The sequence below is a fragment of the Maylandia zebra genome, linkage group LG16 (genome assembly GCF_041146795.1).
Source record: "Maylandia zebra isolate NMK-2024a linkage group LG16, Mzebra_GT3a, whole genome shotgun sequence".
NCBI classification, from domain to species: domain Eukaryota; kingdom Metazoa; phylum Chordata; class Actinopteri; order Cichliformes; family Cichlidae; genus Maylandia; species Maylandia zebra.
In genome coordinates this window covers 36,371,481-36,627,399 of record NC_135182.1, presented here as the reverse complement: position 1 = coordinate 36,627,399, position 255,919 = coordinate 36,371,481, and the positions used below count along the sequence as shown (strand labels likewise).

The 255,919-nt window shown below is 45.3% G+C and overlaps 11 protein-coding genes and 1 non-coding gene across 20 annotated transcripts in view; 1 reads left to right on the top strand and 11 right to left on the bottom strand.

Moving 5' to 3' along the window:
- Window positions 1-11,966: 11,966 nt before the first annotated feature.
- On the bottom strand, window positions 11,967-15,422 carry LOC101478864 (neuronal cell adhesion molecule). The gene is made up of 5 exons (XM_004575566.5): window positions 15,391-15,422; window positions 13,993-14,034; window positions 13,635-13,919; window positions 13,305-13,547; window positions 11,967-13,216 (listed from the first exon to the last, which is right to left on the bottom strand). Exons 1-5 carry the CDS (start codon window positions 15,419-15,421, stop codon window positions 13,134-13,136), a joined length of 684 nt encoding a protein of 227 aa, XP_004575623.3. The 5' UTR covers window position 15,422; the 3' UTR covers window positions 11,967-13,133.
- Window positions 15,423-25,030: 9,608 nt separating this feature from the next.
- LOC101479148 (uncharacterized) lies at window positions 25,031-29,171 on the bottom strand. Its single transcript, XM_004575567.4, has 6 exons — window positions 29,117-29,171; window positions 28,291-28,383; window positions 28,032-28,073; window positions 27,674-27,961; window positions 27,319-27,576; window positions 25,031-27,223 (listed from the first exon to the last, which is right to left on the bottom strand). The coding sequence occupies exons 2-6, from the start codon at window positions 28,343-28,345 to the stop codon at window positions 26,937-26,939; spliced, it is 930 nt and encodes a 309-aa protein (XP_004575624.2). The 5' UTR covers window positions 28,346-28,383; window positions 29,117-29,171; the 3' UTR covers window positions 25,031-26,936.
- A 13,323-nt stretch (window positions 29,172-42,494) lies between these two features.
- On the bottom strand, window positions 42,495-56,806 carry LOC105940561 (uncharacterized). Of its 2 annotated transcripts, none has more exons than XR_013093683.1 (7): window positions 56,725-56,806; window positions 55,826-55,931; window positions 48,855-49,039; window positions 48,579-48,727; window positions 47,787-47,928; window positions 47,505-47,644; window positions 42,495-43,651 (listed from the first exon to the last, which is right to left on the bottom strand). It is a non-coding gene; the product is annotated as an uncharacterized LOC105940561 (transcript). The 2 variants fall into 2 exon arrangements; XR_013093684.1 differs by having other exon boundaries at window positions 47,518-47,644.
- An 8,786-nt stretch (window positions 56,807-65,592) lies between these two features.
- On the bottom strand, window positions 65,593-81,947 carry LOC101479442 (interferon alpha/beta receptor 1b). The gene is made up of 8 exons (XM_004575568.5): window positions 81,754-81,947; window positions 71,846-71,984; window positions 71,129-71,319; window positions 69,285-69,445; window positions 68,315-68,459; window positions 66,997-67,154; window positions 66,670-66,842; window positions 65,593-66,587 (listed from the first exon to the last, which is right to left on the bottom strand). Exons 1-8 carry the CDS (start codon window positions 81,824-81,826, stop codon window positions 66,344-66,346), a joined length of 1,284 nt encoding a protein of 427 aa, XP_004575625.2. The 5' UTR covers window positions 81,827-81,947; the 3' UTR covers window positions 65,593-66,343.
- Window positions 81,948-105,216: 23,269 nt separating this feature from the next.
- LOC112431432 (interferon alpha/beta receptor 2-like) lies at window positions 105,217-113,822 on the top strand. The gene is made up of 6 exons (XM_076875417.1): window positions 105,217-105,341; window positions 107,296-107,486; window positions 107,639-107,799; window positions 110,208-110,358; window positions 111,649-111,707; window positions 113,752-113,822. The coding sequence occupies exons 2-6, from the start codon at window positions 107,372-107,374 to the stop codon at window positions 113,788-113,790; spliced, it is 525 nt and encodes a 174-aa protein (XP_076731532.1). The 5' UTR covers window positions 105,217-105,341; window positions 107,296-107,371; the 3' UTR covers window positions 113,791-113,822.
- Window positions 113,823-118,712: 4,890 nt separating this feature from the next.
- On the bottom strand, window positions 118,713-143,381 carry LOC101479722 (interferon alpha/beta receptor 1a). The gene is made up of 8 exons (XM_024800026.2): window positions 143,092-143,381; window positions 137,184-137,322; window positions 126,181-126,365; window positions 124,447-124,601; window positions 120,806-120,956; window positions 119,912-120,722; window positions 119,285-119,355; window positions 118,713-119,164 (listed from the first exon to the last, which is right to left on the bottom strand). The coding sequence occupies exons 1-6, from the start codon at window positions 143,150-143,152 to the stop codon at window positions 120,430-120,432; spliced, it is 984 nt and encodes a 327-aa protein (XP_024655794.2). The 5' UTR covers window positions 143,153-143,381; the 3' UTR covers window positions 118,713-119,164; window positions 119,285-119,355; window positions 119,912-120,429.
- A 2,060-nt stretch (window positions 143,382-145,441) lies between these two features.
- On the bottom strand, window positions 145,442-161,551 carry LOC106676855 (interleukin-10 receptor subunit beta). Its single transcript, XM_014414295.4, has 7 exons — window positions 160,526-161,551; window positions 160,150-160,273; window positions 148,608-148,780; window positions 147,406-147,560; window positions 146,561-146,711; window positions 146,332-146,477; window positions 145,442-146,217 (listed from the first exon to the last, which is right to left on the bottom strand). The coding sequence occupies exons 1-7, from the start codon at window positions 160,581-160,583 to the stop codon at window positions 146,071-146,073; spliced, it is 954 nt and encodes a 317-aa protein (XP_014269781.2). The 5' UTR covers window positions 160,584-161,551; the 3' UTR covers window positions 145,442-146,070.
- Window positions 161,552-164,563: 3,012 nt separating this feature from the next.
- LOC101481269 (interferon alpha/beta receptor 2) lies at window positions 164,564-178,704 on the bottom strand. Of its 5 annotated transcripts, none has more exons than XM_004575577.5 (7): window positions 178,550-178,704; window positions 173,407-173,539; window positions 171,704-171,879; window positions 171,028-171,179; window positions 166,593-166,749; window positions 165,673-165,794; window positions 164,564-165,493 (listed from the first exon to the last, which is right to left on the bottom strand). In XM_004575577.5, the coding sequence occupies exons 1-7, from the start codon at window positions 178,608-178,610 to the stop codon at window positions 165,479-165,481; spliced, it is 816 nt and encodes a 271-aa protein (XP_004575634.1). In that variant the 5' UTR covers window positions 178,611-178,704; the 3' UTR covers window positions 164,564-165,478. The 5 variants fall into 5 exon arrangements, with proteins under 5 accessions (XP_004575634.1, XP_004575632.1, XP_004575633.1 ...); XM_004575575.5 differs by having other exon boundaries at window positions 164,564-165,440; XM_004575576.5 differs by having other exon boundaries at window positions 164,564-165,440; window positions 178,571-178,704.
- Window positions 178,705-178,818: 114 nt separating this feature from the next.
- Window positions 178,819-194,044, bottom strand: LOC112429800 (interferon alpha/beta receptor 2). The gene is made up of 8 exons (XM_076875420.1): window positions 193,774-194,044; window positions 193,464-193,581; window positions 192,473-192,602; window positions 192,118-192,293; window positions 191,873-192,018; window positions 191,025-191,181; window positions 190,314-190,429; window positions 178,819-180,936 (listed from the first exon to the last, which is right to left on the bottom strand). The coding sequence occupies exons 2-8, from the start codon at window positions 193,510-193,512 to the stop codon at window positions 180,388-180,390; spliced, it is 1,323 nt and encodes a 440-aa protein (XP_076731535.1). The 5' UTR covers window positions 193,513-193,581; window positions 193,774-194,044; the 3' UTR covers window positions 178,819-180,387.
- A 1,683-nt stretch (window positions 194,045-195,727) lies between these two features.
- On the bottom strand, window positions 195,728-234,156 carry LOC105940562 (uncharacterized). 3 transcript variants are annotated; one of them, XM_024805350.2, is made up of 9 exons: window positions 209,159-209,245; window positions 205,450-205,593; window positions 204,822-204,942; window positions 202,965-203,088; window positions 199,711-199,901; window positions 199,392-199,558; window positions 197,707-197,860; window positions 197,304-197,431; window positions 195,728-196,728 (listed from the first exon to the last, which is right to left on the bottom strand). In XM_024805350.2, the coding sequence occupies exons 3-9, from the start codon at window positions 204,868-204,870 to the stop codon at window positions 196,018-196,020; spliced, it is 1,524 nt and encodes a 507-aa protein (XP_024661118.2). In that variant the 5' UTR covers window positions 204,871-204,942; window positions 205,450-205,593; window positions 209,159-209,245; the 3' UTR covers window positions 195,728-196,017. The 3 variants fall into 3 exon arrangements, with proteins under 3 accessions (XP_024661118.2, XP_076731534.1, XP_024661117.2); XM_076875419.1 differs by lacking the exons at window positions 205,450-205,593; window positions 209,159-209,245 and adding an exon at window positions 234,064-234,156; XM_024805349.2 differs by lacking the exon at window positions 205,450-205,593 and having other exon boundaries at window positions 209,159-209,290.
- Window positions 234,157-238,909: 4,753 nt separating this feature from the next.
- Window positions 238,910-251,551, bottom strand: LOC105940716 (uncharacterized). Its single transcript, XM_024805348.2, has 8 exons — window positions 251,416-251,551; window positions 246,048-246,168; window positions 245,785-245,908; window positions 242,545-242,735; window positions 242,232-242,392; window positions 240,889-241,039; window positions 240,486-240,613; window positions 238,910-239,910 (listed from the first exon to the last, which is right to left on the bottom strand). The coding sequence occupies exons 1-8, from the start codon at window positions 251,521-251,523 to the stop codon at window positions 239,200-239,202; spliced, it is 1,695 nt and encodes a 564-aa protein (XP_024661116.2). The 5' UTR covers window positions 251,524-251,551; the 3' UTR covers window positions 238,910-239,199.
- Window positions 251,552-255,556: 4,005 nt separating this feature from the next.
- Window positions 255,557-255,919, bottom strand: part of LOC101484739 (exosomal polycystin-1-interacting protein) — a 27,869-nt gene continuing 27,506 nt past the window's right edge. For both annotated transcript variants that reach the window (XM_076875416.1, XM_024805494.2), the window contains exon 3: window positions 255,557-255,919. This exon is cut by the window's right edge and continues 5,139 nt beyond it. The gene's annotated coding sequence lies outside the window, so the exon portion shown is untranslated.

Below are 255,919 nucleotides of genomic sequence, written 5' to 3'. Positions count from 1 at the left end.
GTGACCCCGCTGTTTCCAGACAGCTGACAACAATAACAGCTGGTTAAAAGTTAACAATTTACCAACTAATGTCAGGCTATACTTTCCCCTGATAAACAGTTTGGTTACATTTTCATTAAGGCCATTTCTCAATTCGCGAGTACTCGAGTCCGTACTCGCGTTCTCGGCAACACGGCGCGATTTCTGTACACCAGCGTACTTGATGACACCACAGCTCTGGAGTTTGATTTAACTGTGATTAATATCTGCACTGGAAATTACACATGACATGAAAAAAATTATACATGATGTAGTTGATTTCTTTAACGAAAAAAAGATAATTAAAAAATGATCTTAAGCACTTTGGTAAAATGCACTACACGTCGCTTACATGTCATCTGTTTGATAATGTCTAATAAGCTTCATACAGTTAAGCACAATCACTAAATGAACGAAACACAAGCTTAATCTCTCTATTAATAAAAATAGTACACATGTATGCCTGATTAAAAATTATAACAGGTGAGATGTTATAACGCTTTTATTTTTATTTTAGTAAACATTTAAAAATTACAACTGACAGCTGCTGGGTTTGGAAGAGAACTGAACAAATACTTAAAATCTAATCTGATCACTTTTGGAGCCTTCAGGATCTCCACGTATTAACCTGCTGTTTTTGTTCCCGGTGAAAATGTTTCCTCCTGAATTGAAATATTTTTAATGTCAGATTTAATTCAGAGTCAGCTAATTTCAGCCGGCTCTAGTGAGCCTCGAGCTCCCTGCTAGCTATTGAGCGGGTGGGTAACAGACGTCTCCGAAAACATCGGAGCACTTTTGCAAATATGCGATATCTTGATAAACCCAGCAGATCTTTGAAGTTTACACAGATTCTCGCCTGAAAATATGTTATATATTCTGGGATATAGTGGACCACGAAGGACACACCCGACCCATCCTTCAAATCTGCGGAAAAGGAGGATCCATGTGTGGGTGTCACTACCCGATCTGTACTGGAAACCTGATCGGTACCACGCATGGTCAAATCTTACATCACGTCCTCTCTTTGCCAACATTGCGACAGTTAATGTATTTGAATGACACTGGCTGCGTCCAAATTCATGGGCTGCATCCTCCTGAGGACCCGGCCTTTGCGGTCTACGTGGGCCGGGTCCACAGAAGGTCAGGTAGGCTGGAAGTAAACGGCTGTGGAATTGGACGGTCTAGCCTTCAGATCTGCGTCACTGCTGTCTCGGTGGAGTTTAATAAACTCGGCCGTCTGCTCCTTGCTGTCAAAAATATAACAGGACACTGGCGTAAATTCTCGACCGTCTCACACGTCTGTTTAATCAGTTTTCTGTTTGACGTTTAGTCAGCTGTGTGAAAACCAAGGAGGAACCCACCTGGGGGATTAATAAAGTTTTATTTTATCTAATCTAATAACTTTAATCTCAGCCAAACCGATTTACTCACGAACAAATAAAACACTGAAAAAGCCAAACAATAGCATTTTTAGGTTGTCTAAGTGACTTATATATTACTTTTAACCCAAGTAGCAAAAGTCCGCGGTGATCTGAAAATGATGTGCCGGGAGTTGTGCCGTTCTCGGCGGCTTCAGTGACCCCAAGCTCTCGGCTAGCTATCGAGCTGGTGGGTAACAGATGTCTCCAAAAACGTCGAAGCACTTTTGCAAATATGCGATATCTTGATAAACTGAGCAGATATTTGAAGTTTACACACGCACATTTAAAAATATGTTAAAAGTTTATTTTGTGACCCAGAAAGATTAGTAAGAGTAATTTTAAAACTTAGTAGCGGCCGCCATTGCCGGAAACTTGAGTTTGGCTGGTTTGAATTCTGGGATATGGTAGGCCACGAAGGACACACCCGACCCATCCTTCAAATTCGGGGAAAAGGAGGACGCATTTGTCGGCCGCATTCGGAGGAGTCTACGAATTTGGACAGCCTTCGGTGCGTCACTGTGACGTAATCGGTCTACAAATGCTGCCTCAGGAGGATGCAGCCCATGAATTTGGACACAGCTACTGTCACTACCCGATCCGTACCGGAAACACGATCCGTACCGCGCATGCGCAAATCTTACGTCACTTCCTCTATTTGTCAACATTGCGACAGTTAATATATTTGAATGATGCGGTTAGCGCCCAGTTAGCTCCTAGCATTTCTCAACAGCTCTGCCTCCTTTTCGACTGCCCGGGACATTTAAACAATGGATAATCCGTATACAAACAAATTCATGCTTTTCTCCTCAACAGAGAGCGTCCCCCGATTGAGCAACAGCGCCGTAAAATAAGAAGAATGGCGCCTAATTACAGAGTTAATAATACAGACTTTGTAATATCTCACGTGAAGATTCATCAGCCAGATGAAGTGTTTACTGACAACTGACAGTGATAGCACACATCATCATCACTATTCCAACAATCCTCTCCACACAGACGAGCATAAACACACTCGACTATCACTAAATCAAATTTAACACACGTTTGTAATGACGCTAATTCAGTTTACAATAGGGTTCATTCGCTCGGTCAGCAGGTGGCGGTATCCTCGTACACTGGGGAGTAAACTGCCATTAAACGAACAGAAGAAGAAGAAAACATCTGCACATGCGCAGTACGGATCAGGGAGTCCTGATCCGTAACTATCTTTTTATTTTTCGTTTTTGTCTACATTATATTCTTCATTATTGCAAACATTTTAAGATATACATATTATCCTTAACATCTTAACAGATACTCTGACCTGTAACTATCGTAAAATGCTTCGACCGGAAGTAGACACCGTTCGCACATGCATGGTATGGATCGGGTATCTGGTATGGATCCGGTAGTGACAGACACAATGACTGTAGAAAACATGGACGATGCGACAGCTCCCAAAAAATGAAGCCAAAAACGTAAACATCTCTATCGCCCCCTGGTGTCTGGCTGCAGTATAGGTCATAAATCCTGCCTCCTCAGATAATTTTTTTCCCAAAGATTCTGTCTTTTGTTTTCAATAGTTCTCATCACGCTGATTTATGTCCAAGGGGTCTCCTTTCCCATAAGTTTGATTCTAATTCCTACCGCGGTGATGTTAAATTGGGGTGTAACGCTATCATAGCTTTGACTGGCAGCTGCAGTCACGGAGAAACTTGCGTATCTCTGTTCAGGAATAGCAGATAGAGCGTAGGCTCTGAGAGGAGGGCCAGCGTTTACAATACGAAAACACGATCGTTTTAACCTGACAGCCTGAGGTGTTCTTCAGTAAACTGGACTACCCGACAGAAGGACCCGAGGCCCTGCTGCACTTTTTCGGTACCTCTGTATACAAACAAATTCATGCTTTTATCCTCAACGGAGAGCTTCCCCCGATTGAATAACAGCGCTGTAAAATAAGATAGAGCGTATTACAGACTTATTAATACAGGGGCAAAACAATGGCATGAGTGCTGCTGTTTGACTGAGGAAGAATAAAGTAGTCGTGGTCAATCACATGACCACTTAAAGACAAAGCAACAAGGTGATATATACCGTTTTTTAAATTGTGCTGATAGGCCAGTAAAACCAGAGTCATGATAAACAAGATATACGCAGCATTTTTTCCTCAATAGTTTCGTCACGTTTACTGTCTAAGGACAGCAGCGAGACCTCTCTGCTTATGAGCAAAAAAAACCACAACAAAAAACAGCCCATTGGTGTTGGTGGAAAAATGCACCATGTCGACCAATCAAAAAATGATATGGCAACATGACGTTTGGTTGTTTAGGAAGAGGGGGAAGATTTAGGAGTGACAGAGAGAGAGAGAGAGAGAGAGACATTTGTGACGTTTAGCGTGTTTGCAGTGTGTAGTTAATGTGTTGTCTTGTGTAGTTAATGTGTTGTCTTGTGTAGTTAATGTGTTGTCTTGTGTAGTTAATGTGCTGTCTTGTGTAGTTAATGTGTTGTCTTGTGTAGTTAATGTGCTGTCTTGTGTAGTTAATGTGCTGTCTTGTGTAGTTAATGTGTTGTCTTGTGTAGTTAATGTGTTGTCTTGTGTAGTTAATGTGCTGTCTTGTGTAGTTAATGTGTTGTCTTGTGTAGTTAATGTGCTGTCTTGTGTAGTTAATGTGCTGTCTTGTGTAGTTAATGTGCTGTCTTGTGTAGTTAATGTGTTGTCTTGTGTAGTTAGTGTGTTGTCTTGTGTAGTTAATGTGTTGTCTTGTGTAGTTAATGTGTTGTCTTGTGTAGTTAATGTGTTGTCTTGTGTAGTTAATGTGCTGTCTTGTGTAGTTAATGTGTTGTCTTGTGTAGTTAATGTGCTGTCTTGTGTAGTTAATGTGCTGTCTTGTGTAGTTAATGTGTTGTCTTGTGTAGTTAATGTGCTGTCTTGTGTAGTTAATGTGTTGTCTTGTGTAGTTAATGTGCTGTCTTGTGTAGTTAATGTGCTGTCTTGTGTAGTTAGTGTGTTGTCTTGTGTAGTTAGTGTGTTGTCTTGTGTAGTTAATGTGCTGTCTTGTGTAGTTAATGTGTTGTCTTGTGTAGTTAATGTGCTGTCTTGTGTAGTTAATGTGCTGTCTTGTGTAGTTAGTGTGTTGTCTTGTGTAGTTAGTGTGTTGTCTTGTGTAGTTAATGTGCTGTCTTGTGTAGTTAATGTGTTGTCTTGTGTAGTTAATGTGCTGTCTTGTGTAGTTAATGTGTTGTCTTGTGTAGTTAATGTGCTGTCTTGTGTAGTTAGTGTGTTGTCTTGTGTAGTTAGTGTGTTGTCTTGTGTAGTTAATGTGCTGTCTTGTGTAGTTAATGTGCTGTCTTGTGTAGTTAGTGTGTTGTCTTGTGTAGTTAATGTGCTGTCTTGTGTAGTTAGTGTGTTGTCTTGTGTAGTTAATGTGTTGTCTTGTGTAGTTAATGTGTTGTCTTGTGTAGTTAATGTGTTGTCTTGTGTAGTTAATGTGCTGTCTTGTGTAGTTAATGTGTTGTCTTGTGTAGTTAATGTGTTGTCTTGTGTAGTTAGTGTGCTGTCTTGTGTAGTTAGTGTGTTGTCTTGTGTAGTTAATGTGTTGTCTTGTGTAGTTAATGTGTTGTCTTGTGTAGTTAATGTGCTGTCTTGTGTAGTTAGTGTGTTGTCTTGTGTAGTTAATGTGTTGTCTTGTGTAGTTAATGTGCTGTCTTGTGTAGTTAATGTGCTGTCTTGTGTAGTTAGTGTGTTGTCTTGTGTAGTTAATGTGCTGTCTTGTGTAGTTAGTGTGTTGTCTTGTGTAGTTAATGTGTTGTCTTGTGTAGTTAATGTGTTGTCTTGTGTAGTTAGTGTGTTGTCTTGTGTAGTTAATGTGCTGTCTTGTGTAGTTAATGTGTTGTCTTGTGTAGTTAATGTGTTGTCTTGTGTAGTTAGTGTGTTGTCTTGTGTAGTTAATGTGCTGTCTTGTGTAGTTAGTGTGTTGTCTTGTGTAGTTAGTGTGTTGTCTTGTGTAGTTAATGTGCTGTCTTGTGTAGTTAGTGTGTTGTCTTGTGTAGTTAGTGTGTTGTCTTGTGTAGTTAATGTGTTGTCTTGTGTAGTTAATGTGTTGTCTTGTGTAGTTAGTGTGCTGTCTTGTGTAGTTAGTGTGCTGTCTTGTGTAGTTAGTGTGTTGTGGATAGTTTTGTGTTGTGTGTCAGAACAATGAGTCGGCTGCTGTCTCCAGGTAGAAACAGCAGTGATACACCTGCTGCTGTCAGACCTGCAGGTATCAGGCTGTGATGTTTCCTTTATAGTGGACAGAAATATTTGCAGTGGCACAAATAATTTGTGGCATCTTATTGAAGAACAGCTGATTGTTGTGTAAACAGTTTGAAATGGTTATTAAAAAAGGGTAAAAGGTAAATTGATGCAAATAACTTTGTTGTTTGCAAAACTTGTGCATATAAATTACAATTGACGATTTATATTTGCATTTAAAGTTATGAAATATGATCATTAAACATGTTTGTGGTTGTTACAGTAAAAATATATAACTTTTTACTCAAATTTTATGTTTGTTGTCTGATTTTAGATCAATTGTGTTAATACAGTATGTCAAAAGGAAAACATAACTGTAAATTCAGACACGTGAGGTTGTGCTGAAAAGAATGATACCAAACAAAGCAAATAAACAGTTTTTAAAGGTGAAATGTAGAGGAAACATCAAAAGTAGTTAAAAATGGACAATAATACCCTGGACCCCAGAGGGTTAAACATTGTAGCAACCCCCCCAATGAAGGATGCCACTTTACTGATGAAGTTTTGAAGGTTTAATGGCAGTAAACCATCAATCTCAGAGATGGGGATATATACACAGAAGCAGCGTGTAAGCAAAATTCCACACTCTTACAATTGTAAACCTTATAACATAAAGTAAGCTTCAACATAAAATGTAACAAATGTAGCCTCTGTCACACAAAACATGTAAACGTGTCCTTATTTATGTCATAAACATACCTTGTGCCTCCCGCGACTGCTGCAAAAACTGCAAACATTTTTACAGGAAATCGTCCCATCAAAATAAAAGCTTCTAAACCCAAACAGGAAGCTGGTAAGTGAAAACAGCGATGAGTGCCAAAATAAGGTGCAAGGAATTGAGTAAAAGCATTTAGGGTTATTTACAAACATTTTTTTTAAAGTAACGCAATAATTACTTTTCAAGTAATTAATTACTTTTAGAGTCTTGTAACTCAGTTACTAACTCAGTTACTTTTTTGAAGAAGTAACTAGTAACTATAATTAATTACTTTTTCACAGTAACTTGCCTAACACTGAACACAAGTACACATATTGTGACATGGCTTAAGTGTCTGAGTCTAACAACTCTAAACCCACTTCAAGTTTCACCAACAGCGGCTAACAACAACTAGCAGAGACCAACAGCAGCAAAAACAGCAGCGCTTACCAACAGATCTCACAAATCCACCTTAGTATGGCTGACATGGAAAAGTGAGCCTCTCTCACTCATCAACTGGTGTCCAACTTTCACAAAGTTTTACAGCCTCTTTCAAATGAAATAAAGGACACTTATCACACAGCATTGACAGCTGATGTCAACCACTGACTGGGAATGAGCCATTCCAATCCATTTTCACTTAAGCCTTTCCATCATGTCCAGAGATGGGCAGTAACGCATTACTTGTAACGCGTTACTGTAATCTGATTACTTTTTTCAAGTAACGAGTAAAGTAAGGGATTACTATTGCAAAAATGGTAATTAGATTACAGTTACTTTCCCGTAGGAACGCTGCGTTACTGCGTTACTAAAACCGTGATTTTTTTGCGAGAATGTCTCACGACAGTGACATAAGCGAGTGCGCCGTTAGTGACAACAGCTGTGTGCAGATCAACAATGGATCACATATGGAGTGTGGGAGAGAGTATGAGCGTGCAGCGTTTAAAGCGTGGAAGTACTGACCTTACTTTGAGTTTGATTCCATAAAAAGTGACAAAAACATTAGTGTCCGCTGTGCGTGGGAAGAAAACTTCTTTTTACAGCGAAAAAACCCCTAAACTTCCAACAAGCACCGAGTAGCTACGACGTAATGGGAAACTCACAGAGAAACTCGCGGATTCTTCCACTGACCGCGGCACACCTGCACCAGGGTAACCCTCTGCCTACCCCACTCCTGCTTTACAGGTGAAAATAGAGCAACAGGACCGCTGAGTCTTTGACTTTATTTATTTTCTGCTGTGTTTTACTTGCATCTATTTGAAAGACTGAGTGTAAACACAAAAAATATTTTATTTTATGTGCTGGAATGTGCAGAAAATAGGTTTAAATGTTAAACTAATTTCTTCCAGTCAGAGAATGTTGCATATAATTAAATTTTTGCTTGATGCATAAAGTTAAAAGATTAAAACCAATAAAACAAGTTAAAAAAGAGACTTTTCCATTTGATTACATTTTGTATGATGGATTATGCAGAAAAAGTAGAATTGGGCTGAAAGATCTATCGCTTTATCACCTCTTTAGGTTGTAAATCGTGTTTTTAAAAAGTAACTAAGTAACTAAGTAATTAATTACTTTTGAAAATAAGTAATCAGTAAAGTAACGGGATTACTTTTTTGGGGAAGTAATCAGTAATTAGTTACTGATTACTTTTTTCAAGTAACTTGACCAACACTGATCATGTCTCATACATTCCTATTGGTTCATCCTTCTTCCTTGTTCTTTATTATCAGCACGTATACACCACCACAAAAAGAGAAATCGTGTGCGTAAGGCCTAGAAACCTGTAACTCCCTCCAAGTTCAATAACTGACACAAGGTGCTCTTGAGTCTTACGGGCATTTGTTTGACACAGGTGCACCAACGACGCCGTGAGATCTGCACAAAGCAACATAAAATAATCATTTTTCACAGTAAGGTGTTCTAATCGAGAATAAACAATAAAGTGTATTATATGACAACATAAAACATTCACAAAAATGTTGTATGCTGTTGATTTAACCTTTACAAAATGTCGACACATTCGGTATGACACGTGACTAATATGAACTCGACAGCTCTGTCACCAGCCTTAGCTGAGATATGCAGAGCTGTCTGGAAGTCCGACCCCAGCATCGGTCAGGCTGCGGTCTGGACTCTGGACCACTGCAGCAGCTCCATTCTTTCCTTTTTCAGCCGTTCCGTTGGAGATCTGCTGCTGTGCTTGGATCATTGTCCTGTTGATGACCCAGTTTAGCCGTGGGACAGACAGCCTCACACTGACTCCTTTGGTATACAGTTCATGTTCCACAGAGATCATCGTCCTTCCACTGCTGTGCTGACAGCTGCTGACAGCTGTTTCCTCCAAATGTGCTGCTGTGCGTTTAGACAAACATCTTGTTATGGAAAATTCTAGTTTATCCTCACATTAGATTTATGTGTTTAGAATCTTGTATAACCTTTGCCTGCTTAAGATGAAGCAAGTATGTGTCAGCATGACCTTGTGAAAACTGCTTAGCTAGGCCTAACGATGTTTCACTATGTTATCTGCAAACTGTTTTGCTCAGAGGGATGAAGCTCAGGGTCAGCGGCAGGTGCTGGCCTGGGAAAGGATGGTGGGAGTCTTCTGTGTACAGCAACAGCCCGGGTTGGACAAAAGACTGTTGTAACTGAAAAGATACACAGAGTTTGTGCGATGGTATGAAAGGGCGCTGCGATGCCCCGAGGTTAGACGTTCGTTACTATGAACCTGCTATGTTTTGATGTGTATGTGTGTTCTCCTGCGCACAGTAATAAATAGCATGACCACAGACTTTATTTACAAAATTCCACGACAATTTCCACTTTGGTCTCGTTTGTTCCTGAAGTCTTTGCAAACCTAAGCTATGCTAACATGTTCTTTTAGAGAGAAGAGGCGTTCTCCTGCAGCACGTCTAACAGCCACACTTCTTTATCTTCACGGTGTGACTGTGTGGCCGACCACAGGCCACGATTTGAATACACATTAGAATGAGAGTTTGGATTTTCTTCATGTGACTGTAAAACAGGCGCTGCTCTGTCACACTGTGCTTCGTCAGCCTGCATCAGTTTTTATAACCAGCTGACATTAGATTGAGTTGTTCTGGAGCACTTTGTTGGCAGAGCTTCCACAGAAACACAAACGCAGTGATTGTAGGAAACTGTGCTCCGCTCTGGTCCTCGCATGTGTGTCCCTGAAAGCTTCATGTTAACGTTGGACATTTATTAAAAGTCACAGAGCCTCAAACTGGCTGCGAGACACAGAGAAACAAACTGCACACCAGCCTAACACTGCTGATGGAGCTTCACCTGAAATCCACTCTGAAGCTGCTCCTTAGTCATGTCAAACTCACCGGGGCCCTCTGCTGGACAAAGACGCTCTCTGCAGAATTCAGTTCACTCACCTGCTGCTGCTACTTGAACTCTGTGAGGCATTAAAGTGGGCTCTGAGCTGAGCTATGCTACTATTATACTGCTCTCTGTGAGAAGCAGAGCAGGAGGATGCAGCTTTCCTGATTCAGTGTTCATAAAAAGGAAATCAGAAGAAATTAGAGACCAAGAACTAAAGTTACACAGGGGGTAAAACAAGTACTGAACACCAATATATTTCTAAAGTTGCTACTGACATCAAATTCTCACCAGATGTTGGTAACAGCTCATCCAGTCCACATTCAAAGAAATCAAAGCACAGACGTCCATAAAAGTAGTTATGTGTAATAATGAGAAATAACACAGAGGAAAGAAAGGAGTCGCACAAAGACACAACAAATTTTGGTCTTCCATCATCATCCTCGATGAAGCTGATTCGATGCAACTGTTGTCATGCGTTCTCATTTTAGCTGGTTTGCTTTTGCATAACTCGATGAATAAATGTTTGTCCTCTGTGCTAATTAGCTCAACCCCAGATGATGCACATGTGTTTACTGCCATGACGTGTTTTCATAGACAACCAGTCAATGGCTCGTGGACCCGCGGGGGTCTGGGGACCCCAGTTTGAGGGCCGCTGCTATAAAGCATCTATGATGCTGCACAGCTTACATTCTGTATGTGTACATCAGCGGGAAACAAGAACTGAGACTGAGGTATGGAAATAAAACACGGCAGTAAACTAGGACATGTTTCTGACTCCTCAGTTCAGAAGATGAGTCTGACTTGGCATTGACTCAGTGGCGCTGTTTGTTCAATACTCTGTTTACTTGTAGTTAAGACGTATTACTTCTACACAACAGCCTTGAGCTGTGCCAGGATAACTGTCATTTAAACATAAATTTAATGATCTTCTGTGTTATGAGCCAACAGATTCTCCAGTGTCTGAATTATGCAGCTGAGATATTGAGAAGTCTCCTCAATTCTGCTTCAAACAGCTGAACTGTATAAATATAGAAGGTGTTTCCAGTGCAGCTGCTTAAAGCACACACACATCCAAACAGCAGCTGTCTTCTTTTTAGTTTGTATTTTGTGTTTAATCGCTTCATATTTTTATACTATGATAGTTTCATCCTCCGCTCTGGTGTTGGTGGAGTCTTATCCATGTTTGTGATTGGTCAGATGCTCCCAGCACCAGCTCTGTCACGTGAACGTGCAGTGAAAACCCCGGATTACCTGAGTGAGTTGATAACCATCTGATGGCGACTGCTTACACAGACTGATGATGTCAGGCTGAATCCAGACAGATCCCGACGTACTGTACACGGTGCAGGGAGGAGGAACAACAGAAAGTCACTGTTTCATTGGATGAAATAAGAAGGTCACTGTTGTGATATTTTGATACCATGGTAGCATTTACAGGATATTGTTTTATAGTGATATTATACAGGAAAACTGTTACTCAATAAGGCCCATTTACTAGTTGTTTTTCTCTTTCTCTGTGACCCAAGAATTAATGTGTAAGAATCACAGGATGGTACCTCAAGGTTGAAAACACCACAGAGATCACTTCCTTACTCCCATCCTCCCTTCTTTATCTCCTAGAAAAGAGCTTGTTAAAGGCCAGGTGGTTTGTTTCAGAATTCACTAATGAAAGAACTCTGTATTCTATGTCTAGGAGTGTATTTTGCTGGGATGATCATAAATTGTAACTGAAGAGATAAACTACACAAAGGATACTTCTTTGCTCAGGAGGCAGGAAGACGTTTCCTTATTTGGTCTGTACCGGTTTGAACTGAGAACCTGCTGACACACGAACCTTTTTCCTCTATATAAGCTGTTGTATACTTAATAAACCTTAGAGTTGATTTTGGAAGAGCAACCTGAAGCAGTTTCTGTGTCATTTTGTTCTCCCAAGCTACTCCCGGCGCTGTAACTAACCTGCTGAACGGCATACTTGAGTGTTACTTTGAATAATTAGGAATCTTATAAGGAAAGGACAAAACTCTGCTTATCGGTGATCACGCCTCGGAGGAAACCCGATCCACGGATGAACCCGGGACGGAGATTTCTTTCAGTCACCATGAGGAATGAGCACAACTCCCAAAGCTTGCAAATAAATCAGGAGAAACATGAAACACACTGAGGAACAAACACAGAAACTATGATGATCTGATGACAGGACAATTATTAATCCTTTATTTATCCAGGTAAAAAAATCTCATTTCCAAAGAGAGACCTGGTATCATGGCAACAAAAGTCAAAATACACTTACCACATGTGAGTGTATTCAAATTAAGAGCAACACTAAAAACAATCACACTGAGTTATTCTCTCGTTGCTTTAAGACAGACTTCCTTTCCAGTCGCCTTCTTCACTCACTATGTGTTAACAGACCTCTCTGCACTGAATCATATCTGTTATTAACCTCTGTCTCTCTTCCACAGCATGTCTTTATCCTGTCTTCCTTCTCTCACCCCAACCAATCACAGCAGATGGCCCCGCCCCTCCCTGAGCCTGGTTCTGTCAGAGGTTTCTTCCTGTTAAAAGGGAGTTTTTCCTTCCCACTGTTGCCAAAGTGCGACAGTGGGAAGGTCATATGATTGTTGGGTTTTTCTCTGTATCTATTAATGTACGATCTACTGTACAATATAAAGCACCTTGAGGTGACTGTTGTTGTGATTTGGTGCTGTATAAATAAATTGAATTGAACTTAAACTCCCCCGAGGTAACAAATTCTGATCATTTCAGTTCCTTCTGCAGATTATTCCAGGAAGCAGGGGCAGCGTATTGAAAAGCCTTTTTCCTCAGTTCTGTCCTAATTTTTGGGACAATCAATTGTATGATATTGTGAGAACGAAGGCTGTATTGGTTGCGTTTTTTACACATATAAACACATAAATAAGAGGGAACCAGCCCAAGCAGAGATTATAGATAAAGATCAACCGATGGGAAAGTCTGTGAATATGAAAAAAAGAAAGACATTTAGCAGAAGCATACAAAGGACAATGATGTACACGATTTCCATAGCCAGTAATAAAACATAAAGTGTTTTCTCACTTGGAGGGAGAAACAGGATTGATTTCCAAAAAAAACCCCCAAAAACTGTTTATACTCAGAGGAGGCTGAACATCATCAGTACAGGAGCAGATAATAAACACATCATGAAGACATCTTGGGCTTGTATAAAGCATATCAGCAAACATGCATTCATAGTCTCCATCCAAACCCTGACATCCTCCATCGTGCCGGGTCATCTCCATGGAGATGGCTGATTTCTTTGCCGTCTTCCTTCTGCATCAGATGGACAGCAGCACACCAGCAGAGATGCAATATGGACAAAAGACCACTAGATGGCAGGATAGTCTCAGTACAGACAAAAAGTGAGGAGGAGGAGGAAGGGAGGAAGAAAAGGGGGACGAGGGGAGGAAGAAGGGGTGACAGCAGGCTCTGCAGGAGAGATGATGAAGGTGGGTCTGTCAGCGATCAGTTTAGTTAGGTCACGTCTTTAAACAGGAAGTGATGTCAGTGTCCTCACCTCTGACCCTCAGAAAGCTCTTAAGAGATTCTTCATCTACGCCGACAGAACACGAGTAGACGCCTTCATCAGACTTCTGCACATTAGTGATGATGAGCTCTGACTTGTGTTCAGCTCCAACATGACTCCCATTAATGAAGAAATAAGCTTCAACCTTTGAACCCTTGTGGTTTCTGCAGCGCAGCGTGACATTACTTCCTGCCCTCACAGGAAGTGCAGGGATCTCCAGGATCACACTTCTATCTGACCAACAGAGACACAAAAGGGTGATACAGAGACAAAGATCCACCAGCAGAGCAGAGTCGCACAAAGACAGCTCACTTCCTGTACCTGAAATGCTGATGGAGACTTCATCGCTCTGCTGTCCAGACGAGTTTTCACAGAAGTAAAGAGGATCAGAGGAGAAGAATGAATCCAGAATACAGAAAGAGTAATATCCCACACCATATCCATGCAAGCTTAGACTGTCAGCACAGTCATAACTGTAGTCATCTGTTGTTATCATCACCTTCCACCCATCAGCTGTCTCTCCTTCATCATCAACACAACTCAGAGACACAGAAGAAGCGTAATTTTTGAAGATCTGCTGGAGGTTTGGACTGACCTGCAGAGAGACTGAGCACAGACACACAGTAAATGTATTTGTGATCTTTAGGAGTCTCTGATTGTTTTCACTTCATCAACTCACCTGCAGAAACAGCCAGTGCAGACAGCAGCAGCACACACACACCTGCAACAGGACACAGGTCAGTAAAGGTCAGAGGTCACTGAAGGTCAGGTGGATCAGCTGCTTCTGCTTCACGCTCATTTAAAGAAACCAAAAACTCCCAGCATTCATTCATCAACTGTCCTTCAACTGGACCTGGACTCACTCTGGTTCCTCAGTCAGTGGATGGATGTATGGATGGATGGATGGATGGATGGATGGATGGATGGATGGATGGAGGGTGGATGGATGGGTGGATGGGTGGAAGAATGGATGGATGGATGGATGGATGGATGATGGATGGAGGGTGGATGGATGGATGGATGGATGGATGGATGGATGGATGGGTGCATGCATGGATGGACGGATGATGGATGGATGGATGGGTGGATGCATGGATGGATGGATGATGGATGGATGGATGGGTGGATGCATGGATGGATGGATGGATGGATGGGTGGATGGATGGATGGATGGATGGATGGATGGATGGATGGATGGATGGATGGATGGGTGCATGCATGGATGGATGGAGGATAGATGGATGGGTGGATGGAAGGATGGATGGATTGATGGATGGAGGGTGGATGGATGGGTGGATGGATGGATGGAGGGTGGATGGATGGATGGATGGGTGCATGCATGGATGGATAGAGGATAGATGGATGGGTGCATGCATGGATGGATGGATGGTGGATGGGTGGATAGATGGATGGATGGAGGGTGGATGGATGGATGGAGGGTGGATGGATGGATGGATGGATGGATGGATGGGTGCATGCATGGATGGATGGATGATGGATGGATGGATGGATGGATGGATGGATGGATGGGTGGATGCATGGATGGATGGATGATGGATGGATGGATGGATGGATGGATGGGTGGATGCATGGATGGATGGATGATGGATGGATGGATGGATGGATGGATGGGTGGATGCATGGATGGATGGATGGATGGGTGCATGCATGGATGGATGGATGGATGGATGGATGGGTGGATGGATGAATGGGTGCATGCATGGATGGATGGAGGATAGATGGATGGGTGGATGGATGGATGGATGGATGGATGGTGGATGGGTGGATGATGGATAGAGGGTGGATGGAGGGTGGATGGATGGATGGATGGATGGGTGCATGCATGGATGGATAGAGGATAGATGGATGGGTGGATGGATGGATGGATGGATGATGGATGGAGGGTGGATGGATGGATGATGCATGGATGGATGGATGGATGATGGATGGGTGGATGGATGGATGGATGGATGGATGGATGATGCATGCATGGATGGATGGATGGATGGATGGATGCATGGATGGATGCATGGATGGATGGATGCATGGATGGATGGAGGAGCTGTGTTTGACTCACCGAGGAGCAGAGAGACAGCTGGAGTCTTCATGTCGTCCGGATGCCGACTGAATGTCAGTCGGAGCAGTGAGACGCGTTCAGCTTCACCACTTCCTTGTTTACACGGAAGCGAAATGCAGACGCGAGTTTGACATAAATAAGACGCCCACCTCCTTCACTCGTTTTATGGACTCTGACATTTTGACTGTTTCAGTACATAATTAGACTCTATGGAGCTCAACAGTAAGACTCCACACAGATCTAGATTGTGAGCCATGACGTTGTAACCTTCCACAGCACACTGACTGCCACACGGTGGCATGTGCGCTTGAAGAAACCACACGTCTGTAAGATCCGTCTGATTTTAACAAAAAAAACATTTTATGACATGACACTGTGGAAAAGAGTCTCCTCATGGTCCCCAACAACATTGTCTCTTACTGGTGGAGCTCACCGTTACCAGAGAAACCAGTTCAGTTTTTTTCGTATTTATTTATTCATCGTTGTTTATTGAAAGTGTGAAAGTTGCGGTCACGACTGAGGCGCCGTACCATATCAAGAACTAGGCTGTGCTTCACTACACACACAACATAAACTACACAATCTATACACAAGACACAAAAAGGATGAACTCTGTGAAGGCTGGAAGTCATCAAAGCTTTGCGGGGAATTTTAGGTTTAACTGTTTTTTACCCAGATCTGATCTTTTCATGGCTCACTTTATGGGTAAGGGTTAAAACCCCTTATGAGGGTTTTATTAAAATAAACAGAAACAGAGACACTGCTGAGCTTGATTTGCTTCCCTGTAAATATAAATGACACCACAAAACATTTAGTAGGATTTACTGTATACCCTCTATTTTTCTGAGCATCTCTTTAGAACTTTCACATTTACAGTGATCATTATGCAAAACCTGAAACAATCCCTGTAAAATATCTGCAAGTGCTGCAGGTATCAGAGAGAGAGTAACCACATCCTTCCCACAGATGTTCCACTGAGCGCAGAAACACATGTAAGAGCAGATCTTTCTCACGCTGCGCACACACTGTAAGCTAAATGTCATCAATAATATCATCTGTCTGTAACATCAGCATCACTCATGTTCACCATTTTACTTTGACCCAAGTTCACTTCTACAAGAGCTGTTTCATCAGACCTCATCAGCTCTCCTTCCTCTCATCACATTTACCATCTTCATCAAAGAAATGTGATTTTGAACGGACGGAGGAGAGACTTATATTCTGATTGTTCACCTGACACTCCAGTCCTTCCAGTCAGATTCACTGCAATGTTCAAAAACATATGAACAACTGTGGTAACAACACGAGGATACAGCTGATGAGCCACTACATGAAACTGTGAGAAAGAGCTGTTGGAGCTAGATTAAGATGAGAGGTGACGATGAGTGAGCAGCAGGGGGCTTCATGCTGAGAAAGAGCTCCTCAGATGTGAGGTTTGATTTGAGAGTGCTGATGGAGACGTTTAGAGGAGGTCAGAAGGGTCTTCACTCTGTCTCTGTGGATCAGGGGAAGCAGATGATTGGCTGCTGACCGAGGGACTGTGCTGGACATGCAGGACATGTATGAGGACAGTTTAGACACTGATTGTTCTCTCCGACTTCATTCTGGTTTAGAAAAGAGTTGTGTGAGTCTTGGACAGCAGTTTAGAAAGCTGTGTGCTCACTATATTCAGGTGATATTTTCCTGCTGTATTCTAAATAAAAATGTTTTTATGCTGATAGATGAGTTTTCATAGCTTAAAGCCATTTCAACATCGTTCATGAGGTCCCAGACTTTCTCTTGATTTTCGTGTTACACTAATACAATTCTCATCAGGAGACTGTCTTGCTGACAGCCTCTTACACGGTTTTAAACAGAAAGAAACCTTGGCCAGTTTAACTAATTGGTGTGTATTATCTGGCTTCATGGACAGATAGAGCTGGGTGTCATCTGCATAGCAGTGTAAATGTATGCTATGTCTTCTAATGATGCTGCCTAAGGGAAGCATGTATAATGTAAACAGAATTGGTCCTAGCACTGAACCCTGTGGAACTCCATAATTAACCTCAGTGTGTGAAGAGGACTCTCCATTTACATGCACAAACTGGAGTCTATTAGATAGATATGATGCAATCCACTGCAACACAGTACCTGTAAATGGCCTGCATTTGTATAGCGCTTTTCTAGTCCCAAAGCGCTTCACACTACATTCAGTCATCCACCCATTCACACACACATTCACACACTGGCGATGGCAAGCTACATTGTAGCCACAGCTGCCCTGGGGCGCACTGACAGAGGCGAGGCTGCCGGACACTGGCGCCACCGGGCCCGCTGACCACCACAAGTAGGCAACGGGTGAAGTGTCTTGCCCAAGGACACAACGACTGAGACTGTTCAAGCCGGAGCTCGAACCGGCAACCTTCCGATTACAAGGCAAACTCCCAACTCTTGAGCCACGATCGCCCTAGCCAGCTCCCCCGCTGACCCCAGTAGGCACCCCCATACTCCGCAACCCGCCAGGGCAAGGGGGCCCAGGCCCATCCGGACCAGGGCTCAGAACAGCAGCGCCGCCCAGCCCCGCAGAGCCCAGGACAGCCCACTTGACCCCACCACAGAGAAAACTGCACCCACCCCGTCATCCACTTATCTTGCAGACTACACAAGACAATAGACGCTCAGGCTGAGATCTTCCTCCACCTCTCCTGTATCTCTCCCTCCTGCAGAGTGAGTTCTTGAAGAGAGGAAAGCTCCTGCAAGGTGTAACAACCTCCCCCACCAGTCGAAGAGCCCCCAGGTGGCTCGATGCACTGGCGGCACCCTGCGCCAGGGCTGGGCCCCCATACACCCACCCGCCCACAACCCCAGCAACATACCAACCAGGACCCAAGCCCCCGAGGCCCGGCCAGGGCCCCAGCCCAGAGACGGAGCACCCCCAGAACCTCACGCCCGTCCCGGACCCACCCAGGGGCAGCCAGGCTACCAGGTCAGTAACCCACGTCCATCAGTACAGACCCTCCCCTAGCCCCACTGCACGCAGCCACGAGGAAACCGTCACCTAAGAGCCAACAGAGCCCTTAATAGGCCATGACCGCTACCCCGGGTTGAGCCCCCCAAGGAAGATGCTCCTGGGGAACCCCCTGACGCCCTAAGCCTGTCCCTACCCCCACACTAATCACAACAGTGAAGGCGGGACAAAACTATGACCACCCACCCCCACTAGGTGATGGAGGTAATCAAAGGAGCCCAGAGCAATTGATCTGATGTGGTGGCAGAGGCTGTATCAAGACTAATGTAATCTAATAGATAATTTCTATATTGGTTAGAATTAAGATTATTTTTATTTTTCCAGTTCATGAGGACTGTTTTCTTGGCTATGCATAGGGCAGTGAAAACCATATGGGCTATATTCTTTTCTGAAGTGACATTATCTAAGCTACCCAACAAACACACTAAGGGGGAAGTTGGAATGTTACATTTCAGACACTTCGATAAGTCTTCACATATCTCGCGCCAAAACTTCTGCACTGGTGGATGAAGGAAACGGTTTCCAAGGCCTAATCCGTGGATCGACTTCCTCCGAGGCGTGGACGTCTATCAGCAGAGAATGTACTTTCACCTATCAGCAGAGAATGTCCCTTAGTCTGTAACACAGTCAAATATATTCTCAAGTAATATTCAAGCATGCCATTCAGCGTGTTAGTACGAGCTCGGGAGCAGCTTGGGAGAACAAGAAAACAGAGACTGCTTCAGATTGTCTTCCCAAATTGACTCAACTTTATTCACAAGTACAACAGTTTATATAGAGGGTAAAATTCATGAGACAGCAGATTATCAGTTTAAACCAGTACAGACCAAGATAAGGCAGCGTCTTCCTGCCCATGGGTGAAGAAGCATCCTTTGTGTAGTTTATCAGTTCAGCTACAATTGTGATTATCTCAGCGACATATTTTCAAGGCACAAAACAAAGAGTTCTTACATTAGTGAAATCTGAAACAAACCATTTGGCCTTCAACAGGCGTCTAAAAGATTAAGAAACTAATGTAGCTGAGGGAGTGATCTCTGTGGTATTTCAACCTTGTACCAGCCTGTGATTCTCACACATCAATTCTTGGGTCAAAGAGAAAAATAACTAAAACAAAGGGGCCTTATTGAATGACAGAGTTTTCCTGTATAATGTCACTATAAAACAATATCCAGTAAATGCTAACCGTAGTGCTAAAATACCTAACAGTGGACAGTACCAAAGAGCGTGGATGTAATTGTCTGGTGAATTGGTTTGGCAGTGTGAGCAGTTGTTGGTAGACGTAAAGCCCATCTTGAACATCCGATGACCTGTATAGTGCACTCTATGTAATATTTTGTATTGAATTAATTGAAGACTGGGATTTCTAATTAGATGAAAGGTTTTTAAGCAAATCTGAGACCAGAAGTTTTGGTCTAAGTTAACTGATAAATCCGCTTCCCATTTTGCAATAGGAAGTGATATTGATTCATCTGTTTTAGAAAGCATTCTGTATATTTTGGATAGTAATTTGGGGGTTTTAAGAGTAAGAAATTGAACCACACTTGGTGGTGTTTGTAGTTCAACTTGACCCGGTTTAAATTTCTTTTTTACTTTTTACTTTTTTACTGTTGATATTCTAAAAATCTTTTCTTGTTGATCCCATATTGTGTAACTAGTCCGTCAAATGAAATAAATTCTGTTCCTTCTAGTATATGTTCTAAATATTTGATTCCTTTACCACTCCAATCTGGAAAGTTTATCATATTATTGTTTTGTAATATGTCAGGGTGTTCCAGATAGGTGTACGTTTGCATGGGATTAATGAAGACTCCGTCAATTTTAGAAACTCCCACCATGCTGTCAGAGAAGAGCTGATGCTGATGCGTTTGAGGCCTTAGTTTTCACCGGAGCTACAGTATCCAGAGTCGTACGTAGTGAGGAGGTGAAATTATTAACAAGATGATCGACCTCTGTTGGGGTAGCGTTCAGATAGCTGCTCTGCTCTGTGTTGGTACAGGGCATTGGAGATGATAACAGTGGGTGGATTATATTCTTAAACTTAGTTACAGCGCTTTCAGAAAGACATCTACTGTGATAAAGTCTACTCTCCACTGCTGTGTAATCAATTATTGTAAATGTAAATGTTATCAGGAAATGATCAGACAGGAGAGGGTTTTCAGGAAACACTGTTAAATGTTCAGTTTCTATGCCATATGTTAAAACAAGATCTAGAGTGTGATTAAAGTGGTGGGTGGGTTCTTTTACATTTTGAGAGAAGTCAATTGAGTCTAATAACAGACTAAATGCCATGTTGAGGCTGTCATTTTTAGCATCTACATGGATGTTAAAATCACCCACAATAATTATTTTATCTGAGCTCAGGACTAAACCAGATAAAAAGTCTGAGCAATCAGACAGAAACTCTGTGTAAGGCCCAGGTGGACGATAGATGATAACAAGTAAGACTGGTTTCTGAGTTTCACAGCTGGGGTGGACAATGTTAAGCATCAGACTTTCAAATGAATTAAAAGTCTTTCTGGGTCTTTGGTTGATTAATAGGCTGGTGTGAAAAATTGCTGCCACACCTCCCCCTCGGCCTGTGCTTCGAGATTTCTGGTAGTTAGAATGATTCGGGGGTGTTGATTCATTTAAACTAACATAATCATCCTGCTGCAACCAGGTTTCTGTAAGGCAGAGTAAATCGATTTGTTGATCAATTATTAAGTCATGTACTGACAGGGACTTGGAGGAGAGAGACCTAATAGAATAGAATTCAACTTTATTGTCATTGCACATGCACAGGTACAGGGCAACGAAATGCAGTTTGCATCCATCCAGAAGTGCTTTAGTGATATAGATATATTACAATATATATTAGCAATAATATAGATATGTGAGTATATTACAGAAATGGGTCTATTATGGTATGTTATAATGTACACGGTATGAAGTATGTTGTGAATATTCTATAACTATAAGTATGTACAGGCTGTAGTGAGTACAAGCTATGTACAGGATATGAACAGGATATAAATATGAAAAACTATACAGAATATGAAATAAATAACTTTACAGAATCTGGGATATACAGCTATACAGAAATGGGAACTATGCAAGTTGTAAACAGTTGTAGGATTAAAAATTATCGAATGTACAGAATGATTATTTACACAGAGCTATACAGTAGTGCAGTTAAGATAAGTGAGGGTGTAGATAGTTTCTACAGAGGCTATATAAAGTGCTAGTGGTTGTGAGTGGTGGTTCAGTCCATGTTATTATTGTGTTTGAGGGTACAGTTGTCCATTGTGGGTGTGTGTATGTTCAGTCCATGAGTTTAACGTGGGTCAGATGTCAGGAGGCAGAGTTCAGGAGTCTGACAGCTGTGGGGAAGAAGCTGTTCCGGTACCTGGTGGTCTTAGTCCGGAGGCTCCTGTGGCGCCTCCCAGAGGGCAGGAGGGTGAAGAGTCCATGTGATGGGTGACTGGGGTCTTTGATGATTTTCCCAGCCCTTTTCAGACACCGCTTCCTGTAGATGTCTTTTATGGCAGGAAGTGGTGCTCCGGCGATGCGCTGGGCAGTTTTCATGACCCTCTGCAACGCCTTCCGGTCCGAGGCAGAGCAGTTCCCGTACCAGACTGTTATACAGTTGGTCAGGATGCTCTCGATGGTGCAGCGATAGAAGTTCACCAGGATGTCTGAGGACAGGTGGTTCTTCCTCAGAGTCCTCAAGAAGAAGAGGCGCTGGTGAGCCTTCTTGACCAGCTTGGAGCAGTTGGTCGTCCAGGTGAGATCCTCGGAGATGTGGACTCCCAGGAACTTGAAGCTGCTCACACGCTCCACAGCCGTCCCCTTAATGTGGATGGGTGGATGTGGGTCAGCATTCCTCCTGTAGTCCACGATGAGCTCCTTGGTCTTCTCGGTGTTAAGCAGCAGGTTGTTTCTGTCGCACCACTCAGCCAGACGATCCACCTCCTCCTTGTAGGCGGCCTCATCGTTGTCACTGATGAGGCCAATCACCGTGGTGTCATCTGCAAACTTAATGATGGTGTTGGAACCATCAGCAGGTCTGCAGTCGTGGGTGAAGAGGGAGTAGAGGAAAGGGCTCATCACACAGCCTTGTGGTACACCGGTGTTCATTGTGATGGTAGATGAGCAGCGGTTATCCAGCCGGACATGTTGGGGGCGGTTGGTCAGGAAGTCCAGTAACCATTTGCAGATGAGGGAACTGATACCCAGGTCTGTCAGTTTCCTGATGAGTTGTGAGGGGTGGATTGTATTGAATGCTGAACTGAAGTCTATAAACAGCATTCTGGCGTAGGTGTTGTTGTTGTCCAGGTGTGAGAGGACAGAGTGCATTGCGATGGAGACTGCATCGTCTGTGCTCCTGTTCCGGCGGTATGCGAATTGGTGGGGGTCCAGGGTGGGGGGGAGACAGGATTTGAAGTGTGCTAGGACCAGTCGCTCTAAGCACTTAGTGATGATGGGGGTGAGTGCTACTGGGCGGTAATCATTGAGGCAAGATGGGTTGGAGTTTTTGGGTATCGGGACGATGGAGGTGGATTTGAAGCAGGCCGGTACCACAGCGTGGGCCAAGGACAGATTGAATATGTCTGTGAGCACTCCTGCAAGCTCCCCAGAACACGCTCTGAGAACACGCCCGGGGATGCCATCAGGGCCTGCAGCCTTGTGGACATTGATCCTGCTCAGCACCGCTCCTACATCGGTGGGGGAGAGAGTCATAGGTTGGTGGTCTGGCATCATGTCTGCTTTGGTTGTGGTTGTGGGGTTCCCTCACTCAAAACGAGCATAAAAGTTGTTGAGCTCGTTGAGGAAGGAGACATCAGAGGATGCGGGGGAGGGTTTGGTGGTCCTGTAGTCTGTGATGGTCTGGAGTCCTTGCCACATGCGTCGGGGGTTGGAGTTGGAGAAGTGTTCTTCTACCTTCTTTTTGTAATGGTGTTTGGCTTTTTTGATGCCCTTCTTTAGATTAGCCCTGGCTGTACTGTAGGCGTGTGCATCTCCTGACCTAAAGGCGGTGTTGCGGGCCTTCAGGAGGAGACGAACATCCCGGTTCATCCAAGGCTTCTGGTTGGGGTACATGGTGATCCGTTTCTGGGTGGTGACACTGTCTGTGGTTTTGGAGATGTAATCCAGTACAGATGAGGCGTACTGGTCCAGGTCTGTGTGGGTGAACATATTCCAGTCTGTGTTTTTAAATCTGTCCTGGAGCACTGCGTCTGTCCCCTCTGGCCACACTTTAATTGTCCTCACAGCAGGTTTCACACGTTGGATGAGTGGTGAATACCGAGGTGTGAGGAACAGGGAGAGATGGTCCGATTGTCCAATGTGGGGGAGGGGTGTGGCTTTGTAGGCTCCAGCCAGGTTGGAATACACATGGTCTAAAGTCTTGTCTCCTCTGGTGTGGCAGGAGACATGTTGGTGGAATCTGGGGAGGACTGTCTTTAAGTTGGTGTGGTTGAAGTCGCCAGCAACAATAAAAGCAGCCTCGGGGTGTTTATTCTGGTGTTTGTTAATGGCTGCAGAAAGTTCTTTCATGGCCAACCTAGCATTAGCGTCGGGGGGTATATACACGGCAGTGAGTATGATCGAAGTGAATTCTCTGGGGAGATAATAAGGTCTGCATTTGACCATTAAAAACTCCGCATTAGGTGAGCAGTGACTCTCAGTAGTAGTGGAGTTCATGCACCAAGCATTGTTAATATAAATGCACAAACCTCCACCTCTGGTCTTGCCGGAGTCATCTGCTAGCCTGTCGGCTCGGTGTGTGTGGCGTCCTGCTAACTCGATAGCATTGTCCGGGCAGCTGTTGTTCAGCCATGTTTCGGTGAAAAACATGACATTTGAGTCCATAATCCGTCTGTTGTTAGTGATGGAGAGCCGTATCTCATCCATTTTGTTTGCCAGAGAATGGACATTGGCGAGAAAAATACTGGGTAAAGGCAGCCGGTGTGGTGTTAGCTTTAGCTTAGCCCGTAGCCCTCCGCGCCTACCTCGCCTTTGTTTACGATCTCGGCGCCGTCTGTGTGCACTTCCGCCCAGCCGGGGAGAGTGGGCAGCCTCCGGTGTTCTGGAGATCTCTGGGATGAGTCGGAGATCGGCGATAAAACTGTTGGAGTTGTGAGTCCAGATGTCCAGAAGCTCTTGTCTGCTGTAGGTCAGCAACGCACAGCAATTCTGGACGAATAATCCGGTTAAAAGTAGATAAAAAACCGCTAAATAGCAGATTCTGGAGAGACACTGAGCCTCGCGTTGTTCACGCGCCGCCATCTTGGATCTAACTATTTAATAATCCACATTTCACTGTTTTACTCTTTAGATCAGATGTGGATACTGTATTGTTCTTTCTTTGTGATTTTTTTATGTTTAAAAAATGATGGTCTTTAGTTTTAGTTTGTGTTTTGTCTGTTTGGGAGCTGACACAGTCGCTAAGCAGGGCTCTAACTAACTTTTTGCCACGGTTTGCACTGGTGTGCCTAATGTTTTCTTCTTAGGTGCACCAGTTCAAAAGTTAGGTGAACCCAAATTTTTCAACCACATTGCTTAACACCGCAGCTTTACACGTTCACTTTTTTTTATTGCTGTCCATACAGACAATATTGATTTGTAAATGATTAACTAACAGTCTTGTCAACACAAAGTTCTTTATTTGGAGCACATTTCTACAAGAAAGATAAGTTACCGTAAGCAAAACCAAACAGTCAAATAAGTCAGACTTTACTCAACTCATTCTTCTTGCTTCCTCCACTTCCGTACCATTGATTCAGTAATGTTGAATTCTTTGGCAGCTGCTCCATTCCCATGTTCTACTGAGTGACTGATAAATGTGCTTCGTAAGCATGTCTCTTAACTGGAGCCATTTTCGGGTCCTTATACACACACAATACGTTAATATTACGTTGAAGCACGGTATGTATTACTCCGTGAGGCTCCTGACTACAGTAGCCGTAATGCTCCAACAATCCATCAAGCGGTGCAGCTTCATAGCTTAGCAAAGTCATACTAAAACATTTTTGACAGATTTTAGAGCGCCGTGTAGCACATAAAACCGGTTCGAGGTCAGTAAGCACAACCATAATTCATACATAAGACACACTTTTGAGGAAATGAAAGGATTTTAAGTGCATCTTATAGGCCTAAAAATACGGTACTGAAAAAGTTCTTGTGCTTAAAGTGCTTCACTGAACTCAAATTTACATTTAAAATATCTCAAGATATATAAAATAAAAAGAAAGTGTAAATTAAAAATGGCTCAAAGGCTTCGAACTGAACATCTCAATATCTGAACATCTTACCTTGGGCGTCTCAGAGGTCCCGCCCTCTCTGCTGTTGGCCACACAGAGACTTTCAGAGTTGCTGAGACCTTTTTTTGTCTACTCGAATAGCTGGTCGCACCTATGCGGTATGTTTTTTAGTCGCACCATTGAGAAATTGGTCACACTCTAGAGCCCTGCTCTAAGCGGATGGGTTTTTGGGGGGTAGCAGGAGGAGAGAAGCTGCAGAGAGGCGTGTAAGACTGCAACTCTGCTTCCTGGTCCCAACTCTGGATAATCATATTTTGGGGGGTTTAATAAAATTGTCCATATTTCTAGAAATGAGAGCTGCTCCATCCAAAGTGGGATGGATGCCATCTCTCCTAACAAGACCAGGTTTCCTCCAGAAGGTTTGCCAATTATCTATGAAGCCCACATCGTTTCTGGGACACCACTCAGACAGCCAGCAATTTAAGGAGAACATGCGGCTAAACATGTTACTCCTGGTCTGATTGGGGAGGGGACCAGAGAAAACTACAGAGTCCGACATTGTTTTAGCAAAGTTGCACACCAATTCAATATTGATTTTAGTGACCTCCGATTGGCGTAACCGGGTGTCATTTCTGCCGACGTGAATTATGATCTTACTGAATTTACGTTTACCCTTAGCCAGCAGTTTTAAATTTCCTTCAATGTCGCCTGCTCTGGCCCCTGGAAGACAATTGACTATGGTTGCCGGTGTCTCTAGCTTCACATGTCTGAGAACAGAATCGCCAATTACCAGAGTTTGACCCCCGGCGGGTGTGTCGCCGAGTGGGGAAAAACGGTTAGACACATAAACGGGTTGGTGGTGTACCTGGGGCTTCTGTTTAGGACTATGCTTCCTCCTCACCGTCACCCAGCCACCCTGTTTCCGTGGCTGCTTGGGACCTACGCCTGAGTAGGAACGTGCAGGAGGGACAGGTGAAAAGGCCATGCTGCTAGCTAGTTGGCTACAATCTAAGCTAGCAAATCCCTAAAGACACAGTGAGTGAATACTGTGAATATAAATTAGCGAGTACACAGATACACAGAGCATGTGCTTTGGACAAAGAACATGAAGATTACATTATAAGTTGTTATGTAAAGTTTGTAATTAACTGGCTACACTGATAAGCTACACAAAACACCGCTATGCGTGTTACATTACTGCACTAAGATCCAACACCAAGTGAAAGCCCCACTTCTACAACCCTGAAGAACACATGAATCCATGAACACTCAGGATCATCCACTATTCAAACAAAAGCTCAGACATAACGCTCGGTGGTGACATCATCACTGATGACCTCCCACTCTTCATCCAGTTTGTCACCGCCTCCATTGTTCTGGGTCATCTCCATGGTGATGGCTGGCTTGTTTTCCAACTTCCTGCTGCAGCAGATGTACATCAGCAGACCAGCAGAGATACAGTATGGACAGAAGGCCAGTAGATAACACAAGAATTTGAACTGAGTATGACTGAGAGAAAGTGGAGGAGGAGGAGTGGAAGAGGCAGTCGGAGGAGGAGAAGGGAGAGCTGTACTGGGATCAGACTCTGCAGGAGAGAGAATTGTGGTTTAGTTAGTGATTAGTCTTTTATCAGGTCTGTAGTTCATGTCTTTAAATAGGAAGTGCTGTCAGTGTGCTGACCTCTGACCCTCAAAAAGCTCTGAGGAGATCTCCAATGTTGATCAACCAAACATGAGTAGAAACCTTCATCAGATTTCTGGACATTAGTGATGAGGAGCTCTGATTGATGTTCAGAAACAACACGACTTCCTTTAAAGTAGAATTCAGCTGAATATCTGTGATTATATTCACGACTCAGGAATTTATGTCTGCATCGAAGAGTGACATTACTTCCTGCCCTCACAGGAAGTGCAGGGATCTCCAGGATTGTACCAAACCCTGATCAACAGAGACACACACAGAGTGATGTAGAGACAAAGGTACACCAACAGATCAGAGTCATACAGACATATAGAGACAGGTGGGAGCAGCTTACAGCTTGTTACTGTTACATTGATGGAGACTTCATCGCTCTGCTGTCCAGATGAGTTTTCACAGAAGAAAATCCCATTAAAGGAATCAGACATGTCGAGAACACAGAAAGAATCAAACTTCCTCCAAAAGGCTGAAGCATCTGCTCTGCAGTCCACAGTGTATCCTCTTCCACTCCTCTTCACCAGCCATCCATCAGCTGTCTCTCCTTCATCATCAACACAACTCAGAGACACAGAAGAAGCGTAATTTTTGAAGATCTGCTGGAGGTTTGGACTGACCTGCAGAGAGACTGAGCACAGACACACAGTAAATGTATTTGTGATCTTTTGGAGTCTCTGATTGTTTTCACTTCAACTCACCTGCAGAAACAGCCAGTGCAGACAGCAGCAGCACACACACACCTGCAACAGGACACAGGTCAGTAAAGGTCAGAGGTCACTGAAGGTCAGGTGGATCAGCTGCTTCACGCTCATTTAAAGAAACCAAAAACTCCCAGCATTCATTCATCAACTGTCCTTCAACTGGACCTGGACTCACTCTGGTTCCTCAGTCAGTGGATGGATGGATGATGGGTGGATGATGATGGATGGGTGGATGTAGGAGCTGTGTTTGACTCACCGAGGAGCAGAGAGACAGCTGGAGTCTTCATGTCGTCCGGATGCTGACTGAACATCAGTTTGAGCAGTGAGACACCTTCAGCTTCACCACTTCCTGTTAGCAAGGAAGTAAAATACCATATGTGGCACAAGTCCTTGCATTCTGCATTTAAGTAGAATTACAGATACTTTTGTTAGAAAATACTCCTTAAAGTACTTATGATTCTTCTTTACTCAAGTACAGGGTCAGAAATGTACTCAAGGTATAGAATAGAATAGAATAGAATAGAATAAACCTTTATTATCCCACAGATGAGAAATTTCGGTGTTCCAGAGCTCTTACAGCACAGGAAAATAAAATATAAAAGGAAGACACAAGGTCCTATAAATATAGGCAGCCAAAGTTCATATATACAGGTACAGAATATGTATAGAAAAATTGAGAAAATCTACAGAGCTATCTATAAAATGTACAGTAAACAAACAGGCTGGTGAGTAAGATGACCAAAAGAATTTTTTAAACTGCATTATAGAGTCTGACAGCTGCTGTAAGCACTCCTTCCTACACTGTGGGTGTAAAAGTCCACTGCTGAACGAGCTGCTCAGGACTCAGGACAAACAAGTTTGAGTCTGAAAAACTGAATATGAAACAAGCAAAGCTCAATACTAAACAATATATAACTTATATAAACGTATATATAACTTAATATTGCACATATGCAAAATCGAAATTCCAATTAAAAAACACATCAGTGGAATTCATTTCTTAAATAAAAATTGTATTTGCAGCCTTCTGAATTAAATTTTATCATTTTATCATTTATCAAATTTTCATCATATTCTCCCACCTGTCCAGAAAGCTCCTGTTTTCTGCCTTTCTTTCTGCCATTTTGGGATAGGTAGCATGGCAATATTTGCATGGTTGCTATGACTATGGTCAACAGAGGAGAGGGTGCTAATGGGTCCTGTCGTGACTGACGTGCCAAAACACCAACAGAACATTCTGGGAATTGTAGTATTAGCAGTACATGAACTGTATAATACCAGCAGACCAGCTCTAATAGTAATTTTGTATGGCTTCGCGGGCCAAATGTAATTAGGCTACGGGCCAAATTTGGCCCGCGGGCCAGAGTTTGACACCTATGCACTAGCAGATCCATAACTATGAGAGCAAAACTAATCAGTGTGCACATTTCACACAGTTTGCATAATTTTTCTTGCACTCTTTCTCTTTGTGCAGAGTGAGACTATTTCTGGGCACATACACATTAGTAAATGAAGTGAATGAGCGAGTGAGTGTAGGAGCTCGGTTTGACTCAGAGACCGATGGAAACATCAGTCTGAGCCGCCGACAGGACTGCATAGTGAAGTAGTTCTGTCCCCCACCCCGAACACGACAGGGCAATAGATGCTGCAGCTCCTCCTGGTGGATGGTAGAGGAGCTGTCTGTCCCCAAAATTAAAGGTTTCATTTACTTTTAGTCTTTCACTCAGTTGTCATTTTTTACTACATGATTTATTTTCCAGCAGAAAAACAGCAGATCTTAGTTTCCTCAGGTTCAGTCACATCTATCATCACACTGATAAGCACTAAACTGTCTCTGTGTGACTCTGTCTGTCTCTGTTGGTCTCTTACCCTTCCTGTGAAGGTGGGAGTGCTGTCCTCAGCTGCAACTGATTTCTTCTGATTTCTTCATTAATAGAAGTCTTCTTCTATCTGCTTTTTTAATCCAAATCAGAGCTTATCATCACTAATGTGGTGAATGTCTGTACTCGCGTTCTTCAAATTTTCTTTGAAGTTTCGAGGGCCAGAGGCGAGGACACTGACATCACTTCCTGTTTACATCCATGAATTAACCTGTTGACCTGATAATAAAGTGATCATTGACTGAGCTATCTTCCTCATCTCTCCTGCAGAGCTGCCTCATACCTCCTCTTCCTCCCCTCCTATCATCCCCGTGTCTGTCTATTCTGCCATCTAGTGGCCTTCTATGTGTACTGAACACAGACTGTTCTGCTAGTGCCCATCTGCTGCAGCAAGAAGACAGAAAACAATGGGCAACTTTAAACCCTTTTAGAGGATGCTTATCAGAGGATTTTTAAAAATTACTCTAGTAAGAGTAACAATAATCATGTATTTTAATAATCATGCCGAGTGAGATCTCGAGGGAGAACAAAGGGAAGCGGCGGCGGCCTAGAGGGAAGCGAGCCGGCGTCAGGAACAGGCTGAGAGCTCGTGCACACCGCACACCTCTGCCTAGCATCCTGCTCGCCAACGTCCAGTCACTGGAGAACAAGCTTGACGACCTCAGGGCCAGGATAAAGTTCCAGAGAGACATTCGGGACTGCAATCTCCTCTGCTTCACCGAGACATGGCTGAACCCAGCGGTGCCGGACCACGCCATCCAGCCGGCCGAGTTCTTCTCGGTTCACCGCATGGACAGGACACGGGACTCGGGGAAGTCAAGGGGAGGCGGCGTGTGTTTAATGGTGAACAACAACTGGTGCAACAGTGCGAACGTTGTTCCTCTCACACGCTCCTGCACACCAAATCTGGAACTACTGTCCATCATGCGTCGTCCTTTTTATCTACCTCGGGAATTTACATCGGTCATTGTAAGTGCCGTTTATATTCCACCACAAGCGGACACGGTCACCGCCTTATGCGAGCTGCATGAGGCACTCACACAGCACCAGACACAACACCGGGACGCTGCGCTTATTGTGACGGGGGACTTTAATAGCGCCAACCTCAAACGCGCAGCGCCGAACTTTTATCAACACATCACCTGCCCCACCAGGGGTGAAAGGACACTGGACCACTGCTACACTACGGTCAAGGACGGCTACAAGGCACAATCCCGCCCCCCGTTTGGCAAATCTGATCACGCCGCCATCTTCCTCATGCCAAAATATAAACAAAGGCTGAAACAGGAAGTTCCGGTTCAGAGGAAGGTCGCGCGCTGGACGGATCAATCGGTGGCCGCGTTACAGGACGCACTCGATGACGCAGACTGGGGCATGTTCAGAAACAGCTCCGACGATGACGTCAACGTGTTTACGGAAGCGGTTGTGGGATTCATCGGGAAACTAGCGGATGATACCGTGGAGACAAAGAATATCACAACGTTTCCCAACCAGAAGCCGTGGGTGGATAAAACCATCCGCAACGCTCTGAGATCCCGCACCGCTGCCTACAACACGGGACTCACGACGGGGGACATGGACCCGTACAAAGCCGCGTCCTATAACGTGCGGAGGGCGGTGAAAGAGGCGAAGCAGCGCTACGGGAGGAAACTAGAGTCACAACTCCAACAGAGTGACTCTAGGAGCCTGTGGCGGGGACTAAGGACAATAACGGACTATAAAGCACCAACAACCGGTATGACGAACGCGGCCGTGACTCTGGCAGACGAGCTGAACACTTTCTATGCTCGCTTCGAGGCTGCAGCTAAGGTCTCCAACAATGCTAGTGTTAGCGGCGCTAACGGCTGCAGACAGGAAGATACTGCCAGCACCGGAAACGTGCTCGTCATCTCCGAGCATGAAGTAAGGAGAGCCTTCAAGAGAGTGAACACCAGGAAAGCAGCAGGACCAGACGGCATCCCAGGTCGTATCCTAAGAGACTGCGCATACCAGCTAGCTCCTGTGTTCACTGAGATATTCAACATCTCTTTACCTCAGTCGGTGATCCCCACATGCTTCAAAGAGTCCATCATTGTTCCTGTCCCGAAGAAACCCCACCCTGCTTCTCTCAATGACTATCGCCCTGTAGCCCTCACCTCAGTAGTGATGAAGTGCTTTGAACGCCTGGTCAGAGACTTCATCATTTCTTCACTACCAGACACACTGGACCCACTACAGTTCGCTTACCGTCCAAATCGTTCCACAGACGATGCCATCTCTCATCTCCTCCACACATCACTCACTCACTTGGACACTAGAAGGGGGAATTATGTTAAAATGCTCTTCATAGACTACAGCTCTGCATTTAACACCATAATTCCCTCCACACTCACCACCAAGCTGGAGCATCTGGGACTCAGCTCATGTGTCAGTGGATCTCCAACTTCCTAACTGGCAGACCACAGGCAGTAAGGATGGGCGGACATGTCTCAGCCTCCACCACTCTCAGCACTGGAGCCCCCCAGGGGTGTGTTCTGAGCCCCCTGCTGTACTCTTTGTACACATATGACTGTGTGGCCACTACCAGCTCCACCACCATCATCAAGTTTGCTGACGACACCGTCGTGGTGGGCCTGATCTCTGATAACAACGAGACGGCCTACCTGAAGGAGATTAGGAATCTGGAGAACTGGTGCCAGAGGAACAACCTCCTTCTAAACTTCAGTAAGACAAAGGAGCTGATAGTGGACTTCAGCACTAAGCAGGAGAGGAACTACCAGACCCCCGTCATCAACGAGTGCCCAGTGGAGAGAGTGGACAGCTTCAAATACCTCGGAGTTCACATCACGCAGGACCTGTCATGGTCCTGTCACATCAACACCGTGGTGAAAAAGGCCCGTCAGCGTCTCTACCACCTCAGACGCTTGAGAGACTTCCAACTGCCCTCCAAGGTGCTCAGGAACTTTTACTCGTGCACCATAGAGAGCATCCTGGCGGGAAACATCTTAACCTGGTTCGGGAACAGCACCATGCAGGACAGACGAGCTCTACAGAGGGTTGTGCGGTCAGCTGAGCGCACCATCCGCTCCGTGCTCCCTGACCTGCACTCAATCTACAGCAGGCGGTGCTGGACCAAGGCCAGGAAGATGGTGAAGGACCTCAGCCATCCCAACAACAGACTGTTCTCTCTGTTGAGGTCAGGAAAGCGATTCCGCTCCCTGAAGACCAACACAGAGAGACTGAGGAGGAGCTTCTTCCCGCAGGCGATACGGTCTCTCAATCACACCACCACACAGTACTGACCCACACATATGGTTCTTACACACACACTGGACTTTCTGGACTTTGGTTTTGCACAACACTGGTCACTATATTCTTCATTTCCGGTTAATACTTGTACAGCTGCTGTTATTGTGTATATATTTATTTATATTTAGATTTCTTCATACATTCTTATATAGTTCTATATTGTGTATTTTGTTGTACAGTTATTTTATTTTCAACTTTAATTTATATATTTTATCTTATTCTTCCCAGTTAAATTTACCCTTCATTCTAATTTGTGTTGTACAGTTATTTCATTTTTAACCTTAATTTATATTTTATTCCTTCTTAGTTAAATTTACCCTTTTTAATTTTTCATATTTATTTCCTATCTTATTCATAGCCTTTTCCTTTTTTGTTTTCTTTAGGTCACGAGCAGTTGTCCAAGCATTTCACTACATATCGTACTGTGTATGACTGTGTACGTGACAAATAAAATTTGAATTTGATTTTGATTTGATTTTAGTATTATTTTCCTAAGTTTTCTTCTAATGTGCACCTGCAGCAACTCTGAAAATGGATTAGAGGAAAAGGATGGATAGATGGATGGATGGAGGGATGTGTAACGGAGTTACAAATACATCTGGAAAAACATGCACTTACCTGTTCTTAATTATTATTTTAAGTGTAAATTTTATCTTTTTTTTAATTGTATTTTATTTTGAAAACCAAGAAACCGGATCTCACCCTAGTGTTTAGAAGCTGCTAAGGCTTCCGCTCCTCACAGCGCGCGTTTGCACTGTGAGGGTAAGTTCTGTAATGAAAGGCTCTGGCATTTTTATGGTTTCTGGTGTGAATGTTGGTACATAAGTTGTACATGTCGATGCATATAGGTTCATATTGATGTTAGAAAGTTTCTGTGTAACCGAAACAAAGGCTGGTTGCTGTTAAACAGTGTTTCTGCCGTATTTATGCTCTTTGGCAGTAAGCTTTTGTCAGCCCCCTAGTGATTGCTGCGCATAGCAGGAAATGTGTTTGGATTTACTGTTTTTCTGTGCTTTTTGTGATGTTGTTTTACATTGTATGAGATACAATTGCTGGTACCATCAGAAGACACCTGTTGAGTGTGTTTTATGTCTTCTGCAGGTACGTGAGCTTGTTAACAGTCATTTTGTCTGTAAAGCACAAGCAAGTGAAGATGTAATGCGCTATTGTTAATTTGTCCACTAGAGGGCAATGATTAGCCGGTGATACTGTTTACTGAGACTTCTGTAACCTGTTATTTTGTTTTATACGGTTATGAAATGGATTTTTATTAGTCATAAGATTTTTTTTTTTGTATACAAGTTCAGTGTGACAGACTGTAAAATGGGAGAAATTATTATTTTCCAATTTTTCTTTATTAAAAAGTTAATTGTAAGTCTGTCAAGACAGCGCGCGTTTGCACTGTGAGGGAGATACAATTGCTGGTACCATCAGAAGACACCTGTTGAGTGGGGTCAGCGGGGGAGCTGGCCCCAGGGAGGGGTCACTTGCCCCTCCCTTCCTTCCCTCCCCATCTCCAGCTGCCTCCCTCTTCCCGCTCCACCACAACCACCCACACATGCAGGGCCTTGAAGTAGGGGTATGTCACCAGGGTGCAGAGGAGGCTACCCCCCCCCCCCCCCCCCCCCCCCCCCCCCCCGTCCCCTTCTGGCTGCCTCTGCCTCAATTTTATCCCACAACTTAGACATTCACATTACTCACACTCTCATTACACATACATATAGGATCTTGGGGGTGGGCACGATACACGGAGTCCAAAGTACCATCAGGGTGTACACCCCACCCCTGGCGTCGTTGCCCACCTCTCAATTTTAAATACACGTAGACATTGAGGGCTAGCAGGAGGGACCATGCGCTTACCTGCTGCTCTCTGGCAGGTAGCTCCATGCCCTCCTGGGTTTTAAATGCACCTTAGAACACACATGCATCAACATTACAATGAGCGGGTGGAGGGAGGTTTGGAGTCTTCTCTCACCCCCATTCTCTGCGACCTGCTGGAGCAGGGGGGCTAGGACTAGGAGGAGGAGTTGGCCGTCCGACTGCGGTCTGGAGTGTGGAGCCTTCCTGCTGCTGCGGAGTCGGGGCGGTCTGCCTCCCCCCACCGCAGGGAAAAGGGAAACACCACCTGGGTCTGGGTGCAGTTCCCCCCTCCAGGGGCGGGGGCACCTAGACCCGGTTTGTAGAGTACGCTTGGGGAGTGTGATCGTGTGTACAACGTCTCTTTATGTCTGTCTCCACGTTGGTTGAGTGTGGAGTAAGTGCATATGAGAGCATGAGGGTGGGAATGGATGTTTGTGTCTGTGTGTGCCTGTATGTCTGTGTCTATATGTCAGGTTGGGTGTCAGGCGCCACCTCTCTGGGGACATCTCAGGCCCTCCAAGGTTTGGAGGCCTATCTCCCCCTACCACCACTCCCCCTGCCAGTGGCGGACTCCCTCAGACATCGGTGCGTTGGTGGTTCTTTGTGTCCGGGGATGGGCGTCCAGGTACACACCGGCTCACTCCTTGGCGGCCGCTTATCGGGGCCTGGAGCCTGGGGCTCGCTCGGGCCACTTCGGAGGTGGGGTGCCCTCGGCCTCTCGGCCTGGGGCTCGGTCACTCAGGCGCAGCTGGCTGCCGGCGGAGCTCACGGGCGCGTCACTGCAACTCCCCCTGGCTTCTGCTCCGCGGCTGCTGAGTGAGCCCTCATCTGGGACTCTCCTCAGCTCTTACTGGGACAGTGGCGCGGCTGCCCCTCTGTTGGTCTTCCTTGGTCTCTTGTGTTCTGGGGGCCTCTGGATGTCTGGAGTTTTGATCTCCTCCATACCTGCTTCACGCCCTGGAGGACGGGGCTGTGGCCCCCCCCCACACCCTCTAGCAGATTATTACATGAAGGAACCTTTTAAAAAAACAAGCGCGTCCATGCTCACAGGTGTACACACGGGTGATCACAAACTACACCCTTTTTGGCTCCTACCTCAAAGCACACTGTGTTCTGTTGATCTTATGTGCTGCACAATAATGTTTAACATTTAGTATTTACTGTCATATTCCCATATATCATTGTGATGTTGTTTATTCTATTACTCTTGTTCTCTTCTGCTTGTTTTCTTTTTTCTTTCTCAGCAGGTGATCCAGGTGATTGATAGATGCATTTTTTTTTCTCTGCCCGTTCTGTTGGTTTTTGTCTTTTGCCCTTCTCCCCCGTCCCTCTTCTCAGCTGTTTCTCTTTCCCTCTTTCTTTCTCCCCTTCTTTCCCCCAGTCAAGTCTGTCCCGTATTCAGTAAGTGAAAATAAAATAAACAATAAAAGGTGAATCAAATGGACCATTACGGCAAGGCTGGGATGGTCAGTTTGGTAAAGTAAATCTGTTGGGCATCTTTCTTTGCCTTTAGACAACAATTCTGATGGCAAAAGAGCCAAACGGGACAGGCCAAAAAAACAAAAAAACAAAACAAAAAAAAAAACAGTCATTTTGTCTGTAAAGCACAAGCAAGTGAAGATGTAATGCGCTATTGTTAATTTGTCCACTAGAGGGCAATGATTAGCCGGTGATACTGTTTACTGAGACTTCTGTAACCTGTTATTTTGTTTTATACGGTTGTGAAATGGATTTTTATTAGTCATAAGATTTTTTTTTTGTATACAAGTTCAGTGTGACAGACTGTAAAATGGGAGAAATTATTATTTTCCAATTTTTCTTTATTAAAAAGTTAATTGTAAGTCTGTCAAGACAGCGCGCGTTTGCACTGTGAGGGAGATACAATTGCTGGTACCATCAGAAGACACCTGTTGAGTGTGTTTTATGTCTTCTGCAGGAATAAACTGTGAAAAGCTAACCTTTCTGAGCGTCTGTGATTTTTGAAGAGCTGGAAGTGTTACAGATGGACGATGGATAATGGATGGATGGATGATGGATGGATTTTGCCAACGCAGGTTTAAATGTCCAGTGTTGTTGATATCATGATGTTACGGTACAGAGCAATGTTGCTGCCTCACACACATGTTTGTCATTAATAATTAAGACGTGTGTTGCAGCAGATAAAGAGATGTTTCATGATGCTAATCATAACAGATTTAAACACTCTTTACCTGCAACACAGCAAGTTGGAAATTGTTCTGATAATGAGGGATAATTTCAGTGTCTGTTAATTTATATTTTATTCTCTAAAGCTTATCAAAGCCATTAGTTAGTGTAGTTTAATCACCAGAAATTATGAGCTGAAGTTAACTCTCTGAGTAAGTGAGAGAGAATTCCTAACAAACACAATGTGATGAAAGTGGAGCAGAGAAGAAGAAATAGAAAGGTTCGCCTTGTTTTCACTGTGGACAGTCTCGGTCGTTAGAGGAAGATTTGAGAAGTTTTGTTTCTCCTCAGAAAGGATTTCATCCAGCGTGGCTAAGGCCAGAACTCATTTACAGCTGAGGTGTTCTCTCTCTCCTGACTAAAAACTCATCAAAGCTGGCAGTAGATATTTAGCAACAGTTTAGATTACATTACTTTAATTTTTTAGTTTTACTTTTTTTATTTTAAATTGTAAAACGATCTGACTGATTTGTGATTATGATCGTCTCTTCTGATTCCATACAGGGCAGCTGTGGCTACAACTGTAGCCTTCACCAGTGTGTGAATGTGAGAGTGAATGAATAGTGGTATTGTAAAGCGCTTTGAGGGGTCCCGAAAAGCGCTATATAAATGCAATCTATTATTATTATTATTATTATTATTATTATTATTATTATTATTATTATTAACTGTTTGAGCTCTTTGCTTAAATAAAATATTGTATCTGCCATTAAAGTCAGTTTTGAGGAGGTTCTTATTGAACTCTGCTATTGCCGGTCCCAAGCCCGGATGAGAAAGGAGGAGGGTTGGGCGTGGGGCTAGCAACCCCACCCTGTAAAAACTCCAACTGCTACGGAAACAGCAAGTGAATTTCATTATCGACTATGGAATATGGAATGTACGGACTCTGTACCAAACAGGTAAATTGGCCCAGCTTCTATATGAATTTGACTCGTACCATATGGACATCTTGGGCATCTCAGAAATGCGATGGGCAGGAAGCGGGAAGATGGTTAGTGATGGAAAGATGGTGCTCTACTCTGGCCATGCCCAAGACCATGCACGTGGCGTGGGCTTCATCCTCTCGCAACGTGCAACAACATTATTGCTGGCCTGGAAGCCCATTTCAGACCGCCTAATCTTGGCTCGTTTCCAAGCTAGGCATGTGAAAGTCACAATTCTTCAAGTATACGCTCCAACAGAAGAGGCTGACGATACTGACAAGATGGTTTCTATGCGATGCTCCAGGATCCATGATTTGCTGATCGTGGGCGGAGATTTCAACGCGTAAATAAGCAGTAACCGGGACGGCCTGGAATCAGCTATCGGCCCGTTTGGAATTGCAGCAATGACAAATGAAAACGGTGGGCGGCTGATCTCGTTCTGTGTGGCAAACCGGCTGACCATCAAGAACACCTTCTTCGGCCACAATCGGATACACAAGGCGACGTGGAAGGCCCCCGGTGGCGGATATACAAGCGAGATCGACTACATCTGCATATCATCCCGCTGGGCATCCACCATTAGTGATGTTAGAGTGTGGCGTGGAGCCGACATTGACTCTGATCACTACCTGCTAATTGCCAAATGTAAACTTCACCTGAAGAGCCTCCAACCACGACTGCAGCGGCCAAGTCCTTTTAACGTTCAACGCCTAAAAGACGCAAATACGGCAGCGGAATTTCAACTCGAATTGAGAAACCGCTTCCAGCTCCTTGCTGCGGAAGGAAATAACAACAAAAATCCAGATACACTCTGGGATGAGCTAAAAGAGGCTGTGGTCGGTGCAGCAGAATTGAAGATTGGTCACCGACGGGGAGGCTTTAAGGAGCGCTGGATCTCCGACCGTTCATGGGAACTTACAGATCAACGTCGCTTGGCAAAGTCAGTTCGGGACCAGGTGGCCTTTGACTCACCAGCGTGAGAGGGCCATGGCCACCTACCAAGACCTTGCCCGACAGGTCAAACGCAGCTGCCGGCGTGAAAAGCATGAATGGATCGAAGCTAAAGGCATCGAAGCCCAAGAAGCAGCCGATCGGAACGATACCCGAACCTTATATCGCATTGTACGAGATCTAACTGGGGCTCGTGGTGGCCGCGGTGTTCCAATCCAAGACAAAAATGGACATGTCCTCCTTACTGCAGCTGAACAAGACCAACGATGGGTCGAACACTTCCGCGATACTCTGAACCAACCTGAGCCACCCCAACGGTTCGAGGCCGAAGACCTGGCACCTTCCATGGATCTTCTTCCTGTCGATATTGGACAAATCACCATCACCATCACCATCACATCCGACTCCTCAAGAGTGGAAAGGCCGCAGGCCTGGACGAAATCCTCGCCGAAATGCTGAAGCATGATGGACCCCATCTTGAAGCCGCCCTTACAAGACTCCTAAACGCCTGCTGGTCAACATCACATGTACCCGATGATTGGACAAAAGGCACCATCATCAAACTTCCAAAAAAAGGTGATTTGGGTGACTGTAACAACTGGCGGGGCATCACGTTGCTGTCAGTACCCGGGAAAGTGTTTTGCCTCGCTCTTTTGAATCGGCTACGACACGCAGTGAACGAACGATTGCGAGAAGAGCAGGCTGGGTTTCAGAGTGGCCGGTCATGCGTCGAGCAAATCTTCACCCTCCGCATGATCATTGAACAAACATTGGAATACCAAAGGAAGATTTCTATTAATTTCATTGACTTCGAGAAGGCTTTTGACAGCGTCCACCGGCCGACTCTATGGGCTATCCTACGCCACTATGGAGTCCCTCAGCAGTTTGTAGATGCCTTTCGTTGTCTCTACTCCAACTCCCGTTGCTGCGTCCGGACAGATGACGGCTGCACATATTTCTTCAAGACAAGTCCGACAAGGATGCATGCTATCCCCTTTCCTCTTCCTGTTGGTAATTGACTTCATCATGCGACGATCAGTTGACCAAGCTGGCATCGGTGTGCCCTGGCACGAAGCACGTAATCTCACTGACTTGGACTTCGCAGATGACATCGCCCTGCTGGGCTCGACTCAGGAAGACCTCCAAAAGTTGACCGCGGCCCTGCAGAGGGAGGCAACGAAAGTTGGATTATGACTCACCGCCAAAAAAACCAAGGTACTCCGAGTTGGCTATGCACATGCCCGCATTCCTGTCATGATCAGCCAACAACGTGCTGAAGAGGTGGAGAATTTTACATATCTTGGCAGCATCATCTCGAATGACGGGGTCTCTGATCGGGATGTCGACGCCAGAGTAGGGAAGGCAGTTGGTGTCCTGCGACATCTCCAACCTATTTGGAACTCGACCTCCCTGAATGTAAGGGTCAAGATCAGACTACTAAACTCTATCGTCTTCCCTACTGCACTTTACGCTAGTGAAACCTGGTGCTCAACAAGTGCAATTATTCAACACCTGAACGTGCTTCAACAACGTGGCCTGTGGCGAATCCTGAGAATTTCCTACCGGGACCGAATAACAAATGAGGAGGTCCTACGAAGAGCAGGCACCCGCCCATTAGCCGATGTTGTTGCAGAAAGGCGCTTCCGCTTTGCGGGCCATATTTTACGCCTACCCCCTCATCGCCCAGCTAAGATTGCCATGACATGGCGTCCACGCACTGGCAAGCGAAAGCAAGGCCGACCAAAGACCACATGGGGTCGAACATTCATGGACGATCTGAGAACTGTCGACATTGCCTGGGACGAAGCTGAAGCAGTTGCTGCTGACCGACATCGATGGAGATCACTAGCTGCCCGATGCGCTGCCCGGCGTAGGAGGAACTAAGTCTAAGTCTTATTGAGTATTCTAGTCTTTAAAAATGAACAGATCCCTGGCGCCTACTTTTCAGGTCATCCATCCATCCGTGTTCTTCCACTTATCCTAGGCCGGGTCGCAGGGGCAGCAGCCTAAGCAGAGAAGCTCAGACCTCCCTGTCCATGGCCTTCTCTTCCAGCATGTGGGACATGCCCAGAAAGATCGACCGGTAAATTGAGAGCTTTGGTTTTGGACTCAGCTCTCTCTTCACCACGACAGACTGGTATCCACATCACTTCAGCTGCAGCACCAGTCGATCTCCTGCTCCCCTCTCGCCTCACTCCTGAAGGTCTGGAGACACTTAAACTCCTCCATTTAAGGCTGGAACTCTTCCCAACTCCCAAGGAGTTTTTTAACTGCCTCAGTGACTTCGCCCCCAGTGATGGACGAGTCCAGAGACTCTGCTTCCTCTACAGAAGACATGTCACTAAACTTAAGGCGGTCCTCGAAGAATTTCTTCCACCACCCAACAATATCCTGAGTTGAAACCAGCAGTGCTTCACCTGTACTACACACAGTGAGGGAAAGCACCCTCCTGAGTTCCCTGAAAGTTGGCCAGAAAGCTTCGAGGGAGTCTTTTTCCATGGCCTTCTCCGGCCACTGACGTGAATCCTAGCAAAGTTCCACGTGCCATAGATCATTAGAGGAGCGCTACCGTTAATAACTGTGGCTGTTGATTGAACTTTACTGAGGGTTGCTAGTGGGGTGCATCATCTAGCAGACAGCATGGGCATGAAGATGGAGGTAGTCAGTTCCTGCATGAATCCCCCCACCACCTGCTTAACTTAGTTTCTTTTGACCTATTACAGTAACGAGTCTGGCGAGCAGAGCCTTCACAGTAACATGTTCCAGCCTGAACAGTGAAAAAGCCAGATACTGTGGCACTGAGGTCCGGCCATGTCTCTGTGAAGCACAACACAGTGAACTTCCAATCCTCCCTCTGATGTCTGACCAGCGCCCACAGCTTGTCCATCTCATTAGCCAGAGACCCTCAAGTTCCCTGTGATGGCCGAAGGAAGGCAGGGTTTATATTTCCTGCTCCTCACTTTCCTCACACTGAGACACTCTGCTCAGTGTCCCCCCGCAGGGCTGGACTGGGACAAAAAATCAGCCTGGGCATTTTGACTAGAGACCGGCCCACCAGGTATTACAGGAAAAACCAAATAGCCTTTGAATGAAAACAAATGTCGTTGTCACAGTGATGTACACTGTCTTGTTGGTACATATGTATCAGTCTAATAAACTTAAACCTCCACCATCCCCCCTATTCTGGTATTCTAAACAGTACTTAGCCGAAACCCAAAGACTGCTTGGTCGAGTTAACCTCCTGAACTATCTACAACACATGGTGGAAACCTGAAATTAAGACAGAGAAGACTAGAGGTGAGACATGACCATTACTGAATATTAAAAATAATAAATGACAGTTTATAATTTTCATAAACTATTTATTTACCACATCAATAAACAGCATGCCAGGGCAAAATATTTTTTCTAACATGGCAACCTTTTATAAGTGAAAGGAGACAGAAAGACAGGTGAGAAAGAATAAAACTTAACTGAGTTTTTGATGGCATTTTACACAAAGTACTTGTACAGTATCTGGAAAATGTGGGAAAATACTGGCATCATGTACAGTACTTTTTTCTAAAGAAATTATGGTGGGACCCTGAAAAAAACGTACTACGTACAATAATGGATTTCTATAAATTTGACATCAGATGAAAACTTTGGTTGTAAGATTCGGATAATTATTTGTTAAAAGCGAGACATTTTAAATGAGAATAAGAAAGAAAAGTATATCTTTGTGCCCCCCCCTTCCCTGTTAATGCCCTGCCTGGGCCCCTGGCAACACTTTTCTAGATCCGCCCCTGCACAGTTACCAGCTGTCAGCTACTTAGAAAAGGATCCTGGTGTTATTAGTCTCTCAGAAACAGTTCAATCTGACAGCGTAAAGACAGAATAACTCCAGCTTTTTGTCTTTTTTTTTTATTGTAGCTGAAGACAAATCACGTTTATTTTCAGCTCAATACGAAACGGTAATATTAATTCTGAATACCAGAGGATTCCGTTTTTTAGGGGACGGTTGGCAACTCTACTAAGTAACCATATGAATAAAATAAAGTTCACCAGTAACATCATAGCACCCACCCAACTGTATAGAAACTCCGTCATGCTAGCTAGTACACAGTACAAGTTACTGTAAGAGTCAGAATCCTCTAAACTGCTTCTCAGGAGACGTCCTCCTCCTGCAGTTGAGCAGACTCCAGTATCAGCTTTTTTAACCTATCCTATTACGTCACTTCAGAAATCTTGTTTTCCCCTCATCACGGTCCACACGCATACATCCCAGCAGCCCACGAAAATAATCCGAAAACTCATTCATCTGATAGTCCAGTTTGTAGGAAACACACAAGCTCTGCCATAATAAAGTCCTCCATCAGACTCTGTTTTGAGAAGTTTGTGTGTTTAGGTTTAAGAAGTAAGACGTCGTCTTGGACAGCAGCACAGCTTCTTGAATGTCCTCTACCTGCTGCCTGCTGAAGGCTTCTGGATGTCACCATTAGCAGCCTGGGAAACACGACTCTCACTGCATCTGTAATCACACAAGCAGAAAACATCAGTTTATAGTGTTAATGTGACCAGCAGCCTTTAGTGTGTCTGGTGTACGCTGCTCAGAAAATGTTACAAAATAGAGGAGCAGTTCAACATCAAGTCAGTGAAACTTTGGGATATTGATCTGATTAGTTCAGTATCAGAGGTGTTAATCAGGTTCAGCTGCTTTGGTGTTAATGAAACTAACAACAGGTGCAACAAGGACACATCCCCCAAAACAGTTTCACAGGCGGAGGACGCTCACGTCTCCCGCCTCTTATGTCTTAGTCTTACAATATCAGAGCCTTGAGACGAGCGCTGTTGTCACAAATAACTGAACTGAACACTGTGTGTCTATCACAGCCATTTCCATAGAACAAGATTTAATGTGATGTTAATTTATTTTGTTTAGGTTTTTACCTTTTTTTTACTCATTTTCACTTTTAGCTGTGATTGTTTTTTTGTTCAGTCATTTGTGTGTTTCTTGTCTTATTTCCCAGTGGTAAAGCACCTTACCTTCTTTCGGTTCCCAATTTTGAATTGTTCCATATCTGAGGCGTGATCCCAGGTTTTCTGGTTTTCTTTTCCTCTTGACCATCTTCAGCGCTGACAAACTCATGGGCTTTAAAACCTTTAATGGTCAGCTTGTAAAAACTGCTCCTTCTTTAAGGAGGAACACATAAACTACTATGTGAAACACAATTTCTTGTGAATGTCAAACTGAGAAGCAGAGAACCAATCAGAGTGTTTTTAGCTGTGATGTTGGTGCTGCACTGCTGGTTAGCTCAGCTTGATAGTGCCTTTGAACCCAGAGGATGCTGAAAGGTTCCCGGTTCAGTATGCTCTCTGTTTTAGTTTCATGTTAGAATTTTAGCCTGTTATTAACTTTGTCAATTCTAAAAGTGTGGAAGAGTTTGTGGCTCAGTGTTTTCCTTTCTTTGTTTTTCTTTGTTGTGGGGTTTTGTGGATTTGGGGGAAGGCATGTTAGCAGGCAGTGAGAGAGAAGGAAAGACAGAAGTGTGGACATGAGAGCAGGAAGTTAAAGCATGTAGGGACTATGAGTTGTACAGATAGAGGGGAAGTAAGAGCAGGATCATTGGAGGTGGATTCAAACTGTTGTGCCGCGGTGTCAACAGGAAGACCAGTGGAGGATGGGCAATCGTTTGTGTTTGTGAGCAGTGGAGGTGAAGAGAAGGTCAGACGGGATCATGAGTTTGAAATCAAATAGTTGATGCTGAATGTTGTCAGTGGCCCACAGGTTGGGTGTCAGTTAGAAGACAAAGAGGAAGTGATAGAGAGAGTTCCCAGGAGGCAAGAGTGATGACTGGAGCCGATTTACCAGAAGTTAACTAGTGTTGTAAATATGGTTCTGTTTGTGTGTTTCACTTCACTCTGTGTCAGTTTCAGTGTGAGTGAAACACCGATCTTATGTCTAAGTGTCACTCTGGGAGATTTCAGCCGCTCACGTTCTGTTGGTTAAATGTGAAATGTCACGTGTTTGTTGGTAAATACTAGGGGTGCAACGATACTCGTATCGATATTGAACCGTTCGATACAGTGCTTTCGGTTCGGTACGCATATGTATCGAACAATACAATTTTTTTCAAAATTTTTTTTTTTTTCAATTTTTTTATTTTTATTTTTATTTTTTTTTGTGTCCCGTTTGGATCTATAGCCATCAGAATTGTTGTCTTGAGGCCAAGAAAGATGCCAAGAGGATTTATTTTAAGTGGATCATCATATTGGTCCATTTGATTGACCTTTATTATAATTATGAATTTATTTTATTTTCAGTTGCAAACGGGACAGACATGACTGTGGGATAGGACAGGGGGAAAGAATGAAAGAAAGAGGGGGAGAGAAAGAAAGAAAACCAAAGGGGAGAAAAAAAAAAGAACAATACAAAATTTGTAATTTATTTTATCAACTTTCCTTCTGACGATGCTGTCTGTGTTGAGCGCTCAGTGAATCTGCATTTGACTACTCCGCCTAGGCTCGACAGTGCAGCCTAGGCGGAGTAGTCGAACGCAGATTCACTGAGCGCTCAACACAGACAGGATGGTCAGAAGGAAGAGCGCAGGGCAAGCTAGCGAGACAGAAGTGGACCTCCCCACCCTCATTCAGATCTGGCGTTTGGAATTATTTTGGTTTTCATGTGACGTATGACCCTGAAGGTAAGCGAGTCATGGACTAAAGTAAAACAGTATGTTGGATGTGCCATGCAATGCTCAATTACATGGGTGGGAGCTAGTGTGTTAGCGCAGTTAGCTCGTTAACGTGTTGGCCGTCTAGCCCCTCTGTATAGGGTAGCTCGTTAACGGAGATTTGCCGTGTTGTGGCATTAAGGTTATTTCAACGAGATTAACCTGAAAGCACTAGTGGGAACACAACGAATATGACTGCACATTTACACCGACATCATCCTAGTGCAAAGACAAAAACAAGCATGCATGCTACAAACTTTAGCCGAGTCATTTAGACAGCTGTTAGCACAGGATTCTCCTTATGGGGACCTGATATGTTTAATATGCTGCTGAGAATATAGCCCAGAAGAAGCGGATAGTATAGCTTTTATTTTGGAAAGAGACATTTCTCTGTAATAAACTCTCTTTTCCAAAGATGAGTGATTCCTCAATCAGATACAGGGCTCGCAATATCGCTAGCCCGACGTCCCGGGGCTATCTCTCCCCTGCCTGTCGGGCTATTGTAGGAAGGAAAAATATATGTCAATGCTTTTGCATTCTTTCAGAAATGTAGCTGGGTAATTATGTCATTGGGTGAGCCACTGTCAATATGTGACATATTGAAATCGTGTTTGAATTTGCGCTTTTTTTTTTGCTTTCACTTTGCAATCGCGCGAACTGTGTATAGAGAGCGACAGCACTGATCTGTGAGTGATGATAATTTGTGCACCAATTCCTCTGACATCGTCTTATTAATCGTTAGCTTACTATGCAAACATGACAAGTGAAATCTCCCGCAGCTTAAACATGTGAGAGGTTGATCGCGCAGAGAATCGCTGAGCTTATGTGAGTGCGGCAGGATATATATTTGACTACGATGACCTGGATGATTGAGAACCTTCACAGACAGATATATATTTTAGTTCTGCTGAGCCAAATAAGACAGGTCAGGGTGAAGAAGTGACAGCCAAAGAAAAGCTTACCACAAAACGGAGAAGTTATGACAAATCAGACTATAAGGCAAAAAGAAAGTGCAGCTTTATGGTTTCATGGACAAAAGAATTTCTGTGGCTGCAATATGACGAGCTAAAAAACAACACGCACAAGGGTTAGGGTTAAATTTAAAAACTGTACTTTTGTGTTAAAATATATATTTATAATTTTAATAAATGACAAATTAAAAAGGCATGAACATTTTTTTTTTGTATCGAAAAAATATCGAACCGTGACACCAAAGTATCGAACCGAACCGAACCGTGAATTTTGTGTATCGTTGCACCCCTAGTAAATACAAAGATGTGAGACTCGCTGTCTGATAGGAAGACAAACCAAAAGCCGAGCAAACTGGCGTGACGACCAGAGCTGGTTGTAACACTCCCACCAGTTATGTGGCAGGAAATTCAAGGTCAAACAAGTTTTTCTACCACAGAAAATGACTTTTCTTTCTCGAGTAAACTCTGGTACTCTCCAGTGTTTAACACCATTGGACATTTCATTGACTCACCAGTCACCAAGAAGAATCACATCAGTCTTACACACTGAGTAATCGTGAGTAGAAGGCTTTCAAACTGTCGAATCAGCTCTTTTACGTGCCCCGCTGACACGCTCGGAGTGGATACAGCACCCACTGGTGTCTGTGTGGTGAGTGTGTGCAGCAGTGTTGCTTCTTACCGGTGAGGCATACCATGGTTAGTGTAGGCAGCGTTTGATTTTCTCAGTTTGGAAAAACCCGAGGTATCCCAATGCAAGAATGGCGAGGACCACGATGCCGACGAGCAGCCCCACGATCATCGGCGTCCTGTTCACGTGTTCTGAGAAAACAGACGCAGTGAGTTTACTGCTGCAGCTTTAAAACCTTCAGCTGATTCAAAAGCAGCGGAGTCGTTTACATCTGTGTCTCTGGTTGGAGTCGGAGCGCGTTAAAGGAACGTTACACCAAGAAGAGCAGCTTACCTGATGCAGGGATGACCTCACACTGGATGCAGCTGCGTGGTTCCACGAGGTCCCCGTGGACCGTATAGGCCACCTGAACACAGTACCGCTGCCCCTCCTCCAGGTCTTCAATGGTCATGGAGGCTATGGTGTCTTCATACTCCTGACAATATGAAATTAGAAGATATTTACTTGATATTTACTTTGCTTGGGCTCCTGTTGTAATTTTAAAATGTGGACTCTCTGAGCGATTCCAGTTGTTAAACATGCAGGTTTAGTTTTTGCTGCTGATGTCTGAAATAATAATTTAACCAAAACAATTAAAAGTAAGTGGACAAACTAACTGAATTTTATATATGTGTATATATATATATATATATATATATATATATATATATATATATATATATATATATATATATATATATATATAGTTTTTAATGTGGCTGAAAATCTCTTGCAGTCAGTAACAGCCTGAAGTGGCGGACACATGACTCTCTGGCTTCAGTTTAGTTCTAAAAATGAAGGCGCAGGATTCATCTGGACACGAAACTGCTTCTCAGTCACTTTGAGTCTCTGAAAATGGGAACTGTGTAAAAATAGCTGTAATTCTGAAACAGTTTGTGCAGACTGTCTGTTGGTGCAGAGGCAAACTGTCCAAATATGCTTGGACCTGCCTGCACACACTGACAGACACATGTGCACATCTTTCTTTAAAAAAATAATAAAAATATCAGATATATTCTGAGCAGTGACACGTGCTGTAACATCAGGTGAGCATAAACACCTGGAGGAATCACTCCGTGTTCTCACCTGCAGAGGACTCTCTCCCTCTCTGCCAAAGTAAATCATGTGCTTGGCATTGCTGTCGTGTTCCTTCGCCAGCTCGTGGTCATCGTTAAGGAATACGGTGAGTGATCCAGGCCGGGTCAAAATGCTTAACGGAGGCGTGCAGACGTCACCTGGAAGAGCAGAGCGAGCGTCAGCACAGCAGCAGCTCGTGGTTCACACTGTGGTCAGGATGGTTAACACCTCGAGTCTCACAGCTTCACCCACAGACAGCGCTGACACATATCTGAGGGTTCTCACCGTATCTGCTGCAGGCGTTAACACCCTCAGATCTCAGCCCCCGTCTCTCGGCCCGCACACGCAGCGTCACGCAGCTGTTCTCGGGCGAGTCGTTAGTGTCGCGCGGCCCAACCGCTGATATGTTGCAGGAATGGAAAGGCGTCTGGATGCAGGCTGGAAGAGCTTCCCATTTATCAGAGTTAAATCTGAGGATGAGGAACAGAAACGAGTCAGAGAAAACATCTGCTCAGCGTTCTCTCCATGAAATCCCTGCAGCGGGTGGAGAACTGCAGCACAGCAGACAACTGTCCATCAGCAACATATTTAATAATAAGAACAGTGCAGTAAAGTTGCTGCTGGTACATGTGCTAGTAATTTATCAATATATTAATTTGCTCTGTGTTACAGAAACATGGTTACAGCGGGATGAACACAATGCACCTCAAAGGTCTTGACAACACTTCACTTGTTCTACAATTTTTCATGTTACAGCTTTATTCCAAAATTCATTTTTCATCCTTGCGACAGGAATGACAGATCACATAGTTCGCTCACTCGGTCGCAGCTTTCCAGCTGCAGCCCCACACACAACCACAACCTCAGGTGCCGGCACGCTCTTATTCATTGAAGGCGTTATGAGCTAATGGAGGTCCGGTGTGTCTCAGCCTCCCCTGCAGCCGTGCCCAGGCCACACCCAACCTAGGTCGGGCAGCCATCCAGCCTAGCCCAATCGGCCATGGCCATGTGCATCCGTGGCCCATGGACTAGCGGCAGGGATGAGTTGTGTCCGGGGCCGACCGAGTGTGTCCAGCGACGGCGCAGCAGTCGAGGAGGTAAGCCGCGTCTCACATGCAGCTTGGCAGGCCGCCGGCAGGCTAGACCACAAACGCTGACCTCTGGTGTAAACAATCCAGGTTCAGACGGTGCTGGCCTCTGCCGAGGACGCCGCTTGGACCAGACAGCACGGTGACCTCTGACATGAATGTGGCAGGTTCAGATGGCGCGCAGACCTCCAACTCAGCCTGGGCAGGTCCCTGTTCTGGGCGACCTCTGGCTCAGCATGAGCTGGTCCAGATAGCATGCAGACCGCTGGCTTGCAAAACAGGTCCCTCTCGTGCATGGACATCTGCAACACCATGGGGGTCGTCTCCCTCCCCAATGCGGTCTAGGAACGCCGGTCAGGCTGGCGGCGGTGTCCGTCAGGAACCAACCAAGCTTCCAGACTCAATATCAGTTGCATCTGGAGCTCGGAACGGTCCTGCAGCCGTTCCAACTGGCGGCGAGACACCACCACCTGCTCCCTTCACGTAGCTGCAAGCTCAACCACCATTCGGGCCAGCGTGTCCATTGGCTGGCCCGGTCGAGGTTCCGCCATGCCACCTCCCGGGTTTCAGCACCACTGTGACGGACCCGACCATGTAGTTCGCTCTTTACACACTTTTCTTTATTCAGGTGCTCCTTCTTACACACAACCACAACCTCAGGTCCCAGCACACTCTTTTACTCACGGGAGGCGTGACGAGCTAATGGAGTTCCGGTGTGTCTTAGCCTCCCCTGCAGCCGCGCCCAAGCCACACCCCTCCACAATCCTACGACAACTTTGGATCTTTTACGGAAGAGTGACTTCTGTCTGATCACTCCACCATGCAGATCTGATTGGTGGGATGCTGCACAAATTGTAGTCCTTTCTCCACAAAGCAACACTGGAGCGATATCAGAGTGACCAACATTCTTGGTCATCTACCTAAATAAGGCTCTTCTACCCCAATTGCTCAGATTGACTGGGGACAGACCTACATGGAACTCCAGTCACCCCAGTGTGTGAAGAGGATTCTCCATTAACATGAACGAATCGATTCAACTCAATTCAATTTTGTTTATATAGCAACAAATGACAACAACATTTGCCTCAAGGTGCTTTATATTGTAAAGTAAAGACCCTACAATAATACCCTGCGCTTTGGCATCAGTGGGAAGGAAAAACTCCCCTTTAACAGGAAGAAACCTCCAGCAGAGCCAGGGTCATTGTCAGGACTTCCTGATAATAATGACTTACAGTCGTCCAGCCTGGAAGTAATAAATGCATGAACTAGTTTTTCAGCGTCACTCTGAGACAGGATATTTCTAATTTTAGAGATCGTGAATGACCACGGCAGACCTGGTGACATTAACATGCTTTGCAGCATGCTTTATTAGCACACACACGATGCCGTTCACAATACACACAGAGATGCAGCTCTCCCACTGCCAGCCCAACAACAACCAACCACAGGACCCAGTACAATATTTAAGTCAGCAGGGCGTGAAGTGCTTCGAGAAACTGGTCCGACATCACATCATGTCCTGCATGCCACCCACACTCAACCTGCTCCAGTTTGCACACAGAGCTAACAGATCTACTGAAGATGCCATTGTTACAACGCTCCACACCACCATCTCTCACCTGGAACAACAGCGATGTGACACCAGGCTGCTCTTTGTTGACTTTGGCTCTGGTTTTAATACCATACTGCCGGTGAGACTAACAGTAAAACTGCTGGATATCGGACTTCCTTCTACCACCTCCTGCTAGATCAGAGACTTCCTGTCAGACCGTGTACAGAGTTAGAGTGGGGCCTCATCTTCCCTCAGCCCTCAGCCTTAACATCGGCTCTCCACAAGACTGTGTACTGAGTCCCCTACTGTAAACTCTGTACACACATGACTGTGTTAGTTCCCACCCAGACAACGCAGTCATCAAGTTTGCAGATGATACCACCGTGGTGGGGCTCATCTCTGGGGAGACGGCGTACAGAGCTGAGGTTCAGAGGCTGTCAGATTGGTGTGCCGACAACAACCTGGACCTCAAAACCACCAAGACAACAGAGCTGGTAGTCGACTTCAGAAGGAGGAAGTCTGAGCTGCAGCCTGTCAGCATCAATGGGGAGTGCGTGGAAAGGGTATCCAGTTTCAAGTTCCTGGGTGTGCACATAGACACAGACCTCCAATGGTGCTCAAACACCTCGGCTGTTGTAAAGAAGACCCAACAGTGTCTCCACTTTCTGACAATCCTCAGAAAAATGGACCTGAAGAAGGAGCTTCTACTGCTGCTCCATTGAAAGTGTGCTGACATCCTGCATCTGTACAGTAGTGACACCTGAGAATGCTGTTTGTTTCAGCTCCGCCTTCAATACAGTCCAACCCCACAAACTGGTTAATAAACTAAGCAACTTAGGACTCAGCAGCTCACTGTGCAGCTGGATATTGGACTTCCTGAGCGTTAGACCCCATAACGTCAGGATGGGAGAGCACACCTCCTCCACCCTCATTCTGAACGTAGGCGTCCCACAGGGGTGTGTCCTCAGCCCCCTCTTATACACACTTTTCTATCTGTGTGTGGTTCTCCAGCTGCACCATAGCACACAGAAAGACAAAAAAAAATCACTGGACTTCCTCCCTGACCTGTACAGCACTCGCTGTCTCAAGAGGGCATGCAGCATCCTACGGGACTGCACACACCCAGGACACCGGGCGTTCAAGCTGCTGCCATCTGGCAGGAGAGTCAGGCTGCTGAGGGTCCAGACAAACTGACTCAAGGACAGCTTTTACAACAGGGCACCAGCTTTTTCGTCATCATCAGGTGACGTCTTCAGTCTCAGCTGACTGCAGGTTTCAATCTTATAAACAGGACATTTGCATAATGACTGAAACCAGCCCACTGAAGGAACAATGGGCTGGGAGGTCAGTTCCTTAATCTTAATTATGCAAATTCTCAAGATTATTGATCAACAAACACTGATCAATGGCCATGAGTCCCATTCACAGAGAGTTGGGGAATGGCTGCAATCACAGCATTGTAAGATGGTGACAGATGTACCCTTGTCCCCTTTTCGAGGTTGTGCTCAGCCGGGCCCCATGGACTAAGGTTCGGTCACCAGATGCTTGCCCTCGGGCACCCTCCCCTGGCCTGGCTCCAGGGCGGGGCCCCGGTAACCCTATCCTGGGCAGGGTAAACTGTTCCCTTGGTGATATTCTCATACGGGTCTTCTGAATCACTCTTTGGCCCTTTCTCAACTCTCAAGTAAGCAAGTCCACGCTCCCGTGCGTTCCCGGCGAGTCTGGACTTGTCGAGAACGCACTGGAGAATGGACTCACGATTTGTACAATTGTACAATTTATTTTTTGAAGATGCAACACTCAGGAACAAATAAAACACTGAAATAAACCAAACATTAACATTTCGAAGTGATCTAAGTGACTTATATATCATGTTTAACCTCAATAGCGAAATCTCTATTTATAAAAATAAGGTACATGTATGCCTTAATAAAAACAAACAGGTGAGATTTTAGAACGCGTTTATTTTTGTTTTTGTTTTAGTGGACACTCAAAAGTTGCAATAGACAGCTGCTGGGGTTTGAAAGAGAACTGAACAAATATTTCTGGAGCTTCATCAGGTGATGGCCTCCAGCTCGCACTGCAACAGTTTGCAGCACAGTGCGAAACGCTGGGAATGAGAATCAGCACCTTTAAATCTGAGGCCATGGTTCTCAGCCGGAAAAGGGTGGAGTGCTCACTCCGGGTCAGGGATAAGTTCCTGCCCCAAGCGGAGGAGTTTAAGTATCTCGGGGTCTTGTTCACGAGTGATGGGAGAAGGGAGCGGGAGATCGACAGACGGATTGGTGCTGTGGGAGAGCTGAGTGTAAAAGCGAAGTTCTCAATTTACCAGTCGATCTAGGCCCCTGCCCTTGCCTACGGCCACGAGCTGTGGGTAGTGACTGAAAGAACAAGATCGCTGATACAAGCGGCGGAAATGAGCTTCCTCCGAAGGGTGGCTGGCCTCTCCCTTAGAGATAGGGTGAGGAGTTCGGCCATTCGGGAGGGGCTCAGAGTAGAGCCGCTGCTGCTCCACATCGAAAGGAGCCAGTTGAGGTGGTTCGGGCAGCTGACAAGGATGCCCCCTGGGCGCCTCCTGGGTGAAGTGTTCTGGGCATGTCCCACCAGGAGGAGGCCCCGGAGCAGACCCAGGACACGCTGGAGAGATTATATCTCTCGGCTGGACAGCATTGAATTCATACAGTAAACGTGCTTCCTGTAGGCCGGGGATTTCCAACTCAGTTTACACTTCGATCCTTGCAGGCCTGACAAGTGAAACAACCCTTTCAGTCAGTGTGAAGTGCAGTTTCAAAGTACATCTCAATTGTTCCACATGATAAAGAATTGCTGCTGTATCTAATGAAAGAAATCTATCAGCACGACTACACAGTGGAACCCCGAGTTACGAATACCCCGTTTCACGAAAAATTTAAGTTACGAAGGCACTGAACGGCAATATTTCTGCCCGTGTTACGGCAAAATGCCCAAGTAACAAAATGCCATCCGAATCATGTGACAACCCCTTGGCTTCCGTACTTGCGCTTCGCTGTTCCACTTGAATGACGTATTGTTGTTCTAGTTAGCAATTAGCCTGTAGCCTATATCGTTCAGCATCGCCTCACTCAAAACGCGCAATGGGTGCTTTGACTTACGAAAGCTTTCGACTTACGAAAGACCCTCGGGAACGGATTAATTTCCTAAGTCGGGGTTCCACTGTATTGGTTTAAATAGTAAGAAAGAAATGTGTCAGGCTAAAGTACAAGTTGTGGTAGCTGGTCTGCTAGATTAGATTAGATTAGATAGAACTTTATTAATCCCTCGGGTGGGTTCCTCTGGGAAATTCGATTTCCAAAAAAGCACAGCACCGACAGAAGTTACAGAGTTACAGAATATTATATATATATATATACACACACACACACACACACATATATATAAATACAGAGACAATATAAATCAGAATCAGAATCAGAATCAGAAAGGGTTTTATTGCCAAATGTTGAGCAGGTTTACAACATTAGGAAATTGCTGCGGTGCTTCAGTGCAAACATACTGTCATAAAAATATAAAAATAAGAATAAGAATTAAAAGTGCTAAGTGGATAGATAAATAAAATATACGAAGGGGATAAATAGAATAAATAGGAATAAAAAATAAAAATACAAGTGAATTGCACATTTCAAGTATTGAGTCTATTGCTAGTAATCAGACCTGGTTACTGGCCTTGTTTGAACCTGAATCTGACTGAGATGCTGTGGCATCAAAGAGGCAGTTCATTCTCGAAAACCCTCGAATGTGGCTGAATGACATCAACTGTCCAAAGATGAGTGGGTCAGCGCTGCTTGATTGCAGCAGTTGCTGCAAAGGGTGGCCCAACCAGTTACTAGGTTTTAGCAACAATCCCTTTTTCACACAGGGCCATGTAGGGTTGGAGTTTTTCCCTTAATAATAAACACCTTCATTTAGAAACTGCATTTTGTCTTATCTTTGCCTGATATTTAAATTTGTTTAATGATCTGAAAAACACAGCTGTATGCCCTCCTTCACATTTCCAAAGCTGCCTGCTGGGCAGGATCGTACTTTTTCTGTTCTAATTTGAAGCTATATAAATAAAACCGCATTGAATAACAGCTGCAGACTCATTCTCAGTCAATGATCTGATTTATCGATAAACCGATGAACCTCTGAAACTGTTCAAAAACAGAAGTGGTTATGTGGCACAGTCGGCCTTCCGCTTTCTGTTTGAATGGATTTTATTCTCAGTTTTACTTTTATTTCTTGTTATTAGCTTTCTTTTTCTTTTTCTTTTTTTAACCTATGTTTATCTTTACTGTAGTTTATTTAATTCAAATTATTATTCAAATGGTACGTTCTGGGCTCCTTTTATTTTAAAAATATTTCTATTTAATTTCTTTCTGTAGTTTTTAGCTTATTAAAATGTTTTATTTAACCCATCCAGTTTGTTTGTTTGTTTGTTGTTTTGTCTTCTGTAAAAGTGATGACCTAAATCCAGAAAATGATATCTTCAGTATAGTTTGGAGCATGAGATGAAATTCTTTCGTTCATTTTAATTATCACTAAAGGAAAAGGAAGCTCCACCTTAAAACAGAGCACCTTCCCTGGCTGTGAGGTCTCACCTGCGGTAATTCACAGTGTAGGTAACGTCCGGCTCCCCTGGAGTCCACGTCAGCTGACCCTTCTCCACCTGGACGTTCTGTGGAGGCGGCGGCGCCTGAGACGCGACTGCAAAGGTGAAGAAAGCAAACCAGAGAAATCCCTGCATAATCCAGATTATTGTTATTCATGTGATCACGGCCTCAGATGATTTATTAAAGAGACAGCAGGAACCATCGACGCCACGACGCCTGAGCTCAGAGGGACAAAGATTCAAAAACGAGGAATAACATCTGTCTGCTGCACACGGCACGTTTTTAAAAACTGAACAGATGTGAACCTGATGTTTGTGGTGACGTCATTTATTCACTTTCATGTCTGTTTTCTGATTGGACAGATCAGTTATTTATTGCCTGAGAGTGTCAGAGTCAAAAGTGTTTACAGTGAACAGATGAATGAACATTTATTGCATCAGTAATAATGAAGGTTAAACATGTTTACAGGCTGATTTAAACAAACACAGAAGTGATGATTATAACCTGAAATAAACTCTTTGAAAGCCTCACAGATCCTTTCCTGTCATGTCAGGAGCTTTGGACATTTATAGCCCACTTCCATGTTTCACAGGAACCTTTAACCCTCCAGCAGCTGCGACTGTTTCACCTTTTTAACCTGAAACAGTCGCAGCAAACAGAAAAAGGACATTTTCTCATGTTAGACGCGCTGAACTGACCTATCAGGAATAACCTACTGCTGACTCTGTTATACCATTAAATGAGTCACCGTCAGCTGAAGAAATGAAAGTAAGCTTTAAAGTGTGACTCAGGAGCAAAAATAATCAATTTACATAATTAAAGGACAAAATCACACACAGGATGTTGCTTCATCTGTGGTTAGTGTGCCGTTGGCGGCGGCTCCTTACCCCAGGTGAAGGTGTGGAAGCAGAGCAGGATCAGCAGCATGGTGACGGCGAGAATGAGAAGCTGAGCACTGTTTCAGCTGTGTGTGTGTGTGTGTGTGTGTGTGTGTGCGCGCTCAGGAAGCACAGACAGCTCAGATGTCATGTGACCCGACTGAGGTTTTGGGATGTTTGACCACAGTTTCCACAGGAGGTGGAGCTTGCTAAGCTAGAAATTACAAAAAGAAAGAACTTAAATTAAAAATTTTAAAATATTAAATGACAGAGCTTAAAAAGTACAGATCTAAGTTAAATAAAATAATTAGTTAAAGCATTTAAATAAACATTCCTAAGCATTCACAGACATTACTGCAGTTTAACTAATTAGTGTTTGTTATGAGGCTTCAGGGATCGAAAGACTGCATCTGCATGGCAATGAATATATCTAAGCTGCCTTCTGAACAGTCTCACAGATGTAATATTATCTACAGCTACTCTTAGTACCATTGATGTTAAGTTAGACTCTTTTTCTCCAATTGATCTTTCTGAGTTAACTTCAATAATTACTTCCTCCAAACCATCAACGTGTCTTTTAGACCCCATTCCTACAAAACTGCTCAAAGAAGTCCTGCCATTAATTAATTCTTCGATCATAAATATGATCAACCTATCTCTAATAATCAGCTATGTACCACAGGCCTTCAAGCTGGCTGTAGTTAAACCTTTACTCAAAAAGCATCTCTAGACCCAGCAGTCTTAGCTAATTATAGGCCAATCTCCAACCTTCCTTTATATCAAACATCCTTGAAAGAGTAGTTGTCAAACAGCTAACAGATCATCTGCAGAGGCTTATTGAAGAGTTTCAGTCAGGTTTCAGAGCTCATCACAGCACAGAAACAGCTTTAGTGAAGGTTACAAATGATCTTCTTATGGCCTCTGACAGTGGACTCATCTCTGTGCTTGTCCTGCTAGACCTCAGTGCAGCGTTCGATACTGTCGACCATAATATCCTATTAGAGCGATTAGAACATGCTGTAGGTATTACAGGTACTGTGCTGCAGTGGTTTGTATCATATCTATCTAATAGACTCCAGTTTGTGCATGTAAATGGAGAGTCCTCTTCACACACTGAGGTTAATTATGGAGTTCCACAGGGTGAACATGATTTATTGATGTACAGAGTCATGTTTGACCCCCTGGAGTCTAGACTCTGCTGGTGGAGATAGAGACGGAGGCTTGAATGGAGCCTGAGTGAGCAGGGAGAGGCCATGATGGGAGGAGGTGGGTTGCACAAAGGAGTCTGTGAGACAGAGTGAACGTTGACTGGCCTGAATAAGGCCGGCAGATAATTGGACTAAAAAAAAAAAGCGCAAAGGCCACGAGATGAAGGATGTATTTGGTCATACATGATGAGCACAGCAGGAGACGGAGCTTTCTGGAGCATTTTGATAACAGAGCCGATCCATATCCCAGATCCAGAAGGCTGGGAATGAATCCTGGGAAAGCTCACTAACATTTGTGCTTCCTTCATCGTTGTGATCGCCTCACTCTTCCCAGGGTTAACCCAGGGCATTTGTGCTGTGTGCATCTATTTGAGCAGTGTATGGATCAGCATGTTACAGACCCCAGAGAGAAGCCTCCTTTACCATCAGCACCTTAAATGTTGACGGGACCTTAATTCCCACAGGAGCATCAGGACAATCACACTTAATCTGAGGCATCCCAGCACATCTGAGGGCCTTTTTGCATTTGCTTCTTTCACTGAGCAGCTCATCATATAAAGCTCCATAACTGCGGTACCATTAGCTGGACAGGGAGGATCACGAAAGACATAAAGAAGAACCAATAATCAAACTGGAACAAGGCGGTGGATCCCGCTGACGTGATGGAAACCTTCTTCCTTGAGTTAAAGTCAGGATTCTCAGTGCCATGACTCATATTTCATCAAATCTCTGCTTAAAGTTTAACTCTGATACAGACTTTATAAATCAGGTTATTTTTTGCATCAATAAATCATTGGGCTGAAACATTTTCACTGCAAGATGGCACTAAGAGACAAACAGTCTGCCCAGCTCCCTCCATCAGAGGGCGCCATTGATCTGTACACTTCCCTCCGACTGGTAGTTGTTACATGCGCTGTGTTCAGAGCCATGGTGGCTTAAGTATTCTTCATAACAGCACCGAGCAGTTACACATCAATCAATCAACTAATCAAAGCTTTATTTGTCACAAGCAGGTTGCCCTGCCGTGAAATGGGACCACCCCCGACCTTACACACATAACACAGACATCACATGGGGTTACAAGTCGGAGATCGGTAGCGTTGCACTGAAAACACTGAAATGTACATAACAACGGGAAGGTACAAGAGGAAAAAAAGAGACCTCCACTCATGCTGTGCTTCCATGGTAGGACAGCACGAGAGCAGGAAACAAAAAAAGTCCTCTGCACAAAAAAGCACATGAATGTCCACAGCACAACATTGTGAAGACATGACAAGCCACAGGGTTGGGTAGGGGATGAGGAGTAATCCCAGGCAACACAGCAGCCATCCTGCAACGGCGCCGTCTCTAGCGCGGGCCCAGACCCGCCTCGTGTTCCCAGGAGGCAACAAGCATCGAAGGCGTTGGAAAGGGAGGGGGGATGAGTGAGTGCTTATCAGTGTAAGTGTGTGTGTGTCCATAGTTCAGCTGAGACAGTGTCCTTCACCCTATCAGGCTAAGTAAACAGTCCTCCAGCCAACCCAGGTGGCCTTGCATGGGATGGGAAGAATAGTCATCACACAGTCGTTATCAGCGAGTGATTGTTCGGCTGGCGCCGTGGTGGTGTCTGCATTACGATGTTGATTTTGTTGATTTTTCATGCGAGCAGCCCAGGAGAACGTCAAGCTGCTCTTTAACACTCTGATGCTGGCCTCTCAATCTCCCGTCGGAGAGCCGCGAGCCTCCCCATGATGGTATCAAACTTCTGTTCCATGGTGTTATCGTTCTTTTGATTCTGAGACCTCACAACTGCAGTGATCCGTTCCGCGATGTTTTCCAACTGTCGCTCAAGGGTCTCATTCTGAGCAGGCCTCTCTCTGATGTATCCCCCCATACGCTCAATGTTGTTGTTTTGAGTCTTCACGGCAGCTGCAAGCATCTCCAAGGTGTTACCCATGCTGCGTTCGTTGTGAGAGCCAGGGCCAAGCCAGCTCCGATCAGCAAGAACCCTGTTATCATGGTTCCAAATAGGTAGATATCTTCAGCGTCCTCGATCGACAGTCCCGCCAGGCACACAACCCTCCATTCCTGCCACCTGTCCATCGTGTATCTGGCAGGGAAAGTACCTCCAGGGCACTCAGGCTCTCCCAAGCCCAGACTTCTCATTGAGAAAAGGGTGTCAATAACATTCAGAGACCAGTTGATCAAATCCATAATTCTCTTTTAGGTTTTAGAGAACGACAGTGAGAGACTGTTCGAGGGAAAGTAACACACACAAGACAAGACAAGGACACAAGAGGCTAAGCAGGGAAGATAAGGGTGAGGAGGAGAGGAGAAAAAGTGCGACCGCCTTTGCTGAGAGCCAAAACGAGATGTCCAACATGACCAACGACCTGTGTGAACCTCTGAGCTGCTCACTCTGAAAGACCAGAGGAAGCTTAGACGTTCTGCTTCACAAACTCAAGGCTGAGAGAGAAGCTACCTCAACAAGACCCAACAAAGAGATGCATGAATCCCTGTAATAATTCACAGTCACATCCCTTAAACCACATGAGTCATACGCTAGAAACAAAATGGTATTCTAAGGTCTAAGACTTTCCAAAAAAGAAGCAAAGTTAGGACAACTTACTGTCCTCTGAGGAAAACAGGAACAAACCCAGGTTTCCTTTCAGCTCTGAAGCCAGACAGGCAAGCAGAGTCCTTACCACTGTCCTCCCAACCTGTCCATGAATAACAGTTTTCCACAATAACTGGGCATTGTGATGTGATCGTACAGTCACACATTCAGGTGGCTTAAACACATGGAGAGGAGATTCAAAAATCCCTCCTTCAGTCATATCTGAGTTTTTACTTCTATGTTCTAAAACCGTGCCAGCCTGTGCAGAAAGTATAATCCACAATGTAGATGCTTCCCTTTGGTACTATTACTAGAAAACCTGATACTGATTGCTACGCAGAGGATACTCAATTACAGTTATGTGTGAAATCACATGACACATAGATGGCTACCCCTCCCTGAGCAGGACAGAGTTTTCTTGTTGGAGGTCAGGTTTAGGGTTCCTGCCAATTATGTACCTGGTATTTAAGAAGCAAACTCAGTCTGATGGAGAAGTCTGGGTTCAATAGTCAACAGTACTTGTCTGACCGCACTGTGCCATGGTGTGGGGGTGTTTTGCAGTAGCTGGGCTCAGCCTCTCAGATCCAGTGAAAGGAACTCTCAATGCTTCAGCATAAGAAGACTTTATGGACAATTTCATGCTCCCAAATTTGTGGGAACAGTTTGGGGATGTCCTCTTCCTGTTCCAACATGACTGCACACCAGCACAGAGTCCTGACAGAACGGATGGATGGATGATGGGTATATGGGATGATGAATGGATGGATGGATGCCTAGGTTGATGGATGGACCTTTGGAATGAATTAGCCAGGCCTTCTCGTCCAACATCAGGGTGACCAATCCTGTACCTGTGGAAAGACTTCCTAGAAGATTTGCAGCTGTTATCGCTGCAAGAGGGGGGCTGACATCATATTAAACCTATGGATGGATTAAGAATGGGAATGCCACTCAAGCTGATATCCGTGTGAAGCCAGCTGAGCCAATCCTTTTGTCAATATACTGAACAAAAGCACAGAAGCTAAACTAGTGATATCAGGTAACGTTGCTAAGCAGGAGAGGACGGCAAAACAAACAGAGGCGTTGACTGACTCAAGCCCAGAAGCCCTAAACAAACACCAAAAGCATCAAAGCCTGAGACCATAAGCACGCAAACAAAGGAGCTAAATCCATACTTCAAAGAATGACCGGAGAACTACAGGCACAGGTTCATAATCAGAAAGACTGGAGGTGACAGCAAGGCACACAGGAAAACCAGAAAATGAAGAAAAACAGGATAAAACTACAAAAATCTGACAAAAAGTCAAAAACATCAAAGACAATTAAAACCTGAACCACATTTAAATCTGGTTCTTTCAATGACTACCGCCCAGTAGCACTCACCCCCATCATCACTAAGTGCTTAGAGCGACTGGTCCTAGCACACTTCAAATCCTGTCTCCCCCCCACCCTGGACCCCCACCAATTCGCATACCGCCAGAACAGGAGCACAGAGGATGCAGTCTCCATCGCACTGCACTCTGTCCTCTCACACCTGGACAACAACAACACCTACACCAGAATGCTGTTTATAGACTTCAGTTCAGCATTCAATACAATCCACCCCTCACAACTCATCAGGAAACTGACAGACCTGGGCATCAGTTCCCTCATCTGCAAATGGTTACTGGACTTCCTGACCAACCGCCCCCAACATGTCCGGCTGGATAACCGCTGCTCATCTACAATCACAATGAACACCGGTGTACCACAAGGCTGTGTGATGAGCCCTTTCCTCTACTCCCTCTTCACCCACGACTGCAGACCTGCTGATGGTTCCAACACCATCATTAAGTTTGCAGATGACACCACGGTGATTGGCCTCATCAGTGACAACGATGAGGCCGCCTACAGGGAGGAGGTGGATCGTCTGGCTGAGTGGTGCGACACAAACAACCTGCTGCTTAACACCGAGAAGACCAAGGAGCTCATCGTGGACTACAGGAGGAATGCTGACCCACATCCACCCATCCACATTAAGGGGACGGCTGTGGAGCGTGTGAGCAGCTTCAAGTTCCTGGGAGTCCACATCTCCGAGGATCTCACCTGGACGACCAACTGCTCCAAGCTGGTCAAGAAGGCTCACCAGCGCCTCTTCTTCTTGAGGACCCTGAGGAAGAACCACCTGTCCTCAGACATCCTGGTGAACTTCTATCGCTGCACCATCGAGAGCATCCTGACCAACTGTATAACAGTCTGGTACGGGAACTGCTCTGCCTCGGACCGGAAGGCGTTGCAGAGGGTCGTGAAAACTGCCCAGCGCATCGCCGGAGCACCACTTCCTGCCATAAAAGACATCTACAGGAAGCGGTGTCTGAAAAGGGCTGGGAAAATCATCAAAGACCCCAGTCACCCATCACATGGACTCTTCACCCTCCTGCCCTCTGGGAGGCGCCACAGGAGCCTCCGGACTAAGACCACCAGGTACCGGAACAGCTTCTTCCCCACAGCTGTCAGACTCCTGAACTCTGCCTCCTGACATCTGACCCACGTTAAACTCATGGACTGAACATACACACACCCACAATGGACAACTGTACCCTCAAACACACAATAATAACATGGAGTGAACCACCACTCACAACCACCAGCACTTTATATAGCCTCTGTAGAAACTATCTACACCCTCACTTATCTTAACTGCACTACTGTATAGCTCTGTGTAAATAATCATTCTGTACATTCGATAATCTTTAATCCTACAACTGTTTACAACTTGCATAGTTCCCATTTCTGTATAGCTGTATATCTCAGATTCTGTAAAGTTATTTATTTCATATTCTGTATAGTTTTTCATATTTATATCCTGTTCATATCCTGTACATAGCTTGTACTCACTACAGCCTGTACATACTTATAGTTATAGAATATTCACAACATACTTCATACCGTGTACATTATAACATACCATAATAGACCCATTTCTGTAGTATACTTACATATCTATACTATTGCTAATATATATTGTAATATATCTACATCACTAAAGCACTTCTGGATGGATGCAAACTGCATTTCGTTGCCCTGTACCTGTGCATGTGCAATGACAATAAAGTTGAATTCTATTCTATTCTATTCTAAAATCAGCAGGTTTTCAACCCAATCACTTCCTGTATGAGGAGTAACAGGACCCCAGGTCAAAAAGATATCTGGAATATTTGGAAATGAGAAACAGGGAGAAGAAAGCTTCAGGCGGGAGAACAGAGGACTGATTAAGAGAATAAACAGAAATCAAATATCAGCTGTTTATCAGCTGATCAGACTCCCACCACATGTTTGGAACTGTTTTGGTTCTTGGCCCCGCTGCGACCCTTTGTTGGTCGTGCTCGGAGCGATTTCATTTTCTGTCTGACTCGGGGAAGTGACGGGGAATACCAGCTGAGAGCAGGGAGAGGGAGCAGCTGTGAATCACGAGGCTCGACCGCCGCTCTCCGCTGGGCGCCACGGAGCGCACTCACAGCACAGTGACTGTCTCACCTGTCTGTGCACGGCAACATCACAGAACATCTCTCAGCTTATATGTAAGTACGACAGATTATTGAAACCTCAGTCTCTCTCCACCACCATCACAAGTACATAAAAGATGGCCCTCGCTCCCGTCTCATCTCCCATTAGCTTGTTTTATTTGGATGAAAGCTCAGAGCTGAGGAGGCATCAGCCAATGCTAGTGCTGGTCACGGGCACGCCTCTAATATTTGGTAAACGTTCCTCAGAAAGGCACGCCTCAGCGTCGTCAGCAGGCTTCTGGCATAATTCTGGTTCAATTCACCTCAGGCTGCACGGACTACTTTTTCAGGTCTGTCCCATGTACTCCATACATTCCTGACAGAACAAGAGCAGTTCAAACACATATCACATCAAACACAGAGAAAGACTCAGCTCAGACTTGTTGGACGGTCTGTTAACCAAACGTAGAGTCTGTGGGGACTGACACACTGCTGGAGCCTCTGCTGGACATCAGAGGAACTGCAGGTTGCAGCTCCATGTTCGCCGAAAGTGTCGTCCAGTCTCCTTCAGGCAACCTTTGGCACTGACTCAGGGAGAATAGGAAACTCAGGCGCACAGCAGCATTTGTCAGTAACTGAGAGAAAATTAGCCCAGATTATTCCCAGATATGTCTGCTGTCTGAAATCATCACAGTCAACTTTCAGCCGTTAAATCTGTAGAGCACGCCACCATTTCTGCAGATGTAGACCTCTCTGCATTGAATCATATCTGTTATTAACCTCTGTCTCTCTTCCACAGCATGTCTTTAGCCTGTCTTCCTTCTCTCAAACAATCACAGCAGATGGCCCCGCCCCTGCCTGGTCCTGCTGGAGGTTTCTTCCTGTTAAAAGGGAGTTTTTCTTTCCCACTGTCGCCAAAGTGCTCATAGGGGGTCATATGATTGTTGGGTTTTTGTCTGTATGTATTATTGTACGATCTACTGTATGATATAAAGCACCTTGAGACGACTGTTGTTGCAATTTGGCGCTGTATAAAACTAATTGAACTCCCCAAGGTCATTGTTGGGAAAGCTACAAGATCAACCATCCTTTTTCCATGTGACAGTGTGAGCAAATAAACACAGAATTAGAAGTGGTTCATCTTGGAGGGATTTAGTAGCTGAACTTTACATGAATCATGTTTCCTGTTCTCAGGTCATTTCACCCGAGGAAAGTGCAGCTTTGGTCGAGCTTTCACGTACCTGTCCAACATTTCTGCCACGGGAACAGAACCGGCTGCAGTTTATCAGCGACACTCAAGCTTTTCTTCATGACGTGGAAAAAACCAAAGAAAAGCTCTGCAGCAGAGCAAACGCCTGTCACGTGAAAAATCACTCGTTTCATGTTTTTGCACTGTTGGGCAACAGTGTACCATAGAAACGCAGGGGCGTGAGTTTGAGACCGCACAGAGGCTCTTTGCTGCTGTAAACATGGGAGTTTATGGGGACTGACTCACTGCTGCCTCTGCTGGACGTCACAGGAACTGCGTCATCAAACATGTGAAACGAGGGTTTGGAACGAGAAGATGTTGCGCACAGTAACATGAAGCGAGTTTGGTTTTTTCAGGAGTTTATTTAGTTTCTGATTGTAAACACAGCTGCACAACAAGCTTATATACAAAGGTTAACAGAGGTCAGCAGATGGGCGGGGCGATTCAGAGCAGGAAGTCAAACCACACGACTGATGCTTCTTTGATTACAATTACTGTTTGATTTGTCCTGCTGATACATGCCAAAGATTCGGTTTCTACATCACCATGTGGGCGGAGCATAAGCTGCAGATGGAGGTGAGACAGACCCATAAAGAAAGCAAGAGTTACCAGAACAGAGATTCTATAAGAACCATAAATGGAAGAATAAAACGTGCTGTTACGGTAAAACGGAGATTAAATGAAAGCGACACAGAGGCCGCCGCCCGCAGAGATGTCATGCTTGTAGCCAGGTGCGCTCACGTAATGAACTGCTTCCTCTTTGATTAATGCTAGCACCTGCAAGCTACCTGTGAAAGTTAAAGTGATGCATGATGGCGCGCAGAGTCGAGCTGTATGGCGAGGGTTAAGACGACAGTAGCGGCTGAAGGAGGAATGTTTCTGTCAGCACCAGCAGGACTTCCTGTCTGCCTGAACCAGGATCAGCAGCTGCAAACGGCGACGCTCCAGCACGACTCATTCCTTCTGCGTGAGGGGCGTGGCTCAGCAGTTCAGTCTTTTTCAGTGTTTGTGTTTAAAAAGAGACGCTCGTTTCACAGTGACTGGCGGAAAAAAGGCACGCCACACATTTCCCACGGACCCGTCTCCTCTTCGCTCAGACGCACACGTCCACGACGCCCTCGTCTGCGACCTCGGGCTGGCTCTTGAGGTGGGCCGTCATCTCCCGCAGGTTCACCCACTCAGGGTCCAACAAACCCTTAAAGATGTCATCGCTCCCCATGTGGTTGTGGCGAACGGCGCTGAGATGCTTCAGGGCAGAGCTGCTTGAGGAGCCGCCGCCAGAGGAGTAGACGCCGGAGTCGCCGCTGCTGCTGCTGTCCTGCCGGCTGTGCCTGACACTGCAAACACAGAGACACGGTTTAGCTGGCGTTGCCGGATCTGCCATCATGAACGCTCTCTAATGAACACGCCAACACTGACCTGCTGTTCGGCTCCAGGCCCGAGGGGGGTGCTGCCAGCTCCTCGGCAGGAGGGATGTGGATTTCCAGGACGGTGGGCGGTGGACAGATGGTCACACCTTCACACAGCAGCTCAGACTCAGAGTCCGGGGTGAGGAGGCGAGGGATGTCGGAGCCCGGAGAGCTGCAGAGGTACTGCAGGAGGACAGAGGAGAGAAGAAGAGCTGCTGATGATGCGCACATCACAGAGAAACGCCCCGATCACACCTCATCATAAGTGTTCCAGTTCATGGTTTAAATAAAACAGATCAATCAGGTGAACACCACCCGCTCATCAACTGCAAGCTACCTTCTTCAGGTGGGAGGGCATCTGGTCGGACGGGTTCAGAACATCCTTCATGGTCTTGCAGCACCTGAATAAACCGTAAATGGTTCCCAGCACGATCAGGAAGAAGAACAGCAGCGAGCCCAGGAAGTACAGGAAGATGTTCCACCAGGGGATCGAACCTGGAAACAAACCGACGCCGTTAGATGGAGGCGCTCCGCCTTCAGAGTCACAGCTGTCACCATGAAGATGGTGGCAGACCATGTGACCACCCTCTCAGACCCTCAGAGAACTTCACTTATCTCCTCTGCAGGCTATGATTGGACGAGTTTACATTCTGACACCTGATTGGTTCTCCTCTGATGTGTCCCTGCGTGGAGGCTGTGCTGGTATCGGTTTTAATTTCTACAATCAGTTCGATTCAATTTTGACTCAGAAAGAAGCTGGTCTCTGAGAGAGAGAGGGAGAGAGGGCGAGAGAGAGAGGGCGAGAGAGAGAGAGAGGGCGAGAGAGAGAGAGAGGGCGAGAGAGAGGGCGAGAGAGAGAGAGAGGGCGAGAGAGAGAGAGAGGGCGAGAGAGAGGGCGAGAGAGAGAGAGAGGGCGAGAGAGAGGGCGGGAGAGAGAGAGGGCGGGAGAGAGAGAGAGGGCGGGCGAGAGAGAGAGAGAGAGGGCGAGAGAGAGGGCGAGAGAGAGAGAGAGGGCGGGCGAGAGAGAGAGGGCGGGCGAGAGAGAGAGGGCGGGCGAGAGAGAGAGGGCGGGCGAGAGAGAGAGGGCGAGAGAGAGAGGGCGAGAGAGAGGGCGAGAGAGAGGGCGAGAGAGAGAGAGAGGGCGAGAGAGAGAGAGAGGGCGAGAGAGAGAGAGAGGGCGAGAGAGAGAGAGGGCGAGAGAGAGAGGGGGGGCGAGAGGGCGAGAGAGAGAGGGGGGGCGAGAGGGCGAGAGAGAGGGGGGGGCGAGAGGGCGAGAGAGAGGGGGGGGCGAGAGAGAGCGAGGGCGAGAGAGAGAGAGAGGGGGGGGGCGAGAGAGAGAGAGAGGGGGGGCGAGAGAGAGAGAGAGGGGCGAGAGAGAGAGTGGGGCGAGAGAGAGAGTGGGGCGAGAGAGAGAGTGGGGCGAGAGAGAGAGTGGGGCGAGAGAGAGGGGGCGAGAGAGAGGGCGCGCGAGAGAGGGCGCGCGAGAGAGGGCGCGCGAGAGAGAGAGGGCGCGCGAGAGAGAGGGCGAGGGAGAGAGAGAGGGGGCGAGAGAGAGAGAGAGGGCGAGAGAGAGAGAGAGGGCGAGAGAGAGAGAGGCTGTGCTGTCACAGCTGCAGGAAGCAGAGCGCCAAGCTTAGTGAGAGTGACGGCGTTACCTTCGGTCTGCATGCAGTGCGGCACCGTGAAGTCGCTGGTCTTCGAGTAGAAGTCGTCGCGAGACTGCACCCTCACACAGTACCAGGTCCACGCCTTCAAGCCCGGCAGCGTCACCATGGTGGTGTTGATCCTCAGCCGCTTTGCCTGAGGGGGAGGGGCAAAGGTCAGAGGGGTAACGGCAGAGAGCATCACTCTGAGCGGACCGCCACGCACCAGCATCAACATGCAGTCAGACATCATCATCATCAGTCCTGTAATAGTCAGCCTGACTGCAGCCAATCAGGACAGACTGCAAACAGGACTGTGTGCGTGTCTGTGTGTGATTGTGTGTCTCATCCTAACTTAAACTCCACCACGAGTGTAAACGTGACGTCTGTGTGGTTTCCTGTGCGTTTGGGGGTTTGGTGCTGAACACGTTTGCTCCCACCGTCACCGACATGATCACTGAGGCTGCACCTCTGCAGCTGGACCACGTCTTCATCATCACCTTTATCACACACACAGGCCTGAGACGCTCACGTGTCCCGTCTACTCACTCGACCACCTTTGTACAGTCTGAGTCAGTCAGCTGACCCGAGGGGGCGGGTCCTTCTGCAGATGTGGTGGGCTCTGATAGGTTCCCGTGTTTCTGTGTGAGGCGCTGAGCTGTCCGATTCCTCCGTGCATGTCGTGTTTGTGTGGCGTTAACCCTCATCATCGACTCGCTCGTCACGCGCTCGGCTTATTTTGGGACGTGCTGCGGTGACCTGTTTCTTCCTCATCAAACCAGTTTTCAGCTCGCTGCTCAACTGCAGCCAGCTGGCAGGAAGTACGGCAGGAAGTACGGCGAGATTCACACAGGAAATACATCTGTTCTCCACCGAAACGTCTTGGGGAGGCGAGAACAAACACACACACACACACACACACACACACACACACACACACACGAGGAGAAAAGGTAATACTGAAGTGGGAGGGGCTTCCTACCTGCCCATCAGCCTGGCGCTCCCAGTACTGGACGTGGTAGTACAGGTTGGGGACGTGCTCCCTCATGGAGGTGTTGTTGCTGGTCAGCGGGTCGGTGACGACCACGTCCAGGTCGCTTCCAGCAGGAGCGAGGGTCACGTTGCTGGGAGGCCCCAGAGCCGCTAGACGGGACAGAGAGGAGATCACATTTATTCACCTGATGAGCAGGTGTTTCACCTGCTCTGACACCTGTGAGGCGGTCCTTAAACACCATGTGACCGTCTACTGAAGGAGCCCAGGCAGACTGCTGTCTCACTGCACAGGGCCTGAAACCTCTGCAGCTGGACTTTAGCTCAGGCCGCCAACGCTGAAATAACAAGTGACAGCTGTCCTGGTTTCTCCCCGTCGGCTGCTTCCTTCCTCTTTCTTTCTGCTTGTCTGACGCCAGCAGCAGATTTAAGCAACACCTGACTGCAATCTTACAAAAACAACTGAAATCGTCTACAGAGATGAAGACACGAGGAAAAGAACAGAAAATATTAATAGTAACATTCAAAGGCTGAACAGAGAAGAACAAGAGCAGGAACATTTTCTACTATCACACACTCAGCAGGCGTTACATAAACCTTGCCATTTTATGCAGACAGCCTGGATTCAAACCCAGGACCTTGTTACTGTGAGGCGACAGACCACAATCGATGAAATACTCGATTACTCAAATCAATGCGACGCGTTCGCGGTGTCGGTCGTCTACATGCAGGCAGCACACAGTGCAGGCTCAGCTAGGCAAATACAGCCAAGCCCATAATTATAACACACTGTCACGAGGCCACATCTCACGCTTTCCAAAGTTCCAGTGGCTGCAGTTTCCACGGATGCATCTCAAGGAGGACGCCACCTCTCCAGAGGAGGCGCACAAATACCCGCTTGGCCTTTGCAAATGCTCATCTGGACAAAGAAGAGGACGTCTGGTCTTCTGTGTTTTGGTCGGAGGAAGAAAAAATTTAGTTGTTTAGTAACGATGACGTTTCTTTAATTGATCCCAAAGAACACCATCCCCACTGTCGAACATGAACGCCACCATGAACGAAGATTCTCAACAACAACATCAGGCAGTCTGCAGAGAGACTTGGCCTCAGGCACCAGTGGACATTTCACAGCAAAACCAACAGTTAGCAGACAAAACCATTAACACTGTGCAGCAGCCCGGCCAGAGTCCTGACTCCAACCCAACTGAGACTCTGTGGACGAGCTAAAGACCAGGGCGAGGAGACCCTCCAACCTGAGCTCACTGCTAAAGACGGAGGAGCAGATCAGTGCGAAACACTGATCCGAGGTTGCCAATAAAGGCTTTTCTAAGAAGACTATGAATCATTTTGGATGTGACACTTTTTGCTGAAATGTAAATAAAAGCTGAGAAACCTCTTGGACATCGACTTAGAGAGACTCCCGCGTCACTTAGGGTAAAAACAAAACAAAATAAAAAAACTCGCTGGTTGAATAAAAGTTGGGTCAGAACTGTGGGCTTGAGGGCATCTACACTAATGGTTCAGACAACAGGTGAGCTCAGGTCCCAGGATGTGTAGTGAACACCTGCACAGACTTTCTGTGACTGCTTGGCTGATTCTGGTTCATTTACTGCAGCGATGAGAGCCTCACACATGGACGCACGATTCACAGTCACATATTTGAAGCTGGAGATCTTTATCCCTGCTGAGCGCAGCTCTCGGCTGTTGCACCGATACTGTGCGAAGGCTGTTCACCTCTGAGTCATAACACCTTGTTTTTCATGGTTTGTGGTGAGCTCACACGCTGCTGCAGCATGTGCACATCGCAGTTCCTGGAAAGCCGAGCACTCGTCTTACCCTCCTTATCGGGGCAGAACTCCGTCTGCGCCCACTCCGAGTGCTGCCCGTCCACGGTGGCTCGCACCTGGAGCACGAAGATGCCCAGGTAGTGCAGGTTGAACCGTGTGAGGTCACATGACCGGTGTGACGTCTGGTTGCACGCCGTGATCCAGTTTGTCTTCTTCTTCTTAAACTTCAGCTGGTACCTCCTGAGGATACGAGAACATGAAAACACATTAGTGGAGGGAGAGCTTTCATTGAATCAAATCTAATTACAACAGCAACACACCAGCCGTGTTTCAGTAAACGTGTCTGTTTCATAGGTCGGGGCTGGGAGGTTAACGCCTGTGGAAGCAGGATGATGGGGACGAGGGAGGAAAACTGCGAAGAGGAAGGCTGCTCCACGGCTCTCTGAGGCATGGAGCACACTCTGACTTACACTTAAACTCGTATTAAAATACCAGCGAGGAGTTAAAAGGTCTTTATGTGATCACATGATGGCAGGCCAGGTGGTTAATAAACGTCTCAAATGAATTCCAGTGAAACCAGAGAGGAGAAACACGAGCCGGGCTCAGGCTCTGCTTCAAGTATGAGGAAGAGATGGCTGAGCCTGAGCCCGTTTCCAGTAAGCCTCTCTGACAGCTTCCTGTCGCTGGTTTGGTGAGGTGGACCACGCCCCCTGTGTCCACCGTCTGACAGGTAAATAAGCCCCGCCCTCGTGATTCTCAGACTTACGGCACATATTGCGTGGTGAAGGTGACGGCGTGGGTCCCTGCAGCGCCCGGCGGCCAGTCCCAGCTCAGCGTGTAGTTGGTGTTCAAGGTCTTCGTGATGACGTTCTGAGGAGGCGGCACCTCGGATCCATCGGCTCCACCTGCAGGACAGAAACAGAGGATTGGCTGGAGTGGGGTTAACAGTTTGCATACTATGCGTTCTATATCGCTATCTCTCTGAGAAAGTCAACATGTGTGTGCGAAGAGAAAAACAGAAATCTTTCCAGCTCAGTGTCGTCAGCACGACCTCACAGGAAGTAGTCCCGAGACATCGGCCTTTCAGGCAGCAGCAAACAGGTCGTCAGAGGACGCCGACATGAGGTTTAACATTGCCTACGATATTCCCAAAGAAGATGTTCCGTTCAAAGTTCAAATGGCTTGAAAATAAACCCCACCTCCAGTAATGATGTCACGTGCACCCAGGTTACAGGTGTCATCGCAGACACATGGGGAAAAGGACAAGTTACAGAAGTAAACGTTAGTCTATAGCCCTGCTGTGTGTGTGTGTGTGTGTGTGTGTGTGTGTGTGTGTGTGTCTGAGGGTTTGTAACACGTGCACACGCAGCAGATCAGCTGCCGCCATCTTGCCTCTAGTCTCGGTCTTCAGATGTCCACAGGTGGTCATTGTGACCTCAGTCTGGGGCATGAACCCCGTGTTTGATTCCCTCCCCAATTATCCATCCCTAGGTCCTAGAACTAAGTGAGGCTTTTATTTTGAAAAATAGCCATCAACTTGTCACATGACCCTTATGTTGTTCCTTCGTCCTCAGCTGCTGGCCCCGCAGCTGTAAATCAGGTCCACGTGGCTGTGATCAGAATAGAGCTGTGCGATATGACCAAAATCTCACATCCCGATATCAGAATTCTATCGTCCTGACAACGATATAAATCACAAAAATGTAACAATTTCTGTAAATTCTGTGAATCTCGGGCAGCTCGACTTGCGTGAAGTGTTTCCAGCTGCGCGTCCTTTACCCGGAGTCGAGTGTTTTAACGATGCATGAAACGATACATTTTTTTCTTTGTGAGTATTTATCACACGGCGTGCTGCGGGGAAAAGCCTGTTCTGATGTTTGAGTCTAAGGTTGATTTTTTAGCACCTGGCGGCTCTTTTTTTTTTTTTTTTTATTTTATAACTTTTTATTTTATTTATTTGAAGAACTCACCTGTCCATTACGCATACAGTTTCTTCAGAATAACAGAATACAAAGAGAGTCACAAACTCAAGACAGTGAAATTAGAAAGAAAAAGAAACAAACAAATATATATGTATAAAAATATAGATACATATAGAATAATAATTAGAAAAATAAGATAAAGTAAAACAAAAGAAAAAAAAGGAAACATGCCTGTGGTGTCAAACATTTCCATCGTTCATTTCACTTTTTTCTTCTTCTTGTATGCTCATCTTCATTCAGTTCAGTCTTTTTTCCCCTTCCGTTGTACGTCAACCATTTTCCCCAGTCCTTCAAAAAGCGTTCTTCCTTTACTTTCAGTTTATATGTAAGGTTCTCCATCTCCATAATGTCCTCCACAATTGCTACCCACTGCTGCTTTCCTGGTGTTTCTGTCTTAAGCCAGTTTTTGGTGATGGCCTTCTTTGCTGCCAAAAGGAGAATCTTAGCCAGGTAACGATCCTTTACATCTACAGTACCTTCCAAGTACCCTAGATACAAAACAAGGCAGGTTCTGGGAATAATATAACCTAATATATCACAGAGAGCTGAGTGAATTTTAACCCAGAAAGTGTGAATTTTTCTGCATTTCCAGAAAATGTGTGTATGGTCTGGTTCATCCCATCCACACAGCCTCCAACATTGTTGTTGTGTATTGGTTTGTTTATTTTTAATCTGAGGTGTAATAAAATAGCGAATTTGATTTTTCCAGATGAATTCTCTCCACCTCAATGAGTGAGTTGTATTCTTATGTTCTTTCCATGTTTCATACCACACCCTCTCTGTGATTTCTTCACTCAGCTCTCTTTCCCATTTTACTTTAACATATACAGCTGAGTCCTGTCTTGATTCCATCAAACATTTGTAGACACTGTTTTTGGAATAACACTTTTATATGCCAGTATAATTATTTTTATAATAGGATGGATTTTGTCTTCCTCTATTTTTATGTTTTTATTAAAGTAATCTCTCACCTGTAAGTATCTGAAAAAATCCTTGTTTTTTAAGTTGTATTCCCGTTTTAATTCTTCAAAACTTTTAATTTCTCCTTTTTTGATTAATAAACAAATTGCTGTGATTCCCTTTTCATTCCAATTTTTAAAACCAAGATCCAATTTTCCTGGTCTAAATTCTTCATCGAAGGCTATCCATTTTAGCAAACCAAGCTCTTTGCCAATCCTGAACTCCCTTACTGTATCATACCATACATTTAATGTAAAGGATATTATCGGGTTCCTATCTTGGTCTTTAGTTACGTATTCAGGGGTCTTCTTCATACCCATGTTTGTTTGGATTGGGACATTGAGTGTGGAGAGCTCCACATCCTTCCAGCGAGCCCCGTCATCATCACTACACCAATATGTTATCTGGCGTATCTGCAGCACGAAAATATTCTTTTAAATTAGGAAGCGACATTCCTCCTTTCTCCTTAGTAAGCTGTAAAGTAGTGTATCGTACCCTTGGCCGCTTGCCTTCCCAGACAAATCTAGATATATACTTATCCCATTCTGAGAATTGGGTTTGAGGTATGCTTATCGGAAGAGAGAGGAATAAATATAGCAATCGTGGTAAGATATTCATCTTTATCACATTTATCCTGTCACTAAATCCTAACGGATATGTATTCCATCTTTCCATATCCTGCCTTATCCTGTTATTTATATGTCCATAGTTACTTTGATATAGTTTGGCATAGTTTTTGGTTATATTTATACCTAAATATTTAAGGGTTTTTGCCTCCCACTTTATTTCCCATTCCTTAAGATTTTGAGTTGGTATACAATTAAACATTAGAACTTGAGTTTTAAGTATATTTACTTTGTAGCCAGAAAGCGTACCAAATTTTCCTAACATTTCTGTAAGCTGCATAAAAGAGTTTGTGGGGTTTTTGAGGGCTATCAACACGTCATCAGCAAATAGACTAATTACATGCTCTTGTCTATTGATTTCTATTCCTGTTATTAGGGCGTCTTGTCTAATCATTTGTGCCAATGGCTCAATATACAAGGCGAATAAGGTTGGACTTAAACAGCAACCCTGTCTAGTTCCTCTCTCTACTTGGAATGTCTTTGTCAATGAGCCGTTAACTTTTAGTCTTGCAGTCGGTTTGTCATAGAGAGATTTAATACATTGGATTGATTTCGTAGTGAACCCGAACTTTGCCATGGTTAGGTACAGGAAGTCCCAGCTGACTCGATCGAAGGCTTTTTCTGCGTCTAAACTTATCAATGCAGCCGGTATCTTGTCTTTATGTATTTGGTGTATGATGTGTAGGGTCCTTCTAATATTGTCTTGTGCCTGTCTATTTTTGACAAAACCTGCTTGGTCCTCATCTATCAGGTCTGGTATAAACGACTGGAGCCTATTTGATAGGATTGTAGTATAGATTTTATAATCAACATTCAACACCGATATAGGCCTGTAATTTTGGCAGTATTCTCTTTGTTTTTGTGGTTTTGGCAGCACCGTGATAATTGCCTCCCTCCAAGAGGAGAGAATCACATGTTTAGTGTGAGTCCAATTAAGAGTCTGGTGGAGTAAGGGTATCAATTCTTTTCCACATTTCTTGTACCATTCGGCAGGAAACCCATCACTGCCTGGTGCCTTGTTTGTACGTAATTTTCCAATCGCTTTCTGAATCTCCTCTATCGTTATTGGCGGCTCTTTTTTACTTCTCATCGTAAATAATCTGCTCTTTCACGTGATTCAGTTTATTTTGAAAAGTCTCAACAGGATCTTGAGCTTTATTGTGAAAGGTTTATGTGGAACATAAACAAGCGGACACGCGATGCTGTTACCGTCGTTGTTGCTAACGAGAACGCATAAAAACAGGCGCTTGTCCGTCCGTAGTGTGGTTATATTAAATATAAGAGAAAGAGAACTTTAATAAATGAATACAGCCACTACAGTGACATCAGAACCATGAACAAATATTGCTGTAAACAGTTTATTTCCGACACCACGAAACAAACGATAGCGTGAAATGAAACGACGTTTTTATATTGTCATCCATAGTTACAGTTACAGAATATTATATATATACACACACACACACACACACATATAAATAAAATATACGAAGGGGATAAATAGAATAAATAGGAATAAAAATAAAAATACAAGTGAAATTGCACATTTCAAGTATTGAGGTCTATTGCACCATTGACTATTTACAAAAGTATTGCACAGTGAGGTGAAGAGGCACTCCAGCTTAGTTGTCCCCCCTCCTTTGTCCTCCTGTCAGGGAGGAGTTAAACAGTCTGATGGCGTGTGGGACAAAGGAGTTTTTAAGTCTGTTAGTTCTTGTCTTGGGGAGAAGCAACCTGTCACTGAACAGACTCTTCTGGTTGTTAGTGGCCGTGTGCAGAGGATGCCCAGCATTGTTCATAATGTCCATCAGCTTCTTTAGTGTCCTTTTCTCTGCCACTGTCACCAGAGTGTCCAGCTTCATGCCGACCACAGAACCAGCCCTCCTGATCAGTTTCTCCAGCCTGCATGAGTCCTTCTTTGCTGCGCTGCTCCCCCAGCACACCACAGCATAGAAAAGTACTCCAGCAACCAATATATATGGTTATATCAAACAGCCCTAGATCAGAATAACAATAATCGTATCAGCCACGAAAACGAGCGTCTGCACATCGAGTAAAAACACCAGCACAGCGTCTGCCGAGGAACAGGAAGTGCTGCGACTAACCTGACCGCACTGGGAGTGAGAGTGATTATTTACCCAGCAGCCCCAGGGACAAAAATAAAGCACAGGTGTTTCCGAGCAGAATAAAAATATGAGCGAGAAAGCATTTGTGAGAGTGAAGGAGGAACTGTGGATAAAGACCGAGCTTCCCCCACACCTGGATCCAGATGTGCTGGCCACAGCAACAAAACAATAATCCCCCAGAATCACAGCCACTCTGAGATTATTCAGCGGTGAGGAGTATCTGCCTGACGACGCTCCGAGCAGACAAAGAGCCTCAAAGTTTACCCACAATGCACTTTGAGAAGGTACCAGCGCTGGGTTGTGCGCCTCTCTGAACACAGCGGCCCAGCCTGAGCGCTCCTGGGAAGTAGAGCTGGGCGATATGAGATTTTTTCATATCACGATATGTTTTTTTCATTTCAGGCGATAACGATATCTATCACGATATCAGCCAAATAACTATATTTGTAAGATTTAAATGTGCCGTTGCTCACAAGTAAAATGTGAAATAATCAGCAGCTTGTTTTTATTTAAATATTTATTTCCCATAATAAGTTCAACAGGGTAGATGTACTTAAGGAACATGAGACTTTTTCAGATAAATAAAGGCAAATATTGCAAACTACACAAAAGGCAGCCGCTAAAGCGTTTAAGTTTCAAAATAGAACAAACGAAACAGACTAAATTGTCAATTCCACTTAGAAACAAAATATTAATTCTAAAAATAAATCTTTGTTCTTCTGTAAAACAAACTGACAAAACTGACTAACTTTTGTCAATATCAAATAAACTGAGAACTAAAAGGAAATTCTCAATCTCTCCTTGTTGTATAGCTGAGCTTTTCAAACAGTTTAACAGTTACTTTAGTCTGACAAAAGCCGAATGACGAATTAGCGCTTCCAGTCAGAGACTGAGGCTACGTCCACACGTACACGGGTGTTTTTGAAAACTGAGATTTTCCGTTTTCGTTTTAAAAAATAATCCCGTCCACACATAAAGGCAGAAATGAAGGAAAACGCTGCTATGAACATGCCAAAGCAGCAGGTGGCGCTAGATTCCTAACCGTGCAGAAATGTTGGCCAATCAGAAGTCTAGAAGCCTCGGTGGGAAAAAGTAAACAAAGCTGGGGCATAGAAGCAGAACCGAGTCGTATGTGTGGACGGACAGTAACTGTGTGTATATGTAAGCATTTAAACACTGCAGAGAGTAGAATTAACAGTATTGTAGAAATTCATTTCACCGAAACAATAACGTGGCGCACAGTGTGACGCATGCACCAGTTTATTGTATTTCCAGACTTGCTTTCGGCACAATTTACAGTGCACGCTACTCTGTTTTTTGTCAGACTTGAAATAGCCGAAATACCTTCACACTACGGAACTTCTATGGCTCTTCCGTTCGACAATCTCTCCGGCGTTGGAACCATCATCTGTTTTCTCTTCGGTCACGCTCGGTTGATTTTTCTAGTCGGCACACTCATTTCCTCCATTACCCGCTGGCTGCTTCCCAAACAAACACACGTGCGGCTTGGCACTTGTGCTGTACGCAACAAGTCACGCGACGTGACGCTGCGGCTGTGATTGGTTCGGCTCTGCGCTACTTAATTTGGATTGGCTGACCTTTTTTTTTTTTTTTTTTTAAGAGGACAAGAGATGCGAGGTCTATCGCGATAGCTTAATTTCTCTATCGAGTAAAAGTTATATCGCGATACATATCGTTATCGTTCTATCGCCCAGCTCTACTGGGAAGTCACCAACATTCAGGAACGGCATTTATTTCATGTTTCAACGCGCTGCCGCTGTGAAATCACTGACTGTGTGGGACAGAACTGACTGATTTGATTTTCTCACCACTTTTACTCTTTTATACACAGCAGAGCTATTTGTACGCAGCAGAAGGAATCTAAAGGAAGCATCACACAGCTGCTCACAGCTGCTTTAACAAACACAGGCCGAGTCTTCAGACCGGGACTCCTGCAGTGGCTTTAAAGCTGACTCGATGTTTCCTCAGAGCTGACGTTTTTCAGCCCTGCAGGTGGAGATCTGCTGAACTTTTGAAGGACCAGAAACACGGGAAAATTCATTGCAAGCATCAAACGTACTCGAAGCGAGTGTAGCGTGGACATGTTGATGGTGTATATGAGTTAAATGCAGTGCAGTGACAGCGAGCTGAGTGGGGGGGGTCTGTGTGCCAAACGTGTTACTGATGCGAATCCAAAGCAGAACAACTTCAAGGTGAAACTGTTGCTCAACAAAGGGTGTCGGCTCACCGCCCTGAGTAACGACGTGCCAGCCTTCACCACCGCAAGCACACAACTACAGGAAACGGTGTCTGTGCGATCTGTGCCTGAGGAGGGGAGGGGAAGTGTCCTTCAGCCTGCAGAGACACGCCACTGACACAGGCGTGGCCTCAGACTCACAGTGAAACTCAAGTCATGAATCAGAGAGAAACACACCGAGGCAAAGTGAAATGAAAGTGAATCCACACAACAATCAGCAGCTCACACAGCACCAGAGTCTGCACACAAATACTAGAGACACACTGACGGGGAGAGCTGTGCGTTACAGCAGCAGCCACCTGAAACAGATCAGTACTAAACCCATGTGACCACTGGGAACCTGTCATGACAGTCATGAGTCCTGCAGGTTCATCCAGGCTGACCGACTCTAAATGACTCCCTGTAAAACTATTATGGCCACCGTTAAACCATAAAGCACCACCAAGCCTCACACTGGCCGACTGTTAACCAGTTATCGACCAGTTATCGACCAGTTATCGACCAGTTATCGACCAGTTATCGACCAGTTATCGACCAGTTATCGACCAGTCATCCTACACTGCACGAGCCGACCCTCACACACCAGTAGAAGCTGTGATCACTAAAGGGAAACACACCAAATGAAGACTTTGTTGACATGATGTACTCACACATTTTGATACGACACACACACACACACACACACACACACACACACACACACACACACAGGACAAAGGCTGAGGTGTGCACACTAAACTATGCCTCACACTGAGAGTGGGAGAACCTGTGGGGCTGGATGACGCCGGCATAAAAACAGAATTGTTTGAAGCTCGGATCCATTTTACTGATTCAGGTCAATTTATTGACCCCAATAAAAGGTGTGTGTCGCTCGCACACAGCAGTCACACAACAGATACATGACAACAAACAGAAAACAGACAAGACAGAAGAAGCTCTGTCAGAGTGGCGTGCTCTCACAGCGTCTGTGTGCTCTGCGCTCACAGCGAGATCAGGGCGGTTAATAAAGTTTTTTCCTTCTTTATCGCCTGATTTCTCAGAGTGGACACACATCGGACTCCTGTGGTTCTAGTTTCTGTCACATAAAGGGTGAAGGAAGAATAACTGCTGTGAAGAGGACTTTCCACTCGATCATTTCCCTCCTTTCTGACAGCTTCAGGTCAAACAAGCTCAGACGCCTGGCAGCTGAACGAGGACCTGCTGAACTCTGATTAAAATGGATTCAGTGTGAGCTGACGATCCACAGTGTTCCAGCTCCAGAGGTGTGAGCGGTGTGGAACAACTGCTTCATCTGAAGTTCCTGTTTGTGACATGATGGTGGGCGTCCAGCAGATCATGGGGTTTGTCCACCATCGACACACCTGCGAAAGGTGAGCGCAATAACGCAGAGGAGCGGCAGCCCTCCTGACCGTCACCGTTTACACCAGAGCACGCTGACCCCACTGCCTGTTTCAGAGCCGCTCTGATGCTTCAAACGTAGGAACAGGAACAGCCTTCGGTTTTTGCAAACACAGAGCTTTTTCCTCCATGTTTGGTTTCACAGTCATGCAGGTTTATTTTCATTCTGTGGGTGCTGTTCGACAATCTTTATCCTGAGTGTGAACACAGCCTCAGTCTTTCACAGAAAAGCAGAAGAGAGCGGCGAGAGAGGAAGTGGAACAAGACGTTTTTATGCTGTTTGTCAAATCGTTTTGTCCCTGAGTAAATCTCTGACCTCTTCCCATTTATGTTTACCAGGAACAGATGATTTCTGCAGAAACTTTAACACCACGAGTTCATTCTCCTGTCAGCTATTTACATCATCCAGCAGCTATGAGGAACAGACAATCAGGAACTGCAGTGAGCTCAGATCAGTTTCCCGAAAACACAGACGCCATCAAAGCTCACGGACACGGCCGCGGGCAACAAACTGAAAACACCGCGCACACAAAGTACAACTTTAATGCAATACTTGGAGTATATTTACTGTAATACTGTATTTAGGAGCACAACTCTGAATAAAAACTCTTATTTTATCTCCGTTATCTCCCGTTTAAAGAATCCTGAAAGACAAAGTGAAAGGTGAGTCAGTCCAGCAGCCCGAGGCGCATCTTCGTGTCTCTGTGCACAATCATAACATGAGACGAAGCGCACATCCCAAACCTGCTCTGGGAAATATTATCATACATTTCGTCCGGTAAATACACTGTAAAACCCCCCCGTGGGACGCCTGTACAGAGGGAATCCCCCCCACTGTGAAACATGATCGACTTCATGTCCCGAACACCCAGGCTTCTCTGATCATGTGTCACCGCACAGAAATATTATAATTACAGCTTTCACTCCAATAACAGCCACCGCTGATTTATGACACACACACACACACACACACACACACACACACACACACACACACACTCTCATTTTATCCACTTTAACACACTCTGTCTGCTTCGTAGAGCCTTCAGCCCCACCAACCTGGCATTCCTGACTGTGACACCGAGCCAGTCCGTGCCAGTTTAACCCGTTTGCTTCCCGTTTGTGCGCACGCACACGCACACACACAAACAGCTGCGGACTAAAACGATCATTTAATCTCAAATATAAACCCCACCGCGGGCAGGTGAGAGACCCGCGCGGCACACAGGTGAGCCTCGCTCTGTAGTTTCGGAGAAAATTAAGTAAATAAGCAGCACGGACCGAGGCTAGCATGCTATGCTAACGCAGCCAGTTGTGGGACTTACCACAGAAGAAGAAGAAGAGGAGGAGGAGGAGGCCGTGAAGAAGAGCGAGGCCGTGGCGGGGGGCGGCGGACATCGCGCCGCTGACAGGACCCACGGACCGAGAAACTTCCACACTGACAGACTCACCGACTCACGGATCGGACTGACTCGGCACGTATCTCTCTCTCTGTAATTCACAGAGTTCTGTTCCGGCGTGGTTTTCAAAATAAAAGAATGGGCGGGGCCTCAATCAACGTCCGGTCTGAGACGGTCTACGCCGTTGTTGTTGTCTTGGTCTGGGACGGTGTCACTGTGGCATCACTGAGAGTTAAAAACTGTCTAAATTCTTTAATCTTTAATAAAATGATCAGTGTTGCTGCTTTACCAGGTGTAAAAATTAAGTTTAACATCCAGGCATCCATGAAAACAGGATTTATTACATAACATGAAGCTAGCAGGAAGTTAGCTCGCTAGTTTCCACCTAAACATGATATAGCATGTTCTGACTGAGAGATTTCTGAAAAATTCAAACGTACAGCTCTGCTATCACTTCCAACATAGATGAAGACAGAAAACTAAACAGCAGTGACGTTTGTAGGGTTACTAAAGTTGGGCTAGCTGCTATATAATGATGTGCTACGTCAGTGGTTCCCAAACTTTTTTGCTAGCCACCCCCCTCTCCGACTAGGGTTGCCAACCGTCCCTTAAAATACGGAATCGTCCCGTATTTAGAAACAAAAGTACACGTCCCGTATTGAGCTAATAAGGGACGCACTTTGTCCCGTAATATAGTGAGAATCAAAAGTAGTCTATAAATGTTAATGGAATTAACGCTTTGTTTGAAAACATAATTCCCAGCCCCTCTCCTGCTTTGTGACCAATGAGCTGACAGCACACTTATGACAATTCGAGTATGACAATTCAGATTATCTCATTGGTCGAGGAAAGGTCGCTTACAGAGAAAATACCGGAAGACAACAGATGACCACAACAACAAGCATGGCCAACAGGGAAACAAACGCCGACACTGCGGTGCAAGTCTCGGATGACAGTACACCTAAAGCTGGGCAAACACTGTGCGATTTTCAAACTGCACGATTGACTCGCAGGGGTTAGAAGTTGGTAGGTCACGATGCAGGTCTCACACTATACCGCCCGATGCTCTGATGCGACCTGAGAGCTCACACTGTGCCTCCATAAAATGAAGGTTATAACAGACAATCTGTCGCTCGCTCTCTCTGTCTTTCACTCACACAGACACACCACCACCATCAACTTTGCTAAATTGCTAATGAAAAACATTGATCAGGCAGCTGTGATTAAGCAGCAGTGTAAATCCAACTGTTTTCACGGTTGTTGTGGTCGTGATAATTTTGTGATGCCACATCGAAAAGGCTCGGATGAGCTTTCTAAAGTTCTACAAGTTGTGCCTCCATCGCTTGTGTCCAGATCACACGCTGCACAGCCATGCTGCTCCGTCTTTTTCACCGACGTTTACGTGTTTGCGCGTGCGCAGTGTGAGCGGCTGCGGTGACACCCTCACGAGCGATTGATGATCGGGAGCTGGTCGTGAGGTGTTAATCGCTTCTCGTTACCCAACGTATACTACATGACGCACGATGAAGGCCAAAATCGGTCTGATCACCAAATCCGTCGCACGACTCAGAAATCGTCTCAAAATGGGCCAAAAATCGCACAGTGTGAGCCCAGCATTAGAGCAGCAATGTTTGTTCGCTCAGAGAAAGAAAAATAGGCTGCAAAAGCACAGGGAGGAATGGGAAAAGGAAAACACCTGGCTGGAAAAAGTTAATATGGGCATGTGCAGTGAATATCAGCGCTATGTGGCCAGAAGTGTGATAATATAACTTATTTTGTGTAATAAACATCTGTAAGGATAGATGATTACAACAAATTGATGACTAATACATAAAAGTAATACATAGATGAATAATGATGATGAGTTATGATGCGTAATCATGGGAACAAGCGGGTTTACAAACAGGAGCAGCTGATTAGCTTTAGAAAAGCTGAAATAATACCTCAACTGAAGCCAATTGTACTAAATGCACTATATGTGCACTGTTACAAGAATATTTTTCTTTCTATTGTTTTCTATTAATTTATATAATTTTAAGTTAAGCAGGACAGAGTTCTTTTAAAGAAAGATTTACTTATATTCTCAAAAGTTAAGCATGACAGGCTTCTGTTTAAGAAAGAGACCTGTTTTACTGTGTTAATGTTGTCATTTTGAGCTAAAAATAAATGGCTAAATGATCATTTGTTTCACATGTGTTCATATCACAAAGAATATGCATCTGCTTAAATCAACTTCAAGTCAAATGGTTAAAAAAATAATTTCACACACAAAAAAAGAGCTACCACACTGGGAAGCATAGCTGGACTGGCCATCGGGCATACCGGGCATTTGCCCGGTGGGCCGCTGGCGATTTTTTGTTTTTATGGGCCGATGGATTTTTTTTTTTTTTTTTTTTTTTTTTTTAGGAAGGGTATATATAATGAAAGGTGTTGGATTGGCCAATTGGTCATGATCGACTCTGGGCTGGACCAATTACAGCCGAGGAGGCTGGATGCACCCTCCCCCTTGTTTAGCAATCACGTGATTTTCGCGCATTGCATGCCGGGAACTCGTGGCAAAACAATCCAAATACCGCATCAAATGCAAGCATTTGCAGCACCGCAAAACGTTCATTCTCCGGTTCCAATACCTTCTTTTTTTTCTTTGCCGCACAAAAAAGGAATGTACAAAACAAAAGGAGAACAATGCCGGTCCGTACAAAGACAGACTCGACGAAAAGACAAAGAAAAGATACGAGGAAAAAATCAAAGGAGTGAAAGAGTGGACAAAAGACGTCAGCGTGCTGCCCAACTTTCACCACGCTCAGATTTATAATTATACGCTTCTTGGAGTGAGTGCATACACTCATGAAGTTTAGTAACTTCAGGTCACTGCAACAAGCAGTTTACCGACGGACAGGACCTTGAAACGCACCGTGTAGAACGAAAGACTATTGTACATATCATAAGTTTACCGGTCTCACAAATCGTCTTCATAAATACACATTCATTAACAGTTTATTAATAGGACCTTTGAGCTCAACGGTAATTAATTAGTAGTGGAAATAATTTCTGGTAGTGTAACAGTGTTTATGTGGTATTATTCCACTTGCCACAAATATCAGTGTAATGGGGAAACAGCGCCCCCCCCTCTCGGTGTGGCTGGCTGCAGTAATCGCTGCCAGTCTGCCGTAGCCATACGAGAGGTGAGTTGTATTGTTCCGCACACAATATAGCTAAGTAGTACAGACACATAAAACATGTTTGATTAGCTGACGAGCACCGAGTGTAATAAGTGCTTAGTGGACACATGTCCAACACCAGTTTTATGTATTTTTCATTTGTTTATTAATGTGTGAAACTGCATGCTAAAGCGGAATGCTAATGAGATGTTCTGCCGTAGTGTGCTGTGCGGAGTGGTGTGTGGCGAGCCTGTGCACTGATAATACACCGTTGTTTCCATTCAGGAAATAAAGTGGCAACGATCGATCAGAAACTCCTTGTCTTTTTAAAAACACAACACAACGCAGAGTCGAGGAGTCTGGGCCGAACTGTTGCAGCGGGATGAAGCAGAAACCGGTTACAGTAGCATTACAGAAATGTAGCAGTGACAATAATATTGTATGTTGTAATCGCAATGGACAATTAGTGATACAAAACAACTGTTTTATCTTGTGAATAAAAGTATATGGTTTTGTCAGTGTACCATGGTTATAACAGAAGCGAAACGCAATATTGTGTCAGGACAATTCACTATTTATGCACAATAAACAAAGGAGCATAGCGCGACAATTTCTGTTCAGCGCCAGACTTGCTTGTAACCTATATCACCAATTATGTTAAGAAAAATGACGCATTAACTACTACAAAACTCTGACCTTTGTGGGAATGCTTGGAGCAGACTAACCTGTGAGCTTGGAGGGTTCTGAGATGTTATATTTGGTATATCCAGACTTCGGAAACATGGCTTAAAAATTTTCTCTTCAACGACGTAATCCGATAAAAACACTCTCTTTACCCGTCGGCTTCCTGTGGCTGTCATGCGACCGGCTATTGCAGTTAATAATACAACAGCTTCTTGCCATTTTTTGGGTTTCTTTTTATCGCTGTGTGACTGAGTTCAATTGAAAGCCTGCGTGCGCTAGTACCTCTTGCCACAAGTTCCCAGAATCCTTTGCGGTTTTACCCCTGAATGACGTCACATTTCAATCTTTATCCTGGTGGGCCGGTCTCTAGTCAAAATGCCCGGGCCGATTTTTTGTCCCAGTCCAGCCTTGCTGGGAAGGGTGAAGACAACTGGGTTGCCCGGCCCTGGCCACGAGGTGTCCCTTATTTATTTTTCAGGGAGTTGGCAACCCTATCTCCGACCCCCCTTTGTTTTACAAGAAAAATTTTCGCGCCCCCCACCCCCGCGCGTGCACATGCACTAACACATCCTCCAACCACACACACATATTTTGCTCCATTGCAGTTTATTTCACACTTCAAACCTTTAGTAAACAATTAAGCAAATACAAGTAATCTGCAATAAATTACAGGTAGTAATAAAATAAACTACTAACTCGTTTACGCTGCGTCCGCACCTACACGGGTATTTTTGAACACGCAGCTGTTTCGTCCACGTAGACGGCGTTTCGAATCACCGAAAACTGAGATTTTTTAAACTCCTTTTATGCGTTTAGGTGTGGTTCATTGCAACATCAAAGGTATGTGCCTTTTTCACGTCACGCTGTGCGCCACGTTATTGTTTACATGAGATGAATTGCAGAATGGCAGATAGAGACGAAATACTGTTAATCTGACTGTCTGCAGGTTTTACACGCAGTTACTGTCTCTCCATTTACAAAGGCAGAGGAATCACGCTGTGATTATTTTACTGTAGTTGTTTTTTCCTGTGTAATAATATTCAACATTGCATCAATACATTTTTTTTTAAAAATGCCTCTCTGTGCAAAATGTGTTCAAAAACATAAACAGCTGTGGGATTCTGTTTGTCTGTGATTTGAACCGGGGGAACAAATCGTGGCAGGATCAGCCTGATGTTATTTGTATCCTGCTGTAACTTTACTGTATAAAGAGCAAACATCTCCAACATGTCAGGAGCAGTTAGTCATTACAACAAGTGTTTGTGAACTAAAAATCAAGAATGTGGGATCCTGTTTGTCCGTGATTTGAACAGCCCAGCGCTGCTCCCAACGGAGGGGAAACTAATCCTGCAGGGAGACCTACCTCAGCACCTGTGCAGGTGAAGCCAAAGGGAAGATTTGCTTCACCATATTTTCTAGTCTTTGGCTTAGAATGAAGTTGGTTTGGAAACATATTCAGTGATGCTTCATGTCCTGCTTTGCGTTTCTATGGCCGCCCGTGCTAGCAGTGTCCAAGCGTTTTGTTTTTTCCCCCCCTTTTCATCCCCCCCCACACACACACTTTGGGAAGGTCTGTACTACGTGATCGCTAGCGACACAGCTATGTTAACCTAGCATAAACACAGTGAAGCTGGAGGATGAACACTAACTTTTTTTCCCACACGATAAGTTAACGTGAGGGTTCCTGATGGTTAGAGACAAATGCAATCGCATGGCAGGATGCTGTAAACGGACCAAACTTGAGCCAGGAGAACAACTGAGATAATCCATCCACAATACGAGGTTAGTCATTCATATACTGCAGCAGGGGCTGGAGTTACATCGTAAGGGTTTAAAAACTGAGCTTTAAAATGAACAGTGGTGGTAAAAAAAGAGAGAGGCCGACAGGGATCACTGACTGTTTTAGGGGCTTGTTCAGATTAAATAGAACAAAATACAAAACATGTTTAAAAACACGAGTACGTGATGACTTAACAACTGCATCTGTGCTTCTGACCTTTGACCTGCACTCTTAAAAAACACAAACTTTTAGATCTGTTGTCTAAAGAATTCAGAACTGAAAAGCAGCACATGCGCAGTTGGATTTAATATTTACCTGTCATAAAGGTGCACCGTTTGATGCGTCACAATAAGTTATCTGTGATTTCCATGCTGGACTAAAGGATTTCGTGGTCGGTCAGTCTGAGAGTGGTGCTTCAGAAATATGGAGCTTTATAAATGTGTGCTTCTTTTCTTACAAACCGCTGCTGCAGGATTTATGTAAATATTCCCACAAAATTAAACAGAGGACTAAAGAATTTCAGTGTCTTGTGCTATCAACAGGAAGCGTTTGAATTCATTATAATCAAATGAAGACAGATATCAGGTTTCATGATCCAGACTCATAGTTTAGATTGTGAAATAAATCTAAGTCCACATTTCTGCAGGCTGGTTACAGACCGAGGGTCTGATATAGAAACCCTTCAACTAAATACGGAGAACCTTCCAGAACTGTGTCTGTGAAGGTTCTGGATTATAAATGGCAGACAGTTGGTGTCATAAGCCACCGCCTCTGTTCTCCGACCCTCTTTGAACAGAGACACCGGTTTTCACACCTCGGCTCATGTGATTAGGTAGAGGAGCAACGGGGGTCCATGACCCTCTGGGGGGACACTTAGGGCTTAAATCTGGGACCAAGTACCAAGTAGACACAGTGTGTAAACTTTGCTACGGTGTCGTAGCTGCACCAGAGCAACACTGCAAAGTTCACTAAACATAGATGTTTACATTTTTCATTTGTTTCTTATATTGCAAACATTTGCACTGTTATCAGTATTTGCACTATTTATTATTATTTTTTAAAGTCATTATTCAACACATTGTAATTGTTAACCCTTTAAAGCCGGGCAGAGGCACGCTCCGTTTTGCATAACTATTTTTAAATCCCTGTAGAACCGGAACCGTGTAAGCTAGCACAATAATTTGTTTTGCATAGGAAACCGGAGGAGTTGTACTTACATCTTATGCCATCAGCTTGTCCTCGGTCACAGTTTCCTTCCACATAAAGTTTTGCAAAAATTGCATAAAAAGCGCTTGCAGGAACAAAAACATAATATTCCAGAAACACACTTTGCAGATCCGATCAGCTGTTCGTAACACTTCCCACAATGAAAAAGACGTCAACGCGAACCATCACATGTACGTCATTTCCTGCCCGAAACCGGAAGTGACGTCATTTTCGTGGAAAATGTAGTTTTTTACTTGTAGGCCTTAAAAGCCTATACTGGTGTTTTTATAAGTCAAGTTTGACTCTATACTTTTCTGAATAGTTTCTGGGATGCTTAGAACTCGAATTGCACTGCTGGAAATAGTTTATTTTGATGCACCTGCTGTTTTCTTTGCAAATTTGCATCATAGGATTTGTTTTGTTTTTCCTGCAGTATATAAAAATTGCTGTATCTCCAAAATAAAACTATGAAGACACTCAAGATAAATTTCCTGTTGTTGTAAACTATTTTTTGCAACTTTTTTGTATTTAAAGTTTTGAGGGATAAGCCTCTTAAATTTCTCCAACCAGATATCTAAGGCTTCTTCTCCAGCTGGGATGGGACTGACCTCGGAAAATGTCCTTAGACGTCTATATGGGTGGCTCTCAGGCTGTTTGTTTGCTCTGACCATTAACTCACCTACTGCATGGATGATGGCTTCAGAATTACCATCCACTTCCCCTTTGGGGGAGCGTAACCCTTGGATGTCCTCTAAGGTTTTCTTTTCATTCTGCAGAAAAGTGAAACTTTTCCTCAAAGTCATCTGGCTGAGGTTCAATGTAGTACACTGCTTTCCAGCCACTTCCACCACTTATTGGCGTTATCTCTCTCTCTCTCTCACACACACACACACACACACACACACACACACACACACACACACACACACACACACACACACACACACACACACACACACACACACACTACATAGTGTGTGTAATAAGAGGGAAACACCTCCGACATGCACACATGTGACCCACAGCAGCTCATTTGAATAAGAGCAGAGCCAATGAGAATCAATGAGTGAGACTGTTCGGACGTTTGTTCAGGTCCGATTATTGCGGCTCAGCAGGTGGAGTGTTTTGGCTGGGTGTTTAGCTTGTGTTCGGGAGGACGGCTGGGGACAGATGTAGCTTTGAGTATGAGCTGATGACTCTGCTGAGCTTCCAGGCTTTCAGACACAGATTAAAGATGCTGTCCTTTAAATAAGGCCACACAGTCTGCAGCGGTGAGCCTTCTGCCTGGACTCAGCGTCACTGCAACTCTGGACACGCCTTCAGCTGTCTGAGTCCTGAAATCTGTGTTTGAAGCAGATTTCCATCAGATGTTTGGGTCCGTCTGTGGCCGCGAGCTGCTTCTGTAACCAACTTTAGCTATGTAAAGGTGAATTACAGCACAATAACTACTTGGGCTCGTAATAAGACCCTAGCCAGAATCAGAAGACACCAAATTCATACGGAGCCAAAGTATTGAGCAGCAATAATGACTCGGAGGCAGTTTTAACTTTTGAGTAGCCACTCTTGTATTGTTACAAAGTGTAAAAGATTAGTGTCCAATTTGTACAGGAAAAAAAAAGTATGAAAGAAAAATAAATAGTGTGCACATCCATCCATCCATCCATTCCATATACTCCTCCCCCTTTGTGAGTGTGGACGCTTCATCTCTTTGCTCTCTAAATGCTTTGCTTCTTTTATGCTGATTTTTTCCCTTTTTTCCATATGAGCTTACCTGCGATAGCTTCTGGACACTTATAGATCATTAGGACTAAAGTGTTCTTAACAGAAACAGCAACATTTTTATAGTTACCTTATCCTCAGCGCTCCGTGTGTCTGTGGCCTAGACACAGCTGAAGCCTGATTACAGCGTCTGGGCACCGAGCAGCCTCGATAGCCTAGAAAGGTGCTAACCGCTAGGCTAACTAGCAACAAGATGCCTTCCCTCTCCACAGATGACTACCACAGCCTCCTGCAGAAGATTGCAGCACTGGAGACAAAAATTCATCGCTTAGAAGTAAACGTGGAGGCAAATGGACTGTGTGGAAATGAAACAACCTTGCCTTTGACTCAAAACAATGGCTATGAGCAAGCTAGCACACAGCTAAGGAGCACAGATAACATGACCAAGAAAGTAGACTTTGTGCACTATTATAAATCCTCAAGCGATAATCCCCCCTTGGACTGTCTTGGTGCAAAACCAAGACATAAATCATGTCTCCTGGAAGGGGGAGGACATACCACAGGCAGGGCACAGCGAGCTGAAATCTCTGAAACCGACTGGCCTTCACTTCCTACGAGACAGAGAAGCTCTTCTACCCCTGTACACGAGAGGAAACAGGACTGGACAACCGTGAATAGGAAGGTTAACAACAAACCTTCAAAACAACTGAATGTGAAACTGTAGAACAGATTTGCTCCACTATCAAAGGACCCTGGATCTATATCGGACAACCATCCATCTAAAAGTAGCGAAGTAAGGCCTGAAAATCCACGGGGAAAGCTAAAGGCTAGGCCTGAAACGCTGATTGTGGGTGACTCTGCCGTAAAGGATGTACAAAGCATGTGCGGTAAGAACACTAAAGTCCTCTGCTTTCCTAACAATATGGTCAACATCCTGAAGGAGAGAATTCTTCAAATTGCAGATGAATATCCAACTGTGACAAACATTGTCCTGCATACAGGGTCAAACGATGTGTCCAAACAACAATCGGAGGTTCTGAAACGGGACTTTATTGGATTATTAAACACTGTAAACTCTCTGAATGCAGCTGTATTCATCAGTGAGCCTGTACCGCCGGTCAGAGGAGGAGACGAGAGATTCAGCAGGCTGTTTACACTGAATAAATGGCTTATATCAGCATGTGCTGACCACTCAGTGCATTTTATCAACAACTTTAATATCTTTTGGGAACGCAGGCATCTGTTTAAAGCAAATGGATTTAATTTTAACAAGTCAGGGGTGAAACTGTTCACCTCCAACTTGTTTTATTCCATACGTCATCCATCTGTGCTTGGAGCCAAGGCTGAGATAAACAAGGAGTTATCTCATAAAGAGGAACAAACAGTACTCCAAGAACAGACAAAGCCCAGCAGAAACCTTGAGGAGGAGCTCCATCTGCCCCCACCCGGGAAGAGCCTCAGAAAGGAGAGACATCTGAGGCAAGAAGAGGCAAGAAGAGGGGTCCCTATTTGCCTCCAACTCTCTCAACAACACCAACGACCAGGACCAGGATCTTCCCCAGTCCCCCAAACCCCTGACAGGCCATCACCCCCATCACCCTCCTCTCCCTCCCTTTCTCCCTCCTCCCCACACCTGAAATTCACTGAAGAGATGATGGAGCGGGTCAATGCTGGGCTCAGATCTACCCCCCGGCCCAATCCCTCTTTGTCCCCCATAAACCCCCCACCAAAGCAGCCAAAGGTTCGCCACCGAGCCCCACCCTCAACAGAGCAATCGAAGTCACATTGCCCAGCCTCGCCCCCCTTAGTTCCTCCTTACCACCTTCATGCTTTGTCTCCGCAGTCTGATGTGTGATGTGTGGAGGGTCCGGGCTGCGAGGATTATGGCAGTGGTGACTTTTCCCAGGAGAAGCTGGAACCCTGTTTACTAGAAGGTTTTAAAATTTCTGTACTTTTAGGTGACAGAAGGAGACATGTGGCCTGGTCAAAACACAGAGAGCTGCACTCTAAAAGATCTTTAAACATAGTAAACATACCTTGTGTGCCACAGACTGCTCCCAAACACGAGGGGACAAGTAATGCCTCTAAAACACTTAAGTTGGCTTTATTAAACGTTAGATCTTTAGCTGGGAAAACATTTTTAATTAATGATTTAATCACTGAGCACAGCCTTGATTTTATGTTTTTAACTGAAACTTGGTTGGACCAAAGTAACAGTGGAGCTGTTCTCATCGAGACGACCTCACTGATAAAACCCCAGTTTTATCAGTGAGGCCAGGGTGAGCAGGAGAGGAGGGGTTGCTGTCTTATTTAATGAATCATTTCAATGTAAGCAGCTATCTCCTGGAAGTTTTCAGTCTTTTGAATATGTGGCTTTACAGCTGAAGGCCCCATCCAAAGTTGTGTTTCTTAATGTTTACAGGCCTCCCAAATACTGCACAGACTTTTTTAATGACCTCAGTGAACTGCTGTCTGTGATCTGTGTTGATTTCGACTGTGTAATTATTGTTGGGGATTTTAACATCCATGTGGACAACCCTCAGGACAAAGGGACTAAAGACCTGAGTAACACTCTGGGCAACTTTGGCTGACTCAGCATGTAACAGAGGCCACACATAATAGAGGACACACTCTTGACCTACTGATCTCCAAAGGCCTGAGCATTTCAAAGGTTACTGTGTCTGATGTGGGCTTATCTGATCATTACTGTGTTTTCTTTGAAAGTAAAATCTCAGCCCACACAAATATATCAACAGCAGTGATCACAAAACGGTGTATAACTGAAAACAGTAGTGAGATCTTTAACCAGGTCTTCCCATTAACACCTGACCTGTCCAAAGGTTCAGTCAATGAGCTCGTCAATAGCTTCAATGCTAACATGTTAAATGTAATGGACACTATTGCCCCCATTAAGGTGAAGGTTATCTCTGGAAGGAAGAAGTCTCCATGGAGAAACTCCACACTGGTGAAAAATGAAAAAAGAGAGTGTAGGAAAGCTGAGCGCAGATGGAGAAAAACAAACCTCCAGGTTCATTATGACATTTATAAAGAGAAACTTCACAATTATAATTTACAACTGAGGAGTGCAAGGAGGTCCTACTTCTCTGACATCATCACTAAAAACAGCCATAATGCTCGGGTCTTATTTTCTACAGTTGACAGGCTAACAAACCCTCCTGTGTCAGTGGCAGCTGAACTTCATTCAACCATGGCCTGCAATGACTTTGCCAAATTCTTCACAGACAAAATCCAAAAGATTAGACAAGCAGTTAGTACATCAACAGCAGATCCAGGATATGTACTGTGTCCACCGAAAAACTGTTTAAACACCATCAAACAGTTTCACCCGATTAACAGCAAAGACCTGGAGGACATCTTAGGTCAACTGAACTCCTCCTCTTGCTGTTTAGATGTCCTGCCAACAAGTTTTTTCAAAAAGGTCTCAAAGACTTTAGAGTCAGACCTGTTACAGATCGTCAACTTTTCCTTAATGTCAGGTGTGTTTCCAGAATCACTAAAAACTGCTGTAATCAAACCTATACTGAAAAAGGACAATCTTGACAAGACACAAATGAAAAACTACAGGCCGATCTCAAATCTCCCATTTTTAAGTAAGATCATTGAAAAAGCAGTTTCTCAACAGCTCAATTACTTCTTAAAACAGAATAATTGCTACGATGCCTTCCAGTCAGGTTTTAGACAGAACCACAGCACTGAAACCGTTCTGACAAAAGTGTTTAATGACATATGTCTGAATACAGACAGTGGAAAAATGTCAGTCCTAGTTTTACTGGATCTCAGTGCAGCATTTGATACAGTTGACCACAACATATTACTCAAACGACTGGAGAACTGGACAGGTCTTTCAGGAACTGTACTAAACTGGTTCAAAACATACTTAGAAAACAGGAAATACTTTGTATCAATAGGTAACTTCACATCTGAGCAGACAAGTATCACATGTGGAGTTCCCCAAGGTTCCATCTTGGGACCCCTTCTGTTTAACATCTACATGCTCCCACTGGCGCAGATTATAAAGAACAACAAAATAAACTACCACAGCTATGCAGATGACACACAAATATATATCACAATGTCACCAGGAGACCGAGGCCCTGTACAGGCTCTTGGTAAATGCATTGAGGAAATTAATGACTGGTTGTGCCACAATTTTCTCCAGCTAAACAAAAACAAAACTGAGGTAATAGTCTTTGGCGCCAAAGAAAAACGATTACAGGTCACCAGAGAACTTCAATCTATACATCTAAAAACCACAAACCAGGCGAGAAATTTGGGTGTAGTGATGGATGCAGACCTAAACTTTGAAAAACACATTAAGACAATAACAAAATCAGCTTACTATCACCTCAAGAATATTTCAAGGATTAAAGATCTGATGTCTCAACAGGACCTGGAAAAACTAGTCCATGCATTCATTTTTAGTAGGCTTGATTACTGTAACAGCATCTTTACAGGTCTACCTAAAAAATCAGTCAGACAACTACAGCTCATTCAGAACTCTGCTGCTCGAGTCCTCACTAAGACCAAAAAAGTGGACCACATCAGTCCAGCTCTGAGGTCTTTATACTGGCTGCCTGTCCGTCAGAGGATAGACTTTAAAGTCCTGATGCTGGTCTATAAAGCTCTGAATGGTTTAGGACCAAAATACATCAGTGACCTCCTGACCCAGTATGAACCTTCCAGATCCCTCAGGTCATCTGGATCCGGTCTTTTATCAGTTCCCAGAGTCAGAACCAGACACGGAGAAGCTGCATTCAGCTTTTATGCTCCTTATATCTGGAACAAACTCCCAGAAAGCCTCAGATCAGCTGAAACACTCAGTTTATTTAAATCCAGGTTGAAGACTCACCTATTCTCAGCTGCATTTGAATAAAGCACCAAATCCACACTTTTAAGCTTAAATTTCAAAACTTACACTAACTACTGATCTTATCTATTTCTGATTTTATCTGTTTTGATTTTATATACTGTTTTGTTTGTTTGTTAAGCTTAAATTTCAAAACTTACATTAACTACTGATTTTATCTACTGTTCTGATTTTATCTGTTTTGATTTTATATACTGTTTTGTTTGTTTGTTTGTTTGTTTGTTTGTTTGTTTGTTTGTTTGTTTGTTTGTTTGTTTGTTAAGTGGGTTTAGAGCTCTGGGTAGCTCCCCAGCTGGGTCTAGACTGGGTCTAGAGAGTATTTTAAATTCAGGGAATTTAAAATAGAAAGTAGCTCGTCCACAGAAGGACTGGTAGCTCCCCTTACGATAAGGGTTCAGATCGCGCGAACAGGTGTGGGATTAGAGCTCTGGGTAGCTCCCCAACTGGGTCTAGACTGGGTCTAGAGAGTATTTTAAATTCAGGGAATTTAAAATAGAAAGTAGCTCGTCCACAGAAGGACTGGTAGCTCCCCTTACGATAAGGGTTCAGATTGCGCGAACAGGTGTGGGATTAGAGCTCTGGGTAGCTCCCCAACTGGGTCTAGACTGGGTCTAGAGATTTTAAATTCAGGGAATTTAAAATAGAAAGTAGCTCGTCCACAGAAGGACTGGTAGCTCCCCTTACGATAAGGGTTCAGATCGCGCGAACAGGTGTGAAATGTGTGTGTTTAGTTAGTTTGTTTGTTTGTTTTAATCAATTTTAAATCATGCTTTTTATTTGTTTTTGTTTCTAATGTCTCTGTAAAGCACTTTGAATCACCTTGTTGTTGAATTGTGCTATACAAATAAATTTGCCTTGCCTTGCCTTGCCATTCGCTTCCGCTTATCCTTTTCAGGGTCGCGGGGGGCGCTGGAGCCTATCCCAGCTGTCATAGGGCGAGAGGCAGGGTACACCCTGGACAGGTCGCCAGTCTGTCGCAGGGCTAACACTAATAGTGTGCACACTTAAACAAAATAAAGTGCTCGTTGGGGCCCTTTAAGAATTCAAGTTATGTTGACAACAGCAACTTCAAAGGTCCTTCTGAGTGTAATTGGAACGTATAAGTGTGTGGGTGTGTATCTTCTTTGGGGTGAATTGTCCTTAAAGTGGTTGGCTCGCCATCGATCACGAATCTCGTCCTGGCCCTCGGACATTGCAGCAGCTCTCCAGATGAAAGGTGAGAGGTTAACCTGTGAGAGACCGAGCTAGCATTAGTGTGATCACGACGGTAAGTCTCTACAAGTTTTTTCTTCAGAATAACACTCGTCTTACCAACGTTGCTTCTCTCCTTCATCCAGCCACTCGACACCAGACTTCCAGCAGGTAAGTATGCTGGCTTTCCTTCCTCTCAATTCTGAGTTTTTCCTCTCTTTTGTCCCTGGATTTCTCAGTTTAAGCAGCAGATGCCTCCACTCCTGTTGCTGAGATGAGAAAACCCAGGAGAACCAAGTGCCTTCACCTCTCTTCCTGCCTGACAGGGTCAATGCGGCCTGCGCTGAACTAGGTGTCCTCACGTGGGGTGAACTGAGAGGCGCATTCAATGGTCATAGGAAATATGACACTTTGTTGATGTGGACAGTTAAAATAAAGAGAATAAATACTCTCTCTTCCTTATCATTGGTGTAAATATGTTTTTTTCATCTGTGCCACACTTCCATATAAATACAGTTGAATTGAAAAGTTTGTTCTAGCAGCGCTCTCAAACATTTTGACTGTTTCACACGTGAAGACGAGTTCGCTCATTGAATCGTCACTGTGGACTTTCTTCATCACGCGTGGTCATGACATCCTCCGCCAGGCCTGGAAGTGATGTCATCAGAAACAAACAGCATTGAGACAACAAACGGGAAGCCTGAACTAACAGATGAATGTAAGGCAGGCGTTAATTAACACGCTGTTAATTGAAAACAAGGTTTGTAATGGCGACATTAGCAGCATAAATAGCTCTTCTTCCTCCTGCCGATGAATAATGCACCATCAGTTGTTCCTATTAGTGATTCTTCTCATCTGGAGTTAATTTCATTATGTAAATGAGCTGCAGGCCTCGTCGAACCTCCACTTTGATCTGTCCTAATTGTCCTGATCATCAAAGAGTGAGTCGCCGCTCGCTGGGAATAAATCTACACTCCTCCTCCTCCTCTTCTTCTTCTTCTGCTCTCCTGGAATCAAATGCAAATACTGCGAGGTGATTAAAATTTGATGTGTCTCGGTATGTTCAGCTGGATGCATATTCATCTCCGAGAGCAAGGGAAGAGGGAATTAACGGAGCTGAGATGAAAGAGGCAGAGAGGCTGATCTCAGATCTGTGTTTGAGCACGACTTTTTCTGCTCAGCAGCTGTTTCCAGGTTCTATGAAAGAGCGGTAAAGGAGTCTCTGTGCAGTTCCTATGTTTGATTCAGCTGCTTCCAGGTGTTTGCAGGTGAGTTCACACTCTCAGCGAGAGCACTGGCATAACGTCAGTCAGATGTTGGCCCTCTGAAACATCTGCATTGTATTTTTATTGAACTCTAACAACACAAAGGAACAGAGGAGTCTGTGCAGGCTGCTGTCTTTGGTTCCAGTGGTGTCAGGTATCTTTTCCAGGTGTTTCCAGGTGTTTTGCTGAATCCTAACAACAAACAGTAAATGAGGCTCCGCGCTCACTGTGTTTGTTTCTCGTGGTGTCAGATGTCTTTTCTAGCTGAACGTCAGACTCTCCGGGGGGAACGTTGCCCCAATTTCCTAATCTGATTTTGATGCAGCGCGTCTGTCTGAAAGCCCTCGCTTTAATTTCACCATTTGTGGCTGAACTGACGCAGAAAGATGGGGAAACAGCAGAAGAAAAGAAGGTGTTTCATTGGGGGAACAGAGTGGAAACCCCCACAGACACGTTTCATGTTTATTTACACATTTCAATTTCAGGATGTGTTTGTCTCCGAGTGGAAACCTTGTATCTGCTCAGTGTAAAAACAACAAGAACTGCCTTTTTCCTGGATGGCAGTAAGGTTGGAAAACCTCAGCGGAGTCATGAAGCATGAAATGCATGTTGTTGTTGTTTTTAACTGCGTGAAACAAATATTGAAAATAAACACAAACAGAGAGGACTCTTTATGAAGAGCAGAAGTGAAGATAAGAAAGAGTAGAAGACGAGAGAAGTATTATGATGTCACATATAAGTACAGGCGATGTGGGGGAGGGGCTCTGAGGCACGTGAATAGAAATATGCTTCTTTGTCAAAGGTTTGTGGACAGCTGGCTATTACTTGCATGTTAATAATATAGGATTTGCTCACACAGTGTCCGCATATTTTCTCCGTTTAGACATTAACAGTCATTCCCCCAAAAGTTGATCCTGTTCATCTGGACTAAGAAACGTTTCTTCAGTCTCAGCTGACCGCAGGTTTCCAAACTTATAAACGGCACATTTGTACAATAACTGAAACTAGCACCACTGAATGAACCATGGGTTGGGAGCTCAGTTTATGATCGTTAATATACAAATTGTCACGATTATTGATCGATGGTCGAGAGTACCACAGTTCACAGAGAGTTGGGGAATGGCTCCCATTGGGAGCTGTTACAGACATGGGAGTGATTATTCTCAGCTGCCTTACTTATTGCTCATCGAGTAAGTTCTGCTTCACCGCGGAGTCAATCAGTGCTTTAAGAGAGAGGCCATCTGTACTGAAATGTAGCGGGAGCTGTGTCCTAGGGAGGGTTTCAAAACCTGGGAAAATACTCAACAATAAGAAATAGACAGGCTAAGCAACAGACTTGCCCTCACCATGACAACAACACATTATAATACCTGAAAGAAATGAAGAAGTCTACATCCTCACATATTTCTGATCATATGAACAAACGTATGTAGACACTAGCATCTTGTCTCCGCATGTTAATTTCAGTGTTAAATGCTGACCGAGGTCAGCAGCATCTTTCTCCCTCACATAATCAGATTTTCCCATCATGCCCCGTTTGTTTTGTCTCTTGATGACATCATCAGGTGAACGGAGGCAGCAGATTGTTTTTTTTACCTTTTAAGTCGGGCATTAGTATAAAAATGAAAGCCTCTTACAGCCTGAAATGAAAATCCTCTGAGTGTTTAAGCTGCGGCCAACAGACTGTGTTCAGGTATCAGTTCAGTTTCAGCCCCATGGGCCAACATGATGATGATGATGATGATGATGAAACATCCCCTCCTCCTCCTCCTGTTTGGACACACAGCTTCTTGGCAGGCTCACTAATTAATTAAAGAGATGAATATTTGTGTGGTGAGGGGGTGGAGCGGGCGCCACAGGCGTGCGGATGTGTGGACGCAGATAAACACGATTCTTTATCCACTCGGACAAATAGATGAAATGTATCAGAGAACAGGTCTGTGGATGCAGAGGTGAGCTCACGTAGAGCAGCTTAAAGCATGAAATCCGCTCTGAGTGGGAGCACTCTGTGGCATGTGGAGGTATAAATAGTGCTCGCAGTGGAAGTGGACCGCGGGGCGGCGCGGCAGCGGAATTAGAAGCGTATTAAGTGCAGTGGAAGCAGATAAGCTCCAACAGATGTGTTTGGGTGTTGACATTGTTTGTATTGCAATCTGATAGATCAAAATGTTTCACTCCACTAATAGGCTTTTATTTTGTACATTTTGGATTTACGAGCCGCCCCCCGATGTAAAGCTGCTGTTAAAGGACAGGGCCAACACGTCCAGCTTGGACGTCACGATAAAAGGTTGTTTTTAGCTTTCTCCAGAATCACGCTTCAACCTTCACGTCCAAATTAGGAGTCCAGAGGAAACATGAAACTACTGAAAACTGCTCCTCACAACCGTCTGCCTCCTCCTGCAGGAAAAGATAAATGAACGTGGAGCACCTCCTCCTCGTCCTCCTCACCGAACACGACAGCAGCACATCCGGCCTCACTCACGCGTTGCTTATCTCGCAGAAATGACACCCTGTACGACACCGTTATCTCCCTCAGAGCGCTAACAGACCCAAACCACAGAAACCATCTGTCCACATGGGAGCTTCTTCTCCATACAAACTACAACTCCCAGCAGACCTCCACTGGGCCAAACAAGGAGAGGAGAGCACAGGCCTCCAGACCAGCTATGGCACTCAGCAGTCCATCACTCCATCATTTAATGCATCAATCAGCAGCTGCCTTTGTGTCTAACATGCCCACTTATGGTGATAAATTTGTCTCATCAGCTGATGTCTCAGCTCTCATTTTGCTCTGCAAAACTTCAGCATCAACACGTCATCCTCAGCTGACACATTCATTCTTCTTCAAGTGTTTCAGCATCAGCTGACTGGCTCGTCTACGCCTTCACCTTTCATCACATAAATGATCTTTCTCCAAAAGCTTCTACTGAGACTTCAGCTGTCATGGTGCGTGCTGTGTGGCAGGCAGGACCCAAATGCACGACTCTCAGACAGAAAAATTAAACTCACAGCGCAGCTTTATTTGCTGGAAAAACTCAAACATGAACTACAAGAAAAGTCAAACTAGAAACTCAAAGGACAAAGCTCAAACTAGAAAACAAAACCAGGAACAGAGAAGTAGAGTGTTACCATAAGCACGGAGAAGAAAACAGCACAGTGAGAGTACGACACAACGACTGACAGACAGAAGCACAGGACTTAAATACACAAGCAGGACAACAAGACGATGGGGAACAGGTGGGAACACAGCTGGGACAAATCAGACCTAACGAGACGAGGGGAAGCAAAACCAGACACACCACACATAGGACAGGGACTATCAAAATAAAACAGGAAATGCACAACAGAGACAGAACAAAGCGCACAAGACACAGAGACTAAAAGAGGAGAATAAGAAAACAGAACTACCATATTTTCTGCACCATAATGCACACTTAAAATCCTTTAATTTTCTAAAAAATTGACAGTGCACCTTATAATCCGGTGCGCCTTATGCATGAATTCTGGTTGTGCTTACTGACCTTAATAAAAAAATAATAATAATAGTACATTTTATTTAAGAAAGCGCCTTTTGAAACACTCAAGGACACTGTACACAAGCAATAACAAAAACAACTAATCTCCAAAAAGTTGATTCTGTTCATCTGGACATAGCGTTTTGTGGGAGAAACGTTTCGTCATCATCCAGGTGATGTCTTCAGTCTCAGCTGACTGCAGGTTTCAATCTTATAAACAGTGCATTTGCATAATGACTGAAACCAGCCCACTGAAGGAACAATGGGCTGGGAGGTCAGTTCCTTAATCTTAATTATGCAAATTGACCATTGATCAACAACCAAATGGCCTCCTTGACTCCGCCCTGAAACCAGCGTTCCTCCCTGTCCAGGATGTTACATCCTCATCATTGAAAGAGTGTCCACTGACCTGTAGGTGTAAATAGACTGCAGAGTCCTGGCCAGACGAGGTAGCTCCAACGCTTCCGTGACTGGGATGCAAGTGAAGAGAGATGTAACGTCGTACGAGATGTGGTTTTCAGAGCTGCCCACCAGCGGGTTGAGGATCAAAGCCAGAAACTTGGAGATGTTATAGGTAACGGAGTTGATCATGCAGACAATCGGTCTTAAAGGTGCACCCTGTTTATGTATTTTTGGTAAACCATACAGACTTGGTGTAGACTCCCCTGGGTACAGCCTGTGGTATGAGGTCCGGTCAATAGCCTTGTCTTGTTCTAACTGCTTCAGACAGTCTGTCACCCTCTTCTTGTAGCCACTTCCTGGGTCTCGTTTCAGGGGCTCAGAAGTATTTTCATCACTGAATAGTGACTAAATTTTCTCATGATAGTCTTTCTGGTTTAGCAAAACTGTGCACCTACCCTTGTCTGCCTTCCTCTCCTCCATGGTGATGTTGGATGCTGGGGGCTTTGCATTGCTGAGACAGGCCGAAACCTTTGTCCGTAGTTGCTCTGCTTCCACTTCTGCAATATTGTTGTTACGAATTGCTGTTTCTGTGGCTGTGATCAGCTCCACTAGCGGGATTTGTCTCGGTGTGACAGCAAAATTCAGCCCTTTAACAAGGATTTCTTCACTGACAAGGTCCAGATGGATCCAGATGAAACCATGGTGTCCTTTGATGTAGTCTCTCTCTTCACTTGCATACCCACCATGGAGGCCGTGGAGACTGTCAGAAAACGACTACAACAAGACAGCTCCTTGGAAGACAGGACCAACTTCACACCTGATCAGACCTGCACACTGTTAGACCTCTGCCTCACCACAACATACTTCAAATATAACGAAGGCTTCTACACACAAAAACATGGCTGTGCCATGGGCTCCCCCGTGTCACCTATTGTAGCCAACCTTTACATGGAGGAAGTGGAGAGAAAGGCTCTTGGCTCTTTCAAAGGAAGAGTACCCAGCCACTGGTACAGATATGTAGACGACACCTGGGTCAAAATCAAGACACAAGAAGTGGAATCCTTCACTGCGCACATTAACGCTGTGGATAAAAACATCAAGTTCACCAGGGAAGACACAAAGGACGACTGTTTGCCTTTCCTGGATTGCGCCGTGCACATTGAAGAGAACGGCAACCTCAACATCGAAGTTTACCGGAAGCCCACACACACGGACCAGTACCTCCTCTTTGACTCCCATCACCCTCTGGAGCACAACCTTGGAGTAATTAGGACCCTACACCACCGGGCAGAACATGTTCCCTCTAAGCCTGAAGGAAAAAAGAAGGAATACGCATATGTAAAGGAAACACTCAAAACGTGCGGCTATCCTAAATGGGCGTTCATAAAGTCAGCAAAGAGGCACAGAAAAGAAGACCAGACACCAGCGAGGGAGGATAAGAAGGACAGACGCAACAACATTGTCATCCCCTATGTAGCCGGTGTATCAGAGAAACTCAGGAGAGTTTTCTCCAAGCACAACATCCCGGTGTATTTCAGACCCAGCAACACGCTCAGACAGAAACTGGTTCACCCGAAAGACAAAACCCCAAAACACAAACTTAACAATGTGGTGTATGCTGTACAGTGCAGCGAGGAATGCCCAGACCTCTACATCGGAGAGACCAAACAACCACTTCACAAGCGCATGGCACAACACAGAAGAGCCACCTCCACAGGACCAGACTCAGCAGTCCATCTGCATCTAAAGGTCAAAGGTCACTCTTTCGAGGATGCCAATGTTCACATTTTGGACAGAGAGGACAGATGGTTTGAAAGAGGAGTGAAAGAAGCTTCTATGTCCACTGTGAGCGACCATCTTTGAACAGAGGCGGGGTTTACGACACCAACTCTCTGCCATCTATAATCCAGTTTTGAGATCCCTCCCCAGATGCCTTAACGCCCACTCACATCCTGGGCCATCTGACCTCAGGAAATCACATGATAAGGTGGGGCCAGGTTTCACAATGAGCTCACCCGAAACTCTGGCTGATTGGGACCCACACCCAGTTACACACCTTGGCTCAGGCGATTAGAGGATCATCAGGGGGTCCTTTTGTCCCTCTGTGGGGGGAAACTCCCACTAGGTTTATATCTGGGACTCTCCACCATTTGACCTTAGAACTGAAGAAGCTTCTCGGATGAGAGGTGAAACGTCTTCAAGTAACTTAAAGAAGTCCAGACGCTTTTCTTTGCAAGCTCCTTTGACTACGATGACCTAGATGACTGAGATCTCTGGGTTTCTGGACTCTGAGGTGCTGGTCTCAGTACTGACGTTACTGGTCTTATTATTGGAGGAAACAATCAGGAGTAGTGATCATCACAGGTCAACACTTCTGCTTTGGTGTGTGTTTCTGTGTGTGTGCGTGTTTGTGTAACTGAGTGGGAGGGTGTGTGTATTAACCTGCCTCACATTTGGAAGGTGGAGCTCCTGAACGATGTTAATCTCTTCCTCTAATTAAGTGAAGCAGCCGAGCGCACAGACTGCGGCTGGATGGAAACGAGCTGCTCCTCCTCCTCCTCCTCTTCGGCACCCTAATGAGCTTCATTTCATCAAATCTGTTCCAGTTGTTTCCTGTTTGTGTACCTGTCAGTGTTCCTTCACCAACACTGATCATGATGATGAAGAGGATCAAGCAACAGCTGTCAGAGCAGCGTTCATCCACGTCACACTCTTCATCAGAATGAAGATATCGTTCCTTCCTGTCATCGTGGCGTTTCACCGCCTCCTTCTGCATCAGAGCGTCTGTCCGGCAGCTGCACCACTTCCTGTTTCCTGTACTAACCATCAAACCACAGCAGAGTCTGTAAGGACGGCAAGGTTTATCTACACAGAGCTGTTACAAAACACACACACACTGTGTGTACACACACACACACAGAAACACACACACACTAACACACACACACACACACACACACACACAGAAACACACACACACACACACTGTGTGTACACACACACACAGAAACACACACACACACACACAGAAACACACACACACACTAACACACACACACACACACACACACACACACACACACACACACACACACATACACAAACACACTCTGACACAGTGTGTGTGCTGGTTTCTGCACACATGTTCACCTCACACACGCATGCGTGACCTAAAGTAGACTAAAATAGAATAGAAAGTCTGTGTGAAGATGAGTGGAGCAGAGGGATGAAATGAGAGTCCAGATGTTGGTCTCACAGATGTGCTTTAGGTGCACAGTGACATGAAGATGGAACATGATGATTGGCTGATTGCTGTCACACGGTGCTGAGGTTGGTGTGAGTCCAGCTGATAAAGACTAATAAAGACTTTACAAAGGCGATAAATAGCTCCATGACTCAGCTGATCAGTAACATCCAATCACATTTAAACTGAGGCCCGCTTGTCTCCGTGGAAACCTCCCGCAGCAGGCCGATGGAGCTCCTCAGCTGTGGAGGATTGATCCTCCCACTCTGACCCTCTGGCTCTGCAAGGAACACCTTAGCCTGTGACAGCTGCTAATCTGTGGCTGCTCCACCCACACAGACCTCCACCCAGCTGGATTCACCTGCTCATGCTTCCCTACACTTTATCTGCAGGAAACAGACTCCTCCACCTCCACCCACAGCCTGCTGCAGGACTTCTCACGGGCTCCAGACCTGCAGGTGAGATCATTATTTCATTATTTCAGAGATAACACAGAGTTCATCTCACTCCACCTGCAGCACAGCAGCTGCTCCGTCACCTCCACCTTCACTCTTCTGCTCTGAATTAAACTCGTTCTGGATGTGACCCGGGTTACCTGTTCGTCCCAATATCAGGTAAGTGTGGTACAATTCAAAAAGTCCTCCAAAAGACACAAACACAAAGCAGTGAACAACCCGCTGGACTCGTCTGCATGCAGGAGGTGTTGATGCAGCAGACACAGCCTGAGACACACTCACGAGTTTACCCAGTGTAAACGGTCCTAACCAAGTTACAGCGACAGCACTCCACAGCCTGCTAACATGGACACTAGGGCTGCCACGATTAGTCGACTAGTCACGATTACGTCGACTATCAAAATCGTCGACGACTGATTTAATAGTCGACGCGTCGTTTGAAGCTTTGTAAGATCCCAAAAGACGCAGGAATAAGTAGCAGGATTTAAGAGTGTAATAACGGACTGAAACAGAAGATGGCAGCACTGCATGTACAAGGATGCCAGCTGCTGTTAAACCCCGAAGAAGAAGAAGCTGTGTCCCAGAATTCATAGCGCGGCCCAGCTCAGTTTCCAACAATGGCGGCAGCTAGTTAGTTTTAATGTTACTCTTATTATTCTTTCTGGGTCACAAAATAAACGTTTAACATATTTTCAGGCGAGAATGTTGCTGTGTAAACCTCAAATATCTGCTCAGTTTATCAAGACACCGCATATTTTCAAAAGCGCTCCGACGTTTTCGGAGACGTCTGTTACCCACTAGCTCGATAGCTAGGCGGGGGCTAGGTCACTAGAGCCGTGAGAACACCGGACTCCCGGCAAATCGTTTTCAAACCCACCGCCGTCTTTCGCTACTCAGGTTAAACATGATATATGAGTCACTTAGATAACTTAAACATGTTATTATTTGGCTTTTTTCAGTATTTTATTTGTTCCTGAGTAAATCGGTTTGGCTGAGATTAAAGTTATAGTTTTTACACAGCTGAATAAACGTCAAGCAGACAGCTGATTATCAGAAGTGTGAGATGCTCGAGAATTTACTCCGGTGTCCTGTTATATTTTAGATAGCAAGGAGTTTATTAAACTTCACCGAAACAATCTGCAAATGTCATTAAAATTTGATAAACTATCATCTTGTCTTTATTTTTAGTTAGCACCTGAAACACTTAAAGCTGTAAGCTAATGATCGTTATATAAGAGCAGATGCTGCTGGTGCAATAAGCTGTTCGTTTTACTCCAATGGATGACGATCTGATTAGTCGACTAATCGCAAAAATAATCGGTGACTAGTCGACTATCAAAATAATTGTTTGTGGCAGCCCTAATTGTCTTACAGCTAAAACGCAGCAGCATCCGGCTGCCTTCCTGCATGTCTTAGAAATGATTTTCAGGTTTCACTGAGTCTTCAGAGCCGGTGTGCTGGCCTCAGGTGAGCCAGCTTCAGGCCTCAGATGGGTTTCCATCAGGATCTGAACGAGCTATCAGAGGGGATAAAACCTGTGATACGTGGTGCGTTCACTTGTCCTGTTTTAGCTCTGAAATATTGGCGTTGTGTCATATTCCCGTCTTAAGCACCCTGAATGCATCATCTTTTATCTGGAAACACGTCTACAGGCCTCAGCAAGGTTAAAGGTCACAGCCTCGACAGCACGGCTTAGGTTTGAAAAGCTGCGTCTGAGCAAAGCAGCAGACTTCCGAGCTTTTTAATTAACATCTAAACTCCTCTCTTATTCATGAATGGTAACCTGACAGTAAACGTCCAATCAGAAATCAGCTTTCGTTTGAATCTAGGACCAGCTGGATTCGAGACATGAACAGCTCATCGTCGCTGTTTGAGCAAACAGTCGTAACACAAAGCAAATGTTTCTTTTACTGTTTTTGTCCTTCTGATCTAAAATGTTCTGTTTGTCGTTGTTCAGTGATAATAGAAAGAAGTGGAAACAGCAATGCAACATACCAACGCAGCCCCAATGCAACCAAACATCTGGAACATCGATGCCGCTGATGCTACCAGAGTGGAACTTTCATTATTACCTGCATGTCAAAGCGTTCTTCAACCAAACCTGGTCTCCGAGGTCCAAAATAATTGTGTTTGTCCCTTACAAAGAAAGTACGTCAGCATGAGCGTCTTCTGGGTTTCACACTGGTGCATTTGGATTTAAGTGTGTCCCATAATCCAGATCAGGCTTTGATTGAACTAAAATCTCTGGACTGGTTGAATCTTTACCAAAAGGTGACCGCGTGTTTTCTTCTGTTTACAAGCTAAATTAGGTCCTCCAGAGGTCTCACTGGTCGGATATGAAAACTACATCCAGATCAACATTTCACTGCCTTGGCCCGATGACCTGCCAAACTTTCCCAGTATCCAGCATTATAACGGCTTCAGAGTCTCATTTCGGATCGGAACCGATGGAGAAATCCAGGTAAGACATCCATTTCATCCCAACATCAGCGTGCAGATTTAGACCTCAGCTGGTATCTTCATTCTAGAGTTCCTTTAAACCTGTTTGAGGCTTCAGTCACACAGGCCTACAGACCATCCTGTCTCTGAGCCAGCGGTCGCTGACTGGTGTCCAGGCGCGGCTGTAAAACACATATAGTACATATACGATATAAAAATGGAAATGCAGCCAATCACACAAAGGTGCAGATTTGGCTTAAAATAACCTGGTTGCACAAATATGCACACCCTTAAACTAATACCTTGTTGCAGCACCTTTGCCTTTTATCACTCTAATCAGTCTTTTTGGGTAGGAACCTATCAGCATGGCACATCTTGTGTACAGCGTCTCTTTATGTCTGTCTCCACGTTGGTTGAGTGTGGAGTGAGTGCATATGAGAGCATGAGGGTGGGAATGGATGTTTGTGTCTGTGTGTGCCTGTATGTCTGTGTCTATATGTCAGGTTGGGTATCAGACGCCACCTCTCTGGGGACACCTCAGGCCCTCCAAGGTTTGGAGGCCTATCTCCACCCACCACCACTTCCCCTGCCGGTGGCGGACTCCCTCAGGTGTCGGTGTGTTGGTGGTTCTTTGTGTCTGGGGGTGGGCGTCCGGGTACACACCGGCTCACTCCTTGGCGGCCGCTTGTCGGGGCCTGGGGCCTGGGGCTCGCTCGGGCCCCTTTGGAGGTGGGGTGCCCCCGGCCTCTCGGCCTAGGGCTCGGTCACTCAGGCGCAGCTGGGGGCCGGCGGAGCTCACGGGCGCGTCACTGCAACTCCCCCTGACTTCTGCTCCGCGGCTGCTGGGCGAGCCCTCATCTGGGACTCTCCTCAGCTCTTACTGGGACAGTGGCGCGGCTGCCCCTCTGTTGGTCTTCCATGGTCTCTTGTGTTCTGGGGGCCTCTGGATGTCTGGAGTTTTGATCTCCTCCATACCCGCTTCACACCCTGGAGGACGGGGCTGTGGCCCCCCCACACTCCCTAGCAGATCATTACATGGAGAAACCTTTGGAATGCAAGCATGCTGATCCACACAGGTATGCACACATGGGTATTCACAGACGCGGACTAAAGCTTTCTTGGCTGCTGCCTCAAAGCACACTGTGCGCTGTCTATCTTGCGTGCTGCACAATATCGTTTATTACTTAGTAAATACTGATATCTATGACTAGCTAGTTTATTGTGATGGTATGGTGCTTTGTTTTCTCTATTATTATGTTGCTCTTTGTTGTTTGCTGTCTCCTCTGTTTGTTTTTGTTTGTTTGTTTGTTTGTTTTTTTTCTCCATACAGGTGACCCAGGAGTTTTTTTTTTTTTTTTTTTTTCTCTCTCTTCCCCCCCCTTCTCACCGTCTCTTCTCCCCTTTGGTTTTCTTTCTTTCTCTCCCCCTCTCTCTCTCATTCATTCCCCCTGTCCTATTTATTAAAAAAAAAAAAAAAAAAATGACAAAGGATGAACTGAAGCTCTGCCATCACGTAATGTCGCATACTGCTGTTTCTGATGTCATTTAGAAAAAAAAAAAAAAAAAAAAAAAAAAAAAAGCATGGCACATCTTGATGTGGAAATATTTGCTCACTCTTCTTTGCAAAAAAAACGTCCAAATCGGACAGATTGCGAGGACATCTCCTGTGCACAGCCCTCTTCAGATCAGCCGACAGATGTTGGAATTCAGGTCTGGACTCTGTCCGGTCTCTTCCAAAGCCTCAGCCTTATTCCGGTGAATCCATTCTGTTGTTGTTCTGGATGTGTGCTTTGGGTCATTGCTGTGCTGAAAGATGAAGTTCCTCTTTATCTTCCGCTTTCTAACAGAAGGACGAAGGTTTTGTGCCAACACCAACTGGTAACAGTAGTTCATGTTTAGAAGAAAAGATCCCAGCTCACTGATTTGATCGGGGCAATAGTGCCTAAAATGTTGCAGAATTTTGCTGAGAGATCTTTTACTCTGTGGTCATCTTTCGTGAGTAGTTTTATGGACAAAACCCAGCAGGTCATTCAGTGTTCCCTTAGTGCTGATGTAAAGAGATAGCTTATGTAGGCAAGTATATTTCTCCTTTTATCAAGAAGCAAAGACAAAAAGGGGGGAAAAAGAAACAGGGCAGGGGTCGGTGGTTGAATCATCCGTCCCCACCAATGCCACAACCAAATCTACGCCCTTGCAATCACAGCAGGCTTCTGCCTAAAAGCAGGTGTCGGGTTGATTGACATGAGGAGACTTTGACTTTGAGAGTCACCTGTCAGAGCAGGTGTTGTACACCTGGTCAGGCCTCCAAAGGTGTCTTCATGGCCGCGTAGAGGTCAGAGGAGAAAACGATGCTGAGGATCACACCAGTGGGTCGTGGACAAATCCCAGATGTGATTTTAATGACACGTTTCCTCCTTCTTTGACTTGCAGACGCTGGAAACAGAAAATAAAAGTTTTATCCTTGAAAACGTAAAGAAAGGGGCGGAGTACTGCATAGAGGTGAAGCTCAACACCAGAGAACTAAACCATGAGCCGTCTGCCTGGAAGTGCACCTTCACCACGGCGGTGGACCAGCAGAGAGGTGAGCTGATGTGCAGCCGGTAAGGCGGGCGTTGTTGCTGAATCAGAGCATAATGAGCTGCCACAATTCATCTGCCTCCTTATCTGTGTAAATATGCAGAGGGAGTAATTACTAACACATGCCAGGGCTGCCCCTCTCGCCAGTGGGACTCCTCCCCCAGCCACCTGCTCCACCCATCCCTCCCACAGCACAGCCACAAACCACACCCCTCCGCTGTACTTCGGCTGTACATTTAACGGAGTTAGAAGTTAGCAGGAAGTTAGCTCGCTAGCTTCTATCTAAATACAATATAGCATGTCCTGACTGCGGGGTTTTGGAAACAAATTAAAACGTACAGCTCTGCTATCACTTCCAACATAAATGAAGACAGAAAACTAAACAGCAGTGACGTTTGTAGGGTTACTGAAGTTGGGCTAGCTGGTATATAATGATGTGCTACGTGACCGCTAGCGACACAGCTATGTTAGCATAATATAAACAAGCTAACTTTTTTTCCACTCGATAAAAGTTAACGTGAGTGTTCTCGGTGGTCAGGAACAAATGTAATCGCATGGCAGGATGCTGTAAAAGGACCAAACTTCAGCCAGGAGAACAACTGAGATAATCCATCCACAATATGAGGTTAGTCATTCATATACTGCTGCATGGGCTGGGCTGTAGTTACATCCTAAGGTTTTAAAAACTGAGCTTAAATAAATGATTAGTGGTAATAAAAGCCGAGGGAGGTCAACAGGGATCACTGACTGTTTTAGGAGCTTTTTGAGATTAAATAGAAGGAAATACAAAATATTAAACATGTTAACAACACAAAAGCCATATTAAACACAGACTACTTTAGACCCGGAAGTAGGATTCGTCGCGTCATCACTGAACAACCGGATAGCAGCGAGACAGGAAGCGGAAGAACTTCAACGTAAGAGCACTGGGTCCTCCTGGCCCACTTAAGAAGAGGGTTGCACACGTTAAGGAGCTGAAACTCCTAAACCCTTCACCCAGTCTGAACGTGGTTACCCTCGATCGAAAGCTGAGAGTCTAACCATCATATCCACGTCTATTATATAACTATAACTGGAATATGACTCAGTAAACAGGTCACAACAAAACTTGTCAGTGTCCATATATATATGGACCTATCTGAACAGATACTGATGCAGGACGACTCCTTCACTCTCCTCCTGAGGAGGTTCATCCGTGAACATTCAACACTGAACAGCTACACACAGAGCAGTAAACTCACCCCGATCACTTTCCAGCTCCTAATCTTTGTGTGGATGGTTTTCTTCTTTTTAGGCAGCCAGATGTTCAGAGTCCAGCTGTGGGTGTCGGTGAAGGTTCAGACGTGTCAGCAGGTGAGATAGCAGATGGAAACGTCATTAAAGCGATGATAAGAGGCGATATGGTAGGCTCTGAGTCTGCTTTTGTTCATATCTGCAGACTCACTGATAGATCACTCTGAGGTGTTAGAGTCTACGGAGAGAGATTCAGTTTTCCTTCAACATAACACAAGATAAGCTAAGATTCTTTTTCAGCAGCTGAAACTAAAACACAACCTAAAGCTGTATAAAGTTCAAATGTCTGACTCAGGCACACAGAGCTCTGTGATGGATCGAAACCTGTACAGGTGTACCCATCTCTCACCCTATGAGACTTGTGATAGGCTCCGCCCACACCATGACCCTGGACTGTAATGAAAATGAACAGACTCTGCTCACCCAGCAGGAGAGGATGCCATCCCATAATAACCACCAGCCTGCTGACATGTTTGAAGCTTCAGCGTCTGTGAAGCCAAAATAAATCCCTCTGTATGAAAATGTGATCCTTAAACAAACTGATCAGAGATCACAGATTTATTCACGTCACTTTTATTTACATCACAACCACAGGCTGAATCGTATCCATCCACTGGATCCTGATCACTGATTCATTGATCTCATTCAATGATTTTAATGACAGCTTCACCTGTAAACGATGAATCAAATCTACAGTATGACAGAGTGGAGTACACAGGAAGCAACAGAACACAGAAACAGCAGCGGTTTTAGATACGGGCGACACGGGCGGTTTGCCCGGGGCGGCATCACGGGCATCGGCAAAAAAAGAAAAAATGCTCCGATAAAAAAAAGCTATGATACCGGACACAGCTACTTCTTCTTCTTCTTCTACGGGGTTTAACGGCAGCTGGCATCCTTGTACATGCAGTGCTGCCATCTTCTGTTTCAGTCCGTTATTACACTCTTAAATCCTGCTACTTATTCCTTTATCCTACTACTAGCTCACAAAAGATTAGATCTTTTGTGATCTTACAAAGCTTCAAACGACGCGTCGACTATTAAATCAGTCGTCGACCATTTTGATAGTCGACTAATCGTGACTAGTCGACTAGTCGACTAATCGTGACTAGTCGACTAATCGTGACTAGTCGTGGCAGCCCTAGTATGCACGCTGTCCTCAACAGCCATACTGAAACTGTCACAGTTCCAACGTCAGTAGGAAACACAGCCAGATAAACTTTTCAGGACAAACGAGACACAAAAGCAATTTTACTGGAAAGCAAAGATTGTTTCAGGACCTACAAGTTTAAAAGATTAAACCAGCAGCTCCAGGGAAGGTGACACAGATGCCTGTGAGAAGAACACCACTAAACCACTTCATACTGGGAGCTGAGGGATCAGGAGCTCATACCCAGGAAAATATGATTTTAACCCCATCCTGCAACAACACAAGTAACAGTGAAGAAAAGAAAACTTTGCATTTTCATCTCATGTTCCAATTACAACTTAGATGTGACAAAATAGGTTTTAAGATCAGGTGTAGAGGTCAGTTTGTTTTATAAATGATTTAGATCATTTCATTACAGATCATGAAACTAAAATAGACTTTGTTTAAGAGAGTGAAGAAGAAACACCCAGTGCATCATGGGAATCCCCCGGCAGCCTACGTCTATTGCAGCATAACTAAGGGAGGATTCAGGGTCACCTGGTCCAGCCCTAACTATATGCTTTAGCAAAGAGGAAAGTTTGAAGCCTAATCTTGAAAGTAGAGATAGTGTCTGTCTCCTGGATCCAAACTGGAAGCTGGTTCCACAGAAGAGGGGCCTGAAAACTGAAGGCTCTGCCTCCATCTTAAAGGAACGAGAGAACAACTCTTTTACTCAGTGTGATTGTTTTTAATGTCGCTCTTAAGGATCTGTTATTGTATATTTTTCAGATGTTTGTATGAAATATTGTATTTGTTTTAAATGTTATGTGTTTATGTGGTACGTGTGTATTTGACGTGATGCCAGGTGTTGTAAAGACTCACCTTTCAGCACACTCACTTCATCACATGCACCTTGTTTCTTTTCCTCACCTTTGATTGGGTGTGGTGTTTGCCCTTGATTGCACTCACCTACAGCTCACTCTTCGCTCACACATGGGGCAGCAGCTGAGGTGAGTTTCTGAGGGGCACCACAGGGGACTGTCCTCTCCCCCTTCCTCTTCACCCTCTACACCACAGACTTCAGCCACTGCACAGAGACCTGCCATCTTCAGAAGTTTTCTGATGACTCTGCGGTGGTTGGATGCATCAGCAGGGATGATGAGACAGAGTACCGGGCTGTGGTCGACTCCTTTGTCACGTGGTGTGAGCAGAATCATCTGCAGCTCAACGTGGCAAAGACCAAGGAACTGATCGTGGACTTCAGGAAGACCAGGAAACACTTGACCCCTGTTTCAATCCAGGGGGTCAGTGTTGACATTGTGGAGGACTATAAATACCTTGGAGTACACATTGACAATAAACTGGACTGGGCTAAAAACACCACAGCACTTTACAGGAAGGGCCAGAGTCGTCTCTATTTTTTGAGGCGACTGAGGTCCTTCAACATCTGCCAGAAAATGCTGAGGATTTTCTATGAGTCTGTGGTGGCCAGTGCGATCCTCTATGCTGTTGCATGCTGGGGGAGCAGGCTGAGGGTCGCAGATGCCAACAGACTTAATAAACTGATCCGTAAGGCCAGCAATGTTGTGGGGATGGAGGTGGACTCCCTCAAGGTGGTGTCGGAGAGGCGGATGCTGTCCAAGATAAAGACAATGTTGGATAACACCTCCCACCCACTCCATGACATGTTGGTCAGTCACAGGAGCACGTTCAGTGAGAGACTGAGATTACCGAAAAGCACCACTGAACGACACAGGAAATCATTCCTGCCTGTGGCCATCTCCCTGTACAACGCATCCACTTAACACACTGTTTGCTGCTACAACTACACATGTTTCTTTTCCAGCTATTTATCTATGAGTGACTTATGTATGTATGTATGTATATATATATATGTATATATTGTACTATTCTTAGTTAGCGTATTGTCTGTTTTGTCTTAATGTTGGTTTAAAATGGAGCACTGTAACAAAAAATAATTTCCCCCAGGGATCAATAAAGTATTCTGATTCTGATTCTGTTGGAGTCTCCTGAGTTCATGTGTTATTTTGAGTTATTGAGTGACTTAAATCACACTTTATTTCCTTTCAGCGTTAGCACTCCATGTGTGTCTTTGCTTACTGATTCTGAGAATAAAAGGAGAACCCTATAAAGGATTGATGACTGCTTATTCTCATTCTAATCAGATGAGCCCGTGATGGCAACGACTTAAAACTCTGAGCCTTTCTTCCTTCATAACACCAGGGCCCTATTTCAGAAAGCCGGTTTAGAAAACTCAGAGTGAAAAACGATACGCAGGGTTGAGTAACCCCGAACTGTCCAACTCGGAATATTCTGTTTCAGAAAGGCTGATAACAAGTAGTTCAGTCAACGCGGAGTTGCTTTAACCCCAAGTTAAGCGCGCGCACGAGGATACATAAAGCCCTGATAAGTGGAGCACAGATTAAGTGAGTCACCATGGAGACGGAGGGAAAGAAGGCGCGGTCAATGTATTTTACAGCGCTTGAGGCCGAAATTCTGATGGCAGCATATGCCGATAACATGCAAATTGCGCGGAAAAAAAGTAACACAGGCTCAGCTGCAAAAGAAAGTGAGCATGCATGGCAAAACATAGCCGACAGAGTCAATGCGTGAGTGTTAATTTAAACATTGATCGAGGGATTTCCACCCATTTAACACGTTATTTTATTATATTTTATTTTTTATTTTATACATTTTATTTTGTGATGTGATGTGAGCGCAGGTGCAACCCAACAGGCCCCAAACGTTCCTGGCAGCAAGTAAAAATGAAATATAAAAATATAGTCCAAACAGGTAAGGTGTAATTGTATTATGAGCCATAGTGCTTGGTCTGTTTGTCCGATGTAAATCAATTGCAGTTAGAGGCTACATTAATTTCCCCTCTGTAAGCACTTATTGAAATTATCTGAGCACATTACAAGTACATATTTGCTTACTCTGTATGCTCAAATGTGGCCCGTTATAGCCAACAGAAAAAAAGCGGAGGCCCGAAAAACAGGTGGGGGTCCTCCACCACCACCACTCACAGAGGCTGAGCAGTTGGCTTCCACATTTGTGATAATGTTGGCAGCATCACATATGATCTTCACAGTGCAGAGAACACAAATTAGCATCCATTACTATAATGAGATAATTTGTTAGTTTGAAATGCTACAGGGAACCATGTACCTGTACATTAATGCTGTGGAAAGACTTCCTGTTCACATAGTCTCCTTCATTTACTGAAGGAGCAATGATTGGAATGGAGGCCTATCTCCACCCACCACCACCTCCCCTGCCGGTGGCGGACTCCCTCAGGTGTCGGTGTGTTGGTGGTTCTTTGTGTCTGGGGGTGGGCGTCCGGGTACACACCGGCTCACTCCTTGGCGGCCGCTTGTCGGGGCCTGGGGCCTGGGGCTCGCTCGGGCCCCTTTGGAGGTGGGGTGCCCCCGGCCTCTCGGCCTAGGGCTCGGTCACTCAGGCGCAGCTGGGGGCCGGCGGAGCTCACGGGCGCGTCACTGCAACTCCCCCTGACTTCTGCTCCGCGGCTGCTGGGCGAGCCCTCATCTGGGACTCTCCTCAGCTCTTACTGGGACAGTGGCGCGGCTGCCCCTCTGTTGGTCTTCCATGGTCTCTTGTGTTCTGGGGGCCTCTGGATGTCTGGAGTTTTGATCTCCTCCATACCCGCTTCACACCCTGGAGGACGGGGCTGTGGCCCCCCCCCACACTCCCTAGCAGATCATTACATGGAGAAACCTTTGGAATGCAAGCATGCTGATCCACACAGGTATGCACACATGGGTATTCACAGACGCGGACTAAAGCTTTCTTGGCTGCTGCCTCAAAGCACACTGTGCGCTGTCTATCTTGCGTGCTGCACAATATCGTTTATTACTTAGTAAATACTGATATCTATGACTAGCTAGTTTATTGTGATGGTGCTTTGTTTTCTCTATTATTATGTTGCTCTTTGTTGTTTGCTGTCTCCTCTGTTTGTTTTTGTTTGTTTGTTTGTTTGTTTTTTTTTTCTCCATACAGGTGACCCAGGAGTTTTTTGTTTTTTTTTTCTCTCTCTTCCCCCCCCTTCTCACCGTCTCTTCTCCCCTTTGGTTTTCTTTCTTTCTCTCCCCCTCTCTCTCTCATTCATTCCCCCTGTCCTATTTATTAAAAAAAAAAAAAAAAAAAAAAAATGACAAAGGATGAACTGAAGCTCTGCCATCACGTAATGTCGCATACTGCTGTTTCTGATGTCATTTAGAAAAAAAAAAAAAAAAGAAAAAAAAAAAAAAAAAAAAAAAATGGAATGTGAGTGCCATCTGTACAGCCAATCACGCCTGGGAACCGTGAACATAAATGTAAAATTTAAGTAGTAGTTCAAGTATCACCACATCATGAATTAAGTTTCGTTCATCCTGATACCTGCAATTTTGTGGCATCCCTCTTTGATAAATCTTGTGGGTCTGTGACCGGGGAACACCACAAACGAGTGCAGGAGACGTTTCAGTGCAACTGTAACATTCCTGACTGCCCGACAGACGGTAGCCTTGGAAACGTGCTCAGCGTCACCAATATTATACAGAAAGCTCCCGTTTGCAAAAAACCGAAGTGCAATACAAATAATATGCACAGAACTGAGAGCATGTCCGCGATGTGTCACATGAGCAATATTAGGCCTGAGGATGTTATTCAAATAAATTATAGATTGTGCTGAGAAACGGTAACGTTCACACAGGAAATCATCAGGAAATGATAAAATGTCCAAACACGCTCTAATCACTCTCTCCCGGCGGAGAGCTCTGCGGAGAATTTGGGCTTCAACATCTACTGGCTCTTCAAGGAAGGGGCACGCCATCTCTGACACTTCCTACAGTCAGGTTTCTGACAAAGAGGTGGAGAACATCAGGGTTAGTTGAAGTAAACCTGCTAGGGGGCAGGTTAGCTTCACGGAGTGTGTTGTCATAGTAACTCGCTCAGAATTAATCTAAACTCGCTTTGTGAAACCGAAAACCCAGAGTTTTCGTTAACTCAGGGTATACTTACTCAGAGTTTGCACTGAAGCGGCTTCCTGAAACAGGGCCCAGGACTCTGTTGGAAATGAGATTTTTTTACCTGGATAAATAAACGACTAAAAAAAACTTCCTGTGCTGCTGAAGTTCTGCATTTCTGTGTTTTCAGCGAGGATGTGGTTAAAAGTGTTTGTTTTTTTGTCAGTAGCCTGTAAAAAAACATGTGATGTGATGTGACAGCTGACCTTTAGTCTGAGAGCCGGACCAAAAGAACAGCCCAGCAGAACAAAACATCATCGAGATGCACAAAATAAATAAAGGAGGGTTCAAATGATTCATAAATGCAGCTGAAGTGTGCGTCCACGCAGTGACTGATGGGAAAACAAGTTCAACTGGAGCGCCTCCTGCTGGCCTCAACGGCCCGTGTACAGGTAGCACTGGGGCCTCAGGGTGGCGCTACAGGGCTTTGAAATGAGGCCTGGCTGAGGAGTCGTCTTTGTATTCGAGCCATATGAACAGCTGAGCCCCCTCCTCATTACATATTATATCAGCGGTCCCCAACCCCTGGGCCTCGGACCGGTACCAGGCCGCGAGAATTGAGGCTCAGGTGTGAAATGTCTGGTTTTCGGCCTTTTTATCGGTTTTCAGCATTATTTTGTTATCGTTTTTATCGTTTACTCGGTTTTCCTGGGGCTTTTCATGTGTGTTATGAATAAATCTTCTTTTTTTCGGTACTAGTTTTATTTTGTTGTATTTATCCGCGACACCTTAAAGGCCGGTCCGTGAAAATATTGTCGGGCATAAACCGGTCCGTGGCGTAAAAAAGGTTGGAGACCGCTGTGTTATATAATGCTTGATATTCTGCTGTGTCAGCTGTTGTTGGATGATCAGACTGTGGTTTGTTGTAGTTTCATGGAACTCTGCTGAGCGTAAAGATTAGATTAGATGAAAGTTTATTAATCCCTCAGGTGGGTGGAAATGTAGTTTCCAGCAGCACAGCACCGACAGAAGTTGCATGTTACAGATGCAATAAAGGGGAATGAGAGTAAGGATTTAAGCATAAATATACCATATATACATATAACACATATATAAATGCAGAATATATAATATGGATAAATGGGAATACCAGTGGATTCCACATTTGAGTGAGTCGCAGTGAAAAGGCACTACAGCTCAGTTGTTCCCGCCCTGTATCCCCTCGCTTTCCCCTCCAGAGAGGAGTTCAACAGTTTGATGATGTGGGATAAAGGAGTTTTTCAACCACCAACTGGTCAAACATCCTCAGGAGCTTCCTGCAGATGTTAAAAGACCTCAGCCTCTGTTGGAGGTTGAAGACTCGTAGCGGCTCTCCAAGTTCAGCAGCACACGCCTTTAGCATCCTAGGACACACCACGCGAAAAATAAAAACTCATATTCTGTTGAGTGAATACTATTAGTCAACATTTTAAACATGATTAGCAAGTAATGATACTAAGACTTATGTGTTTCTTTTGTTTTACCATTTCAATCATGCTGCGGTCAGCGTCAGCATCTAACATGGAGCAAACAGCGCAGTAGTCCTCAGCGTTCCCTGAAACACATTCATAGTTAGGTTTTAATCAAACATTATTTATTGAATAATTAAAAAATAACACTTCATGGAAAATTAGGCTCCTGAATTTTTTAGACTTTGAGAAGGGTCTTATCTGAAAGTGTTTGAAGAGCACTATTTAAATTGGAAGTGCGCACTCTAACGTGATAAGGACTTTACTGAACTTACCTCCATTTTCAAGTAGGGTGCACTGTTAAAAAAACCTGTAATATTCCGGCAGCCGGGGCGCCAAAATACAACCGTAAAATAACAGAAAATAACTCCCGCATAAAAATACGGTTCGTGATGTTATTTTACCTTTGACATGTAAAATCAGTCTACTTATGTAAATTTAATGATATTTTAGAACGACAGTACAAAACTGTAAAATATACAATCAGAATACTTTACTCAGTGTGAACGCACTGTGTTTTCCCTCTAACAGCCTCCACGTGTTCTCACTCTACTTTCCCCTCATGAATGAATTTATGCTGCACTACTTTGAATGTTCGGGGAAATCAAACGCATTTCACTCGCAGTACTCGAGCTGACTTACCTTTGTTTGAATGACGGCGTATTGACAACGTGGAGTCTAATAATTGCCAAATCTTGTACCCGATCCTTGGTGGATGTGCGCCTCCAGAGATTTATAATGGCAAAATTGGTTCGCCGTGTACGCGGTGACTCCACAGACAAGGAACGAGAATAGATCAGGCTAAGCTAAGTCAATAGCGGTTCAGGGTTTCAGCTGTGTTTCATACGGGTCCACACTTCCAATGCAATCTTCCTCCATAACGTCCTTTTTCTTTTGAGCTGCTTTGAAGTATGGTTCATAGCAATCTTCCTTCCAACACAGTGTGTTTGTTTTGATTCGCTACCTGCTAAAACGGTGGCGTGCTCCCACAATGCATTGCAGCGTGACCTGGGCCAGCTTCACCTGTTCTTGCTCGTCTTCATCACTTCACTGCTGCAGAGTTCACAGCTCTAAAACCTCACAGTCAGAGGCCGATTCTCAGAGTCTTTAAAGTGCATCCCACCTCCTCCTGCTCCTCCTAGCCCCCATCCTGTGAGGTATCAGGTTGTGCTGCACCCTCCTTCCTCCTCCTCCTCAGTCCTGTGGTCTGCTACGATGCTGACCTGGTCACAGTGCTCAGAGGGCAGCGAGACTGGGTAGATGAAGGGGTTGAAAGGCAGCAGAGACGGAGGGGGCAGGCCACACACCTCTTCAAAGTGTGGCGGCAGCACGACTTCTGGGCACAGGAACTTGGAGATTTGTTTCCAGTAGACCACCAGAGTCACCACCAGAGTCACCACCGTGGCCATGACCACAAACGTCACCACGGCCGCCACCCACGGAGCTGCATCCACTGTAAGAAAACCACACAGCAGCAGGTGAGCCCATCAGCGACACCTTGAGCGATTGTGACGGCTGTGTGACGGCGGTGCCTACCGTCACCGGTGTGCTCACAGACGACGTCGCTGTACTCGCCCGGTCTGGGGTTCCTGTTATAGATGATCTGGACTTGGACGCAGTATTCGCTCATCGGGTCCAGGTCACTAAGAACCACTCGGTCCTGCCTCGTTTCAAGGATCTTTTTTACCTGTAGGAGGCAGCAGAGAGGAGGTCAGAGGTCTTCAGTATCTGTTTTTATTCTTTGACCCAATACAGATCAAAAGTTTAAAACCAGTTTAAAATGAGCAAAAATCATATTTTGCATGCTGGAGCTTAAGAAGGTTCCAAGTAGAGCTTCAACATGCAACAAGAAGAAATGTGACACAAAACAACGCTTAAACTGAAACAGGCTGTTTTACAGCTCATCAAAAGTTTAGGACCACACCTCAAAAAAGGTAAACCCAAATATGAAGTCAGTAATGAGGAGCTCCACTCTTATTGTTGATCACTTCAAAGACTCGTTGCAGCATGCTTTATGCCAGCGTTTCCATGAGGTGAGTGGGAACATTTCTCCAAGTGGTGAAGACGGCCGCATGAAGGACATCTACTGTCTGAAGCTGTTCTCCATTTCTGTAAACTTCCCTTGCCATCCATCCCCAAAGGTTTTCAGTTGGATTTAGATCAGGGAAACACGCAGAATGGTCCAGAAGAGTGATGTTTTTCTCCTGGAAGAAGTCCTTTGTCCTGCATTGTGTACTGAAACGTTATCCTACTGAAAAACCCAGTGGTTACCACACAGACGAGGGCTCTCAGCAATGAGGGATGTTCTCTGCAACATCTGCACACAGCCATCGGCCGTTTATCTCCTGAAGCTCCGTTGTTCCACTAAAGCAGGGGTGTCCAAACTTTTTTCACTGAGGGCCACATACATAAAAATATAGGAGGGGCGGGGCCACTTACTAGAAATTAGGAATATAACCTTAACTTTAGTGTATTAAAGTTAGAAAAATCACTTAGAAGTGGTCGAATATGTTATATTGTTGAATATAATTAAAGACAAAACTGCCTTCATCACAGCTTTCCATAAATGGATCTTTATTGATTTATTCAGACAAAGCTTTGGTAGCTCGTTCTCACAACAGCCTCGGATTTATTCTTAGAAGATTTACAGCACAGAGAAAAAACAAAGATGTGACGGGTACATTTCAAGCTTGTTATTTAAGTTATTAGGCTCAGCAACACAGCTGTTAACATCTGTTTGAAACCTTTATCAACATTAACAGACTGAACTGGGCTTAATAACAGGAGTGCATCATTTTAGTAAATTATTCTGGTGATGTCACTTGATCAAGGAGCAGATCTGCGTCAGATGAGATCAGCTGACTGCATGTGCGTGCGCCGTGCACAGCGGTGTGCTCTGTGTGTTAACAAGAAAAACGCACATAAGAAAGTGGTGCTCAAAAGCAGGGTAGTGACAGAAAGATGCGCATTATTGATATTTGAAGCATGTGCACATTAACACACGGGTACTGTGGGATATATTTTTAAAGCGCTCGTGCTCTCATCCACTCCCCGCAAAAAAAATTAGATTAGCAGCTGTGCGGCGTCTGTGGCGTCGGTGCTCTCATCGCCTGCGATGGAGTCAAAATCAAAAGCACAGCTTTATCAGACAGGTGCAGTTTAATGTTGGCTGACGAGTCTTCAGTGCGTCGCACGACTGGATTTCTGGACACGCTGACGTTGTTGAAGTTCTGCACTTTTTCCACATTATTTCAGTGACTTTAACGAGGCCGTGTTTTATGAGGTCTCCATCTGAAAAAGGCTCGCCATGTCTCGCGATGAGTTGGGCGACTTCATAGCTGGCTATCGGAGCCTTTTCCTGGACCTTTTGAGCACGAAATAAACATAGTTGCTGACCCTGCAGGAGAGCTACCCTTTGCTTTACTTCCTGCTCTGGCTCAGCACCAGTGTCGGCTGCACAGGCCTGATGTTTGGTTTCATAATGACGTCGTACATTATCTTCTTTCATAACTGCCACAGTCTCAGTGCAGATCAAACAGACACTTCTCCTTGAATTCTTTGAAGAATTCACTCTCCCACCATGTCTGAAATTTTCTGCACTCACTTTCTACTTTTCGCTTCTTTGGTTCTGCCATGTTTAGTAACTTGGGGTAAATTTCTTCTGTGATTGTCCTTTTTGGTGGAGCAACTGCCTTGATCAACAGCAGCTCCCCCTGGTGTTAAAAATAAGAAGTGCAATACACTCAGGCAAAAGTTGAAGTGCGGCCATATTCTATTCTATTTATAAAATTACTTGCGGGCCAATTAAAAGTGGATCGCAGGCCGCAGTTGGCCTGCGGGCCAGAGTTTGGACACCCCTGCACTAAAGGAAAAAGACCCCAGAGCATTATGGTGCCCCCTCCACTGTGGGGCGTAGAAAACATCTCAGGTGGGATCTACTTGTCATGGCAGTAATGTTGGAAACCATCAAGGTTACATTTGTTCTCATCAGAGAATAAAACTTTCTTCCACTTTTCAACGTCCCATGTTTGGTCCAAACGGTCAGTTCTGTTGTGTCCAAGGCGACGAGGCCTTTGAAGACGTGTTTTGTTTTTGAAGCCCTTCAGTCTCAGATGCCGTCTGGTGGTTATGGGGCTGCAGTCGCCACCAGTAACAGCCTTAATTTGGGTCGAGGATCGTCCAGTGTGTTGATGGACAGCCAAGTGGATCCTGCAGCTCAGTGCTGGAGACGTTTCTTTGGGTCTTCCACTTGACTTTTTTGTTCCATAACCCTCAGGATCATTTAAGAATTTATTTAAGATTTAAGAAATTCCAAATGACTTTCTTACTGCGTCCCACCTCAGCAGCGATGGCGTGCTGCGAGAGACTCTGCCTATGCATTTCAACAACCCGACCACGTTCAACAAGGGAAAGTCTTTTTGCCCATCAGAACATCATGGCAGTGACCACCTGACAGAAAATGAAATGAATCCACATTTTTGCACAGATTTGGCTTTTTAAAGGCATGTGGTCCTAAACTGGTGTAAAACAGCCTGTTTCAGTTCAAGTGTTGTTTTGTGTCACATTTCTTCTTGTTGCATGCTGAAGCTCTACTTGGAACCTTGTTAAGATACCCCTCACACTTTAAGTGCGTAGCTCTAACTACGGTGGCTGCTGTAGGACAAACATGCTTCTATGAGAGATCAAACACATGAAATTTGGACTGTACATCATAACGGTTGTGGCCGTATTCCTGCTACTGTTTGGACCGCGTCCACCTCCAAGCCTGTGGAAGGCTGTCAGTGCTGTTTACCTCAGCTGTCTCTGGCCACGAATGTAAAACATGATGTCTTTCCCAGCCATTGTATTCAAATATGGTGGGTAAACAGCTTCTACAAACCACAAAGCCGCTCCTGCCTATTTTTAACAGATTAATGATAAGTTTAAGAAAATTGTTCAAAGATGTAATTACACATGTAGTTATTACTGAGTGAATCTTCAGTGTTTAGTTTTTATGCTTTTTTATTGTTATCTTTGATTTGTTTTAATGTTGAGTTTTCATTTCACTGCTAACGTGGTTGAAATCATGAGTGAACTGCAGCTGCCTGGCTCTCAGTCCCGGCCCATAACATCACTAACTTCCTGTGTTTGACTGTTTCTACACGTTCAAGGTCCAAACTACAAACCGGCGTTCCCACCTCTTCCTTCGAGCTGCTCTTCCAGTAGGTGATGTGATAGGTGGCCGAGGTGTACGTCTCCCTCAGTTCTGAATGCTTGAACACTGGGTCTTTAATGCTGACTTCCAAAGATGTCCCAGTGACATGAAGAGTCACATCAGGTGGACCGATGAAGGCTGAGGGGGACAGATGTGGAGAGACGTTTTTATTGGACAAAATCAAAGCTGCAGCTTCTCTAACAGTCCACTCCATCTGCTACAGCTCTGTCATGCCAGTGTGCTTGGAGCTGGGGAGGTTCCCACCATGACGGCAGACGGTTTCACTGAGGACACAGACAGAAACACAGAAACCAGGATTTCACTCTGACTGGACTGAAGTCAGCGACGGCGAGAGCTCTGACGAGCGAGACGCTGAAAAGCTCGCTCACGGTTTCATTTCTGATCGTCTTCAGCTCAGCGAGGCTCTTCAGACGTCCCCTGCTGAAGCAGTCATTGCATAACTGCAGACTCCCCACACAGCTGCTGCCACAGTCTGAACCGGAGCTGAAGGGGACCATCCTGATCTCAGGAAGCTTCTCTGAGAGCCACCAATCCTCAACATGCCGTCAGGCGTACGTTGTATTGGTCTACCTGCAGAGAGCTCTGCTGCACGGTTTGCATATTTGCAGATGTGAGGAAGAACAAACTGACGGCTCAGGTAAGCAAATACCTGCAGTAATGATTCAGACACAGGCGGTTCAGATAAGAGGTGAGCTCAGGTCCCAGGATGTGTAATGAACACTACTGATGGTGAGATGAAGCCTCGTGATGAACTGAAGCTTCCATCCAACTGGTCGACTCATGGTTCGAAGCATTGCGATGATTCATTTGCTCTACTGCGCCATCAAGTGGACAATTCAAGTGAAACAGGCTCTGTGATTATAATGATGTGATGTGTAAACCTCTAAATGGAATAAATAAATTGTTTTCATGGTTATTTATCCCGAATATTGTCTCAGGATGTCTGATACAAAAGAGAAAGTGGAAACTATGAGGACAGAGTTTTGGTATGATTGTGTAACTGTGTAATCATGCTTATGTACATCTGGACAATGACACAAACTAGTGTGTGGCACTTCACTTTTTAATGAACTGAAAGACAGAAATCAGATTATAGGATCTGTAGTGTTGTTTACTTATATTATGGTGCTTATCATGATATTTATTACTGTGTGCATACTTTATCAGGAGAGATGAGATTAAAAAAAATCTCTTGCTGGTTCCATCGAAGAAGAAATGCTCAAGTAGCTATGTAGCACGTACGTAATCCAATTCCACAACACAGTGATGGTGGAAATCAGCTGTGTTTTGCTGCCCATTTTATTTCGAATCTGGCGCAAACCGGCGAGCCAGTTCCTGAATCAGTCACGTGGTACGGACTGCCCGCGAGGCCTCGAACGTCACTGCATACGTAATCAAAGCAAGCCTCGATACACGCTTACCAAAACTCCCCCGACATTACCGACACGCAGGACACATCACTAGTGAACACCTGCACAGACTTTCTGTGACTGCTTGGCTGATTCTGGTTCATTTACTGCAGCGATGAGAGCCTCACACATGGACGCACGATTCACAGTCACATATTTGAAGCTGGAGATCTTTATCTCTGCTGAGCGCAGCTCTCGGCTGTTGCACCGATACAGTGCGAAGGCTGTGAGCTCACACGCTGCTGCAGCATGTGCACGTCACACTTCCTGGAAAGCCGAGTACTTACCCTCCTCATAGGGGCAGAACGTCTTCTGCGCCCACTCCGAGTGCCGCCCGTCCACGGTGGCTCGCACCCGGAGCATGAAGTCGCCGATGAATAACAGCTTGAAGCGTGTGAGGTCACATGACCGGTGTGACGTCTGGTTGCACGCCGTGATCCAGTTTGGAGTATTCCTCTTCAGCTGGTGCTTCCTGAGGAGACATGAACATGAAAACACATTAAACCCTTCTGCTCTTTCTTTGTGTTCTGTCTTCGCTCGCTCCTCCCCGAATACTCGGCGGGTCTGGAGGGAGAGCTTTCATTCAAATAAAATCTAATTACAACAGCAACACACCAGCCGTGTTTCAGTAAACGTGTCTAAACAGGCGTCATCTGTGTTTCATAGGTCGGGGCTGGGAGGTTAACGCCTGTGGAAGCAGGATGATGGGGACGAGGGAGGAAGACTATGAAGAGGAAGGCTGCTCCACGGCTCTCTGAGGCATGGAGCACACTCTGACTTACACTTAAACTTGTATTAAAATACCAGCGAGGAGTTAAAAGGTCTTTATGTGATCACATGATGGCAGGCCAGGTGGTTAATAAACGTCTCAAATGAATTCCAGTGAAACCAGAGAGGAGAAACACGAGCCGGGACACGAGCTGTAATAATAATAATACATTTTATTTAAAAGCGCCTTTCAAGACACACAAGAATACAATAAAATGACAAAATGAAGAGTGACTACCCCATAGACAAAAAGAGAAGAAGAAACAAAACACAAAGACAAAAACAGAAGGGAAGACTGACAGCGCACTTTGTTAGTGTAAGCAGCACAGTAGAAAGGTATGGAAAAGAAACAAGCAAAAACAAACAAATAAAAATAGTAGCAAACACACCCCAGAAAAAAAGAAAGGAAGAAAAAAGGAGAAAAAGTCAGTCCCCCAAATATTGTTCTTTTAATATGTTGTCATTACTAAATTTGGTTCAGTGCTTACATATATGTGTAAAAAGCAAATGTAGGAGCTGTGATAACTGTGTCTGATAGAATGAAGAGTAGACTGATATATGAAATATTCCTTTATTGGGTGAGAAAATCAGACCATGTCATAACTGCTGTAAGTCACACAGAATAGATATCAGAGCCTTAAACAGGCTGTTAAGCTGACTCGATGTTTCCTCAGAGCTGACGTTTTTCAGCCCTGCAGGTGGAGATCTGCTGAACTTTTGAAGGACCAGAAACACGGGAAAATTCATTGCAAGCATCAAACGTACTCGAAGCGAGTGTAGCGTGGACATGTTGATGGTGTATATGAGTTAAATGCAGTGCAGTGACAGCGAGCTGAGTGGGGGGGTCTGTGTGCCAAACGTGTTACTGATGCGAATCCAAAGCAGAACAACTTCAAGGTGAAACTGTTGCTCAACAAAGGGTGTCGGCTCACCGCCCTGAGTAACGACGTGCCAGCCTTCACCACCGCAAGCACACAACTACAGGAAACGGTGTCTGTGCGATCTGTGCCTGAGGAGGGGAGGGGAAGTGTCCTTCAGCCTGCAGAGACACGCCACTGACACAGGCCCACAACTGTTTAAGGCTCTGACACAACTGTTTAACTCCTCTCTGGAGGGGAAACGGGAGGACAAAGGAGGGGGGAACAACTAAGCTGTAGTGCCTCTTCACCTCACTGTACAATACCTTGTGCAATACTTTTTGTAAATAGTCAACAGTGCAATAGACTCAATACTTGAAATGTGCAATTCACTTGTATTTTTATTTTTTATTCCTATTTATTCTATTTATCCCCTTCGTATATTTTATTTATATTGTCTCTGTATTTATATATATATATGTGTGTGTGTGTGTGTGTGTGTGTGTGTGTGTGTGTGTGTGTGTGTGTGTGTGTGTGTGTGTGTATATATATATATATATATATATATATATATATATATATATATATATATATATATATATATATATATATATATATATATATATATATATATATATATCTATCTATCTATCTCAATTCTGGTAGTTCTGGTAGTTTGATTGAACTACCAGAAGGCAACATTGCAGACATAGAGGACAGTTACAAGTACCTGGGGATCCCGCAGGCAAATGGGAACCATGAAGAGGCCGCTAGAAAGGCTGCAACCACCAAGTACCTGCAGAGGGTCAGGCAAGTCCTGAGGAGTCAGCTGAATGGTAAGAACAAGATCCGGGCCATCAACACATACGCCCTGCCCGTGATCAGGTACCCTGCTGGGGTAATAAGCTGGCCAAAGGAGGAGATAGAAGCCACTGACATAAAGACAAGAAAGCTCCTGACCATGCATGGAGGGTTTCACCCCAAGTCCAGCACCCTGAGGCTGTACGCTAAGCGGAAGGAAGGGGGCCGGGGACTGGTGAGTGTCAGCACCACAGTCCAGGATGAGACAACGAACATCCAAGAATACATTGGGAAGATGGCCCCAACTGACCGAGTGCTCAGTGAATACCTCAGGCAGCAGAAACCCAAGAAAGAGGAGGGAGACGAGGAACCATCATGGAAGGACAGGCCCCTGCACGGTATGTACCACCGGCAGATAGAGGAGGTGGCTGATATCCAGAAATCCTACCAGTGGCTGGACAAAGCTGGACTGAAAGACAGCACAGAGGCACTAATCATGGCAGCACAAGAACAAGCTCTGAGTACAAGATCCATAGAGGCTGGGGTCTATCACACCAGGCAAGACCCCAGGTGCAGGCTGTGTAAAGATGCCCCAGAGACAATCCAGCACATAACAGCAGGGTGCAAGATGCTAGCAGGCAAGGCATACATGGAACGCCATAACCAAGTGGCCGGCATAGTGTACAGGAACATCTGTGCCGAGTATAACCTGGAAGTCCCGAGGTCAAAATGGGAGATGCCCCCAAGGGTGGTGGAGAATGACCGAGCTAAGATCCTGTGGGACTTCCAGATACAGACGGACAAAATGGTGGTGGCTAACCAACCGGACATAGTGGTGGTAGACAAACAGAAGAAGACAGCCGTAGTGATCGATGTAGCGGTTCCCAATGACAGCAATATCAGGAAGAAGGAACACGAGAAGCTGGAGAAATACCAAGGGCTCAGAGAAGAGCTCGAGAGGATGTGGAGGGTGAAGGTAACGGTGGTCCCCGTGGTAATCGGAGCACTAGGTGCGGTGACTCCCAAGCTAGGCGAGTGGCTCCAGCAGATCCCGGGAAAAACATCGGAGATCTCTGTCCAGAAGAGCGCAGTCCTGGGAACAGCTAAGATACTGCGCAGGACCCTCAAGCTCCCAGGCCTCTGGTAGAGGACCCGAGCTTGAAGGATAAACCGCCCGCAGGGGCGTGCTGGGTGTTTTTTTTTAACAATTCTGTAACTGTAACTTCGGTCGTTGCTGTGCTTTTTGGAAGTCGAATTTCCCAGAGGAACCCACCCGAGGGTTTAATAAAGTTCTATCTTATCTTATCTTATACTTTTATTCCACAATCAGAGAGAAAGAAACAGAGAGAGAGTGCAGGACAGACAGGTGACAGTCTCAGGTGTACACACTGCTACACAACAGCAGGATTTAGTGTTTGTGTTATTACGAGTGTAAACAAGAAGAGTTCCAGATGGTGCAGTGGACACATGTGTGACTGCTGTGATTAAAGCATCTTTCTTTCAGCTTAACGAGTGAACCGTCAGCTCGTTCAAACACACGTTAAAGTCCGTTTGGCTCGACACCACCGAACAGAGGCAGCAATGTAACACAGCTCACATTAACAGTGCAGTGAATCCTGCTTGTGCCGTGATGTTCAGGACTGCAAACCGAGCAGCATCACTGACTTTCAGCTTGTTGTGTTTGTGGATATATGACTGACTTTAATTATCCACAGAATCATCACATTCTCTGTAAGATTAAGGTCGACTATCGAACGGCGTATAAAGTAAAGGCTTTAAAACCAAGTTAGTACAAACGTCACTAATGTCACATAACTTTGCCGACATGTGGCCAACAGCAATGTTTTAATGTTCTTCGTTATTAAACAACATAAATAAGTGACATAATATTCAGTACTTACTTTTAAAAGTTTACTCTTCGGCCGCTCCGCTTCAGCCGTCTGCCACTTTTTTCCGAAAAAAATATCCACACCCACCACCACGCTATGAATTGTGGGATAGATTGGGTCACGAAGGCTACACTGGACCCAGCCTTCAAATCTGGGGAAATGAAGGGCGCATTTGTCAACCGCATTTTGAGGACTCTTCGAATTGGGACACCCTTCGTCGCGTCGCTGTGACACAATCGGTCTACAAATGCCCACTCCGAAGCATGCGGTCCCTGAATTGGACACAGCTAAAGTGTCATAAGAAAGTGCGTTGCTAGGAGTGATTGGAGGCAGATTTCATTTCAAAAGACTACCAAGCAGAAGCCTTGATAAAAGCGTGGTTTTGTACAAACTGTGCAAAAAGGAGTTTGGATACCACCGAAGCACTTCCACCTTATGGTACCATCTAAATGCAAAACCTGTTGCAGCGGGCACAGAAACTGTGGGAGCTGTTAGCGCTACCAGTCGAGTACCAACAAAAGGTGTCGGCAGCCCAAACTTGATGAGATGACTGGCTTCAGGACCAAAACTAGTAAGTCAACATTGGACAAACTTACACAATGGATTGCTCTGGGCTGTAGACCACTATCAGTGGGAGAAGATGGGGGGTTAGAACATGTGCTACAGTTAGCGTCAGGTGGTCCAACTTTCCAACTGCCTGAAAGACTATTTCAAGTAAAATTCAACAGCTTTATGACACTGAAAAGCAAGATTACAGACAGCACCTGCTAATATGGAGGAACTACACCAGGAGCAAACAAGTCTGGGGCAACAGAAAGAGCCACTCACAGAGGATGTTTCCACACGGTGGAGTTCAACACTGGATGTGGTTTCTCTCTACTAAAGAATCAAGAGGCTGTTTTTGCTGCTGTAGACAAACAAAAGCACGAGCTGGTCATTTTAACTCCATCAGAGCTGGTAAACCTCCAAAAGCTGGCAGCTGTACTTGAGCCATGCAGGTAAAGAAAACTATTCAACTTATTGTTACGGTTTCTTCAAAAAGGTCTATAGTTGACAGTTACTGTGGAGATGAATAATGCCCGCTGCAGTGCTGGTCCAGTCGAGCAGGGACCCACCCACAGCTGTCTGTTCAAAGCGTTTGTTGTCATGTGTGCAAAGAAAAGCATTTTCTTTCTCTGCTGTCCACACACAGATGCTGGTTAATGTGTACAAATAGATAAAATACAAATAGCATGGATAAATGACCTGATGTGCAAAAATTATTATTACTGCTAAAATAGGTCAGCTGTTCAGGAGTCTGATAGCAGTGGAGAAGGAGTCTGTTGAGTCGAGATGTTCTGGATTTCACACTTGTGAACTTTCGTCTCGAGGGCAGAAGAGTGAACAGTCTGGGGGTGTGTGGGGTCTTTGAGGATGGAGGCAGCTCTGGACTCTGCGATGGTAGATGCTTATGGTAAATAACACACCACTGGCAAAAAACAGTGAAAGGATCCCAGACGACAAGTTTTTAGTTCAACATACAAGTGACGACCTTTGACCTTCATCGGGTTTTATTTAATTGTGTCAGAGAAAACATCATGTTCTCTTCATGCAGCTGAGTACAGTCAGTGTTTAACTTTATCAATAAACAGCTGCAGCTTTCACTGACAGCACATGTGGTGCTTTAACCTTGTTGTCATTAGTTTTGCAGTCAACATGTGAACATGATGGATGATCTGTCTGCTGTCACTGGGTGGTGTTGAGGTCTGAATCTGAGGACGGCTCCTGCAATCACAAAGAGAACAGAACCGCCACAAACTGAAATATAAGGTTTATCCCTCAGATCTGAAATACAGCTGAGCCTCTCTGTCCTCACACACTCAGGATCTGAAGCTCTTCTCTTACATTTATTCAGTTCTACAGTTCTGCTGACAGAGAGCTGTTTATTAAAATAAGCCTTATATACTAACAGATTTTCCAATATAATGTTCACCTTTGAGTTGTCGGTGCTGTATAAATGGAGATCTGCAAAGATGAGATGATGGAGCAGGTTTGAGTCCTGGTTCAGTCTGCTGCTGCATCCTGGTCACAACACACGGAGGTGTTATCAGCAGTGTGTGACCTGCTGCCTGAGAACTGAGAAACAAACATTAATGCTTTCAATTATTTCTCCTCAAGGATTTAAGCTGTACAGAATACTGCACGTGACTGTGAACATACCTCACTAACAATAATTCAGACTGTTTTTTTAACCTGAATATTTTAAACAAAAGTCATAAGTGGAAAAATTAAACATACATTTTAACTTAAGCTGTTAAGTGGCCGTAGTTGGTATCAGCACATAAATATTGGGCTTTGGTACAGTTATATGATTAATTAATAATTAATGGGGGTTACTGAAGTGCAAGCTTTTTTTTATAAGTTGGTCTTCCTGTCCTTACAGATGTGACAGGAGACAGAAAACATGCTGCTGTTTGCACATATTTAATAATCAGCTCTGCACAGGAGCTGAAGCAGAGTCCTGTTGCTCTTACAGTCTAAAAGTACAGTAACGGTAGTTAGTTAGTAACTGAGCGGCCCGGGGCGTTTCTCTTCATTTCCTTAGTCAGGGTAAATTCATTCACCTGCTCGGATTAGCTAAACGCACTTTAAAAAACGAGTTTCTGCTAGCTAGCTAGCTAAGGACGTTAGTTACGGATTAGCTTACAAACACATTTAACTTACCTCTGTTCTGTCGGGTAGTCCAGTTTACTGAAGAACACGTCAGGCTGTCTGTTTGAAACAGTCGGGACGCTGGAGCTCCTCTCGGCATCCACGCTCTATCTGCTACTCCCAAACAGAGAGACGCAAGTTTATCCGTGACTGCGAGTCAGAAGTGTTGTGATGATTTTTAACAGCATTATAAGTTTAATTAGAATCAAACTTAATAGAAAGGAGACCAACTGAACACAAATCAGTGCGATGAGAACTACTGATAATGTAAGAAAGAATTTTTGGAAAAAATTATCTGAGGAGAACTGTTTTATATCAGCCTGACCCCAGTCCCATCCGCTAACATGGAGGAGGCGGGGTTTAGGACCTATACTCCAGCCAGACACCAGGGGGCGATAGAGACTTTGAAGCCGATCAAAGTTCACCCAGGCCCGAGTCCATGAAAGCGAGCCCGATACCATGGCTCACCATGGCAACGGCGGGATAAGGAGCAGAGCCTCCATTTGGAGGAAGGCTACGTTTAATGTTAAGAGCAGCAGAGTTACCACAGCGGCCCGTCGCCATGGTGAATCCCGGTGCCACAGCTCCATTGATGATGTCATTCTTTACTCAGGGCTGGTTTCCCTCTCAGCAGCACTCTGTGTTACCATGGTAACTGACTTTAAAGCTGGCTCACAGTTAGTTTCTCTCAGCTCAAACCTGTTTGAACCTGAATCTTCTTTAAGATGGCGCCGGTGAGGTCGGCTGCCGTCACGACTGCTCCGACCACTTTTTCTTTGTCTTTGTTTTTTAAGTTAGTTTTCAGCGTTTCTAAATCGGCAAAATCATCACCATTGGGTACATTAGGTATGACAGTGACACTCTTGTTTCTATTGGTTTACAATGTACTCACAATTCGAAGTTTTTAACTCCGGATCCGAGCTGGCCGAGTGAGATCTCGAGGGAGAACAAAGGGAAGCGGCGGCGGCCTAGAGGGAAGCGAGCCGGCGTCAGGAACAGGCTGAGAGCTCGTGCACACCGCACACCTCTGCCTAGCATCCTGCTCGCCAACGTCCAGTCACTGGAGAACAAGCTTGACGACCTCAGGGCCAGGATAAAGTTCCAGAGAGACATTCGGGACTGCAATCTCCTCTGCTTCACCGAGACATGGCTGAACCCAGCGGTGCCGGACCACGCCATCCAGCCGGCCGAGTTCTTCTCGGTTCACCGCATGGACAGGACACGGGACTCGGGGAAGTCAAGGGGAGGCGGCGTGTGTTTAATGGTGAACAACAACTGGTGCAACAGTGCGAACGTTGTTCCTCTCACACGCTCCTGCACACCAAATCTGGAACTACTGTCCATCATGCGTCGTCCTTTTTATCTACCTCGGGAATTTACATCGGTCATTGTAAGTGCCGTTTATATTCCACCACAAGCGGACACGGTCACCGCCTTATGCGAGCTGCATGAGGCACTCACACAGCACCAGACACAACACCGGGACGCTGCGCTTATTGTGACGGGGGACTTTAATAGCGCCAACCTCAAACGCGCAGCGCCGAACTTTTATCAACACATCACCTGCCCCACCAGGGGTGAAAGGACACTGGACCACTGCTACACTACGGTCAAGGATGGCTACAAGGCACAATCCCGCCCCCCGTTTGGCAAATCTGATCACGCCGCCATCTTCCTCATGCCAAAATACAAACAAAGGCTGAAACAGGAAGTTCCGGTTCAGAGGAAGGTCGCGCGCTGGACGGATCAATCGGTGGCCGCGTTACAGGACGCACTCGATGACGCAGACTGGGGCATGTTCAGAAACAGCTCCGACGATGACGTCAACGTGTTTACGGAAGCGGTTGTGGGATTCATCGGGAAACTAGCGGATGATACTGTGGAGACAAAGACTATCACAACGTTTCCCAACCAGAAGCCGTGGGTGGATAAAACCATCCGCGACGCTCTGAGATCCCGCACCGCTGCCTACAACACGGGACTCATGACGGGGGACATGGACCCGTACAAAGCCGCGTCATATAACGTGCGGAGGGCGGTGAAAGAGGCGAAGCAGCGCTACGGGAGGAAACTAGAGTCACAACTCCAACAGAGTGACTCTAGGAGCCTGTGGCGGGGACTAAGGACAATAACGGACTATAAAGCACCAACAACCGGTATGACGAACGCGGCCGTGACTCTGGCAGACGAGCTGAACACTTTCTATGCTCGCTTCGAGGCTGCAGCTAAGGTCTCCAACAATGCTAGTGTTAGCGGCGCTAACGGCTGCAGACAGGAAGATACTGCCAGCACCGGAAACGTGCTCGTCATCTCCGAGCATGAAGTAAGGAGAGCCTTCAAGAGAGTGAACACCAGGAAAGCAGCAGGACCAGACGGCATCCCAGGTCGTATCCTAAGAGACTGCGCATACCAGCTAGCTCCTGTGTTCACTGAGATATTCAACATCTCTTTACCTCAGTCGGTGATCCCCACATGCTTCAAAGAGTCCATCATTGTTCCTGTCCCGAAGAAACCCCACCCTGCTTCTCTCAATGACTATCGCCCTGTAGCCCTCACCTCAGTAGTGATGAAGTGCTTTGAATGCCTGGTCAGAGACTTCATCATTTCTTCACTACCAGACACACTGGACCCACTACAGTTCGCTTACCGTCCAAATTGTTCCACAGACGATGCCATCTCTCATCTCCTCCACACATCACTCACTCACTTGGACACTAGAAGGGGGAATTATGTTAAAATGCTCTTCATAGACTACAGCTCTGCATTTAACACCATAATTCCCTCCACACTCACCACCAAGCTGGAGCATCTGGGACTCAGCTCATCTATGTGTCAGTGGATCTCCAACTTCCTAACTGGCAGACCACAGGCAGTAAGGATGGGCGGACATGTCTCAGCCTCCACCACTCTCAGCACTGGAGCCCCCCAGGGGTGTGTTCTGAGCCCCCTGCTGTACTCTTTGTACACATATGACTGTGTGGCCACTACCAGCTCCACCACCATCATCAAGTTTGCTGACGACACCGTCGTGGTGGGCCTGATCTCTGATAACAACGAGACGGCCTACCTGAAGGAGATTAGGAATCTGGAGAACTGGTGCCAGAGGAACAACCTCCTTCTAAACGTCAGTAAGACAAAGGAGCTGATAGTGGACTTCAGCACTAAGCAGGAGAGGAACTACCAGACCCCCGTCATCAACGAGTGCCCAGTGGAGAGAGTGGACAGCTTCAAATACCTCGGAGTTCACATCACGCAGGACCTGTCATGGTCCTGTCACATCAACACCGTGGTGAAAAAGGCCCGACAGCGTCTCTACCACCTCAGACGCTTGAGAGACTTCCAACTGCCCTCCAAGGTGCTCAGGAACTTTTACTCGTGCACCATAGAGAGCATCCTGGCGGGAAACATCTTAACCTGGTTCGGGAACAGCACCATGCAGGACAGACGAGCTCTACAGAGGGTTGTGCGGTCAGCTGAGCGCACCATCCGCTCCGAGCTCCCTGACCTGCACTCAGTCTACAGCAGGCGGTGCTGGACCAAGGCCAGGAAGATCGTGAAGGACCTCAGCCATCCCAACAACAGACTGTTCTCTCTGCTGAGGTCAGGAAAGCGATTCCGCTCCCTGAAGACCAACACAGAGAGACTGAGGAGGAGCTTCTTCCCGCAGGCGATACGGTCTCTCAATCACACCACCACACAGTACTGACCCACACATATGGTTCTTACACACACACTGGACTTTCTGGACTTTGGTTTTGCACAACACTGGTCACTATATTCTTCATTTCCAGTTAATACTTGTACAGCTGCTGTTATTGTGTATATATTTATTTAGATTTCTTCATACATTCTTATATAGTTCTATATTGTGTATTTTGTTGTACAGTTATTTTATTTTCAACTTTAATTTATATATTTTATCTTATTCTTCCCAGTTAAATTTACCCTTCATTCTAATTTGTGTTGTACAGTTATTTCATTTTTAACCTTAATTTATATTTTATTCCTTCCTAGTTAAATTTACCCTTTTTAATTTTTCATATTTATTTCCTTTCTTATTCATAGCCTTTTCCTTTTTTGTTTTCTTTAGGTCACGAGCAGTTGTCCAAGCATTTCACTACATATCGTACTGTGTATGACTGTGTACGTCACAAATAAAATTTGAATTTGAATTTGAATTTGATTTGAATTTGAATCAAGAAAACATGTTTCAGGTGGACCACGCCCCCTGTGTCCACCGTCTGACAGGTAAATAAGCCCCGCCCTCGTGATTCTCAGACTTACGGCACATATTGCGTGGTGAAGGTGACGGCGTGGGTCCCTGCAGCGCCCGGCGGCCAGTCCCAGCTCAGCGTGTAGTTGGTGTTCAAGGTCTTCGTGATGACGTTCTGAGGAGGCGGCACCTCGGATCCATCGGCTCCACCTGCAGGACAAAAACAGAGTGACACACATTCATCTTCTGTTTGTATAGAGATTGGCAGACCACGTGATTTTCGCGCATTGCATGCCGGTAACTCGTGGCAAAACAATCCAAGTACCGCATCAAATGCAAGCATTTGCAGCACCGCAAAACGTTCATTCTTCGGTTCCAATAAATTCTTGCTTTTTCTTTGTCCCCTAAAAAAGTTCTGTACAAAACGAAGGAGAACAATGCCGGTCCGTACAAAGACAGACTTGATGAAAAGTCAAAGAAAAGATACGAGGAAAAAAAATCAAACCAGTGAAAGTGTTAGATCCTTACGAGCACACAGAGGGACAAAATACGTTAGCGTGCTGCCCAACTTTCACCACGCTCATATTTATAATCATACAGTTCTTGGAGTGAGTGCATACACTCATGAAGTTTAGTAACTTCAGGTCACTGCAACAAGCCCAGGTACAGTTTACTGACGGATGGGTGCAGGACCTTGAAATGCACCGTGTAGAACGAAAGACCATCGTACGAACAAAGGTAAGTTTACCAGTCTCACAAATCGTCGTCATAAATACACATTCGTTAACAGTTTATTAATAGGACCTTTGAGCTCAACGGTAATTAATTAGTAGTGGAAATAATTTCTGGTTCATCACAGAAATGTAGCAGTGACAATAATATTGTATGCTGTAATCGTACTGGACAATTAGTGATACAAAACAACTGTTTTATCCTGTGAATAAAAGTACATGTTTTTGTCAATGTACCATAATAACAGAAGCGAAACGCAATATTGTGTCAGGACAATTCACTATTTATGCACAATAAATAAAGGAGCATAGCGCGACAATTTCTGTTCAGCGCCAGACTTGCTTGTAACCTATTTCACCAATTATGTTAAGAAAAATGACGTATTAACTACTACAAAACTCTGACCTTTGTGGGAATGCTTGGAGCAGACTAACCTGTGAGCTGGAGGGTTCTGAGACGTTATATTTGCTCTTTGAATGGCTGCAATCCAGGCCACCCGTCGCGTCTTTGTTACTTCGGAAACATGGCTCGAACAATTTCTCTTCAACGACGTAATCCGATAAAAACACTCTCTTTACCCGTCGGCTTCCTGTGGCTGTCATGTGACCGGCTATTGCAGTTAAGAATACAACAGCTTCTTGCCATTTTTTGGGTTTCTTATTATCGCTGTGTAACTGAGTTCAATTGAAAGCCTGCGTGCGCTAGTACCTCTTGCCACAAGTTCCCAGAATTCTTTGCGGTTTTACCCCTGAGTGACGTCACGTTTTCAATCTCTATTATAAGAGCCATCCAACCCCAGCTGTTAGAGGGCGGGGTCCAAATAAAAAGAGATATCAGACAGGACCGATCAATGAGGATTCCTCAGGCCTGATGCTAATTATTGGTAATCAATCAATCAGTAATCAAATCAGGCTGATGTTTCAGGACTGATTCCTGTGAGGCCGCGCTGACGACACACTGAGCTGAAAAGATTTCTGTTTCTGTCTTTGAGAAAGTAAACATGTGTGTGCAAGGCTCTAGACATGTGACCTACTTCCTCAAAGGTGCGACTGAAAAAAAATCGTAGGTCACAAGACCGCGACCAGCTGAAAGAAGAGAAAGTCTCTGTGTGGTCAACAACAGACACACGTTGTGCTCATATCGTGGTCTGAACCAATCAGAGATATTCACTCTGTTTGCCAGGTGTGCCTGCTGCTTGTTGCACAGGGAGGAGAGGGGCGGGGCAGGGAGGAGAGGGCGGGGCAGGGAGGAGAGGGCGGGGCAGGGAGGAGAGGGCGGGGCAGCGGGGGATTGGCTGGAGTGGGGTTAACAGTTTGCATACTATGCGTTCTATATCGCTCTCTCTCGCACTCTGAGAAAGTCAACATGTGTGTGCGAAGAGAAAAACAGAAATCTTTCCAGCTCAGTGTCGTCAGCGCGACCTCACAGGAAGTAGTCCCGAGTCATCGGCCTTTCAGGCAGCAGCAAACAGGTCGTCAGAGGACGCCGACATGAGGTTTAACATTGCCTACGATATTCCCAAAGAAGATGTTCCGTTCAAAGTTCAAATGGCTTGAAAATAAACCCCACCTCCAGTAATGATGTCACGTGCACCCAGGTTACAGGTGTCATCGCAGACACATGGGGAAAAGGACAAGTTACAGAAGTAAACGTTAGTCTATAGCCCTGCTGTGTGTGTGTGTGTGTCTGAGGGTTTGTAACACGTGCACACGCAGCAGATCAGCTGCCGCCATCTTGCCTCTAGTCTCGGTCTTCAGGTGTCCACAGGTGGTCATTGTGACCTCAGTCTGGGACATGAACCCCGTGTTTGATTCCCTCCCCAATTATCCATCCCTAGGTCCTATAACTAACTGAGGCTTTTATTTTGAAAAATAGCCATCAACTTGTCACATGACCCTTATGTTGTTCCTTCGTCCTCAGCTGCTGGCCCCGCAGCTGTAAATCAGGTCCACGTGGCTGTGATCAGAATAGAGCTGTGCGATATGACCAAAATCTCACATCCCGATATCAGAATTCTATCGTCCTGACAACGATATAAATCACAAAAATGTAACAATTTCTGTAAATTCTGTGAATCTCGGGCAGCTCGACTTGCGTGAAGTGTTTCCAGCTGCGCGTCCTTTACCCGGAGTCGAGTGTTTTAACGATGCATGAAACGATACATTTTTTTCTTTGTGAGTATTTATCACACGGCGTGCTGCGGGGAAAAGCCTGTTCTGATGTTTGAGTCTAAGGTTGATTTTTTAGCACCTGGCGGCTCTTTTTTACTTCTCATCGTAAATAATCTGCATCTTTCACGTGATTCAGTTTATTTTGAAAAGTCTCAACAGGATCTTGAGCTTTATTGTGAAAGGTTTATGTGGAACATAAACAAGCGGACACGCGATGCTGTTACTGTCGTTGTTGCTAACGACAACGCATAAAAACAGGCGCTTGTCCGTCCGTAGTGTGGTGATATTACATATAAGAGAAAGAGAACTTTAATAAATGAATATAGCCACTACAGTGACATCAGAACCATGAACACATATTGCTGTAAACAGTTTATTTTGCGACACCACGAAACAAACGATAGCGTAAAATGAAACGATCGACGTTTTTATATCGCCATCCGATATATATGGTTATATCAAACAGCCCTAGATCAGAATAACAATAATCGTATCAGCCACAAAAACAAGCGTCTGCACATCGAGTAAAAACACCAGCACAGCGTCTGCCGAGGAACAGGAAGTGCTGCGACTAACCTGACCGCACTGGGAGTGAGAGTGATTATTTACCCAGCAGCCCCAGGGACAAAAATAAAGCACAGGTGTTTCTGAGCAGAATAAAAATATGAGCGAGAAAGCATTTGTGAGAGTGAAGGAGGAACTGTGGATAAAGACCGAGCTTCCTATGGGCTCAAAATGTGGTCATAAATATTTTGTACTTGTAAATCAGTTTCGTATGTGTAAAAAAGATTTGTGTGTGGACTTAGCCAAAAAAACCCTGCACGTTACAAATACGAATTTTGACCCTATTTTTCTTCCTTTCATCTGATTTGTGATTGACATGACATTGACCAATGTAACTATCCAATCAGAGAACAGATGGGTTTGGCTGTCGGAGGGACACTTTTTTGAACTGCAGGTCCTTGAAGGGTGATACAGTTTGAAGCTGGAGGATCTCTATATAAAAATCCGATAGCAGCTAGGTCCCCTAACTTTCAGCAGCTGTTGAAAGGATAAAGTTGTGGTATATCAGTGGTTAGAAACACCATCATTACTTTAGGATTAGTTTAACACAACGTCAGGGCTGACCCGGGACCATTGCTGTGAGTCACAGTGCGCAGCATAAAGGTCCTTTCACATCGGACGCAGGATGTGCTGCTAATGCTAACTGCTAACTAAAAGCCAAGGATCCAGAATTTGTTGCTGGCTGCTGGGCTCTGTGTGCAGCAGCTCTACCTGTACTAGATGCACCTGCTCCTTGTCTTTTCTATCTCTGACTTTATGTCCTCTACAAGAGTTTGTTTTTTTTGCTGGTTCTTCAAATGTTCAATAAAAACATGTATGCTAATTCATAACGAAGAAAGCTTTGTGATGAAGACTGTCATTTCCAAAACACTGCCCCCCCTCACCCCGCGGTCCGCAGCTCTGTTGAAGTCCCTGTATTAAACACGTAGTCCTGTGACACAAAAATCACCAAACTCAGACAACCAGACTGTTTTCCTTCGTGGTGATGAAGGAAAACGCTGGGTTGGCATGTAAAAGGGCATTTATTCCCTTCAAAGACCTGCAATTCAAAAAGCGCCCCTCGACAGCCAAACCCATCTGTTCTCTGATTGGATTGTTACATTTGTGATTGACATGACATTGACCAATCAGATGAAGGGAAGAAAAATAGGGTCAAAAATCCGTACTTGTAACTTGCAGGGTTTTTTTTCTAAGTCCACACACAAATCTTTTTTACAAGTACAAAATATTTATGACCACATTTTGAGCCCATATTCATGTTTCAACACGCTGCCGCTGTGAAATCACTGACTGTGTGGGACAGAACTGACTGATTTGATTTTCTCACCACTTTTACTCTTTTATACACAGCAGAGCTATTTGTACGCAGCAGAAGGAATCTAAAGGAAGCATCACACAGCTGCTCACAGCTGCTTTAACAAACACAGGCCGAGTCTTCAGACCGGGACTCCTGCAGTGGCTTTAAAGCTGACTCGATGTTTCCTCAGAGCTGACGTTTTTCAGCCCTGCAGGTGGAGATCTGCTGAACTTTTGAAGGACCAGAAACACGGGAAAATTCATTGCAAGCATCAAACGTACTCGAAGCGAGTGTAGCGTGGACATGTTGATGGTGTATATGAGTTAAATGCAGTGCAGTGACAGCGAGCTGAGTGGGGGGGTCTGTGTGCCAAACGTGTTACTGATGCGAATCCAAAGCAGAACAACTTCAAGGTGAAACTGTTGCTCAACAAAGGGTGTCGGCTCACCGCCCTGAGTAACGACGTGCCAGCCTTCACCACCGCAAGCACACAACTACAGGAAACGGTGTCTGTGCGATCTGTGCCTGAGGAGGGGAGGGGAAGTGTCCTTCAGCCTGCAGAGACACGCCACTGACACAGGCGTGGCCTCAGACTCACAGTGAAACTCAAGTCATGAATCAGAGAGAAACACACCGAGGCAAAGTGAAATGAAAGTGAATCCACACAACAATCAGCAGCTCACACAGCACCAGAGTCTGCACACAAATACTAGAGACACACTGACGGGGAGAGCTGTGCGTTACAGCAGCAGCCACCTGAAACAGATCAGTACTAAACCCATGTGACCACTGGGAACCTGTCATGACAGTCATGAGTCCTGCAGGTTCATCCAGGCTGACCGACTCTAAATGACTCCCTGTAAAACTATTATGGCCACCGTTAAACCATAAAGCACCACCAAGCCTCACACTGGCCGACTGTTAACCAGTTATCGACCAGTTATCGACCAGTTATCGACCAGTTATCGACCAGTCACCCTACACTGCACGAGCCGACCCTCACACACCAGTAGAAGCTGTGATCACTAAAGGGAAACACACCAAATGAAGACTTTGTTGACATGATGTACTCACACGTGTACGCGCGCGCACAGCTGCGGGCTGAGACGAAGCTCCTTTAATCTCAAATATATTTGATTTGATTTATATGAAGTAAAGCAGCAGCACGGACCGAGGCTAGGATGCTACGCAAACGCAACCAGGTGTGGGACTTACCGCAGAAGAAGAAGAGGAAGCCGTGAAGGAGAGCCACTCTGTGGCGGGGGGCGGCGGACATCGCGCTGTTGAGAGGACCCACGGACCGAGAAACTTCCACACCGGCAGACACGGGACGTCTGTAATTCGTGGAGCTCTGTTCCTGCGTTGTTTTCAAAATAAAAGCACGGGCGGGGCCTCCACCACTCGTTACCGTTCCCCTCGCACGTTTTATTTCTCCGGTTTCAGCGTTTTTGCTTCACAACTACAGCGGGCAGTTTACTTTGTGCACTAACATGGACTCCAGTCAACCAGCGCCACCTCTGGCCGAGTGCCAGATCAACCTGTGACACACATCTGCAGCACGTTTGAATTCGTTTCATGCACATTTGTACCTTTCAATTGTGTCTGTCTGTGCGTCATGGGAATAAACCTTTGAAAAGAATGAAATGATATCATGTATTTATTATCAGCCCACATTTGTACAAAATGCCAAATTATATACACAAAGTCATAAGAATCACCACCCTTCTTCATCATGATATCAATACTTTTGCCCATAAGAAAAATGTCGTGAACAAATATATGACACACTAATATTTCACCAGTGTTGTAACATCACATCCTACTACTTATTCCTGCGTCTTTCAGGATCTTACAAAGCTTCAAACGACGCGTCGACTATTAAATCAGTCGTCGACCATTTTGATAGTCGACTAGTCACGACTAGTCGACTAATCGTGACTAGTCGTGGCAGCCCTAGTATGCACGCTGTCCTCAACAGCCATACTGAAACTGTCACAGTTCCAACGTCAGTAGGAAACACAGCCAGATAAACTTTTCAGGACAAACGAGACACAAAAGCAATTTTACTGGAAAGCAAAGATTGTTTCAGGACCTACAAGTTTAAAAGATTAAACCAGCAGCTCCAGGGAAGGTGACACAGATGCCTGTGAGAAGAACACCACTAAACCACTTCATACTGGGAGCTGAGGGATCAGGAGCTCATACCCAGGAAAATATGATTTTAACCCCATCCTGCAACAACACAAGTAACAGTGAAGAAAAGAAAACTTTGCATTTTCATCTCATGTTCCAATTACAACTTAGATGTGACAAAATAGGTTTTAAGATCAGGTGTAGAGGTCAGTTTGTTTTATAAATGATTTAGATCATTTCATTACAGATCATGAAACTAAAATAGACTTTGTTTAAGAGAGTGAAGAAGAAACACCCAGTGCATCATGGGAATCCCTGGCAGCCTACATCTATTGCAGCATAACTAAGGGAGGATTCAGGGTCACCTGGTCCAGCCCTAACTATATGCTTTAGCAAAAAGGAAAGTTTGAAGCCTGATCTTGAAAGTAGAGATAGTGTCTGTCTCCTGGATCCAAACTGGAAGCTGGTTCCACAGAAGAGGGGCCTGAGAACTGAAGGCTCTGCCTCACGTCTCAAAATAAAGTTTTTCTGGTTCTGAGTAAAACCCTGAAACTTCCTGTTTTGCTGAAGTTCTGCATTTCTGTGTTTTCAGCGAGGATGTGGTTAAAAGTGTTTGTTTTTTTGTCAGTAGCCTGTAAAAAAACATGTATGTGACAGCTGACCTTTAGTCTGAGAGCCGGACCAAAAGAACAGCCCAGCAGAACAAAACATCATCGAGATGCACAAAATAAATAAAGGAGGGTTCAAATGATTCATAAATGCAGCTGAAGTGTGCGTCCACGCAGTGACTGATGGGAAAACAAGTTCAACTGGAGCGCCTCCTGCTGGCCTCAACGGCCCGTGTACAGGTAGCACTGGGGCCTCAGGGTGGCGCTACAGGGCTTTGAAATGAGGCCTGGCTGAGGAGTCGTCTTTGTCAGAGGCAAAATCAACTTGGTTGGCAACAGTTGCTCGAACAGATGTGTGGTAGACTTGCTTTTCAGGAGCTGCTACCGACAAACCAGCAAATAAACATCAAATATTTCCTCCCTGACATTTGTGAGCTTCCCTCAAACACACTCCGTCAGTCTTGTTGCTGCTGAACAATAAAATATTCAAAAAGTTTACCTGGTGATGTTCTCTCGCACGATCGCAGAAACACCAAACGACTGACACCACGCCGATGCAGTTCACAGGACAGAGCAAACGATCTGGAGAATCTTGTCGTTGTTATCGTTCCCCTCGCACGTGTTATTACTGCGATTTCAGCGTTTTGGCTTCACAACTAAAGCGTGCAGTTTACTTTGTGAGCACTCAAATGGAGTCCTGAAAAGCAAGTCTACCACACATCTGTTTGACCAACGCCACTTGATCTGGAACACCAGCAGCCAAGTTTGAGTCTGATTTAAAACGATGTTTCACGTGTTTCTGTAGCGAAGAACAATCAGAAGCATTTCATCCGTCACAAAGACTTTTATTAGAAATAAATCAGAGTATTTACAGTGTTCACACTTCTTCATCATAAGTTCTGCTGGACGGCCCGAATCCTGCCTGATGGAGATCCAAGGTGAACCCGCTGGAAACAGCAGAGGACGGCGAGGTCTCACAGCAGCTGGTGGCAAACCCAAGCCAACCTCATCCCCACATCAGTTATTACTACACCCAAACACACAGCCTGCAGGGCTACACCTTCACATGTAGTTATGTTGTAATCCAGTTACTGAACACGTAATTAAACTGGGCTACGAAGACAGAGCAGTAAAAGACCCAGACTGTCTCAGTACAGCCCAGCATCGGGTCACCTAGTTCCTACGAGCAGGAGCAGCAGAGGCTTCGGTTAACCTCCGACCATTAAAACCATTAAAAAACCAGTAGAAAGCAAAACATTTACATTGACATGAATAAACTATTAAAGTATAAACAGCAGCCTGTGACAGTGGGAACAGCTTCACCTGGGCCAGCTTCACCTGTTCTTGCTCGTCTTCATCACTTCACTGCTGCAGAGTTCACAGCTCTAAAACCTCACAGTCAGAGGCCGATTCTCAGAGTCTTTAAAGTGCATCCCACCCCCTCCTGCGCCTCCTAGCCCCCATCCTGTGAGGTATCAGGCTGAGTGCTGCACCCTCCTTCCTCCTCAGTCCTGTGGTCTGCTACGATGCTGACGTGGTCGCAGTGCTCAGAGGGCAGCGAGACTGGGTAGATGGAGTTGGGATCATTCAGCAGCAGAGACTGAGGGGGCGGGGCAGAAAGGTCAGTGTTAGATTAAAGAACACACTCACACACACACACACACACACACACACACACACACACACACACACACACACACACACACACACACACCTCTTTAAAGTGTGGCGGCAGCACGACTTCTGGGCACAGGAACTTGGAGATTTGTTTCCAGTAGACCACCAGAGTCACCACCAGAGCCACCACCGTGGCCATGACCACAAACGCCACCACGGCCGCCACCCACGGAGCTGCATCCACTGTAAGAAAACCACACAGCAGCAGGTGAGCCCATCAGCGACACCTTGAGCGATTGTGACGGCTGTGTGACGGCGGTGCCTACCGTCACCGGTGCGCTCACAGACGACGTCGCTGTACTCGCTCGGTCTGGGGTTCATGTTGGTGATGATTTGGACCTGGACGCAGTATTCGCTCAGCGGGTCCAGGTCACTAAGAACCACTCGGTCCTGCATCATGTCACTCATTGTTTCTACCTGTAGGAGGCAGCAGAGGAGCTCAGCTGATTTCACTGTTTTCACTCTTTGAATTTTTAAAAGTTACAGTTAGGGATGCACCGATACTGGTATCGGTGCATCCCTAGTTACAGTGTGTAAAACATCATCACTAGCTGTCAGCAGTTTCTTACCCCTCACACTTTAAGTGCGTAGCTCTAACTACGGTGGCTGCTGTAGGACAAACATGCTTCTATGAGAGATCAAACACATGAAATTTGGACTGTACATCATAACGGTTGTGGCCGTATTCCTGCTACTGTTTGGACCGCGTCCACCTCCAAGCCTGTGGAAGGCTGTCAGTGCTGTTTACCTCAGCTGTCACTGGTGGGCGAGACGCCGCCACCTTTATTTAATCTGAAAGAGGCTGTGAAGCTCTGTGACAGGAGGCCAGTGCAAGTCAGGGAAGCTCAGCCATGAGTTGTTGAGCTTATGCTTAAGTGTCCTTAGCAATGCTGTTTCTGCTGCTTTTAGCTGGTTTAATGAAACTTTATTGTGCATCTAACATTGTTGCACCCAGACGCTTTGTGAACAAACTCTCGTGTGATATGAGAACGTAATCAAACTGTTTATCAGAGGGAAAGTGTGATTTTAGGACACTGGAGCCTGATATTAGCTGGCATAATGTTAGCTTCTAATAATATTAGAAGCTAAAACTACAAACCGGCGTTCCCACCTCTTCCTTCGAGCTGCTCTTCCAGTAGGTGATGTTATAGGTGGCCGAGGTGTACGTCTCCCTCAGTTCTGACTGCTTGAACACTGGGTCTTTAATGCTGACTTCCAAAGATGTCCCAGTGACATGAAGAGTCACATCAGGTGGACCGATGAAGGCTGAGGGGGACAGATGTGGAGAGACGTTTTTATTGGACAAAATCAAAGCTGCAGCTTCTCTAACAGTCCACTCCATCTGCTACAGCTCTGTCATGCCAGTGTGCTTGGAGCTGGGGAGGTTCCCACCATGACGGCAGATGGTTTCACTGAGGACACAGACAGAAACACAGAAACCAGGATTTCACTCTGACTGGACTGAAGTCAGCGACGGCGAGAGCTCTGACGAGCGAGACGCTGAAAAGCTCGCTCACGGTTTCATTTCTGATCGTCTTCAGCTCAGCGAGGCTCTTCAGACGTCCCCTGCTGAAGCAGTCATTGCATAACTGCAGACTCCCCACACAGCTGCTGCCACAGTCTGAACCGGAGCTGAAGGGGACCATCCTGATCTCAGGAAGCTTCTCTGAGAGCCACCAAATGGTCTCATTCACCAATCTTTCATTTTACCTCCCAAAACTTGTTCTGTTAGATCAATGATGACATTACACGAGGGAAAATAACCTTAATCATCTACAAGTCAGCTGTGAGGGTTATTATCTGCTGCCTTATAATTGTCAGCTGGCTTTTTAGCTTTTATTAGCCTTTCTCCTCTTCCTTTGTAAATACCAGACGACAGAGGGGAAAGTCTTGGCCTGGAAATCCACTAACATGGAAGCTTGGAACAAAACTGAGCAGCCGATGGGAGTTAGAGCAACATTTCCCACTGTGGAGCACATGTGGCACAACTGGAAAAGCTTCAGCTCTGTCCAGTAGAAGTGGCCAACGAGAGGATACCAAAAGCTCCCAGAAGCAGAGGTCTTGCTTTGTGCCTGCAGATTTCATAGTTTCAAATGCAGATAACTGCAGGGGTTAGATCCCCTCTCCAATCACTATGGGCTGGTTTTTTAGCACAGAGCTAAAATTTCCACCCGAGTGCCAAACGGGCAAAAGTTTCAGTGGGATAAACGACACCCATCAGCTCGTCATCGGCTAATACTCGGTTTTCCTCTCTGTGTCACGCTACTGGATCAGAGACAAACGAGCTCGGCACATATGACGAGATTCACTTACTGTGTCTGTCCATGACAATGACGTTACTCTCCACCCAGCTGGAGCTCTCGGCCCCCCGATGCGCCCGCACTCTGCCCGTGTAATTCCCGTGCACGGTGATGGAGGAGGAGGTGAACTCACATTTGAGGGCTGATGTGTTTGTGCAGCCATTGTTGTATCCAGTTGCTAAGCTTCTGTAACAGAGAAACACAGCGATGGCGTCACAGGTGTGACTTCAGACAGATGTTCTCCTCTCGGGAACACGACCGCTGTTCAAGAAGATCTCACGACTTTATCCTGCAGGACGTGTGACGGCACGAAGCAAAGAAACTAACGCTCACACGAGCTGGCGGTGCTGGTTACATCAAAGCTGGAACGCCACGTTCACCGTTTGTGCATCGGGACAGAAAAGCGTGCGTTTGCTTTCTAACGAGTCAGTCGAGTGGAGGCGTTTCCCAGAACAGAGACGCTGCAGATAAGAGGACGTTTCTGTTGTGTGAACACCTGGACCGCAACAATAACAGCTTCGATTTCACCACGGTCCTCACAAACCACACCACACATATTAAAATGGCTTCAGTGGGCCGGAGAGCAGGAGAAAGGCAGGTGCTGTGTAACCAACTTTAAGGTATAAAGGTGAATTACAGCGCAATAATTACTTGGGCTCGTAATAAGACCCTGGCCAGAATCAGAAGACACCAAATTCGTATGGAGCCAAAGTATTGAGCAGCAATAATGACCTGGACACAATGTTAACTTTTGAGTAGCCACTCTTGTATTGTTACAAAGTATAACAGGTATTTGTCCAATTTGTACAGATAAAGTATAAAATAAAATAAATAGTGTGCACACTCAACAAAATAAAAGTACTCGTTGGGGCCCTTTAAGAATTTAGAGTTAAGCTGGCGATAGCCAACTTCAAAGGTCCTTGTGAATGTAACTGGAATGTATGAGTGTGTGGTGTGTATCTTCTTTGGGGTAGATCGTCCTCAAAGTGGTTGGCTCGCCATCTATCACAACCAGAATATCGTCCTGGTCCTTGGACTTTTCCGTCCTCTCCAAAAAACCTGACCGTTGCTCTGTTTCACAAAAGCCCAACACACACTGGCGTTGGAATTGCAGCAGCTCTCCGGATGAAAGGTGAGTGGTTAGCCGACGTTGCCTCTCTCCTTCATCCAGCCACTCGACTCCGGACTTCCAGCAGGTAAGTAGGCTGGCTTCCCTTCCTCTCAATCCTGAGTTTTCCTCTCTTTTGTCCGTGGATTTCTCGGTTTGAGTAGCAGATGCCTCCACTCCTCTTGCTGAGATGAGAAAAACCCGGGAGCACCATGCACCTCCACTTCACTTCCTGGCTGACAGGGTCAATGCGGCCTGGGTAGGCTCTGATTGGTTGCTGAGCTAGGTGCCCTCACGTGGGGTGAACTGAGAGGTGCATTCAATGGTCATAGGAAATACGACGCTTGTTGATGTGGACAGTTAATATAAAGAGAATAAGTATGATATTTTTCATCTGGGCTACACCCTCCCCTCCTGAACTCATGCACGTCCCTGTGCATTGTAGACAGTTAAATGATGATTATTTGACGGGTCAAGGAAGAGGGCGAAGCAGGCTCTTCACCATCACTGATGACATCGGCCCAAGCTGAAGACAGTCCTTGCAAGAATGATTTTGCTGCAGTGATCAGAGGATTGCCTAGCTCCGTATAGTCAAGCCGTCGTGGCGGACGACGGTTTCTCTCAGATCTCCTTACAGAATCATTTGTATCCATGTTTTCCCTTGTATCCACTGGGACTATCTCCTCCTCTCTCTCCTCAGAATTCGCACCTCTGGTGCCAGCCTCCTGAAATGGAAGTTGCCTTTCTTGGACGTCTGGGTCATCAACAGGTGAGTCAGTTTCAGTTAAGGTTATTTCATCCACTTGTTCGGTCGGTGTGACTCCATTGGTAGATAAGTACTCAGTATCATCTGTAGTACTGTTAGGCATATCAGGTATGTTGCCAAAATCAGATTGGCTGTCAAAAACAGGTGGGTTGTCAATATCAGGAACATTTACAGGACTCTCACTCACTGTGTGGACAGGGGAACTCAACCAAACAGGAATGAGCAAATCATCTTCTTCGTCTGAGGAGTTCTCTTCCTCTAGCGCTGGATTTGCACGGGTTCTTGGCCTGCGTGACACTGGCTTCTGTACATGCTCACTGCTTTCCTCCACAGGTAGGTAGCCACATGGTAGCAACAGATCCCGGTGTAGTGTTCTTAGGGGACCATCTTTGTTTTCAGGCTTAACTGTATATACTGGGAGGTTGCCTGCCCTTCTCACCACTACATGCACAGTGTGTTCCCACTTGTCTGAAATCTTATGTTTGCCCCGGATACGGACATTCCTGACCAATACCCGATCTCCAGCTTCCAAGTCTGATGCAGTTACATGTCTGTCAAACCTCATTTTGTTCTTGTGAGCCATCTTTGCAGCCTTGTCCATAGCTAACTTGTAGCTTTCTTTGAGACGTGACTTGAGTTTTTGCACATATTCAGAGTGAGATGAGTGTTGTTCCTCTTGCACTGGCAGGTTGAATGCAAGGTCAACTGGCAACCGAGGTTGGCGTCCGAACATCAGTTCGTACGGGGAGAAACCAGTCACTTCATTCCTGGTGCAGTTATAAGCGTGGACCAGGGGTCTTACATGGTCACGCCAACAGGACTTATCTTGATCACGGAGAGTTCCCAACATATCAAGCAAGGTACGATTAAATCGTTCCACAGGATTGCCCCTAGGATGGTATGGGGTTGTCCTCACCTTGTGGATACCAGCCACCTGACAGAGCTCCTTGATTGTGCGGGACTCGAAATCTGGACCCTGGTCACTATGCAATTTTTCTGGGATGCCATAGTGTACCATAAAGTTCTCCCACAGACACCTTGCCACTGTGCGGGCCTTTTGATTAGGTGTTGGGATAGCAACTGCAAATTTAGTGAAGTGGTCCGTGATCACCAATATATCTTTGGTTCCACTCCTGTCAGCTTCCAGGGACAAGAAGTCCATGCACAAGAGTTCAAGAGGTCGTGTCGTATTAATGTTGACCAAGGGGGCCGCTCTTTCAGGCCGTGCCTTCCTCCGCACGCACCTGCCACACGTCTTCACTTTCCTTTCCACGTCCAAAGCCATCCTTGGCCAATAAAATCTCGACCTTACAAGGTCCAGTGTACGGTCGACTCCCATGTGACCCATATGGTCATGCAGGCTGGTGAGAACTGTGTTGCGAAGCTCAGCTGGAAGTACAAGCTGGTAGGTTTTCTGGGACCTCTCTTGGCGTCGCCGGTACAAGACATTGTTGCGGAGCTCAAGACGGTTAAGCTCTCGGAGGAGCAGTGGAAGCTCAGGGAACTGTGTGCGCACGGTTGGAGGTGGTGTGTCCCCATATTCGATCTGAGAAATAACATGCTTTATACACTGATCGGCTCTTTGCTCGTCTGCCAGCTCTGCCTCAGTTAGATGGGGAATGGTTGGCAGACCTCCAAACTGTTCCTCTTGCCCATAGCTATCAGGTACAGCACTAGGAGACACAGCAAGCACCTCCACCAAGGCAACACAATCTGCATCTGCCTCTCTTTCATTGTCAGGACTGACGCTGTAGGTGAACTGCCTCTCACAGATTGCTTTCACCACAGACTGATTTACAGCATTGATGTTGTCTGGATCACAAAGGTGATCTTGAGTGAACTGTTGTATGCGTTCAATCTCTTTTTGTGATTTCAGGTCGTCCGCTAGCCCTCCGTGTGGTCTGCGTGATAATCCATCCGCATCTCCATTCTGCTTCCCTGGACGATAGAGGAGTTTGAAAGAGAATGTGGACAGTGCTGCTAGCCACCTATAGCTAGTTGCGTCAAGTTTTGCGGAAGTCAGAATGTAAGTCAGCGGATTACTATCCGTTACAACAGTGAAGTGGTTGCCGTAGAGATAGTCGCTGAACTTTTCTGTAACTGACCACTTGAGCGCCAGAAACTCCAACTTGTGCGCTGGATAGCGATTTTCGCTCCGTGACAGCCCTCTACTTGCATAGCCTATGACTCTAAGTTGTCCCTCTTGCTCCTGATACAATACAGCACCAAGCCCGGTGGTACTGGCGTCGGTGTGCAGTATATAGGGTTTCTGGGGGTCAGCGAAGGCAAGTACAGGGGCAGTGGTGAGACTTTGGATGACTGACTCGAAGGCTTCCTGGCAAGCTGGCGTCCAGCGACCTCCGAAAGGGTCTTTTGGGTCATGGTACTGATGTGCACTTTGTCTTGCGTTTACTTTTGATTTCTTGTGGCTAGGTGGGTACCCTGAAGTTAAGTTGTGGAGAGGTTTCACAATGCTGGAATACCCCTTAACGAACCTTCTATAATACCCAGCAAAACCAAGGAACGACTTTAACTCTCGCAGGGTCTGTGGGACAGGCCATGTTTTAAGGGCCGAAATCTTCTCAGGGTCAGTCCGAACTCCATTTCTGGAGACCACATGTCCCAGATAACGGACTGAAGTCTGGAAGAAGACACATTTCTCTGGTGACAGCTTTAACCCAAACTCTTTTAGACGAGTGAGCACTTTCATGAGTCTTTCTTCGTGTTCCTCAAGGGTTCGGGAGAATACTATCACGTCATCAAGAAAGACCAATGCATCCTTCAAATGCATATCCCCCATGCACCGCTCCATTAACCGCTGGAACGTGCTGGGGGCGTTCGTTACACCCTGAGGCATTCTGTTGAACTCCCAGAAGCCGAGAGGGCACACAAAGGCCGTCTTCGGTTTGTCTGCTTCTTCGACCTCGATCTGGTAGTACCCTGATTTTAGATCAAGAACAGAGAACCACTGTGAACCATTGAGGGCCGAGAATGTGTCCTCTAGCTTCGGAAGGCTGTACGCATCTTTTATAGTCTGAAGGTTTAGACGCCTATAATCGATGCACAACCGGACTTGGCCGTTCTTTTTCCGGACTACCACTATGGGTGACGCAAATGGGGACTCTGACTCTCTAATAACTCCTGCATCAAGGAGTTCCTGAATGTGCTTCCGGACAGCCTCAATGTCCCGTGGGTGGATTGGCCGGGCACGTAGTTTGAAAGGCGTGCCATCCGAAAGTTTTATATGATGTCGCACCTGGTCCGTCCGGCCAAAATCCAGGTCATGCTGTGCAAACACCTCAGGCATGCCGCTGAGCTGCTGAGTGATGCGCTGTTTCCATTCCAATGGAACTGGGGAGTCACCAAAATTGAAGGTTATGGTGGGCTCTTGGAAAGACGGAGTCTCTGGAGTTCTCTGGGATAGTTCTGACCGTTTGGTCTTGTTGTGTTCCTTTAATAGGATGGTCTGATAAGCACTAACCTCTGCAATAGTACACTTGGCAGGGATGACAATGTCGTGGTCAGACTCGTTGCTTATAACAACTGGCAACTTGTGGGGCCGCCGCTGGGGAAAGTCCACCAGACCGGCTTTAAGTAGCAGGCCACCGGGCAAGGGGGACGATGATGGGTACTCAATTACAACTGATTTTTCATCCTGAAGGCCCTCGCCAAGGGCGACTCCCTCCACCACTACAGTTGAACCAGCTGGAATGACTTGAGGCATCTTGCCAAGTAGCTTCACTACCCCCTGATGGGTGTCACTTGTCTGCTTCCGTCTCAACGCAATGATTTTGAAGACTACTTTGTAGCCATGTGAGAGGGGTTGACGATTGGCTAAGTCAGTCTCTGAGTAGATGTCGAACAGTACATCTAGGGTGTTTGTGCCTATGAGCATGAGGGATTGTGAAGTGTCAGGGACGATTAAAGCAAGTGTGTTTACATCTACTGGAACACCTATAAAGTCCTTTGGAAAAGTTATGGTCATTTCTATATAGCCAAAGTAAGGCACTAGCTGGCCATTAGCACCTTCCACTTCTAAGAGGTCATGTAGTGGCTTGATCTTTTGCTCTGAAAGGTGCTGCTGGTAAAATGACTCAGGAACAGTGGTAACTTGGGAGCCTGAGTCAAGAAGACAGTTGACTTCTTCACCTCTCACAGTCACTTGAGCTGTACTTCTGGTACCAATCAACTGTTTAGGGAGTTGGAAAGATTGGTTCTGCTCTGAATGGTTTAAGCCAGAACATGTTTGTGCTTTGACAGTCTTTGCTGGGGTACTTACTTTGTTAACCTCAGCTGTGATTTTGTCACCATTGTTTACGTCTGAGGGACGTTGTTGACTCTCCTCAGCTCCTGTTTGTCCCACAACAGGAACTGTTAGATGTTTAAAGGTGAATCTGTACAATCTCGCGCTTCCCACTGGCGTTGTTTCTCCTCCAACTGCTTCTTTTTTTCTGCTACTAGGTTGGGGTTAGCGGGGTCAACACAGCATGGAGCGATATGTCCATCTTCACCGCAGTTGAAACAATACCAGGGCTTGGGTCTGCCCCTTTGCCTCTTTGAAGTCTGTCTTTGCATACGTCCATCTACACCATGTGGCTTTGACATCTTACTCTGCGGCTTCCCTGCAGGGTCCTTGCTGTTTGCAAACTTTGTTTTTTTCTGTGACATGAATGTAGTTAGTTGACTTTGCAGACTCGCCACCTGCTTTCGCAGATCCTCAATAGCAGCAATGCTACTCCCATGTTTCTCCTCTGGTTCACAAACATGTGCACCCTGGAACTGTAACTGAGTTCTCTGCTTTGTGGTGCCAATGTGTTTTCTCATACGGTTAGTTTTTGCTTGCTGTCGATCTTCCTCAGAGCGAATCATTAACAACAGGTCTGAGAATTGGGGTGGGCTGCTCTTCTTTTGCTCAAGTTGCAGGGCGCTGAGTAGGTCGTTGTCCCAACATCCCCTGCAGAACTGTTTAAGTAGATGTTTGTCCACTTCTTCACATGCGACTCCCCCCCTCCTCGTGGCTCTGTTTAATGCTAGCTGTAGCCGGTGAAGGTAAGTGGATGACTTCTCACCTGGATCTTGAAGGGTGTTCAGGAATTGAGCGAAAAGTTCCTCACCATCTTCTACAGTGCCAAAGGCTGAATCTAGAAGCTGCAAATAAGTCACAGGTGGTGACTCAGGCCGCAAACTCTTAACTATATCAGCTGCTGGTGGGAGCAGGCTCTCATGGATCTTTCTGGATATTTGCAGGGGGGACATGCTGGGATCATTTTGGAGCAGTTCAATTTGTGTGCGCCATGTGTCATAATCAGTTTCATTGTTAGGTCTGGGAACCTTACCGGAGAAGGAACGGAGTCTCACCTGGGACTGGATGTGTGGGACAACATCTTGCCTTCGTACGATATGCTCTACCACAACCTTCTGAATGTCAGGTGGGTTCAAGTCACTTACTGAGAGGGACGCTGCTCTCCTTCCATTAGTGAGGGGAACATCATCAGTGGCACCAGTATCACTTGGTGTAACATCTGAATGTGAGGTGTGACACTGTCGCTCTTTAGAAGCGGGCGGAGATACAACAGTGGTCTCGACATACGTGGGAGAAGGTTCTTCAGTGGTAGGTCGCATGGCTTCAACATCCTCCCCAATCTGACACATCATCTCCTTCAGCACCTCGCCGTAGTCTTTGCCACTCAGCTTGGCTAGTTCCTTGAGTTCCGCCAAGTAGGTTTTTGTAACATTACTCCCAACCGTGGTAGTGTACATGCTACTGAGTGTTTTAATTTCATAGACAACGCTGGGATCAGCTTGTGCTGTGTATGTGTATGGTAAACGAGGTTCTAAACCTTCTAAGGCTGAACTGCTAGAGTATTCTACGATCAGGTTTTGGTAGAAGTTGGACAGTGAATCATCAACAAAAAGGACTCTTGTGATTTTACCATACTGTTTCAGAAAGTCAATGACCTGTTCATCTTTCTCAGATACCTGTGTTATCCCAGCGACAACAACCGCATTAGGTATTTTGACACCAGACTTTTGTATGAAATCCATGCTGGTCATTGCCTCAATATTGATGCTCAAATCAATTGGCTCCTGGCTGGCTCGCCACTTCTGTAACCAACTTTAAGGTATAAAGGTGAATTACAGCGCAATAATTACTTGGGCTCGTAATAAGACCCTGGCCAGAATCAGAAGACACCAAATTCGTATGGAGCCAAAGTATTGAGCAGCAATAATGACCTGGACACAATGTTAACTTTTGAGTAGCCACTCTTGTATTGTTACAAAGTATAACAGGTATTTGTCCAATTTGTACAGATAAAGTATAAAATAAAATAAATAGTGTGCACACTCAACAAAATAAAAGTACTCGTTGGGGCCCTTTAAGAATTTAGAGTTAAGCTGGCGATAGCCAACTTCAAAGGTCCTTGTGAATGTAACTGGAATGTATGAGTGTGTGGTGTGTATCTTCTTTGGGGTAGATCGTCCTCAAAGTGGTTGGCTCGCCATCTATCACAACCAGAATATCGTCCTGGTCCTTGGACTTTTCCGTCCTCTCCAAAAAACCTGACCGTTGCTCTGTTTCACAAAAGCCCAACACACACTGGCGTTGGAATTGCAGCAGCTCTCCGGATGAAAGGTGAGTGGTTAGCCGACGTTGCCTCTCTCCTTCATCCAGCCACTCGACTCCGGACTTCCAGCAGGTAAGTAGGCTGGCTTCCCTTCCTCTCAATCCTGAGTTTTCCTCTCTTTTGTCCGTGGATTTCTCGGTTTGAGTAGCAGATGCCTCCACTCCTCTTGCTGAGATGAGAAAAACCCGGGAGCACCATGCACCTCCACTTCACTTCCTGGCTGACAGGGTCAATGCGGCCTGGGTAGGCTCTGATTGGTTGCTGAGCTAGGTGCCCTCACGTGGGGTGAACTGAGAGGTGCATTCAATGGTCATAGGAAATACGACGCTTGTTGATGTGGACAGTTAATATAAAGAGAATAAGTATGATATTTTTCATCTGGGCTACACCTGTTCTTCCTGTAAGTGATCTGATTGCAGCTTTTCAGAAATGTGGAACAGCAGGACTGATGGTGCAGATATCACAGATTCATATGCAAAGCAGGACTAAACCGGTCTGCAGTCACTGCGCTGTCCTCACCGTTTCAGAGCACGTGCATACTGTTTTTAAATAATCATTAAGGATCATCTGAAAACGCACAAAGGGAGCACATCGAGTGCTGACACTGACACCGCTTTAGAATCGTTTTTCAGAAAAGTTGGACGAGCTGCAACAAAAGGCTGGAGAAGAGTGTAAACCTCGACGTCTGCCAACTAAAGAGGAGGCCGGGTGTTTCCAGAGCGCACACAGCTGGATGGACACATCTGCATGGGCTCAGGATCATCACTGCGTCCACGCAAAGAAGACCCGGGAACGCCGCCGGCTTGCCTGAGCCGGGCACAGATGGAAGGCTGTGCCCTGACCAATCAGATGCTGAGATTATGTTTGGACATGACGGCGGTTGTGTCGGTTCCACAAACGCACCGCAGTTTAATCTGTTCATCTGAACACGACTCCGCCTCCTGACTTCTGCCTGAACGCACGTCTTCATCAGATCGACCTCATAAAGCCGCGTCAGTTTGCAGATAATGAGCTTTTTGCAGGAGCCCATCGGACACAGACATGGTGGGAAGAGCTGAATAGGGTGGCGTTTCATAATCTGACGGTAATGGGCTTGTGGGGGTCAGGTTTGCTCGCACGCGTGAGTACATCAAGGTAGGCGGGTCTTCTCAGGGGCGGTCTGTGGCCACATCGGATTTCATTAGTTCACATTCTGCATGGATTATCTTACTGACAGTTTATCCAACTTCCTCTATGTGGCCTGAACAGAGTACATCCTGCGCTCACAGGCTTTATTGCAGTCACTGTTCCTTCAGTCCATGCAGACCCTGGGAAAAGGCTCGCGCCTTACTTGGGACAAATCCCAGCAGGACCTGAAGCTCTGCAGCATCGCTGAACCGAAGGGTTTCATAGGAGAAAGCATCAGTGGATGTTTTATTGCTGCAGCCTTTCATTTTTTATTTTGGCAGGAGTGAGCAAACGTGCACTCATTCTGTATGATGTCAGTAGTTTATAAAGATCTAGGAATATTTTAACTTTCCACGTATTCCCAAGCCAGTGTCCTGCAGGTAAAACTTCTTCATAATACTTTATGAACTGTCCAGAATGGAGCCTCTGGTGGGCCGGTGCTGGTCCCCAGGCCTCATGTTTGGCATCCCTGATTCAGAGAGCAACTAAAAATATGACAAAGCGAAGTGTGACCTGCTCCCAAACACTGAGGTGATCGGACTCTTCGGAGGAAGAATAACGTCCATTTCTGAGCCCAGCTGCTCTGGAATCTTTGATTTTCCACTGACAGCGACGAGTAAGACCCAAAGATTAAGTTTCCTTTTCTAGCTCGCAGTGTGATTAGGGGTGGGTTTTTATAATCGATTCATCGATTAAAATCGATTCTGGCTTGGATAACGTAAAATCGATTCATTAAAATCCTGAATCGATTTTTTTATATAAATTTATTTTGCCCGAAATGCCAGAATCTCAGGTGAAATCTCACAAAATTTCAAGAACCACCAAACAGCTAAGACAGTAAATGAGAGCAGGAACACGGATTCTGCACAAAGACTTAAACACACAGCGCGAACCCACGGATCAGAATCAGTGAGATGTGACTTTCTCACGGTCGGGGCTGAAAGCCGACAGCTCGCTGATTCTGATTCGGCGGGTCCGTGTGTTCACGCCCTTTATGCGCTGATTCTAAAGCTGTTAGTTTGATGTCTCTCCAAACAATATTGACCGAACCAGCAGCAAAAGAAGATCCAAACTATGCTTCACATAAACATCGTCATGAATTCACTCTGACTTTTACTGTTTTGCTTCGACCACGATGCACAGCTCTCTCTCTCTCTCCCTCTCTCTCTCAGTATACTTCAAGAACAGTTTCCCGTCTAAAAATCTGTTTTCTTCATTATTCGCTTACTTGTTACGCACAAGACTACCGTTGTTTACAGCGCTGTCGGCCGACTTTCTTTTTTTTTCGTTTTATATACTTCCGAAAAGAAAACCTAATTTCTGCCGTTCAATACTGAACAAATTAAAACTTTTTGAAATTATGCAAAATGCAAAATGCTGTGTCTCTAATAAAACCGCTGTAACTTCAGATTACAATCATGTGTTGATTAATGGTTTTCTTTCGTTTTTGATGTACTGCAGAATATTTTTATAAAATCCAGGCCAGGAAAATCACCTTCATGTTTTTCTGTGTTTTATCCTCAGCTACTTTGACACAAAGGCCTCTGCTGTGATGCTCACACCTTTGATAAAGTCTTGCGTGTGTCAGCTTCCTTTTTATAGATACAAAAATATGTAAATGTACTGATCTGAATTATAATATTTCTGACTGTCAAAATTTCCCATATTCAAATTGAATAGAATCGAATTAAATCGAATCGTGGATCGAATCGATTCGGGACCTTGTGAATCGGAATTGAATCGATTCTAGAAATCAGTGACGATACCCAGCCCTAAGTGTGATGATCGCACTCGCCCTCCTGAAGGTAAACATTCAAACTGAAAGTGACTCAGTTCTCTGACACTAAACTGCGATCACCTGAAGATGTCACACCCGCCGGTGACTCACCTGTACTCGGCCGTGTAGGTCAGAACATCGGTCGTCCCTTCAGGTGGATCCCACCTGAGCACCAGGTCCATGTTGTAGGACGTCAGTCGGACGTGGGTGGGTGCGCTGAGCCCTCCTGAGCCGGCTGAGCACAAACACAAAGACATGAGCGCTGTTCGCTGACACTAAAACACACTGCTGTCTCTTGTGCTGGGGTCAAAGTTCACCTGTCTGACTGAGTAAACAGCAGACTGTGCTCTGGGTTTCAGCTCACAGCTTTAGTTTAAACACTCGTCACTAGCTGAGCTTTCTTTTTGAGCTCCAGACGCTCTGCGCTGCCTTTCCCTCCGTCAGACCGCCTCCTCCTCACCTGCCCTCAAAGTAAAGGTGTGCTTACCTGCGGAGCCGCACAGTGCGTAAAGCGCCAGGATGAAGGCGCACACAGAGGCTGCCATGTCCCCGGCAGGTTCGCCGCTGTCAGTGTGCTGTGATCCGGCTCCGAGTGTGTTTCCTGGTAGCTTTCACGGCAGCAAGAGGCGGGGAAGTACGCGGAAGCGAAACTGGCGTGTGCGCAGAAACGAGTCCGGCTTCAAGGAATCAGAGCGCGCTGGAAAAAGTGTGGGTTCACCCAGAGCACGCGCACACAGGGTGTCACGTGCCTTTATTTATACGTGGGTTTATTTATGTGACAGCGCGCATGTCTGCTGCTTAGTCACAGGCAGACGAACCAACAGCACCGAGTTATTCCGAAACGGAACCGTAACACTTCTCAACGTTTTCACCGACACTTACTTTTTACAGTGTGCAGTCACGTGGGCAGGTGGCAGCTTTAGGGGGCAGGGGGGTTCGGACTCGCGGTGTGTTCAAGCTGAGGCTCGGGTCAGTCTGTGGTTGAAGTCATTATGACAGTGGGCCTCATAAGGAAGGAAGGCAGGAGTGTGTGTGTGATGCTGTGAGGACCTGTTCACACACTCGTGGTGACGGAAACACACTGAAGCACAAAACATGCAGTTCCTCTGACGTCCAGTAGGGGAAGCAGCGAGCCCGTCCCCGTAGACTCCCATGTTAAAGCTTCCCAGCAGATAAGCATGTTTGCAGCACTGTTTGGTCCCTGTATTTAACTGATAACACAGCGAGCGATGACGAGTGATGGCTAAGGCCTGCTTAGAGACGTAGAAGCTACACGGGTGCATGAGGCTCACCCACAGTGCTTTGCAGCTCTGGCTGCATGTCTCTACAACGCTGCATGAGCGGGATGGTGTTTGACTCTTCAAGAAACAAGGCCTCCAATTCAGGAGGAACAAAGCAGTCTCCACTCGACACTGGACTCCATGACTCGTGTGTGTGTTCCTGTGTGCTTTCACTGCTCTCTCAGTGTGTTTGGGATCATCGGCGTGCTGAAAAATGAAGCTGCTGCCAGTCAGATGTTTCCAGATGTTCCTGCGTGGTGGATCAGACTCTGTAATTCATCAGTTTAAGATCTCCAACAGCACTGACTGACCTGAAACCATGACACAGCCTCCACCGTGCTTCACAGATGGCTGCAGACGCTCACTGCTGGACCTCCTCGTTCACACTGACCAGGATGTGGATCCATCTCTCCATCACACCTGTTCCTCTGACCTTCAGTCCAGTTCTGGTGTCATTTTCAGCCTCAGTCTGTCCTCCTGTTTCCCTTCATTAAGAATGTCTTCATGACAGCATTTCTGAGGAGGTTTCAGTGAACTGTGGACCGTCGCTCAGGTGCTGTGTCAGGTCTGTGATGGATTTGACCAGTAAGTGTTTAAAGTTACTGGTTTTAGAGCATGTGCAGCGCCATCTTGTGCCAGTGCATTGTGTGACGTCACCCTCTGCCTAGTTTGGATGTTGAACTGGACAGAGAGTCAGAGAGAGGCGGCCTCATGGAGGAAGCTCATGTTGAGCCTGACGAAGAGTTTTGGGAGAGTGGCGCTGAGAGCGATGATGCAGATGTAGAAGTAACTGTCTCTCAGGATCAAAACAGCATCGCGTCTGTTCAAGAGCTGGGGAAGCTGTTTCATGAGCGCTGCGAGGAAGGTTGTGGCAAATGTGTAGTCCAGCCATCGACCACTGAGACAGCTGAAGAAGGACTTGGCCGGGTCCAAATACATCGATGGCCATGACCTCACCTGGAACTCTCTGGTTCGGTCGCCATGGAGTGCAACACCTCCATCCACGCACGTCTCACCACTGCTACGAGTGCACTCCATTTTTGCATTTTTGGTACACCGCTGGTCTGGAACATCTGTTTACAAGAGTGGGGGAGTATTCAGAGAGCATATTCCATCCCTGATACACTCAGTCTCACACACACACACACACACACACACACACACACACACACACAGCATGAGCTGTAAGATAGGAGCCACGCTCAAGACCTGAATGAGGTCCTGCAGAGGAAGCACCACCAGGCTGAAGGAGACCGCCATCCTTCACCACATCACCACTCTGCACCTGTGGTGACCTGACGATGAGGTGTGAGCATCCTCCCCTGTAGAAGACAGCAGTCAGCCCCTGCTTCATTAAAACTCTGCTGTTTGAGCTCCTGTGAAATTCGACCTTGACAAAGTGCTCCTACAAAAGTGTGAAACCTCAAAAGTTAAACATACAGGACGACCAAGAGGGAAAAGTCCCTGTAGGTGAGCTTCATCAATTTATCGCAGCACCAGAAGCAGAGAGGAAACCAGAGGATGCTGAAAGTGGCACAAACAGCTGTGCTGGAAAGGAGGTCAGCAATCTGTCATCACACCATGATGTCAGACGAGGCTTCAGAGCTTTGGAGAGGACGTGTCTGCCACGCTCAAACACCGGCTCAGCATAAAGGTGAAACCTGACAGAGCTCTCTGCGACGGGACGGCCGTGCAGATGTTCAAATTCAGAAAACCCCAGAGAGCACAAACGAACAGAGCACAGCAGGTCTAACGGTGTTTGTACTGTTCATACTGCAGCACATTACTGAAGAGCTGCACTCTAAATGATTCCTACATTTGTATGGATGTGTGCATGTACATGTCTATACTGTTAGATAGCTATTACTTGCATATTTCCACAGCCCTTTATCCATAACACATACTGTGCATGCGTGTACATAGAACCTCAGCTACTGCTGTATAGAGCAGGGCTCTAGAGTGCAGCCAGTTTGGTTGCAAATGCGACCTAATTCCTCAATAATGTCACTAAAAAAATGGAGCAGCTGTTCGAGTAAAAAAAAGTCTCTGTGTGGCCGACAACAGACGACACTATGCTCATATCGTGGTCTAAGCCAATCAGAGACAGTCAAGGGCGGGACCTCTGAGACGCCCACGGTAGGATGTTCAGACACTGAGATGTTCAGTTCGAAGCCTTTGAGCCATTTTTAATTTAGACTTTCTGTTTATTTTATATATCTTGAGATATGTTAAGTTTAAATTTGAGCTCAGTGAAGCTCGTTAGGCACAAGAACTTTTTCAGTAACTGGGCTTTCTGGTAGAAATGTGCTCCAAATAAAGAACTTTGTGTCGAGAGGATTGATAGTTAATCATTTACAAATCAATACTGTCTGTATGGACAGCTATTATGGGTTAGTTTGTAAGGTTAGGCGCACAAAAAGTTAGTCTAGAGCCGGATATTGTGTATTATCTTATTTACTTTGTATTTCTTGACTTTCTATTCTTGGTATACTCTTTGTGTTCTTCTGCTATCTGTACCTGAGCTGTGGCAATGCACAAACTTCTCCTCCATGGGATCAATAAAGTCGTATCGTATTTCCTTTAAAATGCAAACCTACAAAAATACAAATACAACAATAAATACAAACAACATACACCTTAAAGATAGGGTGAGGAGTTCGGCCATCCGGGAGGGGCTCAGAGCAGAGCCGCTGCTCCTCCACATTGAAAGGAGTCAGCTGAGGTGGTTCGGGCATCTGACCAGGATGCCTCCTGGGCGCCTCCTGGGTGAGGTTTTCTGGGCATGTCCCACCGGGCGGAGGCCCCGGGCCTTGGTGTTCCCCCGGATAAGCTGGAGGAGGTGGCTGGGGAGAGGGAGGTCTGGGCTTCTGTGCTTGGGCTGCTGCCCCCGAGACCCGGCCCCGGATAAAGCGGAAGAAGATGGATGATGGATGGATGGCAAACATACATTCAGGAAATATCTGTTCCTTTCGTCTAGTCTTTTTTCAGACTGTGCAAATGTCCAAAGAGGAGCTCCAGAAAGCTGAAGAACTGTTGCTCAAGAGCACTTTAAAAGATACAGGCAGCCTCCCATTAGATGCACCGGAGGTATAAATGTGATGATTCTAGGTTATGTTCACAAAGGTTGACCTGTGACCTCGAGGGATTTGATCTCAGTGTGTGGAAGCTCGTCCTCACCTGCTTTAAACAGGTGAGTCCAAAGTGTGATTAATACAGCATCATCCACAAACCTTCACATCAGACTCTCAGAGTTCAGTTTGCTTTATTTAAAAATGAAAGAAAGACAAGTCAAGAAAACAATCAAAGAAAAATCATCGCATTCAAAGTTCACTCCAAATATGGGTGGAGATGGCTGCACAGGCATCCACCCTTCACTCCCCTGCAAACCAGATAAACTTGACTTTAAATGAAAAGCATGGGTCTGCTTATTTAGCACAGAAAGCAGGAAATACAGGAACACTTCACAATAACGCTTCACATATAAACTCACAGTAACGACACCGAGATTTTATGAAAATTTCACTTCCTGTCTCGATTAATGGGATGAAGAAGAGCTCCAGGTTATAAAAATATAGACACAGACGTTATTCAGATTCACAGGAGACGCTATTGTCAGGATTACATCGTCACAGGTCCGACAAAGATGGGAACGACCTGTTGTGGGACGTGTCCCTGTGGGAAACCGTGTCAGCTCAGCGACGATGACCATCTGAACTCAATCAGTCCAGGTGAGACTGAAGGACCGCATCAGCTGTTCAGGAGTTTGACATTTTTATACACGCGCCCCATTTTCAGGCTCAGAGCAAACAGAGCAGGACTTTTATACAAATATTAAGAATAGGTGGCAGAGTTAAAATGATCTGAGCTTGTTCAGCCCACTGAACCAAAGTTTGTTTGATCCAGAATCCACTGCGGTGGTGTAACAGATGCCAACCGACATCATCCATAAAATACTTGTTACACATCATTACACCTGAAGCCCCACACCCGCTCCGCCGGCTCCACCTAAACAGACTTCTCCGAGTGGCTCCTCTTCAGGCGGTCAGACGAGCCGTCGTCATGTGAGCTCTGAGGCGAGAGTCCGGGTGGAGCGCTTCCTCGCCGGTAGAGGATGACGTACGACTGGAAGAGAGGGCGGGACCGTTTACTCTGACCTCTGCTCAGTCACAGCAGCTCTGACCACGAGTACATGCAGACACCAGCATTTAAATAAAAACACCGTTAACAACAGCAGCAGAGGCGAAACACTGATCCCACACTGTGTCATGTGACTTCCTGTGGACTGCATCAAACGTAGTTTGTGTCATCAGATGATTGATAAACTGGTTAAATCTGATCGATTAGTCGCTGTTACCAGAGATTTGGGAAGTCTCGTTTTCAGCACACTGAAGGTCAGCCGGCTGCCGTAGGCGACCAACGCCATGAGGAGGAACACCAGCGCGCAGAAGGCCCCCAGCAGCACCACCAGCATGTACACTGAGGAAGAGACCAGGGTGCAGGTGTTAGACTTCCACCTGCACATTTACATGCCTGAGAGGAAGTGCTCGCTCTGAAACCAGGTTCCTCTTTCAGTCTTCGAACACGGTCCATGTGCCTTCATCAGGGCGTGAGGTCTGTGAACACGCATGTGTCCATACACGGTAATAAAACCGAGCTCCCATTGGCTGTGCCGGACGCACGAATGTGACATCATGTGAAAAGAAGAGCTAGGCTAATCACAGAGGTGCGTCTTACATTCACTACATTCAATTCAAAACTGACACTCTGGAGTTTCCTCGTGTCTCTGAGCAGTGAGAACATTGACATTCAATAAATATTCTAACTTATCAAACATGATTTTGTGGCACAAACAGGATTTCTTTATCACCAGACTCCAAATAAGCTACAGCAGCGTGTGGACAGAGTCTTCCTGTCACACCGTGGACAATCAGGTCAGCTTTAGCGCCATCATAAACTTGTAATAAGCATCGGCTCGTGTCTGGACTTCTGGACTCCTCCTTCATCTTATACCAGACCCTGAAACTAGCTGTCCTAACTCCTCCCCTCTTTAATCCAACTTTCTTTCCAATTGGGTCTCATGCTCTGGTGGGCGGGGCTTTGACCCCCTCTGTGACGTACTACAGAAGCAAGAGAAGAAGAACTCTGTGATAAACAGTAAAGTGGGTTAATTCAGCTGTTTATACATCAAAACAAGATAAAATTAGAGCTGTCGTCTTTTAGCTCACTAAACTGAAATGACATTAAGCAGGAGAGCAAGTCTGCAGCCACACATACGTGAGTTTCTGGGTGGGGGGCTGGTGAAGGCACACTGAGCTTCACTCGGGATGGCTTTGGAGAAGTGCGGCTTGACGGAGGCGGTCACACAGTACTCCACACCTGTCTGCAGGTAGCTGATCACAGTCTCCTCAGAGTAGGGCATATGCAGCGTGAACTGAAACACACAAACAGACAAAGTTCATACTGACGGTCCGACAGGCGCAAACAAACGTCATCATGTGACAGGAAGAAGATGCTGAAAATGGACCACGCTTCAGCCAACCCTGAGATCCCCCATCAAAGGTTGGTCATGGATCTGCTGCTGTGTGGTGTGGATGATTCACTGTGAAAAGTCCTGATGCTCAGCTTCACGGCCACCAAAATCAGAGTGTTCTCCAACGTGTCCACAAACTGTTTGTGGACCTGAGCTTAAACACGTGCACATGAACACAGCTGGTGAAAAGCTGGACAAGGTGAAGACTGAATGTTCTGGTTTGTGGGCTTTTTAAAAACACATGCAGAGGCAAAGAAGCGCAGCACGTTAGAAAAGGAGAGCCTGATCCAACACAGAAGGCGGAAACTGACAATACGGGAAAACCTGCAGGTCAGGAAGCTTTTAAACCTTCGACCAAACCTTCACAGATTTCTGATTCTCTGCAGGCAGGTTTATGTTATGTAGTTACCTGACCTGTAGCTTCTCCACTAGTTCCTCCAGGTGGCGCTCTTTCCTCCATTTCTTGTCATTCCAAACAAACTGGTGCAGATGCACTGTACTTTGTACTTTGTACAGTGCATCACTTCCTGTGTTACAACCGTGATTTTATTTTTCCAAAGACAGGAAGAGCTGCAGCTCAGCAGCTGATCAGAACAGGAAGTAAAGCAGAACGACGCACTGAGCCGCTAACATGAGGAGCTACAGAGCGCAGAAACATCTGGGCCAGAGGTGGCCCTGTGTGGACTCATATATGTCTGGGATCAGAGACAGAAAGCTGTGAGGAAGCCCACATCCACAGGTCTGTGCTTATATCTCTGAGGTGTTTGATCAACCTACCAGCTGAGAAACGGTGTGCAAGTGTGCCTAGAAGAAGGCAAAGGGGTCCCACCAAACACCGATGGGGTTTAGATTTCTCTTTTGTTCATTCACTGACTGATAAAAATAAATGATTAACTCTTTGATTTTTGAAAGCATTCTTTGTTTACAGCAGTTTCTCTCACCTGCCTAAAACCTTTGCACAGTACTGTATATGTGTGTGCGTCACATAAAAGTCCACACAGGTGAGACGTGGATTTGCTGGACAAACTGTGTTCACACCTGAACATTTTAGAGAGTTCAGGGTCACTGAGGATGGACTCACTACTCATAATGTGAAAGTGTGACACGACTCCATCCTGGACTCATGATGTCGACTTCAGCAGAAAATGTTCATTTTGTGTACTCGGACATAAATGCGATGAAAGTCGTGTGGCTCGTGATCGATTCATAAAGTTCCATCACAGGGATATTTTCAGTAAGCTGCTGTTGCAGCTCGTTAAGTCGCTCGTATTCTGTGTTTGTGCAGTTATTGCCAGCTGTCAAAGCTGAGCATTAGTGAGTATCGAGGTTAAGGAGGTCGTGTCCCGCCTTCGCCCAGCCGCTGGTGGGCTGATCATCTCGGTGACGGCACCATCTCCTCCTGGTTTAATGAGCTTTAAACCTTTAAGTACCCATGAAGACAGCAACAACAAATCACTATAATTTTATAAACGTAACCACATACGACTTCTTGATTAAACATAACCAAGAAGTTTTTCCACAAAAGGGACACAGAGAACGAGAGGACTCACATCCAGCAGCAACAATCAGAAGATAATGAGCCGACTGAGACTGTGGTGGAAAAAGTTGTTTTTTCACCAAAACCCTCAAAATAACTGTTTTTCTTTAATGTTTGTTATGTATTTACTGTGTTTTTGCTACAACTGCTTTGAACTGCTTTTATTTTTCTTGTGAAGAAGACATTAAGTGTTGTTTTAGTGGATTTTAGCTCAATATGTGAATTATTTTCATCCTAGTTTTACAGGAAATACTGTGAAGTCGTACATTAAAGTTTTATTTGTAATAAGTATTTGATCAAAGCCAGAATAGTTGTTAGTTTGTTGCTCTGCTACAATCTGCAGGATACGACACATTTTCCAACATACTGAAGAGTTTATTGTTTTTCTCATAAACGTTTCACATTTGTACTGAAAATTTGCCATTTTTGTTGTAAATGTCTTATTTTCCCCATAAATATAAGATGGTTTGGAAAGCTATGTGTGAAAGCGGAGCTTTTGAAAGCTGCTTGTCGTGCCTCGTGCGCACCTTTACTTCCTTTTTTGACACCAGACCGTGCGCCATGTTTTTGATGTAGGCTTCTGATTGGCCAACACTTCTGCGTTTCCACGTGGACGAGGACAATTAGACAGTAAGTGGTTGCACTTAAAGCACCCAGAGTATTAATCACATGTGTGGGCGTGGCCACAGATGTGCTGTCCAGCTTGACTCTTATTGATTGTGCAGAAACATCACTATTACTGCTACAAATAGGAATATATTCATCTTCATAATAACGTTTTGTTTAGGTTTTTGTTTATTATGCTTATTTTGGTCACAGATGTATTTTGGGGCGTGTGAACGTGCTCTTTGTGTTAGCGCCTCCTGTGTAAATGTGATACAGGCTATAAATCAGCTCTACACCTGCAGCCCAAACCTCCAGACGCTGTCTCACCTGCTTAACTCCTGACCCCGATCAGGGGGTATCAGCTGACCTCCACAAAGTGAATGAATCCTGCCTACCAGGACATGTAAGCGGGGGATTTTTCTGTAACTTTCAATGGGACTTTCAGGTCCTGCTTATTGAGGAAGACTCTGTCAATCATGTGTGTTTAATCTCCTCCAGCCGACATGTTCCAGCTCGCAGAGATGACTGACCCTCTTCTCTTGAAGCTCAGCGTTTCCTCGAACACAGGCAGATGTGAGCTGGGGAGAGGAAGACGCTGCCAAAAACCACAGAGTGAAAAACGTCAGCGGCGCCTCTCCAAGCCGCGAGGTGCTTAATAATCGTAGCGAGCTTTCAGACGAGCTGCTGTGTGGGTTTGCCGTTGTGATTTCTTGGTATTCCACACGGCTCAGAGTTTCACAGCATGTAAACGGCCTCCGTTACAACACGCAGGTGTGCGTGACGCGGGAGGATCCGAGGCTCTGCGGCTGGTTCGTCTCAGCATCAAAAAGTTCAAATTTTCCACAAAACACAGAAGTGCTGCTAAAGGAGCGTGGATGAGGTCAGCTCCTGTTTAAGGTGGAAGAGTAAATGTTGAGCCTCACCGTTTATTAACAGCAGGGCTGAAATGTAGGAAAGTTTGCTCTCCATGGAAAACTGTGTCGTCTTACATGATGATGACCAAGAACAAAAACCTACATTTGAATGAACCATGAGAACTTCACAAGATCATAAAACATTTCCTTGTAATAAGTCAAAGCGAGAGAAGTACTAATAAAAATCTGGAAATGTAGTCCTTCACAGACGTGTGCAGGAACTTTGTACTGTCGAGTACACCAAAAACACAACCACATGCAAACCCCTGTGGGTGTAGCCACAGGAGGAAGACAGGAAGTACCGTTTAAACGCACGCATGTTTGCAGAACTCAGATTACCAGTGTGACGGCGCCGAGACAACCGAAGCGCTCCGAAAGTTTAGTCGTAAAATTATTGTGTTGGTAAAATATTTGTTGTATTTTCAGCGGCACAAGTAAAGACTGTAATCTGAATAAATGTTGCTTCAAAACTCAAATCCTGATGAAAAGACGTGTTTGACATGTTCATTCATTTGTTTTCATTTATCGTTGAACGAGTCACAAAATTATTTTAGATTTCAATTTGTGTTTTAAACACTTTTAGTTTCTGAACACTGCGATGATTTACAAAACTTAAATATCCCTGAATTCTCTTTAATCAGAAAAGTTATTTTATACCAACAAAAAAAACAAGATTTACTTATAAAATAAAAGCCAAGATTCACTCATTAAAGAAAAGCTTGTATAACTGGATCAACATGTAAGGAACTTTCTGAGGGACACCTTTGTGTCCACACACACAAAATCTACAAGATAATCTAAAACAACAGGCAGAGTTTGTAGGTTGTTTTAGAAAAGTCTCAGTCTTTGTGTGTTTGGCCTTTTGTCCACATGTAAATGGGGTCCTGGGTTACAGAAAAACTGAAAGAAGACAAACAAGTGTACATTTATCTGGTTTTATGATGGTGGGGCAGCTTCTGGTTTGTCTGCATTCTTGTACCGTTAGGTTTAAATATCCACCTGACTTTTCTCGTATTTTGTGTTTTCATGTTTAAAGCAGTTCTTGGGGGTAACGGGGGAAACCCCCTTTTCAAAAAACACCCGAGTGCTGGTGGGCGTAGCCTGAGTGTACGGCCGACATACCTCCGCTCCGTCGCGGGTTCGTCGTACGTGGAAGACTAAGTCTGTGTGGCTGTCCTTCAGGTGCTCGCTCGCCAAGACTTCAGGAAGTGTGAGGTGCAGGATTAAACAGTTCCCACATCCAGACACCGCAATGTCAGGAGGTCCAATCACAGCTACAGAAAAAAGAAGAAATTCAGTCAGCTGGAAGGAGACTGGACACAAATCAGTACAGCGACACAAACACAGGCGATGATTTTAGTTTCTGTCAGCAGAAAAACCCTGAAGAGATTTCTAACCAGGGAAACTGTTCTCAAAGGAAAACGTCATGGGACCGTGTAACATCTGTTTAACGAAGCTGTGAGCAGGATTAGAAGAAGATGAAGGTAAATCATTAGGAATGTACAGGTGATGGCACGAACAGTCACATGACGTGGATACGGCGACGTATCCTGGCTCAGGGCGAGCTTTGATAAAACAACCACAAAACCAGAAAAATATGATGTTTGTGGTGTTAAATGCAAGATGGTGGGTGGAGTTACTGATGTAACCTGTGTTAATAGGAGTTATCGTTTTACACTGCTGTAAGGTTACAACAAATATGACATAATAATAGGTACAAGTGTGCTGTGTTGGCTCTCCATCACACGCTCATGCTTTCATCATAAAACTGGTAATGAAACGTGTTAAAGTGCCTCACTGTCTGACAGCGGCAGGAAGCTGTCCGATACCGTCCAGCTGGACCTCTGGGTGGCCGTGAAGGCCTGGACACGAGCTACGTAGTGGTCGAACGGGTCCTTGAAGGCTCTGGTCAGGTCACATGTTTGTCCCGCCCTCAGTGCCACGCAAGCCGGCACCGGCTTCCACAACTGCTTTCTTCATGTCGAAGAAAACAAAACACAAAGACAGACAGATTACTGTGTCATCCTGTGAAATAAACCTTTCACAGATGAATGAAGCTGTGGGCGTGTGCGTCATCCACAATAAATAACCTCACATCTGCCTTCAAATAAATATGAAAGTTTACATTTACTCAGAAAGGAAAGTGCTGACTCTGTATTTAGAGGTGCCTCAGAAACAGAAATGAAACATGAAACTTACTGAACAAAGGAGCTAAATAAGCAACAAACACAGGAGATATCATTCAGGATCAAACGAGGCTGAAATTAACTTTACTGACATTATTGTGACCTGACGTTATAGTAAGAAGCACCTTCAGCCCAGGAGGTGCCAAACCTCAGGGACTGAGAAACCAAGAGTACAGTGAAGAATTCATGTTATAACACAGAAACTGCTTCTGTTTCTGGGACATCATCACTAGAATATCGACTTGAGTCATTCCCAGGCGCCGTTTTTACATTTCTGACTACAAAGCTAACCACACAGTCTCTGATGTACTGTATTTTCCGCACCATAAGGCGCACTTAAAATCCTTTAAATTTCTCAAAAATCATCAGTGCTCCTTATGTATGAACTCTGGTTGTGCTTACTGACCTGGAACCGATTTCATGACGTTAAAAATGTTTTACAACAACTTTGGTACAAGATGAAGCCGCACCGCTTGATGAACTATCAGGGGGTTACGGCAACTGTAGTCAAGGGGCCTCACGGAGTAATCTGGGTCCTAAACTCCGCTTCAGGTCCCAAAGTCAAACGAACACTGCGGCATCACCGAGAGTTACAAACTGTCTAAAATCTTTCATCTTTAAATAAAATTATCAGTGTTGCTGCTTTACCAGGTGTAACAATTAAGTTTAACATCCATGAAAACAGGATTTATTACGTTTAACAGAGTTAGAAGTTACCAGGAAGTTCGCTCGCTAGCTTCCACCTAAACATGATATAGCATGTTCTGACTGAGAGATTTATGAAAAATTCAAACGTACAGCTCTGTTATCACTTCCAACATAAATGAAGACAGAAAACTAAACAGCAGTGACGTTTGCAGGGTTACTGAAGTTGGGCTAGCTGCTATATAATGATGTGCTACGTGATCGCTAGCAACACAGCTATGTTAGCCTAGCATAAACACAGTGAAGCTGGAGGATGAACGCTAACTTTTTTCCACTCGATAAAAGGTAACGTGAGGGTTCCTGATGGTTAGAGACAAATGCAATCGCATGGCAGGATGCTGTAAACGGACCAAACTTCAGTCAGGAGAACAACTGAGATAATCCATCCACAATACGAGGTTAGTCAGGAGACACTGGCTGGTTTTAACCTTTGTGCTGTGATAGTACTAATCACTAATCACTGCTCTGCCGTGTCAAACAAGACCAAGCGATCTGTCCAAGCTGCTCTATTAAAAAGACCAGTGAAAGCCTTTAAATTTAGCCTGACACTCTGAATCTGAATCGGTTTTGTTTGAGACAGCTTAAATTTCTGATCAGATTTTCTGAATACCTGGAGCGGACGACTTCTACCATGAATTGGGCGTCAGAGGGGGTCTGAGGGCCCGGCTGGAAGCTGAGTGTGTGTTCCAAGTTGATGGAAGAGATGGAAACGCTGGAGGGTGCAGAAAGGGAAATGCCCGTCGCTACAGAAAGGAAGAGGATATAAAAAAGTTTTAAAATAATCCTCCTGTATGCTTAGACAGGAAGTGTTTGTACTCACACAGTTTCGGCTCTGCAGATTTAAAATGAACCTCTCAAAACGCATTTGAAGTACAAACTCTCAGCTTTACTTCACGGAGTGGAATAATCCACTATTTTATAACAGGATAATGTACTTAACACTGTTTCTTACACAGGAGTGGATATATCTTTGTTTCTTCAAAAACAAAACTCATCCATCCAATAGTGCGAGGGACCATTTGCTGAGGACTCATTAACAGTTTGGTCCACAGAGAGAACAAAGACAAGATCGTGGACATCCACAGGAGACAGAGGGGGATGATCCCAGGATCCTTTCCATGGTGAAGAAAACCCCCCTTACAACATCCAGTCAAGTGAGGAAGACTCAACGTGAGGAAGACTCCTGTTATCGTAGGCCTTTACACACAGACTGACTCAAAATTCAGAATTTTTCAGATGTGAACTTGTCTGTAATGTTTTTTTTTTTTTTTGGAAGTGTCTGTAATGTTAGCATGAAACAATGAGCTCGTCCTGATGTTCCTGAACACAAAAAGGAAGAAACAGAGATTCTGGTTTGTCCAATGCTCGGGAGCAGGCGGCAGCAGGGAGGATTTCCTATTCTGATCCCCGAGTCGAAGCCTTGGGATGGGTTTCAGGATTGAGCTCCTGTTTATTAGAGTTGTGACCACATCTGAGGAGGCAGAGTACTGATTCAGAGAGCCGACTGACCCGCAGCAGCAGCTAGCTGTGAATCTGAGGGATGCAGGATTATTTACTGTTTATAACTTTGTGTGACTTGAGCTACGAGAGCAAGTGTGGCCAAACGCAGTGACCTGAATGGTCAGATATTTATTCACATGTGAAAGCTGGAATAACCCAGCGTGATCGGAGAAATTAATGCTTTAAAGCTGTTCGCTATCACCATCCTGACACTTTGGAGCTGAAATCATAAATGTGGGTGAGAAATGTAGGGAAGCTGAATCTGCAGGAACTTTTCACAAAACTAGTTTAGAAGTCGGAAATAGAAAAGCTTAAAGCTCTAATGTCCAGCAGGGGCCGACTCCTCTGGCTGTGAAATGAAGTCTGATTGCATAGAGGTCTGTGAGACATAAGCCTCCAACTCAAAAAAGATGGTCTCATTGGAGTAAGAAGGGACCTGAAAACAGGGAGGGTTTAGGGCGGAGCTACATTTGATTGACAACTGCATCGTCCCTCTGTCCTCGCAGGTCTCACATCAAATCAAATCAAAATGTATTTCTATAGCACTTAATAATACAACTAAGTTGACCAAAGTGCTTCACAGTCGGTCAGAGCAATAGCATAAGACAGAATAAAAACAGTTAGAAGGAGGACAAGAAACAATAAGGTAAACAGCATAACTAGCCGTCTGTGAAGGTTCTCAGTCATCCAGGTCATCGTAGTCAAAGGAGCTTGCCAGACGCTTTTCTTTGCAAGCTCCTTTGACAGCATAACTAGCCACGAAACTAGTTTGAATCAAAAGCCAAACTACAATAACACGTTTTAAGACGCAATTTAAAGACTGGATGGACTCGGAGGAACGAATATAGGGAGGGATGTTATTCCAGAGGCTGGGAGCTACGACAGCAAAGGCCTGACCTCCTCTGGACTTCAGACGAGACCTTGGTTGGGTCAGGAGCATTTGATTGGAAGATCTACAAATGGAGGCGATCGGATAGATACCTGGGAGCCGATTGAAAATTTTAAAAGTAAGCAAGAGAATTTTGAAATTGATACGGTAGAGCAGATCTACCTGCTCGTTTGTCACATCTGGGTTCAAAGCATCAAGATGATGATGAGGAAACATCTTCATGATGGGAATACATCACAGTGTGTCTGTGAGGTGTCTGTATGATGTGCTTGGATCATGACAGTGTTCTTTAGTTCTTTAAAGACATCCACAGGAGACGACGGATGTTTCACTCAGAGCTGCTCTGACCTGCCTTTTGGCCTACTTTGGACAAGTGGACTCTGTCACTCACCTTCAGCCTTTATTCAAAATGATCACGATTAAACCTCCAGGTTTGGGAAGGGTGGGTTTACAAAAAGAGCTTCCAAATGGGAATGTGGACAGTTGGATCACCTCCAGACCTTTCACCCGCTTCATTTACAGAGAAACAGCAGCTCCATTTGATCTCCTGAAAATCAGAAACTGTGCAAAGAAATGTCTGTAGTCTCTCAACTAAGTGAGTAATATTCCTGTTCAATCCCGTGAAGTAAAGCTGAGATTCTGCACTTCAATCACAGAGTCACCGCTATAAAAGGCTGTGACTGTTCAGAGACCTACAGCAAAGAGCACTTCAGTACAGACTGAGAGGGAAATGAAACTTACCTGAGCCACAGACAAGTGGCTACTACATAAATGCAGTGCAGGCTGTTGGAAGAAAGACATACACATGACAGCAGAGTCAGCGTTTCGTCACAGGTAGTGACGTTCCAGGTGACTAATTCAGGGATCACTTACACCGAGCCAGACTAAAAGTAAGGAAAAGGACGAGTCTGCCGTTTATGTTCAGGAGTAAATCAGATGGGTGGCTCTTTGCGTGCCGATTAGCAGTGCGTAGCTAACCTCCTGCTGTTCAGAGACTGTTTGCTTTATCTGGATCATGGACCTTTTCTTTATGGTTTGCGGTTCTGTGACAGCGGTTAGCAGTAAGTTGACTGCTGTTACTGACCCAGTGGGCGTGTCCCAGAGATAAACTTTCCCCCTTGGACCAAAGAACAGTGACTAACATGAAGGTATGTTCAGTAGTTTAGATGGTTACCTAGGCAACCAGAGCTTGCAACGTCCGCTAGTGGCCAATCATCAGCTACAAAGTGCGATGACTTCCTGTGTGGCCAGTATCCGCTCTTTGAGTCTGACATCATTAGCTGTTTCCGGGTCCAAACTCCACTTCAGGTCCCAAAGTCAAACGAACACTGCAGCATCACTGAGAGTTACAAACTATCTAAATTCTTTCATCTTTAAATAAAATGATCAGCGTTGCTGCTTTACCAGGTGTAACAATTAAGTTTAACATCCATAAAAACAGGATTTATTATGTTTAACAGAGTTAGAAGTTAGCAGGAAGTTAGCTCGCTAGCTTCCACCTAAACTGATCTACGTCCCTACCCTCACCTATGGCCACGAGCTGTGGGTAGTGACCGAAAGAACGAGATCGCGGATACAAGCGGCAGAAATGAGCTTCCTCCGAAGGGTGGCTGGCCTCTCCCTTAGAGATAGGGTGAGAAGTTCGGCCATCCGGGAGGGGCTCAGAGTAGAGCAGCTGCTGCTCCACATCGAAAGGAGCCAGCTGAGGTGGTTCGGGCATCTGACAAGGATGCCCCCTGGGCGCCTCCTGGGTGAGGTGTTCCAGGCATGTCCCACCGGGAGGAGGCCCCGGGGCAGACCCAGGACACGCTGGAGAGATTATATCTCTCGGCTGGCCTGGGAACGCCTTGGTATTTCCCCGGATAAGCTGGAGGAGGTGGCTGGGGAGAGGGAGGTCTGGGCCTCTTTGCTTAGGCTGCTGCCCCCGCGACCCGGCCCCGGACAAAGCGGATGAAAATGGATGGATGGATGGATGGATGGATGGATGGCTTCCACCTAAACATGATATAGCATGTTCTGACTGAGAGATTTCTGAAAAATTCAAACGTACAGCTCTGCTGTCACTTCCAACATAAATGAAGACAGAAAACTAAACAGCAGTGACGTTTGTAGGGTTACTGAAGTTGGGCTAGCTGGTATATAATGATGTGCTACGTGATCGCTAGCTACACAGCTATGTTAGCATAACATAAACACAGTGAAGCTGGAGGATGAACGCTAACTTTTTTCCACTCGATAAAAGTTAACATGAGGGTTCCTGATGGTTAGAGACAAATCGCAATCGCATGGCAGGATGCTGTAAACGGACCAAACTTCAGTCAGGAGAACAACTGAGATAATCCATCCACAATACGAGGTTAGTCATTAATATACTGCTGCATGGGCTGTAGCTACATCAGAAGGGTTTAAAAACTGAGTTTTAAAATGAACAGTGGTGATAAAAACCGAGAGAGGCCGACAGGGATCACTGACTGTTTTTAGGGGCTTGTTCAGATTAAATAGAACAAAATACAAAACATGTTAAAAACACAACAGCCTTAATAAACCTGGCTCAGGGTTCATACTCATCACTTAACAGCCAGATCCCTACACTGACTAGGGAGGGAGCTAAACCTGACATGTATTATAGCATGTAACACTGTAAGATATCTATGACAATATAAATAATCTGAAATTAGTTCAGAACTTTTACTTTAAGTGTCTAAATTCTTCCTTTAGCAGTGTCTGAACATTAACTCGACACAGGCTGCTTTAAAACCTAAGAACAGAAATGCACAAGGACCAAACCCAAGCCTCAAGATCCAGCTGAAAGTTTTACTTATCGCACCTTCATGGCACCATTATCAAGGTCCAGAGACTTTAGAACAATAATATTATAGAAAATCTGAGCAATAAATCACTTTACTGTCAGTAAACTTCATTATCAACTTTTATATTGTGATTTTGTGTCAGTCTTTTGGCAAATGAGCAAAAGTCATTCTACAAGTTTAAGGAAGTGAAGAGAAATGAAACCAGAAGTAACATTTTACAACAAATAATAATGATAATTAGTTATTTAAAATGTTATTAATATAATAGGTCATTTTTTAAACTGTCACAGTTTTTCCTTCACTACCAGTCTGATTTCCTGTGACCCCCTCCTCCTTTGAACTCCCCCAGAAACAGATTCAACACCCCTGTAAACCTGCTGAGAGCTCAAATCAGACATTTCCTGTAAGTCCATGAGTGCTTCAGTAGAAATAAGAATGATTATTAATTCTCCTGCTAACATCCACACTCACTCTTTTCCTCCAATACACACAAACTTCAATGCAAAGGTGTAAAAAACCAGAGAAAACAACAGAAAGCTTCAGTAACCCCCCACCTTCACCCCAGTGAGCATTACCAAGATGTAAATGCAGAAGCAGCAGCATCCACAGCCCCATCGTGTGTCCATGGACTGTGCCAAAGTTAGACTGCTTCAAGGCGGCTGATAAGCTGTTTGTGGGGCTGAGGACAACCTATAGAGGGAGGGGAGGGCAGCACAGGGGCATGTGTTATTGTACAGCTCTGAGTTTCTGTTTCCACAGAAGTCCCTCCCTGCTCACACTACAGCTCCAGCTCCTGATCACAGAGCACACAGGACGCCAGCAGCACCGTCTCAGACCTTTATTGGTTTGAAGCGCGACTCTGTACAAAAACATCTGAGGCTTCTTGTTGTTTTTGATCAATATAGAAATGAAATGGCTCAACGTTGGCCACTGTGAATACAAACATGCAAAAATGGCACAAACATGTTGTGATTACACTGTTTGAATAAGTTGTATGAGTGCATTACAGAGGTATGATGTGCTTTATGTAAATGGAAATAAGCGAATAAGCAGACTGTGTGACGCTGATTCACTGCAGACACGTTCATGATCAGACACGATGAAGAGTTCAGACACAGACGTGCCCATAATAACAGTCGCTGCCTTTAGACACACATAAGAATCAAGTCATTTCATCTGCTGTCAGATTATTTCTTCCTGATTAAAACATTAAAAATCATAAAAAATGTCCAGCAGCGCCCACCAGAGACCAGAGGGACAAAAACCAACAGCAACAATCAATCAGATTGATTCAGAGATAATCAGCTCTACGTCACTGATTACAGAGGTCCTTACAGGAAAAAGAAACTAATCGTCACTGACATGAAACATACAGGAAATGACTTCAGTTTGTTACGATTCTGTTTTTCTGTTGTGCTTCAGTTTGTTTTACTGTCACCAACAAGAATAAAAACTAAAACTAACGGAGCTGGTTACGCAACCAGCGCTCAGAGCAGCTCTGAGCACAGACACATCACAGTAACCAAACATTTTACAAACGTCAGAGTTTCAGTGCTGATGGACAAAGTCTGCAGATGAGAGACGTTATTGTCCAAAGGGGAAGAAGTCGATCCAGAAGACGCCCGGGTCATTACGCCTGCCATACTGAAGCAAGTCCACCAGGTGTCGCTGCAGGTCTTTCTCAGTGTAAAGCCAAGCCTCCCTGTTCCCCACCGTCCCCCCCACAGGTGAACAAAGAGGCTCTTTAACTGCCTTCTGCTTTAATCACATGATGCAAACATGAGTAATAATCCAAAGCACGGCTGAATACGAAACATTTTGTTCAGACTCGGTGTGGGTTAGAGTTCGACCCGGGCACTGGGATGCTTACGTGACGGAGTTTGGGAATGCCCAACAAACACAGCTGTGTGTTGACAAAACAAACAAACTGGTTTTTATTTAAAATAAGAGATAAAAATAAACCTGCTCAGAACTGGTCCACAGAAAACCTAAAGTCTAACAGGAACATGAGATTTAGATAGATCGCCTCCCTAACACGGGACGTCCTCTAGCTGCTCACCGCGGAGACCAGATGCTAACCTCACGTTAGCCATTAGAGGCGGCTGAGTCGCCATCTCCAGAGACGCAGCAGGGACGGACGTCCTGGACCTCCTGCATCAGCGGGTGTCTCACACTTATTAATAGAACCTGAAACAATGAGACGATCTCTGGACTTCAGCGGACGGACAGATTCAAATAAGTAATATCAGCAAAGAGGTGAGAACCTACACGTTAGAATAAAAATGGCCGACGTCTGCGCCGCTGCTGCTGGAGGGAAAATGAAAACATTTCAAACCCTGGCCCACATGAACCCAGACGTGGACCTGATAACCAGGCACCTTAAAGAGCTCTGTCAGATACCCGAGCGCCCCATGTATCCACAGACCTCCTCCTCTTCATCATGAACAGTTTCTGTGGCGCCCTCCTCGCCGAGCACTGAGTCAAACGCCACCTCCTCCACAATGAAGTCTGATTTTTTCTCCTCCTCTTCCTCCTGTTCCACCCTGCCGAAAGTTAATGTGAGGAGGTTCACATCCTTCTCCTCTTCCTCCTTAGGTCTTCCTCCACAGCTCCTCAGCTCTAGCCCAGCTCTGGAAGGACTTCCTGTTGAAATCAGGGCATTGCGCTGAGAGTACGGCTCCTGATTGGAGGAGACAACAGGCGGTGGTTTGGGCTGAGTCAAAGATGATGATGAAGAGGATGAAGAGGAGAGGAGGTTCGTGCCCGCCCGCTGTGTGTACGCCCCTCCTGTGCTCTCCGTCTCACTCTCCTCATCACTCTCGTCCGAGGAGGAGCAGCTGCTTCCCTTCTTGCCTGCAGAGGGCGCCGTCTGCTCAATGTTCAGTGGGGAGATGATGCAGGGATCGTTGAGCCCCGCCTCCTCCAGGTGATGGATGGTCGTCTGACAAAGAGAGAGCTGAACAGTCAATAACATGAACCAATCAGACGTGCTGACATTAAACACCGGGCCGAAGTACACTGAGATTTAAAGTACTCTGTGCTGGAGGGACACAAGTATAAATACTAATACTGCATTCCTGTTTTAATACTTTACACCTGTGATCAACACCTCTGCTGTTTTTTTAATAATGAAAGTATTTATTAGATGTTGCATTTTATAACATGCACTTCCAACCATACCGTTTTGAAAATTTCCAAATAGGGTTTTGCGTCTTACCCTCATTATTTACTTTTTGTGATAAAATATCAATTGGTGTGATTGGATATGCAAGCTCTTGTTCTATTAAAATCCAATCTATATTGTTTTTCCCTGCGCAATGTTTGCCTAATCTAGCCATTTCAAAAGAGATGCTATAATAGGGCCAGCCCCCCTTCTTTTTTGGGTTGGGACAGCCGATTCAGTAAAAAGACTAGGTGTTACAGTCTCTGATAATTTAGTTAAATAAATTTAGTTTACTCCATTTACCCAAGTTTTTATTGATCTTGTTTAATAATTTTCCCACACTGTTAGTCATAATATCTTCAACATTTGGGTTCAGTTCAATTCCAAGGTACTTCATTCCTTTGTCCACCCACTTAAAGTTAAAGCCCGATATTAAGTTATGACTACAAGCCTGGGAAACCGACATCGCCTCTGATTTATGCCAATTCATTTTGTACCCTGAAAACATTAAGTATGTATTAATCACCTCTTATAGTGTTGTGATAGAATTAGTTGGGTCTTGGTTTAATACCAGAACATCATCTGGTTATAGGAACAATCTGTGTTCTCTGCCTCCCCGAATACACCTTTAATCTCTGCATTTTCTCTGATGTGAATAGCTAATGGCTCTAAAAAGATAGCAATGGGCTTAAACTGCATCCTTGACGTGTTGATCTGGAAATGCTAAAAAAAAGGAGAAAGTACCCCATCTGCTTCTGGCCCCGAGTACATGGCTCTAATCCATCTGCAAAAATTGTCACCTATTCCAAACTTTTCCAGGGCTGTGAACAGGAAGTTCCACTCCACCCTATCACAAGCTTTCTGTGCATCTAAAGATATAGCAAACACAGGATTTGTGTTATTTCTATTCAGCCACAGCAGGTGTAGTAATCTCTTCATATTATCAGACGCAGCTCTATTCTTGATAAACCCTTCTTGATCTTGATGAATACTTTGTGCTAGTACAACCTCCAACCTCTTTGCTAAAACTTTGATAGAATTTTGTGATCCCTATGATTCAACTTATCGGTCTGTAATTACCTGGATCAGTTAAATCCTTGTCGCCTTTTGGAATTAGTGACATTACTGCCTGATTAAAACTTGCAGGGAGTCGTCCAAATTCAAAAGCTTCATGTAATACTTCAGTTATAGCACATCTATAAATTTATGATAAAATTCTGCCGGGAATCCATCCATCTATTCCTTTCCATGAATTCATGCCTTCAAAGCATCGCATACAATGGCCAGCCTGTCCGTAGATCCAACGTTCACCTCGTTCAAATATCTTATATCCTCTTTTAGGGTTGATACAACTTTCTGGTCTTAGTCTCCACCTACACGTTCTGTTCTTATCAACATTTAGATTTATGTGCAATTCTACCGGCGCGTGGTCTGCAGCTGAGGGAACACAAACTCAGACTGTCCGAACAGGTTTGCTCGTTTCTTGCGTGTACTCATTTGGTGATTTATTAAATGTGTAACTGTTATTCTGATCTGCTGCTGAGTCTCTTACGCTGGTGAAAACGCAGAAAACACAGATCACACCTGTTCAACCAATCACTTTCATTCCACTTTGATCTGGACAAACTGACGGTTCATCTCTGTTACAGTGTTGTTAGACTGCTATATGTTTGTGTTCTTTATGCTGTAGATTTTCACGTCTCTGGAATAGTTGGCAGTAATACGGATGATTTTCTGTAAAATCATACTGATATGAGCCGTGACATATTCGTAGATGACCGTTAGATAGTCAGCTGGGAAACTCTGTGTTAACTCAGAGCTGAGGATATCGTGGATATGCTGACCTCGCTCCGTGGTGTACAGAGCCGTTTACCCTCATGATTAATATTCACAATAAAAATATTAGCCGAACATCATGAAGTCTGTATGTGTTTCATAGTGTCGAACAACCTTTGTACAGTTAAAGCCAGCAGTTACTACATGACGGAAACACCAACGTTATCTCTTTTATGTGTTTATACACAGGTCACGCTGATTACTGAACAAAAACCCAAAGATCAGATGTTAAACAGATTTATTTGCTCTCTCTCCTCCTTAAACATGTTTTTAATGTTAGTTATAATTCAGAATTATACTGAAACACGTAGGACACATAAGAACATCAGGAAATAAAACACCGATAAATATAACCTCAGTAAAAGAAGTCAGCGGGGTTACTACAGCTGTGTACCGGGGCCTGCGCTTTGTCGGTGGGATTGCTTGCGAGGCGAGCGGGTCTATCCCACGCTTTGCCGTGAGACTGGGCAGACATCTCCGAAATCATCGAAACACTTTTGCAAAGAGGCTGTATCTTGACAAACCGACCAGACACATGAAGATTAAACCACTACATTCTCCTCTAAAAAAATATTAAAACGGTATTTGGTAACACACAAACAGGGTTTTTCAAAGCTCAGTTCTGTTAGCTTCCACATGCCGGTTGTTGTGTGCTAGAAACAATGGCCACCAGGCCAAAGCAATGGTTTTAACTCGATCAGCGTTAGCCCCGCCCCCTGAGTTTGATGGGTGAGGCTGACAGATAAAATTATTTCATGGTGAGACCTGAAGGAGTCAACTGTGCCAAAATGAATTAATTAAATGTGTCCAGAATATTTATTTAATTAATCATTTCATGGTTTAATTAATTCATTATGGCAGTCCTGGCGTTTCATACACAGCACCCACGCAGCTGTACAGAAACTCTGTCATGCTAGCTAGTAGCAGTACGAGTTATTGTAACTGACTGTATAAAGTCAGCATAACTAAAATAAACTCCACCTAAACTTGGTTTATATCTGACCCAGATGGACTGCAGGTCATAACTTCTTACCTGAAGTTCACCTGACACTCGGACCGGCCGCCTCGGGTCTCTCCTCCTCCCGCCTCCCCTTTCTCTCATCCACCTGCTGGCCTCTGTGGAAGCTCCGCCACAGCCAGTTATTGTTACACATCTGCCAGCATCTGGCCAATCCACCTTTCATTGTTTATACCGTTACAACCCCCCCCCCCCCCCCCCAAAAAAAAACAAGAAAACCCCATCAGCCCATAAAAACGAATAATCACCAGTCCAGCTATGGTCAGTTAACCCTTCGCGTGCCAGCTGTGCCACGCGTGCCCAGGGTTGCCGACCCCTGATCTAGTTCATCCCTGGAGTTAGACGCCTTTTTATTCATTGGTCAGAGTTAAATGTCAAATATATTTTAAAAACATTCCTTTACAGGGCTCTAGACTAACTTTTTGCCATGGGCGTGCTGGTGCGCCTAACTTTAAAAAGTTAGGCGCACACAAATTTTATAATAATTGATATAATGTGTTTGTCTGGATACACTGTGCTTTTTCAGCATTCAAAGATTGATGACACCGTGTCAGAGCACTGGCTATGAATTTCAGAAGCATCAGGCCTTAACAGAAAAGTTAGCAATAGTTCTTTTCCTATTACAGCTACATCCACGTCTGTCGTGCCTAGGCTGCTCACTAGGGCTGGGTATCATCACTGATTTCTATAATCCATTCGATTCCGGTTTTCAAAGTCCCGATTCGATTCAACTTAGCCAGAAGAGTCAGAAATATTATAATTCTGATCATTTATCAGCACTGACTTCATCAGAATTGTGAACATCACAGCAGATGCCTTTGTGTGAAAGTAACTGAGAATAAAACAGAAAAACATGAAGGAGATTTTCCTGGTCTGGCTTTTTATAGCAGATAACCTTAAAAATATTCTGCAATGTTCTGCATATAAAGTTTAAATTTCTTCAGTATTGAACAACAGAAAAAACAGGCTTTCTTGTCTGAGGTCATTTAAGTGAAAAAGAAAAAGACAGCAGCCACAGCCTGTAAACAACGGTAGACTGGTGGGTAATAAGCGAATGAATAATACAGAAAACAGAGATTGGAGACGGAAACTGTTCTTGAAGTACAGAGAGAGAGAGAGAGAGAGCTAGCTGTGCATGGAGTGTGATTTTAATAGTCGTGGAAGCAAAACAGCAAAATTCATGACGACATTGATCAAATGTGAAGCGCAGTTTGCTGCTTCTTTTGCTGCTGGCTCGGTGAATTTTGGTTGGAGAGACAAAACCTGCAGCTCAGAATCAGCGCAAAAAGACGTAAACACAGCGGACCGGACGCATCAGGATCGCTGAGCTCCGACAGCGTGTCCGTCTACGGGCCGTCGGGTGAGAAAGCCGAGAAAGACAAAGTTGATCCTGATGCGTCGGTCTGTGTTTACGTCTTTGTGTGGAGTCCGTGTACCTGCTCTCATCTGCTGTTTGGTTGTTGTTGAAATGGTTTTGTGAGCTTTAATCTGAGAATCTGGCGTTTCTGGCAAAACACAGTTATTTAAAAGTCAGGATTTAATGAATCGATATCCTTTATTCAAGCTACTCGCCTCCCACTTCCACCTGCACTTTCAACTGGACCACGGCCAATCAGAGAGGTCCCGCCCCTGACTATCTCTGATTGGTTTAGTCCACGATAGGGGCAAAATGTGTGTCTGTTGTTGACCACAGGGAAGGTTGCAGAGTTGTTTTTTTTTGCTACCCGAACAGTTGGTCACACAGGTGCAACCAAATATTTTTTTTAGTCGCACCACTGAAAAATTAGTGGCACTCTAGAGCCGTGCTTTAAACACGTCAGGTGCAAAGATCTGAGTGTGCGAAGGAGACCCCCAGAAATATTCCCATTAGTCACTGCCTCTGCCAGTGCGCCCCAGGGCAGCTGTGGCTACAATGTAGTTTCCAGCTAACAGCTGTTGGTGCCACTATTTCAGGTCAAACTGTGTTTTTTCATTTTTTTGTAGATTTAGCAAAAGAAGCAAATGACGTGTTTTGTGAGAGGCGAGCAAACACAACGAGCCTGAAGATCCGTTTTAAAATGAAAATTGAAATGTTGCGTGTTCATCTAGTTCATCCCTGGAGTTAGAGGCTCACCTTGGCTCATCTCGGCTTCACCTCGGCTTTACGAGCAAACTGAGCTCGGTGTTACGGTCGAAGCGCTGAACAGACCTTTGTGGGCTGTGAGCGCTTCATCTGCTCGCGTGGCCTTTGCGTGTTTCCTAGCAGTGGAAACGTAGCTGAATCACATTAAAAGAAGTGCGGTGTGACAGAGAGCTGGGCACGGCGCCGTGTTTTGGAAAAAACTGTTGGTGAGCACCCAAACCCTCCAAATTTCATGTTTGGTTTGTTGGTCACACAGCAGGGGAAAGCCCCCTCTGCATCTTGGTTAACTAAAGGCAGTTAATAATGGAACATGAAACTGCATCTATTTCATGAAAAGCGTCTGCTGATCCCCCCGTTCGCATGAGACACTACAAATATTAAAAAGGTTAACTGTAAGGACGCCCACAGCTGCTCCATCCCAGCACGCTGTCTGCACGAAGAAAATACTCAGATGAATTCAAGGTTTCACAAACTAAAGGTGACGACGAGTCACACGGCACTCACCGACACGTTAACAGGAGCTCATCTTTAAAATAAGCCCGGGCATGGAAATGCTATCAGAGTACGGCTCTTTTTCAGGATACAAGGTTAATGTAAATGCAGGTATTAACTTTAAACTATGAACCACCAGTTGAAATTAAGAATCGCTATAAATGGAAGTGGGATGTAGATAGCATTAGGTACCTAGGATGGTAATACATCGTGACGTCACCAAAATGTTCAATGCCAACTATGCCCCGCTAAATGAATCTATACAATCAGACAGACAAAGATGGAATACCAATCCGTCTCTGCACTCCAGGATCGAATCAGTTAGATTAAATATTCTTCCCTGTATTTGTTTCAGTCTTTATATTGAATATTGTAAGAATATTGTCAAAACACATCTGGAACGGGAAAAAAGCTCGAGTTAAATATAAACGCTCCAACTAAAGAAAGAAAAGGGAGGTCGTGGGCTTCCTTGTCTACGAGAATATTACTGCACAGCTCAGCTAAGACCACTGATATGTCTCTGCTGTCCAGATTACACCGCCGGATGGAAAGATGTTGAAGGAAAACCAGTTACAGCTTTAATATCGGACATAAAGTTACAGAACAAAACAGACATGGCAGATGAACCCATACTACAAATAATCACATCTGCTCTGAAAGAAGTCATCAGAATTTGCCTCTAAGCTTTGATGGTGAGCATGTGATTCAGATTTTCCCCGAATCAGTACGATAATAGATTCAAGAACTGGATTTGAAAAGGTATAACTAATTATTATTCATTCGTCCACAAGGAGGCATTTCAAAGCTTTGAAAGGAGCAAACATGATTTAGGCTCAGACGACTTCTTTAGATTTCTACAGGCCAGAAATTATTTTAATCAAAACTTAAAAGTGAACCTAAACGAATTACAGTTTGTAGAAACATTTTTATCATTAACCAAATCTGGAGCGCAAAGCAAAATGATTTCCAAACGATATAAGAGCATCCTGCGGTGTAAAAACCACAGCTCTCTGTATATGAAAGCAATGTGGGGAAAAGAAGGTAACCTGTCGATTACAGAGGAGTGTTGGGGCCACGCATGCATGACACAGTGGGCTACCACCGGGTCCAGTGTTTGCCGTGAGTTCTGCTGTAAAATCATTACGAGAGTTTTCATCAGCCCTGCTCAGCAAAGATATCGGGGAACTGCGACACTTGTTGGAGATGTGGGCGAGATGGAGCTAACCGTTTCCAAATCTTTTGGGATTGCAAAGATAGTCGCCAACACTGGGCTCTAATCCACGAACATCTACAAAATGTGTTTTCATTTGTTTTTCCTTTAACCTTTGAGACCATATTTCTGTGTAACACACCAGTGGATGAATTGAACTCTAATGATAGAAGACTCTTGTATATCCTACTGGCCACGAGTAAAAAGCCTCGAGGAAATGGCTTACGCCTGAACCACCAACGATGGAAGATGGAAAACATTCTGTACCAGAGATCTATACGATGGAAAATTGTCATTTTCTCTTAAACTTCAGAGGGATACTTCCTACAGAATACGTTAAGCCTGTGAGGTGTGATTTTTATTTTTTATTTTATGAACCATGCTTTCTTATTTTTTTTTACATTGAAGCCCCGAGTTGACAATCATGTGATGCTAACTTGCCTGCTGCTACTCCCTTACCCAAGTCTTTTTTCTTTTCAATTGTAAGTTTAAAAATGTGAAAGCAAAGACAGTGTAAAAGTGTTCAATTGCTTTCTCTCAATAAAAGAGACAATGCAAAAATAAATAAATAAGCCCGGGGTTCATTCATGCTCATAAACCACACGACCTTTAGATCCCAGCAAACAGGTGGTTACAGATAAATAATCACGTGAGAAGACGAGATAACGACTCACAGCAGGTAACAGAGAAGACTTCCTGATGCGAAGTGTTTCCCTGTGCAGGACAGCCTCTGCTCTGAGACTCACGTCACCAAGTCTCCATAGCAACTTCAGCCAAGACGCCAACACAGACATATATCAGCAAACACCGCAGAACGACAACACCAAGAATAAACCCAGATGAACATTTCTACACTGGGTTCAAAGCCAAACTGAACCAGCGGCTCCTCAGGCCACATTTTTAAATATTCACCAGTTTTTTATGTGATAACATTTCCTGTGCACAGAGGAAGCAGCCGCTGGCCGGCGTTCTGCTGCTTCGGGTTGTGATAAACTCAGAAGAACAATGAGCCGAGAACCCTACCCTGGGGTACACCGGAGTCCCGGATACACGGCGAAGACGTTCAACTTTCAGATAAACAACACTCACTCACAACACCACAGAAACGCTGCTCTGCTTTCACCTCAGAGGGGTGGCCAACGTTTGAGTGCAGGCTCGAGGTCAAAGCAGAAAATAAAGCCAAACTTAAAAGCAGCTTTTGAACACTGCACGGAGAGCGGGCCGGGGTCGGGGTCTTCCTGCGTTCCAGCTCTGAGCTCTCAGCCCTGATATGAAAACATTACTTTGATCATGAAGCGTCTGAAATGTGACCAGAGGGACGTGAGACACTGTGAAACTGAATCACTGTGAGATCTCTGTGGACAAACATTACACTTCAGTCTGGTGAGCGCTTTAAACATGGACGGCTCGTGCCGATGCAGGAGTATTAAAAGTTGTTTGCTGGCATCTCCACACCAGGAATAACACGGCACGTTATGAACGGAGCGATTAGCGGCTCGGTGACCGAGCAGCCGAGCGGGTCTCAGCGCTGCTGTGACTGGGAGCAAATGGGATTTCACTGCGGTACGAGCTGTCAAAACATGGCTGTGTTTCACCTCTCGAAGCACATCCTGCCTGCACGCTCTGACTGTGTGCGTGAGCTCTTTAGCAGCGTCCTGAGTCTGTGCAGCTGTCTCTCTTTGTTTGTACAACCGCAGCTCTGGCAGAGTTTCCACCTGCTGCTGTTTCTTCCTGTGTCTTTACTCAGAAAACGCTGAGCGCTCGCCGCTCGACCACAAACAGCAAACAGCACGTTAACTGTTTGGCCTGCGACTCCAGCTGTAGCAGAGAGCCCGACCCTGGGCGATTCCACCACATTAGAGTCCTGTTAAAGCATCTGATGGTGTAATCTGCACTCAGATTTATGCTTCACACGCATCAAAGGATGTGAGATGACAGAGATGTGAAACCACAGAAAGAAAGAACTCTTCACACGTTCCCACTCGTGTTCTCTGCAGATCAACGGGAATATTTCTGCTGAGATCGTTCTGGTGCTTTAGACACGCGTATCTGTTCGCGTGGAAAACACTTTGCTGTGATGAAGCAATGAGAAGTGACAGGAGTGAGACTGAAACTACGTGACTATCACAGCACGATCGTATCACGTTCTCATGAACCAGCGTCCTCGAGTTCGCTTCAAAGGCTCAAACTCAGGACCTCTGACCCGTTTGCTGCTGGATGCTGAAGGGTCAGGTCCAGTTAGCGGTGCGGGTACAGGATGGAAACTTTATTTTATAACTGAAAACAACTGAACTTTCAAAATAAGAGCCACTCGTCACACGCATCGCGATGGCGTTCTTTGAAACTGTGAAACAACAACAAAGGTCGAACATCAGACACGAGCGCTGACGACTGAAACCTGAAGGAATCAGATGCTAGAATAAATCGTCTTCCTTTGGTGACGTGTTCAGCGTGTGATGCTCTGACTCTGAACTTACCAGAACCGACGGCAGCAGCCTCCGTCTCAGACAGATGAACCCGGTCGAGATCAGCATGAAGATGCAGAACGTGACGATGATCACCAACGAGCACAACATGCCCGAGATCAGCGGGTCTGCACGCAGGAACACAACGAGTTTAGAGGTGAACATCAGTCTCATCAGCCTGAAAACAGCAACATTTAAACGTTCACATCGTGCTACAGTACATGTAGTACTACCTGTAGTAGTACTACATGTACTAGTACTACTACAGGTAGTACTAGCACTGCTGTTTCCAGCCGTGACTTGCTTATCAGTCAGATTCGCTGAGGTTAGCGTTGGAAGTGTGTTTCACGGGGAATTCCCTCCATTTCCAATCACAACAGAAGCTCAGCATGAATGTTGTGGACTAAAAGCTTTTTATTGTCACCTCCATGTGTCCACTTGATTTTTCCAGTGAGTAAAACTAAATAAGCAAACACACAATCGCTGTATCTCACGGTTCAACCTGAGGGGGCTGAAACTTGGCACAGCTTTGAAAAACGTGGAGCTCCACAGAGTCCTGACGTAAAGTTATTAACACGCACGCCCTGAACGACACTGCAGGCTAACAGCAGTGTTTATGATGCTGCTCCTTTAGCGTCACCCATCTTCCACCTGACAGCGAGGTAACTGAAATCACTGTGTGTGTGTGTGTGTGTGTGTGTGTGTGTGTGTGTGTGTGTGTACCTGCAGAGAAGATGGCTGGTACTGTAGCACACTCAGGCGGGCTGAAGTTGGAGTACATGTCCTCGATTTCGTCGCAGAATCGCACGGCGACACAGTACCGCCTGCCGGGCTCCAAACGATCCCACTTATAGCTCTTCAGAGACTCAGTCTTGATGAACTGCACACACAGGCACAGATTATCAGCACAGGAGGCGTCCTGCTCACACAGACTCCGACTGACACAGCAGCAGGTCTCTCACGTGACGCCTGCTCTTAGCCTACAGACTTTTTACATTTAGCAAAATATTTAAACATTTATCATAAATCAGAGTGGACTCATGACTGACTTCAAACCGTTGAAAGCCGTGGGCCACACTTTCTGTCCCAGAGGTTCAGGAGTACGTCACTGCCATAAAGATCCACTCAGAGCTAACAGATGAAAGCAGGAAGTAAACTTGTTTCTAACGCTTTGAGCCAGCGCTCAGGTATCACCACGGTTACTGTGCGAGGTACGCTCTTATGCTCATCGGCAGCTGGTGAGGACGCTCGGCGAGCATCATTTCAGAGACATGTAATAACAGTGGGACAGAATTCCACAGCTGGATCACCATGGAAACATTAATGGAAGCGGCGGACACGGAGAGTAAGCGGAAAAATAACCACAGCGACACGAAGTGGGCGGGTCCAGAGTGGAGTTAGTGTTGTGTGATTTGAAAGGTAACTCGCAGTCCCGTGTCAGGCCTGTAGGCCAGGCTCCTCCCTCCTTATACTTTGCTTGAGTTGACATTTGACCCTCGCCGTCTTTGCCGTTTATTTGCGGAGGTGAAACTCAAACCGGGGGTTCTGATTGGTCTCCCTCTCTCATGTACCTCCATCTTATCCGGGTTGCTGCTGATCCGGAGCTCGTAATGGAGAATGTCGTAGCTCTGCCTGAGGCGCTCCAGCGGAGGGTGAAGATCCACGCTCAGGCTTCTGTCGCTGGGCGCCACGCTAAGCAGCGGCAGGCTCAGGTGTTCTGCAGAAATCAGAAACAACGCATGACGCACACACACGGCTCAGAGGGCTGAAAATAACAAACTCGTGGCGTCTCCGGAGCTGAAGACTCGACACTCACTGATGGGTTTGAATGGGACCTCGGTCTCGTTCGGGTCTCCAAAGACCTGGCCTCCCAGCTGAGCTCCAACCCTTGTTAAGTACGTCTCCGTTAGGATGGAGAACGCCGCCGTCAAGTCACAAAACAGAGGCTTCTGCACACGCTCACAGCCGGCCACCGGGTTCCAGCTATGTTTCCTTTCATGACCACAGAGGAGAGAAACATCAGATCTCAGAGGAAGTGTTCGTGATCACCTGAGCCAATATGTGCCAGAAACATGTCAGAACTCCTCTGAAGACAACGCAGACTATCATCAGGGTACCAACCAGGTGACATCAGCACACCTGCAGCTGTCAGTGTGTGAAGGTAAACCCACCTCTCAGATTTGTATTCAACGTTATAGTAGACCCCTGGAGGTGTGCCTGGTCCCGCCTCCCATTTCAGTATATAACTGAAGTTGAGTGATGTCAGGGAGATGTTGACGGGCTTTGGGAGGGTACCTACAGCTGGAACACAGACAGGAAGAGGAAGGTCAAAGGTCAGCAGGAGACCAGCACCATGAGTTATCTGACCCGCAGCACAAAATGAAACATGTCAGCAGAAAAACAATAAAATTATTATTCTTCACGGACACTCTACATAATTATTAAACAGGCAGCAGCTCTTCTACGCCTGACAGAACTCCAGCTTTGTGCACGCTGTGGGAGGAGCTGAGATCTGTATGTGTGGGAACTGTGGGAGGAAAGAAAGACCCAGCAAACATCTCCCCACCCTCAGTCATTCCAGGGAAAGGAACTTCATGCTTCAGCAGACCATCTCATGGTCCCAACTTTGTGGGAACAGTTTGGGGATGGCTGTTCCAACATGGCTGCACACCGGTGTGCAGAAAGACATGGATGAGCTGTGGAAGAACCTGCCTGCACAGAGTCCTGACCTCAGCCCGACAGAACACCTTTGGGATGAGTTAGCGACTGTGAGCCGGGGCTTCTCGTCCAACATCCGAATGGTCCAAAATTCCCATAAACACTCCTAAACCTCTGGAAAGAAGAGCTGCAAACTGTTGCTAATATAGTGTCCTAAAGACGGCTGCAGCCTCTACGTCTGAAAAGCCTGATTGGACACAAGTCTGTGACAACATGAGCAGCCTACTCTGGGCTCAGCCAACTCCTTCCTGATGATTTCATGGTCTCAGGTCTGACTGAATAACACGCCTTTACAGTGGCAAAGGAACAGGAAGCAGGGGACGGTGAGTGGATGACCACAGCCGGGACACTCAGGTGGTTTCCAGAGGAAACGGCCTGAACTATGACACGGAGAGTCCAGAAATACGCAGAGGCAAGATCTCGTGGTTCTGAGTGCGCGCTCACCTGGCAGGATCAGAGGCAGCCATGAGAGCATCCAGGTGAGAGCGGTCATGACAGCTGGAGCACATCTGCCGAGCTTCCATCAGCACCTCAACGGACAGACAGCAGCTGCTTTCCCTTTCTGAGCAGGGATGAAAGTGCAGTTACAGACCCACGCTTTTACTTTCTGTCTCATGTCTTACAGTTAAACACAGTTAATAAAGTTTTGACATTGAAATAAACCTTTATTGACACCCCGTGGTTCTGTTAGCCTCTGATTTGGCCTCAGACTTCCCTGTAAGTACAGACTGTGAGATAAGTGTAACTTGCTGACCTGTTACGGAGAGATAAAGCCCCCATGAAGCGTCACTGGTCCGCAGATTCAAGTTTTCGTGTTTTTCTCAAACCGCCCACTCGCCGGAAATTCCTCCTCATCTCAGGCTAACGGGCTAACAGGCTAACGGGCTAGCACCCTCTGTGTTGGTAAAAGATCAAAGCTCCAGGCTGGTAGTAACCGATCAATGAGTCCGAGCGTGTTACCTGTCCCGGTGAGCGTCCCGATATGCTTCCGTTAGCGCTGTCACAGGACCGAAACACGCTGCTGCCGCCCCGCTGCCTTCACGGACCTCCGGTAATCGCGAAGTCTCTCCTGCTCATGTGCCGTTCCTTTGATCAAAGCGACATCACACCCAACAATGACACAGCAACAACACTTAGAAACATTTCCCACTCGGTCGGTTTGAGTTTGTTGTTGACCAGTCTGACAAATCATAAAGTGTAAACTTCGTTTGACACACAGCATTAAATACAACGGGACAGACGCCATAAAATATACCGTCACAGTTGATTTAACGGGACATCGTCCCTGAAATCGGGTGTAGCAAATATATATCTATAGATATTTTTTTCTTTACAGTTTATAACGCCGTCTCTTCACGAGATCTCATTAGACCGGCGGTCATGAATGCAGCACCGCTGGAAGTCGGTGATAGGAAATCACGTGATGTTGTTGAAGCACGGACGCTTCCCTGACAGGCTCCCAGTAGTTTTGAGAAGTCATGTGATATAGTTTGTGGTTATTTTCCTTAGATTTGAGGTTTACATTTAGTTTTAAATATCCGTGTACGCGCTTCACGAGCAGGTCATCTTATAACCACAGCAACAAACCACGGTGGAATAAAATAACGATTTTATTTCTTATTTTCAAACCCTTAAGATTATGAAAACCAAAAATGCAGTGAAACCTTTTAACACAAAGAAGTTTAGTAAGTTCTCATTTTATTTATTTGATTGAAAGTGCATATCTTGTAGCCATGTTGTGTACATCAATCCTTGTTCTTGCTTCACTAAAAAACAAAAGGCTGATATATACCTGTGACTTTTCTCTAAATGAACCGTAACTCCAGAGGTCACATAAAAACCACACAAATAACATCAGCAGTCAAATGTGATTGAAAGGTTTGGAGGTTTGTCTCAAAATAAGCCTTTAAACTGATTTTGTACCCTCTGGAAGTTGTGCTAACCCCCATCTTTGCCCTTACAAAGTTCCCATTTACATTCTAATGTAGGAATAAACTGCCTTCATGTTACAACTCTGCTGCAACAAACCACTGCAGACCTTTGCTTAGTCCGATTACATTATTAAATGTCAACAGTCATACTGCTGAAGTAATCTGGAAATCCACTAGCATTATGATTTGGCTAGCAACAATATTAGCATGGGGTAGAGTGGCTGTAGCTCAGGTGTTAGAGCAGTTCATCTGCTAATTGGAAGGTTGGTAGTTTGATCCCAAAATTGTGAGGTACGTAAGTCAAAATTTCAATTTACTAAATCAAAATTTTGAGTTAAGTCAAATTTTTAAACCCACGACACCAATGTAAGGTAGCATGGAAAAATCATTAAGGACTCATTTTTTTTAAATATTAAAAAATAAAATGTAATAATTATCACATTATTCTTTTTCTGCTAATTTCTGTTCACGTATCTTCTGTTCCAGCCATGGATGTTTATATGAAACATTGCTCAATGTATGAACAAGTGAGTCAAAGGCTCTTCTGCAGACAGTTTTTTCTACACCTGAGACTCTATTATATCAGAGGGAGGGTATACCCTTATATGGTCATCTCAGAAGCTCCAGCCAGCTTCTGTTTACAAGGGGCAGCCAATCAGAAAGCAACAGTTTTAAAGTCACTGCAGCAAAAACAGTTTGTCTGAGACAGAGGAGACCCAGCGTGAGATGACCCAAACTTAATTATGAAGTACAGAGAATGGAAACCAGGAGAAAAGCAAACATTAAAATCTATATTTAATGAAGAACATTAGAAAGAGAAATGTCACAGTTTCCTTTGATTTTCTTAAAATGCTTATGTTAATTTTCAAACAACATTAAAAAGTGTCTGGACCCCATTTGGCAGCATCAGTTTTACGTTCACAGTCAAACAAGTCAAAAAGTCGGACACAGAAAATCCGGCTGGTTCATTTGCAGATCTTCTGACCTGCAGCACCAAATAATAAGCTGGTCTACAAACACGAGGAGACCCTGCGAGTCATCGACGCTCAGAGCAGCACACATCAGTATCATCTGTTTCTCAAATAGGGCGAGAACTCCTCCTCTTCCTCTTCAGTTAGCGTGTCCGTGCTGTTGCCTTCACATCTGCTCGCAGTGCGGTCTGTGTGTGTCGGGAATACTTGAGGTGTCAGGTGATCTGATTCAGTTTGTGAGTCTGTGGCAGGTAAACCCTCCAGGCTGGACTCTTTCAAAAAGCCTGTGACGTCCTCCTCATCTCCATCGCGTGCAGCCATTGAGGCGAGGGTGACTGAGAACAGGTTGACATTGCCGGAGATGTCCCGCACCTCCTTGTCCTCTTTGGACTTCGTCACCTCCTCGTCCTGACTTTGTCCCCAGACTCCACTTCGACTCCTCTCTTTCACCAAACAGAGCTGCGCTCCCTCCACCTCCGTCTCCACCTGGCCTTCGTCAGACTCTGCAGGCAGCGCCGTTACTTTCACCTTAGCAAATAACCTTGAGCTTCCAGCGTCCAGTGCTGCCGTTGGCTCGCTGTTCGTTGACATGTTGCCAGACAGCTCCTCACAGCAGCAGCTCTCCCCCGAGGAGAGATCCACTGCTCTGTTCACATAGTTGCCATCATTGTCGTCCTCTGAGCCATCGTCAATGTTGGCAGAAGGTGATGTTGTGTGATTGTTATGCTCCCCGGTCTCCGAGGTAACTGAGATGGGATCTGGGACGGTGGGCTGCGGGGCCAGGACGTAGCCTTTGGTTAGAGCCGTCTACAAAGAGAAGAGAAAGAAGCTCTGAGAAGGAGGAACAGAGGCAAACTCTGCTGAAGATGTCTATCATCGAGTCACAGCTGTGTCTAAGTATGCAGGACAAACACATCAGCCAAAGCTGTTTTCTGGGGACAGTCACTGTGATCTGTTAGCTGTTTGACAACTACTCTTTCAAGGATCTAGAGATGGTCTAGAGATGCTTTTTGAGTAAAGGTTTAACTACAGCCAGCTTGAAGGCCTGTGGTACACAGCTGATTATTAGAGATAGGTTGATCATATTTAAGACTGAAGCAAGATATACACAGAGCAGCAGGGCAAAACAGAAGTCGTTTTCAGCTCAGCTGACTCATTTGCTTAACCTTTGAAGGACTTTGGTCCTTCTGTGGAAATGCAAATCACAATATGCTGGAGGAGCTTTACGACTGTGGAGCTTCAAAGCGTTTGAACTTTGTCCTCTGAGAGACGCTCATGGATGAAATGAAGGCGATGTTCAACTTCACAGCAGAAATAAACACATCATTATAAAATCTCTCAAACCACAGGTGTTAGAGTGCACATGAAACTGGATTTCTTACAATTAGAGCTCTGGGCACAGTTTCCTTCAGTTTACAAATGACTCCCGTGTAGAAGAGGAGGAGCAGGCAGCTCGTGACGATGAAGATGGCAACCATCGGGACGCCGATGACCAAACCTAAAGTGAGGCCTGCAGACACACAGACACACATTATTCCATGCAGACGACCGTCTGAACCAGCCGAAGTACAGCGGAGGGGTGTGGTTTGTGGCTGTGCTGTGGGAGGGATGGGTGGAGCAGGTGGCTGGGGGAGGAGTCCCACTGGCGAGAGGGGCAGCCCTGGCATGTGTTAGTAATTACTCCCTCTGCATATTTACACAGATAAGGAGGCAGATGAATTGTGGCAGCTCATTATGCTCTGATTCAGCAACAACGCCCGCCTTACCGGCTGCACATCAGCTCACCTCTCTGCTGGTCCACCGCCGTGGTGAAGGTGCACTTCCAGGCAGACGGCTCATGGTTGTTTAGTTCTCTGGTGTTGAGCTTCACCTCTATGCAGTACTCCGCCCCTTTCTTTAAGTTTTCAAGGGTAAAACTTTTATTTTCTGTTTCCAGCGTCTGCAAGTCAAAGAAGGAGGAAACGTGTCATTAAAATCACATCTGGGATTTGTCCACGACCCACTGGTGTGATCCTCAGCATCGTTTTCTCCTCTGACCTCTACGCGGCCATGAAGACACCTTTGGAGGCCTGACCAGGTGTGCAACACCTGCTCTGACAGGTGACTCTCAAAGTCAAAGTCTCCTCATGTCAATCAACCCGACACCTGCTTTTAGGCAGAAGCCTGCTGTGATTGGCTGCATTTCCATTTTTATATCGTATATGTACTGTATGCGTTTTACAGCCGCGCCTGGACACCAGTCAGCGACCGCTGGCTCAGGGACAGGATGGCGAGAGGTTGCTGACCGGCCTGTAGGCCCATGTGACTGAAGCCTCAAACAGGTTTAAAGGAACTCTAGAATGAAGACTTTCACCAGCTGAGGTCTAAATCTATCCTATCGGGCAGTGGCTGAAGCAAAAACTCGGGTGTGGGAGGAGTTCGGAGAGGCCATGGAAAAAGCCTTTCGGACTGCCTCGAAGACATTCTGGCAAACCGTCAGGTATCAGGCGTCTCTACCTGCACTGTGTATAGTGCTGGCGGAGCGCTGCTGACGTCGACTGAGAAAATTGTCAGGCGGTGGAAGGAATACTTCGAAGACCTCCTTAATCCCACTGACACGTCTTCCAAGGAGGAAGCAGAGTCTGGGGATGAGGGGAATGACCCGCCAATTTCCGGAGGCGAGGTCACTGAGGCAGTTAAACAACTCCTTGGTGGCAGAGCCCCTGGTGTTGAGGATCAGCACCTCCAAATCTGAGGCCATGGTTCTCAGCCGGAAAAGGGTGGAGTGCCCACTCTGGGTCGGGGATGAGTTCCTGCCCCAAGTGGAGGAGTTCAAGTATCTCGGGGTCTTGTTCGCAAGTGATGGGAGAAGGGAGCCGGAGATCGACAGACGGCGGCTGCAGTGATGCGGACGCTGCACCGGTCCGTCGTGGTGAAGAGGGAGCTGAGTGTAAAAGCGAAGCTCTCAATTTACCGGTCGATCTACGTCCCTACCCTCACCTATGGCCACGAGCTGTGGGTAGTGACCGAAAGAACGAGATCGCGGATACAAGCGGCAGAAATGAGCTTCCTCCGAAGGGTGGCTGGCCTCTCCCTTAGAGATAGGGTGAGAAGTTCGGCCATCTGGGAGGAGCTCAGAGTAGAGCCGCTGCTGCTCCACATCGAAAGGAGCCAGTTGAGGTGGTTCGGGCATCTGACAAGGATGCCTCCTGGGCGCCTGCCGGGGTTGGTGTTCTGGGCATGTCCTACCAGGAGGAGGCCCCGGGGCAGACCCAGGACACGCTGGAGAGATTATATCTCTCGGCTGGCCTGGGAACGCCTTGGTGTTCCCCCGGATAAGCTGGAGGAGGTGGCTGGGGAGAGGGAGGTCTGGGCTTCTCTGCTTAGGCTGCTGCCCCCGCGACCCGGCCCCGGACAAAGCGGATGAAGATGGATGGATGGATGGAGGTCTAAATCTGCACGTTGATGTTGAGATGAAATGGATGTCTTACCCCAATTTCTCCATCGGTTCCGATCCGAAATGAGACTCTGAAACTGGCTCCGTAATATTGCTGGATACTGGGAAAGTTTGGCAGGTCATCGGGCCAAGGCAGTGAAATGTTGATCTGGATGTAGTTTTCATATCCGACCAGTGAGACCTCTGGAGGACCTAATTTAGCTTGTAAACAGAAGAAAACACGCGGTCACCTTTTGGTAAAGATTCAACCAGTCCAGAGATTTTAGTTCAATCAAAGCCTGATCTGGATTATGGGACACACTTAAATCCAAATGCACCAGTGTGACACCCAGAAGACGCTCATGCTGACGTACTTTCTTTGTAAGGGACAAAATCTATTTTTCCGGACTCTGGAGACCAGGTTTGGTTGAAGAACGATTTGACGTGCAGGTAATACTGGGACTCCCACTCTGGTAGCATCAGTGGCATCGATGTTCCAGATGTTAGGTTGCATTGGGGCTGCGTTGGTATGTTGCATTGCTGTTCCCACTCATTCCATTCCTCACTGAACAATGACAAACAGAACATTTTAGATCAGAAGGACAAAAACAGTAAAAGAAACATTTGCTTTGTGTTACGACTGTTTGCTCAAACAGCGACGATGAGCTGTTCATGTCTCGAATCCAGCTGGTCCTAGATTCAAACGAAAGCTGATTTCTGATTGGACGTTTACTGTCAGGTTACCATTCATGAATAAGAGAGGAGTTTAGATGTTAATTAAAAAGCTCAGAAGTCTGCTGCTTTGCTCAGACGCAGCTTTTCAAACCTAAGCCGTGCTGTCGAGGCTGTGACCTTTAACCTGCTGAGGCCTGTAGACGTGTTTCCAGATAAAAGATGATGCATTCAGGGTGCTTAAGACGGGAATATGACACAACGCCAATATTTCAGAGCTAAAACAGGACAAGTGAACGCACCATGTGTCACAGGTTTTATCCCCTCTGACAGCTCGTTCAGATCCTGATGGAAACCCATCTGAGGCCTGAAGCTGGCTCACCTGAGGCCAGCACACCGGCTCTGAAGACTCAGTGAAACCTGAAAATCATTTCTAAGACATGCAGGAAGGCAGCTGCGTTTTAGCTGTAAGACAATTAGGGCTGCCACAAACAATTATTTTGATAGTCGACTAGTCACCGATTATTTTTGCGATTAGTCGACTAATCAGATCATCATCCATTGGAGTAAAACGAACAGCTTATTGCACCAGCAGCATCTGCTCTTATATAACTATCATTAGCTTACAGCTTTAAGTGTTTAAGGTCTGTGCTAACTAAAAATAAAGACAAGATGATAGTTTATTAAATTTAATGACATTTGCAGATTGTTTCGGTGGAGTTTAATAAACTCCTTGCTATCTAAAATATAACAGGACACCGGAGTAAATTCTGGAGCATCTCACACTTCTGATAATCAGCTGTCTGCTTGAGGTTTATTCAGCTGTGTAAAAACTATAACTTTAATCTCAGCCAAACCGATTTACTCAGGAACAAATAAAAGACCAAAAAACGGCAGCTGGCATCCTTGTACATGCAGTGCTGCCATCTTCTGTTTCAGTCCGTTATTACACTCTTAAATCCTGCTACTTATTCCTGCGTCTGTTGGGATCTTACAAAGCTTCAAACGCCGCGTCGACAATTTCGATAGTCGACGTAATCGTGACTAGTCGACTAATCGTGGCAGCCCTAAAGACAATAAAGACTCGTTGGACCCACAGGCTGTGGTTTGGTGACGAGGACGCTGTATGAGGAAGAACACAGTTTCTGAACTAGCTGAAAAACACGAAGCCACGAGCAGTTTCAGTGTATTCATGTTAAACCTTGCAAACGTAAAGCGAACCCTCACGATGAGTGCTGAAACTGAAACGGCGTCAGAGCCATCCCAGCTGCTCGCTGTGAACAAACCGCCCAGGAGAGAGAAAGCACCCCGCCCAGGCAGATATTCCACCAAAGAAGAAGAAGGAGCCAGTGAAGCTGACTGAAAACGTGAGCAGATTAAAGGTCGCGGTTCACCAGCAGGAGATCATCACCACAACAACGCGGCCCAAACAAAGTCAAACAGTGTAGAAAAACGTGAAAAATGATGGAAATGCAACAGATTTGGTGATCGGTACAAATGTTAGAAGATTCATTCAAATATGAAGGACATGTACAAACGTGGGGCAGTCTCCATGGTTACATATCAGCTGATGGTTTCCTACAAACATGTTCACAGAGATATCAGCTGTGAGAACTCCCACTGTCAGTGTGTGAGTCGTCCCTGCACACACACTAATATCTGTTATTGATAATATTAGAATATTAAAGGCGAGCTCTGTGTCGGACACGTCGCCCCTCGGAGTACTCAGTACCCTTAAAGTAGCTCTCAGGGCAAAGAGGTTGGTGACCCTGGTCTGAAGAGGTCCCCACAAACCTCAGCCCGCCGCTCTGCTTTCACTTCCTGTTTCATCTCCACACACTCCAAAATAACCACGATCTGTGTGCTAGAACATCTTTGTGTGTGTGTGCGCGTAAATGGAAAACAGCTGTAAGCTGTGTTCAAGCTCTCGAGCCTGTGTGCGTCTGTTATCAGGGGTTTCCTCCATGCCTGAGAGGAGCGCTCCCTGAAGCCTGGACCAGCTGATCTCTGTGCAGCAGTTGCTCAGAGACGGCGGCTCATCGTCCCACAGAGCACGCCGTGCACGCCATCACAGGCAGCAGGGAGGGCTGCTTCATGTTTACCACACATCATAAACCTGCATGGAGGTCACGCCCCCACTCACACACCTGATCCTCCATCGTCTCACGATCACAGCACACTTTGTCTTTTTATTTACGCGTACGAACGAGCTGCTTATGTTTCCCATGTCACGACGAGTTTGGCTCGAATGTTTCTGATGTCGTCACACGTGGACACGACACCGGGTCTAAAGACCAGAACGTCTGTCTCCATGAAATCTGTTCTTCTGGATAAACTGCAAAGATGAAGCTGTTTCCTCTGATTTTATAAAATATGAACAAAAAAACTTGTAACTAACTAACTTTGTATAGCTGCATAATTACAATATAATTAAAAATGAAATTATTCTGTTGTTTCATTTCTTTCTTTGATCTGAAGAAAAGTGCAGACAAACTTGTGTGAGTTACAAAATAAAACAGGAAATCTATTTTTGAATCGTTCTTTTGGTAAAAAAGAAGAAGCAACAGTGGAATTTCCCAGCAGGCTACGGGGGGACTTTTACCCTCCTTTAGAAAAAATATCGTGTTCTGAACTTCGACAGGAAGCATCTGACAAAAACACGCAGCTGATGCAACACTTTTATTTACAGGTGTTTAATCCTGTCCTTTATCTCAGGTGTGTGTGTGTGTGTGTGTGTGTGTGTGTGTGTGTGTGTGTGTGTGTGTGTGTGTGTGTGTGTTAATAAAAGCCTGGAGTCACAGCTGAGCTTGAACTTGATCCTTCAAGCGTCTGAACTTTGCGTTTCTACATCACCCACAGAGCTCAGAGGTTTTTTGGGGTTTGATGTGAGCACCATCGTCTTCATGTTACCAGGCTGAGAGTGACAGGACGTGAGGACAGACGGCGGACAAATTACCTCACAAAGACCCCGTACTCTGTCCCAGGGGGCGTGTTGTCGCCGGGCTTCCACCGAAGGACGTGGCGGAAGTTCAGAGAGTCGACAGAAAGGTTAACAGGTGCGGGAGGCGGATGAGCGAGCTCTGCGAGAGGAAGAAAAGAGAAAATATGTGAGGCAATCTGCTGAGTCACGAGGATCCAAAGTATACCTGTTGTAAAGGCTCACCTTTTAGCACATTCACTTCACCAGATGCACCTTGTTTCTTTTCCTCACCTTTGATTGGGTGTGGTGCTTGGCCTTAATTGCACTCACCTGTCACTCGGCATATAAGGACTGCACTCACCTACCCCTCACTCTTTCTTCACTCCCACATGGGGCAGCAGCTGAGAGAGAGCAGTCCATGTGTGTCTTTCTTTCCTTTACCCGTTATACAATAAAACGACAAAACCTATAAATGATTGATGACTGCTTATTCTCACTCTAATCGGATGAGCCCATGATTACTTAAACCCTGAACCTTCCTTCCTCCAAAACAATACCTGACAGGTATCAGCCTGTGTGTGGGTGGGGCAGGACGGTATTTGAACTAGGGCTGCCACAAACGATTGTTTTGATAGTCGACTAGTCACCGATTATTTTTGCGATTAGTCGACTAATCAGATCATCATCCATTGGACGTAAAACTACAGCTTATTGCACCAGCAGCATCTGCTCTTATATAACTATCATTAGCTTACAGCTTTAAGTGTTTGAGGTCTGTGCTAACTAAAAAGAAAGACAAGATGATAGTTTGTTAAACTTTAATGAAATCTGCAGATTGTTTCGGTGAAGTTTAATAAACTCCTTATTTATTATCCCATTGAGATTAAAAACCTCTTTTTCAAGGGAGACCTGGCCAAGATAGGCAGCAGCAGATGTCTCACAGTTACAGAAATTACTCAAACACAGGCAGCAACAACACACATGCAACAATAAGTGAAAGAATACAAATAAAATAAAAAATAAAATTCAATAAAATTCAAATAAAAAAGTCAGTTAAAATGACAATCAATCTAATTGAAACAGTTACATGTTATGGACTTGGCCTCAAGGATTCGTAGTTTATAACAGGACACCGGAGTAAATTCTGGAGCATCTCACACTTCTGATAATCAGCTGTCTGCTTGACGTTTATTCAGCTGTGTAAAAACTTTAATCTCAGCCAAACCGATTTACTCAGGAACAAAAAAAATACCAAAAAAAGCCAAACAATAACATTTTAAGTTATCTAAGTGACTCATATATCATGTTTAACCTGAGTAGCGAAAGACGGTGGTGGGTTTGAAAACGATTTGCGGGGAGTCCGGTATTCTCACGGCTCTAGTTAGCCTAGCCCCCGGCTAACTATCGAGCTAGTGGGTAACAGACGTCTCCGAAAACGTCGGAGCGCTTTTGAAAATATGCGGTGTCTTGATAAACTGAGCCGATATTTGAGGTTTACACAGCTACATTCTCGCCTGAAAATATGTTAAACGTTTATTTTGTGACCCAGAAAGAATAATAAGAGTAATATTAAAACTAACTAGCTGCCGCCATTGTTGGAAACTGAGCTGGGCTGCGCTATGAATTCTGGGACACAGCTGCTTCTTCTTTTTCGGGGTTTAACGGCAGCTGGCATCCTTGTACATGCTGTGCTGCCATCTTCTGTTTCAGTCCGTTATTACACTCTTAAATCCTGCTACTTATTCCTGCGTCTTTTGGGATCTTACAAAGCTTCAAACGACGCGTCGACTATTAAATCAGTCGTCGACGATTTTGATAGTCGACGTAATCGTGACTAGTCGACTAATCGTGGCAGCCCTAATTTGAACACCTGACTGCTTTTACATGACTCACCTGAGTGCAGCAGCAAGCTGAGGCAGAGCAGCAGAGGCAGACAGGCCATCGTCACAGGTGGGCAGGATTCATCGTCACGTCTGCAAACGCGCTGAGAGCCAGGAAGCACCACGCGGTCCAGCTGCAGCGAAACATCATCTACATTTACATCTCATCGACGAGACGATTGTAATGTTTCGGATTGTTTCAGTTCGAGAAAAGATTTTCAGTCAATTAAACATAAACTCAGTTAGTTGCCCAACTGCAGCCGCTTCATCCTGAAGACAGAAAACCCCCACCATCAGACAGCGGTGACAAAAACCCCTTTTCACAGGAAGAGAGCAGGGAAACAGGATGAAACACTAAAAAGACAACATTTAGTGACGCACTGCAAACGGCGAGAGAGGGGAGAGGACGCTCAGAGAGAGACAGACTCTCAGACTTGTGGGCAACATCGTCAACATGTTGCATCAAGCATGAATGATGACATCACAGCAAGTCTGGCACCTTCTCTCCTCTTCCTCCTCTTCCTCCTCTGCCGCTGAGCCCAGCCCTGCTGCCTCAGCACTCTCACATCCTCCCACGTGCATCACTTCTACCACATTATTAGAAACCAGAGTTAAAGCTTGAAGGTGAACTTTTTACTCACTGTTCACGAGACGGCAGCTGCAGAAAAAACTGACGTTCTTTTACAAAAACAGGAGCCGTGCAGACTGACTGGAAACACGCTCAGGACCCCGAGTCTGGTCCAGAGGCTGGGAGCCTCAGCACCGCTGTGAAAGTCTCCCAGTTCCTGTTTTCAGTGAAAACATCACGATGAGGACGGTTCATGAGCGTGAAACACCAGGACATCAAAGGTTTACTGTATGGTGTTTGAAAAACCACACGTGAAAAACACACAACACAGTCAACAACAATAACAGTGACAATAGCGATAAACCATCACTTCTGGTGCCCGGTGGGCCGCTGGTGATTTTTTGTTTTTATGGGCCGATGGATTTTATTATTATTTTTTTTTAGGAAGGGTATAAAAGGTATGAAAGGTGTTGGATTGGCCAATTGGTCATGATCGACTCTGGGCTGGACCAATTACAGCCGAGGAGGCCGGATGCACCCTCCCCCTTGTTTAGCAATCACGTGATTTTCGCGCATTGCATGCTGGGAACTCGTGGCAAAACAATCCAAGTACCGCATCAAATGCAAGCATTTGCAGCACCGCAAAACGTTCATTCTCCGGTTCCAATGCCTTCTTGTTTTTTCTTTGACGCACAAAAAAAGGAATGTACAAAACAAAAGGAGAACAATGCCGGTCCGTACAAAGACAGACTCGACGAAAAGACAAAGAAAAGATACAAGAAAAAAATCAAAGGAGTGAAAGGGTTAGACCAAGCCTATTCAAATGGCGGCCCGCGGGCCAAATGCGGCCCAGAAGCAACCTGCGAGTGGCCCTGCCTGTGGTCCTGGCAGAAACACAGAGAAAACGCAAAAAATGAATTTGTTAATTAATTTTAAAAAAAATTAAAAATTCCTACAGCGTAGTGTAGACTGTGAATGCAACACTCCTAGTAGCCTAGCAATATTTAACCCACAATGCACCGTGATGTAAACATATTAAACAATCATCGTAATATATGATGCGACAACAGCATGTCTCTCTCACTCCAAAAGCGCAAAATTGACAATGAAAACTGTCGGTTTAACCCTGCCCGGACTGACAAATACTTATTCATTTTACCGAGTTTAATAATCTTACAACCGGAGTTGTACTACCATGGTGAGGGTCCTGTACAGCCCAAGAGAGCTGCAGCATCTTCCCTTCGTGTTTGCTTCTTGGCGAAGAAGAAAAGGCCTTTCACAGATTCTGAAACAATGAAATACTGCATGCTGGCCGTGGTGGATACGGTGAAAAGTGAGTGTGACATCTGCTATTAAAAACGTACCCCTGTAGGACAGTTCAAATATTCGTAGAATTGAAGTTCTGGCGTCAGACAAGTTTGAAATGCTTTTAGATGACCTGAAGAAAACTGATGTAATGTCTATAGCAGGAGATCACAGACAGAACTGATAATGCGTATATGTCCTTTTTTGGATGGGAAATTGCTCGGCTTACTACCGTTAGAGGGACAAACAGCTGGCGAAATGATGTTTGAGAAGATTTAAGCTCTTTTTGAGGAAAATGGTCTGGATATGAAGCGTGTCTGTATACTTGTGATCGATGGGGCTCCATCCATGGCAGGAAAAGTGAGTGGTCAGCGAAATATTTATTTTAATTTGAAAGGGAATTATCAAAATGTTTTTGTTATTATTATTATTATTATTTCAAATGTGCAAAAAATAGTTTAGTTATAGCTCCCTTTTTTTTAAATGGACCTTTTGGTGTGCATTTGTGAGAGGTCACCACCAGATTTATAGGGGAAAAGGAATAAAAAAAATACTTGTTTTTCAGTACAGTTGTTTGGGTTTGAAATTGATCATGATCTGCTGCTTACTGGCTTCAAAAAAAATATCTGGCCCAGATAAATTCCTCGGTTTGAAAATCTGGCCCAACTAACTTCGTAGTTGAATAGGCATGGGTTAGACCCTTACGAGCACACAGAGGGACAAAAGACGTCAGCGTGCTGCCCAACTTTCACCACGCTCAGATTTATAATCATACGGTTCTTGGAGTGAGTGCATACACTCATGAAGTTTAGTAACTTCAGGTCACTGCAACAAGCCCAGGTACAGTTTACCGACGGATGGGTGCAGGACCTTGAAATGCACCGTGTAGAACGAAAGACCATCGTACGAACAAAGGTAAGTTTACCAGTCTCACAAATCGTCGTCATAAATACACATTCCTTAACCGTTTATTAATAGGACCTTTGAGCTCAACGGTAATTAATTAGTAGTGGAAATAATTTCTGGTAGCATCACAGAAATGTAGCAGTGACAATAATACTGTATGCTGTAATCGTACTGGACAATTGGTGATACAAAACAACTGTTTTATCCTGTGAATAAAAGTATATGTTTTTGTCAATGTACCATAATAACAGAAGCGAAACACAATATTGTGTCAGGACAATTCACTATTTATGCACAATAAATAAAGGAGCATAGCGCGACAATTTCTGTTCAGCGCCAGACTTGCTTGTAACCTATATCACCAATTATGTTATGAAAAATGACGTATTAACTACTACAAAACTCTGACCTTTGTGGGAATGCTTGGAGCAGACTAACCTGTGAGCTGGAGTGTTCTGAGACGTTATATTTGGTATATCCAGACCATCAGTCGGCTCTTACTTCGGAAACATGGCTTAAAAAAATTTCTCTTCAACGACGTAATCCGATAAAAAAAACGATCTCTTTACCCGTCGGCTTCCCGTGGCTGTCATGCGACCGGCTATTGCAGTTAATAATACAACAGCTTCTTGCCATTTTTTGGGTTTCTTATTATCCTGTGTGACTGAGTTCAATTGAAAGCCTGCGTGCGCTAGTACCTCTTGCCACAAGTTCCCAGAATCCTTTGCGGTTTTACCCCTGAGTGACGTCACATTTTCAATCTTTATCCTGGTGGGCCGGTCTCTAGTCAAAATGCCCGGGCCGATTTTTTTGTCCCAGTCCAGCCTTGCTGGTGATCCTTGTCAGGGTCACAGGGGGCTGGAGCCTCCCAGTTACCCTGCACGCTGGACTGGTCGCCAGTCTGAGACAGACCAGACTGGACACAGACACGGGGAGAACACGCAAAGTCCACGCAGAAAGACCCGACAACAGCGCTAATCACCGCGCCACCGTGCTGCTAAACAACAACAATAATAATAATAACTGGACAGTCTCATGCACTTAAGTCAATTCAATTTTATTTATATAGCGCCAAATCACAACAAAAGTCGCCTCAAGGCGCTGTTGTTGTGATTTGGCGCATTACAGTAGTTTTAGTCAGCGTGGTGTTTGTCAGAGTGACAGATCGTGATATAATAATCTGAGCCCACGGTGAAACCTGTCCACTCTCCCACGTTTAAAACAATAAAAGGCAAAACCAGATTAGTTTAATGAGCGCTTTGTTCAGAGGAACACAACACACAGTCTCAGTGACCACGGACACCCTGATTGACTTTCTGATCAGTCACTTATCCCTATTATCATTGTTATCATGATGATCATTGTTATTGTTATCACTTCACGCGGCTGGTCGGTGTCCGCTCCACAGTCTGGCCCCTGCTCGCGTGTACTAGTCGGTAGTTAAACACCATAAACCGGCCCCGGAGTGCCCGCCGGTCACTGCTCCCTGCGGAACCGACACAGCCACACACAGACAGCGGTGTCGTGGACATGCTCGGCCGGCCTCGGTGGCCCTCTGCCCGGTCACTCACCTCCTGTCTGCCCGGAGCGGAGCTTCCACAGCCTCGGAGAAAGACGAGCAGCTCCCAGAAACTCTCCTTACACTGTGACGCAGACGGGCTCCTCTCAGCTCTCCACATCAAACCTACCACCGCTTCCTGCCACGCCCTTCAAAGTAAAAGCCTCCCGCACCAACACAGTTCTACACTGGTCTCCGTGGACTTTTTTTCCTTAAGCTGGATCTAGTTTTCTGTATCTTAATAATATGTTATTAAATTATTGTAATGTGATCGGGATGAACTGTGGACCTCTCACAGTAGGAACTGAGTGGTTAACATCACGCGTGGGCGTGTCAGAGTGCCAGGGTAGAATTTTTCCCTTGCGTCGGGAGCGCGCACTGATGAGTGTTTGTGGGTTACAGGAGAAAATGATGCATTAAAAGTTCTCACGCGGCGCATCATTTCCACACTGTGGCTCATATTTATTTGTATCCTGTAACTTTACTGTTTAAAGAGCCAACGCCGCTAATATTTCAGCAGTAATACGTCTTTATAAGAAGTGTTTGTGAACTAAATCTAAAAACGACAGATAGTGTTCATCCGTGATTCGGACAGCCCTGTGCGCGCTCCCGACGCAGGGGAAACAAATCGTCTGGGGATACCAACCCTGGCACCACACCGGCGATCCAGCTGGATGGAAAGGCTGTTATGTTCGGGGGTGAGGAGGGGAGGATGGGTGCCGTGTTTAGGTAGGGACTCCAGACCCCGCCGGATCAGCTGCTGTCTCTGGGATCCCGTCGCGCATGCATATAGTTTAATAGTTTAATAGTTTAATTATTTATATAGCACATTTAATTACAACAGGAGCGTTTACCAAAGTGCTGTACAAGAATACAACATACATAATAAAACAACTTAGAGTATTAAAAGCAAACACCAAATATGAATTAACAAACAACTCTCATGCTGTATTAAAAGCCAGTAAATAAAAATGTGTTTTAAGATAAGATTTAAAAAGATTGACAGTATGAGCCTGTCTGATGTGTAGGGGTAAATTACTCCTCAGCTTAGGCGCTACGACTGCAAATGCTCGATCACCTCTGTGAACCAGCCTCGACCTTGGTACAGCTAAAAGCAAAAGATCACTTGATCTAAGAGATCTAAGGGGGGTATAAGTCTGCAAGAGGTCAGACAAATACCCGGGAGCCTGTCCATTCAGGGCTTTGTAACAACAATAAAATTTTAAAATTAATTCTGAAGCGGACAGGGAGCCAATGAAGGGAGGCAAGTACCGGGGAAATGTGTTCACATCTTTTAGTACGTGTCAGAAGACGAGCTGCAGCATTCTGGACCAACTGCAGCCTTGAACAAGCATCCTATAAAGGATGCTTGTTCAGGGGAAAGGTTGGGGGTGTGGGGGTGTGTGGGGGGTCTATAAGTTCGGTATTTTAATGTCGGGGAAGCTGGGAGGAGGTGGCTGGGAGGTGTAGTCGCAGTTGGGGTTGTCAGTGTGTAGTGTCGTTAATTTGCAGTGGGTGGATCCTGTGCTGTGGTTTATACTGGCGTGGACAGATGCGGCCTCGCTCCGGTAAAAAAAAAATCGTAGATCTTTTACTGAAGTTCACGAACTTTTCCGGTAAAACAGAAGATTCCGTAGAATTTCTCTACTATTTACGGACATTCCTTCAACTCTAAAACGGAAAATTCCGTTTCTTCACAATAAAATTTGTATGAATAGAAAAACTGAAAGTCGTGTTTATCATTTACAGACACTGGTTTTCACTGTAACTCATTAAATTAATTTCTTTATATCTTTACACTTCGATACAGTTACAACCTTTTACACCATCTGCTCAAAAATTCGTAAATTAAAACTTCATGAACAAAATAACTGACAGACATCAAAATGTGAAGATTTGTATTTCCCTTGAAGTCACTTTGTCCTCATGTAAACGCGTTCATGCACATTCACGTGTTTTCTTCCTACAGGACACCTGACCAACAAACATGTAATAGTATTTGTACAGTAACAGTATCCAGAGTACTTTAGGTTCGAATCACTGCTGCGGTTGTTTGGCTCAGCCAAACACGCGTGGTTCACATCCATGTGTGTCCACTCATGAGAAGGACACACATGTAGTCCTGCATTCACTTCATCAATGAATCCGAGTGAACGTTTGTCCTGCATTAACTCTGTGGGGTCTTCACCTTACAGTAACACGTGTGTTTGTTCACTGATGCTATATGAATAAAAGGGAACTACAGGTGTTCCTGAAACGTGTCTTTGTTAGAACAGGGCGGATGGATGAGCACAGCCCTCTCAGCGCAGGGCTGACACCACTTTGCCCCTTATAAGAAATACAACACAAATTTATTAGGACAGGTTACTAAACCAGGCTTACAGGTAAAAGGACATTTACTGAGCGGATCGTGTCAGCTGTTGCTTCCTTTCACCCGCTGTGTGAAAACAAAGCCCTGGGCTCCCTCTGCTGGTTCGTTAGTTGAGGACAGGCAGCAGAAAGCGCAGGAGGACCCAGTGCTCTTACGTTGCAGTTCTTCCGCTTCCTGTCTCGCTGCTATTGCGCTTCCCAAACGTCACTCGGTGGTTTCCAGGCTGTTGTTCGGGGGGCCGCCGCTGGAGGGCGCTGTGGGAGTTTATTAGTTAGGAGTTTTTTTAAACGCTTTTATTTCTGTGAACTCTGAAAAGCTGCAGAGCTGTGAGGAAATGTCTCAGCGACTCGCTTTAATAAAGTTTTTAGCAGAGGTGTGGACTCGAGTCACATGACTTGGACTCGAGTCAGACTTGAGTCATTAATTTTATGACTTTAGACTTGACTTGGACTTTTACACCAATGACCTGGGACTTGAATCGGACTTGAACCGGTTTACTTGAAAAGACTTGATATTTCACCCCAAATATAAAATTTAACATGCATATTATATAGAAAGTGTGCACCATTAATTCAATTCATTGATTCATTTATTCAAACCACACTCCGTATGTATGTGTGCGTGAGCTGTAGCACAGCCGATCAAATTAACCAGATTTAAAAAAAAAAAAAAAAAAACCGCTCAAAAATGCTGCAAGGAGTTATTTTTTTCAGGTACATAAACTATGAAGTAGTCAACAAAAAACTGAAATGCAACATGCAAAACATGCAAGAAGAGAATCACAGACAGAGATGGAACAACTTCCAACTTTCTCCGACAGTTGAAGTTGCATAAAGAACGTAGGTGGTGCTTCTCTCTTGCTACGATGAGATCATGACTTCATCTAACAAGCAAATCTTGTCCAGGCTACGTTGGTGATACAGTTTTTTTTAATGTGTATGATACTTTTGTCATGCGATTTTAAAGCCGGTCCTACAACCGCATCCAAGAATAACATGCATCTTATCTCAGAACTGTTGGTGAAAATTATTCTTGGAGCTAGGTTTAATTGAGCTGCATTTTATAGAGGTGCAATTTCACAATTTGTGTATATTTTCTAAGTTCACTATTTTGTCATGTGTTGAGAAAAACACAGATTTTAAAATTACATGGTCTAATATTTACATTTAGCATATAACTGCAACATGCTTTTTTCATTTTTTTTTTAAAGACTCGAAAGGACTTGAAATTCAAAGTTTCAGACTTGTTACTTTACTCGGACTTTTACACCAGTGACTTGAGACTCGACTCTGACTTGCCTGACATTACTTGAGACTTGACTTGTGACTTGAGGATAAAGACTTGAGACTTGCAAGACAATGACTTGGTCCCACCTCTGGTATTTAGAATCAAAGCCTGTTGGTCTGACTGTGACTGTTGTTTATTACTGTTGGTGTGAAGTGCAGGCATGAAGCTGTAACAAAGTCAACATCACAACACTTTTTCAAACTTTATTGTCAGACTACACAAAGCTTCCACATGATGACGTGTTTATGACATTCACTCCAAATTATATACAAATCAAAGGTGCCGAGCCGTTTCCAAATACACAACCTGCTCCTTAAACACAAGTCATCACGAAGCCTGCAACAAGCGTGCAAATCATCCGAAAGCAAAACACGTTCCCTGATGCAGAGTTAAGGTGCTGGAACAGAGACCAGGAGAGGAAACGGAGACAGGACGAGGGAGTGACGTCAAACCCAAAAACCCCGCTGAGCTCATTTTCACCCATTTTGTGGTGGAAAGTTCCAGACTCTTTGACTTTCAGTGCCAGTCCTCTGTGAACTGCCTGAAAACCATTATGGAGGTGTGTTACAGCCCAGTTTAGCAGATGGGAAGAGCTGTGGAAAAATCCCAGTGTGTCAGAGCGCTGCACGCTGGAAATGTGAGCTGCTCTGTTTGCGTTTGCCACAGCAGATGGCGTTCACAGACAGACTTCTGCCTGTTGCATAACTACAAGTGTTTGTGCTCAGGAAGAGCAGGAGGAGCCTGACAGTCACCGAGGAGGGCAAACTCACCCAGCGGTTCTCCTTGTTCCTGACTGGGTAAACTTGAAAACACAGACTGTATATAAAGATGGACAGCATGGCAATCGCCCTCTGGTGGCAGGTTGGGGCAAAAGTTATAAACCCCGCCCCCTCCAAATCAAAGTGATCTTAAACATTTTCTTCTCATGAGCAGTGCTTCTTAAATTTAGGTTTTCACCACTAACCAGGTGACGTCAGCTGTTGGACAGGCCTAGAGACCGGACAGGTCGGCCCGGAAAAACAAGGATTCACCAGCTGGATGGAGAAGCACTAAACCTCCCTGTGACCGCTTCCAGCAACCAGGTGGAGAATTCACATTTTTCCTTAACAATCGGAGGTTTCCGTGCAGTCGCTGACTGTCTGATAAATGCTAAGTGTAAATGATGTAAGCATGAAAATCAAGTGCAGAGACCCTCTGATGAAGTCAGACACTCACAGGCTGAGCATCTTTCATGTTACATGGAGAAAAATCAAGCGGACCGTGTGTCACTGCTGCTGGGTTTGTTTGCTGATGGGGCGTGCAGCCCTGACCCCTCCCTGACTTCACACCACATGATCTATAATTATGTCATAAAAGCTGCTCATATGAGACCAGATCCCAAAGCCTGCAAGACTCTGGGTGCTTATCAGAGTCTGCTGTCAGGACGGCTAACCACGAGTCATTGGTCACTGCTGAGGCATTTAACTAACCAATAGGCGGAGAGGTCATGAATAATGTGCGCTTACATCAAGCCTGAACGTCAGTGTTTATCTGCACGTTCGTTTTTCTGGAAAAGGATTAGCGGTTTAAATGTCTACACTTTCAACTGAAGTTCCACGTACAACCACTAGAGGGCTGCAAACAGCCAGAAAATAAAGAAGAACGTTTGTTTTGGTCATTTAGGGGGTGCTTCAAACAGCAACAGCCCATCAAAGGTTTATATGGACTGTTACAGTATAAGAAATGATAAATGTATCTTTATAGCTTATGGTTTAACTCAGGAGCAGCTTTCAGTTCTGCCTTTGACCACCAGAGTGTGAGGAACTACCAGGACATTAGCAAACATGCACTGATTTGCCTGACATCCTCTGTCGTGTGGCTGCAGCACAGCGACACCTGCAGAGCCAAAACTGAACTGTTTCAGAACAGAGAAACTCCAGGAAACTGAACCCTCTGTTCACATCAAATGTTTGTGCATGAGATCAAACCCAGTTTAAGAAAAAGGGCTAATCCCTCCACCCGGCCTTGATTAAGTCGAACGTGCTAGCTTGGACTCTGGCCATGTGTGTGCACTTTGTAGCTGTCCTGCTGTGAATGAGAATTAGAACCTGGAAGCGAATCAAAGCATTTCTGACGCACATCATTTTGGACTCTAAGGTTAGTGTTTGTAAAAGTGAGCCGTGCTCTGTGCACGTTTTAAAAGTTTCTGTTTGCGGGAACATTTCCTCACACAGAGGCGCTGAGCAGCGTGCAAAGTCCCGCCGTGTAATTAAGCATAGAGGCCAGCGTGTGCTGGGCGTGGACCTGAACTCTGACTCTCTGCTCTGAATCCTCACTGCATGGGTTTAACACACACACACACGCGCGCACATGTTACAGGCCCCACTATGATGGGCGCGTAGCCAGATTACGATCCTGTAAAACAGGAGAGAAAGTGAACACAGGAGACACGCTGCCGTTCACCTGGTCAGTCTTGCCAGAATGGAAAACTTACGGCAGCTATGCACCCAACTCAGTTTCCAAAGCACGCTGCTGCCCCCTACTGTCCAAAGTGTTATACACTCTCCTGGCAACAGGGAACTTACATGACATTGTGGATTTAAATTACACCAATAAACCAGCAAAATAAAACATGCATAATAATCTCCATATATCACAACACTTAACTCACAATTGTGACCACATTTCTGTGTGGATCACATGCTCCCAAACAAAAAAAGATGGCTCCAGACATTTCAAGAAAAATACACAGAAAGTTCACACTTCTTAACACTTTAACTCGCTCACCTAGAAACAGTTCTTGATCTTCGTATTTCAGAGCGAAGGTATTTTGTCAGTGTGTGTATCAATATGGGTTTGTGTATGGCACGACAGTGCAGGGGAATGGTTGGTATCAGAATCAGAAAGGGTTTTATTGCCAAATGTTGAGCAGGTTTACAACATTAGGAAATTGCTGCGGTGCTTCAGTGCAAACATACTGTCATAAATTGCGCTTAAATAGACATGAAAAAATAAAAGTAAGATGGGATGTAGTGTGTATGGGATGTAGTGTGTATGGGATGTAGTGTGGCACAGCGAGGGGTGGCATTCCCCAGACTGGCAGGGCCTGTACTGTACAAAGTCCAGCGGGGTTAAGTGACCTGTGTGCTCGGTAAGATGGCTGGCCCAGGGACTCGTATGTGAGAACCCGAGGGGGTTTCCTGCCCCTGGCGGATCTCCTCACTGTGGCTTCCTGAGAAGTCAGCGGTCGAGCCTCATCACCCTCAGCCATTGTCTCTGGACACTCCTCCGCATCAAGGTGTTCTGGATCAGCAACAGAGCAGTCTGCAGTTTGGTTTTCACCTTGTTCTTGTTCAACTTCTCTTTCAGGAGAAGTGCCTCTGGGTTGCTCTGCCATATCACCTCCTGACTGTGGCATGTATATTTGTTTTCCAGGGACATTCTGGGCTCCTTCAATATTTCTCTGGGACTGACGCATTGGTCTCAGATTCTTTGTTTGGCGTTGAGCCTGTGGTGATACTCTGAGCCAGTACTGCACTCTGGGTGCTTCACTGTCTGAGTTTTCCGAGTTGCTGCTTTCGGGCGTCTCCATCCCGTCATGTCCCACAGCAGGGTCACTCCTTTTCCTTCGAGCCCCTCTGGATGGCAATGGCCCCCTCTGCAGGTCAGGTAAGTCCACAGGTAGATTATTTACCAGGTGTAGAAGGTTTCTGTGAAGTATGCGGGTTTTAGCACCACCTGCCTCAGAGCATACTTTGTAAATGGGACTGTCACCCACTTGTTCCTTGACGACATACACAGTTTGCTCCCAGTAGGGTCTCAATTTTCCAGGTCCTCCCCTCTCACTCATATTACGGACTAGGACCCTGTCACCAGACTGGAGAGTGACTGTGTTCTGTATGTGACGATCATAATACTTCTTACCCCTTGCACTGGAGTACTGGCTGTTCTCAGCTGCAATACGGTAAGCCTCCTTCATCCGTGACGCCCACTTTTTGGCATAACTCTGAGGTGTTTCAGATTGATCTCTGGTTAACAGGCCAAAAATTTGGTCTACTGGGAGGTGGGGGTGCCGACCAAACATGAGGTAGTGGGGTGAAAAGCCTGTGGCCTCATGCCTGGTACAGTTGTAGGCATGCACTATCTGGGGTAGGTGCTCCTTCCAGTTGCTCTTCGCCCTCTCCTCCAGCGTCCTTAGCATTTGGAGCAACGTCCTGTTAAATCACTCGGCTGGGTTGCCCTGTGGATGATATGGTGTCGTCCTCGAGTGAGCAACCCCAGCCAGGTGTCGTAGGGCCATGAACAGGTCATTTTCAAATTCTCTGCCCTGGTCATGGTGTAGCCGCCTTGGAAATCCAAACCTGGGGATGAAGTCATTGAATATCTTCTCCGCCGCCGTCCTTCCCGACTTGTTTTTCATGGGGTAGGCCTGAGCAAACCTGGTGAAGTGGTCGATGACTACTAAGATGTACTCGTAGCCCCCCCTACTGGCTTCCAGGTGCATATAGTCCACAGACACCAGTTCAAGCGACGCAGAAGTGGAGATTGATCCCATCGGGGCTCTGATCTGTTTGACCGGCTTCTTTTTCTTAATGCAGGGGCATTTCCATAGTGCTTCACAGTCAATAAAAACATGAGACAGTTAAAACAAACAATAAAAGAGGACAACAAACAATAGGTAACAACGCAACAAGCTAAAACAGCCAACTAGACAGAATCAAAAGCCAAAGTAAAAAAATAAGTTTTAAGACGTAATTTAAAAGACTGGATAGACTCGGCAGTGCGAATATGAACGGGGAGGTTATTCCAGAGTCTGGGTGCCATGGATGCAAAGGCCCGGTCGCCTCTCGACTTCATTTGAGTCCTAGGTTGTGCTAGGAGCCTGTGGTTGGACGATCTAAGTGCTCTGTTGGGATTGTATGAATGGAGTAAATCAGAAAGATAACTGGGCGCTAAATTATTCAAAATATTAAAAGTGAACAAAAGAATTTTAAAATCTATACGATATTTAACAGGGAGCCAATGTAATTTGGCTAAAATTGGAGTTATGTGTTCATGAATTCTTGTACCTGTTAAAAGACGCGCAGCTGCATTTTGAATTAACTGGAGCCGGCAAAGAGAGGAGTGTTGGAGGCCCGAGTAGAGGCAGTTACAGTAGTCCGATCTGGATGTAATAAATGCGTGGATAAGCTTTTCAAGATCTTTTAAAGGAAGGAACGGCTTTGCTTTGGAAATCTGACGCAACTGGTAAAAGCTGTTTTTTACCACAGTGGACACCTGTTTCTCGAGTTTAAAAGAGCCCTCCAGGAACACTCCGAGGTTTCTTACAGTGGACGAAAGATGGCTAGCGAGAGGGCCTAGGACATCAACTAACTGGTCTAGCGGAGTGTGACTACCAAAGACTATGATTTCGGTCTTATTCTCGTTCAATGTAAGAAAATTATGTGATAACCAAATTTTAACTTCATGCAAACAGTTGAACAGAGGTTGCAAAGAAGCAGACACATCGGATTTCAAAGGTAAATAAATCTGGATATCATCGGCATAACAGTGAAAGGAGATGTTGTATTTACTAAAAATTTATCCCAAGGGCAACATGTACAAAGAGAAAAGAGCAGGACCGAGCGCGGACCCTTGAGGCACACCACAATAAATAGGAGCAGAAGCCGAGGAGTGTTGCCCCATAGCAACAGAGAACGACCTCTCTGAGAGATAGGATTTAAACCAAGATAAAACCGAACCTTTGAGACCAACAACATGTGAATGACCCTCTCTGCCCCAAAATGACCCAGGTCATCATGAAGATGTTTCAGCACTAGGGGGTGATATTGTGTTGGAAGCACAAGCTGTCTCCGCTGTCCTGCCGTGCGATACAGTAGCTGGTTTTCGATATTGAGCTTTCCCCACTCGTGCATCAACTTCCTCACAGGGCCACTGGCTCTCCTTCTGTCGTCATTCGTTATTACTGTTTTTGTTTCTTTCAGTTTGATCAGTTCGCTGATAACAGGATCCCCCCTTTGTGATGTCACCAGATCACTGTGACAGACTGTAAATGGTGATCCGTTCACAGGTGGCTCCGGGCATGTTAAGCTCAAGGCAGCAACATATGCAACGTCCTCTGTCTTTGCTGACTCACAACCCTCCCAGGCAGCATGGACAGCGTCTCCCGTGAGCTCTTCCGTACACTTTGTGAGATAGGTGTCGATGTCAAGTGGAAACCGGGAGAATGTGTCCGCATCTATGTTCACCTTCCCCGGCGTGTACTTGACATCGAACCGGAAATCTGCCAGCTCACCCACCCAGTGGTGGCCCACCGCATTAAGCTTTGCAGTGCTCAGCACATAGGTGAGGGGATTATTGTCCGTATAGACTGTGAAATGGGGTGCATAAAACAGGTAATCGCTGAATTTCTCACATACCGCCCACTTAAGGGCGAGGAACTCCAGTTTCCCTGAGTGCAAGTTATAATTTTTCTCAGCAGGGGACAGAGTTCTCGAGCCATAAGCGATGACCCTCATTCTTCCACCCTGGCACTGATACAACACAGCACCTAGTCCCTCCTTAGAGACATCTGTGTGGAGTACAAACGGGAGTTCAAAGTCTGGATACGCCAACACGGGTGGGGGCGACAGAGTGTCTATCAGCTGCTCTAGTATCCTCTGGTGCTCATCTGTCCACACGATGGGTGTCTTTGATGGCAGCTGGGCCCCCTTTCCCTTCGTGAGCTTTCCACTTGCTACTGCTGGGGCGGTCTTCACATTCAGCAGCTCGTAGATTGGCTTAGTGATGCTAGAGAAGTTTTGGATGTACATTCTGTAATAGCTCAGGAACCCAAGCAGCTTCCTCACCTCACCCACTGTATTGGGTGTTTTCTCTTGCAGCATCAAGAGACGCATCAGTGTCTTTTGGGTCAATCCTGACACCATCAGCTGAGACCAGCCTCCCCACATACCTGACCTCCTGCCGGAACAGCTCACATTTTGTGGGCCGAAGCTTGACACCATGGGCTTTTAGAGACCTCAGGACCTGACATACTCCCTCGACATGCTCGTCAAAAGATTTTGCGTAGCAGAGGATGTCGTCGAGATAAGGGATGCAGCAGCTATCACGCAGGGAATCTAACATCTCCTGCCATGCTGCGTTGAAAAGCGGCTGGGGCATTGGAGAGCCCAAATGGGATCCTCACCCATTCATAGGGACCCCAAGGAGTGATGAATGCTGTCATGTGTCTGGATCCCTCTGCCATGTAGCCCTGGTGATAGGCTTTGCCTTGATCCAGGATAGTGAACCAGCTGTGGCCTCCTAGTGTGTCTATGAGGTCCTGGATGCGAGGCAGTGGGTGGCGGTCTGGTACAGTCTTTTGATTTAAAAGCCTGTAAGCGATACATAATCTCAATGTTCCATCTTTTTTTCTGACACACACGACAGGTGCTGCGTACGGTGACTTTGACTTAACTATCCACCCTTTGGCAAGCAGATCTTGGATGTATTCTTTAACCTCTTTGTAGAGGGGTTTGGGCACTGCAGCATAGGTTTGCTGTACTGGGATGTTGTCCTTTAAATTTATGGACATTTGCAGGCTTGGAATACACCCTATGTCTTCGTCATCACAAGCAAAAGCTCCTGACTCCTCGTATAGCATTTGTTTCACCTTTCTCTGTTGCTCATCACTTAGGTGACTAACATCCACTGGCAGGTGCCACAGTGTAGTAGGGGGCAGGTCACTCATGGAGCTTGGTGGCGGGTCAGTGTTGCCCCGGGCTTAACTGTGCTTGCCGCTTGGGCTGCCTGTTCCTATTACTCCATCAATGGCTTCAATGGTGCCTAGGACCGTGGAGCTGGGCAGGACCACCGTCTCGGTAGAGTGGTTGGAAACTGGTACCTTCACGAAGGGTCTCTCATCCTGCTGGATTGCCAATAGCCCTTCACCTATACTCAGTGGCAACAGTGGTGTGTCATCTAGGTTAGGTTCAAACAGCACGAGTGGGCTAGAGCCACTAATGTCTAAAGATACTCCACACCTAATATACACTACTTGACCAGGATTAATAGTGGCACCTTTCCTGCCCACCTTTACAGTCGCATTCTGTTCTACTTTTGGTTTGGTCTGTATGAAGCTTACAATAGACTCTGCCTTTGCACTGTTGATCTCTAGGGCACCAGTCAGCAAGGCAAGGCAAGGCAAGGCAAGGCAAGTTTATTTGTATAGCACAATTCAACAACAAGGTGATTCAAAGTGCTTTACAGAGACATTAGAAACAAGAACAAATAAAAAGCATGATTTAAAATTGAATAAAACAAGCAAATAAACTAACTAACTAATTAACAAACAAACAAACAAACAAACAACAGTATATAAAATCAAAACAGATAAAATCAGAACAGTAGATAAAATCAGTAGTTAAATGTAAGTTTTGAAATTTAAGCTTAAAGTGTGGATTTGGTGCTTTATTCAAATGCAGCTGAGAACAGGTGAGTCTTCAACCTGGATTTAAATAAACTGAGTGTTTCAGCTGATCTGAGGCTTTCTGGGAGTTTGTTCCAGATATAAGGAGCATAAAAGCTGAATGCAGCTTCTCCGTGTCTGGTTCTGACTCTGGGAACTGATAAAAGACCGGATCCAGATGACCTGAGGGATCTGGAAGGTTCATACTGGGTCAGGAGGTCACTGATGTATTTTGGTCCTAAACCATTCAGAGCTTTATAGACCAGCATCAGAACTTTAAAGTCTATCCTCTGACGGACAGGCAGCCAGTGTAAGGACCTCAGAGCTGGACTGATGTGGTCCACTTTTTTGGTCTTAGTGAGGACTCGAGCAGCAGAGTTCTGAATGAGCTGTAGTTGTCTGACTGATTTTTTAGGTAGACCTGTAAAGATGCTGTTACAGTAATCAAGCCTACTAAAGATGAATGCATGGACTAGTTTTTCCAGGTCCTGTTGAGACATCAGATCTTTAATCCTTGATATATTCTTGAGGTGATAGTAAGCTGACTTTGTTATTGTCTTAATGTGTTTTTCTAAGTTTAGGTCTGCATCCATCACTACACCCAAATTTCTCGCCTGGTTTGTGGTTTTTAGATGTATAGATTGAAGTTCTCTGGTGACCTGTAATCGTTTTTCTTTGGCGCCAAAGACTATTACCTCAGTTTTGTTTTTGTTTAGCTGGAGAAAATTGTGGCACAACCAGTCATTGATTTCCTCAATGCATTTACCAAGAGCCTGTTGGTTGACGCAGGTTGACGAGGATGGACATGATTTTGGGTCTGCTCTCGTTACTCTTGATGAGTTCTTGGATGACATTAAAACCAACCAATGGTCTTTCTAAATCTAGCCGACTAACTAGAAAAGGTACTCTAATGGATAGATCTGGATCATTGTTGCCTTGCAGGTTTACCACCACTTCCATCCACCCATCATATGGCACTGCCTCCCCCGTGACAGCAGTTACACTGAGTTCCTCATCCATTAGTTCACTCAGTGGGCGGATCTCTTTTTCAGGTAGGTACTTGTTCTTCCAGGCGTGGTCTATGATGCTCACATTTGCCCCGGTGTCTAACATGGCAGTTACTGCTTAGCCGTTAATGCTGCATTTCAATAGGGATTTTCGGCCAATCAGTGGGGCAACTTTCTCAGGTGGGGGTAGGTGGTTACCCATCTGTAAGCTCATAGACTGGTGCCTCTTTCCTAACTCTAGTACTGTGGCATCATGGGGCTGGGATTTGTCCCTTGGATTGGTCAGCGGTTGCCCCTCAGCCCAGACTGGCACTCGTTTCCCGACTGCATATTCCTTTTCAAGCAGCCAATAGCACGATGGCCTACTTCTCCACACGAAAAGCAGTGGTTACAGCTTGGCCTGCCTTGGGCTACACACTGTGGACACCCATATGATCTTTGTGTCTTTCTGTCCGATTTGGTCTTGTCAGAGGCACTCTGTTGGACAATTTGATGGGCAGCCCCAGGCACCAGGGCTGGAGTAGTGAGCTTTCTCAGTGTCTCCATGGCCTCCATTAGAGCCTCGACCTGAGCACTCAGTCTCTGAATTACATTGTCTTTACCTTTGACTCTAGTCTCGCCCACAACGCCGGTCATTCCCTCTGGCTCTGCAACTGTGCTGTCAGCTTGTGTGAACTTCTGGCTGGTGCTACGCCCCAGTCTGCGTTTTCTCTCGTTGTCCTCCATCGTGGTCTGGATAACCTGTCTTACGAGAGCTTCATCAGAAACAGTGGGGTCAGCCAGGAGCGGCTTCAGGTCCCGCCTGAGGTCCTCGTGCCTTTCTCCCATGCCTTGATAAACTGCGTTCAGGAACACGCCCTGGAGTGTGGAGGCATCATACTTTATGACTGAACTTGCCTGCTTGGATGTTAACGTTATTCTCTGTTTCAGTCCGATCATGCGATACAGGAATTGCTGTGGAGATTCGTTCTCGTGTTGTTTAGCACACATCAGTTCCTGAAAGAGCTCGGTGCTGGTTTTCTCTCTCAAATGGGACTGTAGGAAACTTTTCAGTTCTGTAACTGACAGGTCTTCCTTGTTCACAAGCATGTCTTTAAAGTTTCAGCCCTTGATTACGCGTAGGACTCCTCTAATTATGTCGTCATCTGTGTGTTGTTCCCTGCGACCATCATCAATCTGTTTGCAGATACTGTTAAAACTAATGTCCGATGCAGTATCAGTTATGCGACCTCTCACAACGAACGTAAGATGGTCAACACCTTGGAGACGTTTGCATCGGCTGTGAAGGCTCAAAGCAACAACATTGAGCGTATGGGGGGATACATCAGAGAGAGGCCTGCTCAAAATGGGACCCTTGAGCGACAGTTGGAAGACATCGCGGAACGGATCACTGCAGCTGTGAGGTCTAAGAATCAAAAGAATGACAACACCATGGAACAGAAGTTTGATACCATCATGGGGATGCTCGCGGCTCTCCAACGGGAGATCGAGAGGCCAGTGTCGGAGTGTTAGGGCAGCCTGAAAATTCTCCTGGGCTGCTCGCATGGAAATTTACAAAATCAACATCGAGATTGCGGACCCCATAACGGCGCCAGCTGCAGGCCCAAGGCTGGAGCCGAATAATCACTCCCTGATAACGACTGTGTGATGACTATTCTTCCCGTCCCATGCAAGGACACCTGGATTGGCTGGAGGACTGTTTACTTAGCCTGATAGGCCGAAGGACACTGTCTCAGCTAAACTATGGACACACACACACACTTACACTGATATGCACTCACTGATCCCCCCTCCCTTTCCAACGCCTTCGATGCTTGTCTCCTCCCGGGGAAGATGGCAGTCGACTGGACCAGCGCAGATGCTGCAGGACCGGATGCGCTGTCTACACCGGCTCTCTCTTACCCTTTACCCGCCCCTGTTGCTTGTCTTGTGTTTCTATGGTGTATTGATAGTCATGTGCTTTTTGTGCTGAGGTGTTTTTTCTGTTATCAAACTGTTCTCCCACTAGGAGCTCAGTCTGAGTGGAGTTTTTTTCTCCTCCTCTTACCTCATGTAGTGTATATTCGTTGTTTTTTCCTATCAGCCGACCTCTCTGACATGTCTCCCCAATGTGATGTTTGTGTAAAGTTGGTCAGAAGGTTCCTTTGTAAGTGCACATGCGCCATTAGCGTGCTGCCTGCTGTAACCCTAATTTCCCTTGGGATTAATAAAGTATTCTGATTCTGATTCTGATTTGCCCACCATGTATTTTGAATTCCTTCCTCTGTAACAGGGGCAGGTCGCGAAGGGCAATCACACTCTCGTGGGCTGGGGTAGGCAGTGCTCCCGCAGCCATGTGGTGTTGCTGGGGAATCAGTGGATGTCTGATGTCAGTTGGTGGTGAGTTAGTGGCACGAGGCCCGCTGATGTGACCGCAGCTACCCGTCCTACACTGTGGTCCCTCTGGTTCAGGTGCGTTGATGCTGTGTCTGTGAGATTTGTTCTGCCCCTCCCCTGAATCTGTGAGCAGTTGGTGTATGTCAAAGTTGGGGGTTGCCACTTCGGGAGTGTAGCCACCCATGGGAGATATATAGTGGGGCAAAAAAGTATTTAGTCAGCCACCGATTGTGCAAGTTCCCCCACCTAAAATGATGACAGAGGTCAGTAATTTGCACCAGAGGTACACTTCAACTGTGAGAGACAGAATGTGAAAAAAAAAATCCATGAATCCACATGTGTCTGCACATATACTTGGCCAATACGTGGCTCAAGAGTTGGGAGTTCGCCTTGTAATCGGAAGGTTGCCGGTTCGAGCCCCGGCTTGGACAGTCTCGGTCGTTGTGTCCTTGGGCAAGACACTTCACCCGTTGCCTACTGGTGGTGGTCAGAGGGCCCGGTGGCGCCAGTGTCCGGCAGCCTCGCCTCTGTCAGTGCGCCCCAGGGTGGCTGTGGCTACATTGTAGCTGCCATCACCAGTGTGTGAATGTGTGTGTGAATGGGTGGATGACAGGTTGTGTAAAGCGCTTTGGGGTCCTTAGGGACTAGAAAAGCGCTATACAAATACAGGCCATTTACCATTTACCAATAAACACGATTCTGGTAGGATTTGTAAAGAATTTATTCGTAAATCAGGGTGGAAAATAAGTATGCAGACATTGCACCCATACGTGCCTGGATGGAGGCCAGCAGTGAGCGTCCTCAATGGACTATTGTTTCACCATGCAGCCCGGCCACTAAGACACACTGGGCTCAATGGAAACGGCTCTACTTCAGAAATGGAGTTCTGGTCCGTTGCTTCTACTGCCTTGACGAGACCCAGTTCTTCCAAATCATACTGCCACGCAAGCTACAACCAGAAGTGATGAGCCTGATGCACAAAGGGCCAGTGGGCGGACATTTTGGTGTCAAGAGGACTGTGGCCAGACTACGAACCCGATTCTGTCATGAATCGCTGTGCGGCAGGCAGGAGTTGGACCCAAAATGCAGGCACTCAGGCACGAGGTTTAAACACAAAGAACTCAGCTTTATTCGCTGGCAGGAGAAAGTCATACAAAGAAAACTAAACTGGAACTCACAAACTAAACCCACAGAGAGACACAGGGAGATCCGCACAGCATGAGGGACGACGCGACACTGACTCAGAGAAACACAGGGTTTAAATACACTGGGAAGTAACGAGGGGAATGAGACACAGAAGGAGAGCACAGCTGGGAGAAATCAGGACTGACGAGACTAGCAAAGCAGGACGCATTCACATAAGACACGGACCATCAAAGTAAAACAGGAAGTTTCACACAGAGACACGAACTTGACACAGTGGAGACAGCAACTAAGAAACACAGAGACATAAACCATAAGGCAGAGGACTCTAAGAACCGAGAGACACAGAGGGGAACTCAAACATGCAGACACAGACTACACAGAACAGAGGGGACACAGAAACATGAAGGGCAAGGGATCGAAACTAGAAACCATAGAATAACTCACACAAGTACAATAATACAAACATCACAAAGAACTAAAAACGCTGGGTCAGGAGACCCAGGACCGTGACAGATTCTATTGGTATCACATGAGGGAAGACGTTGCTCTTTGGTGCCGTACTTGTACCAGCTGTGCATCCAGAGCCCGACCCCAGAAGACACCACAAGCTCCGATGGGAACTGTCCGGATAGGAGCCCCAATGGAGCGCATTGCGCTGGACATTATGGGACCACTGAATGAGAGCGCAGAAACCGATATGTGCTTGTGATACAAGACTACTTTACAAAGTGGACTGAAGCCTTTCCTATCCCAGATGAATGGGCTGCAACTGTTGCTGAGGTTGTTGCATCTGAGTGGGTGTGCCGCTACGGGATACCTCAAGCAGTGCACAGTGACCAGGGACGCAATTTTGAATCTGAGGTGTTCCAGGGGGTGTGCAGTTTGTTTGGCATAGACAAGACTCACACAACACCATTCAGACCCCAGTCAGATGGCCAGGTTGAACGTTTCAATGCCACTCTCCAAAAGATCCTGGCCTCCACAGCAGAACGTTGTCATTGGGACTGGGACCTGATGATCCCGTACGCTGTTATGGCCTACAGGGCGACCAAGCACAGTGCTACAGGTTTCACCCCAAACTTCATGATGTTTGGTCGAGAACTGAGTGAGCCAGTGGACCTTGTCGCAGGTTTACCTCCCGATCCAGACAACCAACCCTCAGCTCCAGAGTATGTGCAGCAAATGCTTCAGCGGCTGGAGCTGGCTCACCTCATCGTCAGGGAAGCCCTGTGTGAGTCAGTCACGCGCGCAAAGAGACAATATGACAAGAACTGTTGCCACACACAGTACAAGACTGGAGATCCTGTGTGGTATCTCATCAAAGGAACATGTCACATCAAGAACAAGGTCAAAAATTTCCTCCCATCGTATGAAGGACCATTCTTTGTCCTGGGGCAATTGGATGACCTAGTTTATCGGATCCAGAAGAACCCAAGATCTAAAATGAAAGTTGTCCACCATGACCAGCTAAAGCATTATCGCTGCTGTGAGCCCCTGGACAATACCTGGGTCCTTGATCAAGCTCATCAGTGGTCACCTACAGAGGTCCCACCAGCTTTAGAGGATGACCCAGCAGACCGTGATCTGGGTCTGCACAGTCTGTTCTCTACAGACACTGGCAATGGTCCCAGCTTCTCTCTGTCTCAGTTGCAGCTGATCCCACTCTGGTTGTGCTTGTCCCATCGTCTCCTTCCCATGTAGACCATGAGAATGGTGGGGGTGTGGTGGGTGTGGTGGGTGAGCCAGACCATCTGGGCCAACAGTTTCAGTGACCAACTCGTCGGCGCAGAGCACCAGACCGGTATGGGGTGTGGGTTACTTAGCTTGGTTTATCTACCATGGACAGTTTCAAGTAGGACTGAAGATTCAGTTCAAGTTTAAATCATTTCAGCTTCCTACAGTGTTAGCTACAATGGTTTAAGAGAGCTATGTTTTTCATTGTGCCAGTGTTTACATTAAAAAAGGGGGAGTAAAGTATCTGAAGAACCTACGGGGTTATGTACATGCATTTGTATTTGTGCCTTCCAAGATGCTAGGATAAGTTAGTTATTCTTATTATATATAGTCGCCATGTAATAGTTACAGTTGTGTAATTTCTTTTCTACTTTACAGCACTTGAAATGTTTTATTTTGTGCATTACAATTCTGGAGTGGAACTATTGTTTAATTGCCATCCAGAGTGGGGGTAGTGTTGCAGGAACTGCCAGCTTGTGTGTGGCTGGGTGCTGTGTGAGGTGTGTATGCGATGTGTGTGAGAGCATGCGTGTGAGGAAACGCGGTAAGCGAAAAAGAATGTCACGGGTAGAGGCGGTGACCGAGAGCAGCGTTCTAACGGGCTACAGCCTATGCAGTGTGTTTTGAAATGTGCAGTGCCGTTATTAAAGCTGTCACGGTCCTGGGTCTCCTGACCCAGCGTTTTTAGTTCTTTGTGGTTTTTGTATTATTGTACTTATGTGTGTGATTTATTCTATGGCTTCTAGTTTTGATCCCTTGCCCTTCATGTCTCTCTGTGTCCCCTCTGTTCTGTGTAATTGTGTGTCTTTGCATGTTTGAGTTTGTTTTCTGTCACTCTGCATTGTGCATTATGTTCTCATGGTTGGTCTTTTGTTACTCCCTCTAGTCTAGTTTCTTGTGTTCCAAGCTGAGTATTTCCCTCCGCGTATTTTGGTTCTTAGAGTCCTCTGCCTTATGGTTTATGTCTCTGTGTTTCTTAGTTGCTGTCTCCACTGTGTCATGTTCGCGTCTCTGTGTGATACTTCCTGTTTTACTTTGAAGGTCCGTGTCTTATGTGAATGTGTCCTGCTTTGCTTGTCTCGTCAGTCCTGATTTCTCCCAGCTGTGCCCTCCTTCTGTGTCTCATTCCCCTCGTTACTCCCCAGTGTATTTAAACCCTGTGTTTCTCTGAGTCAGTGTCGCGTCGTCCCTCATGCTGTGTGTGATTCTCCCCGTGTTTTCTGGTATGTGTTACAATTAGCTTCTCCCAGTTTAGTTTTGTATTGCTTTTGTATCACCGTTATCTTTTGTCACCTTTTTGTCAGCATTAAAGCTTCATTTTGAGTTCAGTCCTGTTTTCCCGTGAGTTTGCGTTTGGGTCCTATTTTCCTGTCTGCCACACCGTTACATGACAAAAGCCTCATCTCTTCAGTACTCCTGAGTGTCTCGGCTGATTTCTGCCTACCTCACTACTCCGCAAAAGTGAAGGGAATTAACCCAGAAGGAGGACAAAACTTCGGCCCTGGAGTAAGCATCTCCCCTTGCGTATTCCGACCATGGTCAGGGGACCGACGGCGAGGAATGGCTAAAAAAGGTAAGACCTCCTCCTGTCCTCCTCCCGATCTCCTCCTGACCACTCCAGTTAGCTCCTCCTGATCTTCTCCTGACCTCCTCCTGTCCTTCTCCAGACCTCCTCCTGTCCCAGACCTCCTCTGTCCTCCTCCTGACCTCCTCCTGTCCCAGACCTCCTCCTGTCGTCCTCCTGTCTCAGACCTCCTCTGTCCTTCTCCAGACCTCCTCCTGTCGTCCTCCTGTCCCAGACCTCCTCTGTCCTCCTCCTGACCTCCTCCAGACCTCCTCCTAACATCCTCCTGTCGTCCTCCTGTCCCAGACCTCCTCTGTCCTTCTCCAGACCTCCTCCTGTCGTCCTCCTGTCCCAGACCTCCTCCTGACCTCCCCCTGTCGTCCTCCTGTCCCAGACCTCCTCTGTCCTCCTCCTGACCTCCTCCTGTCCCAGACCTCCTCCTGTCGTCCTCCTGTCGTCCTCCTGTCTCAGACCTCCTCTGTCCTTCTCCAGACCTCCTCCTGTCGTCCTCCTGTCCCAGACCTCCTGTCCTCCTCCTGACCTCCTCCTGTCGACCGTCAGGTCTTTGCACCCTGTCTGACGTGACTGTCAGATACACACTGCACACCACGCTGAGATCAGGTAAGTTTCCAGCTAACAGCTGTTGGTGCCACTATTTCAGGTCAAACTGTGTTTTTTCATTTTTTTGTAGATTTAGCAAAAGAAGCAAATGACGTGTTTTGTGAGAGGCGAGCAAACACAACGAGCCTGAAGATCCGTTTTAAAATGAAAATTGAAATGTTGCGTGTTCATCTAGTTCATCCCTGGAGTTAAAGGCTCACCTTGGCTCATCTCGGCTTCACCTCGGCTTTACGAGCAAACTGAGCTCGGTGTTACGGTCGAAGCGCTGAACAGACCTTTGTGGGCTGTGAGCGCTTCATCTGCTCGCGTGGCCTTTGCGTGTTTCCTAGCAGTGGAAACGTAGCTGAATCACATTAAAAGAAGTGCGGTGTGACAGAGAGCTGGGCACGGCGCCGTGTTTTGGAAAAAACTGTTGGTGAGCACCCAAACCCTCCAAATTTCATGTTTGGTTTGTTGGTCACACAGCAGGGGAAAGCCCCCTCTGCATCTTGGTTAACTAAAGGCAGTTAATAATGGAACATGAAACTGCATCTATTTCATGAAAAGCTACAAACTACAAATATTAAAAAGGTTAACTGTAAGGACGCCCACAGCTGCTCCATCCCAGCACGCTGTCTGCACGAAGAAAATACTCAGATGAATTCAAGGTTTCACAAACTAAAGGTGACGACGAGTCACACGGCACTCACCGACACGTTAACAGGAGCTCATCTTTAAAATAAGCCCGGGCATGGAAATGCTATCAGAGTACGGCTCTTTTTCAGGATACAAGGTTAATGTAAATGCAGGTATTAACTTTAAACTATGAACCACCAGTTGAAATTAAGAATCGCTATAAATGGAAGTGGGATGTAGATAGCATTAGGTACCTAGGGTGGTAATACATCGTGACGTCACCAAAATGTTCAATGCCAACTATGCCCCGCTAAATGAATCTATACAATCAGACAGACAAAGATGGAATACCAATCCGTCTCTGCACTCCAGGATCGAATCAGTTAGATTAAATATTCTTCCCTGTATTTGTTTCAGTCTTTATATTGAATATTGTAAGAATATTGTCAAAACACATCTGGAACGGGAAAAAAGCTCGAGTTAAATATAAACGCTCCAACTAAAGAAAGAAAAGGGAGGTCGTGGGCTTCCTTGTCTACGAGAATATTACTGCGCAGCTCAGCTAAGACCACTGATATGTCTCTGCTGTCCAGATTACACCGCCGGATGGAAAGATGTTGAAGGAAAACCAGTTACAGCTTTAATATCGGACATAAAGTTACAGAACAAAACAGACATGGCAGATGAACCCATACTACAAATAATCACATCTGCTCTGAAAGAAGTCATCAGAATTTGCCTCTAAGCTTTGATGGTGAGCATGTGATTCAGATTTTTCCCGAATCAGTACGATAATAGATTCAAGAACTGGATTTGAAAAGGTATAACTAATTATTATTCATTCGTCCACAAGGAGGCATTTCAAAGCTTTGAAAGGAGCAAACATGATTTAGGCTCAGACGACTTCTTTAGATTTCTACAGGCCAGAAATTATTTTAATCAAAACTTAAAAGTGAACCTAAACGAATTACAGTTTGTAGAAACATTTTTATCATTAACCAAATCTGGAGCGCAAAGCAAAATGATTTCCAAACGATATAAGAGCATCCTGCGGTGTAAAAACCACAGCTCTCTGTATATGAAAGCAATGTGGGGAAAAGAAGGTAACCTGTCGATTACAGAGGAGTGTTGGGGCCACGCATGCATGACACAGTGGGCTACCACCGGGTCCAGTGTTTGCCGTGAGTTCTGCTGTAAAATCATTACGAGAGTTTTCATCAGCCCTGCTCAGCAAAGATATCGGGGAACTGCGACACTTGTTGGAGATGTGGGCGAGATGGAGCTAACCGTTTCCAAATCTTTTGGGATTGCAAAGATAGTCGCCAACACTGGGCTCTAATCCACGAACATCTACAAAATGTGTTTTCATTTGTTTTTCCTTTAACCTTTGAGACCATATTTCTGTGTAACACACCAGTGGATGAATTGAACTCTAATGATAGAAGACTCTTGTATATCCTACTGGCCACGAGTAAAAAGCCTCGAGGAAATGGCTTACGCCTGAACCACCAACGATGGAAGATGGAAAACATTCTGTACCAGAGATCTATACGATGGAAAATTGTCATTTTCTCTTAAACTTCAGAGGGATACTTCCTACAGAATACGTTAAGCCTGTGAGGTGTGATTTTTATTTTTTATTTTATGAACCATGCTTTCTTATTTTTTTTTTTACATTGAAGCCCCGAGTTAAATTCCCATGACAATCATGTGATGCTAACTTGCCTGCTGCTACTCCCTTACCCAAGTCTTTTTTCCCTCTTTTTTCTTTTCAATTGTAAGTTTAAAAATGTGAAAGCAAAGACAGTGTAAAAGTGTTCAATTGCTTTCTCTCAATAAAAGAGACAATGCAAAAATAAATAAATAAGCCCGGGGTTCATTCATGCTCATAAACCACACGACCTTTAGATCCCAGCAAACAGGTGGTTACAGATAAATAATCACGTGAGAAGACGAGATAACGACTCACAGCAGGTAACAGAGAAGACTTCCTGATGCGAAGTGTTTCCCTGTGCAGGACAGCCTCTGCTCTGAGACTCACGTCACCAAGTCTCCATAGCAACTTCAGCCAAGACGCCAACACAGACATATATCAGCAAACACCGCAGAACGACAACACCAAGAATAAACCCAGATGAACATTTCTACACTGGGTTCAAAGCCAAACTGAACCAGCGGCTCCTCAGGCCACATTTTTAAATATTCACCAGTTTTTTATGTGATAACATTTCCTGTGCACAGAGGAAGCAGCCGCTGGCCGGCGTTCTGCTGCTTCGGGTTGTGATAAACTCAGAAGAACAATGAGCCGAGAACCCTACCCTGGGGTACACCGGAGTCCCGGATACACGGCGAAGACGTTCAACTTTCAGATAAACAACACTCACTCACAACACCACAGAAACGCTGCTCTGCTTTCACCTCAGAGGGGTCGCCAACGTTTGAGTGCAGGCTCGAGGTCAAAGCAGAAAATAAAGCCAAACTTAAAAGCAGCTTTTGAACACTGCACGGAGAGCGGGCCGGGGTCGGGGTCTTCCTGCGTTCCAGCTCTGAGCTCTCAGCCCTGATATGAAAACATTACTTTGATCATGAAGCGTCTGAAATGTGACCAGAGGGACGTGAGACACTGTGAAACTGAATCACTGTGAGATCTCTGTGGACAAACATTACACTTCAGTCTGGTGAGCGCTTTAAACATGGACGGCTCGTGCCGATGCAGGAGTATTAAAAGTTGTTTGCTGGCATCTCCACACCAGGAATAACACGGCACGTTATGAACGGAGCGATTAGCGGCTCGGTGACCGAGCAGCCGAGCGGGTCTCAGTGCTGCTGTGACTGGGAGCAAATGGGATTTCACTGCGGTACGAGCTGTAAAAACATGGCTGTGTTTCACCTCTCGAAGCACATCCTGCCTGCACGCTCTGACTGTGTGCGCGAGCTCTTTAGCAGCGTCCTGAGTCTGTGCAGCTGTCTCTCTTTGTTTGTACAACCGCAGCTCTGGCAGAGTTTCCACCTGCTGCTGTTTCTTCCTGTGTCTTTACTCAGAAAACGCTGAGCGCTCGCCGCTCGACCACAAACAGCAAACAGCACGTTAACTGTTTGGCCTGCGACTCCAGCTGTAGCAGAGAGCCCGACCCTGGGCGATTCCACCACATTAGAGTCCTGTTAAAGCATCTGATGGTGTAATCTGCACTCAGATTTATGCTTCACACGCATCAAAGGATGTGAGATGACAGAGATGTGAAACCACAGAAAGAAAGAACTCTTCACACGTTCCCACTCGTGTTCTCTGCAGATCAACGGGAATATTTCTGCTGAGATCGTTCTGGTGCTTTAGACACGCGGATCTGTTCGCGTGGAAAACACTTTGCTGTGATGAAGCAATGAGAAGTGACAGGAGTGAGACTGAAACTACGTGACTATCACAGCACGATCGTATCACGTTCTCATGAACCAGCGTCCTCGAGTTCGCTTCAAAGGCTCAAACTCAGGACCTCTGACCCGTTTGCTGCTGGATGCTGAAGGGTCAGGTCCAGTTAGCGGTGCGGGTACAGGATGGAAACTTTATTTTATAACTGAAAACAACTGAACTTTCAAAATAAGAGCCACTTGTCACACGCATCGCGATGGCGTTCTTTGAAACTGTGAAACAACAACAAAGGTCGAACATCAGACACGAGCGCTGACGACTGAAACCTGAAGGAATCAGATGCTAGAATAAATCGTCTTCCTTTGGTGACGTGTTCAGCGTGTGATGCTCTGACTCTGAACTTACCAGAACCGACGGCAGCAGCCTCCGTCTCAGACAGATGAACCCGGTCGAGATCAGCATGAAGATGCAGAACGTGACGATGATCACCAACGAGCACAACATTTAGAGATGAACATCAACATGAACAACATCATTGTTCTAACAATATAATATCATGTTATTACAATATACACAACTATCACGTTCGTACAATATAAATATTATATTGCACGAACATGAAAGGTATATTGTTAGAACAATAAACTTTTCTCGTTCTAACATGATACAGCTCTATTTTCCTTTTGCCTGGGTGCCAGCTCTACGCTTACGTACTCAGATGAGCTTGCCTCATCCTACAAGTTGTGCCTCCATCTCTTGTGTCCAGATCACACGCTGCACTGCCGTGCTGCTCCACCTTTTCTCTTTCATTTCTGTGTTTGTGCGTGCGCAGTGTGAGAGGCTGCGTTGAGGGGCGACAGGATTTCAAACAGGTTTGATTATCTTGCGACCAAACGATTGATGATTGGGAGCTGGTCGTGAGGTGTTAACTGCTCATTACCCCATGTATACTACACGATGCACGACACACGATGAAGGCAAAACACTGGCCGATCCCCAAAACTGTTGCGCGACTAAAAAATCGGCTCAAAATGGGCCAAAAATCGCACAGTGTATGGGCAGCTTTTGGAGGCTAGCTCCAAACAAACATCTGCAGCTTGGCAGTGTTTACAGCACTATAATGACCAGACCTAATTCTTTTGAAAACCTTACATCTTTCCACAGGTCTCCACCTCATCAGACATCACCTAGACTCAGAGCTGGATGAGGCCAGCACAAACAGCAGCCTAACTGACGAAGATGATGGATCCATGGGGTCAGGAAAGCCAGAAGCAGGGGAGCTGGAGAGGTACCTTTCATGTCCATTCACTGGAGGTGTGGCTCTATTACATGGCGTTCCTCACATCAAGAAGCTGTTGATCAAAATCAATACAGCTTCCTGCAATTGGAGCTTGTGAAGGACTTCTCAGTCATGCAGGACTCCTGTTCACTGCTGAACAGTCACAGCTTCACAGAAAGAACCTTGAGAGCAAACTGCTGCTGAAGCTTAACCATCACCTCACTGAGTGAAGAAATGGCACATTTTTGCTAAACATGCAGAAACAGATGCACACCCATACAACTTATGGTAAACTGAGCTGCCTTGTATGAACATATGTTGAAGATGCCTCGTTCTAATGTTTTCTCTGAGGCTGCTGCTGTTTATATATTTATATTATTTACTGTAGGTTTTGGTGAAAAAAGCTTTATGTTGTGAAAAACTGAAATCTGGAAATTAGAATAGTTAATTGTGCCTCTGAGGCTGTATCTGAGGCTGAGACCACGGGACTGTAAACATGATTGTTGGGCTTCATTTCTGTACTGAACAGTCATTTAAGATTAGTTAGTAAATAACAATTAGCTGATGTTGTTCATGAGACTAAAATCATCTCACTGTGGTAATGTAAATATAATATGGCCAATATTATAGTATTGTCAGATTATTATGATATATATATATATATATATATATATATATATATATATATATATATATATATATATATATATATATATATATATACAGTGTTGGGGAGTAACGGAATACATGTACCGCTGTTACGTATTTAAAATACAAAATATGAGTAACTGTATTCGTTACAGTTACCGTTTAAAAAGGTGGTATTCAGAATACAGTTACTTTGTTGAAATAAATGGATTACACTGCAGTACTTTCCTGTTTCATCTTGTCGCGGGTCAGGACTGTTTGGGTTTTGTTTGACAGCTACGTTCTGTCGTTCCAGGCGGCAGCGTTACGGTTGCCATGGTTACAGTCAAGGCTGGACTGGGACAAAAAATCGGCCCGGGCATTTTGACTAGAGACCGGCCCACCAGGATAAAGATTGAAAATGTGACGTCATTCAGGGGTAAAACCGCAAAGGATTCTGGGAACTTGTGGCAAGAGGTACTAGCGCACGCAGGCTTTCAATTGAACTCAGTCACACAGCGATAAAAAGAAACACAAAAAATGTCAAGAAGCTGTTGTATTATTAACTGCAATAGCCGGTCGCATGACAGCCACGGGAAGCCGACGGGTAAAGAGATCGTTTTTTTTATCGGATTAAGTCGTTGAAGAGAAAATTTTTAAGCCATGTCTCCGAAGTAAGAGCCGACTGATGGTCTGGATATACCAAATATAACGTCTCAGAACCCTCCAGCTCACAGGTTAGTCTGCTCCAAGCATTCCCACAAAGGTCAGAGTTTTGTAGTAGTTAATACGTCATTTTTCTTAACATAATTGGTGATATAGGTTACAAGCAAGTCTGGCGCTGAACAGAAATTGTCGCGCTATGCTCCTTTGTTCATTGTGCATAAATAGTGAATTGTCCTGACACAATATTGCGTTTCGCTTCTGTTATTATGGTACATTGACAAAAACATATACTTTTATTCACAGGATAAAACAGTTGTTTTGTATCACCAATTGCCCAGTACGATTACAGCATACAGTATTATTGTCACTGCTACATTTCTGTGATGCTACCAGAAATTATTTCCACTACTAATTAATTACCGTTGAGCTCAAAGGTCCTATTAATAAACGGTTAACGAATGTGTATTTATGAAGACGATTTGTGAGACTGGTAAACTTATGATACGTACGATGGTCTTTCGTTCTACACGGTGCATTTCAAGGTCCTGCACCCATCCGTCGGTAAACTGTACCTGGGCTTGTTGCAGTGACCTGAAGTTACTAAACTTCATGAGTGTATGCACTCACTCCAAGAACCGTGTAATTATAAATCTGAGCGTGGTGAAAGTTGGGCAGCACGCTGACGTCTTTTGTCCCTCTGTGTGCTCGTGAGGGTCTAACCCATGCCTATTCAACTACGAAGTTAGTTGGGCCAGATTTTCAAACCGAGGAATTTATCTGGGCCAGATATTTTTTTTGAAGCCAGTAAGCAGCAGATCATGATCAATTTCAAACCCAAACAACTGTACTGAAAAACAAGTATTTTTTTTATTCCTTTTCCCCTATAAATCTGGTGGTGACCTCTCACAAATGCACACCAAAAGGTCCATTTAAAAAAAAGGGAGCTATAACTAAACTATTTTTTGCACATTTGAAATAATAATAATAATAATAACAAAAACATTTTGATAATTCCCTTTCAAATTAAAATAAATATTTCGCTGACCACTCACTTTTCCTGCCATGGATGGAGCCCCATCGATCACAAGTATACAGACACGCTTCATATCCAGACCATTTTCCTCAAAAAGAGCTTAAATCTTCTCAAACATCATTTCGCCAGCTGTTTGTCCCTCTAACGGTAGTAAGCCGAGCAATTTCCCATCCAAAAAAGGACATATACGCATTATCAGTTCTGTCTGTGATCTCCTGCTATAGACATTACATCAGTTTTCTTCAGGTCATCTAAAAGCATTTCAAACTTGTCTGACGCCAGAACTTCAATTCTACGAATATTTGAACTGTCCTACAGGGGTACGTTTTTAATAGCAGATGTCACACTCACTTTTCACCGTATCCACCACGGCCAGCATGCAGTATTTCATTGTTTCAGAATCTGTGAAAGGCCTTTTCTTCTTCGCCAAGAAGCAAACACGAAGGGAAGATGCTGCAGCTCTCTTGGGCTGTACAGGACCCTCACCATGGTAGTACAACTCCGGTTGTAAGATTATTAAACTCGGTAAAATGAATAAGTATTTGTCAGTCCGGGCAGGGTTAAACCGACAGTTTTCATTGTCAATTTTGCGCTTTTGGAGTGAGAGAGACATGCTGTTGTCGCATCATATATTACGATGATTGTTTAATATGTTTACATCACGGTGCATTGTGGGTTAAATATTGCTAGGCTACTAGGAGTGTTGCATTCACAGTCTACACTACGCTGTAGGAATTTTTAATTTTTTTTAAAATTAATTAACAAATTCATTTTTTGCGTTTTCTCTGTGTTTCTGCCAGGACCACAGGCAGGGCCACTCGCAGGTTGCTTCTGGGCCGCATTTGGCCCGCGGGCCGCCATTTGAATAGGCTTGGTCTAACCCTTTCACTCCTTTGATTTTTTTCTTGTATCTTTTCTTTGTCTTTTCGTCGAGTCTGTCTTTGTACGGACCGGCATTGTTCTCCTTTTGTTTTGTACATTCCTTTTTTTGTGCGTCAAAGAAAAAACAAGAAGGCATTGGAACCGGAGAATGAACGTTTTGCGGTGCTGCAAATGCTTGCATTTGATGCGGTACTTGGATTGTTTTGCCACGAGTTCCCGGCATGCAATGCGCGAAAATCACGTGATTGCTAAACAAGGGGGAGGGTGCATCCGGCCTCCTCGGCTGTAATTGGTCCAGCCCAGAGTCGATCATGACCAATTGGCCAATCCAACACCTTTCATTATATATCCAGTCGCCTCTTTGTCACTTCGGAAACATGGCTCGAACAATTTCTCTTCAACGACGTAATCCGATAACAACCGATCTCTTTACCCGTCGGCTTTCCGTGGCTGTCATGCGACCGGCTATTGCAGTTGATAATACAACAGCTTCTTGCCATTTTTTGTGTTTCTTTTTATCGCTGTGTGACTGAGTTCAATTGAAAGCCTTCCTAAAAAAAAAACAAAAAATCGCCATCGGGCATACCGGGCCAGTCCAGCTATGAATCACGTGATGTTGTGGAAGCACGGACGCTTACCTGACAGGCTCCCAGTACCTTTGAGAAGTCATGTGATATAGTTTGTGGTTATTTTTTCCTGAGACCCAGCGTGAGATGACCCATACTTAATTATGAAGTACAGAGAATGGAAACCAGGAGAAAAGCAAACATTAAAATCTATATTTAATGAAGAACATTAGAAAGAGAAATGTCACAGTTTCCTTTGATTTTCTTAAAATGCTTATGTTAATTTTCAAACAACATTAAAAAGTGTCTGGACCCCATTTGGCAGCATCAGTTTTACGTTCACAGTCAAACAAGTCAAAAAGTCGGACACAGAAAATCCGGCTGGTTCATTTGCAGATCTTCTGACCTGCAGCACCAAATAATAAGCTGGTCTACAAACACGAGGAGACCCTGCGAGTCATCGACGCTCAGAGCAGCACACATCAGTATCATCTGTTTCTCAAATAGGGCGAGAACTCCTCCTCTTCCTCTTCAGTTAGCGTGTCCGTGCTGTTGCCTTCACATCTGCTCGCAGTGCGGTCTGTGTGTGTCGGGAATACTTGAGGTGTCAGGTGATCTGATTCAGTTTGTGAGTCTGTGGCAGGTAAACCCTCCAGGCTGGACTCTTTCAAAAAGCCTGTGACGTCCTCCTCATCTCCATCGCGTGCAGCCATTGAGGCGAGGGTGACTGAGAACAGGTTGACATTGCCGGAGATGTCCCGCACCTCCTTGTCCTCTTTGGACTTCGTCACCTCCTCGTCCTGACTTTGTCCCCAGACTCCACTTCGACTCCTCTCTTTCACCAAACAGAGCTGCGCTCCCTCCACCTCCGTCTCCACCTGGCCTTCGTCAGACTCTGCAGGCAGCGCCGTTACTTTCACCTTAGCAAATAACCTTGAGCTTCCAGCGTCCAGTGCTGCCGTTGGCTCGCTGTTCGTTGACATGTTGCCAGACAGCTCCTCACAGCAGCAGCTCTCCCCCGAGGAGAGATCCACTGCTCTGTTCACATAGTTGCCATCATCGTCGTCCTCTGAGACATCGTCAATGTTGGCAGAAGGTGATGTTGTGTGATTGTTATGCTCCCCGGTCTCCGAGGTAACTGAGATGGGATCTGGGACGGTGGGCTGCGGGGCCAGGACGTAGCCTTTGGTTAGAGCCGTCTACAAAGAGAAGAGAAAGAAGCTCTGAGAAGGAGGAACAGAGGCAAACTCTGCTGAAGATGTCTATCATCGAGTCACAGCTGTGTCTAAGTATGCAGGACAAACACATCAGCCAAAGCTGTTTTCTGGGGACAGTCACTGTGATCTGTTAGCTGTTTGACAACTACTCTTTCAAGGATCTAGAGATGGTCTAGAGATGCTTTTTGAGTAAAGGTTTAACTACAGCCAGCTTGAAGGCCTGTGGTACACAGCTGATTATTAGAGATAGGTTGATCATATTTAAGACTGAAGCAAGATATACACAGAGCAGCAGGGCAAAACAGAAGTCGTTTTCAGCTCAGCTGACTCATTTGCTTAACCTTTGAAGGACTTTGGTCCTTCTGTGGAAATGCAAATCACAATATGCTGGAGGAGCTTTACGACTGTGGAGCTTCAAAGCGTTTGAACTTTGTCCTCTGAGAGACGCTCATGGATGAAATGAAGGCGATGTTCAACTTCACAGCAGAAATAAACACATCATTATAAAATCTCTCAAACCACAGGTGTTAGAGTGCACATGAAACTGGATTTCTTACAATTAGAGCTCTGGGCACAGTTTCCTTCAGTTTACAAATGACTCCCGTGTAGAAGAGGAGGAGCAGGCAGCTCGTGACGATGAAGATGGCAACCATCGGGACGCCGATGACCAAACCTAAAGTGAGGCCTGCAGACACACAGACACACATTATTCCATGCAGACGACCGTCTGAACCAGCCGAAGTACAGCGGAGGGGTGTGGTTTGTGGCTGTGCTGTGGGAGGGATGGGTGGAGCAGGTGGCTGGGGGAGGAGTCCCACTGGCAAGAGGGGCAGCCCTGGCATGTGTTAGTAATTACTCCCTCTGCATATTTACACAGATAAGGAGGCAGATGAATTGTGGCAGCTCATTATGCTCTGATTCAGCAACAACGCCCGCCTTACCGGCTGCACATCAGCTCACCTCTCTGCTGGTCCACCGCCGTGGTGAAGGTGCACTTCCAGGCAGACGGCTCATGGTTTAGTTCTCTGGTGTTGAGCTTCACCTCTATGCAGTACTCCGCCCCTTTCTTTACGTTTTCAAGGGTAAAACTTTTATTTTCTGTTTCCAGCGTCTGCAAGTCAAAGAAGGAGGAAACGTGTCATTAAAATCACATCTGGGATTTGTCCACAACCCACTGGTGTGATCCTCAGCATCGTTTTCTCCTCTGACCTCTACGCGGCCATGAAGACACCTTTGGAGGCCTGACCAGGTGTGCAACACCTGCTCTAACAGGTGACTCTCAAAGTCAAAGTCTCCTCATGTCAATCAACCCGACACCTGCTTTTAGGCAGAAGCCTGCTGTGATTGCAAGGGCGTAGATTTGGTTGTGGCATTGGTGGGGACGGATGATTCAACCACCGACCCCTGCCCTGTTTCTTTTTCCCCCCTTTTTGTCTTTGCTTCTTGATAAAAGGAGAAATATACTTGCCTACATAAGCTATCTCTTTACATCAGCACTAAGGGAACACTGAATGACCTGCTGGGTTTTGTCCATAAAACTACTCACGAAAGATGACCACAGAGTAAAAGATCTCTCAGCAAAATTCTGCAACATTTTAGGCACTATTGCCCCGATCAAATCAGTGAGCTGGGATCTTTTCTTCTAAACATGAACTACTGTTACCAGTTGGTGTTGGCACAAAACCTTCGTCCTTCTGTTAGAAAGCGGAAGATAAAGAGGAACTTCATCTTTCAGCACAGCAATGACCCAAAGCACACATCCAGAACAACAACAGAATGGATTCACCGGAATAAGGCTGAGGCTTTGGAAGAGACCGGACAGAGTCCAGACCTGAATTCCAACATCTGTCGGCTGATCTGAAGAGGGCTGTGCACAGGAGATGTCCTCGCAATCTGTCCGATTTGGACGTTTTTTTTGCAAAGAAGAGTGAGCAAATATTTCCACATCAAGATGTGCCATGCTGATAGGTTCCTACCCAAAAAGACTGATTAGAGTGATAAAAGGCAAAGGTGCTGCAACAAGGTATTAGTTTAAGGGTGTGCATATTTGTGCAACCAGGTTATTTTAAGCCAAATCTGCACCTTTGTGTGATTGGCTGCATTTCCATTTTTATATCGTATATGTACTATATGTGTTTTACAGCCGCGCCTGGACACCAGTCAGCGACCGCTGGCTCAGGGACAGAATGGTCTGTAGGCCTGTGTGACTGAAGCCTCAAACAGGTTTAAAGGAACTCTAGAATGAAGATACCAGCTGAGGTCTAAATCTGCACGCTGATGTTGGGATGAAATGGATGTCTTACCTGGATTTCTCCATCGGTTCCGATCCGAAATGAGACTCTGAAGCCGTTATATTGCTGGATACTGGGAAAGTTTGGCAGGTCATCGGGCCAAGGCAGTGAAATGTTGATCTGGATGTAGTTTTCATATCCGACCAGTGAGACCTCTGGAGGACCTAATTTAGCTTGTAAACAGAAGAAAACACGCGGTCACCTTTTGGTAAAGATTCAACCAGTCCAGAGATTTTAGTTCAATCAAAGCCTGATCTGGATTATGGGACACACTTAAATCCAAATGCACCAGTGTGAAACCCAGAAGACGCTCATGCTGACGTACTTTCTTTGTAAGGGACAAACACAATTATTTTGGACCTCGGAGACCAGGTTTGGTTGAAGAACGATTTGACGTGCAGGTAATAATGAAAGTTCCACTCTGGTAGCATCAGCGGCATCGATGTTCCAGATGTTTGGTTGCATTGGGGCTGCGTTGGTATGTTGCATTGCTGTTCCCACTTCTTTCTATTATCACTGAACAACGACAAACAGAACATTTTAGATCAGAAGGACAAAAACAGTAAAAGAAACATTTGCTTTGTGTTACGACTGTTTGCTCAAACAGCGACGATGAGCTGTTCATGTCTCGAATCCAGCTGGTCCTAGATTCAAACGAAAGCTGATTTCTGATTGGACGTTTACTGTCAGGTTACCATTCATGAATAAGAGAGGAGTTTAGATGTTAATTAAAAAGCTCAGAAGTCTGCTGCTTTGCTCAGACGCAGCTTTTCAAACCTAAGCCGTGCTGTCGAGGCTGTGACCTTTAACCTGCTGAGGCCTGTAGACGTGTTTCCAGATAAAAGATGATGCATTCAGGGTGCTTAAGACGGGAATATGACACAACGCCAATATTTCAGAGCTAAAACAGGACAAGTGAACGCACCATGTGTCACAGGTTTTATCCCCTCTGACAGCTCGTTCAGATCCTGATGGAAACCCATCTGAGGCCTGAAGCTGGCTCACCTGAGGCCAGCACACCGGCTCTGAAGACTCAGTGAAACCTGAAAATCATTTCTAAGACATGCAGGAAGGCAGCTGCGTTTTAGCTGTAAGACAATTAGGGCTGCCACAAACAATTATTTTGATAGTCGACTAGTCACCGATTATTTTTGCGATTAGTCGACTAATCAGATCATCATCCATTGGAGTAAAACGAACAGCTTATTGCACCAGCAGCATCTGCTCTTATATAACTATCATTAGCTTACAGCTTTAAGTGTTTAAGGTCTGTGCTAACTAAAAATAAAGACAAGATGATAGTTTATTAAATTTAATGACATTTGCAGATTGTTTCGGTGGAGTTTAATAAACTCCTTGCTATCTAAAATATAAAAGGACACCGGAGTAAATTCTGGAGCATCTCACACTTCTGATAATCAGCTGTCTGCTTGAGGTTTATTCAGCTGTGTAAAAACTATAACTTTAATCTCAGCCAAACCGATTTACTCAGGAACAAATAAAAGACCAAAAAACGGCAGCTGGCATCCTTGTACATGCAGTGCTGCCATCTTCTGTTTCAGTCCGTTATTACACTCTTAAATCCTGCTACTTATTCCTGCGTCTGTTGGGATCTTACAAAGCTTCAAACGCCGCGTCGACAATTTCGATAGTCGACGTAATCGTGACTAGTCGACTAATCGTGGCAGCCCTAAAGACAATAAAGACTCGTTGGACCCACAGGCTGTGGTTTGGTGACGAGGACGCTGTATGAGGAAGAACACAGTTTCTGAACTAGCTGAAAAACACGAAGCCACGAGCAGTTTCAGTGTATTCATGTTAAACCTTGCAAACGTAAAGCGAACCCTCACGATGAGTGCTGAAACTGAAACGGCGTCAGAGCCATCCCAGCTGCTCGCTGTGAACAAACCGCCCAGGAGAGAGAAAGCACCCCGCCCAGGCAGATATTCCACCAAAGAAGAAGAAGGAGCCAGTGAAGCTGACTGAAAACGTGAGCAGATTAAAGGTCGCGGTTCACCAGCAGGAGATCATCACCACAACAACGCGGCCCAAACAAAGTCAAACAGTGTAGAAAAACGTGAAAAATGATGGAAATGCAACAGATTTGGTGATCGGTACAAATGTTAGAAGATTCATTCAAATATGAAGGACATGTACAAACGTGGGGCAGTCTCCATGGTTACATATCAGCTGATGGTTTCCTACAAACATGTTCACAGAGATATCAGCTGTGAGAACTCCCACTGTCAGTGTGTGAGTCGTCCCTGCACACACACTAATATCTGTTATTGATAATATTAGAATATTAAAGGCGAGCTCTGTGTCGGACACGTCGCCCCTCGGAGTACTCAGTACCCTTAAAGTAGCTCTCAGGGCAAAGAGGTTGGTGACCCTGGTCTGAAGAGGTCCCCACAAACCTCAGCCCGCCGCTCTGCTTTCACTTCCTGTTTCATCTCCACACACTCCAAAATAACCACGATCTGTGTGCTAGAACATCTTTGTGTGTGTGTGCGCGTAAATGGAAAACAGCTGTAAGCTGTGTTCAAGCTCTCGAGCCTGTGTGCGTCTGTTATCAGGGGTTTCCTCCATGCCTGAGAGGAGCGCTCCCTGAAGCCTGGACCAGCTGATCTCTGTGCAGCAGTTGCTCAGAGACGGCGGCTCATCGTCCCACAGAGCACGCCGTGCACGCCATCACAGGCAGCAGGGAGGGCTGCTTCATGTTTACCACACATCATAAACCTGCATGGAGGTCACGCCCCCACTCACACACCTGATCCTCCATCGTCTCACGATCACAGCACACTTTGTCTTTTTATTTACGCGTACGAACGAGCTGCTTATGTTTCCCATGTCACGACGAGTTTGGCTCGAATGTTTCTGATGTCGTCACACGTGGACACGACACCGGGTCTAAAGACCAGAACGTCTGTCTCCATGAAATCTGTTCTTCTGGATAAACTGCAAAGATGAAGCTGTTTCCTCTGATTTTATAAAATATGAACAAAAAAACTTGTAACTAACTAACTTTGTATAGCTGCATAATTACAATATAATTAAAAATGAAATTATTCTGTTGTTTCATTTCTTTCTTTGATCTGAAGAAAAGTGCAGACAAACTTGTGTGAGTTACAAAATAAAACAGGAAATCTATTTTTGAATCGTTCTTTTGGTAAAAAAGAAGAAGCAACAGTGGAATTTCCCAGCAGGCTACGGGGGGACTTTTACCCTCCTTTAGAAAAAATATCGTGTTCTGAACTTCGACAGGAAGCATCTGACAAAAACACGCAGCTGATGCAACACTTTTATTTACAGGTGTTTAATCCTGTCCTTTATCTCAGGTGTGTGTGTGTGTGTGTGTGTGTGTGTGTGTGTGTGTGTGTGTGTGTGTTAATAAAAGCCTGGAGTCACAGCTGAGCTTGAACTTGATCCTTCAAGCGTCTGAACTTTGCGTTTCTACATCACCCACAGAGCTCAGAGGTTTTTTGGGGTTTGATGTGAGCACCATCGTCTTCATGTTACCAGGCTGAGAGTGACAGGACGTGAGGACAGACGGCGGACAAATTACCTCACAAAGACCCCGTACTCTGTCCCAGGGGGCGTGTTGTCGCCGGGCTTCCACCGAAGGACGTGGCGGAAGTTCAGAGAGTCGACAGAAAGGTTAACAGGTGCGGGAGGCGGATGAGCGAGCTCTGCGAGAGGAAGAAAAGAGAAAATATGTGAGGCAATCTGATGAGTCACGAGGATCCAAAGTATACCTGACAGGTATCAGCCTGTGTGTGGGTGGGGCAGGACGGTATTTGAACACCTGACTGCTTTTACATGACTCACCTGAGTGCAGCAGCAAGCTGAGGCAGAGCAGCAGAGGCAGACAGGCCATCGTCACAGGTGGGCAGGATTTATCGTCACGTCTGCAAATGCGCTGAGAGCCAGGAAGCACCACGCGGTCCAGCTGCAGCGAAACATCATCTACATTTACATCTCATCGACGAGACGATTGTAATGTTACGGATTGTTTCAGTTCGAGAAAAGATTTTCAGTCAATTAAACATAAACTCAGTTAGTTGCCCAACTGCAGCCGCTTCATCCTGAAGACAGAAAACCCCCACCATCAGACAGCGGTGACAAAAACCCCTTTTCACAGGAAGAGAGCAGGGAAACAGGATGAAACACTAAAAAGACAACATTTAGTGACGCACTGCAAACGGCGAGAGAGGGGAGAGGACGCTCAGAGAGAGACAGACTCTCAGACTTGTGGGCAACATCGTCAACATGTTGCATCAAGCATGAATGATGACATCACAGCAAGTCTGGCACCTTCTCTCCTCTTCCTCCTCTGCCGCTGAGCCCAGCCCTGCTGCCTCAGCACTAGGGCTGGGCCATATTATACCGTTCACGGTAATAGCGGTATAATGTTAGGCAACGATAGGAAAATGAAATATAGCGATAGAATATGAGTAAAGCGCGCATGCGCAGTGCCTTTGTTTTCATACGCACATGGCGGATTGTTGAGTGAAACAGATGAACCAGAATTGGTTTGTAAAAATGGTGCAACTTCCGTGATGTGGAACTGGTTTGGTGTTTGTCCGTCAGATACACGACAAAGCACATTTTTTTGCAGAACATGCAAGCGGCCGTTGTTATTTGTCGGACTAAGATGCTCTTAAATCTGGGAGTAATCTGGGTCCCAAACTCCGTATACTTCAGGTCAAACGAACACTGCAGCATCACTGAGCGTTAAAAACTGTCTAAATTCTTTCATCTTTAATAAAACGATCAGCATTGCTGCTTTACCAGGTGTAACTATGAAGTTTAACTTCCAGGCATCCATGAAAACAAAAGTTATTACATTTAACGGAGGTAGAAGTTAGCAGGGAGTTAGCTCGCTAGCTTCCACCTAAGCATGATATAGCATGTTCTGACTGAGAGATTTCTGAAAAAATTCAAACGTACAGCTCTGCTATCACTTCCAACATAAATGAAGACAGGAAACTAAACAGCAGTGATGTTTGTAGGGTTACTGAAGTTGGGCTAGCTGGTATATAATGATGTGCTACGTGATCGCTAGCGACACAGCTATGTTAGCATAACATAAACAGTGAAGCTGGAGGACGAACACTAACACTTTTCCACTTATAAAAGTTAACGTGAAGGTTCTTCATGGTTAGAGACAAATGCAATCGCATGGCAGGATGCTGTAAACGGACCAAACTTCAGTCAGGAGAACAACTGAGATAATCCATCCACAATACGAGGTTAGTCATTAATATACTGCAACAACATGGGAATAGAGCAGCTGCCAGAGAATTCAACATTAATGAATCAATGGTACAGAAGTGGAGGAAGCAAGAAGAATGAGTTTAATAAAGTTTGATTTATCTGACTGCTTTGTTTCGCTTAATGTGCCTTATAATCCCGTGCACCTTATGGTCCGAAAAATGCGTACTGCACACTGCAGTTTAATGTTGCAAAGCACCTCTTTTTAACTTCAGTGGATATTATACATGGTTATGCTCAGGATATGTCAGCCCATTTCTACTGGAAATGCCTTTTGGTTAAACTTTCAGCAAGGAATTTGCATTTGTACTGTTACATTTTTATAAAGCTTTAATGTACATAAAAACCAGCTTCTTGTTTAAGTGAAAATAAATGGAAGGTTGTCTTTTTGCGCTAGTAATGTTGTGGACTTGTATTTTGTCTCGCATCAATTATATCGTCAGTTATATCGTTATCGCAAATTTTCAAATATATATCGTGATAAATATTTGTGGCAATATCGCCCTGCTGTACTCAGCACTCTCACATCCTCCCACGTGCATCACTTCTACCACATTATTAGAAACCAGAGTTAAAGCTTGAAGGTGAACTTTTTACTCAGTGTTCACGAGACGGCAGCTGCAGAAAAAACTGACGTTCTTTTACAAAAACAGGAGCCGTGCAGACTGACTGGAAACACGCTCAGGACCCCGAGTCTGGTCCAGAGGCTGGGAGCCTCAGCACCGCTGTGAAAGTCTCCCAGTTCCTGTTTTCAGTGAAAACATCACGATGAGGACGGTTCATGAGCGTGAAACACCAGGACATCAAAGGTTTACTGTATGGTGTTTGAAAAACCACACGTGAAAAACACACAACTAGGGCTGCTCGATTATGGCAAAAATGATAATCACGATTATTTTCACTGAAATTGAGATCTCGATTATTTGACGATATTTATTTAACCCTTTAAGACCTACTATAGAACCAAGTCCGCCAGAGCTTATATTAATTTTTTACATGTTGTAGTGCCATTTATGGGAGCATTTCAAGTTGCTATACAACTGTTATAGCCCATATTTTAATAATATGTATGCATTAAGTCCATAGTAACTACATTAATTGCAAAAAAGTGCAATAAACTACAAAAAACAAATTGAAAATCGTTTTTGGTTTTTTTACATATATTTCTACTTGGAGAAATTTAAGAGGTTTGTCCTTCAAAACTTTAAATACAAAAAAGTTGCAAAAAATAGTTTACAACAACAGGAAATTTATTTTGAGTGTCTTCATAGTTTTATTTTGGAGATACAGCAATTTTTATATACACTGCAGGAAAAACGAAAAAACAATCCTATGATGCAAATTTGCAAAGAAAACAGCAGGTGCATCAAAATCAACTATTTCCAGCAGTGCAATTCGAGTTCTAAGCATCCCAGCAACTATTCAGAAAAGTCAAACATGACCAGTATAGGCTTTTAAGGCCTACAAGTAAAAAAACTACATTTCCGCGAAAATGACGTCACTTCCGGTTTTGACCAGGAAATGGCGGACATGTGATAGTTCCCGCTGACGTCTGTTTCACGGTGGGAAGTGTTAAGAACAGCTGATCGGCGAAGCCTGTTTCTGGAATATTATGCTTTTGTTCCTGCAAGCGCTTTTTATGCAGTTTTTGCAAAGCTTTTTGTGGAAGGAAACCGTGACGAGGACAAGCTGATGGCATCAGATGTAAGTACAACTCCTCCGGTTTCATATGGTAAATGGTAAATGGCCTGTATTTATATAGCGCTTTACTCGTCCCTAAGGACCCCAAAGCGCTTTACACATCCAGTCATCCACACATTCACACACTGGTGATGGCAGCTACATTGTAGCCACAGCCACCCTGGGGCGCACTGACAGAGGCGAGGCTGCCGGACACTGGCTCCACCGGGCCCTCTGACCACCACCAGTAGGCAACGGGTGAAGTGTCTTGCCCAAGGACACAACGACCGAGACTGTCCAAGCCGGGGCTCGAACCGGCAACCTTCCGATTACAAGGCGAACTCCCAACTCTTGAGCCATATGCAAAACAAATTATTGCGCTAGCTTACGCGGTTCCGGTTCTACAGGGATTTAACAATAGTTACACAACACGGAGCGTGCTGCTCTGACCGGCTTTAAAGGGTTAACAATGACTTTAAAAAATAATATAACATAGTGTGCAACACCACTGAAGTTTTTTTTTACCTGTCTTTTCAACCAACGGCAGTCACTCTCCTCTCCAAATAACTCCTGCTTAGCTTTCCGAGCTTCCCTCGGGTCCTCTTAATCAGCGGTCTCCAACCTTTTTTGCGCCACGGACGGTTTATGCCCGACAATATTTTCACGGACCGGCCTTTAAGGTGTCGCGGATAAACGAGGGAGGGGCTAATAATCGGCTCAGTCATTTTTAATGATCGTTGAAAGTCCAGATCGTAATCGTGATTAAAATTCGATTAATTGAGCAGCCCTACTCACAACACAGTCAACAACAATAACAGTGACAATAGCGATAATCCATCATCTGGTGATCCTTGTCAGGGTCACAGGGGGCTGGAGCCTCCCAGTTACCCTGCACGCTGGACTGGTCGCCAGTCTGAGACAGACCAGACTGGACACAGACACGGGGAGAACACGCAAAGTCCACGCAGAAAGACCCGACAACAGCGCTAATCACCGCGCCACCGTGCTGCTAAACAACAACAATAATAATAATAACTGGACAGTCTCGTGCACTTAAGTCAATTCAATTTTATTTATATAGCGCCAAATCACAACAAAAGTCGCCTCAAGGCGCTGTTGTTGTGATTTGGCGCATTACAGTAGTTTTAGTCAGCGTGGTGTTTGTCAGAGTGACAGATCGTGATATAATAATCTGAGCCCACGGTGAAACCTGTCCACTCTCCCACGTTTAAAACAATAAAAGGCAAAACCAGATTAGTTTAATGAGCGCTTTGTTCAGAGGAACACAACACACAGTCTCAGTGACCACGGACACCCTGATTGACTTTCTGATCAGTCACTTATCCCTATTATCATTGTTATCATGATTATCATTGTTGTTGTTATCACTTCACGCGGCTGGTCGGTGTCCGCTCCACAGTCTGGCCCCTGCTCGCGTGTACTAGTCGGTAGTTAAACACCATAAACCGGCCCCGGAGTGCCCGCCGGTCACTGCTCCCTGCGGAACCGACACAGCCACACACAGACAGCGGTGTCTGACACAGTGGTCTGCATAATGTATGTGTGAGAACACAAACAGTGGAGGAATTGTGTTGCCAATGGCATTAACCGCATATACAAAGGTGACCAGTGAACCTCTCTCTGCTGGTGTCGTTGCCCCAACTTGTTTAATATAAGTTAAAGTAATAGTGTGGTAAGTTGTAACATCTGCATTATTGTTACAACTGACCCAGACTCCTATAGCCATGAACTAGCTAACATTACAGCCAATGGCTAAAACATTAGCACTAAAGACTTACACAGAATATATCCCCATAGACATACAAATAACATAATTTAAGTTTGATGAGTTTAACTGCAAAGCAGATAATGCTATTAAACATTGAAATAAAGTAGAAAAACTTACTTTTTGGCATACAAATTACTTTTTTTCATGTTAAATTGTCTGTGTTTGACAAAATGTGCTGATTTTTCACATGTGATAGCAGAACTGAATTGGGCATGCACAGGATGAGTCACATCATTTGAAACTTAGCCCTGATTGGAGAAATTGGAAGTGTTACAACTGACCCACGTTACAACCATCCCCGGTCTCCCCTACTAGTCGGTAGTTAAACACCATAAACCGGCCCCGGAGTGCCCGCCGGTCACTGCTCCCTGCGGAACCGACACAGCCACACACAGACAGCGGTGTCGTGGACATGCTCGGCCGGCCTCGGTGGCCCTCTGCCCGGTCACTCACCTCCTGTCTGCCCGGAGCGGAGCTTCCACAGCCTCGGAGAAAGACGAGCAGCTCCCAGAAACTCTCCTTACACTGTGACGCAGACGGGCTCCTCTCAGCTCTCCACATCAAACCTACCACCGCTTCCTGCCACGCCCTTCAAAGTAAAAGCCTCCCGCACCAACACAGTTCTACACTGGTCTCCGTGGACTTTTTTTCCTTAAGCTGGATCTAGTTTTCTGTATCTTAATAATATGTTATTAAATTATTGTAATGTGATCGGGATGAACTGTGGACCTCTCACAGTAGGAACTGAGTGGTTAACATCACGCGTGGGCGTGTCAGAGTGCCAGGGTAGAATTTTTCCCTTGCGTCGGGAGCGCGCACTGATGAGTGTTTGTGGGTTACAGGAGAAAATGATGCATTAAAAGTTCTCACGCGGCGCATCATTTCCACACCGTGGCTCATATTTATTTGTATCCTGTAACTTTACTGTTTAAAGAGCCAACGCCGCTAATATTTCAGCAGTAATACGTCTTTATAAGAAGTGTTTGTGAACTAAATCTAAAAACGACAGATAGTGTTCATCCGTGATTCGGACAGCCCTGTGCGCGCTCCCGACGCAGGGGAAACAAATCGTCTGGGGATACCAACCCTGGCACCACACCGGCGATCCAGCTGGATGGAAAGGCTGTTATGTTCGGGGGTGAGGAGGGGAGGATGGGTGCCGTGTTTAGGTAGGGACTCCAGACCCCGCCGGATCAGCTGCTGTCTCTGGGATCCCGTCGCGCATGCATATAGTTTAATAGTTTAATAGTTTAATTATTTATATAGCACATTTAATTACAACAGGAGCGTTTACCAAAGTGCTGTACAAGAATACAACATACATAATAAAACAACTTAGAGTATTAAAAGCAAACACCAAATATGAATTAACAAACAACTCTCATGCTGTATTAAAAGCCAGTAAATAAAAATGTGTTTTAAGATAAGATTTAAAAAGATTGACAGTATGAGCCTGTCTGATGTGTAGGGGTAAATTACTCCACAGCTTAGGCGCTACGACTGCAAATGCTCGATCACCTCCATGAACCAGCCTCGACCTTGGTACAGCTAAAAGCAAAAGATCACTTGATCTAAGAGATCTAAGGGGGGTATAAGTCTGCAAGAGCTCAGACAAATACCCGGGAGCCTGTCCATTCAGGGCTTTGTAACAACAATAAAATTTTAAAATTAATTCTGAAGCGGACAGGGAGCCAATGAAGGGAGGCAAGTACCGGGGAAATGTGTTCACATCTTTTAGTACGTGTCAGAAGACGAGCTGCAGCATTCTGGACCAACTGCAGCCTTGAACAAGCATCCTATAAAGGATGCTTGTTCAGGGGAAAGGTTGGGGGTGTGGGGGTGTGTGGGGGGTCTATAAGTTCGGTATTTTAATGTCGGGGAAGCTGGGAGGAGGTGGCTGGGAGGTGTAGTCGCAGTTGGGGTTGTCAGTGTGCAGTGTCGTTAATTTGCAGTGGGTGGATCCTGTGCTGTGGTTTATACTGGCGTGGACAGATGCGGCCTCGCTCGGGTAAAAAAAAAAATCGTAGATCTTTTACTGAAGTTCACGAACTTTTCCGGTAAAACAAAAGATTCCGTAGAATTTCTCTACTATTTACGGACATTCCTTCAACTCTAAAACGGAAAATTCCGTTTCTTCACAATAAAATTTGTATGAATAGAAAAACTGAAAGTCGTGTTTATCATTTACAGACACTGGTTTTCACTGTAACTCATTAAATTAATTTCTTTATATCTTTACACTTCGATACAGTTACAACCTTTTACACCATCTGCTCAAAAATTCGTAAATTAAAACTTCATGAACAAAATAACTGACAGACATCAAAATGTGAAGATTTGTATTTCCCTTGAAGTCACTTTGTCCTCATGTAAACGCGTTCATGCACATTCACGTGTTTTCTTCCTACAGGACACCTGACCAACAAACATGTAATAGTATTTGTACAGTAACAGTATCCAGAGTACTTTAGGTTCGAATCACTGCTGCGGTTGTTTGGCTCAGCCAAACACGCGTGGTTCACATCCATGTGTGTCCACTCATGAGAAGGACATGTAGTCCTGCATTCACTTCATCAATGAATCCGAGTGAACGTTTGTCCTGCATTAACTCTGTGGGGTCTTCACCTTACAGTAACACGTGTGTTTGTTCACTGATGCTATATGAATAAAAGGGAACTACAGGTGTTCCTGAAACGTGTCTTTGTTAGAACAGGGCGGATGGATGAGCACAGCCCTCTCAGCGCAGGGCTGACACCACTTTGCCCCTTATAAGAAATACAACACAAATTTATTAGGACAGGTTACTAAACCAGGCTTACAGGTAAAAGGACATTTACTGAGCGGATCGTGTCAGCTGTTGCTTTTCAAGGACAGCGAGCAGCAAAGTACAGTTAGCAGTGTTTGTTCTGATGAAGACTTTAAACTGTAAACAGCAGCGCAGTGAACAAGGATCTGTGTCCACGAATGTGTCCTCTACTCATTTAAGCCAGACGGTGACTGCTGTCCTCCTCTGTGCTCTGAAACATGTTAAACATGGATGCGAGTGAATGGAGGAAATGAATGTGTTCATCAGATATGAATAAGAACAGCGTCTCCCTGTTTGTTTTCTCTCGGTTTGTTGGTGATAATAATGATTTTTAGTAAAAATCATTAAGAATCTGTTTTCCTGTGAAAGGACTCGATGTGCTTTTAGAAAACAAAGTTTTATTGGATTTTATTTTTTCATTAAATAAATAGATAATAAAACGGAAAAGAAAACAGAAGGTTTTGTATTTATAATTGTACAAATACTTGAATATATTCAGACTTTGTGATTTATCGTGTTGTCACTTTTCTTCCTTTCACCCGCTGTGTGAAAACAAAGCCCTGGGCTCCCTCTGCTGGTTCGTTAGTTGAGGACAGGCAGCAGAAAGCGCAGGAGGACCCAGTGCTCTTACGTTGAAGTTCTTCCGCTTCCTGTCTCGCTGCTATCCGGTTGTTCAGTGATGACGCGAGGAATCCTACTTCCGGGTCTAAAGTAGTCTGCGTTTAATATGGCTTTTGTGTTGTTAACATGTTTAATGTTTTGTATTTTCTTCTATTTAATCTCAAAAAGCTCCTAAAACAGTCAGTGATCCCTGTTGACCTCCCTCGGCTTTTATTACCGCTAATCATTTATTTAAGCTCAGTTTTTAAAACCTTAGGATGTAACTACAGCCCAGCCCATGCAGCAGTATATGAATGACTAACCTCGTATTGTGGATGGATTATCTCAGTTGTTCTCCTGGCTGAAGTTTGGTCCTTTTACAGCATCCTGCCATGCGATTACATTTGTTCCTGACCACCGAGAACACTCACGGTAACTTTTATCGAGTGGAAAAAAAGTTAGCTTGTTTATATTATGCTAACATAGCTGTGTCGCTAGCGGTCACGTAGCACATCATTATATACCAGCTAGCCCAACTTCAGTAACCCTACAAACGTCACTGCTGTTTAGTTTTCTGTCTTCATTTATGTTGGAAGTGATAACAGAGCTGTACGTTTTAATTTGTTTCCAAAACCCCGCAGTCAGGACATGCTATATTGTATTTAGATAGAAGCTAGCGAGCTAACTCCCTGCTAACTTCTAACTCCGTTAAATGTCATAAATTCCGTTTTCATGGATGCCTGGATGTTAAACTCAATTGTTACACCTGGTAGAGCAGAACGCTGATCATTTTATTAAAGATGAAAGACTTTAGACAGTTTTTCAACTCTCAGTAATGCCACAGTGATCGTTTGATATATGGACCTGCAGCGGAGTTTAGGCGCAGACACGGCTAGTGACGTCAGACTGAACAACCGGATTGCGCTTCCCAAACGTCACTCGGTGGTTTCCAGGCTGTTGTTTGGGGGGCCGCCGCTGGAGGGCGCTGTGGGAGTTTATTAGTTAGGAGTTTTTTAAACGCTTTTATTTCTGTGAACTCTGAAAAGCTGCAGAGCTGTGAGGAAATGTCTCAGCGACTCGCTTTAATAAAGTTTTTAGAATCAAAGCCTGTTGGTCTGACTGTGACTGTTGTTTATTACTGTTGGTGTGAAGTGCAGGCATGAAACTGTAACAAAGTCAACATCACAACACGTTTTCAAACTTTATTGTCAGACTACACAAAGCTTCCACATGATGACGTGTTTATGACATTCACTCCAAATTATATACAAATCAAAGGTGCCGAGCCGTTTCCAAATACACAACCTGCTCCTTAAACACACAAGTCATCACGAAGCCTGCAACAAGCGTGCAAATCATCCGAAAGCAAAACACGTTCCCTGATGCAGAGTTAAGGTGCTGGAACAGAGACCAGGAGAGGAAACGGAGACAGGACGAGGGAGTGACGTCAAACCCAAAAACCCCGCTGAGCTCATTTTCACCCATTTTGTGGTGGAAAGTTCCAGACTCTTTGACTTTCAGTGCCAGTCCTCTGTGAACTGCCTGAAAACC

What these genes read in the sequence shown, in the direction of transcription:
- LOC112429800 (XM_076875420.1), bottom strand. Translation starts at nt 193,512, where the DNA reads ATGACCGCTCTCACCTGGATGCTCTCATGGCTGCCTCTGATCCTGCCA. An exon ending in GCTGCCTCTGATCCTGCCAG is followed by an intron (nt 192,603 to 193,463) that starts GTGAGCGCGCAC and finishes TCTGTGTTCCAG; the next exon opens with CTGTAGGTACCCTCCCAAAG. An exon ending in GTTGAATACAAATCTGAGAG is followed by an intron (nt 192,294 to 192,472) that starts GTGGGTTTACCT and finishes TGGTCATGAAAG; the next exon opens with GAAACATAGCTGGAACCCGG.
- LOC105940716 (XM_024805348.2), bottom strand. Translation starts at nt 251,523, where the DNA reads ATGTGGAGAGCTGAGAGGAGCCCGTCTGCGTCACAGTGTAAGGAGAGT. An exon ending in CCGCTCCGGGCAGACAGGAG is followed by an intron (nt 246,169 to 251,415) that starts GTGAGTGACCGG and finishes GTTTCGCTGCAG; the next exon opens with CTGGACCGCGTGGTGCTTCC. An exon ending in GTTTGTCCCTTACAAAGAAA is followed by an intron (nt 242,393 to 242,544) that starts GTACGTCAGCAT and finishes TCTGTTTACAAG; the next exon opens with CTAAATTAGGTCCTCCAGAG.
- LOC112431432 (XM_076875417.1), top strand. Translation starts at nt 107,372, where the DNA reads ATGCCGCTGATGCTACCAGAGTGGAACTTTCATTATTACCTGCATGTC. An exon ending in GAACCGATGGAGAAATCCAG is followed by an intron (nt 107,800 to 110,207) that starts GTAAGACATCCA and finishes TTTGACTTGCAG; the next exon opens with ACGCTGGAAACAGAAAATAA. An exon ending in AGGTTCAGACGTGTCAGCAG is followed by an intron (nt 111,708 to 113,751) that starts GTGAGATAGCAG and finishes ACTCACCTACAG; the next exon opens with CTCACTCTTCGCTCACACAT.
- LOC101481269 (XM_004575575.5), bottom strand. Translation starts at nt 178,610, where the DNA reads ATGGGGCTGTGGATGCTGCTGCTTCTGCATTTACATCTTGGTAATGCT. An exon ending in GTAGAAGTCGTCCGCTCCAG is followed by an intron (nt 171,880 to 173,406) that starts GTATTCAGAAAA and finishes TTCGACATGAAG; the next exon opens with AAAGCAGTTGTGGAAGCCGG. An exon ending in CGAGACTTCCCAAATCTCTG is followed by an intron (nt 165,441 to 165,672) that starts GTAACAGCGACT and finishes CCTCTCTTCCAG; the next exon opens with TCGTACGTCATCCTCTACCG.
- LOC105940562 (XM_024805349.2), bottom strand. Translation starts at nt 209,266, where the DNA reads ATGTGGAGAGCTGAGAGGAGCCCGTCTGCGTCACAGTGTAAGGAGAGT. An exon ending in CCGCTCCGGGCAGACAGGAG is followed by an intron (nt 204,943 to 209,158) that starts GTGAGTGACCGG and finishes GTTTCGCTGCAG; the next exon opens with CTGGACCGCGTGGTGCTTCC. An exon ending in GGCGGTGGACCAGCAGAGAG is followed by an intron (nt 197,432 to 197,706) that starts GTGAGCTGATGT and finishes GTGTGTCTGCAG; the next exon opens with GCCTCACTTTAGGTTTGGTC.
- LOC101479722 (XM_024800026.2), bottom strand. Translation starts at nt 143,152, where the DNA reads ATGTCCGCCGCCCCCCGCCACAGAGTGGCTCTCCTTCACGGCTTCCTC. An exon ending in CTTCCTCTTCTTCTTCTGCG is followed by an intron (nt 137,323 to 143,091) that starts GTAAGTCCCACA and finishes TTTGTCCTGCAG; the next exon opens with GTGGAGCCGATGGATCCGAG. An exon ending in GTTCTGCCCCTATGAGGAGG is followed by an intron (nt 124,602 to 126,180) that starts GTAAGTACTCGG and finishes TGTCCCCCTCAG; the next exon opens with CCTTCATCGGTCCACCTGAT.
- LOC101479442 (XM_004575568.5), bottom strand. Translation starts at nt 81,826, where the DNA reads ATGTCCGCCGCCCCCCGCCACGGCCTCGCTCTTCTTCACGGCCTCCTC. An exon ending in CCTCTTCTTCTTCTTCTGTG is followed by an intron (nt 71,985 to 81,753) that starts GTAAGTCCCACA and finishes TCTGTCCTGCAG; the next exon opens with GTGGAGCCGATGGATCCGAG. An exon ending in GGCCTGGAGCCGAACAGCAG is followed by an intron (nt 66,588 to 66,669) that starts GTCAGTGTTGGC and finishes CTGTGTTTGCAG; the next exon opens with TGTCAGGCACAGCCGGCAGG.
- LOC101478864 (XM_004575566.5), bottom strand. Translation starts at nt 15,421, where the DNA reads ATGAAGACTCCAGCTGTCTCTCTGCTCCTCG. An exon ending in AGCTGTCTCTCTGCTCCTCG is followed by an intron (nt 14,035 to 15,390) that starts GTGAGTCAAACA and finishes GTCCTGTTGCAG; the next exon opens with GTGTGTGTGTGCTGCTGCTG. An exon ending in AGTCTCCATCAGCATTTCAG is followed by an intron (nt 13,548 to 13,634) that starts GTACAGGAAGTG and finishes TCTGTTGGTCAG; the next exon opens with ATAGAAGTGTGATCCTGGAG.
- LOC106676855 (XM_014414295.4), bottom strand. Translation starts at nt 160,583, where the DNA reads ATGGCAGCCTCTGTGTGCGCCTTCATCCTGGCGCTTTACGCACTGTGC. An exon ending in ACCTACACGGCCGAGTACAG is followed by an intron (nt 148,781 to 160,149) that starts GTGAGTCACCGG and finishes TCTCTGTTACAG; the next exon opens with AAGCTTAGCAACTGGATACA. An exon ending in AGAGCAGCTCGAAGGAAGAG is followed by an intron (nt 146,712 to 147,405) that starts GTGGGAACGCCG and finishes TGCCTCCTACAG; the next exon opens with GTAGAAACAATGAGTGACAT.
- LOC101479148 (XM_004575567.4), bottom strand. Translation starts at nt 28,345, where the DNA reads ATGTTCAGTCAGCATCCGGACGACATGAAGACTCCAGCTGTCTCTCTG. An exon ending in AGCTGTCTCTCTGCTCCTCG is followed by an intron (nt 28,074 to 28,290) that starts GTGAGTCAAACA and finishes GTCCTGTTGCAG; the next exon opens with GTGTGTGTGTGCTGCTGCTG. An exon ending in CAATGTAACAGTAACAAGCT is followed by an intron (nt 27,577 to 27,673) that starts GTAAGCTGCTCC and finishes TCTGTTGATCAG; the next exon opens with GGTTTGGTACAATCCTGGAG.